This window comes from Podarcis vaucheri (assembly GCF_965113315.1).
Source record: "Podarcis vaucheri genome assembly, chromosome: 2".
NCBI lineage: Eukaryota > Metazoa > Chordata > Lepidosauria > Squamata > Lacertidae > Podarcis > Podarcis vaucheri.
Genome location: NC_138760.1, coordinates 27,476,659 through 27,692,747, shown reverse-complemented (window position 1 = coordinate 27,692,747; position 216,089 = coordinate 27,476,659). Strand labels below are relative to the sequence as shown.

The following is a 216,089-nucleotide window of genomic DNA, read 5'->3' as shown; positions in this document are numbered from 1 at the left end:
GTGGCACCTTTTGGGCCCGATCAGCGCGCTGAGGAGCCGGGAGGGGATTCGATAAATGGGCAGGGCGGCGGGCCCATTTCTTTTGAGCGCCTTTCAAAGTGAGGGAATGAGGGTCCGGTCGGCGGGTGACTTTTTTTTCTCTCCACATATGGCAAAAAAAGTCTCTCAAGCGCCACGTCGACGACGCGCACACACGCAAGCGCGTTATTTTGAAAAACTGAAGCGATCCGAGGTGCGGCTGCTTGCGCGCCGAATGCAACAGGTGCTGAGCAGGGGACTCGCTCGCAGGGCGCAGCCGACGGGAGGCGCCGCGCGAAGCAACGAAGAGGGCCCTTTTCGGCGCGCGCCATCCTCCTCCCTCCCCCCCCCGGAGTTGGGGGAGTCGCCCACACACCGCCTCGTTGCCCTAGAGACGGGCTTCCCCGGCTCTCGCTCTGTCTCTCCGGCGCTCGCTGGCCCTCCCCCTTCTGGTGGCCCCTCCCCCCCGCCGCAGGGGGTCCAGTGAGCGCGCGGGCGGGCGGAGCCGTCGGGGGCTGGCCCGGGGAAAGGGATCCTCCCCCCCCCGCCTGCCTGCTGCGCGTGGCTCAGACGTCAGGAGGAGCCCGAGCGGGCAGGAGGCAGCGCCCATCCCCGCCGCTGCCAGAGTGTCGGCGGCTGCCGGACGGGGCAGAGGGAGAGAAGTGGGAGGGAAGGAGGCGCTTCCTGGCTGAGGCGAAGTCAAAAGTCGACGCGGCGCGGCAAGCGAGGGAAGGAGCGAGCGGGGGGCGGGGGCGCGCGCCATGGCCGACGTCTTCCCCAACCCGGAGCCCGGCGCGGGTCCCGACGCGGCGCGGGGCTTCGCCCGCAAAGGGGCCCTCCGGCAGAAGAACGTGCACGAGGTCCGCGACCACAAATTCATCGCGCGCTTCTTCAAGCAGCCCACCTTCTGCAGCCACTGCACCGACTTCATCTGGTAAGGAGCGAGCGCGGCCTCAACCCCCACCCCCCGCCCGAGAACCGGGCGCTGCGCTGCGGTGGCTGCAGAGGGGGAACTCCAGCGGCGCTCCCTCGCCGCCTTGCCTCTCCTCCAGCCGGGAGCCTCGCAGTCTTCCACTCCCGGAGAGGCAGGCGAGGCGGGCGGGCGGGCGGGGAGGCAGGCTGGCTGGCTCTCTCCCCGCGCCGCCTCAGCGCTGTTAGTCATCTCCTTCCCTTCAGCCGCTCGGCAGACTTCACAGGTGAAGGACTTGGGGCAGAAAGAGAGACACACACTCTCTCTCTCTCCACCGGCAGGAGGAAGCGCGTGAGGTTCGCCGTCTCTCCGGGGGCTCCGTCGGTTCGATGAGACCCCAGCGCACTCCTTCCCCGCTGACAGGAGCTCTTTTCCCCGCCCCATGCAGTCGCATGTATGGGAGGTGTCTCTCCTTCTTACTTTCCTCCTACGGAGAGGGAGGGAGGGAGGCACCACCCCTGTGCGGGGTGGTTCATGTGGCGCTGCATTTTTCATAGGGGCACACAAAACTTCTGGGCCAGGCTGACCCAGTGGACTCAGTTTTCCTGCACTCCAAGTTGCCAGAAAGGATCTTTCTACTTTAAGGCTCTTGGGGCACCTTTTTCACGTGGAAAGAGAGCTGACTCCCTCCCACCCCACAAATATGCCAACCCATTTATCCACATCTGGGGAAAAACCAACACCGGTCCTTCTGTCCATTTCACCGCTCCGCTGACCACATCTGGGAAAAAAAATTAGTGCCTTTAGATAGACCTTCTGTACCACACATGCATGCACACCCCATAAAAGCCCATTTGATTTCATACAGAAAAAGACTTCCACCCCCACGCAGTACCGTGCTCTCAGAACCAAAAACTTCTCCTACGATGCAACCCATTTTGCTGGGATCCTGGAATGACACTCTTTTTTAAAGGGAAGGCTCTGTAGCCCCCTTCTTCTCAGCCGCCACACTCTTGCCACACCAGCTGTGGAGGAAGCTGGTTGCATCTAGAACTCTTCATCACTCCCACTGATATGAAAGCAACTCCAATACAAGTCTTCCTGTGCAGACCAGCGCACACACGCACACTCTCTCTTCCGTCTACAATCCTCTTCTTGGTCCCGTCTACAATCCTCTTCTTGGTCCTTGAGCCGGCTTCCTTCTGAAACAGTCTCACCCTGTCCCCCTCTGGACACTTAAAATCCATTTGCCCTGATGCAGATGCAGACCAGGCTCTACACCAGCGGTGATGGGAAATGGTTGGCTGTCAGCTTTTGTTAGAGAGCAACTTCCATAATCTCTGGCCATTGGCCATGCTGTTTGGAGTGACCCATCTTTTCCAAGTTGTTTGGGAAGTGCAGATTTTCTCAACTCTAGCATGACAAGCTGCAGATTTTCTCACTCTGCATCTCTCCAAGTTCCCTCTTCTGTGCAACTATTAGAGACACAGAAACCTTGTCCTCCGCATCTCGTTGTTGTTTCCATGAGATCCCGGTTTTTGTTCCTGGCACCTCCAGGTAGCACTTGGAATGTTGCCTGCTTGAGCTCTTAGAGGGCTGCTGCCAGTTAGTGCAGACAGTATTGTGCTAGATGGATCGGGAGTCTAACTGCGTAAGGCTGCTCTTTTGCTATTTCACTATTTCGTGTGAGATTCTTTCCCACTGTTGCACCATGATAAGTACTCTTCTATCCTTCACCTCCCACCCCAGATCAGGAAGTCAAGGAACTGGTGTTAACTGGAGAGCAACACCATCATATATTGGATTGCACACTGTATAACTCTCCCAACATCACAGCAGAAACATCTGGAGTGAGATTTGCCATCCCCACGCTGAAAGCGTTATATGCAAACAACACCAACAACATCTGCTTAAGGGATTGTTCTAAATACCATTCCGCCACAGGGGGCAACTTCCGTAAGCAGCTGCATGGTGCAGTGGTTAGAGTGTCAGACTAAGACCTGGGAGTTCAGGGTTCAAATCCCCACTTGGTCGTTAAGTTAACTGGGTGATTTTGGGTCAGTCGCTGCCTCTCAGTAGGGATTAGTTGTGGAGGGGGAGAATTGTGTACTCTGCATTGAGCTGCTTGGACAAAAAGATGGGATATACCGTATTTTTCTGTGTATAAGACTAGGTTTCCCCCCCTAATTAGGGGGATGTCTTATGCACGGATATATCTCTCCCCCCCCCCTTTCTTAAATCCGAGTCCCCCAAAATAGGGGGCATTTTATACCTGGGGGTGTCTTATAGACAGAAAAATATGGTAAATGCAACAACAACAACAACAACAACAACAACAACAACAACAACACAAAACAGATGCAAGACACCCTCTTCCTCCATCACCCTCAACGGTCCTTTTTCTATGTCTCATCTTTGCCACAGGGCTTTTTTGGAGTTTCCTCTTTCCAGACACAAAGTTTCTTTGTTGCACAGACCATAGATGCAAGATTTTGTATCTTACCATAGGACGTTGTAGGATGCTCAATGGTCCATCTAGCTCAGTTTTGCCCATGCTGTCTGCTAGCAGCTCTCCAGGGCTTCAGACAGATTTCTCTCCCAATCCTACCTAGGGATGCTGGGGATTGAAAAAATCTTATACGTTGTTGTACTCTGTACTGCACCAGCTTTATCTAGTGAGACTTCCAACTGTATTTCACTTGAGAACCCTCCTTCAAATTTCTTAAGCTCACTGATGGAAATTCCCTGTAGTGATGCTGTGGGCTGTCAGTTGCCTTGTGTATTGTTCTATTTCCTGCTTTACCAACTTACTTAGGTAGAGGCTTAACTAACCAAGTTTCTGCCCCCCTGTCGTCTGCTGAAGTACAATTTGCTACCACCCTACTGCACCCTAAAGTTTACTGTACGTGCTTATCTCTTGTCTATTGTGTGCAATCCATTTATTGACTCCAAAGGCATGCTCCCGGAGGATCCAACCCTTGCAATCTAATTATTTTCTGTAGCTGATCTCTTGCCTGCCTTTTTGGCCAGTCTGCACTCAAGATGTTCAGATGGATCTCCCAACATTTTTATTTTTATTTACTTAAAAGCGGCTGAAGTGAGTAGGGTGGGGAGAGATTTTGAATTAGGTCAGAGCAGTAGTGCTGGAGGATTTCAGCTCTTTCCCCATGCTATCCCATCCTGAAGTCAAATTAAGGGAAAAGAAGAATACCTGTATTATTTCCCTGAAGGGTAAAACAGCAGCTTTCCGTATGTGTTGATAGTAGATCAGGAAAATAGTGTGTGGAAATATGATTTCCCCCTGCCATGCCATTGGTCCAATCAAATTCACAGTCCTCCAAAGTAAAAATTTAAAATATCTGCAGATCTACTAATGGGGCTCCTATTATGGGCGCACCCAGTTTTTAGGGGGGGGGAAATCAAGAAAAAAAATATTCCCCCCCAGCCCCAAAGAGCACCGTACAGGCTGCACACAACCTCTCCCTGCCAGAGGGGTTGCGCGCAGCTATGGAAGAAGGCAAGGCAGCGAGTGGGATGGATCCCGCTCACTGTTTTGGCTTCCCCTTTAGCCCCGTGCAGCCCCTCCTTCCCGGGAGACGCTGCGCAGGGTTAAAGAAGCCATAGCCCCGTGCAGCCTCTCCCTGCCAGAGGGGTTGCGCGCGGCTATGGTACAAGCCTGCATTCGATCCATAGGACGCACACACATTTCCCCTCAATTTTTGGAGGGGGAAAACTGCGTCCAATAGAGCAAAAAATACGGTAGTTAGGCTTTTGCTTACCTGGCTGACAAGGAAATTGTTGTACATAAATTTCTCCCAGGGGAGTTATTTTCTGCTACAACCCTACTGTCTAGAAGTTTTACTTATTGTATGTTATGTTATATTCATTTCACTACTACCTGTTGCAATCCAACCTGAGTCAATGTACAAGTTAAAATGATTTTAAAAAGCAACAGCATAGTAACATTGCAACATTAGAGGTGGTATCCAGCAAAGTACTTCTCCTAGCAGAAAGACTTTGGGCTGTGCCACAGAACTTCCCCTCTCTACTTATGTACACCCTCCAAATTGGTCGCTGGTATTCCTAACACTAAACTCCAGAAAAGGCTGGAATGCACAAGTAGGCTTTTAAGAAGTGCTAAAATATATTTGCAGTTGTCAGAGCTCTGAGGGGAGGTGATTCTGTAAGAAGGGGGCTACCACTGAGAAGGCCCTTCACGCTAGTTGCCCAACCCAGATGAACTTTGCAGCTGAGCAGAATATTCAGATGGCAGTAGGGAGAGAGTGCGACTCCTGCAGGTATCCTGGTCAGCAGACATCGAAACCTTGAACTTATCCCTGTAGTTTATGGGCAGCCCATGCAGCTCCTTTAGCAGCGATGTAATATGTGTGTGGTAGGATACTCCACTAGTAACCTTGTTACACGGTTGCAGCATTCTGCAGCAGCCCTGGCTTTGAGACCAGCCTCAATCAAAGTCCCAGATGATGGAGCAGATTCACACTATCCAGTCTAGAGGAATGTTCACAGCGGCCAGGCTATCCCGATCCGGAAACAGACATTGTCGGTGCCAAAGGTGGCATTCACTTATAGCTACCACTGCCACCTGAGCTTCTGTGGATAAATACAAATCAAAGACTACACCCAAACTGTGCTATTACCTGTTTCTGGAACCAAGAGCCACCCATCTCCCCACAGGACCTCCCAATGCCAGGACTGAATTACAGTGGTACCTCTGATTATGTACTTAATTCGTTCCGGAGGTCTGTTCTTAACCTCAAACTGTTCTTAACCTGAAGCACCACTTTAGCTAATGGGGCCTCCCACTGCTGCCGTGCGATTTCTGTTCTCATCCTGAAGCAAAGTTCTTAACCCTATTTCTGGGTTAGCGGAGTCTGTACCCTGAAGTGTATGCAACCTGAAGCGTATGTAACCCGAGGTACCACTGTACAGTTTTTGGCCGTCATCTTAGCCTCTTCCTGCACCCATACACTTGTTCAGGAGCTGCCATAAGATGCCAGTGAACTCATAACAGAGTGCATTCTCTTTAACCGCAGCGTAAGTTGTCCTACCCATTGAATTCATTTAGTTTTTCTTTCTCCTATATATCCACTATATATATTCCCCTTTAGCACCTGGGTTATGTCATGTACACCGTGCTTGCATGCAGCTGTTCCACTTAACCTTGATTCTGTAACCACTTCGTGCATATAAGCATTTGTGTGCAAGCTGCCCTTCTTCTTACACAGCCCTGCCACTTTACAAACTCTTATGATTCTGCAGTTGCTTAGTACGAGATTGCTTGGATCTCTTGCACTGAGTTTGGTATTTCCCTTTTTTGTGTTTCCTGTTGCTGCCTCTGGTGGGCAAGGGGATTTGAAAATACTTTTGCAGATTGCACCTCTTAGATGTGCATACTCATAAATAAGATTTATGCGCATAGCCGATATGGAGGAAACTAATAAAAACCACTCAGGAGCCACAAGGGGATAAAGCAGTGCTTTCTTTCCTCGAAACAATGTCAGGCTGTTACAATGCCAGCTAGCTGAAGTGGTGTTGTACGTCGTTTGCATGCACATATCTGGCTGTGGTTTAGACTGTGAATGGTTGTGCACCTTTCCTCCGTGGGCTCATCTTGAATGAAGAAAAACGAGTGTTCATGTTGTCTTATTGTGGATTGCTTGCATCCAAATACATCCATTTTATTCACATGCTGCAACTTATTTGTCCGAGAGCCTTTGGTATGGACTGGATACTCCGCCATTCCCATAGTATCAGCTATGAGAGAACCTTAGGACTTCCAGGTGTCAGGTCTATCCTCACAGGCAACCCTCCCTTTTATGCGCATTCAACATGTGTGTGACTGTGTGTACGCGCATCATGCTGAGCCAGAAATGAATTTTAAAAAGGCCAAAATGGCCCCAGAAGAGGCGCGAAGAAGCCAGAAAAGGCGCAGGAACAGCACCTACCAATCCCATGGGCCTTCACAACTGCAATCCCAAGAGCCCTTGCACCAAGGATTGAGGCCTGTGGAGAGTTTGAGGAAGGAGGTTGGGAGAGAAGGGTTGTGTTGGAGTTTTTGTAGGTGTGTGTTTTTTTCTTTGAGCTGCTCTTTGAGATGGCACCTAAATGCACAGCATCGTCATCTTCCTCGGGTGATGACAAACAAACCCAAGAGACAGCGAGTGGTGCCCATGCTGGAGGAGGAATTGGAAGTTGTGGACTGTTTAGCAGGCAGCATGAGCAGGTGTTATGTGGCATGCAAGTTTGGCAGGAAATAATCCAGCTTAAGTGCCGTAAAGGTACGGGAGAAGAAAATCCAGGCATTGGAGGCAGTGAGTGCATGTACAACTACAACTGCCAAGGTCCCCAGCCATGTGCAGGATGAGGCCCTGTTGAAGGCACATGAAGCACTGAATCTGTGGCTAGAGGCCTTGAACTGCCAGCATATCCCCATTGATGGCAGCACCTTGCGCAAGAAGACTCTCAGACTGTATGTGCACTTCAGGCAGCCTGAGAAGGAGTTCTGAGCTAGTTCTGGCTGGCTGACCCACTTCAAACAATGCTTCGATTTGAAGAACATTGGCACCTGTGTTGAAACTACATCCATGGACTATGAGGCTGCCCAAAAATAATGTCCTGACCAACTGAAGAGACAGAAGTGCCAGCTGCCCATCATCATAGAATCATAGAGTTGGAAGAGACCACAAGGGCCATCGAGTCCAACCCCCTGCCAAGCAGGAAACACCATCAGAGCACTCCTGACATATGGTTGTCAAGCCTCTGCTTAAAGACCTCCAAAGCAGGAGACTCCACCACACTCCTTGGCAGCAAATTCCACTGTCGAACAGCTCTTACTGTCAGGAAGTTCTTCCTAATGTTTAGGTGGAATCTTCTTTCTTGTAGTTTGGATCCATTGCTCCGTGTCCGCTTCTCCGGAGCAGCAGAAAACAACCTTTCTCCCTCCTCTATGTGACATCCTTTTATATATTTGAACATGGCTATCATATCACCCCTTAACCTCCTCTTCTCCAGGCTAAACATGCCCAGCTCCCTTAGCCGTTCCTCATCATGTTCCTCTGCAAGACACCATCAGCTCCACCAAGTGAGTCTCACCCACAGCCAAGCACTTTGGGGGTACCGGTCCGCCCTGCTTGTCATTGTTTGCAAATCGTCCTTCAGCAATGAGGAAGACTGAATGCCTCCATTGCCACCATTCCTACCCTGTCTGGTAGGGCTGCTGGTTTGTAAAAGGGTTTTTCTAGGATTCCCAGAGGTTCAGAGGGTCTTTGCAGGATGCTTCAATTACACGCAAGGTGACTTGGAACGTAACCCCCCCCCAAATAAATGGGGGGTTGCCTGTACTTTGGAGGAAGCCCTACTGAAGAAAGCATTCTGCTTGCAGGTGATACTTTGAATCCAGTGTTTGTTACTAAATATTTTTGTATTGCCTTGGTTAGGAAGAGCACAAGGGTAGCTTCCAGTGTCTCCCTTTAAAATACACACAAGCAAAAGCTGAGAACTTTGTGTTGCATGTGCATTAAAGGAAAATGTATGGATTGTGAATGCATGAACCCTTAATACTTTAGATATTTTGTGTTTGTTTTGTGCTGTAGTATCAGACTTTGAGTACTAAGTGTTGTCTAAGAAGTGCCGAAACAAAAGTTTTCTTGGCCTTGACATCCTATCACAGGGGAAAGCCTTTTTCTAAACCTATGCCCACTTACTTGTGGTAAGTTCTGCTTAATACAGTGGGGCTTATTTCCAAGCAAACATATATGTTTGCATTTACAGCCCTTCATGATATTTATCCCAAGGAGGTTTACAATATAATTGAAATAAAACAATAATATACAATAAATAAGCTAAATGATGTGATTACATAATTAATGCAACACACACTTAAAATACCAGTTGAAGCAGTCAAGTTAAGAAGCATTCAACTCCAGTGATTTAAAAGCATCCCAATACTATTTTGGAAGACAAACCCAATTAAAATGGATAGGATTGTCCTATGGGTCTACTGCATATCATTCCACTTCTCTGTAATTGTTGAGAAATTCATCATATGGGCATGCAAAACTTTGGAGAGAGAAATGAGGAGGTGATAAAAATGATATAGCTGCTTACATTTTAAAAATAATGCTCAATTTACTTAATGTAATTAGAAGAGGAAAATAATTTGGGGGGGGAATGAAACAAAAAGAAGAGTAGAGTTATAAAATTGCTGTAGGGCCCATTTAATCATGTTTATAATGATAGTGAATACATTTTAAAACTGCATTGATAAAAGGCACTTAATTACAGGGTGCATTTGAATGGGGAAACACATCCTGTGGCTGGCAGGTGACAAGAAAAGTTGTGTTCTACTGCCTTTTCCAGCTAGGAAGGATTTTTAATATTCTTCAGAGACAGCACGCAGTAATGTTTTTCTGCTTCAGAGATAAAATATAGGCGCCTTTTTAATGAGAGTCTGGGAAACTTCAGAAAACCTGTGAATTGTAAATACAAAATTTGGGTAGCTGTTCTCTAAAGGGGCAGCACTGTTAACACCACCGTCACCCAATCAGTTCTTCTTTTTTTTAATGTTGCAATTTTTCCCAAACGCTTGTAAGCAGATCTAAACTTTTAAAAAATGCTTAATTGTAGAGTGTTTGCAGTGTGTGTGTGTGAGAGAGCCTAGTGGAGGAACCACCACTTTTTGGTCCTCCTCAATGAAGGATTAGGAAAAAGTCTGTACCACTCAACTTCAATTTATTACTAATATATATATAGAGAGAGGGAGGTAGAAATTGCAGCCTTTACCCTTTCCTGCTTTGCTTCTATGTTTTCAATACAGTAAGCCCGCAACTTATACAGAGGTTACATTCCAAGAATAGCACCTAAAGCCAAAATTGTGTATAGTCAAAACACATTGGGTGCAATAGAGGGTGGGATTGCCAAAGTATTTTTTTCTGTACACCTGCCTGCTTTCCATTCCATTTTATTTATTTGCCAAGTTCGCAAAACTGAATTAGCACCAGCGAAATGTGTGTAGGTTGCAAGTGTACTGCACTTATCTTTAACTGTGTTAAAAATCAATAAATCAGAGATAAAGTAATCTGTTATGTGGCATTGTTTGATTACTCATTTTATTTAGAAGTTAGTTCTGTCAAGTATAGAAACTTTTAAGAACACAAAAAAGGGATGCTCTGATTATGAATTAGTAACTTTCAGTTGCATCAATTTAGTTGTTAATTTAGCATTATTGCATTTGACCTCAACAATCCGGCTATCTTGAGACAGTTGCAGCAGTGTTTTTAAAAGGTGGCATGTATATAAAAAAAATTGTGGTTAAAATATACACCCGTCAATATCAGGACGGTTTTCACAAACAAGATTGTTAAGCTTTGTTTGAATTCCTCTGTGTGTTTAATTTTATTCCCACAGATTTGTGCCTATAAACAAAGTAAATGTGTGTGTGTGTTTGAAGTCTCCACTTCACTGTGGAAAAAACTTGTGTGTGTGCCATCCTACAGTTTTGCAGGCTGCTCCTAGCAAGTAGATTTGAGTAGTATAAACTAAGTATCTGTATATAAACACCTACGAGGAAAGTATTTGTATATGAGCTCCTTAATGTAGCCCCCCCTCCCCCGAAATGCATGTTAGCAAAATAAATAACAGAGGTTCATGTTCGTGTTTTGGCAACTGGTAGAAATTCCGTCAGTCTTGCATCCTTAGATATAAGGCCAAGCTTTCTTTTTGTGAGTGTGTATGTGTTAGTTTTTCACTTAGATTCTCTTAAAAGAAGAAAGGGCAGTAATCACAACAAAGGGGGTAGGAGGACTATCAAGGCCATCTAGACAGTTTTGAGAAGGTGAATAACTAGAATCTTGCAGCTCTAGTATTCTCACTGAATCCAACAAATCCTGGGAGATTAGGTGTTTTGGCCCACTTACTAACAAATGTGTCTCACTTGCCAGTTTATCACACACACCCCACCTGATATTCTCTTGCATTGTAAGTATATTTTGGACATTAAAACAAGCCAAGACAATTTATTCCTTTATTACAGTGGTGCCTCGCAAGACGAAAAGAATCCGTTCTGTGATTCTCTTCGTCTAGCGGTTTTTTCGTCTTGCGAAGCAAGCCCATTGACGGATTAGCGGATTAGCGCTATTAGCAGCTTTTAGCGGCTTATCAGCTTATCGGATCAGCTGATAAGCGGCTTAGAAAAAGGGGGGAGGGGGAAAAAACCCCACAGGAACTCGCAAGACATTTTCGTCTTGCGAAGCAAGCCCATAGGAGATTCGTTTTGCGAAGCACCTCCAAAACGGAAAACTCTTTCGTCTATCGAGTTTTCCGTCTTGCGAGGCATTCGTCTTGCAGGGCACCACTGTAGTTGTGTTGCTGCATACAAAGTTGTGGGCTGCATCCATCAAGAGCCATAATAGTATTAATGAAATGGACCCTTACATTGTGAATATTTGCAAGTTAATTGTTCAGAATTTTTTTTTGTTGAATGTAAAGAGGCTGAGAGCAGAACCCTGTACAGGTATACTCGTAAGTAACCGCTATTAAACTCAGTGGGACTTACTCCGTAAGCAGAAGTTAAGAAAACTTATTCCTTTGACAGGAAATAATATTGCTGTTGCATATTACGACAACAAAAAAAAGCTAACTTTGTCTTTCACTCTCTTTTTCCTTGCCTAGGGGGTTTGGCAAACAAGGATTTCAGTGTCAAGGTAAGTAAGTAATAATGGCTTCCATTTCTGCTTTAATCATGAAATCTAGGTGAAATATACCTCAAGAAGGAATTAATTATGCTAGAAAGAAAGAAAAGTATTAAATTATCTAAAAGGATGTGTATTATTTAATCATTTATTATCTCATGAACTGTGAATCATGCACAGAAGAGTTTCATTTCAGCAGAGTTTCCTAAAATTAAATGTCATGTAATCTGCATATAGAGCACTCTTTAATTTTTCATGAAAAGAATCTTTGTGGTTTATTTTTGTAGAGAACATTTTTCTTGTCGGGAGCTGCTGTCTCTGTGTGGGTGTTCTGAATAGTGGATTCGCTCTCCATTGGGCTTCCTTTAATGCTCTAATCCATCTTTTCTCTCCCTTAGTAATTTACATGGGTTTCATGAATACATTTAGGTGGACCTTTGGTCTTTATTTTAATCTGTTTATTCAACTGAATGGAGTAAAATACAGTAAACATTGTTATTGTGAATGAACTTCAATTCAATGTCAATTCTTCAGTGTTAAAATCTTGGGACAGGAAGTAACTTTATTTACATGAATTGCCTTATTGGCCATAATATGGCTGTATTTTTGTTCAGTGCTTATTTTCGCTAAACTTTAGGATATGTACAGAACACGAAACCCACAAAGCTGCCTTATGTAAAATTAAATTATTGGTCTCCCTAGCCCAGCATAGTCTATGTTGAGACAATAGCTCTCCAGTTACTCAAAAGAGATGCACAGCTCCCAGATATTATTTTGATTGGATATGCCCAGGATTAAACTGTGAATGTCTGCATGGAAAAACCTACAACTGAAATTTGCCCTTTCCTCATATTCTTGGGTCCATAGCCTGATTTTCTAAGGTCTGTAGGTTGATCACCATTTCAGGTTATCCCGCATGAATCAATACATTTCTCACTTCAGCAACCTCCCTCGTCATAACTCATCAGCGTTCTTGTTTGCTAATTGTATATGTTACATTTTCCTACCATGGAGACAGGTTTGATTAAGTGAGAATAGCATTTGGTCTGATGATTTCATAGATTTTAGGGCAGCTGACAGTGGCAGCTGGTGAATTTTGGAGTTGATGTGACACTTGCAGGTTAACCCCCCCCAAAAAAACCCTGTTGTTTTTGATCTGCTTATACACCATACAGCAGGGGTCAGCAAACTTTTTCAGTCCACTGTCCCTCAGACCTTGGGGTGGTGGTGGCGGACTATATTTTGAAAAAAATATATGCATGAATTCCTATGCCCCACAAATAACCCAGAGATACATTTTAAATACAGTGGTACCTCGGGTTACATACGCTTCAGGTTACATACGCTTCAGGTTACAGTCTCCGCTAACCCAGAAATAGTGCTTCAGGTTAAGAACTTTGCTTCAGGGTGAGAACAGAAATCGTTCTCTAGCGGCGCGGCGGCAGCACGAGGCCCCATTGGCTAAAGTGGTGCTTCAGGTTAAGAACAGTTTCAGGTTAAGAACGGACCTCCGGAATGAATTAAGTACTTAACCTGGGGTACCACTGTGAAAGGACACATTCTACCCATCTAAAAACATGCTGATTCCTGAATCGTCTGCAGGCCGGATTTAGAAGGCGATTGGGCTGGATGCAGCCCCCGGGCCTTAGTTTGCCTACCCATGCTGCATAGGCATGTTTTGCTAGCATGGCTGGGAGATACACATGAGTTAAGTGTGTTGTGGTGACTAAGATTTTTTGTACAGTGAGCCAGGAATTTTTATTTGAGGAAGATGCTAAAGGGGGAATTAGCATTGGATGTCACATTGGCTACAAAAGGCAAAAAAAGCACTTCTCTCTATGGTAAAGTTTCAAAAGCAGGCATGGTGTGGTGGCTGAGAGTATGCGCTGGGACAACTCTAGTCCACACTGTACCTCAGCCATGTATCCACTGGGTGACCTAACCCAGAAAACTATTTTTCACTCTCACCTCCCTGTACCTGTTTCCAGGAGAGGGATGAAGAATACCAATGTTTAGAGATAATGTATGTGAAACACTTGGAATTCCTTGAAGAACTATATCAGTGCTGTGTAGTATTTTCTCTATAGTAGCCCAAAATTTGCAAAGATTAAGCTTCTACCCCCCCATGTCCTGTAATGAGAGCATACTGTTAGCCACATCTTGTCACCTGGTGTTCTTTAGTTTTTCCAAGGATACTAAAATGTGAATACATGCAGAGGCGTAGGAAGATCAGGTAGTACCTGGTGTGGAAAATTTATTGTCCCTCCATTGTTTTGTTTTTTTCTTTTGCCTGCAAAAATGGTTTTATGTTATTTCATATTTTGTTACAAAGAAGTGTGGATTCTGGGCCCCTGATAACAAGTAACAATTAAAATTTTGAATTTGTAATGGAGGAAAAATTCTTGCATTAATTACAGGGTTGGCTTGTGCTGACAATCTGCTGAGTTGTGGTTGTATCATAAAACTGAAATATAAAACTGCTAGCCATTAAGTTCATTCTTCAGGTGTTTAGTTTCAGAAACATAGGTTGCCTTTGTATGTGTTAACTTTGCTGTTAACATTGGCATATTTAGGAGTGTGCAAATGACCATTTAAAGATGCAGTAGTTTACAATGCACGTGCCTCGATTTCTGTCATTGTCCATGATTGATAGTAGCTTGGAATGTTCATGAAGACTTGCTGACAGCCTTCATGCTGGTCAATGAAGTAGCTATTTTAGGCAGCTAGAATATTCAGTTATAAGTTGTCTAGGTGTGGGTCACCTGTATTTGTTGTACATGTGGCTGGCTAGAATTTTGAACTGAGGGGATATGGATAGCTGTGTCTTCGTGTTACTGATTGAATAGTATAATAGTGTTATGAGTTTGTGGGTACTAGACTCCCCTAAATTCTTGGATCCAGTAAATGGTAAAATATAAGCCAGGCCAGTTTCCTGACCAGGAAATTGCCTGGGGTGTAGGCTGTTAGGAGAACAAATGGAAGGTGATGAGTCATTAAGAAAGTCATTTAAGAAAGCAAAGGCTCTGTGCCAGACTGCAAGTGGGTGGGGCCCCTCCTCCAAATCTGAGTTAGTTCGAACGCAAAGGCAGAGTTTGAGGTAGAGTGTTTCAGGCTGACTGGGATGGAGGGGAAAGGTTTCAGTCTGGTAAAGGTGGCTGGAGAGAAGTACAAGGGTTGATTTCTGTTTGAATCCATGGCTGCAGCTATGGGAGCAGCAAGACCCACTTGGAGTGTTAATGTTGTGAGCCCCTCCATCGTAGGCTCAGGTTGTATATCTGTGTAAATAAACCATATATCATAAAGACACCACACTTTCCAATGGGCCTCATTTCCAAAAGGAAACACGGACCCTGGGCGAGTGCCTGGGACCCCTGGAATCTCACACTGCTCAGAGATAGGAGTGTTGTGTGATAACATTTTAGTAGGTTTTTGTTTATCAAAATATTGTACTTGGCTTATACTCAGAACAATAAAATATTTTTTTTAATAAGAAATTTTATTAAATTTCAGTGAGTGGAATTCTGCTGATAGGATGCTGCTAGCTGAAAGGGGAAGCTTTCTTGCCCTGCAGCCTCCTCATTCTCCCTGACACGTTTTGTTGGGAGACCCTCTAGAATAGTGGCAGTGGAGGAAGGCTGCAAGGGAAGGGGGAACTGGCAAGAATTGTCTGCCTTCTTCTGCCAGAGGGAGCTTCTACTGGACTGGAGGCCCACCGGTCGGAAGGTCCAAGTCATTGAGCTCAATCCAGAAGGTGAATTGATAAAGAGGAAGATACTGCTATGATGCTTAATTAGTCTGTAAAAGAAAAACAAAAAGAGATGTAGCTTGGTGGTGGTGAGTGAGAGAGAAAGAATGCTTTAAACACAGTAGGTGGAAGATAACTAATGAACATCTTATTCAAACTCTTAAAAAAGGAGAGAGGAAAAGGTGTCTGTACAGCTACTGACTTTCATTACTATCCTAAATCCAAGCGCCTTCCAACAGTGATTCCCCCCCCCCTTGGGTGTCTTAACTGTCCAGTTCTAAAAATGCTTCCTGGTTAAATATACTTCGGATTGCAGCACTGGTAAGGTCACTGTGAGGTGATACGTTCGAAATAGTGTTAGTAGCAGATAAGAACCGACTTGCAAAGTCATGCATAATACAACTTGAGACAGTTCAAAGCTTTGGGTGGTGTTCAGCTAAGTTTTACTCTGAGGAGACCGCTTAAAATTAATATGGGACTAACTTGGTCATGGTCATTAATTTCAGTGGATCTATCCTGATTAATACATAGTTGAATGCCACACATTTTCTTGGAGTGCACATTCTCTCCAGCCACTAGGTAAAGCTGCCATATTCAGTTTCCATTGATATTTCCCCCCAACCTGGTACACTACCTAAGATTGATCTCTGCTTTGTGCATATATGTATGTATGTGCATATATATATATATATATATATATATATATATATATATATTTGCTTTCGTAGATTTTCACGGGTACAGGAATGCAGGTTTTGGTGTCTTCGGGTGTCTTCCCGTGTAAGAGTCGGGGTGTCTGTGCGACGTTTCGACGAGGTCTCACTCGTCATCTTCAGGCTGGTGCTTTCGGCTTCTTGTTACTGGAACAGAGCAGAATATGGTGTTTGAGTTCCTATAAATACTGTTGAGGGGTGTGGTGTATAGCCTCCAACGTTCTGGGCAGAGAGGAGTTCCTAGATTAGTGTGCCTCTTCTTCTTTTGTTCCTTAATTACTTGAGGGATATCTTGAGTGATTTCATGAGTGATATTCTGAATACCACTGGGTGGGTCATTAAGTGTAGATTAGTTGCTAAAGCTTTTGTGTCTTGATCTCTTGAGCTTGTGAAGAGTTTTTCTGAGAAGATGGCTGTGCTGCATTTAGTTGTGCTCTGGCTTGGCTTCGTGTATAGGGGCGAGCTGTGGTTTTGTGCCTTGTGCCAGCCAGATCTGTGTAGGGATTGCAGGGGGGTGCAGCATCCGGAGGTGCCACTATAGTTTGGCTACTGGATGGAGTCTGTAATATGTCTGTGGAGAGGGTCTGGGTTTGGGTCTGGTGTGGTTGATTGGTGACGGCGTTCTGTGTGCCTCTGGTTCTGGTGTCGGTTTTTGTGGGGAGGGCTAATTTCCAGATGTCTGGCAGGCGGGACGTGTCGTCACGCTTGTTCATGTTGTGAGGGTGTTTCTCTATCTCGATGGCTTCCATGATTATTCTCTTGTGGTGATGTTCCATGTTAAAGAGCAATTTGGAATCTGCAAAATTAATTTCGTGTCCTGTTTCTTTCATGTGTTGGAAAAGAGAGGAAGTTTTTTCTTCTTTTTTGACGGCATTCTTGTGTTCTGCGATACGTGCATTTATTCGTCTGTTTGTTTGTCCAATGTACGTGGCTGGGCAGACTTTGCAGGGTATTTCATAGACCCCTTGGTTTTCCAGCTGGATTTTGTCTTTTATGTATATCTCTGTGTGTATGTATATATATATGTGTGTGTGTGTGTGTATATATTGCTGTTTCCTACAACCAATAACTTCTGTAGTTTGTATAAAACTGGAGACAGAGCTAGTGAACTGCTGTACAGGGTTTTATATTTTTAAAAAGGGGAATCAGGCACTTCTTCATCCCAGAGTCCCTAGGTGTAACTCGAAACCTAATCTATTATGCCTGGTCCCTCTTCCCACTCCCTATTTTAAGAGAGATACTAGTACAAACTTTATGGCTTCAACACTCTGCCCCCTGCCCCTCCCACTTCCTGTTTTGCGTAACAAACAGGCCTGATGAAGATTTCTGGAGAACTCGGAGACACTTGCTCCCTGTCTTGTGACAGTTTGGTTTTTCTAACGAAAGCATTGCCATACTATGGATTCTAGAAGGCATTTTTTGGGTACATTATCTCTGTAATCCTTGCGGTAATCTGGTAAAAGAGGTCAGCGTTGTTATCATCATATTGCGGAGGGGGAGGGGGATGGAGGAACTGGGACAGAAAGAGAAATTGAGGGAACCACGCTTAAAGCCATCTGCAGTTCATGGCTGTTGAACAGGGAGCTTCGCAGCTCACACTTGCCCACTAAAACTACATGAGCCGTACACGACATGCTGCCAACAATCAGTACAGGTTGGACTGAACAAATTAATTGTTTTGCTCCTTCCCTTCCCCCGTTCCCATTCCAACGAACTTGGCTTTCTTCAATGGTTTACTTGTCTGCTGCTTTTCTGTGGTAGGCTCCCCTCTGCAAAGCACTTCGTAACGATAGACTTCAATTTCAAGATAATTCACTAACAAATCGCAAGAGAGCCCAGCAAATTTAAAAAGCTGTAAAAACAACATTTCCAATAAGCCCCAAACATCTCATATTAATAGTCACTGTTACACTAAGATTAAATAATCGGCTAATAATTCATACTGAATCCTAACAATAAAAAATAAGGGGGGGGGGAATCTGTACACCAGCCAAAATAGTGGGCATGCTATGTAAAATTTAATATTGTGTCCATCAGGAACTTCTAAACAAGCCTGCTGCTGTCCTAGGCAGGGTGGATTGGACCAGGGAGAACAACTGGTCAGTGAGTTTTCCTGTTGCTGCTTTTCCTCACTCTGGCAGCCCTGTTTTGCTACCCCACTGGAGCTGTAGACCCTTGTTGGGCCAAAGGTGGCATTCAGGAGCTGCCAGCAAATCACTTCTACTTTGGACATAGCTATGATTATTTCTGGCTGGCTGGCTGGTCATGTTAGATAAGTCACCCCACAGAGTACGATCATAAGGGTACTTTTTATTTTAGCTGTGTCTGTTAACAGCACAATTTCCTTTAGGCAGATTTCAATTGTCAACCCATAACACTTCTCTAGGTTCGCGGATTATAAAGGCATTACAACATTCTTTAGGTTTGTCTTCCAACAAGTGCAGTTTCTTGTGGAATAATGTTAGAGCAAGCCATAAATTGTTAAGCAAGCTTCTAACAGACTTCTTTGATTAGGCAAGTGGCAGCGGTGGGTGGGCAGGGGAGGGAAGCTACATTTTGTCTGCCTTGAAAAGTAACAATCTTCTTAAAAATAATTAACCCTGCTTAGGCGAATGTTTCGATACCTGAGGCACTGAGGTTGAGCCCTGAGGCTGCGTGCTCTGAGCCTTTGTAGCTGGCCAGAAATATCTTCCTTCCCCTTCTCTGCACGCTTTCTGTTGCATTATTACAGGCATAGGCAAACTCGGCCCTCCAGATGTTTTTGGCCTGCAACTCCCATGATCCCTAGCTAATAGGACCAGTGGTCAGGGATGATGGGAATTGTAGTCCCAAAACATCTGGAGGGCCGAGTTTGCCTATGCCTTCATTATTACCAGCCAACCTGCCAGTTAATTAAGGAGTTTCTACAATACGAATATCCTTGAACCGCTACAGCTAAAACTGCACAGATTCTAGGAGCACCTCGCATTCCTACTGCTCTTTAAAAACAACAACTGTGAACAGGATATTATAATTCGGTTATAAGGTCATACTTTCAAGATCTAAAATGCTCTTAACTTGCAATAACTTAGGTACTTGAGAGTGACCTATAAATGCATGTCAAGTTTTCATCAGGCAGTTTGTGTCTTCTTTTTCTTTTTCTTTCTGTGGTTTTATTTGTCACTTTTGGGCATTCAAAACTGTCGGCCTCATTTGGTCATAGTCTCCATTTGTGACATTTGCTCGTACCATGCAGTAAATGCTCAGTGTAAGAGCAGGGTGTATTTAAGAGTCCTTTGAAATTCTCACTTTCTTTATGCAAGTGTTAGGAACTGTTATATTACGGTTTCCTTACTGGATAGGGTATATTTTCATAGGCTGTGGATTTTGTGCAAGCCTAGGAAGGCATTTCTGAGGATAGGTGAAGCCCTCTGAAATGGTATGTGCTGAGATACAGCAGGATGAAACTGGGGTAACTGGGGGGATGAAAGCCCCCACTTTCATGTGGGATGAACTTCTTGTTGATCATGCATGGGTTCTGGGCTATAGTGCTGTGGACACAAATGCTTGTGGCAGGTATTTCCGTTTAATGTAAATGTATTGGTGGTCTTTCAACTGTTGTAAACGAGTATCATTCATGTCTACCCAGGCTATTTGTTATTAGGGGAAACTTTTTTTATTTTTTTTGAAAGCTGAAGTTTCTCATTTGTTACAGAAAAAGAAAGAAAGACTCCAACCCTGTTTTTTTTGCACTGAAAGCATAAGTTTAAAATTAACACGCATTCTGGCAGTTTATTTTGCAGAGCAAGCAGGAGAACACACTGACTATGAAATTAATGACATTTATTCTAATACAAATTATGTGAAGGCATGACAAGGAAATTACTGGAAATTAGACAAATCTGTCTGTCTATATAAATATTCTCGAATATGAATGCTCCCTGTGTTAAGGAAATTAAGGGAAGATAAGCACCGTGCTTTGCTCCTTTTCATTAACTGTACAAACTATTTCTGTATGAAACAGTGGCCCTTCTTTCTCCTGGCTCTTCCTTTTGAAGAAATTATTTTCTTGAGGAGCAGCTTATAATTACTTCAGGGAAGGAGAGTGGAGCTCGTTGGAGAATTGAGAGGCCAGGAGGCATTCATAGCACTCGCTTCTCTGCTTGTAACCTAAATAGTGGTGTTAATGGAATAACTGTTAGGAGCCTTGGTTCCATTAGAGCAAGCATTTTTCACCCACATTAATTATTACATAAACAGTGCTTTATGGCGTGTTCAAACTTTCCTCAACATTTCAGTGCTTAGAATTGGCGATAACCAAGTAGGGTCTCCAACTACATTACTTAAAGTTTGTTTAAATGTGGTTTTGGTTCTTCGTCTTCCATTTGCCAGCTTTCTGGGGGAAGAGTTGTATGGTGGGAGCAGCCCTGTTATCTTGCTGTGTACACACTATAAGTCTGTGTGCATGGTTGTACATGCACGCTTTAGGGAAGGTCTTGATCTTTGCTTCACTCCCATGGCCAAAAAAGCCAGAATTTGAGTAGACACCAGTCTCAAAGTGAAGTAGTCATTTTAGTCCTAGATTGGAAGATCTGCTTGCACTCAAAATGTTCATCAATGACTCTTCATCAAATGTTGAGAAGCTAGATGTGCACAACACTAGCACATGTCTGTGGCAGCGACTGGGAACAGCAGTAAGCAGAATGTGAAAAACTATGTATCCCTTGAAGCTTTTTTTAAAAAACCAATCTGGGTTTTTTGTTTGTTTTAAAAAGTCATTTAAATTATTTTAAGGTGACTTTTATGGGCAACTGCCTGCCTAAACAAGGAAAACAAAAGGTGAAAAACAGTACAGAATGCAAAACACTAGCATACTGCACAGCTGCATTTAAGGTACAAGATACAGAATACACAACCAGAGAGAATGTAATTGAGCAAGACCATCTCCTAGCTAACAAGCTTCATAGCTGGAAGTCCCATTGAAAAATAAGTCTTCAGAGCCTTTCAAAAAGTCTGCAGCATAGAGATTTGTCATGGGCTCAGTGGGAGGGACTTCCGTAGCTGTGGGTTCAATACAGAGAAGGAGCTCTCCATGGTCGGCACCAATCCTGCAAGTTGAGTGTCTCTCTGTCTAGTCCTGTTGCAGTTCTAGTAGCAACCACTATATATTTTTGTTTTACTATACAGTGGTACCTTGGGTTACAGACGCTTCAGGTTACAGACTCTGCTAACCCAGAAATAGTACCTCGGGTTAAGAACTTTGCTTCAGGATGAGAACAGAAATCGTGCTGCGGCGGCAGCAGGAGGCCCCATTAGCTAAAGTAGTACTTCAGGTTAAGAACAGTTTCAGGTTGAGAACGGACCTCCAGAATGAATTAAGTACTTAAGCCGAGGTACTACTGTATTTGGAACGTGAGATCTTTTGAGAACGTTATAGAGACCATTTCAAATTGCTCCATGTAGCATTTCAGTCAAGTGCAACCAGTGGCCGAGTTTCATGCTCTAGCACCGGTGTGTGTGTGTGTGTGTGTGTGTGTGTGTGTGTGGAGAGCAGGTAGGGGCGGGGCTGGTGCGCATCCCAGGGGCCTCCGCGATGGCACCCCACTGGGATCGCACTGCAGTGCGCTCCCCCCGCATTCCTCTTCCTCCGCCACTGTGTGCAGCATCTCCTCAGTGGTCTAAGGCAGTTTCTACTGTGCCACAAACATTTTATTTTTATTTCACTTAGTTGAATCTGTGTAGAGAAGGTCGCTGAATTTGTCTTCACACAATTTGATTGCCATGCAGAGAGTTTCTGCAGAGAACAGTTTTGAAGTGGCCTTCATGTGGCAACTTTGATTTAGGAATTAGGACTAACAGAAGCAGCTCGTAGCTCAGGGAACAGCATATGTAACAAGACCTATCCAGGGACTGGTTTTCTGAGTGAAATCTTCCTATTTCAGATTAGTTAGCAAGGCTACAGTCTACCAAAGGGTATCTCCATTTAAAGAGATTTGGGATCTCTTTGTTTCTTTGTGTCCAACGAAGGAACACAATTGTTTAGAATATTTTGGTGCCTTTTTCGTCAGATAACAGTGCATATTATGCACTTTAATAGTTTAGGGAATTCTTGCCTAACTCACTTAATGGGTACACAAAAGATATTGCTGCAACCATAACTTAATGTTCCCTTCTCCGCTTCAGGCTTAATGAGAAATGATGTTACTTATTAATTTTGAATGTTTTATTCCTTGATTGTATCTGCCTTTCCTTTGCCCTCCTCAGCCAAGCAGGAATTGCATTGCCAATAAAAGGCTTAAATCCGCTCGTTTCCTTAAGGTTCGCTGGAGACTGACGGGCACATTGCTCAATTATGAAAGACACTTTATCATAAATACATCTTTGTGTCGAAGAGAACCAAAACCATTTGCTATTAACAATACTTCGTTCTGTGGATTGCTGTGCTAACTGATCTGTGTGCAGGGCTTTTCTTCCACCAACTCTGCTTAAATTCATTTCAACCTCTCACTTTCACCAAATGGTATAAGTTTCTCAACTTACGTTTTCTAATGTGTTTCTAATGCTGTACGCCACCCTGAGATCGTTTGATAAAGAGCAATATATAAACTGAATAATAATAACAATATTAACTTGGAAGTGGTGTATAGAACCACTTAGGGCTACATAACTTGCTATTTTAATTTCCCACAATGCTCTTCCATGATGTTACATCCTGTATATTTTTGTGGGACTTTAAAAAGATTGCTAGACCTAACTTGGAGCACTAACCTGGATTTTTGTTCCTTTTAATAGACACCTCATTCATGGCCACTCTTCTTATTTAACATTAGTAACTCCCATTTTAAATGTCCGGTTTTAAAATAAAGGGGCATATGTAGAAATAGAACAAATTAGGTAGCCTCATGTTGAAGAAATTCAGCAAGGCATCAAAGTCAGTCTAATGTGTTTCTGATACACAGCTTTTCACAGGAAGTTCCAGATGCTGCCAACTGCATAACCCATAAATATTAGCTGCTCCCTTTTTCCTTCTATTTAATTAGGGAAGCTGGACTATGTAGAGGGAAGTTTCAAACCCTAGTTCTGTTTGGGAAAACTTGCTGGATTACGTCAGCCAGGAAGTTGGATTTATTCATGTTTGTTTTTCTAACATTCAAAGGGTGGTGGATACCCCTACAAGTATTCTGAAAAGAAAACCTGGAATCACCATAAGGCAGAGCTTCCTACCTACATTAAAGCTGTCAGAGAGCTAGGAGAACTTGATAATAATCAGTGGTATTATTTTGGTGCAAGTTGTTGAGAGATTTAGCACTACCAAGAAGAGAGGTGCTATATCCTAATCTTCAGGTGCAGATCACCCATCAGAATAAAGTTCACTTAGATGTGTTTAACATAACCACATGGTAATAGTCACTATTTTCGGAAGCTGCAGAAACTGGAGTCCTTTTGTACATATAGAAGTTAAGGCAATTACTATGCTTGTTGATTCAGAAACCAGAATTAAACAACACTGTGCTATTTGTACTAGCATGTGGGTGAATTTAAGACAAGGAAATAACTGCATTTAGAAAGCAAACACCATATTGAAACACCTCGGTAAAATGCCACATTTCCCCCCCCCCCGCCGAAGTATTTGGTGAAGAATATGATTTACCTAATGTTTTAATCAGGGCAAAGCTTTCATATTTAACAGGACTTTGAACAATCTCTCTCCCCTGCTCCACCCGAGTTCTAAATCAACTGTGCATGTTACAGGCAACTTTGTAAAACATTTTGGATCATCCTTATAAGTAATAGGTTGCAGCCCATGCTTCAAACCTCTGCATTAGGTATGTTGTAAGTAATCCAAGATGTTAATATAATAATAATAATAATAATAATAATAATAATAATAATAATAATAATTATTATTATTATTATTATTATTATTATTATTATTATTATTATTATACTCTGGTTTCCCCAGCCACTCTGGGCAGCTTCCAACCGAATATGAAAAACAATACAGCATCAGACATTAAAAACTTCCCTAAACAGGGCTGCCTTCAGTTGTCTTTTAAAAGTAAAATAGTTTATTGCCTTGACATAAAAGTAAAATAGTTTATTGCCTTGACATAATTACCGCCCAGTCAGTCTGACATCAATACCAGGGAAGATTATGGATCAGATCATTAAGCAAACAGTCTGTGAACACCTAGAAAGGAATGCTGTGATCACCAATAGTCAGCATGGATTTCTGAAAAATAAGTCATGTCAGACTAACCTGATCTCGTTTTTTGACAGAATTACAAGCCTGGTAGATGAAGGGAACGCAGTGGATATAGCCTACCTTGATTTCAGCAAGGCATTTGACAAGGTGCCCCATGATATTCTTGTAAAGAAGCTGGTAAAATGCGGTCTTGACTATGCTACCACTCAGTGGATTTGTAACTGGCTGACTGACCGAACCCAAAGGGTGCTCATCAATGGTTCCTCTTCATCCTGGAGAAGAGTGACTAATGGGGTGCCACAGGGTTCTGTCTTGGGCCCGGTCTTATTCAACATCTTTATCAACGACTTGGATGATGGACTCAAGGGCATCCTGATCAAATTTGCAGATGACACCAAACTGGGAGGGGTGGCTAACACCCCAGAGGACAGGATCACACTTCAAAACGACCTTGACAGATTAGAGAACTGGGCAAAAACAAACAAGATGAATTTTAACAGGGAGAAATGTAAAGTATTGCACTTGGGCAAAAAAAATGAGAGGCACAAATACAAGATGGGTGACACCTGGCTTGAGAGCAGTACATGTGAAAAGGATCTAGGAGTCTTGGTTGACCACAAACTTGACATGAGCCAACAGTGTGACACGGCAGCTAAAAAAGCCAATGCAATTCTGGGCTGCATCAATAGGAGTATAGCATCTAGATCAAGGGAAGTAATAGTGCCACTGTATTCTGCTCTGGTCAGACCTCACCTGGAGTACTGTGTCCAGTTCTGGGCACCACAGTTCAAGAAGGACACTGACAAACTGGAACGTGTCCAGAGGAGGGCAACCAAAATGGTCAAAGGCCTGGAAACGATGCCTTATGAGGAACGGTTAAGGGAGCTGGGCATGTTTAGCCTGGAGAAGAGGAGGTCAAGGGGTGATATGATAGCCATGTTCAAATATATAAAAGGATGTCACATAGAGGAGGGAGAAAGGTTGTTTTCTGCTGCTCCAGAGAAGCGGACACGGAGCAATGGATCCAAACTACAAGAAAGAAGATTCCACCTAAACATTAGGAAGAACTTCCTGACAGTAAGAGCTGTTCGACAGTGGAATTTGGTGCCAAGGAGTGTGGTGGAGTCTCCTGCTTTGGAGGTCTTTAAGCAGAGGCTTGACAACCATATGTCAGGAGTGCTCTGATGGTGTTTCCTGCTTGGCAGGGGGTTGGACTCTATGGCCCTTGGGTCTCTTCCAACTCTATGATTCTATGACATCTGCTGAGAGGGCGTTTAACGAAGTTGCCTTTTACATATCCTTTGCAACTTTATGGGTGGCTCAATAAACACTCTGGGTTGTGTGCATCTCAATCATTCTGTGCATGGAATGACTTCTGCAGACTCAGTGGAACTGCCCGCAGTCTCCTGAAGCAGATTTTAGGGTTGTGCAGGGATAGAGAGAGTGCAGTTTTCATTCCTGTTGTGGGAACTGTTCTGCATTCACAATTATTTAGTCAGAGACAATCCTGTAACTTCCTGATTCTGATAGCCACTTACAATCTTCTTGAAGGTATTTGAAGATTAATAACCATGCTACTTTAAAAATGTATTAGAGGGCTGAATTTGGTGCTCTTAGTCTGCAGAGTAGTTGATTCATTTGCCAAACTGGAAAACTCTCAATCAATTAATTTCTGAATATATGCACCCAGGTGCATTTTTTTCTGTTTCAGCTGTGTTGAAAAGGCCATCAAAATTAGTCAACATTATTTCAGAAGCTGGTACAGAAAACTCCTAGTCCTGGCTAAGCTCCTGTGTGTTTGAAGAAGCTGTTTACAGTTTTCTAGTTATGGGAAGGATTTTCTGAAGAGCAAAATTAATTTACTTCTAATTTTACTATGCACCTTTTTTGGTTCTTTTAACTCTGAGTGTATGTACACGTACACACACTTGTGTGTGTTCTGCTTTCAAACATAGAAAGTAGAAATCCAGAACTCACCTACTAGTGAAAAGTCCTCAGTATGTCATCACTTGGGGAAGAATTGCATTGTTTGTTTATTCATTTGGGAGCTTTAGAGATTTACATCCACAGGGCAACAGAATGTAGAAAAGTTGTGCAAAAGAGTTCCTGTTTTAGCCAGAAAACTCAAAGTAAGGTGAAGAAGTAGAAATTCAACATGAATCCAGAAGTCTTTCACCTGTCTGTACAATGTATGAAAAGCTTTTGGGTACCTAGATTACACCATGGGCATGCAAGCAACACAGATTGACTGCCTTAGTTCTTCAGCTCTCTCAGTACCTCAGTTTCAGGCAAGATCAGTGAGGGCGTTTCAGAAAGTGATGGCAATTTGGGGTACTAGAAGCCCTGTTGCCACGATGTTTTAAAATTAAATTGCATATGACTAGGGCCTTCTGCCCAGGACATTATATGCTCAAGCTTGGAGTCACCAGACTCCTTTGATATAAGCTTTCTGTGAAGAGGTGTTGTGGTTTTTTAAGTCATAGGTACTACATTGTCACCAATGCAGTACAGCCAGTTTGTACTCAGTTGAACAAAGAACTTTACATCTCATTTCTGAACGAGAAAGATTTTGGATATGAATTCTTGCTAAACATTTTATTTGTGATTCACACAAATATTGTACTTGCAGAAAAATAGCAACCACTAACTTTGTGTTAAGTAGTTATTTTTAGCTGAAAGGTTATGAGCAAAGGCTAAGGCAGTGAACATCTGTGGATTCATAGTTCGTTCTTCCAGATACCAGAAATGGAATTGTCTTTATTAAACATGCAAGCATACTGAAAATAGGATAGCTTAACTCAGTCACAAAATCGTGTAAGTACTTGGTTGGAATGTTAAAATGACCACCACAACTTTATTTTTAAGACAGCATTTTTAGGTCAAAGAGGCAATATGGAAACTGTCTGGTGTGTCGTCGTCCCCCCCCCCCAATTTGATTGGATTGTTCTTCTTTTCAAGACAACCATGAAAGACTGTTCTGGTAGATAATTTGTGCAGACAGCAGAAGAATTTGAAAGAATTGCAAGTAATCTTTGAGATTTCCAGCACATTGCTATACATATTTGCTTGGTAGCAAGTACAGCTGAACTGAGTGGATATTACTTCTGAGTAAGTGTATATTGGCTTGCAGCATGAACTAAATTAAATACAGTGGTACCTTGGGTTACAGACCCTTCAGGTTACACTATTTCGGGTTGCGCACCGCGCTGAACCCGGAAGTGCCGGAACAGAAGCACCAAATTGCGACCTGCACGTGCGAGTTGTGAACGCTGTGGGTTGCGAACATGCCTCCCGCATGGATCACGTTTGCAACCCGAGGTTCCACTGCACTGCAAAAAGGGAATAGGGCATCTATTATGTTGTTTCACTTCTACATTTTACCTGGATTTTAAAATCACCAGAACTTTAAAAACAGAGTAGATAGCACTTTTCTGAAAGTTTCAAGAAAGTTATTCCTTTTGGAGACATTTTTTGTATTTACATCATGGAAAAATCACATCTGATGTTGTTGCCGTTCAATTTGTGATGCAGTAGATGTTTACGATATGTTTTTTCTGCATGATTTATAGTACTACTGTAAATGGAAACATATGGCACATTCTTTGGCCTTCAAGGAACAATGTTTCATGTGTACATGACCACTAAAAGTTATGGAGAATTCTACCCTGAAGGTGTTTCCATAATTCATTTATTATTATTATTAAAACCTGTATGCAATCTGTTTGATTTTGCTTGTTGGATCTGTTATCACTTGGTGGGGGGGAGGTCCAGTTTATTAACTCCAGCTTAATTATTTCAAAGTTAACACAATGGCTAATACCAACAACTCTATGGCAATGCAAATAGCCAAATGGATCTACATGTGGGCTGGAGGTTTCACACTCTCTTCAGTGTAGGAGGAATGTGCATAGTGTGGAAGGCATTCCACCTCATTGAAGAAAATTAGGGACCACCTCCTTGCACAGAGCATCTCATAGGATCATAGAATTGTAGAGTTGGAAGGGACCCCCCAAGGATCATCTAGTCCAACTCCCTGCCAAGCAGGAATCTCAGCTAAAATATCCGTGGCAAGTGGCTATCCAACCTCTGCCTAAAAACTTCCAAGGAAGGCGAGTCCACAACCTCCCTAGGGAGACCATTCCACTGTTGGAAAAGCTCTTCCTGTCAGAAAGTTTTTTCCTGATGTTTAGTCGGAATCTCCTTTCTTGTATCTTGTATCTTGAAGCCACCCTCCAGAGCTTGAGAAAACAAGCTTGTTCTCTCTTCCGTGTGACAACCCTTGAGTTATTTGAAGATAGCTATCATCAGTCTCTTCTTTTCCAGACTAAACACACCCAGTTCCTTCAACCGTTCCTCGTAAGGATTGGTTTCCATCACCAGTATGTTTCCAAGCACACTTCAAAGTGTTGGGGCTGACCTTTAAAGCCCTGAACAGCCTTGGCCCAGTATACCTGAAGGAGCATCTCCACCTCCATCGTTCTGCCCGGACACTGAGGTCCATCTCCGAGGGCCTTCTGGTGGTTCCCTCACTGTGAGAAGCGAAGTTACAGGGAACCCAGCAGAGGGCCTTCTCGGTAGTGGCGCCCACCCTGTGGAACACCCTCCCATCAGATGTCAAAGAAATAAATAACTATTTGACATTTAGAAATGCAGCCCTGAATGCAGCCCTGTTTAGGGAAGTTTTTAATGACTGATGTTTTAATGTATTTTTAATCTCCTGTTGGAAGCTACCCAGAGTGGCTGGGGAAACCCAGCCAGATTGGCGGGGTATAAGTAATAAATTATTATTATTATTATTATTATTATTTATTATCTTGGTTGCCCTCCTAGGCAACCAGCTTGATCACTCAGTCAGTGCTCATTCAATGCACATTGACTCAGCGTCGTCATGGAGACATCCAAAATGTGCAATATTAGTATATAGATAGATAGATACTAAGAATAATAATAATAAAAATAGAGGTTACTTGCTTAACTTATTCCAAGCTAAGTGAAGTCTTTTCTATTTCTGGTGATGATCCATTGCACCCTGCACAATTCCTGACTCTACTACTGTAGTAAACATGCCCGTTGGAACTGAGGACCAGCTAAACAGATGGAAACCTCCGCTGGATCCAGAAACCTTCCGTCAGTGGAGTGACGCAGCTACATACAGCCCGTTGTTTTGCTATTATAGCAAGTGATGTCTCTTGCCCCAGCGTCAGATGCTGTCAGTGATATAGTGGGAGAGAAATCGGTATGTTCCAAGTCTCAGGGTTATTCACTGGGCCATCTGTTTCCCATATATAACCAGAACATCTCTCACATTCTTATCCTGATACAGTATATCTCATTTATTATGAATGAAAGCTAATTGTCTGGTTAATGCAGGATTCCAGCCAATGCTTAAGTATGTGTACTGCTTTCAATCAAGCATTTGTTTCAGTAATTAAGTTTGTGGGGTTCCCATTGAGCGAGAAATGTAATCTCATGTATTTTAGATGCAACAGGCAACGCTAATAAATTTTTCATAGCTGTTTCACTGGTGTGACACACGGAAGGGCATGCTCCATGTTTGTCTAGAGCTATCCTTTGCTGTGGAACAGGATCTTAGTTTTCTTTCTCCTCCTCTTTTTCATCCTCTGGTCCATTGTGCCTATATTACCTTTCCTCACGTTATAAAGTGGGTGGAATCATGTCACTTTTACAATGGAAATATTTCATACAGTGTGAATCACACTGCTGTTTCAATATGCATTGACATTTATCTGTTTAATATAACAGGAACCCTTTAAGGTAGAACCAGTGACAGTATATCACATCTGACTCAAAACCACAGAAGTCAGGAATTGTTTAGTCATCTGAAAGGGATTTTGGCCTTTTCTCCTTCACTCACAGAACTTTAAAGAGTTGCTGCTTTCAGATATGGTACAAAATGTGCCAGCATACATGAACCTTATAATTCTTACAACCTAGCTTGCCAAGAAGAGCATATTGCTTGGTAAATGCAAGCTAACCAAATGGTGTACAGGCTTTGCATCTATTATCTTGATGACCCAAGGGGAGAGACAACAACTAGTTGTATGATATTTTCACTGGAGTGGTGACTTTATTAACCCTGATGTCTACTTTGGCTCCATGACCAGCCTGGGGTAATTAGGTCATGCCAGTGGTGGGTGAGGCCAGAGAAAATGGCGGATGAAGCAGTGGTAAATTTTATATTTGTACAGTAGGCTCATTTCTACACTCACACACCTTACTTATTTTCTATTCAGGTAAGGAAGAGTCATTATCAGAATTTAAGGACACATTCCAGTCAGAGAAAAACATTCATGGAAGTTCTGGAGCAAGGCCTGTGTGTGTGTGTGTGTGTGTGTGTGTGTGTGTGTGTTGTGTGTTCATGTGTTAATTCTGGGCCTGCAGAGAATTCCAAGGCCAGACAGAGAGGCCCGGAGGACTGCATTTGACTCCAAAGCCTGAGCTTCCCCATTCTTGTTCCAAAGCACAAAGGGGCAAAGCCTTATCTGCCTCCCCCTTTGTCAGTATCTGGGCCTGAGCAATTTGCACTGTCCCTGTGGCATATATAATAATAATATAATTTAATAATTTATTATTTATACTCCGCCCATCTGGCTGGGTTTCCCCAGCCACTCTGGGCAGCTTCCAACAAAGATTAAAAATACATTAACACATCAGTCATTAAAAACTTCCCTAAACAGGGCTGCCTTCAGATGTATTCTAAACACCAGATAGTTGTTTATTTCTTTGACATCTGATGGGAGGGCTTTCCACTTCCATGGTATACTAGCCAAATCATTGTTCACGCTATTGTGGAGGCCAGTGGCCTGTGTATATTTGTAGGGCTTCCACCCACAACTAATAATAGTGATCACAACTAATAACGGTGCTTCTCCAGATGATCCTATGATGCTAAGATTAGGTCTCCTCTGAGTTTGCATGCCTTCATTGAATGTAGTTTAAATGGCATAGTGAAAGCAAATTCACCTCAAGCAGATAAGAGGTTCTATTCGTTGTTTCTGCTGAATTGTGTTAGCAACAAACCATTTGCTTAAAATGAATTATAAACAGAGGAATAGCTCCGTTATTCTGTGTTCATATTTTTGGGTGGTATGCAAAATGCCTATTTCCATTATTTCTTAAGAAGGCTTATAAATGATGTGATTTCTCCCTTGGTTCATATTTTATGTTCTGTAAAATATGTGACAGGGGATTGTGAAAATGCATATTATTACTGCCGTTCACAAGCAATTAACCGGATACTGTTGATACTACCAGTTTCATCCTGGCACAGAGCAATTGCGTCTTCATTTATAAGTGTAGCTTATTATCTGTGTAACAATGTACGCATGCCTTGGCTTGATTAAAGAGCTGATTTGTCTTAATCTAAATTTGGTAATACTTCTTTTTTGTTCCTCCTGTTAATTTTTTTTTAAAATTGAAGATTACATATTTCTCTGCATGTATGCTGTAATCTTATGACTGCCTAATACTGTTGTTCTTTATATTCCTAAAAACCTGTTAGCAGTAGAAGCTACAAGCACTCCATACATGTCTAATAAGTTCCTAGTTCTTAGTCTGTTCTGCTAAATATTCCTCTAAAGTTTCTGAAAGGTGTTTTTCACATGTTGCAGTTTTCTTAGAACACTCTCCTATTCCTAATAGATGTTGCTAGGATGAAGCACAGGGACATTTGCGACAAGGTCATGGGAGTGTTTCTGGAGACATCTTGGCCTTATAGTGACCTTTTAAAATGTACTGCATGTATCCAATTGGCTGAAGTTAATGTCGATTTTTCCCCTGTTCTGCCCATTTGCAATACTTTGACGGCAAAGATCTGTTCTGTAAATGTTTGCTGGCTTTTCACCATTGCGTGGTTCGATAAGAGGATAGCAGGACCCTTGTTCACTTTTGTTCCTTTTGGTTGTTGAGGGGGAGATAGTGAAGTAGCTCTTCATTCAGTTTTTCTGTGTTGAACACGCCACACATGTTTAAGGGGAACCTTGTTAGTCTATGTCTATTTTAAGTGCAAGATGGTATGTGCAATATTTATAGTTGTGTAGCACATGGAGGAGGGCTTGTGAATTTACTTTGGCAAAATATTCTCCCAGTCTCAATAATAGGTTTAAGTTCTGCTCGTGTAATTGGCAGCTTAGACGTTTAATTTCACTAGAAAACACAGTGTCACAGGCTACCAAATTCATTTTAAGGTTTCTCCTACCTCAGGGAGGTATGATTTCCAGACAGGAGGTAGTCATTTATTGAGTTCCCCACCCACTCCCTATGGCATCCCATTAGATTTGACCTGTGTCCCTTCTCTGCTCCTGGTCATTGGCAGCTGCTGGTGGCAAAATGTGGGGAGGTCTGATCAAACATCACTGAGAGACATCAGTGCTCCTATTTCTGATGCCAGTGTTCCCATATTTATAATTGGGTGCAGAATTCCCTCACTTATGAGGAACCTTGACTGAACAAAATTAAGGAACTATATTTGTACTTGTGCTTTAATAAGGAAGCAATGAAAACTTCGCTTCTAGCTTGCATCCTTTGAGATCTCCGGTATGACTCCCAGGTAACCCGACCACTTTAGCACACCCAGCACCCAACCCTAGTTCAGCTGTCAAAAGATCTACAGCCTTGACTTAACTGCAACAGGTCATCCTAACCCCGTCGTAGGGCAGATAATTCAGGGTGTTTGCACTCAGTGTCATTTCCTCACTTTCTCTGACCTACATTGTCACAATCTTCTTAGCATAAAAAAGTGAGCTAATTATAATGAAGCAGTACTAATCCTGCTTTTCCCTAGTGCCTTCGCAGCGATTCGTTAAAAAAACACACGCAGTTGTACAAACTACTAATCTGTCAGACAGACGAATGGTGTCGGGAAGTTTTAGCCTTGTTCTGCTCTCCAAAGGCACTTAGCAGCCAGAAGAATTTCCTAAGCAGTCGTGTTACATTGCTTGTGCTGACCTGCATACAGTTCACAGAACAAGTCAAAAGTCTTTCCTCCCTTCCGGGGGTGGGGGGGGGGAGGCCTACAACATTTCTCTTGATTTTCTTTATTGTCTTCTTCTTGTTGTTGTTTAGTTTAGTTGTGTCCGACTCTTCGTGACCCCATGGACCACAGCATGCCAGGCACTCCTGTCTTCCACTACCTCCCGCAGTTTGGTCAAACTCATGTTTGTAGCTTTGAGAACACTGTCCAACCATCTCATCCTCTGTTGTCCCCTTCTCCTTGTGTCCAACATCAGGGTCTTTTCCAGGGAGTCTTCTCTTCTCATGAGGTGGGGAAAGTATTGGAGCCTCAGCTTCAGGATCTGTCCTTCCAGTGAGCACTCAGGGCTGATTTCCTTCAGAATGGATCGGTTTGATCTTCTTGCAGGACTCTCAAGAGTCTCCTCCAGCACCATAATTCAAAAGCATCGATTCTTCAGTGATCAGCCTTCTTTACGGTCCAGCTCTCACTTCCATACATCTTGTAGCCATCCTGAAAGCACACTGGTCCATAGGTCACAGTGTGTAAAACACACACACACACACACACACACACACACACACACACAGTGTTAACACTGGGACAGGAAAATGTGGCATTCTTTGTAATGGCTATACTGTAATTACAATGATGGGTAATGACTGCTTTGCGAAATGTTTTCTGATATTGAAAGCTAAGCACACTTTTTAGAATAAGTATGATAAAGGATGAGGCTGCCATTCTCTTAAATGATAGTTGAATGCACTTGATGGTCAGGTGGACAATACAGGTTTCCCTTGTTTGATTTTTGCAAGTTTTTCTTCTCTAACACAGCTACTGTATTGAAATCTGTTCGGGTATTTTTGTGTTTGCATGATGCATTTCAATAATCTCTTGTAATCTTACGATAAACTGCTTAGTTTGAAAGAGAATATCATGCATCACCGAAGGCATGCTATTGTGGCCGTAAAGTCAGACTTATTTTGTAACATGCTTTCAAAGGATATGCTACAGCAGCTGTGTAGCTATCATTGCATTAACCTAATCAACCCTCCTCTGACAGAGGGGCATGTCCCAGATTATCATTTTTAAAACCTTGCCATTATCAACAATTCCACTGGGTCTGCACATTTGGAAAGATTTTAATCATTTTACAGCTTTGTGTTCTGACAACGCTTTCTCATTTATGTAATTGCTTTTTGTTTTATTCCCGCCCCCCTTTAGAAAGCATTTCTTAGGCCTTGCTTCCAGTGTGGAGGTGGTATGTTCTCCCACAGCAGCCATAGCCTAACAAGAGAGGGTGTGTATAGTACAGTGGTATCTTGGGTTACAAACACCTAGGGTTAGAAACACTTCGGGTTACAGACTCCGCTAACCCGGAAGTAGTACCTCGGGTTAGGAACCTTACCTCAGGATGAGAACAGAAATCGTGCGCTGGCAGCGCTGCGGCAGCAGGAGGCCCCATTAGCTAAAGTGGTACCTTAGGTGAAGAACGGTTTCAAGTTAAGAACGGATCTCCAGAACGAATTAAGTTCATAACCAGAGGTACCACTGTAGTTGGTAATTATTAGGGAAACAAGCCGAAGAACCACTGACCATTCTTCCATGTCAGACTTTGGACCCGTTACAAAAGGGGGGGGGCACACTATTGCTGTTGTTTAAACTCTGACTTTAATATCTCGCTACCATAACTTGATAATGTATCTCCCCCATATCCATAGTAGGAAGAATTTAATGTGGAATAAGACAGAGATGCACCTGCCTCCTCTATTCATGACCTCTTCAAAACAAATAGTATTTCCTCCCTTATTATGACTGTCGAACCTTTACTATTAACGTTTATTATTTATATATTATAACTCTGCTACTTTCCATTTGCTCTTTTGAGTTCGGTGGTTCTGTCTAGCAATAGCATTACAGAAGATGTTCACTGAATTGTGTGTTTAATTTGTATTAGTGCAGCCATCCACAAATATAATAATGCATAAAGACAAATATGGTCTGTGCAATTTTGGGGATTAAATTTCAGGTCCCCTTTCCAATTTAAATAACTTGGAAAACTATTTTTTATGAGTAAGATAGTTCTGTCTTACACATATTAGTTCCTATTTTTTAAAAAACAAACAACTTTTGTACTTTTGTATACTTCCGGTTGGAGAAGAGTAGAAAGTGCAAATACCCATTTGGCAGCTGCCTGAATATGGGATTCCTGCCACCGTTATAACTGCACCCTTCTTCCCAGATCAGCATCAACAGGTATAGTATTTTCTCTGCATTAACGCTTATCATGGTTGTCTTTTAACTTAGAATTTGAATCCAGAGTTAGGAGTTTGTTTGCAAACCCTGTTGAAAGCAAACTACTGTATAGTATAACTCTAGTGTTGGCATTGTGCTACTGTGTGGTTAAACGTGTTGTAAATTTAAACACGGAAAACAGGTAGAGAAAAACGGGACTCCACAGCGCCTTCTGGTGGCACAATGTTATATCGCATATGCAACACATATAAATCGCTTTTCCTTTACCAATCTAGCTGAGTCCCCAGTTTGGCACCCCCCCCCCCGCTCATTTGAGTGTGTATGTGCGCGTGCGCGTGCGCGCGCACACACACACACACACACACGAGGCTGGGAGCCTCAATGGCGCCCTCTGCAGGCTTCATCCAGCTAGAGCCCACCCCCCACCCCACTATGGCTCTGGGTTTATGGTGACAAAGAGTAAAATGGAACAAAGAATACAGGTAAAAGGGAAGGGCGAATGTCTATTCTCTCAGCATACTCTTGTTCTCTTAATGCTTTTCGTTGGTTCCTAGTATTGTGTCTGCTTCAGGCCCAAGTATCCTTTTGCAATTATACTGGCCTACATTGAAAGTGGGCTGTAAGAATGAACCGAGATCTATGTGAACTGCTTCGAAAACCCTCTAAGTGGTTTATAAATGTTAACATTATTCTTTGACACAGTGCATCAGACCATAGTTTGAAGCGGGGCATTTTTTAAAAAAAAGAAAAGAAAAATAGTTTAAATGTTTTAATTAATCCTAGTAGTCAGGCTAGTGTTAAAAGAGTTATATTTCCAAAGCAATGTGTTGTTTTTTTGAAGTTACGCAATGCTTTTGAAATCACATTGTGATTTCAACAGACTTCAGGTGCGACTGTGCGAGGGTGACTCGAGGCCGACCTGTTAAGCGGGAAAGAAGAAATGTATTGCTAGATAGTTAGTTATTGCTGGGATAAAAGGTGTGGTTCATGTTTAGTTACACAGTAAGACAACAGCTGAAGTAGCTTCCTATGTGTCAACCTCTGCTGACTTTTCAGGTGAAGAACCTGAAAATCCTGCCACATTTCTTCAGTAAGCAGTGCCAGTGTGCTCACAGAATTTCATTGTTAGGTTTTGCTTGGAATTATGTTTGTCCCTAACCACGTTTTCCTTCTTTACATGCTCAGTAGTTGCTGCACCCTCTACTCCAAGGGTGAGGTTCTTAATGAGCAGAGGAATGTTTCAACCAGTGCAACTTGCATGAGCGGTGAAACAAACACAGTTAACGAGGGTGCTTATTCAAACTGTTGGTTGAATGAATGCATGCCTCTAAACCAGTGCTAAAAAGGTAAAGGTAAAGGGACCCCTGACCATTAGGTCCAGTCGTGGCTGACTCTGGGGTTGCGGCGCTCATCTCGATTTACTGGCCAATGGAGCTGGCGTACAGCTTCTGGGTCATGTGGCCAGCATGACTAAGCTGCTTCTGGCGAACCAGAGCAGCGCATGGAAACGCTGTTTACCTTCCCGGTGGAGTGGTACCTATTTATCTACTTGCACTTTGACATGCTTTCGAACTGCTAGGTTGGCAGGAGCAGGGACCGAGCAACGGGAGCTCACCCCGTTGCGGGGATTCAAACCACTGACCTTCTGATCAGCAAGTCCTAGGCTCTGTGGTTTAACCCACAGCACCACCCGCGTCCCATAAACCAGTGCTAGGCCAGAGCTTTTTGGTGCTTATCTGAAAAGTGTTCCTAGGGATACTTTGCAAACCCTTACAGAATATTTGTAAATCTCAGCTTTCCTTAGCAATTACTTTGAGCTACTGGTTAGTACTTGGATTGGAAGCTATTCCTACAGTTGGATGCCTGCTGTGCCCTCCCTTTGTTTTAACTTTATGTAAGAGTTGCACAGGCTTCTAATTCAGAGGCAGCGCTGCAGTCTGCATTAATGACTGAAGTGGGAAAGGGAGAGATGTACGGCTCTTTGCCTCCCCCTCCATTTAAATCCAGCTGCAATTTGCACTGCAGCAGGAGAAAGGAAGTAGTACACATCCTTTAAAGAACTAAATAAAAACATAAGATTGTTAAAATCACAGAGGATTGTTGCAGAGAAAAATGTCTTGCACTAGATGGCATTTCGTTTGAAAGGGTGAGGGACTGCTTCTTCTGAAGCTTTTTCTTTTTAAAGAAAATACTTAAGAACGCGGAAAATGTCACAGAACGGCATAGATGTTGGGTGCGCACATGTGTTTCCCTTTGAACAATTCATGCCACACAGTTAATACAGTGGTACCTCGGGTTACATATGCTTCAGGTTACATACGCTTCAGGTTAAAGACTCCGCTAACCCAGAAATAGTGCTTCAGGTTAAGAACTTTGCTTCAGGATGAGAACAGAAATCATGCCCCATTAGCTAAAGTGGTGCTTCAGGTTAAGAACATTTTCAGATTAAGAACAGACCTCCAGAACGAATTAAGTACTTAACCTGAGGTACCACTGTATTCAGAAGGTGCTGAGACCCGTGTGAAACTGCAATCCACATAGCAGTTGCAACATAATTAATGTGCAATTTTATTTCCTGAGTTTTTGAAAATGAGGAAGCCTAGAGCAGAAACATATACTTAAGGGTATGCTGAGTTTTCTGTTACACATGGGCGGTAAGTCAGCTTTTTTATTTTTATTATTTTAAAAGCTAAACACTGATGAACTGGAAAGGCCCAAACAGGTTACTGAAGTTTGTACAAATGACACCATTAAGCTTCTGGTTCGCATATCTTGCGTGGCTAACAGGAATAGACCAATCTCATGAGTTAACACGACACACAAAGTATTCATTTGAGTTGACTTGAAATCTTGGGATGATCTGCAGTAGAAACTGACTACAGAGAGTTAAGGGATTGATTGGATGATGTAATAATACTTTTGTTTCCAGGCCCCATTCTACCCTCCTAAACTAAACATTATCATGTTAGCCTTAGCTGAAAGGGGAGAATTCTTCAAGCACATACTGTTTCAATCACACACACAATCATAATCCCTGTTTAGGTAAGCTTTTAATGTTTGATGCATTACTGTATTTTAATATTTTGTTGGAAGCCGCCCAGAGTTGCTGGGGAAGCCCAGCCAGATGAGTGGGGTATAAATAATAAATTATTATTATTATTATTATTATTAGAAAGTGTGCAAGGTTGATTGAGGACCACTGACATCCCATCATTTCCACATTCCTGCAGTTGTTTCTGATCCTCAGCAACCCCATACTGTGTGTGTGTGTGTGTTTGTGTGTGTGTGTGTGTGTTGTTGCAGGCTACCAATCTCTGAGTGTCGTGAGGTTCCAGGGGCTTGCCCAGGGTTCGTGGTTCCTTTTGGAAATGAGGCACAGCATAGACTGTGTTGTCTTTATGATATGTTGCTTATTGACACATATATACACAGCCTGAGCCTACGATGGACGGGTTCACAGCATTAATACCCCAGGAGGGACTTATTTCTCCCATAGCTGCAGTCTTGGGTTCAGTCAGAAATCAGCCATGGCTTTTTCCTCTGCCTTTCCGGTCTGCAGATTCTTCCACAGCAAACTCTGCTCTCAAACTCCAGCTTTGTCCTAGTAACTTATCTTAGAAGAGGAGCCCCACCCCTTTACCCTCTGGCACAAAGCCCCCTCTCCTTTGCTCTCTTAATGGCCCATCACTGTGTTCTTCTTAATTACTCATCATCCAGGCTGGCCTGGCTATTCCAGCAATTGAATCCATGCTGGATCCAAGAATTAGAAGGCAGCCCCAGACATTCAGTCTAACCCCTTCCCAAAAAACCCCTCATATAATATGTGTATACACAGAGAGAGACACACACACTCAACAAGAAGTAGGAAGGCAGGAAACTGGTTAAATATCATAACCAAGGATTCACTTCAGTCTGCCCCTGCTTCGACAAAATAATAGGTCTCCTGTCAGCATAGTTTGAATGACTTTGGGTGGGGGGTGTCTTCGTATATATGTTTGGCATTCTAATTGAGCCACCTTAAGTTCACGTTTTATTGGCATCATTGTCACTGTGAATAATTGTAATCAAGGTAGACCTCTTGACACCCACCCATGCAGCAGAATGAGTAAAACAGCCCTTGCTATGAGGAATGTATAATCTGTGAGATAATTATAAGCAACACAACAAGACCTTTTAGGCCTATGAAAATGTAGGCTGTTTTCTCATCTTCTAGCTATCTTGCTGGCTGCAATCCATCCCACTTTGGTTACTCCACCCATTGCCATACAGCTTGCTTTTTATTCTCTTCCCCTGAGCTGATGGCATATTTTTGATGCAGTTCCAGTTCCCATTATTATAAATGCATTTAAATAAAGGACAGAAATAAGCTTTAATAATCTGGTGGTTTTTTTTGTCTTGCATACAAGACCCACTGGCTAGATTCAGAAGTATATGTTGCTTTGAGAAGTAACACTGGTATTTTCTAGAATTATGTGGGCTAGAGATGTATTTTTATTTTAAAGCAAGCGGAAGGTTCTCATTTTACAGTTCATTCTACAATTCCATGGCTTACTTCTTTATGCAAATGTTGCACCACAGAAGTATTGTTGGAATGTGCTCCAGAGTCCCGTGAAGCCCACGTACAGAGTTGTAGAGTGTGAGACAAACAGCAATATTTCCAAAGCTTTCTTGTATGTGGTTATCATTGTGTTATAAATAGCAGGTCCCATAAACTGCAAAGGTGCCGTCTATCTTTGAACTTAGCAAAGGTTGCAGGAGAGACAATTTGCCTTTGTGACTTGTCACATTCCTTTTCTCTTGTAATACTGTATTTAACCTCAAGAGCTATTAACTATAACACCCCTCTGAGAAATGGTATTTTAACGCATAGTTTGCCATCCTGTAGCTGCCTGGAAAAGCTACATAAAGTTGATTCTGGTATTCCAAATCGCTTCTAAGGATATCTATGTTTCTGATGTCCAAATATGATACTGCTAATTTTTCTCTCACACTGGAGGATGTAAGCTTCTACTTCCTGTATTTGCTTTTAAAGTGTAATTTGAAATGAAAGACTGAGTATTTATTCCTTCTACATGTTTGCTTCCTATACTTGTTCCAGGGTTCTGGTTGGAAAGGACCTAAAGCTCGTAAGCTCATCTAGTACTATGGTTCTTTTGTTTCAAACTGTATCTTCCTAACCTTGGTTTGAACTGCCACTCAACATGACAATACAAAACAGGGACTCCCGAGTTTTTCAAGCCCAGGGACACATTTTGAAATTAAAACAATATCATGGGCATCACAAAATACCCATTTCACAAAAGAAAAACTGGTAATGGTCATAATCCAAACACCTCCAAACAAAACCAGTCAAAACATAGTCAAAACAAAAAAGCAGCCCCACCCCCAAACCCAAGAAACCTCATTTTAAAAAGAATAAAAATAGGGAAGGGTATGTGCCCTGGGTGGGGACCAAAATCTGAAGAGTTAAGTGCTCTTTGTTCCCCCATGGGATAGGAGTGCTTTTCAGAAGAGAGCTGAGCTTGCATCTAGGTTCAAAGCTCACTTGATCCATTGGTTCTTCACATGACTTTTAATGGGAGGAAGAGGTGGACTCCGTGTGAGCAGTACATATTACCCAAACTTCCACCAAGACCTGGAACCAACACTGTATGACACTCCAAGCTCATTCATTAATAAATAAATAAATAAATACAGGGAGAGGACCATAACTTTCACATCCTTTGCCTACAAAAGTCTCAGGTTTAGTTTCCACCTAGAAAAGACACTGACTAACTCAGTGGGAAATTTGGAGGTTCTCTTTTAGTTAACTCAACCAGCCCATCTGTATTCAGTGGTACCTTGGTTTCCGAATGGCTTAGAATGACGAAAAATTTCTTAATTTCTTAATTTCTAATTTCTTAGTTCAGAAATTAGTTCCTGAACGCCGCAAACCTGGAAGTAAGTGTTCCAGTTTGTGAACGTTTTTCGGAAGCCGAACGTCTGTTTGGGCTGTTGGCATTGCTTCCGGGGCCAATCAGCCAATCAGAAGCCATCCCTTGGTTTTTGAATATTTTGGAAGTTGAACGGACTTCCAGAATGGATTGAGTTCAAAAACCAAGGTACCACTGTATTGGCAAGGTCGTGTTTGGTTTAATGTCAGAGAATATGGGTGTAATGTCTCTGCTTACAGAGAGCTGTTTGAAGTGTCATCTCTTCCTTGTATAAACACATTCAGCTGATCTGGCTCATGTCAGAGGTATTAGGACTGTAAAGGAACCTTTAAAGCTGATATAATTTCCTCTGTCTTCCTTTCATCCATTTGGTTTAAAGCAATAGTTAGGGCAGTGTGACATGTGTCTTCCTATGGAGGAGTGCATTGTTGGTGGGGCAGGAACAAACAAATGTTTTCTCTTTCTATGCTCATTCAGGCTGAACTATACAGTGGTACCTCGGGTTAAATAAGCTTCAGGTTACAGACTGCACTAACCCAGAAATAGTACCTCGGATTAAGAACTTTGCTTCAGGATGAGAACAGACATTGTGCTCCAGCAGCGTGGCAGCAGTGGGAGGCCCCATTAGCTAAAGTGGTGCTTCAGGTTAAGAACAGTTTCAGGTTAAGAATGGACCTCCAGAATGAATTAAGTACTTAACCCGAGGTACCACTGCCCTTTATTTCAGAAAAATACTGTCCTGCTGCAGTTTAGTTATTCCTATTCCAGTGTTCTGTTCCTAACACTGAAGGCTAAGAATGTGTCTGCACTTTCAGACGTAAAACCATTTTTTTGCCTTTCAGTGCTAGCAAGTGGCAACCATCTTCTTCAGTGCTTTTGTAGCATATCAGGAACCAACTGATAAACCGTCACACTTTCTATAAGCACAAGTGCTTCTGTGATGAGTATTATGGGCTGCCAGATAATAGTTTATGGACTGGAGTGGGCCACATGATTATGTGTAAACTCTCACCTGCACCATAGTTTAATTTTATTTATGACAATTGCCAAGCTCTAGTTAATGGTACTGCTATTTTCTGGAGAGGAGCACAAGCACTGTTAAATTACAGGAGAGTGTGACATAGGAATTTCACACTTGCAAGTGTAGAAGCCCAAGGGAAAACCTGGATCATCACCTGGTTGATTTGTGCTCGTTTCTGTTTGCATTGTTCTGCAAACCGTTATTATGACAGCATTTTGATTGGTCTGTGTTTTGAGCTTACACCCTGTGATGTCTTGATGTGGATGTTTGTGGGCAAAATTTAATGTCATTCAGACCTGGTCCATGTAACAACAACAACAACAACAGCAACAAAAACAGTCTTATTTCAAGTAATAGTTTTCCAAATACAGTTCAAGTTCCCATCTTTAGCACGGTGCTCAAATTAAATGTGGAACCTGTCTTCCTCTCTGCTCCCCCCAAAATTGGTGTTATTTTACAGCATGTTTGAATTCAAGGAGAACTTAATTGGACTTAATAAGATTTGGCAGGGAATGATGTAGTTCTGCACAAGTGGTACTGAAACTGAAGCAGTCTGGCTGCTGCTTGCCGAGAGTGCTGTGACTTGGTAAGCAGACTCATATAGAGAATTTATAAAAGAACGCCTAGGGAAAACCCTCAGCATTACTGTACTTGATTGGATTAGCTGCAGTTCACCCAAATAAAATTGGAGCCTACCATTGTATTTAAAAGGAAATAAGGAGTAAGGTTTCCTATTTAAAACCTTTTAAAAGGCTCCCCTGTATTGAAGTGACTAAATATTCAAAGGACTATGTAGTTAAGAAGCTAGCAGTGTAATCAACAGCCCTGCTTTTTTGTGGAATGTGGCAAGTGTTACAGAGGGTTTTCTGTAGAAGTGGAAAACCAGGATAAATTGTAAGAAGTTGCTGGTTTTGTAGTCTTCTGTGGAGGCAATATTACTGAAGTCTTAATTAGAATTTAGTGTCTGGTGTATTTTTTTAAAGGGGGGATTTGCATTAACTGCTTGGGAGAATTTGACTTCTTATAGAGGCAAAATTTGGACAAGACTATTTAGAGTGAATCTAATAGATAAAATTTTCATGCTTAATTCTGTGCTCTGTGTATGTTCTGGAGAAACAAAATATTTTAAAGATGTGCTTGGAGTCAGAAAATGAGGCTTTCCAACTTTGGTTTCTTGAAACCTGAATGTATTTAAAGACCTAGGACTTGCAAGGATTTCTGAAGCATTCATGTTGTTTGCTTTCAGATTTGGACACCAGCTCATTACTTAGATCTCTTTAATGGCAAGGGCTACTTGGAAATAGCATAATTGGATTTCCTGCTTAATGGTATTAACCACTGCCTTGGCTTTGATGACCTCCTAATGCCTTTCTGATTAAGATACTGTTAACTGAAAAAGAGTGAGAGTCTTAAGTGAGATTTGGCATGGAAGCAAAAAACCCACTTGCCATGTAAACTAAACTGGATTCTAAAGTTAAGAAATTCTTCTCTTACGTATATTTTATTTATTGTTTGTCCTTCAAGATCACTTTTCAGTAAATGGTCCCAGGGTCAATTACTCAAAACTGCTGATGCTGATTCAAGAGGATATTGTGGTTGGTGGTGTTGAAAGCTGCTGAGAGGTGAAGGCGAACCATCAAGATGGCTCTTTCCCTATCCCTCTTCTGACGAAGATCATCAACTAGGCGCAGTGGTGGCCAAACTTGACCCTCCAGCTGTTTTTTGGACTACAACTCCCATCATCCCTAGCTAACAGGACCAGTGGCAAGGGGTGATGGGAACTGTAGTCCCAAAACAGCTGGAGGGCCAAGTTTGGCCACCACTGAACTAGGGTTACCAAGGCTGTCCAGGTCCAGGGTCCAGGTCATCTGCTTCTTCCAAGTGGGCCTGTAATTGCATCACCAGTTAAGTATAGTACTTAAATATTTCCGTTGGCATATCTGCTTCACTGAATTTCAGTCCACTCATTTCATTATAATTGTAAAGTTTATGCTCAACTTGGGGGGGGGGGACACACACACAGCAGCATATTGACAGAAATATACATCGTACAGAAATGTAATTCATTCCAATTCCTTCAGCTGCAAGCACTCTGCTTAAATCCACTTTGTTCGGGCCCCTGCTTTGTACTTAAGAAGCAAGAATAAGCAGAAATGAGTGTTAGGCTACAATACTGACGGTTGTGGTGGGTTTGGGGAATGTGGGCTAAAGTGTTTGGATCATAGAATCATAGAATCATAGAGTTGGAAGAGACCACAAGGGCCATCGAGTCCAACCCCCTGCCAAGCAGGAAACACCATCAGAGCACTCCTGACATATGGTTGTCAAGCCTCTGCTTAAAGACCTCCAAAATAGGAGACTCCACCACACTCCTTGGCAGCAAATTCCACTGTTGAACAGCTCTTAGTCAGGAAGTTCTTCCTAATGTTTAGGTGGAATCTTCTTTCTTGTAGTTTGGATCCATTGCTCCGTGTCCGCTTCTCTGGAGCAGCAGAAAACAACCTTTCTCCCTCCTCTATGTGACATCCTTTTATATATTTGAACATGGATGATGATTCAAGCCCTGATGCCTGAAGAATTTTGGCTGAACGGTAGAGGCTTACCCAACCACATGAAGTCACATGCGTGCTTTAGCATTATCCTGCCCTTCAAGTTGTCAACCTATGATAACTATTATTATTATTATTATTATTATTATTATTATTATTATTATTATTATCATCATCATTTTTTATTATTAACAATGGTTCCTGATTAGACCTTCAGTTTGGTCATAATGTTTTGAATCCAGACAACCTCACATTGTTCTTACCAGGTTGCATTTGCTCTTAACTTCGGCAGTCATTTATTTCAGTGAAGCTTGTTCAGAAACTGTTCCTGATGGACAAATTAATGGGACTGCTAAGGAGGCACCAGGCAAAAACTTGCCTCTGTAACCAGACCTTTGGCCTTTAACTATCTGCACCCTTTTAGAAGTGGGTGGGGTGTTTTTAAATGCCTTTCTTTTTCCTCTTGGTTTTAATGCATCTATGTGGGGGTTTTTTGTTTCGGTCTGTCTGTTTGTTTGGCTGCAAGTTGCTTTGAGTTGCCCTGGGCAAGATGAAGCAACTAACAAATTCAACATAAATACATAAATAAAGGTTGTATGTTTGTATTCAAACTGTATTGGCTTGAAATTTGAAGTGCTAAGGAGTTGTCATGGTGCTTTACTACTGAGTGTCATCGGCTCTTGCAACTCCTGATCACTCGTGCTAGGTCACTGAAAGCGATAGCAATCTTTATCTATTTTACTCTATAGGCATTTATTCACCCAGTTATTCATTCAGCAGAATTTAATTACGTGAAAGACAGGAATGATTTATTATTTCATACGTTTCTTGCTTTTGCCTTATTGACAAGTCTTTCCTGTTGCCGCCAAAATGTGCATATAAATGGATTGATTTTAGATAACAAAATTTCAAGAAACAAATGGCTGATTATTTAACGTAGAAGATTATTTTCCTGGTCATACATTTTAGCTCTAAATAAAGATGCAATATAGTTGTAGCATATTAATTTCAATTAAGGTCATGTAATTTGTTTTATAGTTCTATTTTGAGGATCATAAGTTGATCTTGTGCTCTCTATTTTCTTTAAAAAATATATCAAAATTGCATTACTTTTAAGCAGTGTATTGATTTCTGTTGCAGTTCCTTTCCTGTGGCTTCTAGGCCATACAGACTGACACAGCTTATAAGAGCCAGTTTAAATTTCAGAAGCTTTGTGTGGGTGGAATATGTACAGTATCTAATGATGATTTTCCCTTTCAGTTATTCCTAATAGTATAATGCTAGGCACTATTAAGAATATATAGATGGTGCGTTTTTGATTTCAGAAATAATTAAGTTGATTTGTTCTTCAAAATCACACTGTATTTTAAAATTCAGTCTCTTCTTCTTCTTCTTCTTCTTCTTCTTCTTCTTCTTCTTCTTCTTCTTCTTCCTGGCATTGGAACCCAACTGTATTCTTCTCAGAATGGCTTAGCCATGGCAAGTTCAACATCCACTAAAGGAAAGGTGAGATAGAGAGGCTTTCTAGGAGACCTAAATGTTTCCATACCAAAGTAGGTTTTATGCCAGCCTCACAGAATTTACAATTGGCCTCTGTAGCTGGATATGATCAGATAACCTGACAGTTAGGGTGTATGTTTTAAAAGTAATTATTTTGAGGTAATGATATCAAAGCTAATGCTTTTAATCTTATGTATGCAAAATCCTGGCCTTAATGTAGAATTCAGAAAGTGTGTGTATGCTGCGTAGATGACAGAACATGACAGGTGGACTCATTTATTTATTTTCTTTCAGTGCAAAGGGACTGAGCAAGATCTAGCTTTTATTAGGGGGCTATATGTAGCCTGTGTGCCAGCCTGGCACTACCAAAATATAGTGCAATCTCAAATATTTGCCAAGGGGGAAAGGCAGGAGCTGGCTGGAGTGGCATGCGCTGGCAATCCTGAATTCTTGTGCAGGATTCAGAAAGGTTGATTTGCAGGCTCTGGGAAGCTGTGAAGTCTAGAGCTACTTACCATGTGGATTGCCACCATTGCAGTGCAAAGTCCTGTGCCCCATGTCTGTATTGGTTGTTTCAAGTGCCTGGGATATTTCCGCTGGATGTAGTAGTCAGTGAAATGCTGACTTGCTAATTTTTACACAAACTGCTCTGTTGATGAAGCATCTGCCCCCCGAGAATCTCATCAGGATTAAGACAATATTGACTTTATCGTTCTGGTCTCTCTCTCTCATTTTCCGTTGGCAATATCGTCTGAATATCTTTACCTTGATGAAACTGTTTTGTACAAATAAGTCAGGGGAACAAGTGAAGATTCTTCAATAGCTATTAAGCTGTCTGGATTCTTCATTGCTGTAGCTTAGTTCTTCTGTGCTGCAAAGAGATGTCTATGCATGAAGCAATTGTATCCAACATGGCTATAATAGGAAACATGAAACATCAAAATTAGTACTGTGCAGGAGTTTCTAACTACAGACCATAGGTTTGCATGGAATCTTTTGAACTGCTCTTTAAACCTCTCTTTAAATTCCTCTAACTGCAAAAAAGAGTTTGTGATTGCCCAGAAATTCCTGTACACTAGTAGCATGCCATATACCTGATTGGAGTGGGGTGATTATAGATCTGGGTCGTGGTATTTAAGGAAGCAGGGCCGTCTTTACCCGGGGGTGCAAGGGGTGCGGGGGCATCTAGATGCCGAATTCGGGGGGGGCACCAGGTGCCAACCACTGAAGCCCCCGCCTAAGCCAGGAGGAGGGGGAGTGACAGGAAATAGGGAGAAACAGACAGAAAGAGAACGCGCCTATCTAGCAATGGGAGCGCACACTGGCTCTGGAATGTTCCCAAGAAGAACTCGTATATTTGCACTTGCCAAAGGCCCTCCCAGCTCCTCTAGAAATAAGGTTGCACCCACAATGAAAGGCTGCCCGAGATGGCTCTCCCACGCATGCGCACAATGCCCGCCCGTCTCATCTTTCAGACACCTCCCTACGACCGTAAGCGCATGCGTGGAGTCTTTACACCCACTCCCAATGTGTTCTTTGTCTTCTTTAGAAAAGCTGGTTTAAAACAAAAAAACGCAAAAAACCCAAACTCCTTTTGGAGCCGCGCGGGCGTGAGCACTATTTATCAAATGATAATAGTGACATAAGAATAATAAAAGTTAATTTGGGGACTAAACTAAATTTGGGGGCACTGGGCGGATCTTTGCACCACAGCGGCGCATATGCTAAAGATGGCCCTGTAAGGAACATATGGTGGATATAGTGGGGCATGCTTCTGAATGGAACATGGATATGACTAGGCTACACATCTTTTAAAGGCTGTGATGACCTTCTGAACACAATCAATTCTGTTTGATTTATAGGTTACTTGAACTTCATTTTAGGTGTGCTTTGGCCACTATCATGAATATGTGTGATATTTGTTTGACCACAGTTTTAAACAGTGTTTGAAATTAGCCAGGCACATTTTGTACTTGGCTTTCAACCACTTGCAACCAAGTGACGATGTCTGGGTGCCAGGATGTCACCTGACAACTCCACCATTGGGGGATCATTGGATCTGAACTGTTTGCACACACTAATAACCCACCTGTGGAATTCTGTCAGTTCCATTTTATCTGCACAGTCTGAATGAATTTCTGGAACCAAAATGCTTTTCTGTGCAGCCTGAGAAGGAGCAGTCACCATTAAGTAAAAGAGGTAGGAATAGGCCAATTTATATGGGGATCATCCCTGGTTCAAGTGACTTTTCTTCTTTAAATTCTCAAAGCTCTTAACATAGTTCAAGGTTGTCATCTAAACTAACCAAATATTTAAATGAGAAGCAATCGCAGTCAGTCCATCCTTTGAAAAATTATACTTATCCCAAAATGGCAACTAGACATTCCGTTTGGGCCATTACAACCTGGGTTTATGGTGAGAATTTGGCTCCTAGCTTATGCATACATACATATGGGTTTCTAACACTGGTTTTAAATAGCTGTTACAGCTGGTTTTTCAACAGCCGCTTCCTTCTTTGAACCCACGGAAAATGTGTTGAGGAGGGCTCTTTGTTGTAAGCCAAATCATTGTAGTAATTTCCAGGCCTCCTGATCCTGCCCATGCTGCTGTAGTTAGTCGCTGTTCAAGTTTAAGTTGTGATCAAACTGCTGTGTTAATCCAGTCTCCAACTCTTCGTTCTGTTGCTCAGTGTTCTCAGGGAACACTTGAGAGAGTTGGATTTGGGGCTCTGGGTAGTGTTAACCTTAAAGTTCCCTTGCATACAGTCCTCTTGCACAGCATCACTGCTGGCCACAAACTCTTGTTGCTGTGGGTTTTCCATGGACAGAAACAGGGTATGCTTCCAAAACACGTATTGAAGGAGTGATATGTGTTCCTTTGTGCTAGTACTAGGAGGCCTGTTTTGCTGATTCTGCAGCCGCATAATGGATAATTTCACCAGCCTCTTAGAAATGCACAGTTAATCACCTCTCTCTCGCTCTCTTTCTGATTCACATATTAGAAAGGTCATTAAAAGGTTTGTCTACATATTTTTAGGCCTTATAGATGCTGGGTGTGCAGGACACAATCCACCCTGTACCAGATGGAAGTCCTACCAGTCAGTGCACTCTGCCAACCCATGCTGTGTTAATTTTGTGTAAGAGCAAAAAAACGAACAAAAGGGCAATAATAAATACTTGTTGGTTTGGTAGCTATAATATTGGATTTATTTTTTTTACAAAGAATTTGGACCACTTGCCTAACACCTGCTGGTTTGTGGAAACTGTCTAGTTTGGCATTGTGCAAGCTTTTAACAGTGTGTTCCTGAACCTCTTTGCCTATTTATTTATTTATTTATTTGGTTGGTTAGTTAGTTAGTTCAGGCTCACTTCTTGTCAAGTAACTCAGAAGACCTCCCCAAACCCTTTTGATTCTTGCTTTGTGTTAGAACTGGTGACATTATTTGTTAGGACTCGGGAAGGAGACTGGGCTTGGCGAGCTCTATATTTGCAAATGTGCTTAAGAAGTCCGGACTTTAGCTGACATCATAGCGAGGCAAGTGCCGCTGAAGGAATGTGGGAGGCAGTGCAGCAATGCGCACTTACTGCTTCAGTTACATTGGCACAACTTGCAAGGAACAGGCTGGATACTAGATAGTGCTCCATTTGGTCACCAGTGAAAACCTTTCTGTGAAGGCCAGGGGTAAGCTAAGCATGCCCCGTTAACTCTGTGGATGCGAGCCAGAGTTTTTGACATTTTTGCAAGGCAAAGAATCCTTGCATGTGGTCAGAACAACCAAAAGTACAGGCGGAAAAAAACTGAAAATAGAAGGCAAGCCAGAGGGGTGGTAAGGCCCAGCCCAAATTAGACCCTGGCCTTATTAGTAAGGCTGTCAAGATTTTAGCTGAACCCAAGGTGCTCACATTTAACATGCTGCTGGAAAACTGTTTTGCTTTCTAATGCACGGAGATTGGTTAGATGCATCCTTTCATGGGTTTTAGGATTAAGAGACTAAGCAGCTTTTGGACACTGCATCAAATGTACACTACTTCATCGGTGGACATTAAAAGCCAAAACGTCTTAGTAGATTTAGCAGATTTAAATTTGGATGCATTTCACTGATGACTTTCTGGCTAATGATTTTTTTAAAAAAATTAATCACTTGAACATTCAGTAGTTTTATTTCTTGAGTTGTCTGCATGTCTTCAATTTATGAATATATTAAGAGCATATTTTAATGTGGATTCTATTTTTGTTGGTTCACTCTTGCCGTCCTAAATTCTGTTTTTAAGCAGAGAAGCTATGAAAATGAGTGGGAGTTCAATTGAAATAGTCATGGTATTTAACGTGAGATTATTTATTTTTTTAAAAAAACGACTTCCTGACTATATTGTTTCTTTATAACCCAGTTCCAATTGGGTCCCCACCACCTTTTACTTCAGATTCAAAAAGAGATGTAGCTGGTGGTGGTTTGGCTGCTTCTGTTCTTCTGAGCACATACTGCTGCTTATTGCAGGAATTGCAACATATCCACAGATGAGAACACAGAGTGACTCCCTTTTTGTTAAGTTGTGCGTGAACATATCAGACGACAGAGCGATTCTTCAAACAGCTCTTGTTTATTCACAGGCCAGAAGAGAACTGAACTGAAGGGTTCAGCCAGCCTCCAGTACAACACAACTGTAACAACTTTCTGTAACTATCTAATCACTGAACATCACTTTCAATCCCTTATTTGCATATGTGGACCTGAGTGAAAACTATCTACAGTATTCCCCTGCTGGCCCAGGGTGAGAACTTCAGCACATAACACTTTTCACTGTGAAGAGTTAGAGGCCATGTTGCTGTGGCTGAATGCTTCTAAGGAGCATTGAGTGCAAACCCACAGAGTGGTCACTTTATTTATTTATTTATTTATTTATTTATTTATTTATTTATTTATTTATTTATTTTACTCTATTGATTTAACTGCTGCTGTTACCCCCGAGAGCTCTGTTTAGTGCACATAATGATTTCTCCCCTTCTTCCTTTTTCTCTGAGCAAGGATCACCTCTGGTCTCAAAGCCTCACTGTGGAAGGAGTGGAGTGGAACTGGATAATGGAAATGCAGGGAGAATGGGGGGAGGGGGTCTGGAAACCTCCCTCCCATCTGCTGATGTTGAATTTTATGCCATTTCTCTCCTTCACACCCACCAGTTTTGTTTGTTGCTTGTACTTATAATTGGCTCTGCACCAGATGGTCCCAGGGTGGGTTGCAAAAATGTCGTAACTAAAACAATCACAGATTATGTTTTAAAATTATACAATGAAACTGCAGCAGCAGGACATAACTTGCATTATTGCACACACAGGCTTTGCTGTCATAATGCCTGAGCCCTAAATGGCTGTTGTAGAAAGTGTGAGTTGAAAAGTCATAGAGCAGGGAGCACCCTACATCAGGGGTGGTTAAGCTATTGTCTTTTATATGTAGTTGGACTGCAGCCCCCATCGTTCATGACCATTAGCACTGGTGAGAGCCAGTGTGGTGTAGTGGTTAAAAGCGGTGGACTCGTAATCTGGTGAACTGGGTTCGCATCTCCGCTCCTCCACATGCAGCTGCTGGGTGACCTTGGGCTAGTAACACTTCTTGGAAGTCTCTCAGCCCCACTCACCTCACAGAGTGTTTGTTGTGGGGGAGGAAGGGAAAGGAGATTGTTAGCCGCTTTGAGATAAAGTGATAAAGCAGGATATCAAATCCAAACTCCTACTCCTCCTCCTCCTCCTCCTCCTCCTCCTCCTCCTCCTCCTCCTCTTCTTCTTCTTCTTGGCTGGGGCTGATGGGAGTCCAACAATGTCCGAAGGGCCTCATGTTCCCTACTCTATAGAATCAGGCAACATTATGGAACGGCCTGCTGGATCAGCATCTATCTCTTGAGGATAGCACAGAGCTAGTTCACACATTTACCATCTAGAAGTATCATTAGCACAAGCTAATGTTGGGGCTATGCGTGGTTCCTTCAGCACACAGGCTACATGTGTTGGTTGACTGCATGGTGCTGTCAGTTCAGATTCCTGTGATCCTATTTTGTCAGGAAAGGGAGAGATTGAAAGATCACCTGAATTGTAGCATTATTTTAGTTGGGCGTATGCTGCATGCTCAAATTAGCCCCTACAACTGTGGCTGCTTCATATCAGAAAAGGGATATTTGTTGGTATTCCATTCCATTTCTTGAGTACAAATTGTGTCCCTTTTATATGAGGTCATAGCTGGCTTTACTCAGATAGATAGTCTTGGTCTACATCAGGGGTCAGCAACCTTTCTCAGCCGTAGGCTGGTCCACCCGTCCCTCAGACCATGTGGTGGGCCGGACTATTTTTTTTTGGGGGGGGGGAAATGAACGAATTCCTATTTCCCACAAATAACCTAGAGATGCATTTTAAATAAAAGCACACATTCTACTCATGTAAAAACACACTGATTCTTGGACCGTCCACGGGCTAAATTGAGAATGCGATTGGGCTGCACCCGGCCTCCGGGCTTTAGGTTGCCTACCCCTGGTCTACATGGTGGGGAGGAGAGGGACAAGGCAAGAAGGGATAAAACAAATAAGCTGTAAATTTGCAACAAAACTAATAAAACCATCAAACTTGTCTTGCACTTCTGACTTAGCTGGTTCTGACCATAGATCTCCTCTCTTTCATGTTTCATTAGTCAGAGGCACTTCTGCCAGTTTCAGCCAAAAAAGAGTAGGGGAAAACCCTTGAGATTCTGAGTCATAAACTCTGTCTAAACACTGCCAGCTATGTATGTGGTGCAAACAAGTGCATCTAGTCTTAAGTGCAAAACAGAATTAGTAGAATTAACATGGATTTAACAGCTATTTTATGTTTTATTCCTAGCATCTGGTATCTGAAGGTACATAACTTCTAAAATATGGAGGCTCCTTTAGCTTTTATGACCAGTGGCTGTTGACAAACTTTAATCCTCCACCACCACACCTTGCAGCAGTGATTTCCACAAGTTGATTGTGTGTTGTATGATTACATGTGTACAGAACTGTGAGGCTGCTTTTGTTTTCTTTTGTGTCCTCATCAGCTTGTAGCTGATGGGCGGAGCTACATCACAACCCAGCTTTGTTTGTTATTTTTTGGAGGCATTAGCAACTAGTGAGTCATAATAATTTTATCTGTTTCAGACGTAAATCCATAGTGGCTACTGCTCTAAACGTGTGGAATCAGAATTCCCCAAGAACCTCTCAGGCCACATTCATATGTCATGATAAGCCAGGGTTGCTGGCTTGGTGTGCACTCCTCCCTTACTGTGAGTCAGAGAAACAAACCAGGAAGCCGCAGTTAGGCTTGGGTTCCTGTTATGTCTGGACCCACGGTTGTCACTTTTTTCTACCTAACTTTTTTCTACCTGTGTTGGCATATGAGTCCTGTCTTCTTAAGAAACAAGCCACGCCCTCGGGATGGGTTGAAATGGGAAGCCAAGTTCAATTGTGGCTTCCTGGTTTGTTTCACCTTCTCATGCCAGGCGAGAAATTAAGCAGGAGTGATTAGGCAGCATGCACAATAATTCTGCAGCTCTAGCTCACTGTCATGAGCAAAGGTGGCCTATGCGTTGCATGTTTTGTAGTCAGGGCCTTCTGTAGTTTTAAATCTCATTGTCTTGAATTAATAATAGAACTACTGCTTTGCTGTGTTTTTCTAAAGGCACAATTTCATTCAGAGGCAAATGATTTCTTGGTCAAAAGGTTTATTCCATCCTGATGCCTGTGACTCACTAGCACTGATCCCAAGATGGACAGGTGCCATCTGTAGCTTAGGGTAAAGGTAACATAGCGTGCTACTGTTATATTGTGTCAGCATTGCAATACCAATGGTGTTTTCATGTTTCAGGCCAGTCATAACACAGCACTAATGTCGCCTTCCTATCATGTTGATAAGCAATCTGTTTCCTAAACCCTATTTTTTCATGTATCAACTTCATTTGCTATTAAAGTGTAACTTAGCAGGAGCGCAGCACAATCCTTTCCATTTGGCTTTTGGTTTCATTCAGACTCCCAGTATAAGAGTAATTAAGGATTGCAACCTTACTCTCCAAAGTGGCTCTTCACACCCTTTAGCTTTGTGTCATGTGCATAATTGCAAGCTAATATTAAATGCTATATGGTTGAATCTGTGTGATTATTTTTGCACAGTATTTTGTTCCATACATGCTCACTTTATGTATTCGGCCTACTGACTAATATCTGGCTGTGTAAATAAGGTTTAAAATAATTTCTTTCTTTTTACTGTAATAGATCATAGTCTCATAATAGTACAGGAAGGGGGGGAACATAACTTGAAACATAGGCCTAGTTGTGTGTTTTAAAAGTACTGTTGAAATGTTCCAGCCACTGTTTTGGAATATAAACATCATTCTTCTAAAGAGGCTAGATGAGCGTTTCCTCCGAATATTGGTATTAAAAACTTACTGCCATTCACAAAGCTTTAATATAGTGCTCATCTGACAGACATTCTTCCTTTTCATTTGTTTTCATTCAGCATTGTCACTAACTCTGGTGGGAAAATGAGCAAGGAATATTTTATAAACAAAAGTGTTTTGAGATGGTTTCTGTATAACACATAGTAAAATAAATCGGCCCTGCTACAAAGGATGCTGCCAAAGTGATTCACTTTGTTTTGAATTTAACTGCAGTGATTCCTCAGATGATAGTTATATGACAAACGGACCTGTTAAGTGGCGGAATTTGCAAGGAAGTGGACATAAAATAAATACAGCAAATAATTAATTTTCAAAACTACACCCCCCCAAGTCTTCAGATCACTCTTATCACTCATTCTTCTGTTTACCTTCCTCCCCCTTCTTCAAAATGGTCTGTGTTTCTTTCTGAACTATCCAGAAAGGAAAAAACTCATTTGCGGAGTGCCCCGTTTTCAAAGAGTTTAGGCTGCAGTCCTGTGCATAACAACTGAAAGTGATAGAACAGCTTGACAGTACTGTACTGTAGTTGTTGCTGCAAGGAGTAAAGGCAAAATACAATAGGGCATTCAAAATTCGCATTTTGCATCTGGCCATTGGCCACTTGCAACCAAGTGAGGGTACCAGGATGGCGCCCGATGTCTCCACCACCTGAAGGTGCAAGCTTGGGGATCTTTGTATCCTGACTGTTTGCACAAACTAGCAACACATCCTGTAGAATTCTACCTGTTATATTGTATCTGCGCAATCAGAATGAATTGAAGGAACCAAAATGTCGTATTGAAAAATGTGACTTTTGAGCTGACTGCCCCCAAAATAGCAATTTGGCATTTCTTTGGTGACTATAACCCTGGTTTAAGGAGCCATTAGGCACCTAGCTTATGTATCCAAGTTTCTAACACTGCAATGGGAGGCATTCAGCTCTGTGCTCTCAAGCATTTCATTTTGTCTGGTAGAATCACATCCCTGTGTGCTTTTCTGGAGTTCTCCAGACCCCTCAGAGCTGATTTGGGGGACGTCCTGTTTCACTAGCCGGACTTGTGCTGGTTCCTGCTAGCACATCTATATCTGGCCCTTTGCAGGTAAAGCATATAGATATATTCTGACTTGTTTTAAAGTCTCGTGATAACCTAACTGGGTAAGCGCTTAATCTTGCTTTGTGCGTCTTGGCTTGGCCTAGCAGTTTTCAGACTTTTACCATTTCCTCATTGCCATGGCTGCCACGAACGACAAACACTCCCCTGTAGCCGTGCACATTTTTTTTTTGAGACTGAGAAGGTATCTATCAGGGACATTTTTCTACCACTACATATCTCATTGAGAAAACATCAAAAGGTTCCACCAGGGGACGGACGGACACAGTCTTCAGATCACTGTATAGCAGGGCATGGTTCCACTGCCCATTGCAGCACGAATATTAGCAAATTGCTCAAGGAATGGCATTTAAGGCATGTTGCTGGCCCCGTTCCTGCATGTGTCCCCTCAACTAAGTAGGGCTGGGGGGAGATCTTGTATGCTACAAATGCCTTGTGTTGTTGTTTTTAAATGGAGAGACAGGATAGAAATATTATAATTAATAAATCGTCTGTGCCACACATTGCAATTCTGATGCCTGCTTTTGTATCTGTGCCTTGGACCCCGAGGCAGAGGGTGGTTGTATTGACCCGAGACAGACGAATTTCCTCCCCTTGTACTATATGCTGGGATCTATATGCTCAATCCGGTGAACTGTCACCTTACACAACACCTTGTGGAGCCCAGTTGATGCCTCATGACAGTGTGGTGGGGATTACAGAACTCCACAATCATTTCTGGCCCCTCCTCATGCCTTTGTGTTCTACTGAAAGGCTGTTCATGATGATCAGGGGATCTTCCAGGCCCGCAAGCTAGGTCTACTGGTTGGGAATGGGCAAGAAGGGAGCAATGTTTCTGCTTGCACAGCTGGCTCTGTGGATCCCAGCTGCTGTGCTTTAGTGTGTTCCTGCATGTGTCAGACTCTGGATTTACATTATAAAATCAAATTATTCCAATATTTTGCTTGGCTTTCACTGCCTGCTCTTTTCGGCTCAAATGGCTCTCGGTGCCTTTGAGCTTAATGGCTTAATTAAAACACAGCAATCATAAACGTCTCTTGTTTACCTTTCATAAACACTGAAGCACAGCATGAATTTCGTTTCCCTGGCCTAAGCCAGTTTATCATACGAAGATACACACACACACACACACACACACACACACGGAACTACTACAACTAATCATATTTATATAGTGACGGTGTTAGGCACTGGAAATAATCAACTTGTGTATCTTTTCTGCAGTGTGTGCATGAGTGTGGAATGCAATTTTTTGAAAGTCTGTGATGCTGTTTAAAACTTTTGGGGGTGGGGAACCTATATTTTACCCTGATTTTGAGGATGTCAGAAACGGAAGAGAACTCAGCTTGTTCTGCCCTGGATGCAACCCTTTATCGTTTTCCACTATTTCCATATGACTTCTATTCTGGGAGTGTCAAGAAATGGAGGTGGTGGACATGCAAATTTGCGAAGGATTTCATTCATATAATGAATGGGGGGGAGTTTAAAAAGACTTTTAATAAAAATACCAGAAACCTTCTTGTTAGGAATATTAGGAATGGAGGACCCCACAGACCAAAAGAATTTATTTCTCTACGCAGCTACGGCAGCCCGAATGGTATATGCTGAGAAATGGAAATAGAGAACAATGTCAACAAAGGAGGATTAGCAGATGAAATTAATAGAATATGTAGAACTAGCAAATTTAACTAGTAGAATAAGAGATCAGGAAGACAGAGTATTTAAGGAAGAATGAAGAGTGTTTGCAGAATATCTGAAAACTATGTTCATAGGTTAAAATGTTAGCAGGGTTAATGCAAGTTCAGCAGTTTAAAGTATTGAAGATTAAGTATTGAATAAATAAAGTATTGAAGGGGTAAGGGAGAAATATGAATATATGGGGAAATTAGAATATTCAGTCTTAATGGATAAATAAATGGAATCATAGAAGGGGGGAGGGAAGTCAGTTTTTGAATGTAAGGCTATATTTAATGGGAAATTATAAATGAAATTGAAAAAAAGAAATATGTTATTCTATCTCCAGGTTTGTTGTTTCCAAAGAATAGTAAATACTTGACATGATTGGCCTTTATTAACTGTACTTGAAAATACGTAATAGGGCACCTGGAGTGCTTTTGAAGCAGAGCTGGTGAGATATAAACTCCAAAATAAATAATAAATATAATTTACAACTAATGAATACACTTAATCATTTCCATTTCTTGCATAGTTTTCAGCTATTCAAGGCAAGCAAAGCAGCTGGCTTGAAGCTTCATAGTTAAATCATCATTAATCCTTTGGGTAGCTTTGCATTAAATGTTTAGAGCTATCCAATATCTGTAAAGTTTATTTGATTCTAGCAATGCACAAGCCAATTCTATTCTATTTCAGCCACTCTTGTTAGCTCGGAAATTTCATCTCATCTTATAAGGCCTTGGGCATGTGCCCTGGGGGGGTGACAGCCATAATTAATTTTGCTTTCAGGGAAACTATTTTAAAATGCATTCCTTCTAGGAGTAACTTAATGCCTAATACCCTACAAGTAGTTTATATTAGGGCAATAAATTACTATAATCCCCAAACTTTCTCCAGGTTTTTCCCCTGATGAGACTCAAATGTGGCTTATGGACAAAAAACAAGAATTGCTAAAAAAAACCATAGAAAATTTCAGTCATTAAGAAACAACTAAACATTAATAGAATTAAAACTATATAAACTATATTAAACTATATAATATTATATATATTAAACTATATTAAAACAGATATAAAATCTGTTAAAAACATACACGTATAGTGGTACCTCGGGTTAAGAAATTAATTTGTTCTGGAGGTCCGTTCTTGACCTGAAACTGTTCTTAATCTGAAGCACCACTTTAGCTAATGTGCCCTCCCACTGCCGCTGCACAATTTCTGTTCTCATCCTGAAGCAAAGCTCTTAACCTGAGGTACTATTTTCTGGGTTAGCGGAGTCTGTAACCTGAAGCGTCTGTAACTCGAGGTACCACTGTAATTGCAATAAAAACAGTTTGGAACTAGCCCTTTCATTAAAAGCACCCTTGACCTCAGGATTCCAGAATTTATAGCTGCCAGTTCTGAGGGAAGACAGGCAAGGACCCACAGCACAGGTGGGGCTCGCCAGCTTGGGGAGTAGGTGTGTGATTCCTCAGCTGGAGTAGACTCAGGTGAGCTTCAGATGCCTTGTCAATCCCAGAAGCTATAACAGGAAAGTTGTCCTGGCCAGTCCATAGCTCTCTTGACAGATCATTTGGTTGGAGTGACAGTGTGGAAATAAAGGATGAGATTGCCCCAACTACTGTCCCTGGGGTCTCCAATGTGGTGCGCCCAGCCCCCACTCACAGTACTCCTATGCTGTGAAATTTGGGGTTTTTGCGAGGGGGAAGACAAACACCTCCCTTGTTGAAAAAAATCCCTGTGGTGATGTTTGGCTGGGTGCTATTTCACTCCATGCTCCTTACTTCCATTTTGTTTCCATCAGCCCAAAGAAAAGGCTACCTTTCCCCACAAGATTTATGGACCTCTCTGCCCTCCCCACTTGACTACGCCTATGGGTAGAGGAGATGGGGAGGAAATGAAGCAACGGGCAGCCTTTCATGTGAACTACTTCAAATCCTTACGCAGTTTGGAGTGAGGTGTGGCTTATTTTTATTTTTGGACTGCTGTTTTGTGCAAGCATGGTAGATCGCAAAAGGTGTATGTGCACATGTGAACAAATACCCATGGATCTCTGGTTTCGTGGCTTGGAGCAACCACCCACCCATACACATGGCTGCTGTTTTGGGCAAAGCTCGTAGATTGCGAAACATTTATTTATTTATTTTAAAAATATAAACTAAAGGCGTGCGCTTACAGGTAAACAGATGCCAGCGTGCATGCCCATAATGATCTCAGGCAAGGCCAGCTCATCCTTTGAGAAAAATAAGTGGCTCCTGTAAATGTAAACTAAGCTTTTATGATAAAGAAAACTAACAAATAATACAATGAGAGAAACTTAAAACAGCTAAATACAACTAAATACTAAATACAGCAACATGAGAGAAGAAACAAGAGACAGTTGGTCCTTCTTAACTGACATTCTTAACTGAACAGAACTGAACACACACTGAAGGGAGGGGCTGATTCCGGAGCAAAGCACACAAGCCCCGCCCACCAGATACCAAGCACTCTACTATTCAAATTAGGCCCCAATGTTTTTCTTACAGCAGCACCCTCATGGGTGCCTCCTTTCATGCCCCCACCTCTGCTAGAGAAGCAGTGCCAGCATAGGTGCTGATTTCCTGCAAGATCTTGTGAGATCTCATCAAAGTCTTGCAAGATGTCAAGGAGAGCAAAAGATCTCCTGAGATTTGGGTGAGATCTTGCAAGCTCTTTCAGGGCATCGGCACCAAAGCCAGCACTTCTGTACTGGTACAACAACCCCTCCAAGTGTCCCTATTTTCCAGGGACATCCGTGGTTTAGAGAAGCTGTCCCAGTCTCTGATTTCATCCTGGAATGTCCTGCTTTTCCTTAGGATGTTCTTATTTTCACTGGATAAATTTTGGAGGTTATGGAATTATCCGACCTCCGAGCCATCTGAAGGCAATCTTGTATAGGGAAGGTTTTTTTAAAAAAATTAATGTTTTGTTATGTTTTTATATATGCTGGAAGCTGCCCAGAGTGGCTGGGGTGATCCAGTAAGATGTGTGGGGTATAAATAGTAAAATATCATTATGGAATGGGACGTCCCTATTTTCATCGGAGAAATGTTGAAGGGTATGTGGATCTCCCTCTTTGGGGATGTTTACAGCTGTTCCCTCTGAGATCCTGAATTTAATCAGTTGCTTCCTGTTTGTTGTTCACCTTATTGTGTGTTATGGATCCTGGTTTCGATTGCTATTTACTTTTTTATTGTGCCTTTATGAATACTGTTAGTCGTCTTCTTGTAGCTCTTTTTAAAAACCTTATGGGTGGTATACATGTGTTTTAATTAATGTAATGATTCATGAGCATTGGCTTTGGAGCTGTAGTCACGCGTGGATGTGTATGGAAATCTGCAGTGTGAATATGGTAGAGAATATACCTCCTACATTTATGCTACTAGTGTGTCCAGTGTGTGTGAGAAAAGAACAAGAGAGAGAGAGCATGCACTAATATAGCAGGATGCGATCTGTAAGAGAGAGAGAGAGAGAGAGAGAGAGAGACAGCTTAAATGAATAAATGTTTTCATAAGATGAGGTAAGATCCCTTTCATCTATCATAATGGGACATACAAATAAATAAAGGTTTATTTGCCAAAAGTCTCCCCATATAGAGATGCATTTTATTTCTCCTAGAAACTTGTTCTTTAATGCAGTGCTTTCATTTTTAATGAACGCTAAAGTTGCTTTTTTGCTGCAAATAGGATGCTGTGCAACAGGCTTTCTAAATAGGCGGCATAGGGAAATTTAGAATTGGCTCCAGGTGACCAGGTAGAAAGATTTTCAGTGGATGGCTAATGGCAGAAAACCAGCCAGCCCGCAGGAACAGCCTTTCTGTTGTAATTAGGAAAACTGAACAGTGCTATATCTGCATTGGTCCTCAGTGCAGTTGACTTGCAAGGGACAGCATAATTTCAGTACTTAATTAAACACAGAAGCCATTGATTCAGTCCGTGAATGGTTTTGCTGGCAGAGTCAGAAAAGATGGCATTTTTCTTTACTGACATCACTTTGTAATCTTTTCTATGCTACTGCAAATCACAAATAATGAAATTGATTGCACATGGCTAATCAGCACTCTCTATTTCCCCCCTCTTTCCTTTTTGGCAAACGGAGTTAGCACTAAAATTATTCCTTTTAGACTAACTAAATCACACCAGAAATCCTACTTTTCCAAGTTCAGAGCCATTTGTTTTGAATTTTAATATTTCCAATAATTTTTGCTGGGGGTGTGTGCTTGTAAATATGTGAGAAATATGCAAGTCAGGCTTTAAAAAAACCTAATATACTATTTTTTAATATAAAGAATATACTATGAAGCAATTTTTATTGTCTCATTTCTTGATTAAATTGGAATTTTTTATGGAAATCTGTATTAAAACCTTCCACTTTTATACACTCTAAGGATTCTCAAACTTTTCTTTGGTAAGCCTCCCATAGTTTCAGCATCAAACACGTTCCCCAAACAACAGGGGGAGGGACAACTTTGAAATCAGGAGAAGTACATGCCTTCTCCGTTTTCTCGTATTCAGCTTCTGGATCCAAAAAAAGAAAGCTCAAAGCAGATAATTTGGTTTAAGAATGGACGTAATCCCATTTTGTGTAATATTGCGAATGAGTGAACCAAAGGTTTAGAACTCCCACTGTGCTTATTCACTCATAATTAATAATTTACCCTGGACAAAACATTTGCACAACATTCCATGCCTTCCAATTTCAACATTTTGTTCCCAGCCTCCGTATTTCTATTGACAGTCAATACTGTTATGTAAAATATTAACCAAATGCATCGAGAAGGATAATGATGAGTGTTGGTGTCCAAAAACTTCTAGAGGGCATTGCATTGACTACCTCTCTTACAAGCAAACCATGAGTATGTGCTTTCATTTTCTATCTGCCTAGTAGTCCTATCTCTGTGGCTGAGGTGGTGCAATGGCCACAACTAAGGTACTTTAGATATCACACCAAACATAGTTTTACATGTGTTTTTTAAAAAAGCTAAAAACCTTTCAAACCATTAGATTAAAAAATCTGATTTGCTGCCTGATTGCTAACTTGGAATCATCAATTCAGACATGCCAAATCGTAGTGATGGTTTGGTGTGATGGTTCTGTCCTACAGACTTCTAGCCATTCAGGACTCGGTGTTTCCTGATAGGTAGGTCACCCTACCAAGATTGCTGGAGGAAAAAGCTGAGGTAGAACTCCCTTACAGTTACCCCAGACGGGTGTTGATGAGAAGTAAGGGGAGGCCAACTTATATGTGTTGAAAGGTGGAGAAAGTCTTGAGACAGAGCATTACTGTCCTAGGGCTAGGCTGAAGGTAAGCAGGGTCTGTAATAATTTTAGATGTCACAATTTATTCCACCTTTAGAGAAGCACAGTACAGTGGCAGCTTGGGTTACATATGCTTCAGGATACATACGCTTCAGGTTGCAGACTCCCTTAACCAAAAAATAGTACCTCAGGTTAAGAACTTTACTTCAGAATGAGAACAGAAATTGCATGGCGGCGGCATGGCAGCAGCGGGAGGCCCCATTAGCTAAAGTGGTGCTTCAGGTTCAGAACAGTTTCAGGTTAAGAACGGACCTCTGGAACGAATTAAGTACGTAATCAGAGGTACCACTGTACAACTTTTGACAGGAAAATATTTGATAGATCAGCCTTAAAACTTTCTCTGTGGGCATCTTTTTGCAACTAGGCATCGGTGAAAAGTATTATTACAAATGGCATCATTAGTGATCTCTGCTTCTCAATTTGTATTGTATTATTTTATCTTGTAAACCGCCTTGAGTATTGTAAGATAGAAAGACGGTATGCAAATTAAAAATGATGATGATGACGACGACTATCTCATTCAATTTGCTATGTCTCCCCTTTTAAATTAAACTCATTTATGTAGGACCTTGATTTGTTTGTTTTCAGTCCAGTCCTATGTGGGTCTGTTCGATCCTGCCACAACCTTCCTCCTCCCTGCTGGGAACTTTGAGAAACTTCCTCTCCTTCTGCCACCCACTACATGGCCATGGAAGTATCAACATGTTGTTGTAGCAGCAATGATTTAAACCCAGAAGGCAGCAGGAACAGTAATTCAGGATCCAGCACTGCTAGACTTAGTGTTTTCTAATGTTTCTGGGTCTGTAGTCCTGAAAAATTGCAATTATCAGCACTTCTTGTGCTCAGGATTCTGGTGTAGAACATTAATGGTTGTCAAGATGACTAGGAACGGCTGTTTCCTTGGGCCCTTGGATCCTTAGTAATGAGTTAGAAACTTTTGGAAGCTGCAACACCCACCAGTAATATCAGTCACAGTTAAGGTTGGATATCTTTGGAAATGCTAGTCATGGCATGGAGCTCTTTAATACAGTGACAGCTATTTTATACAATTAAGAAAGTCCTGATTCTTCATTATGCTTATCTCCCTCCCCCCCAAATCTGCTGACTTAATAAAGAAATGACTTAAAACGACGCTGATTATGGCTGACACATGTTACCGTTAAATATGGCTGTCCCTTGCCAGTTTTAGCTTTACTGTTATAGCCTTAGTGATTTAATTTGTGTAGTTTAGAATAGATTTTCGTACTGAAATGTCTCCATGCATGCTGCTGTAGGAGTAAAAGTGTTCCCAATTAGAAATCTGGAGGTGGTATGCCTGGAGAGAGGAAAAACCCAGAATTTGAGATTGAAATAATTCAAGGCCAAACCCTTTCATTTAAGTTGCTGTGTTTGTAATGATGATGGGGAGTCGATTGTTGTTCCCTTTATGTTCTTTTCACAGTAAATTGCTTACTAAGAGTTACAAAACTTTCATTTTGGGGAGAAAGTTATAAATTTTATAAGGAAGTCTTTAAGATATTTATTCATTTAACCATGGTAGTTGTTACTTCTTGCCCTTCTGGTTTCAGGCAGGGGAGCAATTTCTGAAATGTCATTCTCAGACTTTCCCAGTGTGATGGAGATGGAGTCTGTCTGCTAGCACTCTTTGCTGTTACAAAAATCAAAACAAAAAGGGGGAAGTATGTCGTTCAGGCAAGGGTTTGAAGCAAAACCTCCATCCTCACATAGCAATTTATTTATTTCAGATTGTTTTTAACCCCCTCATCACCCATCCCACCCAATATAAATACCTGGGCAAATAAACAGATGTCAAAGGTGCCAGTGCTTGGTGTATTTCCAGGGGGAAGGGACAGTGAAAAGGGAACCCCTTCCCCCAAGATCTAATGACGATCTGGAACTAATGGAGTGGGGAGTTAGAACACCCTGGATCTGGGAGGAAATGAATCACCTTGAGAAGATCTTTTCCCAAAGACCCACTGTAGCTGCAGTCCTCCTTACTGCTCCGTAAACTGCCCTTGAAACTTTTGGCTGCGGTTCAAGGAGATGTATTGGAAAAAATGGAATTTGGAGAAGCCCCATGACATGTGCAGAAGCTTCTTTGGAGTTTGATAAGATACCTCCTGTGGAGCTGAATGTGAAGTAAAGAGGGCAGTTTGCCTCCCAAAGGAGTCAAGTTTATGCTGTGAGTTGTAATTGGGTGAGAGACTGCTCTCTTTTCAGGAAGCTGTGTGTACCTCTGGTCACAGGAACTATCCCTTTGCTTAGCGCTGCCATACGTTTGGAACTTCCCGAACATATCTGGGATTCATCTGCTTGAAAATAGCGTGTGGGCGGAAAACCCAGGTGTATGGCAACCCATGTTGGTTGGAAAATTTACTTTTTTTAAAAAAAAGCTCAATTATTATCTTATTTTTTTGAGATATTGCTCAACAACTTTGGCAAAAAAAGCTCAACAACTTTTGTGTCTAGACTTTTTGAAATATAGCAACCCTACTTATAGTTAGCCATACAAATGGGTTCAAGTTCCATTGAATTATATCTCTCTCCGTAATACTTACTTTATTTTACTTATTTCAAAAAAATCTTATGCCTCTGAATGAAAAACAACAGCAACCCCAAACTGTTATGAGAATTATAAGGTCTAAGATATAAAATAAATGTACAGGAAAAAAGTCCTGAAACCATTTTGTCTCTCCCAAATTGACCTCAAATGTTTCTCTGCAAGGACAAAGGAAATGGGAAAACCTCCCCATTGTCTCTTTGCTTACGAATCCTGTCTTAAGGGCCTATCTGTGTATGAATACACAGTTAACCTGTGACCTGGACTCAGGAATTAAGTATTTATCATCACAAAAGAATAGCCAGGCTTTCCAGGTAAACCCATCAACAGGTTTCCTGCCAGACAGGATTTCTGCTGTAGACCGCCCCTTCTGTGATGTATGTATGATGTATGGGGGGTGGTGGTCTTGAGCTGGAGGGTGGGAATTTCAAAAGTCTATACAGTGGTGCCTCGCAAGACGAAAATAATCCGTTCTGTGATTCTCTTCGTCTAGCGGTTTTTTCGTCTTGCGAAGCAAGCCCATTGACGGATTAGCGGATTAGCGCTATTAGCGGCTTTTAGCGGCTTTTAGCGGCTTATCTGCTGATCGGATCAGCTGATAAGCGGCTTAGTGGCTTAGAAAAGGGGGGGGAGGAAAAAAACCCAGCAGGAACTCACAAGACATTGTCGTCTTGCGAAGCAAGCCCATAGGAAATTTGTTTTGCGAAGCACCTCCAAAACGGAAAACTCTTTCGTCTAGCGAGTTTTCCGTCTTGCGAGGCATTCGTCTTGCGGGGCACCACTGTATAGGAGTTTGCACCCCATTGTTCGGGGTTCCTTCTCATGCATGTGGTGAGGGCCCTGTTGCAACAGTTAATAAAGGTCAGGCTTACTAGCTGCATTGCTTCTCAATATTCTCTGGTTGGCCTCTGTTACCTTCTCCTACCGATAGAGAACCTACAAAAGGACTCTATATGGGCTCTTGGGTACCCCATAAGGGAAAAGGAGCAGTTCCCCCCCCTCTTATAACAGAACCAACCCTAAAGCACAGTCCTCTTTGATATGACATTGTAACATCACACAAGTTGGTATGACACGTTTGTATTCTATCAGTGGTGTAGCAGCTCTTTGGTCACTTCCTTAGTTTGAGGGGCGGTCTTACTATGGGATTTAAACAAGTGCACTTAATCCGACTGCTTTTATTTTTGGAGGAAAAAACAGTTGCAAGCCCTGATAGCACAACATGTTCCTGATCTAGAAGGGGCCCTTCAAGGTTTTCTCCTAGCTAATTTTTAGGCTTGAAAGGTTTGCTTAATGTAGACAGTACCTTTTTGGAGTGGGGTGGGGGGTGGGGAGGGTTGCAAATATAAAAGCCAGGAATGGGGTGGTTTTTATTCTGTATCAGAGTTCCACACCAGTTTTTCCCCCCACCAAAGTGAAAGCAGAGTGGTTAAGCGTTCTTTTTCTAAATGTGACAAATGTCACATGTATTTTGACCCTTGTCCATGGAGTTTGCTTGGCAAGGATACTGGAGCGGCTTGCTGGTTCCTGCTCCAGGTGGAGTTTGACCACACTGTGGGAGGCAGTGGAAAGCAGGAGTGCCTGGCGTGCTCTGATCCATGGGGCCACGAAGAGTCGGACACAACTAAATGACTAAACAACAACAGCAACAATTTTGATCCTTAGTTTAATGTTAAATTTTCCATGTTACAAAAAGAATGAGCAACTCTTGCCCTCTAGAGTAGGTGTGGGGAGACTCTGTCCTCCGGGCCTAGCTAGGCCCAGCAAGCATCTTTAGTTGGCCCACAAGCCACAGCCTGCATCACCCCCGACATATGTCAAGTGAGTGCCATCACTATGAAGTCCACCTGCAAGTCATTTGTTTTGAAACAACTGTCAATGGGGCTTCCAAGGTGATGTGTCTCAGCCACCATCAGCTGATTGGTGTCGAAAGGCATTACCCTTGAAGTCTATTTGTAGGTGGCTTCAATGCAAACATTTTGCAAAGGGATTTCAAAGTCATTGTCTCCTGGTGCCCATCAGTAAGTGGAGACACCACTGTTGAAGTCAGTTTACAAGTGGTTTTATTGAAGCTGCTTGCAAATGGACTTCAAACATGAGCTCCTTTCAAGTTGTCACCTGGCATTCTAATAGCATCAGGTGATTAACAGTCAGGTGACTGCTTTTCATATCCATTTTATACACCTGCTCTAGAGCCTGAATTAATTTGTGCTAGAAGAATTCTACCTAAGGGATTGATGTGACTTATTAAAGAAGCTTGTTTGGAGTCTGCTGTTTTATTTCATATTTATCTTTCTCTTTAAGTTATGAAAGCAACCATACATTTGAATGAACATTTAATTCACATTATTCCTAGTGAGGTTGGCGGAAAGCCCTTTGCTTTCCAAGCCTCTCTATATTCCTTACTCTGTGAACAAACAACTAGAGCAAACATTGTGATTAGAGTGTTTGGAAAAGAAGAATAAGGAAACTTTAGATCCCTGTAGTTAAGGTTTCTCAGTTGTAGAGATAAGGCATGAGGACCAATCCTAGCTGGTCAATATTGACTTCTCAGGATACAGTCCACTATCACACACAGGTCTGGGAAATACAGTGGTACCTTGGGTTAAGTACTTAATTCGTTCCAGAGGTCCATTCTGAACCTGAAACTGTTCTTAACCTGAAGCACCACTTCAGCTAATGGGGCCTCCTGCTGCCGCCACGCCACCGGAGCATGATTTCTGTTCTCATCCTGAAGCAAAGTTCTTAACCCGAGGTACTATTTCTGGGTTAGCGGAGTCTGTAACCTGAAGCGTATGTAACCTGAAGCGTATGTAACCCTAGGTACCACTGTATACCTTGGTGAATTACTTTGTGGTGTTTTTTTGTTTTTTAAAATAAATGTTCCCTTGCAGTGTTTCAACTTTGCTGTTCCTCCATGGGTATGCATTTGTACATCTGAGTTGGGCAGCTGTTACTACATACATGCAAACTTGTGTCTCTGTGTGTATGCTGTTTTACAATTGTGAAGTTACTTATGAAGGAAATCAAACACAACCTTCACATTCTTCCTCTGCAGCTGTTGTTTGGTGTAGATGCATGGCAATTTCATTTCTGGCAGTTTCTGTGTGGCAGATAGTCCATACACTGCTGAAGAACAAGTTTGTCCTTCTGAGAACTGTGTAGTTCCCGTGATTCATGCATACTGCTACTGCTGGAACTTGAAGGCTTACGGAGTGTTGGAAGGGGTTAAGGAATAAGCTTTTGGAATGTACTGTTTTGGTTAGGAATGCTCTAGACGTCTTGACCCTCATTACCTTTATGCATTTGGGGGAGGTGGGGAACTTTACCTTCTTGTATGGCTTGTACAACCCTAAATTAATGCTTGACAAACACTCAAAAATTTAACCATGGCATATGTTATCCAGCAAGCTAATTATCTCTTTTTGGGAGCAAAGCCTTCTCTCCTTGCTGATTTGATTAACCAGCCACAGCAGCAGCTGGCAGATCTGAATAGCCGAGTTGCAGTCAAGAAAGGTCAGAAGCGTAAACAATTCTCATGCTCAAAATGTTTTATTACTGAAAGGCTGTAGAACTGCTCGTGAAAGGGCAGAGTAGCAATTCACTGCTACAAAAATACTGGGAGTAGCCTGAAGTCTGAAAAGTTGTACCTGACGGGTGTTAAGAAATGCCCACTGTTTTTAGCTCAGAAGAAAGTTCAAAGCACAAAGCCTGCAGTATCATTCAGTGCAGTAAAACACCTACATTGCAATGACACAGAAAATTAAAAAGGAGATCAACAAAAACGAAATAGTGATAAATGGAAGAGTTAGTAGCTTTGGTGTGACCTTCTGTCAAATCTTACCCTAAGTGGTACCCCTATCCAACAGTAGCTTCTCCTCTTCCCCTGTTTGAAGTAGGGATCAGGAATGAAGACTGTGCAGGGCTCAGATCTTTCAAAATCATTTTGGGAAGAAGATACAGTGGAACCTCAGGTTGAGGACGTAATCTATGATGAAGGCACGTCTGCAACCCACAGAGTTCGCATCCTGAGGAGCCGGCGCTTCTGCACATTCGCAAAGCGCGATTTAGCGCTTCTGTGCATGAGCAAGTGGCAAAACCTAGAAGTAACCCGTTCCGGTACTTCTGGGTTTTCCGCGGTCCACAATCCAAAAACATGTAACCTGAAGCGTCCGTAACATGAGGTATGACTGTATAAGGCATGGAAGGGAGAGGGAGACCTGGGGAGCAAAGAGAGTAATGGTGGGAAAAGGCCAATGGACTTCTTGCACTTTATCCCCTATTATAGTCGCCCATTGGCAAAGCCAGGGGCCAAAGGTGATGGTGGAGATTTATAAATTTTCATTCAGGGCTGTTATGAGTTTAACATCTAGTTCAAACTGTTGAGGTTGCGTATGACTCCGGCGTTTCTGAAAGTGTGAAACCTCTACTAATAACAGTTAGGCTGGCCAAGAAGGCAATTACATCGTGCTTGGCCTGTCCTGAAGAAAAACGCTGCATTGTATTCCCTATTCCCATGCTTCCTTCTTCCTAGCAATAAGTCTGTCATTTTCATGTGGAAAATATTTTGAAAGTGCAGCTTCCAAACCGACTGGAACAATGATTCAGCTGTGTCCAAAGGCTGCCTACACAGGAAGCCCTTCTTTCATCACCCCTACACTGGGTGGCAATGGCAAAACGTCCCCCTTGCTGCGTGTGTGAATCTCATCTGCTATGTGAGGACGCAAGTATTTAACTCCGGGTGAAAATTAAAGTCCATCTCAAAAAGTTTACACTGGGTTACAAACTATATTTATCTGGTTTTCTTTTCTCATCTTAAGTATTCTGTAAGGCAAAAGGATGATGACTTTACCAAGAATGCCAACTGGAATTCAAAGCGAACTGATACAAAACATAGGAAAACAGAAAGCTGTGTTATAACCAACTCGGGCCATTGGTCTACCTAGCTAAGTATCGTCCACATTGATTGGCAGCAGCTCTTCTGAATTTGAGACAGGATTCTGTTCTATTCCCTACCTGGAGATGCCAGGGACTGAACTCATGCATGCAGTCCTTGTAAGCCACATAGATTTCAAAAGGAGTGCCTTGCCTGTCGCAAATCATAAAGACTCTGGGAGTTCTTCTGCATTAGCTTTTTGCTTTTTGCGTTGTTCCTATTATTCCTGAGGACATTGCCCCAAAACCATTGCATTACACCAGAAGGTATAGTGCTGTGGGATTTGCTTAAAAAGCAACAGCTTATTTGGAGATTCTATAGCAGTGGTAGTGCAGTTTTTTTGGGTATGAAATGTCTCACCTGGTTTCGAAGTGTGGTTGTACATGGTTGGTGATCCATTAATCCTGTGTCTTTGTATTTTCTGGTTCATGACCCAACTTCTGTTTCTTACCTTCCTGTTCCTCTGACGTTACATTTCCACATAGCTGTCATGAATTCTAGTTACCCTTCTCTCAAATGAAATTTTTTGCTGATATGCACATATGCCCATTATGAAATAGAAAGAAAACTCTTCACCTTCTCTGGAATATATCTATTCCTGAGTGTTATTTCTAAGGTACTAGATTGTGTATAAACAGTAATGAATGCGCTTAGCACTAGGTAAAGGTACCCCGAACATTAGGTCCAGTCGCAGATGACTTTGGGTTTGTGCGCTCATCTCACTCTATAGGCCGAGGGAGCCAGCGTTTGTCTGCAGACAGCTTCCGGGTCATGTGGCCAGCATGACTAAACCGCTTCTGGTGAACCAGAGCAGCACATGGAAACGCCTTTTACCTTCCCGCCGGAGCGTTACCTATTTATTTACTTGCACTTGACGTGCTTTCGAACTGCTAGGTTGGCAGGAGCTGGGACCGAACAACAGGAACTCACCCCGCCGCGGGGATTTGAACCGCCAACCTTCTGATCAGCAAGCCCAAGAGGCTCAGTGGTTTACACCACAGCGCCACCTGCTTAGCACTATTACGTCATTAATAGCAAAAATAAAAAAACCTCCCCCCTGCGTTTAGGTTACCGGAAGCATGCTGAGCTGTTAATTTGCTGGATCCTCTTGTTTTCTCTACAAGCAGGGGCAAATTTGGGAGTGCATGCTAGCTTCACACAACTGGAGGTAAGAATAAATTCTACTTTGTCCCATGAATAGGGCTGGTCCATACATGAGGCAAAGTGAGGCGACCTCCTCAGGCAGCAGCATCCCCAGGGCAGCAAATCCAGCCTGCAATAAATATATTACTTGTTACAGTGATGGCGGTGGCATGCATACCCCATGGAGGCTGGATCTCCCTCTTCCTCGGCAGCCTCCCCAGTGCCACCACTATTGTAGCATCTCGGTGAATGGGAGGCATTGCTGGTCTCTTCCCATCTCCCTAGAGAAGGAAATGGTGGGGCTGCTCTCTGGGGTCTCATGCATGATTCAGAGTGGGCCCCTTTATCCTCCCCCCCCCCATGACAGCCTTTGATTTTCACTTCAACCATTGGGTCATGTTGATTTGATTTCCTGCCTTGTTCCTGATGTAGGTCTCCACTCACTCCTTCCCTGGATTTTGAGGATTGCCTCATGCGCTGAAGTGTCTGTTCCTGCCCATGACACCACTTTCTGGAAGGGCAGCGTTATTTTTGGTCATTGAAGTGTAGAACTTGGGTATTCTGGGTGTGTGTTTTGCTATGTAGAACTTGAGAAGATATTGCGGTGTGTGTGTGTGTGTGTGTGTGTGTGTGTGTAAGCACATCTTTCTCTTATCTACATGGCTAGACTTCTTTTCGTTGTTATTTTATTTCAATATTTTGGCTTGTGTTAATGATTGGCTAGCAGGCTTTAATTGCGGGGCTCATCAAGGGCTAGCTCTTCAACTATAGGCCTGTGTGCTTTCAGAAAACGAGCGGTGCCTTTCCAATATAATTAAAAAGTGGTGATTCCAAGATAGTACTAGATTAGCCTACTGTGAAGTATCTAAAGACCTCTGCTTCAATCTGGTTAATGTCACGCAGAACATGGAAGATAGCTGTTAACAAATCAGATGCTGATTGCAAGTTGCTTAGCAATCTCATTCTCTTTGCAGATTGAGGAAATTGAATGACCAATTTTAAGTCTCACATCTGAAAATGGCCTTATTTGTCAGCTGATTTTTGTGCTTCACATTGTTTGTGAAGCTAGCACAGGGCTTGGCCTGTTGTCTCACTCTGTTGTGCAGGAAGTGGGACTGACTGAAGCGGCAACTATAGGAAATGATGCTTTTTCCCTACTCCTTGAGAATAACATATACAGCTTGGCCAGAATACATTTCATAAAGATTAATAAGGTAATAATAATTGGACTCTGGAAATGCGAAGTGAAATTCTGCACAGTGCATTCTATTTTATTTGATGGTGTTTCCTTCACAAAAGTGTTGCAGTTTATTGAGGTAATAAGTTAAATGCATTTCAGGTGTCAACAAGCCTTTCCATTTTATTAACGCTCTGAATGAGCAAGTTAAACCCTATGTCATCTGCTTATGAGTATAACATTTTATATCTTTGAAAGAATAGAGATGGAAAAGGGGAGAGGCAGGGAGCCAGAAAGTCCCTCTGCCTTCTCTTTTTTAAAACCTTTGGTCCCACGCTGCTTCTTGTTTTTCTTCCCACATCCTTGCCTCCTCATCCTTTTGACTCCCAACACCTAGCCAGCTTTCCTGAAGACATAGTAACGCCATTTGGCTTGTCTCATAGGCATCCAATGTTGTTGAACTAAAACTCCCACCAGCCAATGGACAGGGATGATGGGAGCTGTAGTCTGGCAACATCTGGGGGGGGGCACCCTGATGGCTACTCCTGGCTTACCAGACTGACTGTAGGATTGCAGTACAAGTAGCTAGTAAAGGTTTTGGCATAATAACCATATGTATTATTGATTTTGTGAATTGACCAGGTAACAAGTTTGATGCCTTCATCTGATAAGGGGCTTATATTGGGGTGGGGAACCTCTCCCCTTGGGCAACCAGGCTGTTTCCTCCAAACCATGCCCACTTGTCCCATTACTTGATGTCATTTGTGACATCGGCCAACAGTTGGGATGGCGGTGTTTGGTTGTGCATTGGCTGCTGGTGGCTGTTCCTAGCAAGGAAAAGGCACCTACAGCCAGAGCAGCAAAATATAACCCCAGTGCAGAAGCTGCTGAGCGGAAGTTCAATGCTTCTCAGTTTGTTTGAGTGTACCTCAAACATAACCAAGGAAACAAGCATCAGCAGTGCTTGAGGTAGCCCCCCTTCTCGCAGCACATCTGCCAAAAGTAGGTTTATTCTCTCTGATTTTTGGAGATCCACTGCTAGAGGGATTCTCTCCCCCCCCCCTTTTCTCTCATCTAGGTAGAGCAGCATTTTTTAATGTATTAATGGGGACTCCATGAAATAGGTCCTATATCATGATGTCCCCATGAACAGGAATAGAGATTGAACTGGGCAGATGTTGGTGGATTGCTCATTTTAATGAGAATAAACACAACCAAGATCTGGAAATAGGTCCAGCAAATGCTTTTGTGTTTTACTTAATCTGTTGATTAAATAGATTGCTTTGATATCAAACAGATTGTGTTTTGAACATCTCTGTTGGGGAGATCTGATCTTAAAACATACGTGTTCTGAATGACAAATAAATAGTGCAGTGCAAATCATTACTGTGTAATTGCAAAATACCTCTCTCTTGATTATCCCTCATCATGGTGCTTTGGCTTCCTTTTTCGCTTTTTGTTTTGTTACTATGGTTTTTCGAGAGAAAAATGGGTTTCTTTCTTCAGAGAAATACTTCGTTCAAACTTTAGGTGTAGAAATGATTGGGAGGGACTATAAAATTTCTAATCAGAATTTAGATGTACTTATGTTTCTTCATTCAGTGGTTCCCAAAATTGCAGAGACTTGGCATACCTCTTAATGAGTTTTCTACTTGCTACAATTGTAATGCACTGTCCTAAATCTTATATGATTTTTAATTCACAGAATTATAGGGTTAGGAAGGGTTCCCCAATGCCCATCTAGTCCAACCCCTTGCAAGGCTGGAAACATAGCTAAAAAATCCACCCAACCTTTCCTTAAAAACCAACTTTTTAATCATCTGCTCTAGGACGTTTCCAGGTATTGATGCCAAACTGACAGGTTGGTAGTTGCCTGGATCTGCCCTCCCCCTTTTGAAGATGGGGACAGCATTTGCCCACCTCCAGTCTGCAGGGACGTCATCTGTTTTCCAAGAATTATTAAAGATTATAGACGGAGGCTCTGATGTTACAGCTGCAAGTTCCTTTAGTACCCTTGGAAACAGTTCATCAGGCATGGAGATTTGAATTCATTTAAAGTAGCTAGATGTTCCTTTGCCACTTCTTCTCCTATTTTGGGTTGCACCTCCCTCTCTGCACCATTTATTCCAGTATCACCAGGTTGGGTGCTGTTTTCCTTTTGGGAGGAGACGGAGACAACCTAGGTGTTGAGCAGTTCTTCTTTCTTTCTGTCACCCAATAGCACTTATTCACCTTCTCCACACAGAGGACTTACTACTTCCTTGTTCTTTCTACATCCTTTTATTATTTTCAACCTCTCTTGCAAGCCTGAGCTCATTCCGAATTTTAGCTTTCTTATATATTGTATTCTACATATTCCGATTTGAATACTGTACAAACAATAAATAAAAGAAGCAATAAACATAAAGTTAAAATTCAATATGAATATTTCATACAGTGGATATGGTATCTCCCATCTTCAACCACAAATCCACAAATGTGCTGTAGACTTCCTGAATGAAGCTTGCAAACCACAGTTTGGGATCCCCTGTCCTAGCCGATACTTGTATATTGGTTTAAGTAGGTGGGTAGCCGAAGGTAACCAGAACATCTATGAAAATTTCTGTTTGATAACTCCTGGTGAGAAAAGGATGAGCCTGAAAGATAAATGCCTTGCTTTGTATTATAAACTGTATGATCTCTTGTCCTCTTGTCCCTTTTTAATACTCTTTTTATGCACTTCTGAAGCCTGGTCCTCATTATGTTTCCTCACAAGTGTGTTTCGCTTTGTCCAGTGGGACTTAACTCCCAGCTAAATCTGCATACAATCACAATCTTAAATTGTTTTCATTTTCTCCTAGCAAAATGTTAACTTTTCTCATCTTAGGTTAAAATGAAGATGTTTTTGGCATTTGAAATTCCCTTGTGCTTTTCCTTTTTGGCAATTCTCCTTTCCATGACTCAACTGCCGAACTATCATTTTCAAAAGATGGTTAGCCTGATGCAATCAAACTGTTTTAGCAGCAACAGTGTGAGCAGTGACTTGTGATGCTCCATGCAGTCTTCCCCTGGCAAGCATCACTTCTTCAAGAGAACCCCTCGCCCCTGGCGTGTGTGCCAATGCCGTGGTTGGTGCTGATTCCCTTTTGTATAGGAGCCACACTTGTGAATGCAGATTCTTAGGCCTTGGCCTCAAATGTTCTGGAGTATGACAGGTTACCTGGGCTTGAACTTTGAGGTTGCTCTTAGTGCATATTCACATGTGTTGTCTGTTTTTATGCTAACACTTACCTGCTGGGAGAGCCAGTGTGGTGTAGTGGTTAAGAGCAGTGGACTCGTAATATGGTGAACTGGGTTCGCGTCTCCGTTCCTCCACATGCAGCTGCTGGGTGACCTTGGGCTAGTCACACTTCTTTGAAGTTTCTCAGCCCCACTCACCTCACAGAGTGTTTGTTGTGGGGGAGGAAGGGAAAGGAGAATGTTAACTGCTTTGAGACGCCTTTGGGTAGTGATAAAGCGGGATATCAAATCCAAGCTCCTACTCCTCCTCCTCCTCCTCCTCGTCTTCTTCTCATAACCAGGGCTCACCCCCCAAGCTGGAACTCACCAGAACTCAGTTCCAGCACCTCTCAGGTTGATGCCATTGACATTATAAGTTCAGGGTGAGTTCTGGCACCTCTTTTTCTAGAAAAATAGCACTGCTCATAACTGCCATTGTGTTTGCGTGGCCCCTATCCCCAGTTGTATTCTGGAATAATAATAATAATAATAATAATAATAATAATAATAATAATAATAATAATAATAATAATAATTTATTTGTACCCCGCCCATCTGGCTGGGTTTCCCCAGCCACTCTGGGCGGCTTCCACAAATACCAAAAATACACTAATATGTCATACATTAAAAACATCCCTGGAAGTGTTAATTGGAAGAAGAGAAGGATAACTGGTGGTTTATAGCTGCTATTTCCTCATCATAGGACTCCAGGTGCCTGTAGCTTTGTGCAATATGTTCTTCTCTGTAAATCTTTGCCATTGTTGCCCAATCACTAGCTTTCCTTTTCCTTCTGTGGTCAAGTGGGGTGGGGCACACACGTTGAACATTTTAACGGTGACTTGTGTTCCCTTCAGTCTAGACAGGTGTAGGGGTGTGTTTGTGTATGTGTGTGAAAGAGATACTGAGATTGTCTAGCTGCTCCAACCCTAACATGCTAACTTGACAATTTTTCTAAGTCTTGTTCAGTATTAGAAACCCAGATATATAAGAGAAGCACCAATTGGATCCTTAAACCAAGGTTACAGTTGCCAAAAAGGAATGCCTGATTGCCATTTTTTGGGGTCCGATGTCTCAAAAGTGGTATTTTTCAATATGACTTTTTGGTTCCTGAAATCATTCTGTTTGTGCCGATAAAATATAGCAAGGCCGCTCTTATGACTTAATAACTGTTGATATATAAATTTTGTACTGTGTCTTTTGGGCCTATGGGCCAAAATAAAGCTCTCTCTGTCTGATAAAATATAGCAGATAGAATTCTACAGGACATGTTCCCAACCAAAGAAGAATGGCAACTTAAGCTGACAGAATATGCACAACTTGCAGATTTAACCTATAGAATAAGAGAACAAGAAGAACATACATTTAAAGAAGGTTGGGAAGCATTCATTGAATATATGGGAAATAACTGTGAACAGCTGAAAACGTTGGCAGCATTAAGATAAATTCAACAGTGTAAACAAGTTTTGATGGATGCAATAATGGAATACTGAATGGGATAGTTTTTGTAAAATATGCAGGGATTTATGATATGTAAAATGAACCATGGAAAGAGAAGGGAAGTCATTACTATATAGTACTTTTTAAATTGTAGAACAGGAACATGTTGCTACTGTGTGAAAACCGTCCAGATCCAAGGATCCCCAGGCATGCACCTCCGGATGATGGAGATTTCAGGTGACATTCTGGTGCCCAGGTATCTTCACTTGGTCACAAGTGGCTGATAGCCAGGTACACCTGGTGCCTGGCAAATTTCAAATGCTGGTCTTGTGCTGCATAGACTCCTGGTATAAATGGCTTGTAGCGGTACAGTTCTGTAGATGTAATGTAGTGGCTAGATCTGTTGTGCCAGCATAAGGAGAGGAATGCGTGACCATATGCCAGTCGTGCTCTTTCTAGCAGAGGATAGAACTGTGGCCAGAAAAGGGACTGAGGGTATCAGAAAGGTCAGATTAAGTTACAAAAGTATGATGCAGAGGTTTGAGCAAGCCCACGCTAGTCAAACCTGCCTCTTCCGCCCTTGCTTTCATGTCAGGCTGAAACCTCTTAACTTCCCACTGTTCTGTGCAAGGTGAAATCTATTGGCTGCTAAATTAACCTGCGGGTTTCTGGTGTTAAATGTTTTTTGTACATCAACACATCAAACATTTGAGATGGCAGAGATTTGAGAACAAATCGTATGTTTGATCTATTTCAGGTGAATCTGCAGCTGGGTATTCCTTGGTATTAAATAAAAATTTGTGTAATGTTCTTTCACAAATATTTATTAATCACAGGAAAATGCTGGCTTCCTTGGTGCAAAACCGAACCTAACCTTACATAAGAGGTAGATGTGATGTTTACTATAGAGAACTTTTAAATAGTAATACAGTGGTACCCCGGGTTACATACGCTTCAGGTTACACACTCCGCTAACCCAAAAATAGTGCTTCAGGTTAAGAACTTTGCTTCAGGATAAGAACAGAAATCAGGCTTTGGTGGTGCAGCGGCAGCAGGAGGCCCCATTAGCTAAAGTGGTGCTTCAGGTTAAGAACAGTTTCAGGTTAAGAACAGACCTCTGGAACGAATTAAGTACTTAACCCGAGGTACCACTGTAATACTGTTAATTACAATTAAGATTAATAAAGGATTACACCACTATTACTACTGCTACCTGTGCTCATTAAATCAGAATGTATTTTCCCCTCGTGTATACATCTGTTCCTGAAATCTACTGTTAGGGTTGTATCCAGAGCTTCCCCTTCCTCTCTCCCGCAGCCCCTTGTGCACCCTCAAAAATCTTCTGCAGAGGTTTGATGGAACCTCTGTAGCAGATTTTGTGGGAGCAGGAGGAATAGAGGAAGGATAAGACCCATTGTGCAAGCAGATCATCACCCATTTCAGCTTTGGACACAACCCTTAGTTATAATGCATGGATCCTTTTAAAGCAGTTTAAATGAAACGGAATATATTAGGTAGTAGAAGCTTTCAAGATACTTGACGCTCTTTGACAATGTGCCATTTTAATTGGCGAAATAATGTACTAATGCTGTAAGCAGACTCCCTGTTTGGCTTCGGGGCAATTCGTATAACCTTTTCGAGTTCACATGACCTAGGATAGCTCAGCTGGTAGAGCATGGGACTCTTAATTTCAGGGTTGTGGGTTTGAGTCCCACGTCGGGCAAATGATGTCTGCCTTGCAGACTAGATTACCCTAGTGGTCCCTTCCAACTCTACAATTCTATGAGTCTCTAGACTTTCCCTCCAGTGTCCTTTATTATTACTTATTATTTATTAAATTTCTATGCAGCCCATCATCAGAGGATCTCAGGGTTGTTTACAACATAAGAAACACAAAAATACATACCATAGTAACCAATGAAAACAGAACCCCCCTATAGTTTAAAAAGCTATAGATTGTTTAATTAACTAAAGGCCTGGGAGAAGACGAGTGTCTTTTTACAGCTTACTGGTTGGATACTGCATGGGGGTATGGATAACTGTGGAGTCACACAGTGTGGTCAGGTGTTCTTGTTGCTGTGAGAACATTTGTTATCCCTGTCCATATCCCTACCAGTGTTTGCCTTGTGCTTGTGTTTTTCATCCCTGCTGTTTTCTCTGTAGAATACAATATTTCGACCTCCCTCGGGGTGGCTTTACATATGCTTTTGACAAGGACGGATGCCTTCTGAAGAGTGACACAATCCACTAGAGATCCAAGGAAACAAAACATGAATTGCTGATACATGAATTTCATCTTGTTGAATAGGGTTTTTTTTGTTTTGTTTTTTGATAGAGCAAGAATTTAAGAGTGGCTTTGGAATTCTTGTAGCTTCTTTCAAAGATACAGCTCTATTATATTTTAGAGTTCAGTGGATATTGAAAGGCTGGCTGAAAACTGTCAAGCAAGCAGGACACTGAATTCAAATCAGCTATAATGCTTTTAATTGTGCAGGCTTGCACTAATGAGTCAGTTTCAGCAATGCCTACCTCACAAACTTATTGTGAACAGAAAACGGTATAACTACAGTGGTACCTCTGGTTACGTACTTAATTCGTTCCGGAGGTCCATTCTTAACCTGAAACTGTTCTTAACCTGAAGCACCACTTTAGCTAATGGGGTCTCCCGCTGCTGCCATGCCACCGCCGCACAATTTCTGTTCTCACCCTGAAGCAAAGTTCTTAACCCAAGGTACTATTTCTGGGTTAGCAGAGTATGTAACCTGAAGCGTACGTAACCCGAGGTACCACTGTACATGTATGTAGCCCTCGGTTTTTTGGAGGAGTGGTAGGATATAAATGAGATAATATAGACGGGCGGCTGTGCATATTCACATCAGTATAGCTGATTTCATCAGTAAGGTTATATCTGCGCTGCCAAATTGACCGTGCACACTAGTTAATTGGTCTCTCTCCGTTGACTTAATGTTGAATCCTGCACTCAATTGATCATAAGAGGGTCATTGGAGAGCCATCGTTTTCATTAGCTATCTCACTTCGTAAAGGAAGTGGCATTTTGAATTATGCATTTGAAAAGTGAGTTTAAGAAACAAAGCCGTTAATTGATTGACTTGACATTTATATAGGTTCCAATACTGATACGGAAGGCAGGGAAAAGAAGTATGGTAGTGATCAGTAGTGATTTCAGCCTGCTTTAAAAGCCCCCCCCCCGTCACCATTCACAACACTTTCCCACATGAAACATTGAGATAATCAAAGGTTTTTGAGACTGTGCATTTGCGTTTTTTCTTTTGGCTTCCTTAGGAAACAGTCTTTCAGTGCTGGCATCGTACCTTAGTTGTCTCATGTGTTCTTCTACTAGTTTTATACAGATGTGGTTGGAGCACCATTCCTGAGTGTTGGCTGAGAAAGAGGTTTTTAAAGGATCATATTTCAACAACCTGGAATGCGTGTGATTGTATTGCAGCTTTCTGATTGAAGATGCTTGTCCCTATTTCTAGTAAAGTCTAAATCAGGCTTCCTCAGCCTCAGTCCTCTAGATGTTTTTGGCCTACAGCTTCCATGATCCCTAACTAGCAGGACCAGTGGTCAGGGACGATGGGAATTGTAGTCTCAAAACACCTGGAGGGCTGAGGTTGAGGAAGCCTGCTCTAAATCCTTCCAACATCAGAATTCACAAAATAATGCCCAGACTCTTCGTTTTCCTCCTCTCAAATAAGGACACCCTTCCTCATAGATCAGAGGTGGCTTACCTGTCACCCTCCATATTTTGAAGGACTCTAACTCCCATCAATGGGACACGTGTGGCGCTGTAGGTTAAACCACAGAGCCTAGGACTTGCTGATCAGAAGGTCAGCGGTTCGAATCCCCGCAATGGGGTGAGCTCCCATTGCTCGGTCCCTGCTCCTGCCAACCTAGCAGTTCGAAAGCACGTCAAAGTGCAAGTAGATAAATAGGTACTGCTCCAGCGGGAAGGTAAACGGCATTTCCGTGTGCTGCTCTAGTTTGCCAGAAGCGGCTTAGTCATGCTGGCCACATGACCCGGAAGCTGTCTGCGGACAAACGCCAGCTCCCTCGGCCTATAGAGCGAGATGAGTGCGCAACCCCAGAGTCGGTCACGACTGGACCTAATGGTCAGGGGCCCCTTTACCTTTACTTAACTCCCATCAACCTCATCTGGCATAATCAGCTGTCAGGTTCGATAGGCGTTGGAAGAGAGCAACATCTGGCTGGCAAAAGGTCTGCTGCCTAGATTCTCACTTCATCTTTCAGGAAGTCATTATCATCAAAAGCATATTTTTTAAAAAAGAAAAATATGGAGAGAAATGAGATGAGAGAGATTCATAAGCAGTAACCCAGGAGCTGTTTTTGCTCTGACCCCCATCCACATTGTGCAGGGTGTTCCTTGTAGTACATTTCCCCCCCTTGGTACATTAAGTCACCATATATTTCAGCTGTAAAGGTGACCTTGAATGTTAAAATGACATTAGGCCAATTCTTAAATAGGAAAGTATTTTTTGCATTTCTAGGAAGGTGCTAACTTTATATGGAATCTTAAGTTGCAATCCTGTGCAGTTAAGCTGAGACAAGGGATGCTTTCTGCATGCCTGAATTGAGTCCTGATTCGAAAGCTCATAGAAATGACTCATGCAGAATGCAACATGTGGCCCCAGAAACTGTAATTGTGCCGCATCTTTGAATTGGGAGTGATTGAGCAACCAAAATCTGATGCAGTGCACCTCCAATTGAATCCGATTGAAAAGGAAGTATAAGACCAGACCAAAGAGTCTATCAGCATAATCTCAGAAGACAACTTTTCCCATGGTCTCCCAAGAACCTTATTTGTTTGTTGTGATGCACTAGCCATTTATTTTATGTCACAGTTCAGATTTAGAATTAATGTAGATATAACAGTCGCTGCAACAGGGCTCCATAGGCCAAGGCTGACCTTAAGTCTTTAGCTAGAGCAATGAACTTATGAACTGAACTGTTTTACAATCCACCATCTTGTTCTGACAGGTGTCTATGGGAAGCCTGTAAGCATGACTTGAGTGCAACAGCACACTCTTCCCTCCTGTGGTTTCAGATGACTGGTATTTAGAAGCTTACTACCCCTGACAGAAGGGACGCAGGTGGTGCTGTGGGTTAAACCACAGAGCGTAGGACTTGCTGATCAGAAGGTTGGCGGTTCGAATCCCCGTGACGGGGTGAGCTCCCGTTGCTCGGTCCCTGCTCCTGCCAACCTAGCAGTTTGGAAGCACGTCAAAGTGCAAGTAGATAAATAGGTACCACTCCAGCAGGAAGGTAAACGGTGTTTCTGTGCACTGCTCTGGTTTGCCAGAAGCAGCTTAGTCATGCTGGCCACATGACCCGGAAGCTGTATGCCGGCTCCCTTGGCCAATAAAGCGAGATGAGCGCCGCAACCCCAGAGTTGGTCATGACTGGACCTAGTGGTCAGGGGTCCCTTTACCTTTACCCCTGACAGTGTTATAGAGAACGTAGCCATCAGGATTAGGAGCCACTGATGGCCTTTTGATGATGGTTTTCTACATAAGTAAAGGTAAAGGTACCCCTGCCTGTACGGGCCAGTCTTGACAGACTCTAGGGTTGTGCGCTCATCTCACTTAAGATGCCGGGAGCCAGCGCTGTCCGCAGACACTTCCAGGTCACGTGGCCAGCGTGACGAAGCTGCTCTGGTGAACCGGCACCAGAGCAGTGCACAGAAACGCCGTTTACCTTCCCGCTATAAAGCGGTACCTATTTATCTACTTGCACTTAGGGGTGCTTTCGAACTGCTAGGTGGGCAGGAGCTGGAACCGAACGACAGGAGCTCACCCCGACGCGGGGATTTGAACCGCCAGCCTTCTGATCGGCAAGTCCTAGGCGCTGAGGTTTTACCCACAGTGCGACCCGCGTCCCAGTTTTCTACATGCTAAGCAACTAATACCCAAGGTTAACATTTGGCCATGTTGCCTTTCTAGCATCATAACAGCAATGTTTTTCAATAGTTAGATATGCACCGATAGTATGTTAACACGTTATTCAATTACTCTTAAGGATAGAGCCCACCCTAACTTAAGGTTTTGCAGAACACATCCTGATGTCTGTATTTTGCGAATGTAATTTTATCAATTACACATCATTGGCAAGAGCATTGGAGAATTGCCAGTAATTTATTTTTGTCTATATTGCCTTTTTACCAAAGTACACAAGATGGCTTCCAACTTGCACAGAGCAATGTATAAAGTCCTGCTAAAACAATAAAGCACAGCTAAAGTAACTAAGTAGTGTATACTTTTATAGATGTAGCAAAATTGTATCAGAAATAAAAATTCTCCAAAAAAAACCCCCTATCAAATAAATGCTTCTTTTTCATCCTCTGTTGAAGAATGTGGGATACTGTTGCCTGCATGAAAAGTGGTAACTGTAAAATCTCAGGCAAAATAACAATGGGGAATTACTCTGTCTTGTATCTTAATGGGCTGAAGAGTTAAATGTTTTGGAGTCCTTTGGTTGTTTGTTTTGACCACAGCTTATGTTAAAAACAACAACGAGCAAAATTAAATATACTGTCATTTTACAATATGTGGACATCATGTGTTAGAAGCAATTGCCTGTGCTGAAAGAATGCTGTGTTTCTTGAAGACTTGAGAATTAATTTTTCCATGATTTGAGTGTCTATCAACACTATTCAAAAGGTTGTTTATTTCAATTCACTTCAGTAGATTGGCAGTAAACTTGTTAACAAATCTGCAATTGCTTGAATGTTTTTTCTTCTTTTCCTAGTTTGCTGCTTTGTGGTTCACAAGAGGTGCCATGAATTTGTTACCTTTTCTTGTCCTGGGGCAGACAAGGGGCCGGACACGGATGTAAGTACATTGTACTTTGCTCTCTGATCTCTGTTGATTCATTGCTCTGTTGATGTGTTTTGTTGATTCACGGATGGTAGATATGGACAGCTTAGAGGTTAGTTAATATATTCTTTAATAGATTGTGCTTATTAAGTTTCTTCGGTCACAGTCTGTCTTCTCCATGATCACAGGCAATTGCAACGATGAAGCCAATGAGAGAAAAATAAGAGAAAAGCAGAGTTATGAAGCAAAAAAATAAAATGGAAGGAGAGAATATATGAAAGACAACATAAATTATAAAGTCACTTTTATTAATATTGAGAGCAAGTTATAGCCAGCTGTTAGCCATGTCAAACTTCCAACTGCTGCACTATTGCATATTTCCAATAATGTGTAACACTATATTCTTCATTCATTCTGAGCCCACTATTTTTACTATTATTATTTAGTCAGTCACCGACTTCAGGTAGACACTGTAGTGTTCATTGATTTCACAATTTTGTTTTTCAGTGGGGAATAGAAGGTTGATTAACCTCTGTACATCTGACTCTGGAGCTTGCACAACAATTTCGATAGCCTATCTGTTAGAGTAAATGTTTTTGACCTGGGGCGTTTGGGCTTTTCAATCCAGATTTCAGTTCTGCTTGCATTCAATCCTAGATCTGTTCCATCCTGTTTTCTACAAAAAAATTAAACAATACACAATTATTATTATTATTATTATTATTATTATTATTATTAAGAAATACACAAGTATTATACACACTTCTGTACACACTTTGTCTGTGTCTTATCTATCTTATCTTTTTGTCTAAGTCTTGGAACTTAGGTCAGTTTGTTTTAAAAAGTGGACTGAATTTTTCATCCCTAGCTTGTAGCATGGGTTGACACCTCCTTAGGACCAAAATCAACTTTGCCTGATTCATGCTGCAGAATGGAGGGTTGCCTATGTAAATATCCCCCCACCTAACAATAGCTTCTGGAGAACAACCAATTAGCATGTCAGAGAGGGGAGCTGTATATTCTTTTCCTGTTTGTATGGCGCATTTTTGTGCAATAGCATTCATATATACCAGGGGTCTGCAACCTTTAAGACAAAAAGAGCCACTTGGACCCGTTTCCGAAGAAAAAAAACCTGGGAGCCGCAAAACCATTGCAACATTTAAAACAAATATAACACTGCATATATTGTTTCTTACCTTAATGTCCGATCTGACAGCGGGCGGGAAGGTGACGTCAGGACAGTGCGTGACTAACGCACACACCGCCCCCATGCGACATCACAGCCAGTACAGCGCCCGCCACAGTGGGGAGTGTTGGGGCGCACAATGCGCCTCCTCCCCTCGCTAGTATCTGCCCCGGAGCCGCGGCAAAGGTGTAAAAGAGCCACATGCGGCTCCGGAGCCGCGGGTTGCAGACCCCTGATATATACAATCTCACCTGTCCAATTGCTGGTAGAAGTGCTGGTGTCTCAAAAAATAATAATTCATGGCTTGATTCCTTTGCACATACAAACTGGCAGTGTGTTTCCTTGCTATGGAACCATTGTGGTAGGGACCATTTTGTTTTGCCTGTCTGGATTGGATTGCATCGTTCGAGTGTCTTTGATAATCACATGTTCCTAGAGAACTGAGGTTCCTCTGTGTGTTTTGTAATTACTTTTTATTTTATTTTATGTAAACAAAGTGCAGACATATATTTGATTTCAAAATGAAGACAGGCTAAGGAAGGGACAACAATTTGCTGCTCACAATGATATCCATTGAAGATTATCTAATGCTGAGATCTTCTTTTTAAAATACCCTAGTAGTGTTAATTGTTTCATTACTTTCTGACTTTTATTTTATTTTATTTTTTGCTTTCCTTCTAAGGAGTCCTGAGAATTTACTGGAAAGGCTTGCTGAAAATAATCTCTAATAATTGAATAGATGTGTGGCTTCTAAAGTTGTTTTCAAACTGCATCTCCTCACTCGGCAATACGCTTTTGAAACATTAGAGTTTCAAAAGCAGTTTAAAATAATGTGAGGACTGCTATATCGACACCTATCTCAAGAGGCCCTCTGAATCATGGCTAAAGAGATTTTGGTATTCTGATATATTTTTCTGGGATGACTTTATAAAGCTCCCTTGTGTGAATGAGTTCAAATGGTAACAAAAAGACCTAAAATTAAGCACATTATTTTATATTTTCTGTTCAGAAGTGCCTTTTGGCAAGTAGTTTCATTACAGGACACTCTTTGTAGAAGTTACAAAGATAATCTTAGATACATTTGTTGAAATTAAAATGCCATGGAAAAGGAGGGTGGATGGATGTATACGACATATATAATTTTAGCTCAGCTGCAGTTAGTAGAATGACTCCAATCTCCTCAGCAATTCATTACTGTAGTCTTCAAGTTGTGAATTGGATCAACTGATTACCTCCCATTGTAAGGGATGCTATGTTCTATATAATTCTGTCCTAAGAAATGGTATTTATAACTGAAAGACACATTTAAAACTGATCATTTCAATCCCCTTCAACAGACTTCTGATGAACAAAGACTAGAAAGAACCATTTGCCCTTTGGAAATTAGAGAGACTAGCTATTTCTCAACTTTTTAAAATAAATAAATGGAAATGACTCTATTTCAGAGTCATTTCAGAGGAGTATAGCTATGTATAACTAGAACTCTTCATACTCTTGGAGATAATGTTGGCTTGCCAGGTTTTCTCTCCAGTTCTTGAACACCCTTATCTTTTGTCACCAGTTTTTCAGCTGAAAACGAGCAGGGACAGTTCTTTCATGCCAGTAGCTGGATGGTTGGCATGTGAAATGCAACGTTGGAATGGATGCAACACCGGTACATTCCTTCCAACATTTTCCCATCCCCAGGAAGTGTATATTTCATATGCACGGCATATCAAATATACATCACATATGCATATGTTTACAGTTTTCACTGCTCTCATTTTGGTTCTCAGAATTTAAGGAATGCATGGGAACTGTGTGCTACTGGCTTGTCATGCCTATTTACATGTAACAATAATAATTATCTCCAAGTAAACTACACTAAGTATGCTTTATTAGATTTAGCTTCCTTAACCAAATACTTCACTTCAAACACTTTTGAAATATTGTAAAATTAGCACTGTTGTTTAGTCGTTTAGTCGTATCCGACTCTTCGTGACCCCATGGACCAGAGCACGCCAGGCACTCCGGTCTTCCACTGCCTCCTGCAGTTTGGTCAAACTCATGCTGGTAGCTTCAAGAACACTGTCCAACCATCTCGTCCTCTGCTGTCCCCTTCTCCTTGTGCCCTCCATCTTTCCCAACATCAGGGTCTTTTAAAATTAGCACTGTATACTTCTTTAAAAGTTTCATTCTTTAAATGTAATATAAAACCAGATCTCCATATAGGGCAACAAAAATGTTTCTTGAAATTCCCCCCAGAAAACTTAAGTTACAAGTGGTGTGGCAAGTCATTAGCTTCCCTCACGGTTGCAGCAGATTCAGTGATGTCACACATCTTGAGGTAGCTTCTGTCACAGTTGCAAGAGATTCACTTATGTCACAAATCTTGTTTCTTAGAGGGTTGTGATGGCGTGTTGAAGATGACTACAACCACAAGGAAAGCTTTCACAAGTGACTTACCTCCACATAGTTCCATTTCAAGTGCATATTTCCATATTCATATTTTCCATCAAGAATTGGCCCTGATGGGAATTCTTTCATGGACCAGTTCATGTCTCATAAGCGTTGTTTCGAAATCATAGCCACATCTTTCCCCTTTGACATTTTAAATTAGTAGTTCTGTATGCAAACTCTTTCTAGTTTTAAAGTTGGGGCTTTGCAAAGTGACTCTAAAATTTGCCTCAGTTCCTTTTTAAGTAGCATTTAAAGCATTAGTTGTTGTTGTTCCATTAAGTTATAAAAGGCATCGTGCAGTTGATTAACTTTATAGCTGATTAAAGAGGTGGGGGGGAATCTTGAATGTACCTTCATGTGAGCCACACTACAATCTGCTGTAGTCCTAGATTGTAGAGAATTTTTTTATTTCCTGTGCTAAAACATATTGTCAGGTCTGTAGGGGGGTTGCTTGCAAGTAAACAGCCAGGACTCTGACCTGTCTTTTCCAGGTTTTATTTAGTGCAACTATCTACAGTTCAGAGTTCCAAAGTTCATGACTCAGTCACTCACAGATTCCGAGAGTGGTTTCTTCCTGCCCCCCCCCCCAGCATAAGAATGTCAACACCCCCAGTCTCCTCCTCCTTTCCTTACATTTGACTCCCTGGCAAAAACTAGGCGACGGAAGCTGCACGTCTGTTTCCCTATCAGCCTGCCTGGGAGCTGTGCTCAGGCTCGCAGTAACCTCTGTGAGCCTTTGCCTCCCTTTGCCCCTCCTTTTCCCCTGTTTCGCCGGAGTCTTCACTCTCACCAGTCCCCGATGAGGTGTTTGTTGTTGTTGTTTAGTAGTTTAGTTGTGTCCGACTCTTCATGACCCCATGGACCAGAGCACGCCAGGCACTCCTGTCTTCCACTGCCTCCCGCAGGTTGGTCAAACTCATGCTGGTAGCTTTGAGAACACTGTCCAACCATCTCGTCCTCTTTCGTCCCCTTCTCCTTGTGCCCTCCATCTTTCCCAACATCAGGGTCTTTTCCAGGGAGTCTTCTCTTCTCATGAGGTGGCGAAAGTTTTGGAGCCTCAGCTTCACAATCTGTCCTTCCAGTGAGCACTCAGGGCGGATTTCCTTCAGAATGGATAGCTTTGATCTTCTTGCAGTCCATGGGACCCTCAAGAGTCTCCTCCAACACCATAATTCAAAAGCATCAATTCTTTGGCGATCAGCCTTTTTTATGGTCCAGCTCTCACTTCCATACATCACTACTGGGGAAACCATAGCTTTAACTATACGGACCTTTGTTGGCAAGGTGATGTCTCTTACTGCTCAGCAAAGTCGGAGGCTCCCTGTACGCTTCTGCCTCCCTCCCCCCTTTTGATGGCAGTACCCTGACACATCTCAACAGATCATCTTGTATACTAATGTCATATGAGTATTTGTGCATATATTTAGCACTGTATACATAAGGACTATGACTAGATACAATTTATATGGAATTCCTAGAATATCAGTTGTTGGCTTTCTTGAATCCAGCTGAAGATCAAATGGAAATTTTGCAACTGTGGAATGAGCCCAGGGGTTGCATACCCCTTTCCCTGTCCTTCTCAGGTACAGCCATGAGGAAGAGACTGGAAGCTTCCACTTTTGGTTTCAGTTAACCACAATTTAGTATTGCATATGCAATTAGTGTTAAAGTTTGTTGAAACAAGCCTGTTTCTTAACCCGTGGTTTGAAGTTGGCTTTTTCCAAAGAAAGCATTGTTAAGATAAGTCAGAGTTTACTTGGTTCATCAAATAGAGCAAATGTGATTAATCAAATGCTGTTTCACACTCTTTTTCGGGGTGTGTGTACAAATTAACCCTAGACTTGCTTAGGCTTTTTTCTGTCATGATAAACAATGCATTGCAGCCTGACAGGTTCAGAAACTGTTAGTTTTCCCTTCAAGGCACTTGTACAAACGCGAGTTATATGATTTATACAGCCAAATATTTTAATGTCACTTTATTTCTGTACCGTACAATAAGAATAAATGAAGGGTAAAGAGCTGGGAACAACTGCTTTTACTTCAGCAAAATTTGTGACTTTGTGGTAAATGGAAAATGCACTTATTTATGTATGCTAATTTATGCATGAATTTGTTTCTGGGTACCATCAACATTAAAGAGAATAGAATTTCTGTGCCTATTTCCCTGCACCAGCCTCAGCACTAGCTCATACTTTCTAATGGATCCCTTTGGGGGTTGGAGAGTATATATTTTAAGGAACATGGGATCAAATGTGAAATTCAAAATTACTGTTAGCTACCAGCAACACTTGGGGTTAAATACACACACACACACACACACTGCTTGCAACATGGTTATATAACATGGTTTTAGGATATAACATGGTTTTAGGACTCTGAGGACACATGGCAACTTGTGGAAAGATGCATTTGTTTAAAAACCGAATGTTTAATGTAATTAAACAGACATTTGGTGCTTATGTTGTGGTGGAGGGGGGATCATTGAATGTTTGTCGCTCCTTGTGAAAACAATGAAATACTTTGAAGTGGGAAAGGAGTAGTCTAAACTGTGTGGGAGGGTCTACTTGGTTATTTCAGTACTGTATATGGATTTCTGGATTCTATACACTCCGAACCAATAAAATATGTCTATATCTACACACACACACATACAGAGAGAGGGGGGGGGGGGAGGGAGAGAAGTTTCCAGAAAAGGAGAGGTATGAGGGACATTTTGTAAGATGTTCATCCTTCATTTTTTTCTGTGAGAGAATGCACATACTGGTTTCTAGTGAATGGAAACTCACTTAAAATAATGCTGGACAAGTGAGATCTGCCCATTAGGAAAGCTGTCTCTAATAAGTCATTTTTAGTGGGAAGCTTTCCAAACTCTGTTGAAATTCAACTGTAACAGTAAGCCTGTGGGAATTGAACTGTAAAAAGTTACAAGGATCAACAGGCAATAAGAATTCATACACATCTTGCATTTGCCTGGGCATTTTTACAAAAGAATTATTAGTTTCATCCTAGGCACCAGAAAAATATGCCATATTAAAGTCAGAAACCTTTGCTAAACTGTCCTTAATATTAATGGAACAGTCTAGTATCCATGCAGTCATCCTGCCTACTTGTCTTCAGAAACATGCTGACATTTTATGGCATTGGGGTCTCCTTTTGGAAAGGAACAAATCTAAAAGTCCTTTCACACATAACTAGTTCCACAATTCTTTGGGTCTTGTCTCTTAATTCCATGGGAATGATAAATCCATGTAAGAATATGCACCATTATTTGTTTCCAGTATTGCCTCTTATATTTGTCATAGGAAGTTGCCGTTAGTCAAAACAACAAATCAATACTATACCATACATTTGCATTTTGACCTGTATGAACATGATTGCCTGTTATTGTATCCAAAAATCTAAATCAGGGGTGGTCAACACGGTGCCCTCCTGTTTCTATTGGACTACAGCTCTCATCATCTTCAACCAGATTGGCCCGTGGTTCAGGATAATGGGAGCTGTAATTCAACATGTGACGGGCGTTGTGATAGTTACCCCTATCTAAATGTGACCTGCTTTCATTGAGTGCAGATATTTTCAGTGCAGCATAGAAGCAAGAACTTCTATCAAGTTACACACATGGTTGTCTTAGTAAAGGTATTGAGAGAAAGCACTTAGCAAAGGCATGCTTAAGCTTCACGGCAATGAAGAATGCTTAATTGTATGCTAGAAATACATCCCAGTGTCAGGAGGGATATTTCTTCATAGTACACTGCTGTGAAAAAGAAAACTCATCCTGACATTGGAACACAGTCTAGCATACAATTAAGTATTCTTAAATCCCACTAATTTCTGAAAGATTTCAGTACACCTAATTATGAGGTGGATTGGCCCTATAATCAGTTGGAGGTAAGGGCAATGTAGACTGTGGAGCCCTTAATAGTGTAACTGAGTAAGTGTAATCCTCCTAGAGGAAATATAGCTAGTGGGTGTTGTTTTTTTATTAGCAGTGCAAAATACTTTTAGGAACTCTTCAGGAGAGTTCTGGCCACTTCACTATAACTGCTAACATTATTTGTCATTTATAGTTTTCAGTGTGTAAAAAAAACTACAGTGTTGGGAATACATCTTGATTTGCAGGGTGATATAGTGGTTAGGGTACTGGTTTAAAGGTGGGGTGATTGGGGCTCACATCTCGTCAGCCTTTAAGCTTACTGTAGATCAGAGTTTCCCAAACTTGGGTCTCCAATTGTTTTTGGACTACAGTTCCCATCATCCCTGAACGCTGCTAGCTAGGGATGATGGGAGTTGTAGTCCAAAAACAGCTGGAGACCCAAGTTTGGGAAACATTGCTACAGATGATGTTCAGCTAAGTCCTTTGGTCTGTCACAGGACTGTTGAGGGGATGAAAGTGGCAGAGAGGGGAAAGCATGATAATCTCATGAGGTTCTTGGTGGAAGGGCAGAGGGCTTCCTCAAAGCTGAGGAAATCTGAAGAGAGTTTTAACATCACTTCTGCTACTTCAGTTGGGTGTCTAAATATTTGTGTAAGTAGTAGAACAAGAATGTGTTAAGGCATGAAACACAGCTGCATTAAAAACCAGCAGTAAGAAATTTAAAACTGTAGAAATCAAGTATAAAATGTATACCTCTCCTTTCATCTGCAGATACCTATACTGTATTGAATCAAAGTCCTTCCATGTTTTCAGTGTCCAGCCAAGTTGGAACTTTATAGTGTTTGAGTTATAGCTTATTTTCATTGTTGAAAATATAAGACTATTGAGTTTCTTCCCAGCAGAAGTTGGAGAGGACAGGTTTCTCCTCCTATGACTTGATATTGTGTAACCATTTTATACTTTCCCACAAAGAGTAAATGTTCAAAATACATTGGGCATTTGTGGAAACACAAAATTAGTTTTTCAATAAATATTCAATAAATAAATAATTCTCCCCCTTTTATCATTTTTCCGCTATGTAGTACAGCCCCCGTGTCTGCAGTCTGTGGGTTTATGTGAAATTATGTGGCTTCCCCAAACCACTGAGAACCAGGCTAAGTTTATGTAAACAAACTTGAAATAAACATATATCATAGAAGAGGGAAAGAGACACATAAAATTCCTTTCACATGAATCCTGTTCTTATACTGATGCCGTTAAACGTGTCAGATTTTAATGTAGTGGGCGTCTTGTGACACATGAACAAATCTTCCAGATTAAAACAAGCCCACTAAATCAAGATTTGGCGGTAATGATATGTTGAAGTGAATGAAATATGTTCTAAATATTTTTGCAGGGGTCCAAATTTTAAAACTGTATTCTGCATACCAATTTTGGCTCATTGATTCCTGTACCAACTGAAATGGGCTACGAAGAAAGGGGAGAAAGAAGAAGCTTTAAATATTGGAGGATTCCATAAACCTATTTATAAAACAACAGTTATGCCTTCTTCCTGTTGCGTGCCACGATTGCATGGCTCCAATATCTATAATTTAATTTCAACCCTCTCTTTATTTTCCCAGGAAGCAATCTTAATTTAGGATAATCCCAGATTTAAATGTGATTGAAATGTATGATCTGTTAAATTGGAGTGTAGGCGTTTTCTACTGGTCTTTAAAATTCATGATTTGTATTTGCACTTCTGAATGTATTTTCTACGCACCTCTTGCCCCCTGCCCCAAACACTCCATGCCCTATAGATTTATTTGTACACAAAAAATATTGGAATAAAATTGTGGTTCAGTTAGTGATAACTGGCAGTCATGTAAACAATGGCTGTGATGAAGATAGGAAACATTTTTTCGGCAGGAAACATATTCTCATGATTTAAGGTAAAGGTAAAGGGACCCCTGACCATTAGGTCTAGTCGTGGCTGACTCTGGGGTTGCCGTGTTCATCTCGCTATATTGGCTGAGGGAGCCGGTGTACAGCTTTCAGGTCATGTGGCCAACATGACTAAGCCGCTTCTTAGAGCAGTGCACGGAAATGCCATTTACCTTCCCACCAGAGCGGTACCTATTTATCTACTTGTACTTTGATGTGCTTTCAAACTGCTACGTTGGCAGGAGCAGGGACTGAGCAACGGGAGCTCACCCCGTCGCGGGGATTCGAACAGCCGACATTCTGATCCTAGGCTCCACCCGCGTCCCATATACTCATGATTTAGCCATAGGATAATTGAACCTATGGAAGGGTAATGGGATGAAGCTAGCTTGGCCTGATGCTTCCCCATCCCCAGTCTTTATTCTCAGTGTAAGGAGAGCAATGGGCTCTGTATCCCTATAGTTGTACATGTGTTCACAAACCCAAATGTTCCTGAATGTGCATTCAAGTCTTGCATGCCTACCACCCTTTCTCACTTTACACTGACTTCACGGATGATGAATGTAGCACCAATGAACACATGCAGGTTGGAGGTCAACGCAGGGGCAGCAGTCCTCCTCTCTTTGACATGCTCATTGTGCATTTGACTGGATCGTGAGAAGAGGGCATCAGCTGTATCTGTCAGCTGGCCCGTGGGCCACCTATTTCTAAACAAGGTTATGCATAGGATTGAATTCAGTTTGGTAGTGCCCAGTATTTTTCCAAAATGACAAATACAGTAGTACCTTGGGTTAAGTACTTAATTTGTTCTGGAGGTCCGTTCTTAACCTGAAACTGTTCTTAACCTGAAGCACCACTTTAGCTAATGGGGGCCTCCTGTTGCCGCCACCCCGATGGAGCATGATTTCTGTTCTCATCCTGAAGCAAAGTTCTTAACCCGAGGTACTATTTCTGGGTTAGAGGAGTCTGTAACCTGAAGCGTATGTAACCTGAAGCGTATGTAACCCAAGATACCACTGTATGTCAGAGAGAGGGCTGAGTGGGCCTGTTGGGGTGCAGGAGTTCCATAGATTGGGCACAGCCACTAAGAAGGTCAGCACCACAGATTTCTCATGGGTTTCTGTCTGATCCTTGTCACTCTCCCTAGCCTGTGCCCTTCACTTTCCTGGCTTCGCCCTGTCCTCAAACACTTTTTCCTGCCTGAACTGAGTTTTTCAACTGTGGTTATGCTTCTTAGAATCATAGAGTTATAGAGTTGGAAGGGACCCCCTCCGCCAACCTCCTGCAATTGTTTGCCTGGATGGGGAGCTATGTAGGTATATGTAGAAACATGACATGCACATGGCTGAAATGAAGTCTTCTACTGTACAAAGCGGAGAGTTGCAGCTACCCTTCTGCCTTCATTTGCCTCTGGCCACCATCACCACTAGCATGCAGTTCCTGGAAGGCTGCCTATTACAGTGTATAATTTTAGGGTTGAAAAAAGGCTCCTCAGGTCCTGCTCCAGAGGCTGTGGAAACCCTTCATGATTCAGTGGCAGCAAGGGAATGAAATCAGTGCATCCTCCAAAAACCCACAGAGGTAATAAGAGTTCAGGCTTCAATGCAAGAACTACCGTATTTTTCGCCCCATAGGGCGCACCGGCCCATAGGGCGCACCTAGTTTTTTGGGGGGGAAATAAAGGGGGAAAAAATTTTCCCCAGGCACGGGGCTGGGGCAGGGGAAGCCCGAGCTTCCCCCGACCCCCGACCCCAGCCCCCAGAACAGGCAGCTTTCCGCAAGCTGTGGGAGCCCGGCGCGAAGTCGCGCCAGGCTCCCACGGCTCGCGGAGAGCTGCATGAAGCTCGAAGCCTGGGGCGCTCCCCCACTTCCCGCAGAAGCCGTGCACTCTTTAAAGGGGCTGCACGGCTTCTACTGGCTTTTCTAGGAGATGGGGGATTCCCCCACCTCCCGCAGAAGCCCACAGAAGCCCCGTGCTCTTAAAGGGTGCGTGGCTCCTGTGGGCTTTTCTACGAGGTGGGAGAAGGGACTGATGCGGCCAGTCAGTCCCTTCTCCTTCCTGGGGAAAAGCCCGCAAGAGCCGCACGGAGCTTGTGTGCGGCTCTTGGGGGCTTTTCCTGCCTGCCTCCCCCCCTGCATTCGCCCCATAGGACGCACACACATTTCCCCTTCATTTTTGGAGGGGAAAAAGTGCGTCCTATAGGGTGAAAAATACGGTAAATCTTCCACAAGGATCTCTTGAATTTCTCATGCTTTACATCTTCTAAAGTCAATAATTGTATTACACATTTCTGAAGGGAGTGAGTCAGAGGAAATATTTGTCATTCATTTACTTATTTAGATATTCAGATTAGACAATAATCTTTGTACTAAACTAGGAATTATAAAAGCAGAATAACATGCTGATCCATGCTAAGCTTTATGTGTGGGTACAATGAGCAGTTCATATCCCCCCCCATTAATCCTTATTGAAGCATTAATTTGAATTAGTTATGTTTAATTTATTTCTACTTTGCTATAAATGCCCTAAAACTAAACAATCTCACCCACCATCTTTAATATAGGCTTGCCCAAAGACCCTAATGAACCCATTCATATGTCATGAATTTTAATACACCGCAGAGAGCTATGGTACTGTGTTTGTTCAGGACACCTATCTAAAACGTCTGGAATGCAATGTTTAGGGAGTAAGCCCTCTCCAAATGCAAATGACTAAGAGGGAATTAACTATGGAGTTAGGGCAGCCTTTTCCCTCTCTGCTCCCTGGCTCTGTTCTGCTGGATGACACAATGTTGTCAGCACAGTGAAGCTGTCCCACCAGCAGATTTACCAAGATACACAGAAACACGGTGTGCATAATTTAAGAAACTTTAATTTGGTAGCAGATTGCCCTTGTAAAGTATTCAGGAGGGAGAAACAGATGGAAGTGAGTACTCTTCAAGAAAATGGTTTTTGTTGAGATAGAAAACTGGGCAATTTATAGGTTAACTCTTGAAGATTATCTCATATAGAAAGAGGAGGCAGAGGAGTGACTTGTTGAGTTGGCAATGAGCGCAAGGCAGGTGCACAGTAATGCTTTAGCGCTGGGGAGATAGTGAATGCTGGCAAGCGGTAAATAGGGAAAGGATAAATTCCTCTATGATCTGTCTGAAAATACACCAAAGACAGAGGGAGCAAAGGCCCTTAGGGTTGAATAATTTGAAAACAAAGCAGGAGGAGCCAGCATTCCTGGGCCCAAGGCAAGTAGCTACTGTGTAAGAATATCTGGATGAAGGAATGCAGGGAATGAAGATTGAAGTTGCAAGAGTCAGCGTGCCCCAGCAAGACTGTTATGCTCATGGGGTATATCAGGGATCTTGAATGAAGGTGGTTGTGTTTCAGTGCTAATGGGAAAGTCACACAAGAACTCAGGGCTCCACGTATCCAGTTGATGTGATATAAGCCCCCTTCATGCATTAAATGCATGGAGGAATCACGCAACTAACTGCAGGGTTGAGCTAGACGTTTCTGAAAGAGAAAATGCAAAATTCCAAGGAGAAAGATCTATCAGTCTAACATACAGGCTATCCTAAATTCTGTCCAGCATGATTTTCAAAAGGATGTGCTTTGTTTATGAGTGCAGACTGTTCCTTAGAGAGCCAGTGTGGTGTAGTGGTTAAGAGCGGTGGACTTGTAATCTGGTGAACCAGGTTCGATTCTCCCCTCCTCCACATGCAGCTGCTGGGTGACCTTGGGCTAGTCACACTTCTCTGAAGTCTCTCAGCCCCATCACCTCACAGAGTGTTTGTTGTGGGGGAGGAAGGGAAAGGAGAATGTTAGCCGCTTTGAGACTCCTTAGGGTAGTGATAAAGCAGGATATCAAATCCAAACTCTTCTTAGAATTCTGATTTAGCTTCAAGGCCATTTCTCACTCAAATATACCTCATTATAATAAGCTAAACATTGTGATCGGGTATTCAGTTACTTCTTTGCCTTAGAAATTCAGAGTATGGCAACGGAAACCCGGGGTTATTAATCTCAGTGAACTAGGGAAAATAGTGTCCTGTACAGTATTTGGATTGGAATTCTTGTAACAAAGATGTGTTTTCTAAGAAAATAGAGGGAACAAAGGGATCAGCAGCCATGCAAAAATAGATTTTGGCTGAACGTGAACATCACCTTTCAAGAAAGATCCCTAAAAGTGCCAGAACTATAATTAACTCCAGATGTGACTATACAATTGTATGGGACCTTCAGTTGCTCTGAGATGCTACAGATGCTGCAGCTGTATTCAGTGAGTTTAAATCTGTGTTTGTGTGGGAAGGGAAATGCCCCTTTTGGTAAATTAAGGATGGTATTTTTAAAAAGTAAGCTCTTTTTTGGCAGGGGGTGCTGCCGGTCCTCTGTCTGGTGTGAAGTAAAAGTTAACAGACTTTATAACAGAAACAGAAATAAAATATCATCTATACTAGTAACTGAGTGTATACTCAGTTACTAGTATACAGTGGTGCCCCGCAAGACGAATGCCTCGCAAGACGAAAAACCCGCTAGACGAAAGGGTTTTCCGTTTTTCAATGCGCTTCGCAAGATGAATTTCCCTATGGGCTTGCTTCGCAAAACGAAAAAGTCTTGCGAGTCTTGTGATTTCCCCCCCTTCCCCCCTTTTTCTAAGCCGCTAAGCCGCTAATAGCCTTTTAGCCGCTAAGACGCTAAGCCTTTAATAGCCGCTAAGCCTTTAATAGCTGCTAAACCGCTAATAGCACTAATCCGCTAAGCCGCTAATAGGGTTGCTTCGCAAGATGAAAAAACCGCTAGACGAAGAGACTCGCGGAACGGATTAATTTTGTCTTGCGAGGCACCACTGTAGTTGAAAAGTTGGTTTTTGCAGTTTGAATTAATTTTAAGCCCCTAGTAACTGTCTTGCTGATCGATGATCGGTTCAGATCGATGTTTACCTAATCCAGGAGTCACCAGTCTTTTTGGGTTAGTGGGCCCATTTTGGAATTTATTTGTGGTTACTGTTTTTCTTAAAATACTTACTGTGTTTTTCCGTGTATAACATGCACCCATGAATAAGTCAACCCCTATCGAGCCAATCGCTCTACAGCCTGCCCACGACTGCAAATAACACACATTGCCGCGGCCACCAATCGTCTGCACACTCGCTACAAAAGGCTCACCACAAGAACGCTCGCTACAAGAGCATTCAACACAACCACACCAGATTGCACGTATGCCTTGTCACTGCTGTAATTGACAGCCCAATTGCCACAGCCAATCGTCAGCTGTCCTTGCCGCAGCAGTCAATCACACGCCCAATCGCTGCTGCCGATCTCCTACTGGATGCTGCCACCAATCGCCTGTCTCCCCCCTCCCCCCACTGTCCGTGTATAAGAAGACCCACAGTTTTTGCCTATTATTTCTAAGGAAAAAATAGCAGCTTATACACTGAAAAATATGGTGTATCTCGCTTTATAGCCATAAGAGAAAGTAGAAAAAGTGTTGTGAGAGTCAACTGCTAAATGGCTGCAGAACACTAAATGGCTGCTTTGGAGCTATGGCTTAACACTTCTCAAATAACAAAAAAAGAGACAGGACCACAAAATGGTGCTAGCGTTCCATTTGGGGGGGGGAAGGATCTACTTACCTACTACTCACTCACAGAGAGAGAAGTTATTTGCAGCTTTTTGTTTAGAATGGAAGGGAGAATAGTTAACCACTCCTGGCAATCCGTGAAATGTGGCCATGTTTAATGGGGTGTGTTCAGCTTCAGAGGTCCCAAGCCAGGACAAGTGGGAGTAGATAATGGTAGCATGTTCTGTAGATGCTTGTAGATGATGCAGAAAAAGATATTTGCAGCCAATGTTTTGCTCTCCATCTTGAAGCATGGGCTAATAGTTTGCAGTTTGTCATTTCCGCTGTATAAGCTACCTTTTGACCTTGAGACCGTCTTACTATGTATACTTTAAAAAACAACAACAACTGGCATTATAACTTAAATGGAATACCTCTTCAGCACTGTTGTGTTAATAAATGTTGAACCCTTACAATAATTTAAGAAAAATGTGCATTTAAATTTATCATTCCACATCAAAATTAAGGTGAAAAAGAGCCCTTTAATGTTCAAGATAGGAAAGCATGCACACTCCTTTCTGCTAACCGTACAGTGTTTTATCTCTCCTGAATCTCTGCCTATGTCATGCTGTTGTTGCCAAGGAAACTGATCTGTGACAAGCTTTATTATGCAGTATAACAGACTTCCTGAGATGGAGAAATCTTTCAGATCCTAATACTGCTAGCAGAGCTTCCTATAGAGACCCCACACCCTCCAGATAAGCCCTCTAAAACTTTTGCCTAATGGTTCTTGTTAGGGCAGTCTAGCACCCTTGTCGACATATGAGGTTGTTATAGTCCATTGACACCTTTAGTATCTACACCATTAATAAGTATGACTTACGTTCTCATACTACCGACCGAGTAGTATGGAATTGGAAAAAAACAGTTTGATATAGTTTGAATATTCCACACACTTTTTTCTTCTTCCAATTTTACTGGAAAAAACCAGCTTTGGGGGAAAACGGAAAAAAACCCGGGTTTCCCCCCAATTTTTCCAGGCCTTCCTATCTCTAGTCCCTATTGAAATTCATTTTGTTAGCTTGGGCCCCATTGTCCAATCTGTTAAAGTTACTCTGAATACTGATTCTGTGTCATCTGCTAATTTGATGAGCATCCCCTCAATTCCTTCATTCAAGTCATTTATAAAGACGTTGAACAACAATGAACCCAGGACAGAACCCTGCAACACCTCACTTGTCACTTTCCCCCAGGATGACAAGGAACCATTAATGAGTACTCTTTTGGTACTCAAATCCACCTAACAGTTACCTCTTTCAAGCCACATTTTACCAGCTTCGTCGTGAGAATATCACGGGGGACTTTGTCAAAAGCCCTAATGAAATCAAGATATACTATGTCCACAGCATTCCCCTGATCCACCAAACTTGTAACTCCATCAAAAAAAGAAAGAAATGAGATTTCTCTAGCCTGATGAATTCTTCTATGTGAACTTTTAGCTCACTTTTATTTTCAGCTATTGTGTGCCTTTTTCTCTTAGGAGGGTGCTGAATTGTTCTGACATTCTAAGATCCTGTAATATCTTGTATTTATCCAATCATCTGCATTTGTTGTTGTTTTCTCTTCTTGAGAAAGTGATTCTTAGAACTTAGTTTGTGTTTCCTTGTCATTTGGATTCATTCATATTTATACTGTGTTCATTCTATATTATCCTTTGATGCCCTTGTATTCTTCTGCGTGTTCTCTACCACTGCGATACATTCCCTTCCCTGTACAGATACCATTCTACAATAACGAATTGGCTAAAAATGCCATGTGGAGTGTCTCTTTTAATGTGTGGGTACTTAATAACTGAACATAATCAATATTTGACTCTGTTGCCATCCTGACTTGTTAAAATGATACCAAGGAAAGAAAGAAAAGCAAGAATTAGCCATATTGCAACAGATACAGTGGAACCTTGGTTTTCGAATGTAATCCATTCCAGAAGTCCATTCGACCTTCAAAATGTTCGAAAACAAAGGATCAAAGGGCTGTCAGCAAGTTCAGTGGTGGAAATTGAGAAACATGCCTCGAAAGCCATTTGACTTCCAAGGCGCGTTCAGAAATGGAAGCATTCACTTCCAGGTTTTCAGCGTTCAGCTTACAAAACGTTCGGCAGCTGAGACGTTTGAAAACCAAAGTTTGATGGTATAGGAGGGAAATATCAACGTCAACGAAAATTAATTTATTTTTTAAACTTACCGTACTTTGCATCTGACCTTTTACTTAAAGGGGCCAGGGTGGCAAAAACTTCTGTGATTAAAAATAAAACCATTAGAAATAAATAAATGAAAATGAAAACATTTTAAAACTGTTAAAAATATAAAAAAAAACAATTCAAGACAACAGAATATTCAAAACAAGTTAGGGAAAAAAATAAGATTAAAGCTGACAATAAGCAGGTATACAACTTCAGCTCAAGATGTTAGAGGGGGAAAGGGCTTGTTGGCACACTTTTTATTGTTGCCTGGACTTTGTTCCTTGTAAAACCACTTCAACCTTCTCCTTCAAAGAAGGAGTTGGCATCATAAATCATGTGCCAGGAAAAGTTTGTTGATCTGTTTATACACTCTTCTGTCCGGGTCATGATTATATTGAGAAAGAAATGGAGATAAAAGGAACAATTTGATTAGTTATGCTCCTCAACTTTATGTGAGAGGTCCTTTAGAAAGGATAAGGAAACTTTTATCATATCACTACATATCAAGCATCTGCAATAAACTGAACTCTTACAGTTGCCTTGACTGTTGAGCAAGAAAGGGGAAGCAGCTGTAAAAACAGTTCTAGGTCACTTAGGGATTTCCTTAAGAATGAAGCTTGAACCACTGCCAACAATAATCTCTAAGATTAAAGACGAGTCAAGATAGCATCTATTTGCTTGAATTTTTTTTTTTTATATTAAAAGCCACTTCCTGTACTTGGCCAAACTAATTTTGGTTGGAAATTGCCTTTTGTATTTTTATACTGTAAGCTGCCCTGTGATCCTCGGTTGAAGGGCGCTGTAGAAATTTAATAAATAAATAGTAAAACTTACGTTGTTTATTCAAATAGTGAAGTGACCCTGAAATAGAAGAATGAAACCACGTGGATGAGGAGAATGGAAGAACTATAGGCACACAAGGCTTTGGCTTCCTTTGCTTTCTGATTCTCTGGAGCAGCAGCTGTGCATGTCCAGATTTAACTTTTCACCAGTTGATAGGATATGAAAATGGAAGGGAGAAAAGATACCAGTATTTATGATACTCATTTATCATACTCATTTCCCGTTAAACACAAGGAAGGCTCCGGTCCTCCTTTTCTTGCATGTACACCCCATTTTCTTTCTTCATCATCACCATCATTTATATTTGTATGCCACCTTTCCACAGTTAAAACAATGCCACATGATAAAATTCCCTTTAGGGATGGTGCTGGTTTGAAAATAATTATTACTGGTGATAATAGCACAATCACATCTTTCACAACAGCAGCTTCTTAATCCACATAGAAAAACTGCAAACAAAGGTTAAGCAATTTGCAGTTTGTTGTACTTATTCCTCTTCATTTTGATTTTGATCTGAGGAGATTGAAGAATCCAAAGGGATGTGTGTGTGCTTTATTCTAAATTTTGCAGTTTTAATCGTTGGCCATAAGTGGCCTTATAAGAGTGACATACAGTATTGCTCACATGGAACCCTAAATTTGAGCAATCTTTTGGAACATTGAGGATAGGAGATGACATTACCCTACAAGAGCCTTTTCATCTGATGATATTAAGGCATATTTCATAAGTGATTTTATTACCTGAAACAAAAGCTGTTGACTTTCTAAAACGTGTTGCTCACTAGTTTTCACCTTCACAGACATTATTTACAGTAAAATGTCTTGTATTCTTACTAAGATCTGTGCCTAGTTACACTGGAATGCATTTGATAGACTGATGGTTTAAATATTTTTCAGGTTGTGACACCACTGGTAGTATAATGCTGTCTGTAAATTAAGGTTGCTAAGAATGAGAATCTGTCTAGTTGTGTTCTATTAGCTCCTGTCTGAAACATTTGGAGAAATATAGCACACGCAAACCTGATTTTTTAAAGGTATATGATTACTGAATTGTACTTCAGGTTACCACTTTCCATGTTGCGTTCAGAGTCTTCATTTTCTTAATTATTTAATTCATTCATATACCATATTTTAGGGACGCGGGTGGCGCTGTGGGTTAAAGCCTCAGCGCCTAGGGCTTGCCGATCGAAAGGTCGGCGGTTCGAATCCCCGCGGTGGGGTGCGCTCCCGCTGCTCGGTCCCAGCGCCTGCCAACCTAGCAGTTCGAAAGCACCCCCGGGGGCAAGTAGATAAATAGGTACCGCTTACCAGCGGGAAGGTAAACGGCGTTCCGTGTGCGGCTCTGGCTCGCCAGAGCAGCGTTGTCACGCTGGCCACGTGACCCGGAAGTGTCTTCGGACAGCGCTGGCCCCCGGCCAATAGATGTGAGATGGGCGCACAAACCCCGGAGTCTGTCAAGACTGGCCCGTTCGGGCAGGGGTACCTTTACCTTTTTATACCATATTTTATCTAAAAATAAGGTCAAAGCAGTTCACAATACAAGAGATGGAAGATAGTGGCAGACCTTCACGGATTATGTTAATTGTGAATGTGTGCAAAATTCTTAACCCAGGAGAAACCCCTCCATGTTTCAAGGTAAAGCCACCTGCTTAAGGCAGCATCAGGGAGGATGTGTATGCAAGTCCCTGAATGTTTATGTGATCACCCATATCTCCAGTACAGTGCTTCCTTGTCAGACAAGGTGCCCCCATGCCAATAATTCTCAATAGCCTGCTTCACATATAACACAAAACCATTGTTTGTTTGATCATCCAAACCCTTCCCTGCAGCTTATCTATGGTTTGTTTACTGCCAACAAAGCATGATCTGAAGCTGTGTTTTGTTGACTTACAAATTTTGATTTGTTTTTAACTATGACTTGGTGTTATGTGTGAACCAGCCACCCTTCCTTAGCAATGATTTGTTTGGCCATCCTACCCCAGATGCTTATCAAGCTGCAAAGGCATCGTGCAAGGTGGAAAACAAAACCAAGCTGTGAAAAAAAGAAGCCATGGTTGGTAGCCATGGTTGTCTGTGAGACAACTTGTGTTTTGTTAAACATAAAAAGGTAAAGGGACCCCTGACCATTTGGTCCAGTCGTGACCGACCCTGGGGTTGCGGTGCTCATCTCATTTTATTGGCCGAGGGAGCCGGTGTACAGCTTCCAGGTCATGTGGCCAGCATGCCTAAGCCACTTCTGGCGAACCAGAGCAGCACACGGAAACGCCATTTACCTTCCCGCCTATTTATCTACTTTCACTTTAACGAGCTTTCGAACTCCTAGGTTGGCAGGAGCTGGGACTGAACAACGGGAGTTCACCCCGTCGTAGGGATTCGAACCGCCGACCTTCTGATCAGCAAGTCCTAGGCTCTGTGGTTTAACCCACAGCGCCACCCGCATCCCATGTTTGTTAAACATAAACATAGTAGACCTTTAAACAATCCACTGCTTAGGGTTGGGTGCAAACCTAAATCTGGAAATGAATAAAGAACTGGACGGCCATCTCACAAGAAACTTTGTGCTAAACCAAATCCTACATTCATATCCTGGATGTAGTGTCTGCCAGCACTTGAGACCATGCTTGGTTTACTTGTCTACAGTTTCACCAAGAAGTACACATTGCCAATGAAATGTCTGCTTGAAATGCATTGATACGGGCAAACAACAGCATGCTGAAAGTCAGGCATTGGGTTCAGAGAATGTTGACCATCTAACTAAGGACAAATAGTTTATTTTATTTTAATTTTATTAAATTTATATACCTCCCTTCATCGGAGGATCACAGGCCTGTTTGCAATATAAAAACACAAAAATACATAACATAACAACAAAGAAAATGATACCCCTTCCCTTCCCCTAGTATAAAAGGCTATAGATTGTTTAAATAACCAAAGGCCTGGGGGAAGAGAAATGTTTTTGCTTGGTGCCTAATGGTATGTAATGAAGGTGCCAAGCAAGCCTCCCTTGGGAGAACATTCCACAAATGGGGAGCCGCCACAGAAAAGGTCCCTTCTCATGTTACCACCCTCTGGATGTTTATTGTTAACAACTAATTTGAAAGGGAACATGTAAGACCAGATGTGCTCAGGACAAAGTAGATGGCGAAGATGAATAAATAAATATGTATATCAACATATACATTGAACATTTCATTGATGTCTTAATTAATGTTTGGCCTTTAGGAAATGATAGCTACAGACAATTTTTAATTGCACAAACTAAATAAGGATCAAACACAAATATTTTAACAAGTTCTCTTTTCTTTTCTTTGCAGAGCCAAATGTGCACATCTGGTTACCTTTTGTCAAAAATTCATCTCCATATCTTTCTAAAATATTTATTAACAAGTGCTTCACATTAAATAAATCTTGACAAAACATAATGCATGGGGGAAGGGGGTGGTTCACATTTAAATTACATGTACAGAACCATATGTTTACTTCAGCTGTGCCACCTATTTTCCAACTCTTGAGACATAGATTTTTCTAGAAATCAAGTTTAGCATTATATATAGAAAGAATTCGTGAATTAATTCTCATCCTGGCTCTGAGATGAATTTTCTCCGAACAGTGGCCTCAAAGGTCTGTTTTCCTGCAGTGGTGGAGAAGGCTTGTTACACATTTGTAACTGACAGTTCCATTTTCAGCAGACAAGTTTAGTGATTTGAAGGCAGTCATGTGAAACAGGTAGAGAAAACTTGGATACGAAGAAGTAAAACACATGTAAAGAGTGTGTTCAAGCACTTGTTATGCAGCTGCTATCTTGTTTTCTGCATTTTACTGAAGCTTTGACTTATGCAACTGCACAAGAAATGCAAAATCAGTGCAGTAGCAAGTTTTGTGGTCTGACTTTCTATGTCCTAGTTTGCATTTCATTTGCTAGTATGTAATATTCTTTGAGATAATAAATGCTAGGAGTATGGATGGATCACAGCTTTTAGTTCTGGGCTGCCCAGTTTGCTCTGAGGCAGCATCTGCAGAGGTGTCATTTCCTTCCAATTTTCAACAGGAAATTTTTAAAAATCAATATAACATCCCCCCCTTGACATAAGTGGATGAAATTTGCAGGCATAGTAGCCCCTCCTGGAATGGATTTAGAAAAAAGTTTAAGCAAATAGGCCCAGCAGTTTTTGTGCTAGACATTTTTATCATGTGCTAATTTATCTTTGTTTACTAAACCTTTTATATCCCCCACTTTTGGAACAATTGTTTCTTCTCTCTTCCAGTATGTCTACTGAACCTCCTGTATCTTCCTAAGTGGTACTTGACTTCTTTTATTTCCAAAGTTCTACCATGTAGATTGTTGAAGAATGTTGTTTTGAGAGACTTTAAACTTTTTTTTTAACACCTATATAAATGTAGAGCACCATGAAAATTAATCACATTTTGCAGCCTGTGGGTGGAAGGCTTTGGAATTGATTCACCTTTCGGTTCTTTTCAGATGTAATCATTGCTAGAAGAAAAATGATTTATAGATGCTTAAGGAAATCAATGGTAGAGTTTATTTGGATTTTTTCTTCGTACAGAATCCTTCTTAGTCAGCTATTCATAAATTTACTCTTGCCACTTGTATTTAAATTAATCATTTTAATAGGCAATGTTTCCTCAAGGGTCTGGGAACCAAGTTTCATTGTTATATATCCAACTACTGGCTACAGTAAACTGTCTGGAGATAAATTAGTCAGCCAAACAGCTCTTGACAACTTAGTCATACAGCCAATCTGCGTTTATGGAAAGAGAAGTTCTCGTCAATGTTCTTTTCTTTTCTCTGTTCAGAAAGATGTTTGAATTGCCATATAATGCTTGTTTGAGAACTATAGGAATTTCAGAAGAGGAAGCTTGATTTAAATTCAGTCATCAGTTGAAACCATCAAACTTAGTTCATGTTTCCCCATTTTCAAATGCAAATATGTTCCTGAACAATCATGCCTACTACCTGGTTGCTATAACAAAACATCCTGGTTTGCAACTAAATACAACCTAGTAACTTAATTCAAATCCTTTGCTCATGTGGCTTATATGCATGGAAGAATTTTATCTCCTTTGCGACAAGAGGCAAATAAGGTGAGGGAGGTTCTGTGTGCATGAAATAATATTAAACAATATCAGTTCACACACTTGGAACCCAAGTTTGCTATCCTAAGCAATCTTATTTTGAAGTCAGCAGAAATGAATAATGTGGGAGTAAATAAATGTATGCACGTGAATGCAGAAAGATTAGAAGTTAATTGGGCAAAATAGTGTTTTGTCACAAGGTAGAAAGCTAGCTGGGTTATAATAAATATTCACAGCTTTAGAACTACTTATATTGCAGAGTTCGTGCCACAACGAGCAAAGAGGAGAGCAAAATCACCCATATATGCTCTGTTGAAAATCCTGGTAAAATACTGGATGGCATTTCCTGTCAGAAATCTGAAACCTCTCTAATCTGTAGAGTTCTTATTTTACACCAAAAGCAACCATTAACTCAATATGTTTGATGGTCACGACTCATTTTAAGTGATGATGTGTAGACATGAAATAAGTTGTATTAGATTTTGGTTTCTTTTTAAACCAGGTTGTTTTTAAGAGGAACCTTTTCTTGAAATTTCAAAAATAAAAAGTTATTTAGAAATCCTACTTGGTGGTTTGTTTTTAATTACACACAACTGTTACAATACACCAGTATTGCATTGGGAAAGCACTGGTGTCCTATGGAGTATGCTGCTCAGATGGGCATGGGGAATGACTCAAGATCTGTCTCGCATAGTCTTGCCCCATAGAACCCACAGAAGAGGGATGAGGAGCCTGTGGCCCTCCAGATGTTGCTGGAGTCCAAATCTCATCATCCCCAGCCAGTATGAACAATAGTCAGGGATGATGGGAGCTGGACCATGAGTAGGACCACAGCTTCTCCATTCCTGCAATATATATCCCTTCAAATTCCCTTCTGAAGTTTCCTTAGTCAAAACTAATATTCAGCAAAGGAATAACCTTTCATTGGGAAGAATAGAAAGCCAACCACATCAACTTCCCAGATGAAAGACTGTACTTTAGTTTCAGCAGCTTAAGTACATATAAATTGTGTCATGTTGTCCGAGGGCTACACAGTTTCGGTCTTGAGCAGTGACTGGACTGGAGTGTCCAGTTTGTGCTCCTTTGTATGTTTACTTTTACTGAAGCTGATAAGTTGCCTTGTGAGCCCAGAGGGCTTTAGAGCAAAACTTGTTAATACTCTGTATTACTCTTATCTCATATCAATACACAACAACACTATGTTTACAGGAAAAAGTGTATGCTTTCACTTAACGTTCAATGAACATTTCTCTCCCTAACTATATGCTGTCACAAGACATGAGCTACATAGGACTATCTTAGTAGGTGGCTTTCATTAGCTGTCTTTTTAGCTTCAGGGTTCCCAGTGTGTCCGTTTGCTGGCACTAGAAATTCAAAAGAGAAGCTTTGTATCAGCATGGGCTACCAAATGCTGTTGTGTTGTGTCAGCAGAGTTGCAAAAATAGGAGATGTTTTTAATGGTAAGACTGAAGTGTTTTCTTATTTTTCAGAAGTTAAAAAGTGTCCAGTGATATAAGGGAATGCTCTGTAGATATGCCTTACTGTTTCATGCTTTTTATTTCTTTGGGATAAATAATAGAACAATTTCAAGAACTAAGGGTATGGGGTTTCTAAGTGCCGGCTCAATAATTGACAAGAGCTCTTAACTGAGGGTGTCCCCTGGATTTTTCAAAATGCAAAGTTCTAGATTCATACTGTCAAAATATGCTGCAAATTAGGGGCCTATATAATTGCATCTGGGTGATCAGGTCACTTCCATTGGTCATTGGGATGAGCCGGCTCTGCCATTGAGCAAACTGAGGCGGCTGAAGTGCTGCTGAAATCACCCAAAATTGCGGAAGTGGCAGGGCAGTTGGAGAAGCAGTGCCAGTGGCAACAGGCATTGTGACGGGGGCATAGCTGGCATGGCAAGGTAAGGCAGCACTTTCCATTTTGCTTCAAGCAGAGAAATGGGACATGACACCTCTGCCATCAGGTAACATTGCATGCTGAGGTGTTTGTTTTTAGGTCAGCGAAAATATTTCTCCACATGCTTCCACCACACTTCTGAATTCACCTGATACTCATTTCGGGTGCTTCCGAGCAATCAAAATCTTTAGAGCAGTAAGAAATGAATAACAACATATATATGGGCAGACTTGCAGTGACTGAGTTTGCAGAAAGCATTTGGAACAAATTCAAAGTTTGCCTGTGTTTTGACCAGACAGGTGGAGTCAACTAGGGGAAAGATCAAGAATGTACAGCAGTTGGGTTCAACAATAAGTTAATGTTTTAAAAAAAAATATCCACCCAAGGAGACTCACATGACACCCTCATTACATATCTTAAGGCATCAGGTGAAGTTGTTTCTCTACAACCAAGCCCTTGGCTGATTAACAATCTATCGCCTTTTAAATGTGTTTGTAGGAGGGGGGATTATTGGTTTGTTTTTGTCTTATTGTGTATTTTGTGTTCTCATTTTGCATTTTTATGTTGTGAAGTTCCCTGTGATCTGCCCTGTTTGTTTAAAAAACAACAACAGTGTGGGAAATTAATACTTCCATAAGAACTGGGTAGATTGCCATCCATTACCATCAAGTGGCAGAAGGGACGATTTGCTCTTAAAGAGTGTGACAACACATTCCTGCTTTATTTAGGATCAAACCCCAATGTGGGATTGATCTTTTGGATGAACTTAAGCCACTTTGGGGTGCAGCGACTGAGCTGCAAAATGATTGACTCACATGGAAAGCAGCAATACAAGAAACATGTTGTTTCTTTTAATGTGAAATAAATGTTACTAGAAAATCTGATGTTCTGGCTCAGTAAATGGCTTATTCAGTTTAAGGTACATTGTGATTTTTTCATGTACTCTGAGCAATATTTTTTATGATACTATCTAAGTGTTCAGTTAAGTGAAGGAACTTCACTGTTTTCTTATTTGCTTCTAGTGGCGAGAAAGAATAACCAGGAGGAAGCTAATTTCTCCTGAGAGCACTGGAAACTATGTCGTTTTTGGCTGCTAATTTCATAAATATTTACTCTGTGTTTTAAGATCTGTGTCTCTCAGTTGTATGGCCTGGATGAAAGGTTTTTGTCCGTTATTTTCTTTACATCCTGAAACAGAACTTATGGTCAGAATATGTGTTCTTTAGATGCAACTATGTCACAGACTTACAAAAGATACCATGATGGTATATATAACCTATTAAATCACAGAAGAATGTTTGTAGTTTTCAGTTCAGAAAATGAATGGTTTCCTTACAAACACTCTCCCCCTTCCACCTCCCCTTAAAGAGTGTTTAGTATATTGAAGACTTGAATGCTGCCCCATGCTGGCTTGCCAAAGAATTATTTTGTTTCTTAGTAAAGGTCATTCTGCATTTTTAAAATACCACAGACTCTTACAGTTGGTCAAGTACTGCAAATTCCACTTACGCTTATGGATTAGTTGTATTTGTTCCTTTTCATGGAGCCTTACGTAAGGTTCACCAGACGACAAAGTAATCTTTTGACCTGCATATTACGATTTTGGATTTTGTGCCTCCAGCAGGGCATTTAGGGATGCCTCTGGAAATGAAAATTGTCAACAAGGCTCACAAACCTAATGTTTTGTATTCAGAACAATAATGAATTTTGCAGTTGCCCATTAAAATATCCAATTGCCCATTAAATATCCAATTGCTCATTAAAATACCAGACCATTAGTTCATGTGGTTTATAAACCAAAAGTATTCTAGAGGGTGGTTTCTATGTGAGGGGGAAAAAATAATATGGGTCCACTATGAGGAAACAGCTGCCACGATGCTCTGTGGGTAATATAAATGGGAACTATTCCAGAGGGTGTCACATGCATTGGAATGAAAAGCTCCACAAGACTAAATTGTCTACAGTAAGAATGTGTAGTCTTTGGATCCTAATTGAAAACTTTTCACGATCCCCATTCACTGTGATCTATCTCAGTGGAGATCAAAACGACTGAGAAACAGCTAGTTCCAGAGAATGTGAATTGCTACATAAAAATGCTGTTTGTTGTTGTTGTTCTTCTCTTTCTAAGTTCATGAGTTCTGCCTTGAGTACATGATAACTTAGTTACAGCTTTAAATTGCCTATTAGAGCAGAAGTTGCACTGATTCTCTCTGTGCCTTAAGGTCACAAGTTTTCACACTGAAACTTGGCAGATGTAAAATTGGGTAGTACTTTTATATGTCCATGTGGAGAAAGGAGTTTTTAAAATGTGTTTAGTAGAACTGGGTTTGGTTTGTAAAATTGCGCTTCAGATTGGCTTACTTGGGTAAAAATTCTTGATCACTTATTGGATGAAGAAAGTGGTCTGATGAGGGGGAGGGTTTTGTGCCACTAAAAGCTGATTGGCTGAAGGATAGGCTGGCTGAAACATAAACAGGCCTATTCTACTGCTGTTCGGAGGAAAGAGAGGCTCAGAGCTGAAAAAGAAGAGGCAATAACGAAAACGACAGTGAGACAGGCTGAGGCAGAAGTCTGAAGTATTGAGCTGAAGCAGAAGCAGGTGGATGACAGGCAAGGGACTATCCAGGCTACAGAAAACTAGAATCAGTCTGCCTCAAAATAGCTGAATCACTGGCTTAAGCCAAAGGTTGACCCTGAGGTCATATAAGTGATTTGCATAGTGAGGAGAATTCAGCAAGGAGCTTCTGGAGCTGACCAGAGTGAGAACTGCCTGCAAACCTAGCTCAAAGTTCACCAATTAAAATTCACAGGACCTAGTGGCAGGATTGACTGGAAAATAGAGATTAAGGGTATTGGCGTATAAGTTAAACAGGGTTAGGAACGGCAGTTTAATTATAAAAGTGTGCTTGGCTGGTTTTGCTAAACTAGCACATCTAAACTAGCACAGCGAACATGTTGTAGATAAAGGCCTGTTTAATTGTAAATAAATGGTGGTAGTGGTTAGAAGGTTTTGAATATATGTACAGGGAGTGAGAGCAAAGCAGGAACTCCTGCACACACACTGGTGAAATAAGAGAGCATAAATAGAAAGTGAACTCCTCATATATAAATTATCAAGAAAAGGTGGGACTCCCCATAGTCCAGTTTTTCAAACTGGAGAAAGTTGTGGTGTGTTCAGCCACAGCAATCCCACCATGGCCAAAATAACCCACTTGGAAACAGAACAAGTTATACAAAGTGAGCAGTTGTATAAGGCCATAGTATCTTGGCACATGAGTTGTGTTTGTGTGCATGTATAAATGCAAAGTGTTTGTTTGTAAAGTGGTGTGAGCAGCCCTAATCCACGACAATGTATACTAACAAAACTGATCCCAGTATTCAGGTTCCAGAGAAATCAGGATTACATTGCATATACAACTAAAGATAGTCTCTTCTTGTTAGAGCGTGCAATGTAAATCTTACCCAGAGGCCTTGATGATAATATGCTCCGTGGAGAGGGCAGGATTGTTTTTGCATTCTGGTTTCTTATTAAATGCTCTTCTGCCCTATCTATACATTAAAGGCAGTTGTAAACAGTCCAAATGGTAGTGTGGCAATGAAACAAAGAAGTCAGTAGTTGACAAACTGATGTGAAACAGAAGTGGAAAAATTAAGTGAGGAGGGAAGTAATGAAGAAATGTCAAGCTATTAGAAAGGAGCAGGACAGGGTTTCCCAAACTTGGGTCTCCTGCTGTTTCTGGGCTACAATTCCCATCATCTCTGACCGCTGGTCCTGATAGCTAGGGATGATGGGAGTTGTAGTCCAAAAACAGCTGGAGACCTAAGTTTGGGAAACTCCGGACCTGGACATAGGAAATAAGGCAGCAAACCAAACAACAAAGGGAATGACAAGGAATAACTTGAATTAAAAAGTTGATGATCATGCGTGGCAGACCAGAATGTAAAGATAGCCTACAAATATTTATTATGAGGAGCAAATGTGGCCTGTGATTCAGGGATTTAAGAGGTGCAGGGAAGCAAAATGGTCCGGTAGGGAAAGAAAATGGGTTTAGGGGAGTGCTATTTGAGGTTGAAGGGATGCGGGTGGTGCTGTGGTGTAAACCACAGAGCCTAGGACTTGCTGATCAGAAGGTTGGTGGTTCAAATCCCCGCGACGGGATGAGCTCCTGTTGCTCGGTCCCTGCTCCTGCCAACCTAGCAGTTCGAAAGCACATCAAAGTGCAAGTAGATAAATAGGTACCGTTCTGGTGGGAAGGTAAACAGCGTTTCTGTGTGCTGTTCTGGCTTGCCAGAAGTGGCTTAGTCATGCTGGCCACATGACCCGGAAGCTGTATGCTGGCTCCCTCGGCCAATAAAGCGAGATGAGCGTCGCAACCCCAGAGTCGGTCATGACTGGACCTAATGGTCTGTGGCCCCTTTACCTTTACCTTTATTTGAGGTTGAGATTTGATCTTCCCCAGGAGACAAAGCAAGCAAAAACATTTTAAAGAGAAGGTGGGTGGGGTGAAAGAGGAGAAGAAAAAGTTAGAGTAGGCAGAAGAGGAAAATAATTAGTTAAATGTGGTATGTGGACATGCAGTTGGGTTTCGTAAATATTCTTGAATACTGCAAAATCTTATATAATAGATGAGAAAAGGGGCAGGCAGTGAGGAGAATTGATATGATAGCAATTTACTATATAGTATATAATGTTATTAAATGAATGTTAATAATTACACCTGCAAAGAAAGAAAAATGTGTGTGGCTGTTACTGAATTCATCACTGTTGCCTCTGCATTTTCAGTTTTAAATGAGTAAGTGCTAAGAAACTGCTGACGCATAGGGCCTATCGCTGTTTCTCAAGCCAAGATAAAGCTTGTGTTTTGACCATAAGGATTTTCTTTCTTTCTCTCAAGATGACTAATGAATCCAGACTCCGAGTTTGGATGGCTTAACAGCTGGAAAGCTTCATAGGTTTAAGGGTGTTTAGAAATCATTTTAAAAGCACCATTGTATTGCATTTTTATTTGTAAAACAAAGTTATGAAAGGGAGAAAACCTGGATTAATATGCTTGCCACATTTTAATCTTCTTATGATATTTGATCTTAAAACATTTATGTTCCCCTCTTGGCCTGGATTTACCCAGAACAGTAAGTTGACTCCTCACAAGATTCCTTGTTTATGTGTTGCCTCTAATTAAGTTGCAGTTCCTTCATTAAAAACAGTGTACAAAATATAGTTAGTTTAGTAAATACTGAGTGTATTCCAAATTTAACAGCCCATATTGTAATTAGGAAATGAGAAACCCCTGTGGGTGCCGGCACATAGCTCTTTCTGTGCTTGCCAGCTAAATCAGTACTATTATAAACAACAAGAACATTAATAGCAGGCAGCAATCAAACCCAGGAGGCTCAGAGATTATCTTGCTTTTTATGTTACAAGCAATAGCATTCATTAATGTAAAATATGAACTTAAAATTACAGCATGAAGCAGATGTTCTCTCCTAACTAGTATGTGTATCTCAAAATGCATTTTGTCAGTGAAAAATGATTTACCAAATGCTAGGTGAGCTGCTTTTCTTCGATAATACTGTTAATTTATTTTATTTATTAATCTGTTAAGCATCTCGGAGTGATTTCACAATATAATAAAACATGTATAAAACAATTAATTTAAATTGCATATATAATTTTTAATTGAATGGTTTACATAACAAAATCAGTAATTATGTTCTTCAAATGGGGGTGTCTTGCAGATACCATATGACTTTTCAGACTGGTCACAACCTCTAAAGGGCTTCGTACAGCAGGAATTAGCACCAACAGTGCTGTTTAATAATACTGTATAGGAAATTGCATAGCATAATGGTTATATTGTAGCTGTACTTTATAGGTTAAAGTTGTTTCTATTTTTTTTGCTAATAGTATTTATACAAAGAGATAAAACTAGCAACTTATTTCATAACATGAAAACTGACCTTATTTTAGGTCATGAGTATGTTTAGAGTTAGGCAGAGTAGCAATAACTTAAAAACTATTTCAATAATATATATATCACTTAATACTGTAGTTTCTGTGGTGTACTATAAGGATGCAAGAGGGATACATAAAATCAATTAAAATTAGCAATAAAGTTAAGAAAAGTCACTTAAAATTGCTGCTGAAATCAAAGCCTTCCCCAAACACTGGAAGTTCTCCTGATCTGGGTGATCTTGCCTGAAAAGGAGTTCTATAGACTTTGACCTGTAATACTGAACACCACTGCTCCTGAGGCACATGAGTCATTTGTCTGAGCTGTGGGCAGTGCTTTTTTTCTGGGGGGGACGCAGGGGTAAGCATACCCCTAAACATTTTGTGAATCTAAGTTTGGCCTCATTGAGGGGCAGTATTTCAATATGAGTAGGAAAATGAGAGTACCCCTAAACTTTGTTACAGAAAAAAAGCACTGGCCATGGGGAACTAGAAACAGTCACTTTCCAAAGATCTCCGTGATTGAGAAGAGATATAAGGGATCAGGCAGCCCTCAATGTATGCTGAGACCCACTAAGGCCCTTGTCAATTAATATAAAATAAACTTTAACTTGGCTTGATAGTATATGGGCAGCCAGTGCAAGCTTTTAAGTCCTTGTGGTAGTTAGTCTAAGGTTACCAGATTTTTTTCAAAGAAAACCTTTAAAAAAAATAGGAAAAAAGTTATTAAAAAAAGCTCAGCCACATGTCCTTGCCCTCACCCTCCCGGTGCTCTCCTACCTCTCCTCCTCAGCAGCAGCAGCGGCGTGGCAAGCTTGGGGCTCTCCTCTTTTTTCTCCTTCTTTTTTCTCTCTCTTCCTTCTCCTTCTCCTCTCCTCCTTCTCCCTGCATCAGCTCCAGGGTTTTCCTGGCCCCGGAGCGTCGCTGGGCAGTCGGCCAGGTGCGCTGGCTCCTGGCTCGATTTGGGTTGTGTGTGTCAGCGGTTCCCCCAGTTGACGTGCCGGGCATCCCCGTTTCCCCATTGGCAGTGGCAGCAGCAGCGGCAGTCTCAGCAGCCTGGAGCCAGCCTAGTAGCGCTGTTGGCTCTGGCTGGCTTCAGGAGCTGCTCACTGTCGTGGCGCCCGCCATTTTGCCTTGCCAGAAGTCCCCATATGATGTGTCTTGTGCCGTTGAACCATTCATGCAACATTCATTCCCTACTAGTAAATCTACAACACTTAAAATATAAACCTGGGGACATTAAATGAAATCCAGGAACATTCTGGGGACGGATTTTGTCCGGGGACAGATTTGTAAATCTGGGGACTGTCCCTGGGAAACAGGGACGTCTGGTAACCATAAGTTAGTCACCACCAGCATTCTAGCTGCAGCATGAAAACCTCCTGGATTGAAACCATTTCAACCAGTTGTCTGAAACTTTGCAATGACTGATTTCTGCTGGGAGGGAGTTCCATAGGGTTGAGCCCACTACATGGAAGGCATGATTCCTCATTGATACAAATTGTGCATCTGGTCAGTGGGGGCCAATGCCCCTCCCATGTCATCTCAGTGATTGACTTGGGACATTTTGCTGGAGTGTCCAGACCAGGTGGTAATCCCACATTGAGTGCATTGCAGTAATCAAGAGTTGAGGGTACTAGTCCATGAATCAATATGGCCAAGCTATCTCCGTTCAAGTACAGCCATAGTTTACACGTGAGCTGTAGGTGGTAAAAAGCACTTCTAAACTGCTAAGGCCACCTGAGTTTCTAATACCAAAGATGGACCCAAGAGTCCTGTCCTTTTATAGGAAATAGAACCCCATGCAGAACAGGCAACTGCCCAGTCTTGTAGACATGAGAGTGTGTTTTTAGCTTTTTGGAATCATTTGTTTAAGTTATGGGCTGTTTTGAGGACCTCATGACTACTCATCCAGACAGATTGTAAGGCCATGCCCATAGATAATCATGGCTTAGAGATATGTGGATGAGCCGGAACAAGCCTGAGTGTTGGGCTTGCACATTCTGCCTCCCCTCTCCTACACCTGTGTGGCGGAGAGGAAGGCTTCATAAGAGTTTGTTTCATTTTAACTAAATACTGGTTTTAGTGTTATCTTTGAACAGGGTCCTCAGTTTAGAGCAAACTTTGGTTAGTTTCATAACAAGTAAGCTCTGGAATATTAAACTAACCATAGTTCCTTTTAAACTAGGATCTGTTGCTTTATTAGAATCTATGACCAGGTTCTTCAAAACTTAGCCAAAATCCTCCTCCAGTTCATATGCTTCTCTCAGGGTTGCCCTTACAGTGCTAATCTTTGGTTTAGCATCATGTGCCATAGAACTGTGCAGCCGTAGAGTCAGAAGGCTGAAACCTGAACATTGCTCAAGTGACAGGCTGTATCTCTGACAGTGTTCTAAATACTGAACACGATAAATTGAGACTACAATTTTAGATCTCAGACTAAACAAAAAACCCATTCTTAAATAAAACACGATAATTAATCAGCTGTATTTAAATCATCTTCTAAGATCAAAACTTCAGTGCTGTCATTTTAGTTTTTGAAAGTATCCTTGGAATCAAAGCTATATTTTCAGGAACAACATCATGGGGAAGATGTTTCTAGGACAAGAGTTATTTTAGTTACTGTTGTTATTATTATTATTATTATTATTATTATTATTATTATTATTATTATTGCTATTGTCAGGAGGTATAATGTTGTTAGTATGATCCCATTAAATTTCTAGCACTAAAATGCTGTTTTTTGTATGTTAAATTTGGTATTACGTTGTTGTTGCATAATTATGAAATTGTTTCTGCCATGGCTGATTTTGATTTTGTATTCCTTTTCTCTCAATTGAAAGCTGCTTTGAGCATGATTGTTTTTGTAGAAAGGTGGCATATGAATAAAATTATGCTGATGCTGAGGTTTGTATGTAACAATCACTGTGCCCTAAACAATGCTTTTAAAAGCCTTGAAAACACTGAATGTATTATTTTTCTCAGAAATAGATTGTATGTTAGGTGTTCATATTAGTTGTAGCTGCATTGTAGAGCTCCAGCTTTTGAGTTGCTTAATTTTGGATTTGTGCATTAAATTGCCATTATGTTGGTTGTTGTTGTTGTTGTTTAATGATAATTAGAAAGTGGCATGTTCCTGTTGTACCAACTGCTGGCAAGCTCTGTATAAATCAGAGATGGATAGACTTCAGGGTTGTAAGAATTAGGTTTTGTGTTGTTTTATTAAACTGCCAGAATTTGGTTTCCGGTAGCAAAATAGAAACTGAGCTCATTGTCTTTTCACACAGAAGCTGGCCCTTGCTTAGCACTTGATTACCAACAGAGCGGAAGAGAAGTGTATGCACAGCTTTTACGAGGGGTGTAAAACATTATCCTGCTGGGGTTGTCTTCTCTCTGCTGGTTGTACTTCCATTTCACTGCTGGTTTTCTCACACCCTTGTCACGGGTGTAGATCTTCACTCACCCCTTCTTCCCTAGTGGTGGTGGGACAGCCACCATTTTGTGGTTCACCTCAGGTGCCAAAATGTCTTGGGCGAACCCTGCTGTTGGTGTGAAGAATCTGTGGGAATAGAGGAAGGTTGTCCAGTGTGTTGCCCAAGGGCCACATGTGGCCCTCAGTGCCTTTATCTGTGTCCCACAGCAACATTTGATGCCTCCCAGCCCTTGCACTGCTACCCCAAAGCTGGTCTTTGGCAAGGAGGTGCAAGACTCTGACAGGGTCCTATATTCCTCCCACCTCCTTCCCAAAGCCTAGTTAGTGTTCTCCAAGCTTTGGGGAGGAGGTGGGAGGGCCTTTGCTCCTCCTTCCAAATCCAAGTGCCTTGCTTACCTGGCTTTGGGAAGGTAGTGCAAGGGCGTGTGTGTGTGTGTGTGTGTGTGTGAAATTTTGACTCCCACCCTCTGTGACAAGGCAGTGTGTGACCCATGGGTTCTGTGTTGAAGTACTCTTGCAGCACACTTGGTATGAAAAGTTGGGCTGCCCTGGAATAGAGTAAATACAATTTTGCAAGTTTCAAAGGTGGGTAAGCTAATACACTTAGTCCTCTGTATAATTTTCAGAAATGCAACCCTTGCCTCTCACTAAATGGTAAACAAACAAAAAACCGCTTAGTCTTGGTACTTTAAGTTTATTTCATATGGTCATTGTTTTCTCTCTCACTGGGAAAAAATGTTGTTGTTTTTTACTTTTTCATTTAAATTATCTTGCCCTCAAGGAGCCCATTTTTTAGGGTTCCTAAAATGCTTCCTGTTTTTGTTTTTTCTTCAACATGTTCATTAAAGTGTAAAGTGTTGCTTTCAACAAACCGTTACATCTAATACAAACATATATCTATATACAGTGGTATCTTGGGTTACATACACTTCAGGTTACATACGCTTCAGGTTACAGACTCCACTAACCCAGAAATATTACCTCAGGTTAAGAACTTTGCTTCAGGATGAGAACAGAAATCGTGCAGCGGTGGCGCAGTGGCAGCAGGAGGCCCCATTAGCTAAAGTGGTGCTTCAGGTTAAGAACAGTTTCAGGTTAAGAAGAGACCTCCAGAACGAATTAAGTACTTAACCCGAGGTACCACTGTATAGATATTAATTTTTCTCCCTATAGTTTTCTAGTAAATAGTTGTGTGCTGTTTTTATATCCTTAATAAGGGTAAAGCTATGATTGTCTACATTACCTTTCTTCCATCTATGCTTTTGAGCAACTGTCATAGAAGCCATATGTCAAGCTTTAGAAGTTACTTTTTTTCAGTGGCAGCATCTGCCATCTTGGCACCATCCACAGAACTTTCAGGCAATTCTGGAAATGTCTGGAGATCTGCTGTGATTCTGCTTCCTGATAGGTGGCTGCCCTGGCATTTTATCTGCTGCTCTTTCCTTGGCCAGAAAAGTATCAACACTGAGGGATTAAGTCAATAGAAAAGGAGAGAGAATACACCTAAGGTCTTAGTTCAAACTAACCTTTTAAATAGCAACTATGTAGAGGTAATATGAAACAGGTTTCTTACTTTATTTTTGTAAGCTGTGCTTTAGGAAATAATAACTGGAGAGGAAGTTATTATAAGCTTTGACCCTGGCACCCAAATGCCGCAAGCAATCCTTTCAGTAATAGTAGTGTTGCAGAAGAGACTTGCTGTGTTAGCGTTCTGCTGCCCCAGTCTTTTTCACATCTTCGTATGGTAATGGCATTCGTTTTTTAAAAAATTAATTAATTAAAAAATAAAACAACCGGTAGAAATGTGTTACCACATACCCTTTTGTGTGTTTCCATGAAGTTTCAACATCATTATTGCTAAATAGTTTCTCCTAATTAAGGAAGTATGCGCTGTGACTTCTTTGAAATTGAGAATATGGGCCAATCACTTCCTTTACCAATGCAGGGCACGCTCCCTTTTTTATAAGCTTTCCATCTTTAGAACGAAAAATAATATTCAATGTAAATCTGTTAAATGTCTAACACTGTATCATACCGGATTTCTAAAACAAGTGCAAATTGAAATGATAGCCAAGCATCCTTTGAGTGCACCGTCAAATCTGCAGTCATGTACATAATATCTGTGCTTTAAGAGGAAAGTCTGATAAGCGCCTAGGCCCCACGCAGCCCTTGAAGACATGTTGATACCCGTTCTAAGATTGTTCTCACTTGCATATCAACAGTTTCCCACACCCCTGCATGGTGGTGATTTCCAGTGCATCAAGGAGGAGCCAGAGGCAGCTAAACCCAATTCCTAGTTCAGGAATGAATAAGTAGCTGTGACACATAAACAAAAAGCAAACAAACCCATTGTATGAGGTCTTGGTGACTTCACCATTCACCTGATAGGGCATGGGAATTGCTTTAGGCCCTGTGGAATTGCTAGCATCCATAAGGGCATTGCTGGAGAACATTGCCAATTATTAAGAAGTGAGTAGAAATACAAGACATTTTGTATAGCTTTTTGGAGACGCCTTCTTGTACCTTTTAAGCAATTGGCCAGATTCAGTGGTTGAACGGGGATTATTAAGGAAGGTCTAATGAAAGGATTCTGTATTAGAAATTTAGGAGCCTACCTTGGTTGGCTCTTTTCCAGATGTGAAGTTCTTGTCCTTCCCTGATGCCAGATGTTCAGAGGAGAGTGAAGGGGAGACCTTAGCAAGGAGACCACTGCTGGATGAGCTACAGTGGCTTCTTTACATTTGTCAGTGGTATCCTTGTTCCCTCTGGGAGTTTTTGGGAGGGTTGCTTATGAAAATTTACATTATTACAGTTACAGAAAGTTCTGGACCAGAAAAAATAGTGAAGTGTAGCTTGCCCTCATTATAAGTGCAGAGATCTCAGCACTGACGTGCTGGTTGCCATATGCCTCAGACATCTGCTTGGAAATTTTTGTTCAAAGAAATATCATTTGTACCCACTTATTATTCACTTGTTTAGGTTAGGGACGGAGAACCTGCTGCCCTCCAGATGATGGTGAACTACAGCTCCCATCATCCCTGATCATTGGCAATTTTGACTAGGACTGATAGGAATTAGAGTCCATGTGGACCAAAGGTTCCACGTGCATACCTCATGTTTTATTGTTGTGAGTCAACTTGTGAATCCCTTGGGGTAAAGGTGAACTACATGAAAGTCACATGTTGAAAAATGATAGAAGATGCTACCTGTTGAGAACAAGTTGGACAGACACCAATGCAAAAAATAATTGTTTTTTATTAGACTTCCCTATATGTTGTTCTGCCTCCCTCTAGAGGGGCATGTAGGTACTTTAGACACTTCTCAGTTTAGATATTCTTCAATGTTTTGAAGATTAAAAGGAATCATTCACGGAAAGATCTGCACCGTTAGTGGCATGAAGAAACATATACAACAACTCCCCTCTCTAGGGACTATTGTTGCATGTGTATAGGGCAGCTTTGGGGTGTGGACTGTATGTGGTATGGGACTTAAAGGGATAAGTGGTCTTTTGTCCACCGAAATCTGAAGTATAGTCTGGGAACAGGAGGTGAAGCATTTTTTATTGGGCGATTGAATTTGGCTTCAGGGAGCTAATTGACAAGGGTTTAAATATCACATCTAATTTATCTTGCATCTATCTTGATGTTGTTACAACAATGCAAAAACACAATATTAAAATCAGTTTTAAGGTGGATTCTAAAAGCATTCATCTCAGGTGTCAAATCCTAGTGTTAAAGAGATACAACCTTCAGCATATGATGAAAGCTGTATTATGGCAGTGTCATAAGCCTCTCTTCTTGCAGGGAGGGAATGCCACAGAGAATCCGTTCTCCTGGGCTGCCACCTCCCAAGTCTCTGGTGTGGAGCCACCTGAGAGATTCTGTAGGGAAGGAGATCGTCTTTTAGGTATTTCAGGTAGTTATTTAGGGCAATAAGCAGTGATGTGAGCACCTTGAATTGGGCAGGCAACCAGTGCAGCTGTTATAAAACAACGGTTATGTGAGTTCTAAATAATCATCAGTTTCAAGTTGTCTTCATTGCAATAACCTGGTCTGGAAGTTACCAAAGCCTGGAGTACATTGATGAGGTTATCTCTGTCCAAAAGGGGCTGTAGATGGCAGACTAGCTGTACCTGGAAATAGGCACTCCTAGCCATCAAGGCCACTTATTTATTTATGTATGTATTTATTTCATGAAATTTAAGCACTGCTCGACTGTAAACCCTCAAAGTGGCTTACAAATTGATCCCGTGACAATGTTGGACCCAGGAGTGCCTCCAAGCAACGGAAGAAATTAAGTAGATTATTGCACACCAGAGCTTTCAGCACAATAAATTAATGTCCAAGCCTCTAGAGACCTCTCTGTTCTTTTGCTGCTGCAAAGAAATTTGGGAGCTCTTCTGGAACTTCACTGGTCTGCAGCAGAAATGTTTCTGTCCCACGGTAGTGAAATGAGGTCTCTGTCCCTAATAATGCTCCAGATCTGATGCATGTGAGGTTGTATTTGCCTCCTTCTTTTTGCCTCCATATTATATTGTTATACTTAATTTGGACCTGCGTTGTATCATCGTGGGGCATGTTATTGTTTGTTCCTGCAAAATGACCTTCTGCTTTTGTAAATAGAGCTGAACAAAACCTGCTACTTTATATCCTGTAATAGTACTTAAAATATAACTCAATATAAATATTTGCAAATGAATTCATGGTCCAACTGAGAAGCATCTTGTTGCATAGGAGCTACATTCCTGATTTCAAACTTTTCTTTCCAGCTTTGGCTGAGAGAGAGCTGCTAGATTTCTCTTCCTTTCCCTCTCTGTTCTCTTCTATCCTTATATATTGCTAACAACAACAACAACAATAACAATAAGAAAATAAGAAAATAAGGCAGATGAAACGGCTACTATAGTATCTTTAAGAAGCTGCCTTATCCCAGGTCAGAATATTTGTCTGTTTCATCCAGGGTTGTCCTCTTTGTCTGTGACTCTCATAGGCGCCGACTCCATGGGGCCTGAGGGGGCCCGACCCCCCTCAAAAATTCATTTTGGGGGGGCTCCACCCCCCCAATGATCTCGGGCGCCCCTCCAGCAGAGCGCCATCGCCACCCCTCCCCCAGCCCAAAATGCACAGGGTCGGGCTGCATGCCTCCTGCCCTCCCTCCCGAGCAAAAGCTCCACCCAATTTGCTTCGGAGCTGATTAATAGGCGCAGCACGCTCTCCCCTATTCGCTCACGAGGAGGCGGCGCCACTTTATTTGCATATTCATGAGCTTATTTATTATTCATGAGCTTTCATTTATTATTTGTTATTTATTATTCATGGGCTCCCCCAATATTTTTTATAAGTCGGCGCCCCTGGTGACTCTCTCCAGGGACTTGGGCAAAGTCTTTTCCATCTCCTGCTAGGTGACACTGCAGGAGATGCCAGAGATTTGAAGCTGAAGCCTTCTATGCACAAAGTTACCACTGAGCTGCAGATTCTGCTGTGTATAAATGCACCCCTGTAGGTCAGCTAATGGAAGGGAACATGATGTCTCTTATTCTGTGTCCGTCAGCTATATGTCAGCTTCCTAGACTGTTAGAAGGGGGGGGTCTTGTCCCATGAGGGACCACACTAGCTTTCCCTCTCCTGCTGCCAACTATAGGGCAGTTGAGGGCAGATGGAGCCAAGCTGTGCTGCTTGTTCTGGAATGTGTTTCTCTTCCTGTGACTGGTTCAAATGCTGAGCAAAAGAAAGGAGGCAATAACTACATACCTCTCTTTCTCCCCCTTGCTCACACACAAAATCTAAAGCAGGATCTTAGCTTTTATCTTGAAAAAATGTAAAGCACAGTTCACACATGTAGGCAAACATACAGGTGGCTGGTTGAATGAAGCAGAACTATATGGGAGCCGTTCTGCATAGTTACGCTCACAAGTGGGGACTGGCTATTTCCACCATGATACCAAAAGTTGTTAAAGGAGGGTTCCAAGGTCCACATTGCAGGAGTCACATGCCACAGTGCCACAATGTCATAATGTTCAATTTCAGGTGGCCACCTAGGTACCAGATTTCGGTTATTGCTAAGTTGGGGGCAGCCGCCGAGACCACATAACACCGGTCTTGAAAGACCTACACTGGCTCCCAGTACGTTTCCGAGCACAATTCAAAGTGCTGGTGTTGACCTTTAAAGCCCTAAATGGCCTCGGCCCAGTATACCTGAAGGAGTGTCTCTACCCCCATCGTTCTGCCCGGACGCTGAGGTTCAGCGCCAAGGGCCTTCTGGTGGTTCCCTCATTGCAAGAAGCAAAGCTACAGGGAACCAGGGAGAGGGCCTTCTCGGTAGTGGCACCCACCCTGTTGAACGCCCTCCCATCAGAGGTCAAAGCGATAAACAACTACCTGACATTCAGAAGACATCTTAAGGCAGCCCTGTTCAGGGAAGTTTTTAATGTGTGATATTTTACTGTATTTTTGGCCTCTGTGGAAGCCTCCCAGAGTGGCTGGGGAAACCCAGCCAGATGGGCGGGGTACAAATAAATTATTATTATTATTATTATTATTATTATTATTAGATGAGATTTAAATTTAACTTTTCAGCACTGTGGGAAGAGTTATGTGCTTTTATTTCTGAAATATTATTTGACACCTGATTTCTGCCTTCTTCCTTAGGATCCCAGAAGCAAGCACAAGTTCAAAATCCACACGTATGGAAGCCCAACATTTTGCGACCACTGCGGGTCATTGCTTTATGGACTTCTACACCAAGGGATGAAATGCGACAGTAAGCAAAAACACCATCCACCTCATGCTATTAAGAAAGATTTTTTTAAAAAAAATGAATGAAACCATTAGGCACTGACCAACTTCTTGGCAGGAAAATATCGCTTCAGTTACTGTTAATTGCAAGCATGACTGTCCATTTCAAATTAATATTTGAGCACGTCTAGCAAAATACCGTATATGAAAGGAGCTTTATCCAATGTGGATTTTGCTATTGCAATATTTTAATGGAAACTTACTGGAAGAAAGAGCTACTACTTTCAATCAGCGGTTGAGTTGGAACACTGTGGTCAAAAACCCAAGCATTAAAAAAAAAATTAAATGCAATTTGTGGCTTCATAGTTCTTTTCTGTACTGTCTGCTCAACCATTCTGCTGTCTTCCTTACTTCTACCTTCAGTCTTCCTTAAACCACGATCGTGGAGACCAAGACAGTGTTTCATGCGGTATGTCCCTTCTTGGATGGGTGGTGGGAACCAGTTTGCGACGCCCTCTAATGGAGGAGCGGTACCCATTCCCAACACTTGGGCCTCGACCTCAGTTTCTTCTGGGGAGAGCAAACTCTTGCCAGAGCAGTCACCATTCTTGAGTCTATTTCACTCAATGGTTCCTAGCACCAGGCTTTGGCTGGATGCAGAAGATAAGTGTATGATCCTAGGGCCAGAGGTAGTACCAACCATGGTTCAAAAGAAAACTGGAGTCGTGCCCAAGCATTTCGAAGGACTTGGCTTGTCAAGCGCTTGGGAAGTCATTCCTTTGAAAGAAGCTTTCAGTCAGTGTCCCAACACGACTATTGCAGAAGAAGAGTTACTCTGAAGAAGAAGCAGATACAGGCACATACCTGTCATTACGAAGACACAGAGAAAGGCATAAATGTAAGAGGAATCACCTTCCAAAGCACCAGTGATTGGGAAACCACTAAGAGAAATTCTGCAGTTCCAATGTACCTTTGTTGTCTCCACCACTGTGGTAGCTTGAAGCGGAGGGCAATGCTGACCTGCTCTCTATAGCCCCAACACTGCAGATAACACTCATGGGCACACCATTTCCTCATAGCATTTAAATCCCCCAAAATAGGGCTCAAGGTGTTGGTCATTTTGTCTATGTTTCTTTTACCTGTAGCAATCTAGTAGGGATCCAGTTCTTCCTAGAGCCATCTCCACTGTTCAGAATCAGGCTAATACTATAGGAACAGGAATGTCACAACTGTACCTCAAATTGGTCTTGGGGAGGGGTCTCAAGAAGAATTTCACCTTATTGGGACCAGGCATTGAAGGTCTGTATGGCATTAGCCATGGTAGTCTAGTTCTACCTCTTAGAATGCTTTGTACATTATCTAAAATAGTCTTTCCCAATTCAGTGCCCTCCAGATGTTGTTGGACTACAACTAACATTAGTCCCAGTCAGCATGGCTAATAGTTTGGAATCTCAAATATTATCGTAGCATGTCAGGTTGTAGCACAAGCTAATCTGCTGTTCCTTTTGGAGATGCAAGACTAGTTATAACAGTTTTTTAAACTAAAAGCAGCTGTTGCCAGGAAGTGCACAAACATTTGTTTTTGAGTTGCACTCCTCTTCAATAGCTTTAAAAATAGTAAGCTCTCACATATGACTAATGATGGCTTACAAGCTATTTGGGGATTCCTTCGAAGTCAGTATTTACTGAGACCAGTGATAAGATTAGCGTCTGAAGAGGAGTCAGAGGCTCTCATCCAATATATTCCTGTCTGGGAGCCTCCCCTTTTCTTCTGATATTTGACATTACTATTCATCCCACTTTCTGCCTTAGATGTATACACATCACAAAGATCCCTGCACCTCCAGGTATTCTTCTCCATTGTTGACTGGTGTACATCATGGCAAACCAGGACACCAACTATAATTTAAAGTCCTCAAGATCTTTCTTTCTTTCTTTCTTTCTTTCTTTCTTTCTTTCTTTCTTTCTTTCTTTCTCATTTATTTACTAGCCAACTTTGAGAGAAGCTATTTAGGTCCATCTCATTCTTCTTCATATGGGAGTAAACCAGAGCAGGGACTGAAGAGTATTGGAATCCAGCAACATCTGGAGGGCCACAGATTCTGCACCACTGCACGAGAACTTCCTGTTGGTCCCCACTTGAGTGTGTACCTGTGTGAAAGAGTTTCGGATATGCCTGGGCTTGTTTCCACACCATGCATGGCAATGGTGTCTGAAGAGTTGTCAGCGGTGGAGATGAATCTCTGGAGGTGCAGGGATCTCTGTCAAATATCAGAAGCAAAGGGGACAGGGTCTTCACAGACAGGAATATATTGGATGAGAGCCTCTTACTCCTCTTCAGACATTGGTCTTATCACTGTTCTCAGTAAATACCGACTTCTAAAGGTAAAGGTAAAGGGACCCCTGACCATTAGGTCCAGTCATGGCCGACTCTGGGGTTGCGGCGCTCATCTCGCTTTATTGGCCGAGGGAGCTGGCGTACAGCTTCCGGGTCATGTGGCCAGCATGACTAAGCCGCTTCTGGCGAACCAGAGCAGCGCACGGAAACTCCGTTTACCTTCCCGCCAGAGTGGTACCTATTTATCTACTTGCACTTTGACGTGCTTTTGAGCTGCTAGGTTGGCAGGAGCAGGGACCGAGCAACAGGAGCTCACCCTGTTGCAGGGATTCGAACCGCCGACCTTCTGATCAGCAAGTCCTAGGCTCTGTGGTTTAACCCACAGTGCCATCCGCGTCCCACACCCACTTCTAAGGAATCCCCAAATAGCTTGTAAGCTATCATTAGTCATATGTGAGAGCTTACTATTTTAAAAGCTACTGAAGAGGAGTGCAACTCAAAAAAAATCAAGAAAATTAAATCGTTTCTCTGAATATTTGCTGCTCCCTACACACCCCCCCCATGATGGGAACAGGGAGTGTTTTTCCCTCCCTGGATTCTGCCAGAAACTTCTTCAAGCCCCAGCACCAAGTCAGGGAGATGAGCCATGTTGGATGAGAATGAAATCTTACTGTCTTGTTCTTTGCTAGGAAGCCATGGTTTCCTTTCCTATCCATCCTAGTTCCTATCTGATACAGGGCTTTTTTTCCATACACGCAAGTTACTCTTATAGATTATCTTAATGATATTTCCACGTATTATGTAGTCATAGTTCTTCTGCCAGACACTTTCTTCATCCCTTTCCTTGTTCTTGACATTCTCAATTGCATTTCTCTTGATATTCTGCCCTTTCTAATCTTCTCTGTCCCTTTTAAGATCTCCTGGCAGATGTTTGATCAACTTAAGTTTTGCCACATCTTAGGCAGAGTTTGTTGTCTTCAGTTCAAATCCATACCAGTTTTTGATGCCACTTCTGACACTAAAGTCTTTTCCAATCAGCTTGGTGAACTGGAATGTTGTCTTTGGTTCTGAGCCCATCCGCATTTTACACACTGTCTTGTAGTTCCAACACACAGAGACACACAGACACACACAGAAACACATCTCTAAGGCTACATGTTTCAACAGATGTGCAAAGTGGGAGGGACGAATGGCTCTATCCTTTCATTTCTGGATGTTCCTCCACTTAAAACTGCCTTTCCACAAACTGCTTACCAGTATTTTGCCTATATGGAAAGGATACAGGCACAGGATCTTGTCTTAATTTTAAAATTATTAATACCTTACCTTGTTTTTTTACCGTTTTAATATAATTATTCTATATTTTTCATTGTTTCTACATATTTTTCATTGTTTTTAACTCCACATTTAATAGTATACTTAACGTATTTTATTGTGTTTTATGTGCTTTCTTTTCTTCTTATTTTCTTTCCTGGTCATTGACCAAATTTTTGCCGTAATTCATATGGAACATATGGGTCCTGCCATAGGGGCTATGAACTCACAGATTTCCAGTACTCACCTAAAGAAGTAGTTTGGATAGATCTGCTGTTTGCTGTGATTGGTTTTAGTAATGCAGTACAGTCGCAATCCTTAGGATTCTACCCATCGCCAATGCTATGTAATGTAAGATGTCGAATTGTCTCCTTTCTGATCTGCAGCCTGTGATATGAATGTTCACAAGCAATGCGTAATAAATGTACCCAGTCTTTGCGGAATGGATCACACAGAAAAAAGAGGAAGGCTCTATCTGAAGGCTGAAGTGAATGGTGAAAAGCTTGAAGTCACAGGTAAGAAAGCTGCAAGCCTCATTATAGAACTCCTATTGGTTTGGTAGTATGTCTGCTCATTTGCATTTAATAGCTTATGTCAGCACAATAATACATTTTCTAGCATTGCTTTAGTCTGGTCAATAAGCCCAGTAGCTTCTGCGTGGCTACACACAGTTGGCTGCACACAGTTAAAACTGGCTATTCTTGCAATCGGCATTACAGCCTAGTAGGTTTTTCATCACACAGATAAATGACTTCAGATGCTGAACACACATTAAGAAACCACTGGAATTCTGCACTATCCACCACCCCTGAAGACAGCCGTTTCCTCTTGCCGCTGTGCTGTTTGCTGGTGATTTGGCTTGAGACATTTCACCGAGGCAGCATATAAAGTACAATTGGTATAGTACAGTGGTACCTCGGGTTACATACGCTTCAGGTTACATACGCTTCAGGTTAGAGACTCTGCTAACCCAGAAATAGTGCTTCAGGTTATGAACTTTGCTTCAGGATGAGAACAGAAATTGTGCTCTGGCGGCGCAGCAGCAGCAGGAGGCCCCATTAGCTGAAGTGGTCTTCAGGTTAAGAACAGTTTCAGGTTAAGAACGGACCTCCGGAATGAATTAAGTACTTAACCCGACACTGTATGTGTATGTGTGTGTGTGTGTGCGTGCGCGCGCACGGGTTGTGATTCGCCGCTTCTGCACATGCGCATGATGTTCTGCACATGTGCATGCGCGAGCGGCGAAACCTGGAAGTAACCCTTTCTGGTACTTCCGGGTCGCCGCAGGACGTAACCTGAAAGAATGTAACATGAAGCGGACATAACATGAGGTATGACTGTACATAGTTTTGAAAACTCCCCATGTTTCCTATAGATCTCAAAATCACAAATAAATGTAAACTAATGGTGGGAGTCACCAGGCAAGGCTTCTCGGTGGAAGCTCTACTCGACGGCTTCCACTTGTGCAATGTGGCTTTCCCCCTCCCCTCCCCTGTTCGCCTCCTGAACCCCTCAAAATTGGCGAGGGGTGTGTGAGAGAACTCCAAAGTGGGAGGAGGAAAGGGATGAAGATTCCATCTGACAAACTTACAGGAATTCGATATAGCGCAGCAATGAATTCCACCCCAAATAATTATTTTTGGAAATCCTGAAATTATGTTTTGCCTTTCTGAATGTTTTACTACATCTATCATTTAATTCTTACACAAACATTAAACTTGAGATAATATATATATTTTTAACTTCTTACTTGCGTAACCGCTTGCTTTCACTGGGGCTTATATCTCTTCTCTTGCCTCTACCAGAGCTTCACCATCAAGAAGAACTGAGAGTAGCTATTTGTTATTAAGGCTTGGATCTAAAACAAAGGCTTACAATTAAAAAAAACACTTAAAATATTTATAGTTTAGTAACTTATTATTTTGGCACTTTTCTCCAAAACAAACGTGCTGTGGAAGGGTTATAAAATATTCTCAATACTTACAAATTTGGCAACTTGTCATCTCACCCACACTGACCTTTACTGAACTGTATTTCAAATAGAGTTTAAAAAAATAAAATAAACACAATTCTTGTGACAGCAGTTGGTACACCCAGTTATTTAATGTGTTTACAGAGAAGAATTTCCAGCTTGAAATTAATTGCTCTCTGTACTTTGCAATGGCTGTTTGTTGTGCTTATACGGTGTATATAACTTTGTCTACTTTTGTGGCATGTTTTTGTTATGGATGTGCCAGCAGTCTGATTTTCGAAAGCACAGGGTGGCACTCAGTGTAGCCATAAGTTGATATAAACCTGGCGGTCAAGGTCCACTTGTGCCATGAGACTTTTCCACCCTTTCTACCCCCTAAACCCATTCCAGGTGTGGCCCCCAATCCTCCAGAGAAGATTTAGGGGGCACAGAGATGGGGAGGAGAGAGTGACAGGTTTTGTTGTGCAACTGGACCTCATTTTGCACACACAACAACTTAGTTGAATCCTGCTCTTAGACAATTAATGCTAGTAAAAAAATAGCAACAGAGGGTAAAGGTAAAGGGACCCCTGACCATTAGGTCCAGTCGTGGCTGACTCTGGGGTTGCGGCACTCATCTCGCTTTATTGGCCAAGGGAGCCGGCGTACAGCTTCCGGGTCATGTGGCCAGCATGACTAAGCCACTTCTGGTGAATCAGAGCAGTGCACGGAAACGTCATTTACCTTCCCGCTGCAGTGGTACCTATTTATCTACTTGCACTTTGATGTGCTTTCGAATTGCTAGGTTGGCAGGAGCAGGGACCGAACAACGGGAGCTCACCCCGTCACGGGGATTTGAACTGCCGACCTTCTGATCAACAAGTCCTAGGCTCTTGTGGTTTAACCCACAGCACCACCCATGTCCCATGCAACAGAGGGTAGTTTGGAGCAAATAAGATTAGATGCTCTTTCTGTGGAGACCTAAGGAGCTGCCAGAGCTGGTGACTTGGGTGCAGAGTTCCACTGTACTTATGGAATGCTCTCACTGGAGGAAGTGGGGAAAGGTGGTTTCTCCAGTTTATCTGTGCTCCTTATAGTTCCCTGCAAATCTGCTTGGGACTATTGGAGACCATCTAGAATTATGTGGGATGTTCTGTTAGGGGCTGCAGGGGTAAGGAGAAATTCCCTTGCGTCCCACTTGCCTTCAGCTGAAGGCATAGCTGTCAACTTTCCCCTTTTCTTGCGAAGAATCCTATTCGGAATAAGGGAATTTCCCTTTAAAAAAGGGAAACGTTGACAGCTATGGCTGAAGGGATCTACTGGATCTTCCATGACTGGAAGCAATCCATCCCTTTGTGGAATGACCATTGGAGGGCCTAAGTAGATGTGTGACCACATTTAACGTGTGCAAGTTCTTTCCTTCCAAATCTTTACCACAAAATACATAATTCTACTCTCTGATCTAAGTCTGGTATTAAATCTAATACATCACACCAGCTCTCAGCTTTGTAGAAAGCTACAGCCTTGGACACCACTATAGGAAAGCTTATTATTTTGACTTGCCACTCTCTTTAATTAGGGTATTGGATCCTCTCATTTCCACCTCACATATACACCTCTAGAATTAAAGACCAGCTCTGGCCAGATATGTGAATTCCTTTTTCTCACCCTTTCTCGCCCCTTTACGTTCATTTGTTTTCTTGAAGCTGTTTCTTTGTTTTGTAATTATTCTTAATACCAGGAAATGTTTTTAAAAAGTGAACAGATACAATTTTTTTGCCCATTTTGTGCTAAAAATGCATGCTGTTAAATATTACTGCTGGGTGGTACTCAGGCTAATAAAAATGCTTTCTCTTCGGCTGTATTGGCATATCTGAAGCAATAGCCCATGAAAATGCAAAGCATGTTTTCTGCATTCTCTGTGAAATAGCATCATTTATCAGCTTAGTGAGTGCAAAGCATTATTAGGGTCTGTTTCTGTTAATGCACCAGTCGGAAGTTGAATTTGCGCTGAGCTAGCAGGCTGTTTTCTATGGTCCATCTATTGCTTTCAGTTCCAAGGTTATTATTTCCAAGGCAATAGTAAAATAATAAAAATGTGTCATATATATATACAAAATTTGTGTGATGTGTGTATGTATATAAAATAAAGCATTTATTTCTGATTTATTGTGTGTTTGTATATATACACATGCACACCCCTTGAGTCTGGCAGGGCTATCTGTGGCGTGCTTTTGTTCAATTATAATTATGATGTTTCAGCAGTTATTTTGAGAAGGAGTTGCACCCATACTGGAAAATTGCACTGAATCCCTAAATTTAATTTGTCCTGTGCTCTAGATCGGGAAGTATACAGTCATACCTCGGGTTACAGACTCTTCAGCTTGCATTTTTTCAGGTTATGGACCGCTGAAACCTGGTCGTGCGCATATATATATATATATATATATATATATGAGAGACCTTAGAATTCCTATGACATATGATAATAATGAAAGTTCTCTTAACCTACCCCACAGTGTATGCACTAAGAGGAAATTAAGAGAGGGTTTTTGAGTGTCAATTAGTAGACTTTGCGACATTCTCACTTCTCTGCTTGAGAAGAAGCAATAAAGAATCCAGAACCTGCAAGCAGGAACGTTTTAATTAATATTTGAAGGAGCCTTTATTAATGAAACCTCTTGAAATGAGTTTATCTCAGAGAAACGGCAAGTAGTTGGGGATAATGAAGTGAGAGGTAGACCATTCACTTCTGTGAAATGGGGCTTGCTTCTGAGTAAACATTACAGAAGGATGATGACCATGATGCAGGGTAACACTGGTAAATATTGCATTACATTGTGCTGTTTAGAACCTCCATTTTAATTCTGTTTGCAGCTTATGGGTAACAGTGCTAGGGGACTCTAGTGTGGAAGCTACATAAAATGGATTAAGCATCTTTTTCATTTTCTTCGTTAAACTTTTTGCATTCATGAACTATTGAAATTGGTTCTAGTGTTCTTTGGCCACCACACATATTCTGCTGCCACTGCGCCGCTTGCGCGCAATTTTCGTTCTTTTCCTGGGGCTCAGTTCTCAACCTGGAGCAACCACTTCCTGGTTAGCGGAGTTTGTAACCCGAAGCGTTTGTAACTCGAAGCATCTGTAACCCGAGGTACCGCTGTAGTCATTAGGATTTGTAAAATGATGCACTTGCCTTAATATATATATATGCTTACAACTACATCAAAACCTCTAGTTGTTACTCAAGGCACTTTATACAATGCAATGAAACTCAATCCAAAGCAAAGCACTTTTTGTAAGACAAAATGGGGACAGAAGAGTGAATTTCACTTTTATATGCAAATGCAAAAATTGTCCATATATTTCAGTGCAAATGTGTGGACAGAATGGCAAGTTTACATCACAGGGTGAAGGATCCTGCCTTAAATAAATGGGTGCCATATCCTTTTTGTGACTTAATCGTATCTAGCATGGCTATTGGGAAGTTTTTTTCCTATTCCGAAAAAGAATTGGACATTAATAATACATCTGCTTTGACCTCTGTGAATTCTATTAAAACATGTTCCCCCTTATGAACAGATGAAGCAAGATCTGGTGGTTGACTGCTCCTTAGCAAGTTCCTCCAATAGTTGCCTTTATTTCTATTGGTTCGCATCTTAAATTCAGTTTAATCTTGGGCTAGGTCTTTAAACTTTAGAACACCACTTCCATTACTTCCAAATTTGTATTGACTTCCACTTGAGGCCAAGAGCTTCAGTTGATGAATGTGAGTAATGCTGTTTTCTCCACGCACACACACCCCTTTCATTTTCCTTTTTGCTGATCTTGGATTTTAATTTAGTGTTATGCAGTGCAAAAATGCTATAGGAGGCTGAATCAGAGTTCCATTTGCTCTTAAAATGCTCCACACAAAAGGTCTTACCTTGCCTGATGCCCTGAAGCAAGAAGAGCTAGTTATTTCGGAATTTTAATGTTTTAGGTTAAAATGAGTTGAATACAAAATTCACAGTGTCGCACCATCTCTAGTTACTGAGGAGGTGGATGCTATCCTTGCCTCAGCTGCTCTTACTTCATCTCCCCCTTGGAGGTACACTTTGTCTTCCGTGTGTGTGTGTGTGTGTGTGTGTGTGTGTGTGTTTTAGAAAACCATAGCTATTTCAGGCTGAAAGAAAGGGAGTGTAGGATATACAGCTACCATAGTAAATATAGGCCTGGACCTAAATGGGCTACTTTGAAAAGCAGCTCAGGAGCTTCAACTCGTACAGAATGCAGCCACTCAACTGCTAAGACCATACAGTCAAGTGCTTGTAAAAGGTAAAGGTAAAGGGACCCCTGACCATTAGGACCAGTCATGGCTGACTCTGGGGTTGCGGCGCTCATCTCGCTTTATTGGCTGAGGGAGTGGTCGTACAGCTTCCGGGTCATGTGGCCAGCATGACTAAGCCGCTTCTGGCGAACCAGAGCAGCGCACAGAAACGCCGTTTACCTTCCCCCCAGAGCGGTACCTATTGATCTACTTGCACTTTGACGTGCTTTCAAACTGCTAGGTTGGCAGGAGCTGGGACCGAGCAACAGGAGTTCACCATGTCACAGGGATTCGAACTGCCGACCTTCTGATCGGCAAGTCCTAGGCTCTGTGGTTTAACCCACAGTGCCACCCGCGTCCCTTTAACTCACAGTGCCACCCACATCCCAAGCGCTTGAGTTTATTGCAAATTGTACTGGTTACCAGTAGGTTTCTGAGGCCAATTGAAAGCACAGGTGATTACCTTGAAAGTCATGAATGGTTTTGGACTGGGTCACATAAGGGGCCACCTACATCTGTATCAACCTGCTTAGATGCCCAACTGCAAAGATAATTTGGTCAGCAGGCAAACAGAATAGGGTCCTCTTAGTGGCAGCTACCCTCCACCTTGTTCAGGGTCAGCTGCAGGTGTCAGACCAGGGAAAAGAGTTATGTTGGGTTTATTATAGAGAACTCAATGAAAATGTCAACCTAGCATATTGTGGCTGTGAAAAAGTCAAATTCTTGATTAAGACCTTCAGACTCATGGAGGACTCTCATCTAAGTAGGAATGATAGGCCTGGGGAGATGAGGCTTCACAATGTACCACAGCTTCTCCTTGCGAGCTTGTTTACAGATACAGAAAAAGCCAAGGTATATGGGAGCTACTTACTTACAGCAAGTAAAAATGTACAGTATTTCCTGATGACCTAGAAACTATGGCCCTATTGTTAGGAGGGGGGGGGGAGGCAAAACAAAAGGTGATTTCCAAGTCACCCAAAAAGCTGAAATTTATCACTCATAGAGAACAAGGTATACCGATTACTAAACCAGTCTGAAAGGGGAAATTTTTTCTGTTAGCCCTCAAAATTTGAGGGTATTTTCCCCATATAATAGATCAAGTCGATCTGCATAGGAGGTAGAAAGTTGGACTGTGGGAGTTTTGTTGCCTCTTCACACAGAGGAATCAGACTTGGATTTGGGAAGATAATATTTCCAGTAGGAGCCAAGAACTTGTTTGCAGGATGCAAACTTCATTTACGTTGTATGTATTTACTTGGTGAAGAGGCTCAAGGCTTTGGCCTTGTTTAAGTTTCCAGGGTGTGGGAGTTCCACAGTTGTGGGGCAATGACTAAGAAGGTATATCCATGCATCCTTCTGGTAGTAGTAGTACAGTGGTACTTCGGGTTACATACGCTTCAGGTTACATACACTTCAGGTTACAGACTCCGCTAACCCAGAAATAGTACCTCGGGTTAAGAACTTTGCTTCAGGATGAGAACAGAAATCGTGCTCCAGTGGCGCGGCAGCAGCAGGAGGCCCCATTAGCTAAAGTGGTGCTTCAGGTTAAGAACAGTTTCAGGTTAAGAACGGACCTCCGGAACGAATTAAGTACTTAACCTGAGGTACCACTGTAGTAGTAGTAGTAGTAAAGGTAAAGGTAAAGGTACCCCTGCCCGAACGGGCCAGTCTTGACAGACTCTGGGGTTTGTGCGCCCATCTCACATCTATTGGCCGGGGGCCAGCGCTGTCCGAAGACACTTCCGGGTCACGTGGCCAGCGTGACAAAGCTGCATCTGGCGAGCCAGCGCAGCACACGGAACGCCGTTTACCTTCCCGCTGGTAAGCGGTCCCTATTTATCTACTTGCACCCGGGGGTGCTTTCGAACTGCTAGGTTGGCAGGCGCTGGGACCGAACGACGGGAGCGCACCCCGCCGCGGGGATTCGAACTGCCGACCTTTCGATCGGCAAGCCCTAGGCGCTGAGGCTTTAACCCACAGCGCCACCCGTAGTAGTAGTAGTAGTAGTTTTATTATTTATACTCCACTGTTAGAGGGTGCTTGGAGGTCACCGTGACTAGAGTATAGGGGATTCTTAAAGACTAGACTCGAGCTGCTTACACTGTGCTAACATTTCAAAGGCATATTGTATAAGCCACTGTTCTATTTTCATGTACACGCTTTCCTCCTCTATGGAATATATATGGAGGTGTTTTCTTCCTTAGTTTAAGGAGAGTTCTGCAAAAGCTCTTTTGACTTCCAATGAGAATGGCACTCTGTAAAACTAAGAATTAATGGGATTTGAACTCAGGAGCAAGAATAATGGTTAGTCATCACATTCTTTATTTAGGCAGCTTGTGAAAGAAGGAAATTTTCATATTTAAAAAGGCACTCATTTTTGCTGATTGAACATGCTGCAGAATGACTTCAGCCGTGACTTCTGTGTGATAATGAACATCCGAGTTTTAGATAGGATTGGACTGAAGCAACCTACCCACCCCGAGTTTGTTATTGTGATTCCCAAGCTTCACTGAAGCACTTTCCCTTCCCTACTGTTAACACATATTTATTAATTTAGAAGATTTCTAAGTCACTTTACATTCAGAAGACTTGTCAAATCAATGAACAGGAGATAGAAATCAAATACAATTTAACCGAGTTTCAGAGCGTTAAATAAAGTAGAGATCTAATGATGTACAAAAGAGTAACAGAACCATGTATAAAATAGAGATAAAATAAAATAGAGATCAAACATAAACTCAGATCTTACAACAATGTAACAATCAAGTACACTGTGAAGAAATCTCAAAACAATGATACAACGCGCAGGTCAAATACAATTCAAAGAAATCAAGCAATATACCAAACAGAACTTGAAAACAAAAAAATAAATAAGTCTCAAAATGGTATACAGTATAAAAATCAAATGCAGTATAAAGTATTAATAATCAAATAAAACTTTTAAAAATAACCTTATACTATTAAATCAGTAACACCTACAAAGACAGGTGACAGATAACGTCAGATATAATAAAGCATCACAATATTTATATATTAACATTATTTTCTTCCCAGTCCCCACACTCAAATAGAGACTTTTTAATGCTCTGTGATTATTATAGACTTACCTTTCAGAAGTCAGACCTGTGAATGTAATGAAGAGTCATTGCCCTCATGAGGCATATTAACATAGTATTGCTGAACTGAGAATAGTAGTGTGTTACAGAGCCTCATAATGCAGAGGGCCATAATGAAGATGATAACTGGAATGAAATTTGATGCCATAAGGAAAACACAGTCCTCATAATTTATTTTGGTGCTTAGACCAACAGCTCCACTGCAAAAATAAAAATGCAAAAGTCTAATGTTTCATTTATTGTGTCATTTGACAACTCAGTAGAATAATATTTGATGTGTGTGTGTGTGTTTCATGTGGGCAATGTGTTTCGTACTCTCTAAGAGCATATTATTGCCATCAAAAGTAATATAATTTGGGAAAGGTTGGCTTCTGGTATCTGTAATATTGATTGCATTGGAGATTAGATTCACTCTCTAATATTTATTGCATTGGAGATTAGATTCAGTCTCAACCTATCAAGCAGATGTGATTGAGGCACAGACTAATTTCCATTTGGCACGAAGGGGAGTGAAGTTCTCAACAGCATAGGAGAAAGGGAGAGGTCTAAGCATTTGCAGTGCCGAAAATATGCAATAAATCATTAAACATACCCTCTTGTAGATTTTACTGTCAGCAAGTCCCTGCCTCCACTGTTGCTTAAAACAAAACACAAATCCTAAAAAAACCACCACATTATTTCAGTGTAACGTTTCAAAAGTACAGAATGCTTGAAGCTCTTGGTCATAATTGAGAAATAATGTCTCTTCTGGTTCGCTGTATTTATTATTTGTATTTTGTCTGAGGTTTAATCTCTTGCCCACCTTCTTCCAGAGATTGGGGTACGCAGCATTAAATTAGCATAGAATAAAACTGATAACATTTAAAAGATTTTAAAAGGCAATCCCCACCTCCCGGATTTAAAGTAATATGAAAGGGGAAGGGATTTGTGTCAAAAGACACTGGATTTTTAGGGGGAAAGTATTCTCCTGAAACAGCTGCTGGGTTCTTTCTGTTATCCTCAGTGATGTCAGACCCTCCAAATGTTCCCATTTTCCAGGAACAGCCCCAGATTTACAGAAGCTGTCCCAGTTCTGATTAGATCCCAGAATGCTCCGCTTTTCCTTAGGACATCTCTATTTTCACTGGAGAAATATTGGAGGGTATGGAGTTCTGCGACCCCCTCCCAAGCCAATTAGATTAGCAACTTTTAGAAGACAACCGAATGCAGCCCTCTATAAGGAAGTTTTTTTACAAAAACATTAAATGTTTTATTGTGTTTTTAAATATGTTGAAAGCCAGTTAGATGGGTGTCGTATTAATAACAACAACAATAATAATAATTGAAAAAGATGTACAGTGGTACCTCAGGATGCAAACGGGATCCGTTCCGGGGCCCCGTTCGCACCCCGAACAGAATGTAAGACATGACAGGGCAACTGCGTGTGTGCGGGTCGCATTTTGCTGCCTCCGCGCATGCGCGTGACATCATTTTGACCATCTGCGCATGCACAAGTGGTGAAACCCGGAAGTAACATGCTCCGTTACTTCCGGGTCGCCGCGGAGCGCAACCTCAAAATACTTATCCTGAAGTGTAATTATCTCGAGGTATGACTGTACCTATTTTCATCAGATAAATATTGGAGGGTATGTGGAGTGGGTTTTATGGGAACTTTAAAACTGGAAATATTTTCCTATGCAAATTAGAGTAATAGAGGTCTTCAGCAGACTGAGTCATATATAGATGTTTTCTCCCCGTGGGGCTCTCACAAGAAACTGTAACTTTTGGTTGCCTTATTCTCCCTAGAAGCTATTGGTATCTCTAAGTAGGGTTTCTATTTAGGAACTTAGCAATACCTTGCAGATTGAACTCTTGTGACTCTTTTTCTTCAAGGTTTTAAAAGCCTTTATATTCTTCAATATTATAAAAGCCTCATAAAAGGCAGAGAAACAGTTCTACATGGACTAAGCATGGGGGAGGGAGAGCTTTCTGGAGAAGGGAAGGGCTTCTAATTTACTTTCCAAGGCTATTTTTTTTAAATTTAGTGTGTCTGTGTTAACATCAAACCTCTCATTTGGGGAGTAAAGAGCTGCTCCTTTCAGCTATGCCTGACCCTGTCTCATTAAAAATAGGCTGCCATCAAAGAGGTGGACTACAGAGACGGGTTTTCTCTCCAAATACCATCATCATCCTGCTCTTTTGAAAAAGAAGCACTCGTTCAACGGAGGGGGGAGGCAAAATCAGAGTGCTAATTATGCAGACAAAAATACAAATAGGCCAGAAAACAAAAAAGCGAGCAAAATAATGACCTTTTTCTTTAGCAACCTGTGTTTAATGTGAACTTTACTAACAATTCTTCTTTGAGCATTCTCCCTTTGTTTTGTGCCATTCAGTAGACTCATTCGCACAACGTGCTAATGCAATATTTGCACATAATACGATGCCAAGGTACATGGCCTGCTTTAGTCGTAATATACGTGTGTTTCACCCTCACACCTTCTGTAATTGGCAGTGAAACAAACCCCGGAGTGCCAGGCTTAGCATTACACCTGAACCAGTGCTTGTACCGTATTTCTCCCAAAGAAACCATTATTGGGAAGCCAGTAACAAACCTTGGCTTCACGTTGTGGGTTGTTTAGAGAGGGTTATGCTCTCCCATGAGGCTTATGTAGCTTAGCCCCTGGGTAGTATGTAGTGGCAGGACCATGGCAGAAGCTCAACAGCTGTGATCACTCTGGAGACCTGCACCTGTTTAGACTAAGCCATGGTTTGCACTACATCCAAGCCAATTAGAGTAAACCATGGTAGCACACTACATCAGGTCATTGTGCCACCCTAGCTTTCTAATTAGGGATTTGTTTCCCAGGATTTTTATTCAGTTTAAGCTAAGTGCTGCTTTTCTGCAAATTTAAATGATCATTTGTATTCTGGAAAGGAGTATAGATTTACCCATATCTAATACTACACTTTTAATGAGGGTGAAAGAGGAGAGCGCAAAATATGGTCTGAAGCTCAACATAATAAAACAACAACCCCAAGATCATGGCCACTGGGCCCATCACCTCCTAGCAAATAGAAGGGGAAGAAATGGAGGCAGTGAGAGATTTTACTTTCTTGGGCTCCATGATCACTGCAGATGGTGACAGCAGCCACGAAATTAAAAGACGCCTGCTTCTTGGGAGAAAAGCAATGGCAAACCTAGACAGCATCTTAAAAAGCAGAGACATCACCTTGCCAACAAAGGTCCGTATAGTTAAAGCCATGTTCTTCCCAGTAGTGATGTATGGAAGTGAGAGCTGGACCATAAAGAAGGCTGATCGCTGAAGAATTGATGCTTTTGAATTCATGGTGCTGGAGGAGACTCTTGAGAGTCCCATGGACTGCAAGAAGATCAAACCTCTCCATTCTGAAGGAAATCAGCCCTGAGTGCTCACTGGAAGGACAGATCCTGAAGCTGAGGCTCCAATACATTGGCCACCTCATGAGAAGAGAAGACTCCCTGGAAAAGACCCTGATGTTGGGAAAGATTGAGGGCACAAGGAGAAAGGGACAACAGAGGATGAGATGGTTGGACAGTGTTCTCGAAGCTACCAGCATGAGTTTGACCAAACTGCGGGAGGCAGTGGAAGACAGGAGTGCCTGGCGTGCTCTGGTCCATGGGGTCACGAAGAGTCGGACACGACTAAACAACAACAACAACAACAACAACAATACGACTACACTGAGCTGTTTTCCTCTCCCTGCAATGCATATAGTATGTAATGGTGCAGCAAGCAGTTCATTTGATTTCGTTTTGAAGCTTACAAAACATTTCAAGTAAAATGATGCAACCTGTACATGTTGCTTTCCTTACTTGGATTATATTTTTAATGCTGGGTTTCATAGTGTAGAACAATAATTCAAGAAATGTTTCTTCTGGCCTTTTATTGAACAAATATACCCTTTGCTGTGTGCTTTTGTGACATGGCTAGAGATTCTCGGCCCTTTGCTTTTCATTGTTTATTGTTTCTGTTAGACAAAAGCTCTAGTGTGCCACTGTAACTCCCACCACAGTCATGCTTTTATTTTCAGAAAGGAAAATGGGTCATTTTCTCAAAAGCTGGTTGGGGAGAGATGTTCCAAGTTGTGATTTTTCCATGGAGCTGTTTCTGCACACAATTAAAGTTTACAGAATATTAGACTCTGGTTTATCCAACACCTAAGTTAATTATTCAGATACTTTCTACCTTCAGAAATCACGTGAAAGTCGCAGCAGTGACCCAAATCACTTGCCTCAAATGTCTGCAAGTTGTTGTTTTATTGTGGTAATAGAAATTAAGCTGGGAGACAGTTTAAAAACAAATCGCGTTGCTTGAATCCAGGGTTCCTACACTTGCAGGATGTTCCTGCTGGAAAAGTGGTGGAGAAGTCATCTTCCACTGATATTTCTTTCCCTCCTGTAGCCCTTTTACTCATTGAAAATCTCTTCTGGTGGACTGGATGCCCCTCTAGGACTGTGTGGGTGAGAGAGTAGGGGGCTGCAGCGGGGAGAGGAAATGGGCAAAAATCACCTGCCTACTTCCTCTGATGGGAGCCTACACTGGATTGCAGTCCCCTTCCGCAAATGAAAGGGCAGCTCCCCCCCCCCATCTTGTTTAATAGCTTTTGTCTCTTTTTAACAACTGTTAATTGTAAACATCTTTTGAAAGTTTTTAATACCTGTTTTTAACTGTTATTTAATGAGAATTTTAATGTTTCGTTTTATATTTTTGTGGACATTTTAGAGGGGTTTTTTTTGCAATCAAGCAGTATATAAATTTTGTTAAATAAATATAAATAAAAAATATAGGATTTGGTTTTCTGCAGGTGCATTTATGTGTCTGTATAAAGCCAGGTAGTGGTAGGACTAGAACTGGTAGGACTAGAAAGTACAAAACATAATGGTATGGAATTTAACTATGGCTTTCTGCTTTCTACACTTCTCAGTGCAGAATTGATACCTGCTTTCAGTTTCACTGTGAATTGTCCACCATCTCTTCTTCTTTTCTATGCAGAGACTGTGGAAAACAAAAGTGTTTTATCTGCTAGGTTGTGTGTGTGTGTATGAGAGAGAGATTATCACAAGAATAAGGTGATTATTATAATATTACTTTCCATATGTATGGAGACATGTACTTAAACCATAACTTACCGGTAATTCTTTTGGGCAACTTGTGGATACAGTTTCATCTTAAAGCCACCCCAGTAGTTCAGAAAGGTAGATAACGTTTTGAGCCCAGAATTATTAGATGCAGTCATTCTTAATACATAATGATGCCTCTGGCCGTTTTTAAAACTTCACCAACTGTTTGACTTCATTGGAAATCATGGTGAAATATGCTGTTTGTTTGTTTATTGCAAATGAATGTGAACTGAATGTTCTAAGCCAAATGCAGGTGGATTTAAGGTCAGCAATACAAAACCCAGACGTTGATGGTTAATATTTCCAAAACAGAACTTTCTGTGACATATTCCCTTTATATAAGCCCATCGCACAAATGACCACATGGGCATCTTACAGTCTTCAGTTCAGCATGGGAGAAATCATTGTATATGTTGCGCCCGGTGCGGCCGGCCCCCCCTGCACACCCCCCCACGCTATGCCACTGCTTACTAATAATCAAATAATCTCCCCCAGTCAACCCACGCCCGCATACCTAATGCAGAATTTAGCATTCCAAGCAGTCGGTTCTTTTGCCTGCACTTCTACTGTTGTTTTTCTCCAGATTTAGCTCCAAATGCATTTAAATTATCCTTGGCCCAGTGGGACTGAAAACTATGTCTAATTTGACCTTATCTTTTAAAAGTGTTTCTGTATTGGCACTTCATTATCCAACACATTGATAATTGCTAGAAATCCAAACCTGTTTCCTCCTGCTGCGGAAAAAGGCATGTGTGCTCTTTTCCTATCTCTGGTCCAAAGGGATCCCTAATCCCATTGCTCCTAAACTGGGGAGACATCAAAGAACTGTATCAGGGATCCTCCTCATCTGTATTTATCAACACATCGGATGGAACTATCCAGTGCTGTCCAACTTGAATCATATAGGATACTACTTTAGATCTTGTTACAGATAACTTAACTTTAGCTGCTGTCACCAAGGATGGGAATGGGCGGTCTGCTTCTTGGGTGTTCGTACTGGGGATAAAAAGAACTGGGCTATTTCAGTGAATAGAGGTGGCAAAGAGGTGTGTTGTTTTTTTACTTTCATCAGATTAGCATCAGTTTTCATTGGCTTCTGCAGGGGTTTCCATTACCCCACACAAACCTATAGAAAGCTTATCAGTGCAGGCAATATCACTTACATAAGGGTTTTTTGGGATGCAGGAAAACCTTTTCTTGCCCTTTGAATCTTTGTCTAATCCTTATTGTTCGTCTATATATTTTCAGTACGAGATGCAAGAAATCTGATTCCTATGGATCCAAATGGACTTTCAGATCCTTACGTGAAGCTGAAACTTATTCCAGATCCTAAGAATGAAAGTAAACAAAAAACGAAAACCATCCGTTCCACACTTAATCCACAATGGGGTGAGACATTCACATTGTAAGTTGAAATTTGATACTTTTCCTAGTGATATTTCCGATTGCATACGTCATTGTGTGTTTTAATAAATTAACAGAACAACACCTATTTTTTTCTCTTCTTCATTCTTTTCGTAGTAAGTTAAAGCCTACAGACAAAGACAGAAGATTATCCGTGGAAGTCTGGGATTGGGATCGGACAACTCGGAATGATTTCATGGGCTCTCTTTCTTTTGGAGTGTCGGAACTCATGAAATCACCTGCATGTGGATGGTAAAAAGCTCTTTGTTATGAATATGTTACTAATGCATTACTATAATTATGGGCAATAAATCCTATTGACATATTTAAATATTTCCTAAACGTATCACCTGTGTTTTCACAGAATGCACAGTGTTGCCTCAGTCAATAGATATTGACTGAATGCCTCAGTCAATAGATATTGAGGACAAAAAACACACAGAAACTAACTATTCTTTTTTGTTGGTTTTTAAAATATCAAAGCAACCATGTGACATCTCTCACTGTTGCTGCAAACTTAAGCACACTTGCTAAGGAGAGAGTCTCCTTAACCTGAAAGTAGTTACATTGGTCCATAAGAAAAAGACCTGAGATGGGTAGTTGGGCAATACCTTTCTTTAAGGCCAGCTGAAATAAGAAAAAGATGCAAAATCAGTCTCTCCTTTTAATACACTGAATGCAGGTACAAACTACTTAACCAGGAAGAAGGCGAGTATTACAATGTTCCGATACCAGAAGCAGATGACGATGGGAATGTAGAACTGAGACAGAAGTTTGAGGTGAGAATTTTAGCATACATTGTATGGCAAATCCCATGTTGAGCCTGATTCTGTGCTTCTGCTGCTGCAGTGCTTACTATAACAGACAGGAGCGACTTCCTGTCTCTTGCTTACTGTACAATTCTTTCTCTTGCCAGTCCACGGATCGTCAATAATCACTAACTCTGAACTTGGTTTGCATAATTTTTGGCCAGTGTTAATGGTACGAATCTACTTTCACAATGGAATTTGGGACTGTAATTCGTTGCAATTGAACCAAAATAGCAAGCGGACTGTGAGTTTCTGTGACTTTGAGGGCTCCATCCTTTCCTCACATGAAAGTTTTCCAGTAGACTGCATTACCATTAAGTAAATGAAAATGAAGGAGGACCCAGTTACTATCTTCTTGCCACTTTCCACAGGCAAGTTGATGATTGTCCCATTGACAGCTGGGGTTTCCCTTTGCCTCTGCTCCAATGTAGCTCTCTCTGTATGTTTAAGTTTCATCATTTGACTAGTAGCCTCATCTACTTTGTTTAGATTTTACGTGTGCTGACTCTAAGGGTGGCACAGTGTTTCTTTGTCTATTTCTGCTTGAAAGAGAGGAGCTGAGAGAAGTATTTGACAGAGTGATGAGAGAGAGGAAGAAAAGCGAATGTTGAGGAGGAGGGTGGAGTAAGAAAATGGAAACAGGAGGCCTGAGTGGTTTGGGGAGATTAAGGACTAGAAATGAATAGTGAAAATGGCAGGGGAAGGTGGCTGGGGACAGAAGGAAGTTAGGTACAGAGAAGGGGATGAAAGTGGTTGAATTTAGGAAATGCTTCTAGAGAATATTAACATCATCTTGATGCTGACAACACCATGAAGCTGACAGTATTGTGAAAATCATTCATTTCACTGTAGGGAGTTGTGTTATAACTCTGCTTCCATAGAAAATCAAGAGCTTCCAGACTTGGCTCTAATACATTTCTAGCACATCTTTTCTTTTATAATTATTCTCACAGCATAATTGGCCTCTAAGCTTCTTTTCCTGCTTCATCAAATGTTTGGGGGTCTTTTGGACAGTTTAGTAAAATGATGTAAAATAAAATATCTCATTTGATCATCTTAATCTGATAGGTTTTCGGGTACAGGGTATATAAAGTAATGCAACTAATTACGCAAATGTTGTAGAATCCCTAATTATTTTGCTTTTGCTTTGGTGTGAATATGGCACTTGCTGAAAAGATTTTAGGTTGTATCCAGTGCTGTGTTCATGTAGATCATATCTCTGGAACAAATTTTGATTGTCCATGATAGTTGGGAGTGTAGGGGAATTCTGTTGTGCTAGCAGAATGACATCATTGGAGACAACGCTTTATTTTCATGTTACATTCTGAACTGCCTCTGGCAAGCACAAAAAGTGAACTGCGCTTCAGTAATGTTAACAATATACAATTCCAGCAGTGGAAGTGTCAATATACTTTTGAAGTTCTGGACACTTTAAAAAATGCCAATATTACCAATGTAATAGGGACGCGGGTGGCACTGTGGTCTAAACTACTGAGCCTTGGGCTTGCTGATCAGAAGGTCAGCGGTTTGAATCCCCACGACGGGGTGAGCTCCTGTTGCTCGGTCCCTGCTCCTGCCAACCTAGCAGTTCGAAAGCACGTCAAAGTGCAAGTAGATAAATAGGGAACGTAAATGGCGTTTCCGTGCGCTGCTCTGGTTTGCCAGAAGTGGCTTAGTCATGCTGGCCACATGACCCGGAAGCTGTACGCTGGCTCCCTCGGCCTATAGAGTGAGATAAGCACCGCAACCCCAGAGTCGTCCGCAACTGGACCTAAAGGTCAGGGGTCCCTTTACCTTTACCAATGTAATATTAAGGCATATTTTTTACATGTTTAGCAGATGCAATACTTTGCAACTGTATATAAAGTCGTTGTATCTATTGAAATAATAGATGCGTTTTTGGACATTGACATATTGTTCCTTGTTTATGATCTGTAGACCAAATGAGCTGAATATTGCAACTCTTCCTACAGTTAATGGAGTGCACAACGGTAAATTTAAGTAGCTTAAACCATGGGTAGGCAAACTAAGGCCCGGGGGCCGGATCCGGCCAAATCGCCTTCTAAATCTGGTCTGGGAATCAGCGTGTTTTTACATGAGTAGAACGTGCCCTTTTATTTAAAATGCATCTCTGGGTTATTTGTGCGGTATAGGAATTCATTCTCCCCCCCCCCAAAAAAAATATATAGTCTGGCCTCCCACAAGGTCTGAAGAACAGTGGGCCGGCCCCCTGCTGAAAAAGTTTGCTGACCCCTGTAAACCAAATTCCTCCTTCTTCTTGTTTTCTTTAGTTTTCAGACATCTCAGAGTACATATCATGCAAGTGGTATTAAACCGCAACGTCTCTCCATTTTTTTATTGGCTCACATTAGTCTTAGTCATATTTTTTCAGTTAATTACACAGAGTAATAAAAACCACACTACTGCTAGTAGTCCTCCTGAAGAGCACTGTTCTGCTGTTTGTGTTCCCATTTTATGCCTGAGAGCCTTTCAGTGCTTCTGATCTGAGGAGCCATTTTCCCGGACATAATTTCCTGAATAAGCTCATTCCTTATCGCTAGCAATCAGCACTGTCAGATCTGTTTCAGGCGGGGCTCCACAAAGGCAACAGCAAGAGCACACCCTTTTGCCGTGTTGCTAGATCTCATATGCACTAGCCCAGGGGTCAGAAAACTTTTTCAGCAGGGGGCTGGTCCACTGTCCCTCAGACCTTGTGGGGGGCCGGACTATACAGTGGTGCCCCGCAAGACGAATGCCTCGCAAGACGGAAAACTCGCTAGACGAAAGGGTTTTCCGTTTTGGAGGTGCTTCGTAAAACGAATTTCCTATGGGCTTGCTTCGCAAGACGACAGTGTCTTGCGAGTTCCTGCTGGTTTTTCCCCCTCCCCCCTTTTTCTAAGCCTCTAAGCCGCTTATCAGCTGATCCGATCAGCAGATAAGCCGCTAAAAGCCACTAAAAGCCGCTAATAGCGCTAATAGCGCTAATCTGCTAATCCATCCATGGGCTTGCTTCACAAGACGAAAAAACCGCTAGACGAAGAGAATCACAGAATGGATTCTTTTCGTCTTGCGAGGCACCACTGTATTTTGAAAGCAAAACAAAAGAAAAGAACAAATTCCTATGCCCCACAAATAATCCAGAGATGCATTTTAAATAAAACGACAAATTCTACTCATGTAAAAACACGCTGATTCCTGGACCATCCGCAGGCCAGATTTAGAAGGCGATTGGGCTGGATCCGGCCCCCGGGCCTTAGTTTGCCTATCCATGCACTAGCCTGTATATGGAATCTTGCTCCCCACAACAACCCTCTTGTTTGCTGTGCAGTGTATGGGGGCTGCCCTGTTCTCTGTGAGGCTTACAATAAATGAGAAAACAATTTGAATATAAAATAAGACGTAAAAATATAACGTAAAAAACCCATTGCACCCCCCCCCCTGAGTCAAAACATGGGCCTATAGGGGATATTGGGGTGGATGGAAATCAGCCAGTAATATATATTTCTGCATACTGGCTGCAAGGTTCGAGGCCTGGCCTAAACGGCCTTTTCAAAATTACCTGGTGCAGGCACAAATGTTCCAGGTGAGAGAACAAAACCCAGCAGAGAAGTCACAGCTGGTTAGAAGAGTAAGCTGCGGCTGGTATTGAACATGTTGAAATCATTATTCCTTTATGGCCCCTAGCCTATTTCCAATGCACACGCAATTTAGTTTATTTTGGCAGGTTCTGTGCATAACTATTAGTAATTTAGGATCCATGAGAGATTTAAGAATAAGTCTGAAAGCTTCGTTGCTCTCCTGCAGGACCAAGAAACAGCTCAGAAGAGCAGGTTACCTGGACCCTGAGACCATCCTCTGAGGCCCTTCTTCGTGTGCCTCCCCCACGAGAGGTCCGGAGGGTGGCAACACGAGAACAGGCCTTTTCTGCAGTGGCTCCCTGTTTGTGGAATGCTCTCCCCAGGGTGATTTGCCTGGCGCCTTCATTATATACCTCTAGGCGCCAGGCAGAAACGTTCCTCTCAAACCAGGCCTTTGGCTGATGACATCTGATACCCTTTTAATTATGTTGCGAGGGTGGGCTTATTGGCTTGCTAATCTTCTTATTTTTACTATGTATCTTGTGGTTTTTATATTATAATTTTGTGTTGTGAACTTCCCTGAGTTCTATGGATGAAGGGCAGTGTTAAGTTGTGGGTGAACACATCAGACGACACAGTGATTCTTCAAACAGCTCTTGTTTACTCACAGGCCAGAACAGAACTGAACTGAAGGGTTCAGCCAGCCTGCTTATATAGAGCTCCACTAGAACGCAACAGTAACCATTTTCTGTAACTATCCATCACTGAATGTCACCTTCAATCCCTTATTTGCATATGTGGACCTGAGTGAAAACTATCTACAGTATCCCCCTGCTGGCCCAGGGTGAGAACTTCAGTATATAACAGGCAGTATACAAATTGAATGAATGAATGAATGAATGAATTATTATAATAATAATGGTCAGGCAGCATGGATGGAAGTGGCCTCAGCTCAGTGATTCCAATACACTGAATGGGATACCATTCGTCAACTTTTTTGCATTGATGCTTCCATTTCCCAAGAAACTGGCATCATGAAAGGGAACTTCAGTAGTGTGGAGGATCACTTTTTTAAAAAAACTTTCCCCATAGCACTGAATGTTGAGTGTTTGTTGGTACTGGGGCAGGGAAACCTGGACAGGTTAAAAAAAAATAAATGGAATGACTAGCTGGCTCCCTGATTCCACACTTAGTTGTTGTTGTTTTTTAAAATCAAATGTTATTTGCAGGATTGCAAGGACGCTCTGGGCAGTATGTTACTGTCTTCCTCCACTTATTGAAGGCTCTTTACACCAGCCAAGGCTTTTGTGAAAGAAAAGTAGGAAGGGTGATCTTAGCAAACAACCCTCTTTATCCTGCAACCTTCCATGAGTGGTATTCAAACAAATTTTACTCAGAGTAGACCAAATGAATTTAACTAACTTAGACTAGATCTACACCGACCTGTTTAACATTATTTCCCCAATTAGAACACTATTAGATATGTCATTCTAAAATGTCACAGGGCATACTTGTTAATTAAAACTTTTTTTTTTACCTTTCTCTTTGACAAATGTAAGTAATATCAGGCCACACCATTTTCCAAAAAACTGGTTTTTTCCCCTGCTGCTAGTCGCTGGTTGCTCTGCTCTGCCTCTCTGGTGTCACATTTTAATTCTTCCTCCCACCTTCTGTGTCCTTTGTTATCTGCCACTTGAATACCACCGGAGGGGAATCAGGGTTTGAATGCTGTCAAAAAGGTAAAATACTGCATTAGGGACATATGAGCAGTGTTCTACCGATATAGCAGCATAAAATAATTTTTAAAATTAAGCAATAAAAGGGACACGGTAATAGCACATTATGAACATAAAAAATAAGATGTCCTGTTGTCCATCCACGTTATCAAACCATTTCTTAACCCTTCCTTAAGATTAAAAACCATGAATGTAGATATGCCCTTGGTCATGTTGTTTAATTCCAGTCATTCTACTTGGGAGTAAAACCTCTTTGAATACCACCCCATGTCTCAACCCTCTGGAGCAGATTGGAGGGGGATGGCAGGGAGCTGAAGAGAGGATGCTGGAATTCTGACTCAGGCATTGAACTGCTATCAGAAGATTCTAAGTCTGGTGTCAAGGACCATTGGCTTAGATAGCTTTTAACGGGGATTAGACAAGTTTGTAGAGGATAGATAAGTTGAATGTGCCATGTTCAGAAGCAAAGTACCCTTGAATATCTGATGTCCCTGTAGGAATCGGAACGCTGGATTAAACTGGACCTTTGGTCACATCCAGCAGAGCTCGTCTTGTGTCAAGTCCCTTCCACTGCATCTTTTTTGAATTTAGCTTTTAGGAGTGTGTGTGAGAATCTAAGTATCTATGTATGTATCTATGTATAAAATACACACGCATTCATACAGACTCTCTCTCCCACCCTGCTACAGATGCTAACTGAGCTCTGCAGCCTGTCACACATTTTTTAATGTACACAAATTAACAGAAGATTAGCACCTTGCACAGCAAAAAAAAAAAATCACACATTTGCATTAACTGAGTTTATCCTTACCTATTTTCAGATAATCCAATAAAGCTGTGACTTAATAATAGTCAGTTCTTGACAATATTATCCTCTTATTTTTCTTCTATGTAATTTCTTGACGGGTAAACACAAGCAAATAAACCCACCCACTTCGTATGGTGTTTTGCAGCTTAAGAGCTTTCACGGAAACTATCTTGCTACAAAGAGTGGATTTCATAAAATCATAGAACTGTAGAGTTGGAAGGGAGCCTGAGGACCACCTAGTCCAACCCCCTGCAATTCAGGAATATTCAGCTGTCTCATACCGGCAGCCTTTGCATTCTTAGCACCATGCTCTGACTAAGCTATCCAGGCTGTTCCTGAGAATCAAGCATTTTTGGTAGTAGTCTGTGAAATTCAGTGTTTGAAAAAGAAAAGGTTCTGACCTCCTTTTTACTCCTTTGCCTAGTCCTTAGTTGGCACAAAAGAGTCTTTGAGAAAGAGTATTCTTGCAGAGTACAGTGGTACCTCGGGTTAAGTATTTAATTTGTTCCAGAGGTCCGTTCTTAACCTGAAACTGTTCTTAACTTGAAGACCACTTTAGCTAATGGGGCCTCCTGCTGCTGCCGCGCCGCTGGAGCACGATTTCTGTTCTCAACCTGAAGCAAGGTTCTTAACTCGAGGTACTATTTCTGAGTTAGTGGAGTCTGTAACCTGAAGTGTATGTAACCCGAGGTACCACTGTGTTGCTGCTTTTATTCTTAAAAAGTCTTCTTCTCCAACCACAACTGACAGCTTTTACACACACCAAACGCAACCAGCTTTCTACCATCCAACCAATCCATACCCAACACTAACATTGACCACTCTATATATGCAGGTACAATTTGGTGAAAGGTTGCATGAGTCATTGTAGGCCGCTGACTCAGGCTGACTTAGTTCTTTTAGCATTAAAGAAACAGCGGCCAATTTTTAGCTGTGACAATTCTGAACGACTTTGTTTCTCTGACTTTATTGCAAACCTACAGTTTGCTACAACACCCCCCCCAACTCTCTGATCTGTAAAAAATATAGGGTCTGTGTAAATTTGTATATATCCAAATATAGTCATAAGAAGAGGCAAAGAGCTATCTAGAACATGGAAAACAGTGCCACCAACTCTGAGCACTGCAGATACCATTCATCCTTTTCTTGTGGGTTCTGTGAGTTTGTAATTACTGTTCCAAGCCTATATTCCCCTCCAGCTTTAAGAGCTAGAGACTGGCTTTTTTTCCCTAATGAAAACTGGAGTTCTCCAGAAAAAGACATTAATTTCAGAACCTGCCCAGTGCAATCACATCATACACACAACCCTGATTAAATGCTTTCTCAATTTATCGTTCAAATCATGTATCTGAACACAGTCGCACTAGAATGCCTAACCACCACAGAATATGCCAACTGGCTTGTGCAGTGAAAAGAATAATGAACCCAAATTACTGCTCAGATCTTAAGCAGAACTGATAGAAAAACCTTTTCCAGGCTTCAAGCTGTTGTCTTAGCTCAGATGGCTAGACAGGAGGAGGCAAAATTGCATCCAGGGAATTTCTTTCTCTTATGATAGTAATGATCTGTCCTAGGCAGTAAGTGCCAGCAAAAATAGTTTTTTCAAGTGCCTTCACCTTGATGACTTCTATTTACCTTAAACATACCAAGCAAAGAATGCAGAAGATGCTTCTTAAATGCTCCATTAGAAAATATTTTACTTCAAATCCTACTTGAGAGGTGGTCCTGATTACTTCTAGGAAACAATTAATCCATTTTTTGTGTTTGTATAGCGAGCATCCAATTGGATAGACCTTTCCAACTCTACAATATCTTTTTTGAGCCAAGGCAACCAGAACTGTACACTGTATTCTGAGTCTGGTTACACCATAGATTCCCAACTCTTTAAGTCATTTATGAACAAGTTAAAAAGCACAGGTCCCAAGACCAATCCATTTTTTACCTCCCTCCATCAGACAAAAATGTTTGTTTATAACCATGCTTTTGGCTGATTAAACATTCTATGGCCTTTTAAATGTTTTTTGGGGGGAGGGGGGCTATTTGTTTGTGTTTGTTTGTTTGTTTGTTTGTATTTTGTGTTCTCATTTTGAATTTTTATGTTGTAAACCACCCTGTGATCTTCAGATGAAGGGCAATATACAAATTTAATAAATGGTAAGAAGAAGATCTGTCCATTTACTCTGTGCTTCTTTAGAAAAATCTGTGTTAGAATCTTGTGCTAATGGACAAAACTGAAAATACAAGTAGTCAGATGTCTCAACAATGATGGTCTCTTAGCTTATGGGCTGCAAAGAGGATGTTTCATTCATCATGGCATGATGATCTCCTTGAGAAGCAGGTGGTTACCTCGTCCAGTGGTCCATCTCTTCAGAAACAATTGGCTTTTATTGCATAATACACAATTGTGTCATCTTGCTTGCACAATGACTTTCCACTTGTGCAAATGAGACTCCTTGTCCTCTCCCCCAGAGACCCTAGCATACCCTCAAAAATAATTTGAGAAGGTTGGGGGACCCTCAAGAGCAGGCCTAGGAGAGGAAAGAGGGGAGTCCCATCGTGTCTACTGGCGCAACATTGGATCTTGCCCATTTAGTGAATAACCAGTGCTTATTACAGTGTTCTCAGCCATGTGATGAACATCATAATGAGACGGATACACAATCATGAATGTGGAAAAACCGGGGCGTGAGTGTACACACAGTAATGTGAATCTAGCTACATACATTATTATGGCCCTCCTGAATCATGAAATGGATGGAGCAGCTCACAGGGGGCAAAATAACAAACGGTTTGCATTTGTTGCCCTGAAGCAATGCATTAAAACCCCTAAATAAGAACTATGGCGATATGGTCATACAATTGGTAGTAGTGATATATAAGTAATTTTACTTCAGCCCGCAAGGGAAGCAAGGACCGTGGAGGAGCATTTGCATACATCACTCTCTCCCTGTCGCCGAGGTTCTGCACTGAAGTTCTTTCAGAATCTGGTGCTACTCTTTCCCTTGCCAATGCTGCCCTAGGGTTATTCAGGAACCTTGGAACAGAACAAGATTGGCTTCAGGCCGAAGCACCGGAAAAGGTGGTGGTTTGTGGGGGGGAAGGGTTAACCGTTATGGTCTTGTTCATCACGGGTGATGTGCTTCTGTGTTGTCTAATTTTAAACCATCTTTACCACAGTTTCATGTTAAAGGCCAGCAGAATGTATCAGTACAAGTCTTGGCTATAAATAAGTAAGTCTCCTCAGTTTTCACCTCGCAAGAGGTAGGTGACTCAGAGCTGCCATAAATAACTCTTTATGATGATTCCCTTGCCCTTTAGCAAGCAAACAGTGTATTACACGGCTGTGCCACATATAAGATGATGGATCACATAGTGTGTGCTAACTAGCAGGAATGAGTCTGTGAACAAGAAGCACAAATATTTTTTTTTAAAAGGCACAAAGAGCCAGTGTATAACATGGCCTTTTATGAAATTGGCATGGCTGTCGCTGAGTCAGTTCTGGCATTGTCCTGCTCAGAACTTACAAAGTTCAAGTTTCAGAAGGGACCTCGCCCATCTACTCTCTGCCCTGCTGTGCTTTGTCATTCACAAGCAATTGCTGTTTCCTAAATTAAGTAAAAAACAACAATACAGATTTCAGGGAAAATGAAATGCTGCATGGCAGTGTGAGAGGGGCATTCAGGCAAAAGTGCCAAAGGGCATGAATGAGTGGGAGATAATTTTTGAGGGGAAAACCCGTCATGACTCAAACTAGAAAATAGCACCCTATGTTAATAGGGATGAATATATATGTTTGCGCCAACCTAGCAGTTCAAAAGCACGTCAAAGTGCAAGTAGATAAATAGGTACCGCTTCGGTGGGAAGGTAAACGGCGTTTCCGTGCGCTGCTCTGGTTTGCCAGAAGCGGCTTAGTCCTGCTGGCCACATGACCCGGAAGCTGTACGCCGGCTCCCTCGGCCAGTAAAGCGAGATGAGTGCCACAACCCCAGAGTTGACCACAACTGAACCTAATGGTCAGGGGTCCCTTTACCTTTACCTTATATATGTTTGCAGGTGGATATTTACACAATTCTACCTCACTGCATGAGAAACATGACACTCCCTCTTAAGGCTTCTCTCATTGCCATGCCTCCATAGAATTACAGTGCTACTATAATTGCACTATATCATTATTTTATTCATATTTTCTCCCTCCCCCAGAGATCAGCAAGTTATCCTTGCATGCAAGCCTCATTAAGCCTATTGCTGTTCTCAAATGGATACCTTTAACAGGCAAATGGTAGGCTGGGAACGCTGTCTTGGTCAATGATTCCATCTGTCAAATGGTGCTGTGTATTGAGGTAAATGACAATTTTTGCAGATAGGGGTATGTTTTGCTTCCTTCATTAATTATGTACTTTCCCCTTTTTGCTTAAGGGCAATGCCACGCATTGTGTCTGCTATTGGAGGTGAAGTTACTGATTTTTACTGGGCTCTCAGCTATCTCTTCAAAAATAAGTTGTGTTTTCTACATTGCTGCTGCCATAAATCTGTTGCAACTCATTATTATTGTTTTGGTTCACTCTCCCATTTTTAACAAAGCAGGCTCCCTCCATCCTTTTCTGTTGTTTTCAGTTCTCCAAGTACATATTGCCTTCTTCACAGTAGTCTTCTCCTTTTAAATTGTTTCATTTGCATCCACAACATTTCTTTCCAGGGTTATTTTTCGCTTTCCAAAATTCAGATCCCAGTTCATATGTGTCACCTCTTAAGGATGCATTGAATCTTCTAATATTAGTTATCGCTGCTCATCCACTTAAATCAGGCATAGGCAAATTCCAGCCCTCCAGGTGTTTGGGACTACAATTCCCACCATCCCTGACCCCACTGGTCCTGTTAGCTAGGGATGATGGGAATTGTAGTCTCAAACATCTGGAGGACCGGAGTTTGCCTGTGCCTGACTTAAAAGCTTTAGAAAGTTGCTTGTTCACTATGCATTTCAACACCTCTTAAGATATCATAACCAAATTTTGCACAGTGGTCCCTGAGATCAAGTTGCAGGTTTTTGTTTGCATAGATACAGTTGGATACCATTTTGAATCAAGATGGTGGACCAAAGCATTCGAACCTGCACTGATTTTAACCACTGATTTCGAAACTGCCCCTTTTTATATTTGTTTCATAGAATTCCTGAGCAACACTAGGTAATGAAGCTGCTAGTTTAATATAGGTAGGCAAAAAAATATAACCTATTAGAAGAATAATGTCCCATAAAATAGAAATTATTCACAAAGTTCACTTGCAAAAGTTAGCTAGATGCATCTAGTAAAATCTTATCTTTTAATTTGTTTCAATTCCTGAAATTGAAAGAGCACATCTTCGACTAAATGATACTGGTTTATTTCATCCCCACCCCACCCCCTGGAAGTACTTGCAGTGCATTCTCTAGAACTAGCTATAGAGTCAGTTTGCAAATAATAATAATAATAATGCTTAGTTAAGTTCTCACACATCTTTCCAAACATTCAATTTCTTCTGTTCCCATGTGCTCTGGCCAGTTGGAGCTGGGGGGCGTGGTGGTGGGGGGGCGTGGAAGATCCTATTGCATGAGTAGAACTTCACTCACACAACATTGGATTCAATTTTACTTTTTAAACAGTCTGTGTGTGCAGTGCCGGATTTACGTGTAAGCTAAACAAGCTATAGCTTAGGGCCCCACTCTTTTGGGGCCCCCCAAAAAAAATTAAAGGAAAAAAACCCTGAATGTACATTTCCAAAATATAAGATAAAAAAATAAATCAAATGGCTATATAGCATATATTCAACACAAAAAACAGTGACAGTTTGTTGTTGACAAAGGACAGCTGCACATATAAAGGGCCCCATTACCTTCAGTAGCTTAGGGCCTCATCAAGCCTAAATCCGGCCGTGTGTGTGTGTGTGTGTGTGTGTGTATTAAAAAGCAGGTCTTTGCTATAGAAAAGTATCTTCAGAAGAGGACTTCGTTTTTTATATATAATAGGATCATCCCCCCCCCCGTTACAATGTTAAAACCCCAAAGCCTATCTATAAATATATGATGAAGCATCATACATAAGTGACTTGAAATCGCTAACAAGCTGAGCGTTACAACATATTTATTTATTTTCCCCCCTTGCATTTATAGATATTTCTCACCTGTGTTGCACTTGATGTGGAATATAATTTATTCATTTATTTTATTTTACTTAAAATGGTGCTGAGGGTCACAGGGAGAAGAAGTTTGCGAAATTCACCTTCCTTCACTTTACGCTGATGTCAGCGGAGGGAAATCAATGGGCACAACCTGAAGCAACTTAGCTTCAGAATAAAATGAATATCCAGGCTAAAAATAAGTCTAACTATAAACACTAAAAGAACAGGGGAAATAAAAGGGGCTTAATCTGGTGCTGGAAGATAGGAAGTCATTTCCAGTGAGATTACAGCTATTGTGAGTACTTCTGTGTGTGTGATTTAAAATATACTGGAAAAATCTGTTCCCTGCAGAACTGCATTTCTGAAAGAAGGTTTGCCTATGCTTTAAAACTGTAGTCCTACAAACAGGCAGCTAAATTTAAAGCATGTTAGCTGCTTCCCTTAGATCCTGAATATTAGCTTGTAATTTCATACTCGTTTTGTTCTTTGCATAATATAACAAAGAATTTCTGTGTCTAAACCATGCCAAACATTCTGTATTGTTCCAATGAACAGTATTCTTAATCGGGAGGATTTTGTGTTGCTTTTAAAACGGATAGCTGTGGTAGAAAGCTTTAAAAAAACAAAAAACGTCCCTGGCATTCGTCTTCCCATGATATTTTCTTCAGTTACGTTTTTGCTTTCAGTAGCCTCCACTTTTACAAGAGCAAATAAAGACTAAATACAAGAAGCTTCAATTGGTTACAAGTTTATGAAAAAGGCTGAAATACATCAGAGGGATTTCTGATAATTAAGTTGAGGAAATTAAAACCCTTTACTCCGCATTCAAGGCTTCTGCCTTCACAGTTTAATTAAAAATCCTAAGGTCTTTTGATGCAATCCTGCTGACCAGCATTGCTGTTTATCAGAATAAATTGATGAAACACAAAGATTATATATATGAATCTTGCTTAGATCAATCTCAAAATAATGCAGATTTGAGTAAAAAATAAATACAGAAAAACAGTGCAGCTTTGAACCTATATCACTTATGGGACTCAGGCTTTGGCCCTGAGTCTTGAAATAGTTCAGACAAGAGATGGAAATAGAACTTATCAAAAGCCCTGTTAGTCAAGGAAGGTAGACTACCTTTTGGGGGTAGATGATGATGATGATTTTATTCTTTATATGCCACTCCATCTGACTGGGTTGCCCCAGGTACTATGGGCAGCTTCCAGCAAAATATTAAAACACAATAAAACTTCAAACATTAAAAACTTCCCTTCAGATGTCTTCTAAAATCATATAGTTGTTTATCTGTTTGATGTTTGATGAGAGGGCGTTCCATAGGGTGGGCTCCACTACCGAGAAGGCCCTCTGCCTGGTTCCCTGTAACCTCACTTGTCACAGTGAGGGAACTGCCAGAAGGCCCTTGGAGCTGGACCTCAGTGTCTGGGCTGTGAATGATGGGGGTGGAGATGCTCCTTATGGGAGCTAGAAAGAAATAGTTCACAATAATTTTAATAAGACTTTTGGGCTGTCTTGTTCATGTTTAATCTCCTTTGAAGGTTTTTTATTTTATAAGTGGTGTTTTCTTGGGGAATGTACATTGGTTGCATTTTTTTTCTCTTTAGCTGTAACTTTGGCAGAAGGACCACTGCAGATTTGGGAAAATCTAAGCATTAGGGGGAGAATAGGAACGTTATACTTACCAAGAAGGCAAAACCAGAGAGTAGGAATAAGTGAACATTCCTTGCAAAAGAGAGGTGTAAACAGTGGGGTCCCACAAAGAACTGTATTGAGATCAGTGCTTTATAACTAGTTCATAAATGATTTGGAGTTAGGGTTTTGAACAGTGAGGTGGCCAGGTTTGCAGGTGGCACTAAATCTTTTAGTTTGGTGAAAACATAGGCCTAGTCCACATGTTAAGATAAGCTAAATCACGGCTTGGGAAAAGAGGGCGGTGCCCAGTTAGCAGTGAGGTGGCTGCCCAAGGGAGGGTGGGAGGCAGGAGGGGAGGGGGTGTCAACTTGCAGAAAATATTGGGGGGGGAGCAGCATCCCTACATATTTTATTGAGGGAGGGCCAAAGGAACCAGGGCCCCATAGAGTTGGCACCTTTGCCCACAAGGGAGGCCAGTTACCTTATACAATTGCTGGGCAATCAGTAGATGACTTTTCATGGCAATCTCCCTGGATAAGGGGTCAAAAGACGTTTGAACTATCCTATCCATGCTGGTTTTATGAGATACATGGTAGGCCATGCTCCTTTCAAAAGAAGTTGCGGCCTTTCACAGATTGCTGTTTCTTTATTTGTTTTCCCCCACCTCCAATCAACCTTCAATCACCCATGGATGTGGGTGACCCATTACATTGTAAGTAGCCAGGTAAGTAGACGCAGATGGCGCTGTGGTCTAAAACACTGAGCCTCTTGGGCTTGCCAACCAGAAGGTTGGAGGTTCGAATCCATGCGACAGGATGAGCGCCTGTTGCTCTGTCCCAGCTTCTGCCAACCTAGCAGTTCAAAAGTGCACCAGTGCAAGTAGAGAAATAGGTACCACTGTGGCAGGAAGGTAAACGACATTTCCATGCACTCTGGCACTCACCACGGTGTCCCATTGCGCCAGTAGCAGTTTAGTCATGCTGTCCCCATGACCTGGAAAGCTCCCTTGGCCTGAAAAGTGAGATGAGTGACACACCTCATAGTTGCCTTTGGCTGGTCTTAACCATCCAGGGGTCCTTTACCTTTACCTTTTTTTACCTAAGTAGTCAGTGAATTGCTTCTGAAGACTGACTTTTGCAAATAGTGTTGCAGGAAGTAATATGAAACAACTTTGTCTACAGGTTTCCTTGGCATGATGGATTCTACAGCTATGATGCTTCAGATATACAATACACAAAAGTGTGTTTGTGTGTGTGCACGTCTGTAATTTTAAACGGAGTATAATAAGTTTCCTTTAAATTTGCAAACCACAGGAGGGCAGTAGTGCATTACTATAACAAAGCAAATACGCAGTGGTTCCTTTTAAACATCTCTTAAGAATTAATTCAGGTTGTTGGGATCCTAATGTAAGAAATTAGAACTGCATACATTTATTTATGTGTTTGTTTGTTTATTACTGCGGACCACATAATTGTGATTTCATGGCATTATTTTTATATGTAGCATATAATGCTGCAGGTAGTCTCTGTCCTGCTTTAAGCTATAATTTGTCTTCTTACTCTGTGGTAGAAGCAGCAATATAGCGAGTGAAGCATTCTGAGAGACTCATTAATCTGATTCAGGAACATTTCTCTTCCTAATGCTTAAAGGCACAGTATGCAATCCAGGCAAAAATAATTGATTTTTTTAAAGTTCCGCTTTTAATGTCAATGGGGAAACGTTTAACACATATTCTATCTGTCCCTCCATATACATTAAATCATAGCAGGAAAATAACATAGCCTGCTGTTTTAATACTTAAACTGGTATTATCCTGGGTTCCAGGGAGATACACAGGCTTGAACGGAGGCTTCTGGGTAGGGAAGATCTGTGAACTTAAAAAAAAAATCTTGCCTCATTTCCAATGATTACCTAGGATGGCAGTTCCTAGTTGCAGCGCTCAATCCCTATGGACTTCTCCCTGTCATGTGAACAACTCCACTCTCTCCCGGTAGAGCAGGGTCGGGCAACCTGCTCACTCCCTCGGTGTATTTGTCCTGATTTTATGGGGGTGGCAAGAAAGGGCAGCAGAAAGAAAAAAAAGGGGGTGGCAGAAAGACAGACAGACAGGGACACACCTTTGGTTCCAGCCCTGCTCACTTTTTGCTCTGCTCCCGACTGGTGAGCAGCCCCTGAGCCAATGACTTTCAACAGGATCTGAAGTCCTCAACGTGAAAAGGCCTATCCCTGCCATTCATCATTCTACACCAGGGATAGCAAACGTGGATCACCGGCATTGAAATTCGCAACTCCCCTCAGCCCCAGCCAGCACAGCTCAGTGGTCAGAGGTCATGGGAGTTGTAGTCCAGCAACATCGGGAGGGCACCATGTTAGCCACCCCTGTTTTGCATCCTTTTATCCCCTCCCGGTGCCGAAGATAGAGCTCAGTTGTATTCCTAGACTGCTGTGGGGAACAGGTGGAATTCTGGGAGTGCTACAACTCATGATCTCTTTCCTCACTTGGTGGTTTCAACCAGAAACTTGTCATTTTACTCATTTCCTATGGCATTCCTCCCGTTATTCCATCTAGCCCAGTCTTCCTCCCTTCAGCTCATCTTTACCCAGTAGCAGCCATTGCCTTCTTTTTGTTGTCTTTGCTCCTAGGCTGAATACATGCACACACACACACACACAGAGAGAGAGAGAGAGAGAGAGAGAGAGAGAGAGAGAGAGAGAGAGCTGGTTACCTCCCCTCTAATTAGTAAGAAAATAGCTTAGGCACCCATCCTGGGGCTACCTTTGAAGGTGACCCAGAAACTGCAATTAATCCAGAATGCGGCAGCTAGACTGGTGACTGGGAGTGGCCGCCGGGACCACATAACACCGGTCCTGACAGATCTGCATCGGCTCCCAGAACGTTTCCGAGCACAATTCAAAGTGTTGCTGCTGACCTTTAAAGCCCTAAATGGCCTTGGTCCAGTATACCTGAAGGAGCATCTCCACCCCCATCGTTCAGCCCGGACACTGAGATCCAGCACCAAGGACCTTCTGGCGGTTCTCTCATTGCGAGAAGTGAGGTTACAGGGAACCAGACAGAGGGCCTTCTCGGTAGTGGCGCCCGCCCTGTGGAGTGCCCTCCCTTCAGATGTGAAGGAAATAAGTAGCTATCTTATCTTTAAAAGACATCTGAAGGCAGCCCTGTTCAGGGAAGTTTTTAATATTAAATGCTGTTTTGTTTTTAACATTCGATTGGAAGCCGCCCAGAGTGGCTGGGGAAACTCAGCCAGATGGGCGGGGTATAAATAATAAGTTGTTGTTGTTGTTGTTGTTGTTGTTGTTGTCGTCCCTCGCTCTGTTTTTAAATCAACAGCAGGGACATAGACAAACTCTGATTTCTCTTCCTCAAAGCTCAATAACATTTTGGGGATCTGCATGGGCTCTGCTCTTTGCTGCATTGGTCACATACTGTTTATATCTCCTAAGCCTTCCTGAGCTCAGAGTAGTAATTTGTAGTGAGCTGCAGAGATGTATGTCACATAAGTCTAAAATCATTGTATTGTAGAGTTGGAAGGGACCCCAAGGGCCATCTAGTCAAACCCCCTGCAATGCAGGGATCAACTGCAGGAGTATCACTAGATGTGGTTGAAGTGATTGTTCGCCAGAAAGAGACTACAGAAAACATAGGTTCATATTCCAGTGTATTAGATGAAAACGCACACATAAACCATTTTTCATGTTTTCTGTGTACTGAAGAGAAGGCAGGCAAGAGAGCTCCTTTGAGATTGTCTTAAACATGTTGCTATGGCAACAGGCATACTGTGCCTTCTCAAATGGACCAGATAGTAGTCCTGCTACTATTTGCAGTTAGTTGTAGTGTGACTCATAGGTTTAATTAAAACGTAGCACAAAAGCAAAGTGCTTTCCCATTCTTGTCCATGGGTTCCTTCTTCCACTTCCTGGGTTTATTATTATTCTTTGTTTGCTTTTTGTTTTTTGCTAAGCATTGTTTGCTGAGGTAAAATTTGCTGAGGCAAATTTGTGGTTCGAGCCAACCTCTAAACCATGGCTTGCAAACCCACATCAAACTGCAGGTTCAAATCATGGTTTGGAGACAAGATGCAATACCAGACTATAGTTACTTTAAACTGAACCCAGAAGATTTTGTATAGAAATAAACAAGGGTGTGTGAGAGACGTTTCGGAGCAATGGATGAAGTGTGATTGCCACTGAAGTTAATAGTTCAATTTTGAACTATTTGCAACTGTTAACAGTCATGGCTCTCCCTCCCCAAAAAATCCTGGGTTCTGCAGTGTGTCTCCAAGCTATTATTCCCAACCCCTTTAACAAACTACAGTTCCCAGGATTCTTTGGGTGAAGCCATAACTTTGAAAAGTGCTTTAAATGTATGGTATGGATGCAACCATGGTGACTTCTCTGTTTGAGTATAACAGATTGGCTTTTGAATTCAGGAAAGCACCCTACTCTAGTCTGAAATGAATCTGCAGACACAATTCTTGAAATTGTGAAATCCACAAATTAGGAAAAAACATATCAGTTTCTGAAGATATACTTTTGAAGATACCCATTCCTGTTTTTTTCATGAAGGCAAGCTAACATGTTTTGTGGCAGTGCTATTGGTACATGCCCTTCTAAGGATTAAATTGCTGGCTATGATCACTTTTCTTCTCCTGTTGAGTTGGGAGGGTATGTTCTTGCTAGTTCTCTGTGAAGGAATGCTCTCCATAAAGTACTTGCAGGTAAAACCCAAAAGAGAGTTGTGGAGTAGATAGTGAATGGGACCCCCTATAATTGTACCAGGTGGGGCTGGGGTTTGTTTGTTTTTTGCTTATAGAATTATAGTGGTTTCGTTCAATGCCCAAAAGTAATAACTTGCCTGTGGTTACAGGGTAAAAGAAAGGTCCAAGATAAGGTGCGTCCAAACCAAAGAAAGTAAGACTACGTGCATGTCTTGGGATTTTTCTACCCTCTTCATGGTGCATCTAATTTACATTTGAAATCTGCATTTGAAGTTTGTCTGTGGGTTTTTTGTATTGTTTTACTAAGAGATAATTAACATGTGTAGTGTCAATATGCAAGATGAGTTTCTAATAATGGCAAATAATCAAAAAAGAGATCCCAATAGTTATCTCCTGGGCAGCTTTATGTATAGTTTTAACCTGCTTTGGCTTGCACTTAAAGTAGGATCCTATGTGCAATGAAAAGCTCCCCAGCCAACTTGCACAGGTCTTGCATGCCTGAAAGGAGACCAGAACGGTCTTTGCGCCTTCTGTGCTCTTGGCTTAAAATTTGAAAGCCCAGTTGTGTTACGCAGAGGAATGAGGAAATCAGCAGTCCTAATAAGTGCTGCTGAACCAGGGGAGGACTATGAATATACCCCACCATTAGCAGAAATGGCACCAGACTGTAAAGTGTATATCTTCCAGTGGTATTTTGCTTCTTCAGAAAGCACTGGTTTCTGAAACGTTAACATGAAAATCCAAAGGGCAAAAGCAGTGTTCTGAGTTTGATACTGAACACAACTTTTTTCTCCTTGTTTAAATGTCTACCTATAGCGCCTTCTCTGGCTAAGGCAGAGTAAGTCCATTGCATGGTATTCTGCCTGAAGTCTATTCGGCATGCATTGCATATTGCATGGTGAGATTTGGCTTGTGATACAGCGTGACAGAATAATGTGATTCAGAGGCTTAAAAGCTCTCTGAGTTCTTCATAACCAATACCACAAAAAGTTTGTGTTTTATATATATATTTTAAAAATAAATCTGAAAAAGGCCCTCCATTTTATCATTAAGATATACATTAAAATATTTTGACCTTTATTGATTTTTGTGCTGGGCTAAAAATCTGTTTCATATATTGATTTCTTATTAAAAAAGGAGGACGGCTATGAAAAATATTCAAGTGATGGCTCTTATCCTAATAAATTATGTTGAACTCAATTAAAACCCCTTGGGATTATTCCCAATCTGATGGATGTACCGTGTCAGGTTTGATAGACTGATAGGATGCTTGCTTCCTTTCAACCTCAGTTCACAGGTCAGGAGCCAGCCTTGGGATACACACTATAAATAATATTTTCTGCCCGGAGTAATATGAGGCATATGCTATAATGCAGTAATTATCATACTCTGTATCCTAAAAATGGAGGCATGTAATTAATTTTAGTTATTGTGATATTTCATATTCTGCAATTTGGCTCCAATATGTAAAAAAAATTAGCTAGCACTTGCTTCAGGCAAGAACCTAGTGTTTGGCGAATGATGATTGGTCGTCCCCAATAATTGGGACTGGGTTGTCTAGATGGAAATTAAAGCCTCCTAGCTCCTTTTTGATGGTCTTCTAGCAATGTAAGACATGTCCCCCAGTATTACCTGTTGTCTTCTCAGTTACCTTTACAAATTCCTACATTTTGATCTGGTTTCAGGCCAGTTTAGCACTGAAACAGACTTGATCACCCTGGTTGATTCCTTATATCAGGGGAATGATAAATGTTTATTCATCTTGACCTCTGAATGGCTTTTGATACTATGATATTCTCCTGGAACGGCTTTGTTACACTCCTACCTGCAGGATCATTGCCAGAGCATAGCACTGGGACACAGCTGCTCAACCTTGTGATGATTATGCTGTGGGGGTTTGCAGGGTTCAGTGTTATCCCTTATGCCTTTTAACATCTGTACAAAGCCTCTGTAAGAGGTCATCCAGAGATCTGAATGATGGTATATGGATAACACCATAATTGCCATTATGACATGGTGTGAGGATTCGCTGACTTTTAGTGTAGTGGTTGTGGCTTTAAACACAACCTTTTATTCAAGTAATAGGGGCTACTCTTTACTTACTGTTGCTGTTGTTTTTTATTATTTTAACCCCCTGTATAAATCTATCATCTTAATTTTACTTGGCCATAAAACACTCAAATCGGAGTTTACAGTTCTAAGAATTTTCTTTTCTGATAAAAGTCCTTTGCAGTCTTGTGTTTTTCTTTTCTTATCTCAGTTGATTTTCTGTGTGCCACTTATGAGGAGTATACTACATTTAACCAATTGATGTTGCCAGTGAAGTTATGAGTGAAATGATACAGTGAAAATTTGTTGAAGCATTTCTGACTCTACACATCACCTTTGTCTGTATTTTTTTTTTGGGGGGGGCTTTTTGAAGCAGCTAGAAAATCCCAGTATTCATGCTTCTTTATTAAAATGATTGGATGTTAATTTTAGGCACAAAAATGACAAGGAAGATCTGGGGAAATTTCCTAGGGGTTTACTAGAGGTTTCTCTAACCCTTTGGAGCAGGTTTGTGGGGTACAGGGGGCACAATCTGGGAGAAGAGACTGTTCCATTGTGCAGGTGCAAATCTTGGTGCTAACAAAATGAATTCATTGACTGTAGCCCAAGCTAGTTATGTTTTAGGGAGAGATTTTCCTTAAGAGATAACTCTTTGAATTCTCCTTGTCTTAACATTCTGTGGTTTGGAAATCAGCTTATACAAAGAACTGTTTATTGCTGCTTTTAAATTTTATTTACCCTAAAGGATGCATTTGCAAATCATAAACATCTCATGACAAATGCTTTAAGTGCAACAATATTTTTCCCACTGAGAACAATGTTTTGATTGAAAATCAAATTTGTTGGTGGTAATTGGTCAGAAAGTAAGTCTCGTTATGTGGGTTGCTATAATATGCTGTCTGTTGAGAGTAAAGACTTCCTTTCCAAAAAAGCACGTCACATGTTGTGAAAAACATCACTATGAAGAGCATATTTCAACTAAAACATTTCAAAATGTTTTGTATACCCTGCAACATATTAAATGCATGAATTTTATTAAGGACACTCTTCATGTTTTGAAAGGGAAGCTCTCAAATCAATTGATTTGAGGGATTTTGGCATGAAGGTAATAATTTATTTTGATGTTGTTCTCTTGGGTGTTCTTAAGCAGGTGAGAGAAGTTGCTTCTATCTAGTCGCACAGATTATTGCCACCTATAACAATACCCACAATATCGTTGGAATGGGTTTTTGAATTTGTGCTTATGCAATATTTTGCGCAGTTCCTTCTCTGAGAACAAACCTTCAGATTAATCCCATGTAGGCATTTGCCTGGTTCAGGCTCTGTCCCAGTTGCTGTGTCCCAGCTCCTGCCAACCTAGCAGTTCAAAAGCAAACCAGCGCAAGTAGATAAATAGGTACCACTGCTGTGGAAAGGTAAACGACATTCCTGTGCACTCTGGTTTCCCATCACGGTGTTCCGTTGTGCCAGAAGCAGTTTAGTCATGCTAGACACATGACCTGGAAAGCTATCTGTGAACAAACGCCAACTCCCTCAACCCGAAAGCGAGACGAGTGCCGCAACCCCATAGTCACCTTTGACTGGACTTAACCATCCAGGGGTCCTTTACCTATGAGTAGAAAAGGCTCCCACTTCAGAAGCTAACCCTCCAACTCATGGAGTGTGATGAGGATGCAGCTAGTACTTTCATTCCTACTCCCTCTCTCATTGCACAAGGGTCAGAATCCTAGCTTTGAAAGCAAAGTGCAAACCTTACAGCTATATTCTTTATTTATTTAGAAAGCCAAACTTGGACCTTCAGCTAACAAAGTCATATCTCCAATTGAAGACCGGAGCTGTAGTTTACCATCTAATAACCTTGATCAGGTTAAGCTGACAGATTTCAACTTTCTCATGGTGCTTGGAAAGGGGAGTTTTGGGAAGGTAGGTAGCCTTGATGATTTCTTCTCATGTGCCTTGTTTTAATGGGGTTTTGTGTTTTACTCAAATGAATAATACACAGGGGCAGGTGTGGGGAGCAACAACAATTAAAGGAAAAGGAGGAATGCTGAATGTATGAAGGAAGAGAGTCAGTGTTCCCAATCTCTGATAAAGGGAAGAACTGTGCTAAACAGAATTAGTAAGCACTGGGCATGTCTCCAGGAAATCAGAGTTAATATCCTCGTAGGTGTGCTGTTGTGCTCAGAGTGAGTATAAAATAGGGAATGCGAGTTCTCAATCCATTATTGTATTGGATGGTGGAGAATTCAATAACTGCTCTTAACTGCACCGAGTGCCCTCACATGTCATAATTCCTTGCCTGGTGCCTGATTCCAAACAACATCTGTATTCAAGACTTCACCTAAGAAAAGTAACATTAGTTATTAGGGGATGATTAGCTGCTTGTGCTTAAAATGGTGCCCCTTCAGAGTTTGTGCGGCCCCACAAACCTCTGTGTGTGACAGAGCTCCTCAGACATGTCTGCTCTAGTCACTGTTAGTGTCCGACAGTGGCTGTTTGCGGAAACGCCTCCAACAAAGAAGTTCCTTAACGGAAACACGTCTCCTGGACTCACGACGTGACAGCTTCCGACGAAGCATGGGTCTCCCTGCAATTGCTTCTGACACCTCCCCACTATTTTCACTGGACGTGTCTCTCACCCCTTTCTCCCCCCTGCTTCCTGCCTGCGCTGCTGCATCTCTCTCAGTATCCCTGAGATCCTCCTCCAGAGACCCCGCGCTCCCCCTGCTGGTCCCTGCTTTGGCTGTTGAGTCTCTCCCAGTCTCTGGGAGCCCTATCACCTCCTTTCCCTCTGAGGTCAGTTCCCTGACATCCACCTCCCCTCCAGGGCCCCCTTCCCCCCCGCCCCCTCCCTCTCCTCTGGGCGGTGAGGAGCTGAAACCCCGAAACGAATCCTCTTCATCTTCCGACGTCTCGAACATCTCCCTCCATCGGTCTTTGTTCCGACTCGCTGAATCCTCCTCCACCTCGGAATCAGAGAACCCCTCCAACTCCTCTTCTTCGTCTGTGGTGGCGAAGTATTCCCTCCGGAACCTCGCCACTGGCTGGGGTTTTCGAGGGAATCTCTGATGAAAAGTTTCAATTAGAACCTCGTCATCTACATCCTCTGCCCTGACCCAGGTGTTTTCCGACTCCGGTTCCCCTTCCCACATTACCAAATACTCTACTTGCTCTCCTTTCCACCTGGAATCTAGGATCTCCGCTGCATGGTAGCTGTGTTCTTTTTCCTCCATCGCTGGTCCCCTATTGACCCTCCCCTCTCTGTCCCCTATATACGGTGACAGCAACGATCTGTGGAACACTGGGTGCAACTTCATGTGGTTCGGTAACCGGAGTCTGAAAGCCACTGGGTTGACCTGTTGCGTGACTTCAAATGGGCCCAGTCTTTTGGGTCTTAACTTCTTACAACCTCCTTTAAATGGTAAGCCTTGGGTGGACAGCCACACCTGGTCTCCCACCCTAAGGCTTTCCCCTTCCCTTCTGGTTTTGTCTGCCTGCCTCTTATATTCCTCCTTCGCCCGGTTTAAATTAAGTTGGAGTTGGCGATGGATCGCTTCCATTTCTTCAACGAACTGTTCTGCTGCTGGAACGCTCCAGTTCTCCCCCTCCCCCCCTGGGAAGGCTCGGGGATGACACCCGTGATTGGCCAAAAAAGGGCTCATTCCCGTGGACACGTTCTCTGCATTGTTGTAAGCAAATTCTGCCAACGCCAGCTTCTCCACCCAATCATTCTCTCTGTCATTAACATAACACCTCAAATATTGCTGGAGGACACCATTAGCTCTTTCCGCCTGCCCGTTGGTTTCTGGATGACGGGCAGTAGAGAAATTAACCTCTACATGCAGTAAGCTCATGAGCTTCCTCCAGAACCTGGAAGTAAATTGTTTCCCTCGGTCCGAAACCACCCTCAAGGGGGCGCCATGCAACCTAAACACATTTTCCACAAACAATTTGGCGGTTTCTTCTGCTGTGACCGCATGTGAGCAGGCTATAAAGTGTGCCATCTTGGTTAACAGATCTACCACCACCATAATGGCTGTTTTCCCTTTGGACCTGGGCAGATCAGTCATAAAATCTATTGCCACTGCCTCCCACGGTCTTTCCGGCGTGGGTAGTGGTTCTAATAAACCTGCCGGTGCCCGCCTCTCCCCCTTGGCTCGTTGGCAACGGTCACACCCTCTCACATATTCACGCACATCTTCCCTGACCTTGGGCCACCAGAATTCCCTGGTAACCAGCCACATGGTTTTGTGTTGCCCAAAATGCCCTGCTGTGGGGTTATCGTGCAGTTGCTTGAGTACCTTTTCCCTCAATTCCCCTTCAGGTATGTATAACGCTCCCTTGTAGTACAACGCCCCATTTCTCTCCTCAAAACCCCCGGGTTTGTCTCCCTCCCTCCTAAGACTCCTGAGTTTGTCCTGGGCGTATACATCCTGCCCCGTTCCCTCTACCAGTTCCCTTTGCCCCACCAATGCCGCCCCACACACCCAGCGGTCCTCGGGAATGACATGGGTCTCTTCGGGTACACCCTCTCCCTCCAAATATTCAGGTTTGCGTGAGAGAGCGTCCGCCCTAACGTTCTCCGGGCCTGGTACGTAACAAATCTCAAAGTTAAATTTGGAGAACTCCTGGGCCCATCTCAACTGCCGTTGGTTGAGCACTCGCGCAGTTCTCCAATACTCTAGATTCTTATGGTCCGTGCACACTTGCACCTTCTGTTGTGCACCAATTAGTAGGTGCCTCCATCTCCGGAAGGCCTCATAAATTGCAAGAAGTTCCCGGTCGTACACCGTGTAGTTCCTCTCAGACTTGTTCAGCTTCCGCGAAAAGAAGGCACACGGTCGCCACTCCGACCCCTCCTTCCCCGGCTGCAGAAGAAGCACCGCCCCTATGGCTCGGTCCGACGCGTCTGTTTCGACCCTCAGCTTTTTTTGTAAATCCACATGTAGAAGTTGTTCGCCAGAGGCGAAGGCCCTTTTCAGTTCCTCAAACGCTCGCTCCGCCTCCCCCGTCCAAACAAACTTCTTTTTGCTGCTGAGACAGTCCGTGATGGGCGCCGTCAGGTGGGCGAAGTTGCGGATGAACTTACGATAAAAGTTTCCAAACCCTAGGAACCTCTGCACATCCTTCTTGGTCTTGGGTGTTTTCCATTCCAGCACCGCTTGAACCTTGCCGGGGTCCATGGCCAACCCTTTGTCTGACAAGCGGTACCCCAGGAATTCCACCTCCTTGGTATGAAACTGACACTTCTCCAGTTTCACCCACAGTCGGTTGGCTTGCAGCCTGCTCAACACTTCTCTGACGTCTCTCACATGTTGCTCCTCATTCTCCGAATACACCAACACGTCATCTAAGAAGGCCACGCAATTCTTGTAGAGCAAAGGCCCCAGTACGTGGTTCATGAAAGCTTGAAAACACGCGGAGCCTGTTTGTAATCCAAAAGGCATAACTAAGTATTCAAATGCCCCCAAAGGGGTGAACATGGTGGTCTTCCATTCATCCCCTTTCCTTATACGTATCAGGTTGTACGCCCCCCTTAGGTCCAGCTTTGTAAAAATCTTTCCCTTCCGCACCCTGGTCAAAATATCATCAATCCTGGGCATAGGAAAAGCCGCCGGCTCTGTCACTGCATTTAGGGCCCGAAAGTCACATACCAGCCTCGGCTTGTCCGTGTTTTTTTTGTCCACAAAAAACACTGGGCTACCCCCCGCTGCCTTGGACTCTCTGATGAAGCCCCTCTTCAGGTTCTTGTCAATGAACGCTCGCAACTCCTGCATTTCCCTGTCTGACATGGCATACAACTTGCCTACAGGAAGCTGTGCTCCAGGGAGTAAATTGATCTGGCAATCAAAGGGTCTATGCGGAGGTAGTTGGTCAGCTTCCTTCTCGCTGAACACGTCGCTGAGATCAGCATACTGTGGTGGCACCTTCCCCTTCTCCACTACTTCAGTCCCTGCCAGGGTGGCTTGGGCGCCTGCTGACCCCTTTTCCCCCCTGCAGTGTTCTAAGCAATGTGCGGAACCGAAGGAAACCACTCTTTGATGCCAGCCCACCAGCGGATCATGTAGGGCTAGCCAGCTCATTCCCAAAATAATGGGAGCACCTCCCAAGGTGGCCACATTAAACGCTATCAGTTCTGTGTGCCTTGCCACCCTCATTATCATTGGGATGGTCTGCAAGCTGACTCCTCCTCCCAACAGTTCCCTGCCATCGATCGTGGTCACCTGCAGGGGGTTGCTTAAAGGGATAGTCTGTATCTGGTGTTCAGCAGCAAACTCCTTGCTCATAAAATTGCAGGAGCTGCCTGAGTCCAACAGTGCCTTTATTTTTAGGGGGTGTCCATTTTGCAGCTCTAGCGACACTTCAATCACTAGAGCCGGTCGAGGAGCTTCTGGCACTGGCACTTGGGGAAGGGGCACTTTCACTGCTCTTTGGCCTGGCTGCAGTGCCCTGATGGCAACCAGGCGTTGGCTTTTACCTGCTCCGTTTCTCCCTGCTCTTCCCCCTCAACAGTTCCCACCATCCCTTGCCATTCCTTCCTCTGGGGGCAGACTCTGGCAAAGTGGCCTGGCTGTTGGCAGAGATAGCATTTCCGGGCTCCCTTTCCCTCCTTCTTCGCCCCCTCACTGGGCTTTGAAACTGCGCGCGCGCGGGCTGTTCCGATTTCCATCGGCTCTGCCGGCGGGAAAGCTGGCTCAGGAATGTCTGGAATGCGTAACTCCTTCCAACGTTCCCCTCTCCCTTCCCGCCTCTCCAAGGCTCTTGCCTCCTGGCGCGCTCCAATGGTCAGCGCAGATTTGGTCAGCTGATCCATAGACACCGCCCTGGGGCTCCTGGCCAGCTCGTCTTTCACAGCTGAAGAAAGACCTTCTTCAAATAGCATCTGAATGGGTGCTGCCGATAAATCCCACCCCAATCTGTGAATCAGCATGGTAAATTCAGTCCAGTACTCACGGACAGATCTGCTTCCCTGCTTGCAAGCCATTAACTGTCTGCGCACCGCCCCTTCCTCAACGTCGCTGGAAAACATGATATCCATTGCCCGAAAAAATTTCATAGTGTCCTTTAGGATATCGTTGTGCGTTGCCATCAGGGGTCGAACCCAGTCTCGCGCGCCCTTCTCAAGATGCCCAATTACAAAAGCAACTCGAGATTCCTCATCAGGGAACTCATCAAACTGGACATTCAGGGCATATTGCATTTCAGTCCTAAAGGCATGGTAATCCTTGGGGTCCCCCCCAAACTTCTGCACCAATCCTGGTACCTTTCTGGGGAACTGAGTGGTTCTCCCCTTCTTGTCTGCATCTTGAGCCCTCCTCTCCTCGAGCCTCGCCGTCTGCAGCGCCAGTTGGACCTCCAATGCTCGGCATCTTTCTTCCAAGCTTGGATCAGCTCCTCCCCCTGCTCCGGCTGGGTCGCTCATGATGCTTTCTCCTGCACAGGCAGCGTACAGAGACTGTCGGACTGCTATTAGGGGATGATTAGCTGCTTGTGCTTAAAATGGTGCCCCTTCAGAGTTTGTGCGGCCCCACAAACCTCTGTGTGTGACAGAGCTCCTCAGACATGTCTGCTCTAGTCACTGTTAGTGTCCGACAGTGGCTGTTTGCGGAAACGCCTCCAACAAAGAAGTTCCTTAACGGAAACACGTCTCCTGGACTCACGACGTGACAGCTTCCGACGAAGCATGGGTCTCCCTGCAATTGCTTCTGACACCTCCCCACTATTTTCACTGGACGTGTCTCTCACCCCTTTCTCCCCCCTGCTTCCTGCCTGCGCTGCTGCATCTCTCTCAGTATCCCTGAGATCCTCCTCCAGAGACCCCGCGCTCCCCCTGCTGGTCCCTGCTTTGGCTGTTGAGTCTCTCCCAGTCTCTGGGAGCCCTATCACCTCCTTTCCCTCTGAGGTCAGTTCCCTGACATTAGTGAACAGCTCAACAGCATGCATATGGGAGTCCACACTGCCAACATTTGAGAAAGGAGGATAATAGCTCAAACCCCTTTTTTTCATTTCTGAATGAGATGCATCTTTAATTGCTTAATGGCTAAAAATGCTGCAGACCATTCCTTAAGGTTATAAGAGCCATTATTGAGATGGCCATGCGACTTTATGATTAAAATTTGAATTTACAAGAGTAGGAAGGTCTTCTAGTTCAGCTATTAGCCACTAAGCAACCTGCTATTGTTCTGTTACTTTAATGGTGTTTAATAAAAGAAGATGTAATCTCTACATCAAAAAATATATACCTATTCCTGAGAGATGTAATTGGCTGTTGAGAGCTGATGCGGTTCCTTATATATATTTGCAAAACTGATTGTGTAGCATAGCTTCATTGTAGGACAGTAAGATTTTAGTAAGAATTTGACTACACTTCCTTAGAGCAGGAGACAAATCACCAGGGCTGCTTGTCTATAGATTTTTATAAGAAATAACCTGTCTCTTGTGGCCATCAAATTTTTCACCCTCTCCTTGTGCAGGTGATGCTGGCAGAACGAAAAGGGACAGAAGAACTGTACGCAGTCAAAATATTGAAAAAGGATGTGGTGATTCAGGATGATGATGTAGAGTGTACCATGGTTGAAAAGAGAGTTCTAGCCTTGCAGGACAAGCCTCCCTTCCTAACCCAGCTTCATTCTTGCTTCCAGACTGTGGTACGTCACATGTTCACGGGTGACCCTGATTTCTTCTGACAACTATTCAGTTGTCTGCCAAGGTCACCACTCTTGGCACTGTCTTTCAGTAACATTCACAACAAACTCTAGCTCTTTGAGATTTAGATGGTAATGATAATTTAGTTAACAGATGGTTAAAATAAGGCCAGAGTTTTGAATATACAGGCTCTGGGTGGAATTCTGCAAACCACAAAGTGTTGTATGCATGCATGGAACAGGGGCCACTCACACAACAAGACTTTCCCGTCCTCCTCCACACACCCTAGACCTGTTCTGTCGTTCCCCAACCAGCCAGAGCAGATTTAGGGATGTGGGGTGCACAGGGGATTAGAGAGGCGGAAGCCTCATTGTGTGAGAAGACTCTGGTCTGTGCATGGAACAATTTGGTTGAATCCCATCCTCTTCGTTTTGTCATTGAACTAGACTTGCCATATGTCAAGTGTTTTCCTGACATAAGCCTTAAGCAACAACTAAGAACTTTGCTTAGAAATGACTGCCTCTAGAACCTCTGCAGTAGATCTTTCAAACCTATAAAACTCATCATTGGCTTTCCCATGCATGTTCAGTTTAACTTGAACTGATGATGCGCAAGAAAACTAGTCAGTTCATCCATGCACACACTCATTACATGATGGGTGTCAATGGGTGATCAGGATGTGTGAAATGGCTGTTCCAGAACTAATAGCACAGGCAGAGTTTTTATAATGCTTTTCAGTGAAGACAGTTCACAGGCTGAGCTTACAAGCGACCATGCACCAGACCTCAGTGAACTCTGTCACTTTATTCTCTGAGCAATTTCTCAGATGCTGTTCTGAGCAACAACCTTGAACGAATTACGGTTCCATTCTGACATTCTGTATTTCATTCCATATTCTTCCGGATGGAATTGGATCTGTAATAAAGGAAATAAGCATTATAGAATTAAGAATGGGAGGGGAGCCCTATTTCTGCACAAAAGGTTTGAACATGTCATTGAGCAAGCATATGCAGTAAAGTGGTGTAATGCTTATTTAAAATTTTAATTTAAATAGTTTTGTAAGAGATATATCTCTATCACACAACCCCAAAATAAATCTTGAAAGTTGTGATTTGCCCACATTAATTAAAATAATGAAATTTGCTGGGGGCATCCACTTCAAAACAATGAAAAGAAATTTCTTTTTCTAAAAAAAGAAAAAAGAAAAATAATAAGCTACTGGACAGTAAATTAATGATGCTGTGGCAAAGGAATAAAAACGAATGTATAAAAACTAGAATAGGAATGCTAAATTAATGAGTTTCTGGTACAGTGTGTTCTAAATATACTTCAAACTGTTTGACTGTTGATGAAGCAATTAATAGACATAAGGAAAAGAAGTCATAAGGGTAGCTCTGTAATTGGGAAGTAAATTTAACCATTTCTATGTGACACTAAGAGGGACGCGGGTGGCGCTGTGGGTAAAAGCCTCAGCGCCTAGGGCTTGCCGATCGAAAGGTCGGCGGTTCAAATCCCCGCAGCGGGGTGCGCTCCCGTTGTTCGGTCCCAGCGCCTGCCAACCTAGCAGTTCGAAAGCACCCTCGGGTGCAAGTAGATAAATAGGTACCGCTTACTAGCGGGAAGGTAAATGGCGTTTCCGTGTGCGGCTCTGGCTCGCCAGAGCAGCGATGTCACGCTGGCCACGTGACCCGGAAGTGTCTCCGGACAGCGCTGGCCCCCGGCCTCTTGAGTGAGATGGGCGCACAACCCTAGAGTCTGTCAAGACTGGCCCGTACGGGCAGGGGTACCTTTACCTTACCTATGTGACACTAAGAGACGCGGGTGGTGCTGTGGGTTAAACCACAGAGCCTAGGACTTGCCGATCAGAAGGTTGGCGGTTCGAATCCCCGTGACGGGGTGAGCTCCCGTTGCTCGGTCCCTGCTCCTGCCAACCTAGCAGTTTGAAAGCATGTCAAAGTGCAAGTAGATAAATAGGTACCGCTCTGGCGGGAAAGTAAATGGCGTTTCCATGCGCTGCTCTGGTTTGCCAGAAGCGGCTTAGTCATACTGGCCACATGACCCAGAAGCTGTACGCCGGCTCCCTCAGCCAATAAATTGAGATGAGCGCCGCAACCCCAGAGTCAGGCACAACTGGACCTAATGGTCAGGTTCCCTTTACCTTTACCTTATGTGACACTAAGTTGGATTCTATCTCCCTCCCCCAGCTGGGAACCTTGTGTGGGTGAACCGCCCACCCTGCCCTATATCTGGCACTGGTTCCATTTATTTTTCTGTAAAAAACAGAAATTTAGGGAAATTAGAGTCAACACTGCAATATCAATTTATTTGGTTCTTATTTTGTCTCAGAAATAATGATTGGGGGGTGAGGCTCTCTCCCCCCCCCCCCAGTGACAGGCTCAATAATCAAATATCATTATGAAAAGCCAATATGAGTTTGTCTACCGAACAGAAGAGCATTGACGTTATTATAGCTATACGTTATTGTTACATGCCTTGCCTGTGCTGCTGTGTTATTATTATATAGATTTGTGTTCAGTGTAGATCTGCTTAAGATTTCTCTTAACAATTTCATAGTGACAGGTCTCTGCTATATATTTTTGCTTTCACATTGTGTGCTAGGATCGCCTATATTTTGTCATGGAGTACGTGAATGGCGGTGACCTCATGTATCATATCCAGCAAGTAGGAAAATTCAAGGAGCCTCAAGCCGTGTGAGTGTCTCTTTCTCTGTTCATTTTCAAATCAGAGTTGTCATTTAATATTTTGTTCTAGGGCTATATTTGTCCTCTCTCCTTCCCATCCCCACCCTGCCCCCTTTACTAGGGTGTGTCGTTGGCAGCCCTACGCAGTAACTCTGGCTTCCTAAAGCTCGTCGCTATTACGCAGATTTGTGAACTGCTCAGAACAATTACATTCTAGGCGCCAGTCATTTCCGTTATCTTCGTGTAATTAAGTCACTGAGCATTTGGCAAGGAAATGTATTTCTTGGATCTCTGTATCCTGTGCGACTCTTAAACAAGCTAAGCAACAGTGGCAGTCACAAAAATTAGATATCGTCTGATATGACATATGCTATCTCCTGTTCACACAGCTTTTGTCAGGTTGTATTATATTTCTTTTAAGCTTTGTGTAACATTCTGGGCTGGTACCGATAACTCTCCTTCAGGAGAGAAAGGGACATAGCCCCCTCCAGGATGAGGCCCCTGGTAACCAGCCAGAGAGACCTGAGGGATCGAGAAAAGCAAGGAAGGACATAAAACGGGGGTCTGGAACCTTAAGCCCAGGCCCAAATGCAGACCTCTCTATCTGGCCCATAGGACACTCTCCAGGACACATGCCTTTCTTGACACATTCATTGAGTTATTTTGCTGGCTGTAATAAAGCCCAACAACAACAACAAAAACAACCACCACCACCACCACAACAAGCAGCCTCCCATACACACACACACACAAACAGCCAAACAAACCCCAAAAAAGCCAGAACAATTTTTAAAATGGGGAGAGGCAGCAGTTGCTTGGCAAGTGCCAGAATGGAAGCTCCAAAACATATTCCTGTATCTAATGTGGTGTTCTTTTCTTGCAGGTTCTATGCTTCAGAGATTTCAGTGGGGCTGTTCTTCCTGCATAAAAAAGGAATCATTTATCGGTGAGTATTCAAGTCGCACCCAGAAACACTTTTGTTTGCTCTGCAGAAAAACAAAGTTTGTCACCACCGGCGAAAAAATAGTTATGAGGGCGGGAGGAAGTTGGCTGCACGCATTCTCAGGAAGGAATAGGTTAGGCTGATAAATGGTAACTGGCCCAAGGCCCAACTAGTGAGTTTCATGGCTAAGTGGGAAATCTGAACCCTGAATTGTTAGATTATGTGGTCTATTCTGGCCACCTTAGAGCATAAAACTGAGTATCTGGAAACTGATCAATAACCACAGCAGTTGCCACAATTCAGACTGAAGAAACAAATGTATTCCAATTTCCAAAATGAGAGTATACATACTGCATAAGTGGAAACTTCTGAACTCCCTTTGAGGGCAGAATACTTTTGGCAGAGTACAATACATGTTACAGTAGTTAGTTCTTGGAGTTTCACAGTACAGTGGTACCTCGGGTTACATACGCTTCAGGTTACATACGCTTCAGGTTACATACGCTTCAGGTTACATACGCTTCAGGTTACAGACTCTGCTAACCCAGAAATAGTACCTCAGGTTAAGAACTTTGCTTCAGGATGAGAACAGAAATCGTGCTCCGGTGGAGTGGCAACAGCAGGAGGCCCCATTAGCTAAAGTGGTGCTTCAGGTTAAGAACAGTTTCAGGTTAAGAACAGACCTCCGGAACGAATTAAGTACTTAATCTGAGGTACCACTGTATCTGAGCACCTGAGATTCTCACACCTAACCCATGAGCACTCCCAGACTATGAACCTGTGTCACTGGAATTGAAATTTCCATTGGAGCCCATGGAGTATTGCCGCCTCTTGTTTGGATTCAGACTTTTAATTGCTGTGTGATTTCTCATAGGGATCTGAAATTAGATAACGTAATGTTGGATCATGAAGGGCACATTAAGATTGCAGATTTTGGGATGTGCAAGGAGAATATGGCTGATGGAGTGTCGACGAGGACCTTTTGTGGGACTCCCGATTACATTGCACCTGAGGTACTTGCTATCTGAGACGTGAAACACCAGACACCCATTTCCCCAAGGCAACTATGAAATGCATGTTTAAGCAACCTGTCCAGTACCAGATTCCTTTCACTGATAATCACATGATGATAAAAATGGTGCATGTTAGGTTGTGGGTGAACATATCAGACGACACAGTGATTCTCCAAACAGCTCTTGTTTATTCACAGGCCAGGACAGAACTGAACTGAAGGGTTCAGTCAGCCTGCTTATATAGAGCTCCAGTACAACGTTACTGTAACAACTTGCTAAAACTATCCAATCACTGAACGTCACTTTCGATCCCTTATTTGCATAACTATCTACAGTATCCCCCTGCTGGCCCAGGGTGATAACTTCAGTACATAGCAGTGCATAGTGACAAACTGGGGAAAACCACACCCTCCTGGGCCTTCCTGAAGCACTGCAAGCCCAAATAGGATGGACAAATGAAGTACAGTGAAGGAAAACTTTGCCAAGCAGTTAATTTGTCTCTTAGGCCCAGTGCTACCCAACTGCATTTATCCAAAAGGAAATCATTGACACAGCCAGTTTCTTTGAGTTTTATAGGTTATACAGCCATAAGAGTAAAGTCTGAATTTACCACACAGTTATATCTTGAATTAGTGTCAGTTAGGACTGGCTTGTTATTTACAGGCAAATAAATCCTTACTTGAATTAATATATATTCATATTTTGTGTATCTAGACATCTTCTCTGTCAGTGAAGCAAGTGAGCTGAATGGTTTTTTTTATTTGGCTCTCACCTTTCTGCTCACTTTCCTTTTATATCATGAAAGGGATTAATTCAGCTTCCCAATTACTTATGTCTTTGAAGTACACATTCTCCCAATTAGTGCCTCAGACAGCACCTGTTTGTTAAGTGTGAACACAGTTTCCACTCTCATTTTATGTGGCATGCATTAGCACAGTAAGGCTGCCTTCCTGCATTTTATTTATACTGTAGAAATTGAAATGGAATAGAATTCAATTGATGATTCAACTAGTATGTATTTAACTAGGGTTTGCAGATTTTAAAAAAATGCCTTTAAAGACTCAGAATAAAGCAATAATTGCTTCAATGTTAGTGTTGACTTGCTATGAAGTTCTGTTACTACAGCAGAGCAAAAGGATCTTGGTCTCTTCCATTAAAACCAGTGTTTACTAATATTTATTTTTGAAGTAGCATGTAATAGATCTGGTCTGCAATGTGAATTTCCACTGAAACACCTTGTTTAACATACTCAACTACTTCACCAAACAAATAACTGATGTTCAGTAGTCCTTGTGCAGATACAGTACTTAGGGTAGGTTTACACATAATGCTTAAACAGGTGTTATGTGTACAAGCCTCAGCAAACCCAAGTGAAGTGTCGGACTTGCACACTCCCTCTTTCTCCCCTGTGGCCAGAATACTGACTTCTGCATAGCTTGTGTACAAACATGTAATATTGGTTTGAAACAAGCAATGGTTAAACAAGCTAGCTTCATAACTCCTGATTCGAAGTTGGCTTACTGAGAAACATCTATGTGCTGCTGAGCCATGGTTTAGCATTAAGTGCAAACATACCCTTAATTCTGGTTAGCACTCACTATGATTTGTTTCCTTAGCCCCTGCTAAAATCAGAATGTTTTACCTTGCCTTCCCTCTGGAGTTGATTCATAGGAAGATACTGTCAACATCAGTTTCTCCCCTTAACAAACATAGAGACTGGAGAGTTGAGAATATTGTCTTAACCATGGTTTGCTTGTTGCAGCTTTAAAACTTCATGCAAACCATGGCTGTCAACCCATGATTGCACACTGTGGCCATTTCTTGCCCTTTTCAGTTTGCCACAATTACAGATGCTTGTAGCCAGGCCCATGCAGAGGTTGTCTGAGGCCTGGAGTGGGAGTCTTGTTCTTGGCATGCCAACATAAATCTGGCGGGTCTCCCCACCCTCCGGCTGGCTCAGCCCTCTGAGGCCTGTGGCAAGTGTACCTGGCTACTCCCTGTTCTGCATGGGCCTGCCTGTAGCTGTTCCTGTGAACTGCATGGAGCTATAAATGTTAATTACATGAAGCTGAATCAACCAATTGTTCCAACTGTGTCCCTCCGTAGCATGACTTCCGTATTTTTCCATTATCTTGATTTTGTTTATAAAATTATTTCTACAGAATATTTCAGTTAGATGTTTGATTAAAAAATAATAAAATCAACCTTAAAACATATGTTTCTTCATTTACAATTCACAGATTATTGCCTATCAGCCATATGGAAGGTCAGTCGACTGGTGGGCCTATGGCGTACTGTTATACGAGATGCTAGCTGGTCAGGTAAGGATGTTTGTGCTTCTGCATTTAATACTTCAATGAGTGAGCATTGATGCCAGGTGAATGACTAATGTGAAAGATGCCTTATTAGTAGAGAAATTAACAGCAGGGTTGTTAGATTCAGTCGGTTCAATCCATATTTCCCCCCCAACGCTCTATGAAAGTTAAATCAAGTCACGAGATTATAATATGCACATTGTCTGCATAGCTAACAGCTCATCAGCCTTAATAACCAACCTGTTCCTGTGTGCACACAAACTGATAGCGTTTAAGTATGTAATGAGAAATGCAAACACAGAGTGGCCGAGTTCGGTTGAAGGCAACATATCAGTTAGGTTTAATTTCGTTCTGCTGGCTCATGGAAGAGGTGATCCAGTAACCCATTAAGAGCTAGCCTTCCCATTGAAAGCTGTGCTTTTCCATCGCTGGGAGGGAAGGAGCAAAACTGCACATAAAGTTCAGTTTATAGTTATATAGTTCTGCTTCTTTTGTCTCCAATACTTAGGGATTTCTGGGGATTCATCGGCCACTTTCAGATTGAAAATAGTTTGTCACCTTCCCTTATGTAAATGTAAATGTAAAGGTAAAGGGACCCCTGACCATTAGGTCCAGTCGTGGCCGACTCTGGGGTTGCGGTGCTCATCTCGCTTTATTGGCCGAAGGAGCTGGCGTACAGCTTCCAGATCATGTGGCCAGCATGACTAAGCCACTTCTGGCGAACCAGAGCAGCACACGGAAACGCTGTTTACCTTCCCGCCAGAGCGGTACCTATTTATCTACTTGCACTTTGACGTGCTTTCAAACTGCTTGGTTGGCAGGAGCAGGGACCGAGCAATGGGAGCTCACCCCATCGTGGGGATTCGAACCGCTGACCTTCTGATCGGCAAGTCCTAGGCTCTGTGGTTTAACCCACAGCGCCACCCACGTCCCTTCCCTTATGTAATGCAGCACAAACTAAAGCCTCATTCGGATGATCAAATTTTGGTTTAGTAAGCTGAAGTATGAATGAGTTTTATGTACCTGGATAGAGTCCTTTTGCTCCTCCCTTCATGTGAGCATGGAAACAAGCCAGGAAGCTATGGTTAATACCATCCAAACCATCCACAACATAAACCCATGGAACTTGTCTTCCTAATCTGGTTTGTATGGAAGCCATTAACTGTGGTTTTCAGTCTGGATATTAAAGAAAGCTGTATCTAACTGTGTCCTCCTGATTTGTTTCCCAGCTTGTGCAGAGGAAGGAGCAAAATAAGTAAGCTCACTCATATCTTGATTTATTAAGCCAAGATTTGAACATCTAAACTTGAGGTGTGCACACAAACAAAAATCTTCAGATCCTGATTGGGTGCTTCATATAGAAGGCCTGTGGACCTTGGAGTGCTTCAGACAACACCTTTGCTCTGTAAACACTGTTACTTTGTTTCTCTCCCTTGATTATAATGTCTCTCCATTGATTATAATGGGAAAATAAATAAACCGCTGTAACGTTTTGTTTGTCAGAATTGGAATACATTTGTAGGCATAGCAGACACTTCTGAGGGGACAAAGCCTTCCAAATTCAGGTAGATTAGGCACAGACAGTTAGGTGTCTTTAAAGCTGTTTTGGGGATGAGAACAGATCTTGCTGCTTCTGCCTCTCTTCCAAAAAACTGCTGGGGGCGGGGAAGAAACTCAAGCTTTTACATGCTCTTGTTCCATCCCTGATACTTTAAATTGGAAAGTGTATGCAAATATAATGCTATGAAATGGATGCCAGAAGCAGCATAAATGGCGGGGTTTTGTGGCACTCAGGGAGAGGAATCGGAAGGCATATGTTCACTGAGGCTGGTCTGCTGCCCTGTTTGCCTCTCTAGGACAACAGCGCTGGCTGCTCCTTTGTTCGGTGGAGTAGAAGCAAAGCCTTAGCAATGTATAGCTGTCACACAGTAGTGTGCACAGAATAGCGCATTATCTCATACTTCAGGGTTGACCTTGGCCACATTTTTGTTATTAAATGTATCTCACCTTTCCATAAAATTGTGACCAAGGCACCTAACAGCATAGATATTCACATGAAGGTAATTAAAACTGCCTTCCTCCATCTGGTGCCTCCCAGATGTTTTAGACTCCATCTCCCATCATCCCTGACCATTGGCAATGCTAGCTGGGGAAGATGGGAATTGGAGTCCAAAACATATGGAGAGCAACAAGTTGGGGAAGGCTGACCTATGCTCAATAGATTAATCTGCGTTTGGGTAAATATTCTGTGTTGACATTAACTCTGAATTACCCATTTAACATTTAATCTAACAATTACTCCACATTTTAACAGCCTCCATTTGATGGTGAAGATGAAGACGAGCTCTTTCAATCAATAATGGAACATAATGTTTCGTACCCCAAAGCAATGTCCAAAGAAGCTGTGTCCATTTGCAAGGGGGTAAGAAAGTTTGCTGCAATGATCTATTTTGCTGTTCGGGTTATATACTGTATTTTACTGTTGAGATTATTGATTTTACTATTTTCTGTGCTTTATTTAAATAAACAAACAAGCTATAGTGGTTTGAGATGCACCATCAGCCACGTGTAATGGCTTTATACTTGGAGGTACTCCATGGTTCAGGTGGTTTTGCCTGTTCATACTAATGAATATATTGGAACTTCTGCCTTTCCCATAAGTTTCTGCTTTAATGTTTCCCATCTCATCGGATTCAACTGCAACCTGGTTATTCCTGGAGGTCCCTTTCATAGCCACACAGTTTCGTAGAACCTAGGAGGCACAAATTCAATTTCATAGGTATTAGAAACTGAAGAGGGAGCTCCCAGATCTTGCACTGGTTCTAAAGATAGAAGCTGGTGGTGATATAAAGTAATTTTTCTATCCTTAAGGTGCTTGAATGTAAAGGAGATGCTCAATATCTCAGGGAGGATTCTAAAATTTGATTTTGTGCTCCTTGGGTCTGCATTCTTCCTGTTCTTTGTTTAGTTTGGTTTTTGTTTCATCCCTTCAGAGTACAAATGGCTGCTATACTTTCGGGCACCCTGCCGCAACCTGGTTGCCCTCTAAATGTTCTGACCTACACATGTGGAAGTCCTTTGTGGGGCACCAGGTTTGGGAAAGTTGCTTTAGGGGGAGGGAGTTGCTTGTGGTATTTCTCTCTGTTTTCAGGATGATGATGATACCACTAATATCATTACTAAACATTTTATTAAGCTCTGTTAATAATAATTAAAAAAATCATTAGGTCCTTTGGTTGTTCACTAGACACTTCTGAACCAAAACTTCCTTGTTCTGTTAATACAGAAAGAATTTTGTGTTTGAATTGTTTACTTGCATTCCTGAGTATTCTGAAGGCTGCTTCGCTCGTAGAAGGCTGCCTTCCTCCGTAGAAGAAAATGGTCACATCTTTCTTTGTCTTTAAGTTTATCTTCTGTCCACCCTTGAAATTAATTTCCAGTTGTGCAGCCACAAAAGGTCACTGCCCTAGGACCTTATGGTAAAGGGTGCGTAAGAAATCTAACAAAGGAGCTTCATTTATTGCTCACCTGCACCGCTAGGTGGCATATGCATCGTGTCTTGCAAATTGAGCAGACACCTCCCACGGCAATATCTGCTTCAATTCATGCTTTTAGGAGGGCATACTGTCCATAAATTAAGGGGGGCAGAAACAGCTTATTTACTCCCTGATGCAAAAATCTTTTCTGAAATACAGATGGATTTTCCTTCTTCTTCCTAGCAATTCAACCTGATCCGTCAGCAGGAGAGCAGTTATGCACCTGTTCCTAACAGAGAAGTTTATTTCACCGTAGATTAGGGGGAAGACATACCGTACTTATGATAAGAAAACATTTCTGGAGCCAGCTGCTCCTCAAACAAATGCTTTAGATGTGCTCTAGTTATTTTATATCCAGAAACAAGCCTGCTATTTCTTTAGATCTCTGGTGCTCAACCCGCACAGTCCTTCTTTTCATTTTGTAATTGTGACAAAGTGATAATCTGCATTTGGCTTGTGTGCAAAGATTCAGAAACTCTGCAATTAACAGTGCAGTCCTAAGCATGCATATTAAGAAGTCCTATGTAGCTTTGGTAAGTGGGCTTAAAGGTAAAGGTACCCCTGACTGTTAGGTCCAGTTGCAAATGACTCTGGGGTTATGCCGCTCATCTCGCTTTACTGGCCAAGGGAACCAACGTTTGTCCGCAGACAGTTTTTCCGGGTCATGTGACCATCATGACTAAGCCGCTTCTGGCGAAACCAGAGCAGTGCACAGAAACGGCATTTACCTTCCCGTCGGAGTGGTAGCTATTGATCTACTTGCACTTTGACGTGCTTTCAAACTGCTAGGTTGGCAGGAGCAGGGACTGAGCAACAGGGGCTCACCCTGTCGTGGGGATTCAAACCGCCGACCTTCCGATCAGCAAGCCCTAGGCTCAGTGGTTTAGACCACAGTGCTACCCGCGTCCCAGTGGTCTTAGGATTCCCCTATAAGACACTTTAAGTGTTACAGAAAAACAGGTCTGCTTTATTGACTTTAGGGGTCTTAATAAGGAGATGCTGCAGAAGTGAATGGAGACATTAATCTACCCTGCCCTCTTCCTCTCTTAAGTACCCAGGGTGGCATACCGATAAGCAAAGAATACAAAGGAAGCATTTAAAAATCACACAAAATTAGACCTAATTCACACATTCCTATACTGTATATAAGTTGCTATCCTGTCAAAAATGGTGCATCCTTGAAAGTGACTTGTAGGGGTTTTTTGCTGTCTGTTTCAAAGTTTGAATTGTTTTGATTTCTGCTTATTCTAACTCCGCATTTATTCATGTTGAACACATAACTAGAAATGAACATTAAAGAAATCGCTGAGGTGTTGAAGCCGGTAGACAGACCACAGAATTCATTGAAACCGTACTCCCTGCAACTATCCATTTGCCCTCCTTTTTAAGAGAGCCATTCAAGTTACAAATATAAGGGCTTTCTCCTTTTCCAAGATCATGCTTCCTCCACGCAGATGGTATTGATCAGATAAGTAGTAAATATACAAACGAAAAAGAGGCATACTTGTTGCCACTGGGTTAAATCGCATAGTGGCCTGGTTTGCATGTCATGCTAAGCCAAACTCTGGCTTAATGCAAGCTTGTGGGCTCCCAGGTGAGAGATTGTGGCTGCTTTGTGTCACCCTGGTCCTTTTCCTGCCATGCCAATGGTTTGGGCTTAGCATGTTGTCAAACCATGGCTCTAACAACAAGGTATAACCAAGACTTGCTCTTGGTTTTACATCTCTTGGGTTGTCCAGGAGCTGAGGTTCAGGTGACATGCTAAGCCACGGCGTGACCTAGCTTGGTTTGGTGCAGCAGCACAGTGTCCAAGGAGGAGTAAAGAGGCCACAATCTTCTCCCAACGAGCCAGTATTTGGCTTAACATGATGCGTGAGCCAGGCCAATGGGATGGCTAGAGTGTGCCCAAAAGATAAAGGGTAAATTACATTTCTTACAGTTTCAGCATAATGGAATTTATCAAGTTTAATTGGCTTGTTTAAAAAAGACAACAAAGTAAAGGCTTTTTCCAGAGATAAAAACATAACCAGGTTTGCAACAATTAAAGGACATTTTCAAATATCCTATTCCCAGGCACAGCTCTACTTTGTTGCTCCCATTCTGGAAACCTCTTTTCATTAGTTTTGTGCTTGATTTCCAGCTAATGACTAAACATCCTGGAAAGCGTCTTGGCTGTGGGCCTGAGGGGGAGAGAGACATCCGAGAGCATGCCTTCTTCAGGAGAATTGACTGGGAGAGACTGGAAAACCGAGAGATCCAGCCTCCATTCAAACCTAAAGTGGTAAGTGACACAAACAAACACTTCCTTTCCCCAATGAACTGTTTCTGGAGTTGTTGTTTTTTAAAAAAGAAATATTTAAAACTTGTTTTGTTTTTCATAATTTAAGTACACAGACTACAAAAAAACAACCATTGAGCTTCCTGAAATGCACATTTTCAATCCAAATTATCTCAATGATCATAACAAGTTTTATATGTATGCTGAAATATGCTCAAGACTGAAGCAGCAAAGAGAACAATAGAATAACTCATGTAGCCTTTGCAGCATAAAACAGAAGCCAGAAATGGCACTACATCATTCTAAGATTAAACATCAAGCACATTAGCCCTTACACTTTTGAGCATGGAGTGAGAATATACTCACATCAGTCAATGGAGTAGGCAGGTACCCTGTAATCTGTTTTTATATCAGCCACCTGTTTTTAGCACTTAAAACTAAAGTAGCAGCTGAAGTTGATAGATACAATTGGATCCAGTCACTGTGAAGTGTGTGAAGCATGTCAGTTTCAATGGTAGCTCAGTGGAGTGACAGTCTTATACAGTCTGCATTTTTCTCATTGTTCCCTTCCCTTGCACTTATACTTTTGCCCTTCCAGCTTATCGCTTCTTCACTTCTCTGAGTGAAAATCCCAATTTGGAATACCTGTGGTTTTTTAATTCCATGTGTGCTGGAACATTGATATTAATAATCATAATAAGCAGCAGCAGCATATCACAGAGTAGGGTAGTGCTGGTTTTTCACCTCATGGGAATTCAGCAGTTTCATTACTATTTCTTGAATTTTGTATTTCATTTCCTTTTTCACAAAAAAAAACCACACCCAACCACCCAAAACTTTGGCTCTCCATGCCATGTCAGTTGAAATAACAGTAATACCTTTTAATTTGTTTGGTAATGCTTGCTATGCGTACTTAGATAATGGAAAGCTGTTTTTCAGCTTTGGTGTGGGCAGCTGAAGGCTTTGAAATGCTTCATAGTTTATGAACATTACATTTGATGGAACAATTAATTGCAGTCACATGCTGCTTAGTACAGAATAAACTGGGGACCTGGAAAGAGTATTCTCTAAAACGTCTATTTTTGGTTTGTGGGCTGGAATGCCACCAAAAGACCCACCAAGCTAAAGGCCTTTGTGATTGTCACAGCGTTGCTTGGTTTTAAAACACACACACACACACACACACACACACACACACACACACTCAGCAAAAGGGTAAGAGTGTATCATTTGAAACACTTTCCCATTTATAGCAAACCAGACATTAAGGTGGTGCATGTTGGCAGAATAGTGACAGACTAATGACAAATCCCACTGTAGGGCAATTATGAGTCATAGCCATGGCCACATAATGTTGAGATTTTAAAGAATGTAATATAGAACTTGTGCCTCTCTAATAGCAGTGTAAGCATTTGAGCTTCAGGATGCTGAAGCAAAAACCGAGGTTAAATACATGGGAGGGGGCTGAGCAGCTAGCAGGACATTATTACTCGTGCTATTCTACAGTTTAGCTGCTGCAGATGAAATGGGAGTTCCTTGACTAATTATTGCTCCCAATCCTGTTAGGCATACATCTACAGAAGCAGGCTCCTGCACACATACTACTAACTGAATTATGAGCCTTGTAGATATTATCTACGCATTTCCTCCCCAAATCTTCCCTTTCACTGGTCAGGCAGGATCACGTGAGCAAAAGGCTGGAGGAGGAGTCATCTCATGCTCTCCAGTTCAGAAGGTCAAGCAAGAAAGAGGATAGCTCAGTTGGTTAGAGCAGGGTTTTGATAAGACCAAGGTTGCAGGTTTGATCCCCATATGGGACAGCTGCATATTTCTGCATTGGACTAGATCATTCTCAGAGTCACTTCCAATTCTATGATTCTATGTATATTTCTATATATACTTCTGGTTCACAGGACTGGAGTCATATTACACCAGTCAACAGTTGGTTATGAGGTGGTGTGGGGAGATGAATTTATTCCTCCACCTGAGTCCTTGATAAATGCTATTGTCAATTATCTGACCAAGGAGTTACATGTGCACAATTCCAGACTATGTTTCTCTGGCTCAAGAGCTATGATTGTGATGAATTTTTTTAACACTTCATGACCATCAGATATCTATGTCTGTATGTGTGAGATTTTTTCTGGCCATCTGTACCATATACCTGAGGCATGTTCCTCAAGCCTTCTTAGTTATTTCATTGCATAAATGATTACCCATGATATTCTGTTGTGGGACTATTTTATATGTCGCTCAGATAATCTGAAATAAGGAAGAATCTGGGTAGCTAATATATTAGTCCTTAATTAAATTGCAGCATGTATTAAAACTTCTGCCTTTCACTCGAGAACAGTCATTTAGGAGCTCATGTGAAGTACATATATTGGACATTTGTGGTAATTGCAGTAGCATTTCATGATTTTTAAGAGGAAAAATCCAAATCAAATGTTGAGTTTGCCCACACAGTTCTCTTCTAATGTTGTGGACTACAGCTCCGATCATTCTTGACAAGTGGCCATGCTAGCTGGGGCTGATAGGAGTTGTAGTCCAAAACATCTTAGGAGCACCTTGTTGGCTACTCCTGATCCAGTAACTCTTTTTTTTTTAGTGCAACTGTTGGAAGCGTTTTCCTATGGCTGTTGTCTGATGGAATATGCCAGCGACAAAATTGCCTGCCACGTCCCTTTCAAAAGCTGCTTGTGGCATTTGGACACACCCCCACACCCCATTTCCCTTGGTTTTTCATCTTTATTTTACAGCTGTCTAGAGTCTGAGTACATACATCCTTCAAGAAAGAAAGAAAAGAATACTTAACATTAAAACTCGTGCAGCTCTTCTTTTCAGTTATAGCAACAATAGACTGGGTTGTAAACTAGCTTGCAGGGGGGAATCAGTACAAAAACTAAAAATTCATAGGCTGCCCTGACCACTCCTAGATTCTCATGAACAAATGCTCATGTAAGATCTGAATTATTACAGATTATTTAACTGTAATGAGCACTAAAGTGCTGATGATGCAAAGTGCCACCACAACAACTGGAATCCTTGCTTTGTTTCATTTCATGTATTATATTTCTAGGCTACTTTTCGCTCACACGAATCACGATGCACTATGGCACTCATAACCCACAAGGCAGTATTAACGACATTAACAAACTAACAGTCAAAAACAAACTAAGCACCACTGAATTAATACTGTTGAATAGCTTTATTATTACTTACTTCACTTGAATGCATGCCCTAAGATAGTTGGAACTGTTTGTATGGAACAAAACAATATGCAGACTTCTCTTCATTCATCACTTCTGTCGAAAAGAAATGGTACAAATTTGCGAGGTCCAGTGCAATTAGCACACTTTCAGAACACTGTAGTCCTGTGTGGGGAACCTTTGGCCCTTCAGATGTTGCTGAACTTCAACTCTCATCAGCCCCAGCCAGTGTGGCCCTAGGCATGGCGGGACTTGGAGTCTAGCAACATCTGGAGGGCCACAGCTTCTCCATACCTGGTGCAATGTTTTAAATTACTTCAGAACTTACAGCAAGATTCTTTTTCTGATTGATTTTTCTTCTTCTTCCCACTTTACAGTGCGGCAAGGGTGCTGAAAATTTCGACAAGTTCTTTACCAGAGGACAGCCAGTGTTAACACCGCCTGATCAGCTGGTCATTTCTAACATAGACCAAGCAGATTTCGAAGGGTTCTCCTATGTCAACCCACAGTTTGTACATCCCCTGTTGCAGAGCTCAGTATGAAAACGATAGACGCGAAGAAGCCACACAGTGGAAAATTGTCCTTAGCCCTGGAGTTTTTAGACCTTTGCCTTGTTGATTCCATTTGGGTCTGAAAATTGTAGGGGTAAGAAGCGGGGGAAGATGCCAAGGTTTACAGCAAAGATCGTGTGGTCTCAGGAGATCACCACGTACTACCCATTGTATTCATCTAGGAATCACTGCTGCTTTTAGGTTACTCTTACGAAGCTAGCCTTTGTCATTATTATTTTTTTATAACTTCTGTTGTTTCCCATTGTACCCTGCACCTCTGGGATTCTTTCCTTTCAGGGGGTTAATTAAGAGTATCATGTAGACTGGGGGGCGGGGAATAATCATAATAAGCAAATCTGAATTATTGCATGTAGAACCCTGTGGGACCAGGTCTTTCTTTGGTCTGCTTGGTGTCACATGACAGGATGAATGGCTGGGTAATAGGCCCGGAAATGTAAAATAATTGAAACAGAGAGAAAACAAGAGCAGAGAGTGGGGGGAAATGCTTCAATGTTAAAAATTGAGCATGTATACCTATTACAGCAAACAAATGAACAAATCAGATCCATGAGATCTTTGTAAAATCAGTTGATCAAAGTAGCGGCAAACGTATGAAAATATGAAATGGAAAAGATAAGATACGTAAGATTACTATTAACTGAACCTATGATGAACTATCTCAAAGGTAAAACTGCATCATGCTGATAATGTGTATTAACTTTAATCTCCATGAGATTACACTGTGATCCAGGGTGCCATTTGTACTGCTTAATTTTCGCCACTACTCAACGTTTATCATTAAGCCAAGTTCTAATACTGTGTTCTAAAAATTGTCTCTTAGCTTGGCTCTGAGACAAACCTGCAAAGCCCCAAGTCCCCAGTTTATACTTATTTATTTAGCAAAGTGCATGATAGGAAGGTGTTTGTACAGCGAATAATAGAAATGTAGAATTCAGAGTCAGTCCCTGCTTTTCCCAATAAAAGTAAGGTTTTTAAAAATTAAAAGCTTAGGGTGGAATTCAACATTGTGTTAGGATTAAAGTTCCGTCCGTAAAAGCATTTCAGCTTGCCAGACAGAACGATCACCCTCTCTTCTCCCCACGGGCTGTTCTGGGGGGATCTCTAGGCACAAGGAGAAGTCCTTGCACAGGACTTCTGTGGATGGGGCTCATTAGATGAATCCCTTCCCTCAGTATTTTACATGGTTTAAGAGCCCTGGAGCCACAGAAAAACAAAACGAGAATTGAAAAGCAGCTGAAGATGTTGTCTTTGGCTGCAGTTGTCCTGGCTAAAGACGTTGAATACATTTTTGCATATGCATCATGCAATGAATTTTGCATGTTTAATAATAAGCATTAAGTGAATCTATATTACGGATGATTGTTATCAAGTATGAAGAAGATATATACATTTTTTATAAGACACAGCTGTGCTATCTTTGTGAAGGTTATTGTTCCGGATGACTCTTTATTTAGATTTAGCTTAATGTTTTATTATTACTAGTTTTGGAGGTGTGTTTTGTTTTTTTTAAGTTCTGCATAACGTGGATAGTTTAGGGAAATCTATGCCTTGTTCTTACGTAGGCCTAATGCTAAATTATAACAGCCACCTGCAGCTTTTCTGCAAGGCTCTGACCGCCATCAAAAAAACTTTTAACCACTGCCCTCTGAGCCCCCAGGCTGCTGAAGAAAAATTCTGTTGGTGCATGTAGATAATTTCTCTACCCACCTCACCCAAGGTTTCCCTTTGCACCAAATCCCTAAAAGACATTTTGATCGCTGGCAGTTTTAAGAGCAGCTTTCATGTGTATGGGAAAAGAGGACTGGAACAGAAAAAAATTGAAAAGAAGTGACTGCATGCTCAGAACATGTTCATATCCTCTTTGAGACATGGTTGAAGTTGAGTGGCTATTACACATCAATTAGTTTTTCTAAACAGGAAAATAATAATAGGCCATTGCTATAGTTGATAGATGCTTCCTCTAGAGTTCCAGCCCCCATGTTTTAAATTGCTTAAGCTCTCCCCCACCTTATTTTATTATTATTATTAGAATATGTTGATTTTAAAAATCAGTTTGTATTTGATTTGCACTTTCGGCATGCGGTATGGTACACTCCTCTCCATTTGTTAACATTCCCCCTTTTAATATTTGCAAACCTAGATGCTGAATATGCGCTCCAGTGCCAGAATCTTGTCATGTCTTTTCCTGCACGGAGGGCAATGCGCCTGCTGTTTTGGCCGCACGAATGTGGTTCCTAGAAATGGGATGAGTTCCACAAGATTACCATGAAGGAAAGAGAGGTCTCCACTTTTATGAAACTGTTACATAGTACACTATAGCTCCGAACAGTGCCAAAATATTTCATCTCTCCTCTTCTTGAAAGCACTTGCTGAACGGCCCCACTATTCTCTGAAGGTACCTTAACACAGAGTGTTTTACCTTCATGTGTGCTCACTGGTGTAGAGGCCCCTATGCCAACTCACGAAGCACACTAGTGTCCCCAGGGTCGCATGTGTGCATGTGGAACATCACATAAGCATGCCACTTGAAATCTGCAGCAAATAACCGATACTGTGAATAAGAGGCATATGAACTTTATACTATAAAAATAGTATAACAATGAAAAATGTGGTCAGTGTGGGTGGACTATCTTTACGCATAAAAGTATCAAAGCTATCAGACATTGGTAACTTTACTTTACAATAAAGGTGTTCTGAGCTGAATTCTGGCACCATATCTCCTTCACATTTGCCTCTTTTTCTAAACAGTTGTCACAGTTTGAGAGAAAATTAAGCATATTTTATCATAATTGGGCAGATAATTTTTAATTTCCAGGCTTAACGCTTAGTGGTTTATCTATAATTGGCACAGCCTAGCTAGCAAAATTAAACTTTCATTTGATAAAGAAACAAACGCTAGCGTTCCACTTACTTGATATGTTTTTGCCACTGGGGCGAGGGAACACAATATATTTGGTGATGACACTTTTGGGACTATATTGAGGCTCAAAATCCGCCCATCAGCATGCTGAGAGGGGAACGTTATTTTAGGACATGTTCTTTCCCCATGAAATCCCCACTTTCTGCAGCCATGGACACAGACAGGGGATTGCAATATATACGTTGAGTGTGCATGGATTGCAATAACGTGGAGGTGGTGGTGCAATTTATAGAGCAACAAACAAGAAGACTTGTATCTGCCCTGAGGAGCTTACAGTCTAAAAAGCAAGATGCAAGAGTGCTTTGCCTTCATTGGGAAAGGAGGGAGGGGTGTTGTGAAAGGCCTCTTCCTGCCCTTAGACTACGAAGAACTGCTGCTATTCATAGTTGATAGCACTGGAGTAAATAGACCAATAGTCTAACCAGGTATATGACGCTACCCTATGTTCCTTTGGCTTTGAGTGCTAGATAATGTGGAGATTGTTGAACTGAGCAAAGGACTGCTTCTAAAATTATCACCCAACAAAGGCTAGTGAAATAATGGCAAATAGATGGTAATGACAGGAACTTGTATTTTTAGCACATATATGGGAAAGTGTGATACTGAGCAGTAACCGGCCCTGACTAGGTTTTGTTTCAGGGCCCTGTGTCTCAGCTGTTCAGTTTGCATACAGCTGCTTAAAACGCAGGTGGAGCATTGCACTACAAAATACAATAATTTGCTTTCCCTTCCTTTTCCAGCAGACAAACATACCGGCACTTTCATAAGCTGTTTCAATTGCTCTGGAATTTGCCTGTTCAATAGCAGACAGTAGTCTCTGTTCTTGCTCTTTTGAAATCCCAGCATTGGTCTAATGCGGTATATGCTCAATGCTTTTAAGCCATTAGTTACCTTTTAACATAACTGGGAAAATCACCAGTTACAGAAACACAGAGACTCCCCCCCCCCCTTTTTTTTTTTTTTGTATAGCAAAATGGCAGGCCGTTAAGAGGGTGCCGCAAGGGTTTAACAGCGAAGTATTTGGCGACTGTTGGGTTTTTTTTAGCACAAAGCAAGCTAGTTTCCCCTAGAATCCCCGAGAGCATGTATTCTTAACCAGGACCAGCTGTAGACACTTGTGCATCCGATACAGAATATTAAAATGGCACAAGCCTCTACACACCAGCTCCTACAACAGTTCATCCGTAATAGCTGGACTCCTATTTCTAATAGTGGAAATAAATGCATGCTCAAGAAGCCATGGTCCCCTGAAAGTCAACATTTCATTTTACACAGACTTAATGAACACCAGAGACATAGCTTATTTAATCGTCTGTGGAATTAAAAACAATTCTTATTGGCCTTGAGGGGGTGGGGTTAAGGTTTCATGTGGAAATTTTTAGCAAGTCTAGTATCTGCAGAACAGAGTTCTTTCCCGACTTTTAGAATTATTTTTGCAATAGGAGACAAATGGAGGACAAAACGGATCTTCTAGGAAGATGAAGCTGAAGGTTGCATTATTTTATTTTTATTTTTGTATATTCAGGACACAACTCCACCTTTTTCGCATCCTTCCCATCACATTAGCAGCATCCTGTAAGTTGAGAGCTGTGCTCACAGGACCAACTGAATTGGGCCCTCAGTGCATATTGGTTCACGGTTATCAAAATACAAGCGATTCCCTCGCGGCCAAATTCAACATAGTGTGGGAAATGTATTTATAGTGTTCAGTTTATAATGTTGATGCCCATTAAGGAATTTGGTAGGGTTTTTTTTAAAAAAAAAATCATGTGATTTGTTATCTTTGTTGTCTAGGCCATTAGAATGTAATGGTTGTCGCTTTTATTTCATTTTTTTAATCTGTTTGCATCTGTAAAAATGTGTCAAATATTAAGAATTTGGTTGTAGCAAGGTTTGGTTCAAAGGAAAAAAAAATGTTTACTTGCAAGACAACAAAATGGTTAAACCTCACATCTTTGCCAACAAAACGTATCTGAAATATTTAAAGTAAATTGGGAATGATTTAGCACTGATAATTACATATCACTTCATATCATCAGCTGATAACACTGCCAGTGAAAGCTGGCATCTAAACAGCCTTATAGTGAATCTCTAAAAGCATGCAGCAAAGTCCTCCCTGTTCATAAGAAATTCTGGGGGGTGGGGGCGTATTGCTATAATGTTGTCATAGTTGTACCACAGGTCTGGGATCTAGGAAGAGTGGGCTTCTTTCTCAGCTCTACCGATGACTCCCTTGGTGGCCTTTGGCATGGTACTAAACCTCTCTGCCTCAGTTTCCCCATCTGTAAAATGGGGACAATAATACTACTTATGTCCCTCGCAGGCTGCTGTGAGAGCTGTTTAGTTGTTGTTCCTGGTACACTTCTAATATGAAATATATATATTAAAAGTATTATACTTTTTAATAAGGAATCCATTTGTTCAATTTACATGGTTTGCTGAAAAAACCAATGCTATTTATACTTTTTATACAACTGTAATAGTACTGTAGGGGGGGCGGGGGGAGTACTGAACTTATCCTAATCAATGTCTTACGGGGGTATGGAATACAACTTCGCTCTTGCCAGGCAAAGTCCTATATAGTACTATCAAGTGCTGCTTTTGCAAAAAACAAAACAAAAAAAACCCATCTAGACAGTTTTCCTATTGAAGAGATTCAAATCCTGTATAAATAAAGCATCACTGATTACTGTAGAATGAAATGTTAAGGAAATTCAATACCATATTTTCAGTGTACCCCAAAGCACCAGAAAATAAAATAAGTTATCCTTATGAAGGCAACCAATCCCATCAGCAAAAAATCTTATTTCTGTTCTTAATTCGGTTTGTCTGAGGCTTGCTGGCCTCGACTGCTGTGACTATTTGTATAGAAGAGAGATTTGATCTTTATCGGTGGGTGCCATGAAGAAATGGATGCCAGAAAGAAAAAAGATTTCAGATCATGTAGCAGGCCACAGTCTGACTCCATCGGATACATCTTTCGTACCACATCGGACATTCAAAGCTCACAAATTCCACTGGGAATTTCTCCTATGCAAACCCCATTGAAACCTATGTGTGGGATTTTCACACAAGCGCATTGGGCAAGATTGGGCAAAGCACTTGAGTCCACCACCCCCACCCATTTTCCAGCAAAGGTTAAAAATTCACCTCTCCAATGTCCTTGCGTGCTCCCTAGATTTTCAGTGCAATGCACGGCTTGCCCCTGAGATTTCCCATTCATTGCCAGAGCATCCCCATAGCTCTCTGTAGTATTAAAGTGAATTGGGAGGCCCTTGAAGGAGAGGAACCTATCTCTGTGCCATGCAAAGTACCTTACAGGTACATCAGTACCAAGCAGAAATGGCTGGGCCAGGATGGATGGATTTTTAACCAACCCATAATTAATTTCGTCAGAGTCATTGATTGTGTGTGCTGTGGGTTCAGGCCTAGGGTTTAAATGATTCTTTTCTTTGGTATGATACTATAGCTGATCTCCAAGTAAGTAATACCCAAAGTGAACCCCTTTAAATCAGTGGGAAAGTCCATTTATTTCAGAGGGTTTACTCTATTACTTAGCTGGAAGATCACTGTCTGTTTCACGGAAATAACTTAAGAGCTGTTCCTTTCTTTTTGTTATTTATATGAATGCAAGCCAGTCTTAACATAAAATGTGATTTTATTGTTATTTTATTCTATTTGCTTAATGTAAAGCCTACAAATATGCAGGTCACACACTATGGTCAGGTTGCAGCCCTGGAATGTGTCAACAACTTATAACATCATGGTATTTGCTATGTTAACCCTTATCTTTTCTTTCGACAAAGGATAGAATCAATAAAAGTTACCTTGTATGTATGATACCACTTTTAAGGCTCAACATTTATATTATTGGAGAGAAGGGAACCTTTTCTAATTATTTAATGACGATAAGGTACTGTAGGGATAATGGGAGAAGCCATTCGTTTGCAGGGGAAAATCTAAAAAAAAATAGCAGGCAAGATTAATGTAAAAATTGTTGCATTTCTTCCCCACACCCCTTAATATTAATATTTAATCTTTGTTTGCATGACATTTTCTTTTGTTAAATATTAATGGTAGTTTGAAAGCAAGTGAATATGAATAAAGATACTGATAATTATTTTGTGGAGGAGTGTCTTCCTTACACTGCCATTTTTTGACTTGTCAAGAGCTTGAATTTATTGCTTTTTATCCCTGATGGTACTCCAGTTGAAGTACAGTTCTCACAGTTCGCTGTGTGGACTGCCCTTCCTTTCTTTAAGCTTGACTCAAGGAAATTTTGCATTTGATTCTGAATTGTCCCCATCCAAGAAGAGTGTTCTAGTCCGTGCACATATCAGCTGTAGTGGGGCTGAAAATAAGTTGTTGGAAGGGGGGGCTCCTTAGCTGTCTTTCTTTTGTTCATACTTCATTCTGGGTTTTTTTCCTTTTTTCCAGTCGTCCACTGCCTAAGGTTGCATTGGCATAGCTGCTTCCAAGTATATAGCCTTCAACGTTCATTAGAGGCTTCCTGTGAGGAACCTCTGGGGGAAGTTATTTATTAGGTGCTGGGCAAGGCCCAAGCAGGGGGAAGAAAGGGGGTCTCTGAACATGTCCATTGTCTCCTTTTCCCCTTCACTGGGTGACTGGCATTGAGAGGGATTTCACTAAGCACTATCACCATTACCACACACCCTTTTTTTATGGCGAGCATGTTAAGTATGGTAATTTAATTCACCAAAATTGTAAATGCTTCTAAGCATTACCACATGCTTAAATTTGATTGGTTGGTAACTGAATTCTAAAGAGCTCTCCAGTAGTTCTCATGGGGTTGGCTAACGTTGGTCACAAGGGAGGTATCTAGTGAAGGAGAGACTCTATTTTATGTGATTTGAGATGACTGTTTTAGAATCCACTGTGAACTCTGCTAAGTTGAATAGAGTGGTGGGGCGCTTCTTCTCTGCTTGAAAGGAAAAGAGCAAAGCAGCAGGAGAAGGTAAAAGTAGAAATCTCTCATAGGAGCTGCAAGGGGTGGCCTAATTGAGATACAGAAGACTGACTGCTTAGAGGAAAATACAGTTGTTTGGAAGTTAGAAGAAGAGATTGCGGGCCCTTGCTTGGAGAAGCACGTGACTGTAAAAATAATGTTTTAATTCATCTATCAGTTTCCGTAGGTAAAGTTCTTGAATGTTAAAAGTCTTGACGTTGGTTTAATTTCCAAGGGAAGGGTGTCCATCATATATATGATTCCCCCACAAGAATGCATCCTTGAACTTTGATAACTACTCTTGCTTGCCTGGGTGGGTGATGGATTGGGGTGTGGGTGGGAATGTAGAGATTTCTGGCTGTTGCATGGCTGGGATGTTGTCTACTGGATAAATGCTTGCTGGGGGCCCCACTTACTGCCTCCGGCCGTGCCTTCCATTGGTATGCAGTCCACCCTCGGGCTGAAAACAGTCCCCCACCCCTTATCGAAAGCAGCATTTGGGCTGTGTGTAAGGGCTAACAACTAGCGTTTTTTCAGTTCCCACATTACTTAGCATTTCCGGGTTCTGGAGGCATTGAAATGACATTTTGAAATACTTCTAAGGCGCAGTTCACTCTTGAAACAAACCAGAGAGCCATTTATGTCTGCTGTTTTTCTTTTGTTTTCATTTCATTCTTGTCCGCCGCTGCTCCCCCACCCCCCCTCCAGTTCTTCGGCTGCCTAATTACTTCCATTGCAGAATAATTCTTTACCTGTGATTGTTAACAGTCATTTGCAAAATTGCCACCAAAGCGAAAAGGGGGCTTCTCTTAAGTTATTTCTAAAACCTGAGAAGCACATGACTGAGTTTTAAGAAAGAAAAGAAAGCCGTTTTTAGCACCGTCTCTGCATATTTAAATTGTTCTGCCTGACAAAACCCGCAAAGAGTTGTGTGCGCTTCAGAGAGCAGATTGATTTTGTGCTTTAAATGTGGGCAAGGCTTGGCAGGAATGAACTCTGTGAACCATTGGACTGGCAAAGCTGCAACACATAAAAGATGTTTCCCACTATATACAGTATTTGTAGAGATATATAGATAGATACACACACACACACACACACACACCCTGCATTGCTAATGTGGTCCATTTTTATGCACAGCTTCTAGTACATGTCTGGGCACTTCTTGTGACAGTTACATAAAAGTGAGATGTAGAAGAAGTCATGCTTGGAAAAACTACCTCCTTACCCTGGTGTGAGTGGCTGTAGGTTTCCTCCTGAATACACAGGAACCACTGCATACACAAGAACTCTGCCAGGTCTCTAATCCAACAGTTGCCTCCTGTGCTCTTTTATCGAAGACCAGAGTTTTTCTTCTCTTGCACACACATTTCTATTTATCTACACACATACACACAATAAACAATAACATAAAATATTCTAAGAAGAAGCCGTCTGCTCCCACCTCCCCTTTATTAGGCAACCAAAGTACATCACATTTGTGCTTCTTGCAAAACCTAAAGTGGCCAGTGCATATATGTTGCCTTGTTTTCACTCTATGCTGCAGGATTGTGCTGAGAATTGGGTCAAAACTATCCAGTAAACTTCACAGCTGACAATTTGAATCAGGTGTCCTGTGCTGGCTGTCATGTAGGCGATTCTATAAGAACAAAGAGAATGTACAAACAAAGCCTCATCTTAACACGGTTGTTTGTTTGTTTTTAAATCTACTTTCCTTGTCTAAAAGCCCTCTCCCCCTTTGCACCTTTGTGAAAAGTATCATATAACTTTGACATTCAATTTTCACATCTACTCCGGCCGCTTAAATTTTGTTTCCATTCTCACTGAGAAAACCTAGGGTACATTTTCACTCAACTTCCTCCATGGCACCTGCTTGGGTTGAAAATTTGCTTTTGTTTCACATTGGAAATGACTATGGACGCAATTTATCTCCTCCTGCGCTTTAGCTGTGATTCAGCATCCAAAGGTGTAATAATACATCAAGCCCTCTGCACCTCTGACTAGTTGCACCACTAACTAGTTATTTGTACCAGAGCTGGACCATAAAGAAGGCTGATCGCTGAAGAATTGATGCTTTTGAATTATGGTGCTGGAGGAGACTCTTGAGAGTCCCATGGACTGCAAGAAGATCAAACCTCTCCATTCTGAAGGAAATCAGCCCTGAGTGCTCACTGGAAGGACAGATCCTGAGGCTGAGGCTCCAATACTTTGGCCACCTCGTGAGAAGAGAAGACTCCCTGGAAAAGACCCTGGTGTTGGGAAAGATTGAGGGCACAAGGAGAAGGGGACGACAGAGGATGAGATGGTTGGACAGTGTTCTTGAAGCTACCAGCATGAGTTTGACCAAACTGCAGGAAGCAGTGGAAGACAGGAGTGCCTGGCGTGCTCTGGTCCATGGGGTCACGAAGTCGGACACGACTAAACCACTAAACAACAACAACAGAGGTTCACAGGAGAACTAAAATTTCTGCAAGGCACCCGGGCAAAATCACTTTGCTCTAATCCACACTATGAGTTCCTCTAACCATGACAATTCTTTTCAAATGTTGCTCCGTTCCTCTCTGTAACCATGTCAGCAGAATGCAGAAAAGGAAATAAGCTGATAGAACATAAATATCTCATACTCTCAAAGCAGGCACCTGCTCTAGCAGAAGGGGAGAGTCACAGCGCTGCTGGAATTTCAGGTCAGATGGAGCTCATTAGAAATCGGTTGCTGAAATACCCTGGTGGATTAAATCCTCCTCGAGGGAACAGTTAGTGCTTTTAGCCTGAGATACATGCAGAGGGATTGTTATTTTGGACCTTGGCTTATGTAGAAGATAAACTGTCAGATCCATAAACAGGTATATGAAAACCCTTAACAGTCATGTTGACCTGACACACTCAGCAAAGCAAATATCAGCCGCATTTATAAAAAATAATTGTAAGTGGCCAATACAAAATATATCCTTGAGAACCCCCAGAACAGTAGCCTGGGAGTAATTCCTTGTCCATGGCAGGACCACACACTTGTGACACAAATCTGACAAGGAATATAAATAAACGCGACTAAGGGCACCTAATCCTATTTACCATGTGGCTGTGGTAAAGAAGGGATATTATTTCTCTGCCACCATTGCATTCTCGGTGTCGAACCAGCATCCCAGTCACTGAGAGGAAGTTCTTCATTACTGTGTTGATAACTATATTAAACATGATCCCTCTATTTGACCAGCTAAAATAAATTAACTTCAGCAAATACTTTTATAGGACCTCAACAGTGTACATTTAGGTTGCTTATATTTTATATTTTTATATTTTATTTCCAATGCAAAATTATAACAAAAATTACAAACATTGAATCCAAAATAATACTGTACAAACAAGAAAGAAAAACAGAACACAAAAAGTAAACAAAAAACAAAAGAAAAAGCACACATCTACAAATAAAACCATATTTTATCATATTTCATCATTCTAATCTAGTCATTACAGTGGTACCTCGGGTTACACACACTTCAGGTTACAGACTTCACTAACCCAGAAACAGTGCTTCAGGTTAAGAACTTTGCTTCAGGAGGAGAACAGAAATTGTGCTCCGGCTGCACGGCAGCAGCAGGAGGCCCCATTAGCTAAAGTGGTGCTTCAGGTTAAGAACAGTTTCAGGTTAAGAACGGACCTCCAGAACGAATTAAGTACTTAACCCAAGGTACCACTGTACATACATATACACATATTGACTTCCTTCCTTTGTTCTAAGACCTCAATTTTTTTACTTTTACTAAGTTGTTGTGTCTAATGTAGATTACTTCTATCTTTATACTTTTTTATATACAATATAAATATAAAAGGGGGGGGAGTACAGTTAGGTTGTTTAAATCCCACTGAAGTCAGTGCAATGTAAGCAACCTAACTCAGTTTAGGCTTTACAGTCTATGACTCTAATCTGAAGTTAATTTATGAGCAATTTATTTTTAGGATTGGGCTGCTTTCCTGAGACACGCTCCTCTGCTGTTCACCATTCCTCACATTTTTGCAATCTTAGAAATAATACCATATTGCCAGCAATATTCTAGGAAAAGCCATGTGTGCCAGAGGATTTTGTGCTTCCACACACCTGTGACACCAACCTGATTTAAAAAAGCAAAACTCTGGCGGCTTAGAGGTGTTTTCAACTCACTTCTCTGGCTTCTCACAGCCAGCAAAAATGAAGAAGCAAAGAGCTTCTTGCTACTGTGAGGGAATGTCGTGAAGCGAGCCAACCAACCCCAATATGTTTTGATTCCAGCCTGTGGGCAACATTTCACAGAGTCTGATAATATTTATTTGTTAAAACTATTTATATACTGCCTATAATACAACATAAAGGTGGTTTAAACGAAACAAAAACGTAAAATCTCTTAAAATACAACAGCAATAAAATAAAATGTGTACTGACAATGCTGCTTGGTTTAGCAAAAGCGTTATGACAAATGGCTGGCAATCAACAGCCAGCAAAAGCCTCAGCATAAACAGGTAAGTTCTCCTATTTTTCCTAACACTTGTACCCTAATATACTGGAATGTTTTTGCAATTTCAGATCTTTTAATTGGGAGTGGGTGGGTTGGGTATCCTTCCAATCCTCGCCGAGAGAAATGAAGTTACAGGGAACCAGGTAGAGGGCCTTCTCAGTAGTGGCACCCACCCTGAGGGTCACCCTCCCCTCAAGGAGATTAGTAACTATACAACCTTTAGAAGACATCTGAAGGCATCCCTGCATAGGGAAGTTTGTAATCTTTATAATGTTTCATTATGTTTTTATATGAGCTGGAAGCCACGCAGAGTGGCTGGGCCAACCCGTCAGATAGGCAGGGTACAAATTACTACTACTACTACTACTACTACTACTACTACTACTACAGTGGTGCCCCGCAAGACGAAATTAATTCGTTCCGCAATTTTTGTCGTCTAGCGAATTTTTCGTCTTGCGAAGCACGAAATCCCATAGGAATGCATTGAAAATCAATTAATGCGTTCCTATGGTCAAAAAAAGTCCAAACAAAGCCAAATTTGGTACAACAACAGTTTATTAACTGCTCTTTAAAGTCACACATACTGTAAAGAGCAGTTCAAAAATTGAAGGGAAAATAAATTAACTTTATAAACAAAACATGTCTTTGTTTTTAGTCAAAGAAAAAAAGTCGCGAGACGTTTTCGTCTTGCGAAGCAAGCCCATAGGGGAAATTCGTCTTGCGAGGCAAATCGAAAACAGAAAAAACTTTTGTCTAGCGAGTTTTTTGTATTGCGAGGCATTCGTCTTGCGGGGCACCACTGTACTACTACTACTACTACTATTACCAACAGGACCACTATCCTGTCCGTTTCATCCAGATCTCTTGTACTTCTGATCGCACTTCTAATTTTGTTAGGTACATTCCACAATGAGCAATATTTGTACCCTGCATCATCTGCATCTGTGAAATCCGGCCTTTCCTGTTTCTGCCAGCAGCTATGAATAATGTTCCATTTATCTTTTGGATCTTGATATTGGAATAATTTCAGTCAGTAATTGGTGTGTGTGTGTGTGTGAATGTGTGTCCTACAACGGCCATGTCCAATATCTCCCTCTTTCCCTCTCTCTCCCTTTTAGATAGAGCCAGGTCTGGAAGCATTCTTCCTCTAATCACTGATGTAGCAGCCCTGCTTTTTCCTTGTGAGGGAGGGGGTGAATTATCATTACTATTTTTAAAAAACGGTCCTCCAGTTTCTTGCCATAATTGGCTGCAAAGTACAGTACTTCAAAACCCCACCTTGTTTGCCTAACTAAATTGGTGCAGGTGCCACCAGCCCGGAGAGCTTTTCAGCCACCGATTGCTATGGCAACCCTTCGTTTCAGCTGTTGCCTTTGCCAGGAGCGCAGCTATTTATCTCCCCCTAAAGAAAAAGAGGCATGGAGTGTATTGAACTCTCTGTTTACCGTGGGATGTAGCTCAGGTCTAAATTGGGAACAGCCTGCATCTCGGGAAGGCTGTCTCGCTGCCCATGTTCAAAGGACGATGAGCTCCATAGTGGTTCATCAACTGAACAGTGCCACCTTAACCGCTGTGGGAATAATACTGTAAATATCTAGAGATCCGTGCTGTGTGTGTGCTTTCTTGTTGTCCCTGCTTCTTTAAACATCAGCCTTGAGCTCAAATAAAACGTGGCATGCAACCATGGGTGATAGTTTCCTTGCAGAGCAAGGGAAGTCACCTCTGATGGGGGCAGTTGGAAGCAGAGGAGACAACACTCAGGTCTTATGCTGCTCCACAATGTACTCTTTTGCCCACACCCCTTGGGATTTCAAATAAGCATGTGCTGTGGGGAATTGCAGCTGGAAGATTTGGAATGGAGGAATGGCACAAAGGGAAAGGGCTTCACGTGCATGCACTTTTTGACATGCAGAACTGATTTTGTTTAATTTCTATTCCAGCCTTCATCCGAAGATCACAGGGCTGTTTAGAATATGGGTAGGCAAACTAAGGCCCGGGGGCCGGATCCGGCCCAATCGCCTTCTCAATCTGGCCCGCGGACGGTCCGGGATTCAGCATGTTTTTACATGAGTAGAATGTGCCCTTTTATTTAAAATGCATTTCTGGGTTACTTGTGGGGCCTGCCTGGTGTTTTTACATGAGTAGAATGTGCACTTTTATTTAAAATGCATCTCTGCTTTATTTGTGGGGCATAGGAATTCATTCATTCCCCCCCATATAGTCCAGCCCCCCACAAGGTCTGAGGGACAGTGGACCGGCCCCCTGTTGAAAAGGTTTGCTGACCCCTGGTTTAGAATATAAAAAACACAAAAATACATACCATAGAAACAAAAAGAACCCCAATTACACCAGTTTAAAAGGGTATTGAATGTTTAATTAGCCAAAGGCCTGGGAGAAGAGGAATATTTTTGTCTTGGGATTAAAGATATGTAACGAAGGCACCAGGCAAGCTTTCCTGAGGAGAGCATTCCATAAGTGGGAAGCCCTCATAGAAAAGGCCCCTTCTCATGTTGCCTCTCTCCGGACCTCTTGCAGAGACAGCACACAAGGAAGGGCCTCAGGTGATGATGGCAGGGGCTGGCTCAGTCTATATGGGGAGAGGCAGACCTTGAGGTGTTGCAGTCCTGAGCCGTTTCAGGCTTTATAGGTCAAACCAGCACTTTGAACTGGGCGTGGAAACCAATTGGCAGCCAATGCAGTTGGGCCAGGATGTTCAAACCATCTTTTCCTGGTGAGCAACCTGAAGTTTCTAAGCCATCAGAGGCAGCCCCACATATAACACATTGCAGTAATCTAACCTAGAAGTTATCAAAGCATAGGATACAAAAGTTAAGCTATCCATGTCCAGATAGGGGCACTTGCTATCAACATGTCTCTGAGTCAAGCAGGCTTCTGTCACAGTCACAGAAATAGGACCAGTAAGGAAGTGCCAATTCTATTGTTGTTGTTTAGTCATTTAATCGTGTCCGACTCTTCGTGACCCCATGGACCAGAGCACGCCAGGCACTCCTGTCTTCCACTGCCTCCCGCAGTTTGGTCAGACTCATGCTGGTAGCTTCAAGAACACTATCCAACCATCTCGTCCTCTGTCGTCCCCTTCTCCTTGTGCTCTCCATCTTTCCCAACATCAGGGTCTTTCCCAGGGAGTTCTATACCAATTCTATAGGGATGCCAATTCTATAGGGATGTCATTAACAGATATGGTAGGCAGGATATTTCTCAGCCTGTAGCAGGAGAATTCTGAGAGCGTAGCCCAAGGCACCCTGAGCCCCACCTAAAAAAACCACCTGGACCTCCTTTTTTTGAACAACTTATTTTCCTTTGCTTATAGGGTGCCTTTCCCTTTAAAAGTTGGCCTAAATTTGCATCTATGCCCATATATTAGCATATGCACATTTATGTCATAGTCCTGTGCCCTGAGGGTTTTAAGGGTCTAGCAATGTCCCCGGGCTGCCAGCAAGCTTCACCACACAACCCCCCTCCCTATCTTGTGGCTTCCTGCGCAATAAAAGATAAAGCTTGAGGTATTACGGAAAGGACCCCTCAAGACGATGAGGGTCAAGGCATTATGGATGCTTCAGATTTGCACCAGCAGAGGATACATATGTAGTGCTAGCAAACTCTGAGCGGCCTTGGTAAGTTCCAGTATTTCACCTCCATCAAAGCCAAATTGCAGCTTGGTTCCAAATAGATGCTAGCTGCCAGGTACTTATAGATGCCACCTCCTCACACAGCTGTCTAAAATTAGGCAATTTCCGGAAATGCTGAGGCACCAACCCTTAATTTAGCATTCTGGTGCCTTTGTTATGAGAGTGAAGCACAGGAGAGTGAAAAGTGTTCTATTTTAACAGGGCATAGTATGACTTCCTGTCACACGTTGGCCTTTGTTATCTTTGTGACTCAGGCCCAAACCAGATGTGATGGCTGCAGGCCCATCTCTGTAAATGCAGGTTTTTCCCCATTACGTATAAAGCAAAGGGCAGGAGCTCAATTTATATGTGTGAAAGGCTGTGCAAGGTTATGAAGCGGAAGGCCACCCCACAATTCACCTCCCTGTAGTCTCTCCATCCAAGCACTTCCCTCAGAACCAGGACACCTTTGTGAGAAGGTACCGTGTGAGCTGTGAGTTAAACCACAGAACCTAGGGCTTGCCAATCAGAAGGTCGGTGGTTTGAATCCCCACGACGGGGTGAGCTCCCATTGCTCGGTCCCTGCTCCTGCCAACCTAGCAGTTCGAAAGCACGTCAAAGTGCAAGTAGATAAATAGGTAGCACTCCGGCGGGAAGGTAAACGGCATTTCCGTGCGCTGTTCTGGTTCGCCAGAAGCGGCTTAGTCATGCTGGCCACATGACCCGGAAGCTGTACGCCGGCTCCCTCAGCCAATAAAGCGAGATGAGTGCCGCAACCCCAGAGTTGGCCACAACTGGACCTAATGGTCAGGGGTCCCTTTACCTTTACCATGTGGGCAAAGAGAAGGTTCAGAACACCTGGGGCCCAAGTCCCTTTTGTCCTTGAAACAGGACCTTCCACCTTTTCATCTGATGTGAATGAGCCTTGCTTTTACCTTGGCCAATTAAATATATGCTCATTTATTAAGCATATGAGTACTGGTTGGTTAACCCATTAACCTGCCCATTAAATTTGCATCTGAGTAACAACAATGGGTGACGTCCAAAAAAATACAAAAAAATCCATTAGCACAAGGACTACTGTCTGCACAGCAGAACTCCCCCTCCTTCTCCTCTGTCCTGAGGGTTCCCACAACCTCCTGGAGCAGATTTGGGGAGGGCGCAGAGCCACAAGGAGAAGAGATAAGAGGATGTTCCATTGCACAATTGGAAATCCTTGAGCTAATGGAACCCACCTGATATTTCTGAGGCAAGGCATCTATTTGATTAAACATTTCCCCTAAATAAGAATGGGTGAGGTAAATGCAGCCTGTGAACAAAATTAGGCCCACCAGATTCCCTAATTTGCCCTGTGAAGCAATTTCCCCAGCCACACCTACCTCTCACTCACCTGCTATCCTATGCTCAGCTGTGAGACTGGTAAAGCCATAACTGTAGAGTGGCTTTGGCCCTCTAGATGTGGCTGAACTACAACTCCCATCAGCCCTTGCAATCACGGCCATTGGCCAGGGATGATGGCAAATCAACAACACCTGGAGAGCCAGCGATTCCCCACACCTGCTGTGGAGGAACAACTGCATTCCTGACCGTTGCTTCGGAAGTGCAGCTTGCATCTGGCCTTGTTGGAATTTGGTGCTAAATCTAAACGGTGCTGCTTTCGGCTCAAGGCAGATCCACTCCATCTTGTTGATATGTCACCATAGAAAGAGATCTCTTCAGCAACAGGTACTTTTCTCTCCTGTTGGCTTCCATCTTTGCTCCTCAGTCTCACTCTGTTGCCTTCCCACATCCCTTTTCCCTCAGTCCAGTGTAGTTTTTTGTGTTTGTCAGCTGGTCCAGGAAACTTTGCTTAGACCTTGCTATGTCTGCTGCCGCCTGCTTCCCAGTGCCCTTGGTAATTTTGGTAACTGGCAGCAGGCCCAGCCAGTTATTGGCTCTCATTAATTCCAGTCAGAATCATATAGTTGACTTGGGACTCCTTCAAACGTGCAGTTTAGGCCCATGTAGTTTAGCCATCTTTTTGTCGACTTCTTACCAGCCATTATGATTTTTCTCCCCACTCAAGCTGTTATCCAGTCATACAAATGGCACTCAGCTCAGTGGCGTAGCGTGGGGGGTGCAGGGGGGGCCGGCCGCACCGGCCGCAACATCTGGGGGTTAGGGTTAGGGGACGCAAATCCACGGGTTAGGGGGCGCAAATCCACGGGTTAGGGGGCACAAATTACTTGCCTTGCCCCGGGTGCTAACAACCCACGCTACGCCACTGACTCAGCTGCAACCACTTGAAGAGCTGCTGTTGCATTTTAGTGCCAGAATCTGAAGAGCCTTCAGGTCAGAATGTGGTGGCTGGCGCCAACTTAGGTGTGTTTTAAGGCTACCATGACAAAAAACCACATCCTCTGTGAGCTGCTTGAGGCTTAGATTCATTTTCATAGACCTTTCCTGCTTTAAACAAACTTGTTTCTATGCAGACAGCGATGGACAAATCAATCAGTTTTGGACAAATCTCTCAGTTGCTTATTTTTCCAGAAGTTCAGTTTTCCACATTTTTGTACACCAGTTTCCAATACAGTGGTACCTCGGGTTACATACGCTTCAGGTTACAGACTCCGCTAACCCAGAAATAGCGCTTCAGGTTAAGAACTTTGCTTCAGGATGAGAACAGAAATCGTGCTCCGGCAGCAGGAGGCCCCATTAGCTAAAGTGGTGCTTCAGGTTAAGAACAGTTTCAGGTTAAGCACGGACCTCCAGAACGAATTAAGTACTTAACCCGAGGTACCACTGTATATATTGTCCTCATGAAAATTCATTATTACTTTAAGGCATCCCCCCCAATACACCCATGTTCATATGCAATATGATAGTGCATAAAATGTGTTGATTTTACTAATATTTGCATTTTTATGCACCCTTTCTCTGAGAGAGTGTGCGTGTTATCTGGTAATACAGCTGTGTCACAAAATTTAAAGAAGTGTGAATTTCCAAGGATAGCTGCAAGTTGGTTCTCGGGTTGTTTCAAGAAAGTGTGAACTGGGTAGGTTTACATTAACACAATGTATTGTTGCCATGGTCTCAGGGAAGTATAAGATCAGAGTCTTCAACTCAAATGAAAGCATTTCTTACGCTTTCCCCCCAACCATTTTTTGTTTTCAACTTGAGTATTTGGTTATAAAGTACACAGAGTGGATCTGAGTCACCGTTAGCCTTTTCTACCCTCAAGTGTGTGTGTGTGTGTGTGTGTGTGTGTGTGTGTGTGTGTGTGTGTGTGTATATATGCAGGTTTTGGTGTCTTCGGGTGTCTTCCCGTGTAAGAGTCGGGGTGTCTGTGCAACGTTTCGACGAGGTCTCACTCGTCATCTTCAGGCTGGTGCTTTCGGCTTCTTGTTACTCCCTCAGCAGCGCCAGAGGAATGGATGGCTGCGCATGCATAAGATGGTGGCTCTTCTCCTGAAACGAACTGAACTATCCCTAATCAGAAACGAAATACATAAGAAAAGATACCTACTAAACCAAACCAACAAAGATCTGCTCACTCTTCACCTCAAACTATGTAACAAAATCCACCCTGCACTCTGGGACAAATGCAAACAACTAGCCGTCTGGAGAGCTGAAACTGAGACCTCACATAAGACAGACAGACACACCAACAAACTCTACAAACTAGAGAAACGCCAGAAACCCAGCCACCCTCCACAACAACCCATGAAACAAACAGTACATAACATATCAGACAGGATCCTCACCCCAACTGAAACCAAAGTACTCTCCAAAGGTTTCAACTTTGCAGTCGCCCCCAGACGCATCCCCACGGAAAACATCATATGCGGAGTCGAAGCTAGCCTGACCAAAATCGACCCAGATGAAGCCAATAAAATCAGACTTGAAGTCACCAACATCCTTTGCTCCAGCAAACCACCCAGAAGCAATTTACACAAAGAAGAACAGAAAGCACTCACCAACCTGAGGAAAGACAACAACATAATCATTCTCCCAGCAGACAAAGGCAACGCCACTGTTGTGATGAACACATCGGACTACCAAGCAAAACTATCAAATCTACTCCAAGACCCTACCTACCAACCTATAAAAACAGATCCCACCACCTATCTGGAAAAAACCACCAAATCCAAAATAAAAGCCTCTCCTATCAGTGATGAAATCCAGCTAAGAATCATCCCCAGAGAAAAATCTTCCAGATGCCCCAAACTCTACGGTCTCCCCAAGATACACAAAGAAGGAACACCACTCAGACCAATAGTCAGCTCCATAGGCTCACCTCTACAAAATCTCGCTAAATTTCTCGCTAAGCAACTTCAGCCCTATGCAGAATCCATCGCTTCACACGTTACTAACTCCTTCCAGTTCATAGAAACAATAAAGAAGCAATACCTACATCCCGATGACCTACTTGTGAGCTTCGATGTTGTATCTCTCTTCACTCAAGTGCCCATTAATGAAGCCTTGACAGCCATTCAAAACAAATACAACCCCCCCAAATACATCCTGGACCTGACCAACCACTGCCTAACCAACACGTACTTCATCCACAATGGACAAAGATACAAACAGATAGAAGGAGCACCTATGGGATCACCCCTCTCACCGGTCATCGCAAATTTGTACATGGAACACTTTGAAACCAATGCTTTAGACAAGTCAGAACACAAACCCAAACTTTGGCTCAGATATGTTGACGACACCTTTGTAATTTGGCCACACGGGAAAGAAAAACTAGATAGCTTCCTCACACATCTCAACAGCCTACACCCCAAAATACAATTCACTATGGAAATAGAAGACAACAACCAACTCCCCTTTCTTGACGTCCTAATCTACAAAAAACCTGATGGCTCCCTAGGACACACTATCTACCAGAAAAAAACACACACACCAACCGCTACTTACATGCACAATCACACCACCACCCTGCACAAATAAACTCCGTAGCCAAGACTCTCATCTCCAGAACCAAACGCCTGGCTGACAAAGACCACTTGACAACTGAGTTACAGAATCTCTCAAATGTGTTAATCGCCAATGGATACCAGAAAAACAGAGTTACGAAGCTAATCCAAAAAGAAACACCCCCCAAAAACCAAGACACAGAAGAAAACAATGGCATGGCCCTCCTTCCTTATATCAAGGGCACTACAGACAAAATCAGCAAAATCCTCCATAAACACAATATCAAAACAGCCTTCTGCACCAACCAAAAAATAGCCAATATCCTCAGAAACCCAAAAGACAAAATCCAGCTGGAAAACCAAGGAGTCTATGAAATACCCTGCAAAGTCTGCCCAGCCACGTACATTGGACAAACAAACAGACGAATAAATGCACGTATCGCAGAACACAAGAATGCCGTCAAAAAAGAAGAAAAAACTTCCTCTCTTTTCCAACACATGAAAGAAACAGGACACGAAATTAATTTTGCAGATTCCAAATTGCTCTTTAACATGGAACATCACCACAAGAGAATAATCATGGAAGCCATCGAGATAGAGAAACACCCTCACAACATGAACAAGCGTGACGACACGTCCCGCCTGCCAGACATCTGGAAATTAGCCCTCCCCACAAAAACCTACACCAGAACCAGAGGCACACAGAACGCCGTCACCAATCAACCACACCAGACCCAAACCCAGACCCTCTCCACAGACATATTACAGACTCCATCCAGTAGCCAAACTATAGTGGCACCTCCGGATGCTGCACCCCCCTGCAATCCCTACACAGATCTGGCTGGCACAAGGCACAAAACCACAGCTCGCCCCTATACACGAAGCCAAGCCAGAGCACAACTAAATGCAGCACAGCCATCTTCTCAGAAAAACTCTTCACAAGCTCAAGAGGTCAAGACACAAAAGCTTTAGCAACTAATCTACACTTAATGACCCACCCAGTGGTATTCAGAATATCACTCATGAAATCACTCAAGATATCCCTCAAGTAATTAAGGAACAAAAGAAGAAGAGGCACACTAATCTAGGAACTTCCTCTCTGCCCAGAACGTTGGAGGCCATACACCACACCCCTCAACAGTATTTATAGGAACTCAAACACCAGATTCTGCTCTGTTCCAGTAACAAGAAGCCGAAAGCACCAGCCTGAAGATGACGAGTGAGACCTCGTCGAAACGTCGCACAGACACCCCGACTCTTACACGGGAAGACACCCGAAGACACCAAAACCTGCATATATATATATATATATATATATATATATATATATATATATATATATATATATATACTGCATATATCTTAGATCCATTTTACACCTTCCACAGGGCAAAGCTAGGTTTGGCACCAATCCCGGCTCCCTGATAAGTGTACCTGGCATGATACAAGGGTTTGCAAATTTGTCTTCATTGCATTCACACTTCAGAACATTTCTAGATGTACACTCTAAAACCCAATATGTGAAGAGGCCCTGAGTGACCTGACTTCAGTTTCCAATTTGCACTCATGTTCTGACTCCCCTCTCCACACGCACTCCAAGTTAACAGACTCTTTCTGGGTTATTGAATTTTGTCTGCTGGGCAGATTTTATGTATGGGAAGGAGAAGAATATAGCCAATGCAGTTCTTTCTCTTCCCAAACATCCTCTGCTTAATGGGCTCTCAATAGAAGAAAATCCAGCTGTTTTCCACCATGGGGCCTGCAGAAATCTCTGCAATTAATGATTCTGAGACTGTTTAAGTGTCCTTTCTTTATATGCAGTCATAGAATCATAGAGTTGGAAGAGACCACAAGGGCCATCGAGTCCAACCCCCTGCCAAGCAGGAAACACCATCAGAGCACTGACATATGGTTGTCAAGCCTCTGCTTGAAGACCTCCAAAGTAGGAGACTCCACCACACTCCTTGGCAGCAAATTCCACTGTCGAACAGCTCTTACTGTCAGGAAGTTCTTCCTAATGTTTAGGTGGAATCTTCCTTCTTGTAGTTTGGATCCATTGCTCCGTGTCCGCTTCTCTGGAGCAGCAGAAAACAACCTTTCTCCCTCCTCTATATGACATCCTTTTATATATTTGAACATGGCTATCATATCACCCCTTAACCTCCTCTTCTCCAGGCTAAACATGCCCAGCTCCCTTAGCCGTTCCTCATAAGGCATCATTTCCAGGCCTTTGACCAGTCAGGTGGGATTGATGTAATTTATTTTTTGCGTGCAAGTGGTACCCCCCCCAACCAGCCTCCCCCAGGAGAGGAGTCTGAAGTGGAGCTATTACTGCATAAATGTGCAAAGACACAATGCCACTGATGTCCTCCCTGGCTTTCCTCTCGCCCCCTTTTTTTGAACGCAATGCAGCAAGGGACAGAACTGAAAGACGTCGGATGGCAATGTTCTTTTTGCTGGCAATAATGCGGCATCCCTTAGGAAAGCTGGCATCTGCTGACAGCTGCTCTGAAATGCTTATGCTGCAAACCTATCTGACCTGAGCTGCGTGGAGAACCTCCAGCTTAGCTCGGATGGGTACGTTCCCAGACGTGCGCCTCGTGGCACGCTGACTTCAGAAAACCCCACGCATGCACGCACCTTGGAACTGAGCGCCGCTTTAACATAAGCCACCTCAGGCAAATGTGGGGGTGGGGGACAGAGAGTTGAATATGTATTGGCAGGGATTGCGGAGAGAGAGAGAGCCCGTTCCAGACAGTTATTGGAAGGAGAGGGAGAGTTCCCAGGGAATGTCTTCAGAGAGGGCAAGGACAGGAGAGGTTCTCACCAGTGGATGTACGAAAGCCCTGCTGCACGGAGGAACTTGAACCTCTTTGAACCTGGTGACACCCCCCCCATGCCTGTACAATACCCTGGGATTGTACACAACAGCTTATGTACTGACCATGCAATAGGAATTCTGCATAGCATTTGTGCTGCTGCTGCCTTCTGTAGTTTTCTGGTTCAGCAGCCAGGCAGACCACTGACTTGCTGCAGATTTGACATGCCAGCAGGTCACAAACTGCTAATATTGAAATTATTTTATAGGTTACAGTGGTACCTCAGGTTACATACGCTTCAGGTTACATATGCTTCAGGTTACATACGCTTCAGGTTACATACTCCGCTAACCCAGAAATAGTGGTTCAGGTTGAGAACAGAAATCGTGTTCCGGTGGTGCAGCAGCAGCAGGAGGCCCCATTAGCTAAAGTGGTGCTTCAGGTTAAGAACACTTTCAGG

General features: G+C 42.1%; 1 protein-coding gene across 3 annotated transcripts; it reads left to right on the top strand.

Annotated features, from left to right (window-relative positions):
- The first annotated feature begins 575 nt into the window (after positions 1 to 575).
- Positions 576 to 193,820, top strand: PRKCA (protein kinase C alpha). 3 transcript variants are annotated; one of them, XM_082212492.1, is made up of 18 exons: positions 577 to 952; positions 11,618 to 11,649; positions 84,360 to 84,442; positions 125,519 to 125,630; positions 129,644 to 129,772; positions 145,022 to 145,178; positions 145,295 to 145,429; positions 145,860 to 145,956; positions 164,788 to 164,811; positions 168,467 to 168,610; positions 175,162 to 175,335; positions 177,953 to 178,044; positions 178,919 to 178,981; positions 179,853 to 179,991; positions 182,232 to 182,312; positions 184,621 to 184,728; positions 187,983 to 188,123; positions 191,707 to 193,820. In XM_082212492.1, exons 1-18 carry the CDS (start codon positions 780 to 782, stop codon positions 191,869 to 191,871), a joined length of 2,049 nt encoding a protein of 682 aa, XP_082068618.1. In that variant the 5' UTR covers positions 577 to 779; the 3' UTR covers positions 191,872 to 193,820. The 3 variants fall into 3 exon arrangements, with proteins under 3 accessions (XP_082068620.1, XP_082068618.1, XP_082068619.1); XM_082212494.1 differs by lacking the exons at positions 187,983 to 188,123; positions 191,707 to 193,820 and adding an exon at positions 187,127 to 187,974 and having other exon boundaries at positions 576 to 952; XM_082212493.1 differs by lacking the exon at positions 164,788 to 164,811.
- The last annotated feature ends 22,269 nt before the right edge of the window (positions 193,821 to 216,089 follow it).

Coding starts and splice junctions, on each gene's coding strand:
- PRKCA (XM_082212492.1), top strand. CDS start 780: ATGGCCGACGTCTTCCCCAACCCGGAGCCCGGCGCGGGTCCCGACGCG. Junction 11,650..84,359: donor ACAAGGATTTCAGTGTCAAG/GTAAGTAAGTAA, acceptor TTCTTTTCCTAG/TTTGCTGCTTTGTGGTTCAC. Junction 145,179..145,294: donor TGGGGTGAGACATTCACATT/GTAAGTTGAAAT, acceptor TTCTTTTCGTAG/TAAGTTAAAGCCTACAGACA.